This window comes from Aotus nancymaae, unplaced genomic scaffold (assembly GCF_030222135.1).
Source record: "Aotus nancymaae isolate 86718 unplaced genomic scaffold, 86718_ANA_hifiasm-v0.15.2.pri h1tg000057l, whole genome shotgun sequence".
In the NCBI taxonomy this organism is placed as follows: domain Eukaryota; kingdom Metazoa; phylum Chordata; class Mammalia; order Primates; family Aotidae; genus Aotus; species Aotus nancymaae.
This window is the reverse complement of record NW_026988471.1, coordinates 10,315,447-10,603,804: the sequence shown is the minus strand read 5'-3', so window position 1 is coordinate 10,603,804 and position 288,358 is coordinate 10,315,447. Positions and strand designations below refer to the sequence as shown.

The following is a 288,358-nucleotide window of genomic DNA, read 5'->3' as shown; positions in this document are numbered from 1 at the left end:
TAATTTTGGAGCAGTTCCTCAACAAAAGAAGCTACAGGAGGAACTTTCTGACTTATCAGCAATGGAAGATGCTTTGGATGAGTTAATTAAGGATTGTGCTCAGCAGCTGTTTGAGTTAACAGATGACAAAGAAAATGAAAGATATCCTTTAAGTCTATACGTTTTTAAAATTTCTGCTTCCAGAGCAGATTACTTAGGTAGTAGAGTCAGCTTGGGGACTTAATTTATATATTTAAAATATAAAATCAGACCATTGAAAGCTAAAGTAATACAAAATTAGCCGGGCGTGGTGGTACGTGCCTGGAATCCCAGCTACTTGGGAAGCTGAGGCAGGAGAATTGCTTGAACCTGGGGGGTGGAGATTGCGGTGAGCCAACATTGCGCCATTGCAAGAACGAAACTCCATCTCAACAAAAAAAAAGTTTAAGTAAGTACAAGTTGGAGTGTAGCCTCAAACGTACACAGCCTGCACAGTAGGTTGTTTAACTTCTGCGTGGCGTTTGTTAGATTACATGCTGGATGATGCCCTCTGGTATAGTACCGAACCAAGGTTGGTGCTGCCACTTAAGACAGTGGAGCATTCGTTTTTATAGTCTGAATACTATCAAGATGATACATTTTTGTTGGCTGTTGTGAAATTCATGTTTTTCCTAGAAATTTGTGAACAGAAGTTGATTTCTGAAACAGAGTGAGTTGCCATTGAAGTGGTGCTTAAACTGCCATTCGTGTCCACAGAAGCATGTTGTTGCTTAATAGCAGTTTTCCTTTGAAACTCAAGTGTCTCTGGGAGCTGGGGAGTGGGCTGGGGGAGCCTTGTCTTTGGTATGACCTCCTGGGTGTCTTAGACCTGCATGCTGTGCTGTTCCTGTGGCCCCCTTTGTGAGAGGGTCACTGATTCTGAGATACTCCATCCCTCAGATTTATTTAAAACTCTCTGTAGCAGTCAAAAACCTCTATTCCTACAGTACAGTTACTGGAAGGAAAAGAAAAAATAAGCACCAACATTACTGCAGCCAATTGGGGAAAAAAAGTGCTAGGGAAACCCAATAAATTTGAGGTAAAAATTTGAGGCCATACAGTGAAACAAGACGAAAAAGACTCAGATAGTGAGATGGAAAATAATTTTGGATGAAGTAATATCATACATAATAGTCTTGAGAAACAATCTCTAAGTTGTTTACACCTTTTTATGGATTTTTTTCCATCTTTCTTTTTAGGGGATGAGTCCTGAATATTTTTTCTCAAAGTTAGAGTAAGATCTAGCTTACTGTAACTGAAAAGGGAATAGGATGAAAATTTGAATTCCTTCATGAGCTATATTTGTGTTAGGAACTCAGACTTTATTAACATTTTTCTCTAGAAATTGTCATCATCATAATAGTACAGCTTAAACTCTTTAGGTTGAGTTATAAATATTGTAAAACACTACAAAATCTATATGAATAATAAAAATGATCAATGAATTTTTTTTACTGCTTTCCTTAATTGTGAACTTGTATCTCATAAAAACTAAAGACATTCTAACATTACCCTTGTGTTATTGAGTTACTAGAGATAAATTATCTCCCCAATAAATAGCATTCTGTGTAGAGATCCTTGACTGAGTTTTACACTAGCATATGTGACGTATCAAGACATTCATAGCATTCAGGCCTTCCATGAACAGATCGTCATTGCAGTTAAAGCTCCAGCAGAAACCAGATTGGATGTTCCGGCTCCCAGAGAAGTAGGTAACCCTGCATTTTTAAAAAGATTAAGGTCAGGCGCCATGGCTCATGCCTGTAATCTTGGCACTTGGGAGTCCAAGGCAGGCGGATCATGAGTTCTGGAGATTGAGACCATCCTGGCTAACACAGTGAAACCCCGTGTCTACTAAAAATATAAAAAATTAGCCGGGCATGGTGGTAGGCGCCTGTAATCCCAGCTACTCGGGAGGCTGAGGTGGGAGAGTTGCTTGAACCCGGGAGGCGGAGGTTGCTTCCGAGCCGTTGCGTGCATGTGCACTATATACCTCATACCGACACTACTCAAGGCACTGCACACCCTTTAACTTGTTTCAACTGACACAACAAATCAAGTAGTCGTTGTTCTCATCTTAAAGATGAGGAACCGAAAGCTCACAAAAATGCGTTATCTTTGTCAGGATCACCAGAATTCAAACCTGGTTAAGGTGGCTTCATAGTTGCTTCTTAGAAGAATCACCAAGAATTGGCCCGTCTTAAAGTTCCAAAAGTAAGGTGTGGTCTCAGCCAAGGCACTGGGGACTTTTGGCTTTTTCCCTGTGCTATGAGCTGCTTCAGACTGTAATTGCTGAATCTGGCTGAGCCTTTGATCATGCCTGAGGCTTCTCTTAGCGTCTCATTTCAAGTCTGTGCACATGGGCCCAATTGACCAGAGCCTGACCATGAAGATCTGGGGACCTAGTGTGGTGGTTGGCAAACTGGCCTTCAGGTCAGATCTGGCCTGCTCCTTGTTCTTAGAAATAATTTTATCAGGACACAGCCACATGCCCGTTTGTTTGCATATTGTCTCTGGCTGCTTTTATACTGTAGTGGCAGAGTTAAGGGGTTGTGACAGGGATAGTATGACTTGCAAAGCCAAAAATATTTACTGGCTCACCCTTTACAGAAGTTTGACAACACCTAATTTAGTGGAATGTGAAGTCCTCAGCTGGCTTCCAGTTGAGAGTAACATTAGTTCCTTTTATTGTTTAGAAATATCTATTAAATTGTACAGGATTTATCATTCAAACCATATGTGACCTGGCACTCTAGAAGCTGAGCACAGATGTTCTCTAGCCCACTTGTTGGGTAGCAGGAAGTCATAGCAAGGACAAGTGAGGCTCTGAGACCGTCTGAGAGGCTGCATCTCCCCATCCCCATACTTCCCTGGTATGAGATCACAGTAAGGTGTAGAGCAGGAGGGAGCAGTGGTGTCTGTGTGTCTAGCCCAGGCCTAACTGCACTAAACAGGAGGAAACAGACTTTGTTACAGTTAAACCAGCTCCCAATTAAAGCAATCATTTATAACCGGAGCTGTTCCTTAAGAATTTAGCATAATTCCCAGTAGAAGCACTCAAATTGCCTGCTGTCTTATGGAAAAAGTATTTTGATTAATCCTGAGGAAATCTGAAATCAAAGGATGTGAAAATCATAATGAGTTAATAACAGTCCTTTATAAATAATCTTAACTATCTTTTTGATGTTTTACTTGAAGTATATTTTGATATTTTCCTGTTCTTTCAACTGGACAAAAGAATGGCCCTTCCAGTTATCTCAAGACCTGTTCATTGGTCTGGAAATATAAGCACTTATTTATCCTGTGAGACTAGGGTATTCTAGAGTTCTTTGTCATCAAAACACTGATTTTTGGCTCAAGTACGGCCTCCTTGAAGGGGTCAGGTCCTGAGTAGAAAAAGACAGGCCCTTGAGTACGGAGGTATTCTCATGATGGCTCTGAAACCATTACCACAGGATCAAGTATAGCTGTTTTCAGCCTGTGAATTGGCCATTGCTTTCATGTGACACAGCTAAGATGATTTTCTCAAATGTGTCTTGAGATTTTTGCAGTTCTAATGAGTGAAAAAATATGATTTATTATTAATCTTGACGGTTCCTGTGTCCTTTGCTAGGACTCTATCACAGTGCACATAAGGAGCACCAAAGGACCTATCGATGTCTATTTGTGTGAAGTGGAGCAGGCTCAGACAGGTAACAAAAGGGCTGAAGGTGTCGGGACTTCATCTGAGAGCACACATCCAGAACGCCCTGAGGAGGGTAAATATACCAATTTTGTGATTAGGGAACTTTAAGAGTACAACAGTATTTTCAATAAGCTGTCAGTATTTTGATAAGCAGTGGAAACTTAGAACTATGTTTGGTCCCATGGTGATACCAACTTTTAGTGGTCTCTGAATAGGGCAGGCTTTCAGTCATAAAGCAGCTCCACTCAGCCAAAGAGCCTCTCCATGACCTGGCTGGGAGACTTCCCCTCCTGCACATCTTGGAGAAGGGAAGGGGCTAGACCTGCTTGACCCAGGCAGCTGAACACTCACTCAACTCAGCCAACAGCCCACTCCGTAAGAGTTAATCCTGTCACACATTTCTAAGGATGTCATCTCTGGACCCACCTGGCCAGAGCAGCAACTCCGTCTGACCTGGGACCCCAGCTTGCAGCGCTGCCCAACAGCAGATCCCAAATAGTGGAATTGCCTGAGCAGGGAGTACATCTTGTGACGGCCTGGGCAGAAGCCATTACAGTACTCAGCCAGCATCTGAACAAAGACCCAGCCAACTGGAGAACTCAACAAGCGCTGCAGGCCAGGGTGGTTGTCATCCACAGGCTGGACCCATAGGAAGCTCTTTCACTGACAGAAAATACCTGTAGTGACCAGAAGATGGGGCTGTTGCCCACACGCAGACCACAGTGCAAAGACTAAAGAATTAGAAAGACTGGGGGAATCATGATGCCTCCAAAAGAAACTAATAAAGTGCTAATAAGGGAAGGCTTCCTCCATTCTCTGACAGGTGCTTTGAGGCACAAGTTCGAGCTACAGTTTATTCTTGAGCGACTGAAAAAATTAGCTTTGTGCCATTAACTGAGTCTACGTGTTCTTGACCAGGCATCTTCAGGGTTTTAAGTAGTCGGATTGTGTTTTCTTTTACATACTTGCCTATCAAACCTTCACCTAAGTGAGTTTCTCTCTTGTGTTCTTTTTCAGAAGAAAATCCTCAGCAAAGTGAAGAGTTGCTTGAAGTAAGCAACTGATGGCATTTGAGAATTTCTGTATTACCGAGTTTTTTGGGAGCATTTTTGTGGAGAATTATGTATCAACTTTGATTCTCAGAGCAATAAATTATCCGTGAAGTGCTCTCTGCCCTCGTCTCAGTAGCCGCATCATGGCCGGTAGTGTCTTTGAGGACCTCACTACTTAGATGGCTGAGGAATTGTGGTTTCCACATTTGAAAACAACTCATTTTATAATTATTCACTGCTTTTTGTCAGTGAAATAGACATCTTGCCTCCTGAAATAGCTTCATCACAGAGTATCATGAAAACAGACGGTCAGGCTGAAATGGACCGTTCTTTGTGGACTCTATTCTTCCCTTCAGGGATTATGTCATATATCATGAAAGAAATTGCCTTACACTGGTTCATATTTGCAGTTACTGTTGTACATTAGATAGATGTGTACACAAATTTAAATGTGATGTCTTTGTATATATCTGTATAATGTTTAGATTACTTAGAAATATGTCTGAGTGACACTTTTCACCCTTGTACAGCCAAAATAATGTATATATGGAAAGTGACAGACAAATTCTCTAATTTCTTTGGTATCTATAACTTATTAGAATCCTCTGGATGAGGGTTAAGAGTTTTTCCAAACTTCTACATGTAGAAGTATCATAAATGTGCTACACATTTATGTTTGTGGATGTAATTAAAGTACTTTAATATGGTTCCCAATGCCGAAATTGGAGTCGGATACTTCTTGGTTTCAGACTATCTACCTGCTTGCTGTGTCCCAGCAGGCTGCTGGCGTGCCCAGTGGCTTTGGGGGCAGGGAGAGAAATGCCATCAGGTGACAGCTGAATTCATTGTGAAACGTGAATTCAGTCGTGGTGAAAATTGGAAACTTTTAAGGTTTTTGCAAGCAGCTTTTATAATGTTTGCGTATGCAGCCTTGCTCCTCAGTCAAAGGGGTTTTACTTACGACAAGTCGTACCTTGCCCTCTCTCCAGCTCCACTCCCACGTTTTCACGTACCTAGCTATTTCTACCTCATTGGGTAAGTCATTTACCACTCTGTGCCTCAGTTTACTCTGTAGTTTACCATTAGACTGTGAGCTCCTTGAGGGACTTTGTCGTAATCACTGTTATATCCCAGTGCCTCGCACCGTGCCTGGCCCTTAAGAAGTGCTCAGTAAATGTTTGAACAAATAAGTGAGTGGAGTGAGTGAATTGTAAAATCAGACTAATAATATCTGTTTTGTCTGTCATACAAGATTCCTGTATCTTTTGAATTCAGATTTTAAACCTTGCTTTTAAAGAAATATTTGAAGCAACTTCAAATTCAGACTGTGTTTAAAAAGATTGAAAATCGGGATCCAAAAAGTATTAACAAATAATGCTGAGTGTTTAGGATCCACACACCTCTGAGCTCTGGTGGCTTTTGCCAGTCCTGTCCCTCTGCTGAGCACCAGCCCTTCCTGCAGCAGTGCACTTCCTGCTGGCGTGTTTCTGTGCACCTGGGGACGCACTGTACTCCCCCAGTGGTGAGCCTCGGTGCTTTTCCTCCTTCTGTTTTGTTATTTGAAATTAGCCAAAGAAAAGCTGCAGGGGGCACTGCTGTTCAGAAGCGGACTGCTTGGCTGTACGGTTTGTCAGAATAGGGAATACAGGAGGAAGGGGAAGCCTAGGGTAAAACTTAGGTTTGGGATGAGCTTGATGAAAGCAGTAGTTTCTGCAGGTCACTGTGCGTCTGTAGTTCAGGTGCTCATGGAAAGGTCTGAGCTGTAGCTTAGGTTGGGCAGATATCAATTGAGATGTGATAGTTTAAACTGGTGAGAAGGAGAGGTTATCTAAAGAGTAAAGCAGGCCCAAGGGCATCTATATTTAAGGAGAAATACAGGAAGTCTCCTAAGAAGAAATAATGGAGTGGGTGGGGAGGGAGAAGGCAGTGTCCCAAAAACCAACAAAGGTCTTACCAAAGGTGATAGCATCCTTTCTGAGCAGCAGTTCCTTACTTGTGAAATGTGACAAATGTTCTTTACAAATTGTTCTGAAAGTAAAGTGAGATCATGTAAACGAAAATCCTCTGTAAATTACAGGTGTGTGTTATAAATGAAGTATCTCTCGAGTCACTCCATCTTCTGGTGTTTGGTCTCTGATTTTTAAAACGGATAAAATAAGCATTCCATGAACTCGTTTCTGGGCCCTTCTCACTAATTCATCCAACCTCACTATCCCAACTCCGTGTGCACCGCTTCTTCCTTCAGAAACCTTGAGTGTTTTCTTCAGGCTGAAGTGCAGACTGTGGATATAGAAGGGCCCCAGCCTCACTCTCTAGTCCTGCCATGGTACTTGCCTCGCAGGGCTTTTCCCCAATCAAATCGGTCTCATCACTGCCTAAAGCACACAGTGAACTTTCCCATCTCCCTGCCTTTGCTCATCCTATTCTCTTCCTGTCCTGTGTTTCAAAATCACATCTGCATTCTGGACCTGTCTCCACCCATGCATACCCTTTGCTCCTTTCCTGCATGCAGTTTGTACGTGGCACGCAGGTGGCCATCTTCTGTGACTAAGTTCCCAGCTGCCATTCCATGCTGTCAGAGCACAAAGTCATGTCTTAACATGTATATGTGTTTCCCATATTAACATAGTGTTCAAGTATGATATGGTTTGGCTGTGTCCCCACCCAAATCTCATTTTGAATTGTAGATCCCATAATCCCCATGTGTTCTGGGAGGGATCAGATGGAGATAATTGAATCATGGGAGCAGTTTCCCTGCTTCCTGTTCTCCTGATAGTAAGTTCTCACGAGATCTAATGGTTTTTAGGGGCTTTCCCCTTCATTTGGCTCTCATTCTCTACTGCCACCATATGAAGAAAGACATTATATGCTTCCTCTTCCACCATGATTGTAAATTTCCTGAGCCTCCCCAGCCATCCTGACGTATGATTCAATTAAACCTGTTTCCCTTATAAATTAACCATTCTTAGGTATGTCTTTATTAGCAGTGTGAGAATGGACTAATACAGTAAATTAGTACCACAGAGAGTGGAGCGCTGCTGGAAAGACACCCAAAAATGTGGACGCAACTTTGGAACTCAGTAATAGGCAGAGGTTGGAACAGTTTGGAGGCCTCAGAAGACAGGAAAATGTGGGAAAGTTTGGAACTTTCCTAGAGACTTGTTGAATAGCTTTGACCAAATTGCCAATAGTGATATGCACAGTGAAGTCCAGGCTGAGGTGGTCTCAGGTGGAGATGAAGAACCTATTGGAAACTGGAGTAAAGATCACCCTTGATAAGCAAAGAGACTGGCAGCATTTTGCCCCTGCCCTAGAGTCCCCTGTGGAACTTTAAAGTTGAGAGATGATTTAGGGTATCTGGCAGAAGAAATTTCTAAGCAGCAAAGTGTTCAAGAGGAAGCAGAGCATGAAAGTTTGGAAAGTTTTGCGGCCTGATGATGGGACAGAAAAGAAAACTCCATTTTCTGGGGAGAAATTTCAGCTGGCTGCAGAAATTTGCATAAGTAACAAGCCAGATGTTAATCACCAAGACAATGGGGAAAATGTCTCCAGGGCACGTCAGAGACCTTCCAGGAGTCCCTCCTGTCAGAAGCCTGGGGGCCTACAAGGGCCCCTCTACCCCCCAACCCCTCTCCATGCTGCATTGGGATGAGGTGCCCTGCATCCCAGCTGCTTCAGTTCTAGCCTTGGCTAAAAGGGGCCAACTAAAAGCTCAGGCTGTTGCTTCAGAGGGTGCAAGCCCCAAGCCTTGGTGGTTTACACATGGTATTGGGCCTGTGGGTGCACAGAAGTCAAGAATTAAGGTTTGGGAACCTCTGCCTAGATTTCAGAGGATGTATGGAAACACCTGGATGTCCAGGCAGAAGTTTGCTCTCTGGAGAATCTCTACTAGGACAGTGTGGAAGGGAAATATGGGATTGGATCCCCCACACAGAGTCCTGACTGGGGCACTGCCGGGTAGAGCTGTGAGAACAGGGCCACCGTCCTCCAGACCACAGAATGGTAGACAGCTTGCACTGTGCACCCGGAAAAGCTGCAGACACGCAGCACCAGCCTGTGAAAGCAACCAGGATGGGGGTGGGGGTGTACCCTGCAAAGCCACAGGGGTGGAGCTGCCCAAGGCTGTGGGAGCCCACCTCTTGCATCAGCATGACCTGGATGGGAGACATAGAGTCAAAGGGGATCATTTTGGAAAGTTAATGTTTAATGACTGCCGTATTGGATTTCAGATTTGCACGGGGCCTGTAGCCCCTTTGTTTTGGCTAATTTCTCCCATTTGGAACGGGTGTGTTTACCTAATCCCTGTACCCCCATTGTATCTAGGAAGTAACTGACTTGCTTTTGATTTTACAGGCTCATAGGTGGAAAGGTTGTCTGAGATGAGACTTTGGACTTGGACTTTTGAGTTAATGCTGAAATAAGTGTTTGTCTGTGTCCCCACCCAAATCTTATCTTGAATTATAGTTCCCATAATCCCCATCTGTCATGGGAGGGACCAGGTGGAGAAAATTGAATATAGGAGTGGCTTCCTCCATCCTGTTCTTGTGATAGTAAGTTCTCACAAGATCTGATGGTTTTATAAGGGGCTTCCCCCTTTGATCACCTCTCATTCTTCTCTCTCCTAAGACCATATGAAGAAGGATGTGTTTGCTTCCCCTTCTGCCATGATTGTAAGTTTCCTGAGGCCTCCTCAGCCATGCTGAACTGTGAGTCAATTAAATCTCTTTCCTTTATAAACTACCCAGTCTCAGGAATGTCATTATTAGCAGCATGAGAACGGACTAATACAACGTTCAGTAAGTTGTTGCTGGTTGATAAGCAATCCAACTACATCATTTGACACAATTCCCAAGATTTTTTTTTTTTTTTTTTGAAACAGAATCTTGTTCTGTCACCCAGGCTGGAGTGCAGTAGTGTGATCTTAGCTCACTGCAAGCTCCGCCTCCCAAGTTCAAGCGATTCTCATGCCTCAGCCTCCAAAGTAGCTGGGATTACAGCCATGTACCACCGCACCCAGCTAATTTAATTTTTGTATTTTTTCTAGGAGAGGCGGGATTTACCATGTTGGCCAGGCTGGTCTTGAACTCCTGACCTCAAGTGATCTGCCCACCTTGGCCTCTCAAAGTGCTGGGATTACAGGCACCGTGCCTGACCCTGAGAATTTTTTTTTAAAAGATGACTTCAAAAACCAACAAACTGAATTTGTACTGAAGGAAAAAATGATTACCAAATTTGCATGTTGCTAAAAGTTATAGAATATTTGACTAATTGTCCTTTGCCTCAGCAAAAGATGCGCCCCCCCCACCTTGTCTAGAGGAAGGCTTTAAACTTAAGGCAGCTACAACTCCTTTCGTACCTGCCTTTTAATGGTTTTGGCCCCAGGGATGCATGTATTGGCTGGAGTCAAGTGAATGCCCAAGGTTAGCAAGTGAATGATGGTGCCACTGAGGGCTTGAGGGGCTTAAGACAGAATCAGCATTTGACTTTCATACATGAAACTATTTCTTCATATTTCAGAAATGGGCCACTTGATTAACATAATTAAAAATGAAAATCAGACTAAAACCACCTGGATCATTAAAAGCAACCCATTGTATTACCGTGTTTCAGAGTTGGCTTTTAAATTCTATTAGTGATTGGCTTACCCCACCTTCCACGTGCTGCGTCTGGCTTTGCCAGGTGTTAGCCGCAGACTAAGGCAGTGCCTTCTCCTGGCTTTATCTTTTGCATTTGTCATTTCTCTGACCACTAAAGACAGACCTGGTGCCGTGTTGGCTTTAGGCCCTGTTGTCACTGCAGTCAAGTGGGAAAGGGATGATGTTTGGGGCTTTCCACCTGGCCTTCAGAGGACGAGAAGCAAGGGCTCAGAGAAGCAAGGGGAGATCTACTGAGGGAAGGTAAAGAAAGGGGCAAAAAACAAAAGGAGGAAAGAGCCAGGACGACGGGATAGGGAGAGAAGATACAAAGGAGAAGCAGGGGAGAAGTGAGGAAGAGTGACGGTGTGGCCCGGGAGATGGAAGTCTCCAAAGCCCAGGTGTGCACCAAGCAAGGTGGGCATCACGGCAGCCAGAGGAGCGGCCCCAGACCACCGGTCTCGAAGGCGAGATGCCCGGAGGAGGAGGCTTGCAACTCCCCATGAAGCTACCACTTGGCGAGTTCTGATGTTGTGTCAAGGAAGGATGTCCTCTGTGATCTGAAGAACTATTGAAACAACTTTCCACTTTCCAACTACATATTTGTATGAGGCTGGGTTTTTCTTTATGTATGTAAACCAAAACATACAACAGCAGAATTCAGGCAGAAGCAGATAGGAAAATCCATCTGGCGGGCCAGCTGCAGTGGCTCACGCCTGTAATCCCAGCACTTTAGGAGGCCGAGACGGGCAGATCACCTGAGGTCAGGAGTTTGAGACCACCCTGGTCAACATGGAGAAACTCCGTCTCCACTAAAAATACAAAATTAGCCAGTGTGGTGGTGCATGCCTGTAATCCCAGCCACTCAGGAGGCTGAGGCAGGAGAATTGCCTGAACCCAGGAGGTGGAGGTTGCTGTGAGCCGAGATCGAGCCATTGCACTCCAGCCTGGGTAACGAGTGAAACTCCGTCTCAAAAAAAAAAAAAAAAAAAAACATGTATTGCATTTGTTTTTATTTGTAGATGAATTAAATACTTATATAATTTCTTAGTTTTAATGTGCAGCACTTTACATGTCAGTCAGTATAATACATATATAAACAAAAGCTTTTGGGGTGTTTAATGTTTTAGAGTTGAAGGAGGTGCTGAGGCCCGAGCTTATTCTACCCAAGGGCTCATAATTACAGGCACCGCCTCATCCTGAGAGAGCTGAGGAGGGGCCTGCATGCTCCCATGTGCACACCACGCCATCACACACACACACACACACACACACACACACACACACAATACACTCCCTTCTTTCCCCAAACACCCACAGTGACTCTCAGGATAAACACATGGACTTAGAGCAGTGGCCAGCCGCCCTTAAAAAAAAAATAGCACTAGTCCCAGTGTCTTTATTCTTGCTCATTGAGCCTTTCTAGTTCCCATTCTTTTATTTCCAATGAAAGTAACTGTATCCAACCAATCATTCACATCATTTCTAGCTAATGTTTGTGAAAATTTAGGCTGTCAGGAAAAATGCATCTCTGTACACAGGGCTGATGACAAAAGAAGGGAGCGTTTTCAGCACTACGCTAGCATTAGGCTTCTGTGTTAAGGAACTTGGATCAGAGTGACACTGCTGGCCTCTGCCACTCCCTCCACCACCCCTTCAGAAGAAAAGGGGGCGGCTTCTCTGAGTATGGAAAAGGGAACTGGACATGAGAGGCTCCGTCCTTGGCGGCTTTCCTCTCCTGGGGAGTTTCCTGCCTGTGGAGACGCTCACCTGGATTGACCCAAGGAGGTCCTGCAGTTGTTCCGTTGCACCAGTTGTTCTCAGTGGGGACATTTTGTTCCCCAGGGGACACTGGGCAATGTCTGGAGATAGTTTTCATTATGACTGGAGTGCTGTTGGCATCTAGTAGTGGAGGACAGGGATGCTACTAAACCTGGTGTACGGGATAAACCCAAAGACGGTCGCCCAGTCCGGTGTGCCGACAGTGCTGAGGCCAAGAGACCCAAGTGTGGTCCGTAACAGAGGCAGGTGATCTGTCCATTTCAGGAGGAAGCGTTAACGAGCCCTTTTGCCCACCAATCTGAAGCCACACCTACATCAGCTTTATTAGTAATAGGAGGGAGATTTTGAACCTCTGTCTTTCTAACTTCTGTGTCTATCGGTTGGTTCCAACCGTGGAAGGGAACGAGGGATACTGCTTATTGGGAAAAGAAGCCGTAACAGCCCAACAGTGTTGGGCTCCATTTTAGTAAGGAGTAAACACAGCTGCGACACAGACACATACACACAACAAACAATGGTGGCTTAAACAAGACAGGAATGTATTTCTCTCACACGTTTAGGAAGCCCAGGGACAGTCCAGAGTTGGTATTGTTCTCCAAGAGGTCAGGAACCAAGGCCCCTTCCAGGTATTCGTTCTTCATGCTTGGCTTCCATTCCCAGGGTCACTTCAAAACCCAAGGGAGCTGCTGGAGCGCTTAGACTCCAGAGGAGGTGCCGCAACACCGCTTGGGCCTCCGGTGGGAAGGAGACACCCACCAAATGGCTGCGGCTAGTCCTCTGGGGCACGGCACAGCCACGTACTAGGGCTGCCAAAAGAATCTGGAAACTGGAGCCATCACTATCTTCTATTGCTGTAAAGACACAGTATGTATTTTTTTTTTTTTTTTTTTTTTTGAGACGAAGTTTCGCTCGTTACCTAGGCTGGAGTGCAATGGCTCAATCTCGGCTCACCGCAACCTCCGCCTCCTGGGTTCAGGCAATTCTCCTGCCTCAGCCTCCTGAGTAGCTGGGATTACAGGCACGCGCCACCGTGCCCAGCTAATTTTTTGTATTAATAGAGACGGGGTTTCAGCATGTTGACCAGGATGGTCTCGATCTCTTGACCTCGTGATCCACCCGCCTCGGCCTCCCAAAGTGCTGGGATTACAGGCTTGAGCCACTGCGCCCGGCCCCACAGTATGTATTATTTACGTGCTAGCCAGCAGGAAGGATGAAGGAGAAGAAGCGTACAGTTCCTCTCCCTAGGGACACTTCCAGCAAGTTGTGACCTCACTTTAACTGACATCCATTGATCACAGCTTAGCCACTTAGACTTAGAAATGAAATATTTGGAGGAGGTAGGTACAGCCATGTGCCCAGCTAACAACCAAGAGCTCCGTTGCTATTCAAGAGGGGATGAATAGGGACAGGATATGGTAGACACTCAAGTGTCTGTCAAGTTCTGGTTCCCATCCCCTTCTGGGTACCAAAAGATGGAACCTATTAGTGAAGCCATCTGGTTTGTTCTAGCCAGTTGGCTATGACGGGAAGTGACACGTGGTGAAAAGATTATAGTCTCCAGTAGCTCTCACCCGCCAAGGCAGCCAAGAAAGCCACAGTTCCGGATGCAGCTGCAAGGCGCTGGAGCATCCCTGAGAGACTGAACGGGAATAGAGCCACGCCAGTCTGCATGCAACATGAACTGTACCGAGGCACTGAGATGTATTTGGGGTTAATTTTTACTGCAACATAACTTAGCCCATCAACTAATACGTTTGGGGACAACTGGCAGTCTCTGCAACAGGTCAGTGAGGGAAAGAGTAATGCAGTCAAAATAGCCTCACAAACTAGTGTCACAAATGTCTTCGACTCACTCAAAACTGTTGACAGTTGCTTATGATGGGCAAAGTTGAAACACGAGTCACTCAGTGAAAAGGGCACCTCTGAATGCGTTTATTTGCTGCTAGTATAATGGGTGCCTAACACAAATTTGGGTAATGATTGCCATCTGGCAGAGAACTCACAATTATTCAGATTTCTTCACTTGCTTTCAATTAAACAGATGCTGCTAGAGAAGAGCATTGACTTGAAAAAGACATTTTGGGATTACATTCTTTTTAACAAATGAATCCATATAATTTTTATATATCAAATCTAAATGAATCAACTTGGTGAGAAAGAAGTCCTTGCTCTCAAGAAGTCAGCGTCATACCCTGGCCTGGCTATGTGAACATTTCTGTTCTTGCCATAGTCTGGTCTTCAGGGATCTTGATTTTCTTGAGCCTCCTCAGGATGTCACACTGTTCTGTGACACTGGAACTTCTGAGCAGGAAGGAGCACTTGCAAAGCACCCCAGGCGTCTTCATAAGACCTCCGTGTGCCGAGGGAGCGGTAAATGCACTTTGATGGCAAGGTCTGTATCGTCAAGGTCCAGTAAGAAAGCCCTGGTAGGTATTACAGCAGAGGCGAGTGACGACAGGAAATGGTTCCTCCGACGTTGGAAGACTAAGAAGCAAAAAGGGGATGTCGAGGTAACAGATATTAGCAAAATCAAGGGCCAACTCTGGGCACACTGCTTATGAGTTAGCCCTACTCCTCAAAGAGCAGTTATTTAAAAAATAAAAATACATTCAGGAAGTGACTACCACCTGCAGGATAAAGTAGGGATACTGTAACGTAGGAGCTCATAGGAGAGGTCCCCACGCGGTTGGCACTTAGACTTCAGAGAAGGTGCCACAACAGTGCTTGGACCTCTGGTGGGGAAGGGGTGGGGAAGGAGACACCCACCAAATGGCTGGAGCTAATCCTCTGATTGGGGGATGGCACAGCTGGTGTGCCACCCCAAAGGGGTCCAGCCACATACTGGGGCTGCCAAAAGGATCCAAAAACTGGAGCCATCACTATCTTCTATTGCTGTAGAAACACTGACAGGAACTAGAAAAAGGAAGAAAAGTTCCTCCTCCTCCCGCTTTCCAGTCTCCCACCTTTGCCTCCTGGTGTCAGAACCTACCAGCTAGCAAGGAAATTCAGGAAATGGGGTTTGCAGAGAGCCAGTCCCAGGATCACAGAATAGAAACTGGAAGGGCGGACTTGGATCTGAGAGAGCATGAACGCCCAGCGTCCGCTTCCCACCCACCATGGCACCATGGGACCCAGCTCTGTCCCTGGCTAACAGTGACCCAACATGGCACCATGGCACCCAGCTCTGTCCCTGGCTAACCATGACCCACCATGGCACCATGGCACCCAGCTCTGTCCCTGGCTAACCGTGACCCACCATGGCACCATGGGACCCAGCTCTGTCCCTGGCTAACCGTGACCCACCATAGCACCATGGGACCCAGCTCTGTCCCTGGCTAACCGTGACCCACCATGGCACCATGGGACCCAGCTCTGTCCCTGGCTAACCGTGACCCACCATGGCACCATGGCACTCAGCTCTGTCCCTGGCTAACCGTGACGTTAGATACACCTTACAAACATAAATTATAAAATTATATTGTAAAACTCCTTTTTATTTGTATTTATTATTATTTTTTTTAAGATGGAGTTTCAATCTGCTGCCCAGGCTGGAGTACAGTGGTGCGATCTTGGTTCATGCAGCCTCCACCTCCCGGGTTCAGGTGATTCTCCTGTCTTAGCCTCCCGAGTAGCTGGGATTACAGGCACCCGCCACCACGCCTGGCTAATTTTTTGTGTTTTTAATAGAGACGGGGTTTCACCATGTTGACCAGGCTGTTCTCAAGCTCCTGATCTCAGGTGATCCGCCTGCCTCAGCCTCCCAGAGTGCTGGGATTACAGGCGTGAGCCACCGCACCCAGCCTCCTGGTGATCCGCCTGCCTCGGCCTCCCAGAGTGCTGGGATTACAGGCATAAGCCGCCGCACCAGGCCAAATTCCTCTTTGGTTCTCATATTCTGTGATCCTAAATTGAGATCTGAGTCCAAGATGATGGCAAGTCCACGTTGATAACTGGAATATTTGTTTCTTAGTTGGTACATTTAGTCACATGATTTGATCTGTATAAATACAGACCAGCCTCACTGGCTGGCACTACTGTTTTCCTCATCTTCATTCTCCCTTCTAGTAACTAGAACAATAATTTGCCATGGCGATTTATGGCCCCTTCATCCTCAAGGTCACCTTCCGTTTTCTTTGCGACTGTAGTCAGTGCACACACATGCGAAGAAATAGCACCTACCTGGTTCTCCTCTATTTATAGCCTGAAACTATAGTGACAGAAGTTAAAACCTTACAGTCTTTTAACTTGCCAGGTCAAAACCTGGCAGTGATATCTACAAAGGTGGCAACATCAAGTGATTACACTGTCCCGAAATTTTGTGCCAAGAATGTAGACCCGCTGGTCTTGAAGCTGAACATGTCTCAACACAGAACCGCGAAGCTCACACATGAAGTGGATGTGTGGTCGGGGCTGGGAAGTGTTCCTGAGCATTTCTGTAACATTTCAGTCATGAAGCACAGCACCGACAGGGTCGTGTGGGCGGGAAGGAGAGAAAACCATCCACCCTACATCGCGTCAGGAATTGAGTGCCTTTGCATATTTCTTCTAGAATTGTGGGTGTTTCCAACGGCAGCTGGAAAACTAAATGACTATTGAAAACCTAAAGAACACAGCAAAGCTGATGGAGGAAAATTATTTTCAGATTTGATCCCAGCTGTCTACGGCTTGTTTCCTTTCCATCCCTATTGGTGCCTATTTATAAAGAGAGATGTAGTTGAAATCAGAGCACTTCAGTTTTACTAATCTCTATGTTCTGCTTTATTCCTCCAGGAGTTAATAAGCCTCCTTTCAACGCGTTGCTGTTTCTTAGTGATTAAATGTGTATGGGTCTTCTTTCTTTTGGAAACGGAATCTTGCTCTGTTGGCCAGGCTGGTCTCAAATTCCAGGGCTCAAGCAATACTCCCACCTTGGCCTCCCAAAGCGCTGGGATTACAGGTGTGAGCCACCTTGCCAGGTCTCTGTGGATCTTCTGAAGTCTGCTCCTGATGGCGTTCTTGATTTAAATGAGATTGGATCCGCATTGGAAAAAACTAGGAGCATATTGCATCATAATCATGTTGCATAGTTCAGAACATACTTCACCTCGTTCATAACAGACCCCAGCATCACAGTCAACGAATGTGAGTTGCCTTAAAACTTTTCACTATTTTTAAGCATTAGTAACACAGGAATGACGCTGCTTTTAAAAAGCTGAATATGATAATAACTGGAAATTGGGACCAGGTGTGCCGGCTCACAGCTGTAATTCCAACACTTTGGGAGGTCAAGGCAGGAAGATTGCTTGAGCCCAGGAGTTCGAGGATGCAGAGAATCATGCTACTGTGCTCCAGCCTGGGCAGTTAAGCAAGATCTTATCTCTTAGAAAAACATAGAAATCATATGGATTAAATGTATGTTCAATAAAAATTAATTGCAGGGTTCTATAAAATAGTAAGCATTTTAGAGTCCTTCTTACAGATCAAGCTCTGTTATGGGCATTGGAATGACAAAAATACAAATGGCATGTTCCCTGCTTTTACCCACAGCATGACAGGAGACCAGCAAACGAACAGCTACCTAGCTACCCCACGACGGGAACAGATGCCCAACAGAGGAAAGAATGAGTGAGCGTGGAGTGACTAACACATTTAAATCAGGACTTGAAAGATGACTAGAAGTTTCCCAGGCATAGAAAAGGGAAGAACATTCCAGTTGAGGAGACAAGCTATACAAAAACAGAGGAGTCAAAGGGTGTGCAGAGGGACTCAGTCTGCTAAGACAGTGGTTTCCAGACTTCTGACGACGACCCGCAGTGATGAAGACATCTTCCATGGTTTCCAGTACACACACAAGAACTTCTCAAGATACTTTTCTATTAATTCCATTTTATTTACAAAAATGACAGCCTAAAGACCTAATCAGTCACAAGCTACAGTATGAAAAACGTGGTGCTAGAAGTCAGGCGCGGTTGCTCACGCCTGTAATCCCAGCACTTTGGGAGGCTGAAGCAGGCAGACCACGAGGTCAGCAGTTCAAGACCAGCCTGACCAATATGGTGAAACCCCATCTCTACTAAAAATACAAATATTAGCCAGGCGTGGTGGCATGTGCCTGTAGTCCCAGCTACTCCGGAGGCTGACTCAGGAGAGTCGCTTGAACCCAGAAGGCAGAGGCTGCATTAAGCTGAAGTGTGACGCTTCAGTCCAGCCTGGGCAACAGAGACTCCGTCTCAAAAAAAAAAAAAAAAAGAAAAGAAAGGAAAAGAAAAACCTGGCGCTAGAGCTTCTGGAACTCTCTTATTCCTATAAGATAAAGAGTTGTTTCAGGAGTGGCGGTAATTATTATCTAACCAGTCATTAATGGATCAGAGTTGTGTTTTAGAAAGATGTCTACAGAGCACTATTTACAATAACAAAACCTGGGAACAACCCAAATGCCCATCAGTGACAGTCTGGATAAAGAAAATGTGGCACATATACACCATGGAATACTATGCAGCCATAAAAAAGAATGAGTTCATGTCCTCTGCAGGGACATGGATGAAGCCAGAAACCATCATTCTCAGCAAACTGACACAGGAACAGAAAACCAAACACTGCAGGTTCTCACTTATAAGTGGGAGTTGAATAACGAGAACACATGGACACAGGGAGGGGAATATCACACACTGGGACCTGTTGGGGTGGGGGGCAAGGGGAGGCAGAGCATTAGGACAAATACCTAATGCATATAGGGCTTAAAACCTAGATGATGGGTTGATGGGTGCAGCAAACCACCATGGCACACGTATACATATGTAACAAACCTGCACGTTCTGCACATGTATCCCTGAACTTAAAGTAAAATTTAAAAAAATAATAATCAGGCAATTGTTAGAGGGACATTTATCTCAGCAATATCTACAATAATACCTCTAGCTGCCCTAAATGTCCCAAAATAGAGAATTTATTAAATAAATATAAATATATATAAAAAAGAAAGATGGATGCAGAGTAACCTAGTGAAAGAGTGTTAAATTACAGTCAGAAAGATGGGAATCTGCTCATTCCTTCATTTCTTTAACAAATATATGTTGCACATCTTGTAAGTGTTAGATACACAAAGATAAACAACCAAGGTCCCACCACGAAGAAGGTCTCAGACTGATAGGGCTTGATCTGTCTTCCACTTACCAGCGTCAAGACTGTAAGTCCTTTGCTGAACTTCCGTGGGCCTCAGGCTTACTACTGAAGTGTTAAGCGGGGAGAGGGAACAGGGAGGCATGTTCTGCCTTAAAATAAGTGTTCAGTAAATGTCAACTCTGTCCCTTCTAGGATTGAAGGCAGCTTGAGGAGAGAAGTGACTAGTAGCAAGGAAACAAGATTATTTTTATTTTCTGGTTCAGCCATTTTAGAAAATGTACTGAATATATTGACTAGGACGTTTTGCTTTTAAATACTTGGATTAATTTTCAAAACATGGTGTAGGACTGCTTCGGAGCACAAATGGGATTTGTGTTCCGGGTTTGGCTCTGGCATCCATTAGGAACTGGATTGGTGAGATAAAAAGGAGATGCATTTACCACATGCCCAAAAGAGTACTCAAACACACAGGTTGCTATGTGAAGATTAAATGAGTTAATTTTTTTGTTTGTTTTTGTTTTGAGATGGAGTCTCGCTCTGTCGCCCAGGCTGGAGTGCAGTGGCGTGATCTCAGCTCACTGCAACCTCCACCTCCCAGGTTCAAGCGATTCTCCTGCCTCAGCCTCCCAAGTAGCTGGGATTACAGGCGCGTGCCACCGCGCCTAGCTAATTTTTTTTATTTTTTAGTAGAAATGGGGTTATACCATGTTGGCTATGCTGGTCATGAACTCCTGACCTCAAGTGATCCTCCTGCCTCAGCCTCCCAAAGTGCTGGGATTACAGGCATGAGTCACCGTGCCTGGCTGAGTTAGTATTTTTAAGTACTTATTTTAAAGGTATTTTTAATGTATGGGGCCTGGCATACAGTAAGTACGATGTAAGTGTTTTAGGCCGTTCTTGCATCGCTGTGAAAAAATACCGATACTGGGTAATTTATAAAGAAAAGAGGTTTATTTGGCTCAGTTCTGTAGGCTTTACAGGAAGCATGGTGCTGGCATCTGCCTGGCTTCTGATGAAGCTCCAGGGAGCTTTCAATCATTGTGGAAGGTGAAGCAGGAGCAGTCAATCACGTGCAAGAGCAGGAGTAAGGGAGAGAGTTGGGGGGGAGACGCCACACCCTTTTAAATGACCAAATCTCCCGTGAACTCAGAGAGAGAGTGCACTCATCACCAAAGGGATGACCCAAGCCATTTATGAGGGATCCGCCCCCATGATCCAAATACTCTTACCAGGCCACACCTCCAACACTGGGGATTACAAGTCAACATGAGATTTGGCGGGAATGTACATTCAAATTGTATCAGTAAGTATTTGATAAAAATTCTGATTAGTAGAATTAAGGCTGGTCTGAATTCTGTTTTAATTATGGCTGTAACTAAATGAATATTTTTACTTAGAATCTTACAGTAATCTGCCCTAGGGTCTTTTTACATGGTGGAGGGCACACTTCTTCTTTTGAAGCCTGCTAGGCTGATCTGCATGCTAGCACACGTGACCTATGAAGCTCTCTGCAGCATTCAGACCTTCCATGAACAGATTGTTGTCCCAGTGAAAGCTCTAGCCAAAACCAAATGAGTTTCCCACTCCCAGAGAAGTAGATGGTGATTCACAGGTTTTAAGAAGGTGAGAAATTTTCACACATTTGCTATTAATTTCCTAAAGCAGCCACAGTGCTGTTGTCTTCAGGAGTAATTGTCAAAAGGGCCCACCTAAGCTGTCTTTGTCTGTGTATCAGTTTTGTTAAGCCCATTGTATAAGTAACATTCTGCCCAAGAGCTGGATATGTTAGAGCTGGTTTTGTGGTTAATTAGTAGTTTGCTGTGGCTGTGCTGTCCTCAAGGGTGTGTCTTTACTTTGTGCATGGAGCCTTCTATGGCTTGCAGTCCTGCCAGAAAGAGGAAGCAGCTAAACTATGTCAAGGTTTCTGAAGATGACCAAGGCTTTTCTCAACCCCACTTAAAATTTGGGCGCACAGGCCCTCCTGGCCAGCCATTCCCAGGAGCAGGGAAGGCTCAGCTGTCTTACTCCACAAAATCTAGGAGGCAGCCAACCAGGAGGACGTCTAGGTTACTCAGGTGTGACGTCTTCAGCTGATTGCTTTAGAAATCTCTGCTGAAAAATGTGCCCTGCTAGGGAAGGAGAACCAACCAGTCAAAGGAGATCTAGACCCCTAGTCAAGAAGGTGAATGCAGACGTTCTTCAGTCTGTGTGTCTAAATGAGGAACCCGGATGTGGAATGACACGTGAGGATTTGAGTGTTCTTCATCTCTCTGCAAGTCCCTGTTGAAAGGTGGCAGAGGCCAAGCAATGGTATCCATGGGGCTATCCAGGCCTAATAGTCTGAATGCAAAGCCACTGGGGTCGGGGTGGCAGGGCTGAGGTCCTTTCCAACTGCAAAACTGCTGCTTGGGGGCTTAGAACATTGTCATCTTGATAATAACACAAAGCGAGCCTTCCCCTAAAGCTGTTTCCATTCCTGCAATAGAGAACACAACAGAAAATGTAGGGAGGAGGAGTCAGAGTGTGTAAAGAAATGATGAACGTAAGTCTTCCATTAAGAATGGATGGACCAGGCGCGGTGGCTCATGTCTGTAATCCCAGCACTTTGGGAGGCTAAGGCGGGCAGATCACGAGGTCAGGAGTTTGAGACCAGCCTGGCCAACATGGTGAAAACCCGTCTGTACTAAAAATACAAAAATTAGCCAGGTGTGGTGGTGTGCACCTGTAATCCCAGCTACTCAGGAGGCTGAGGCAGGAGAATCGCTTGAACCCGGGAGGTGGAGGCTGCAGTGAGCCAATTTTGTGACACTGCACTCCAGCCTGGGTGACAGAGCAAGACTCCATCTTAAAAAAAAAAAAAAAAAGAATGGTGCCAGCCAGGCGTGTAGGCTCAGACTTATAATCCCAGCACTTTGGGAGCCTGAGGCGGGCAAACCACCTCAGGTCAGGAGTTTGAGGCCAACATGGAGGAGAAACCTCGACTCTACTGAAAATTAGCTGGGCATGGTGGCACGTGCTTGTAATCCCAGCTACTCAGGAAGCTGAGACAGGAGAATTGCTTGAACCCAGGAGGCAGAGGTTGCAGTGAGCCGAGATCACACCACTGCACTCCGGTCTGGGCAACAGAACAAGACTGCCTCAAAATGCATGGTTGGGCAGTTGTGTTGTGTGAAATCAAGGAGCACGCTCACACACATCCAGCTGGTACAGCCTACTGCACACGAGGCTATGTGGTGGAGCCTGCTGCTCCGAGGCTACAAAGCTGTCCCACAGGCTACTGTGCTGAATGCTGGAGACAGCTGTAGCAACAGTAAGTGTGTGTGCATCTGAACATGTCTCAGCATAGAAAAGGTACAGTGAAGACATGGTATCATAATCTCACGGGACCACCATTATACATGTGGTCTGCCACTGTCTGAAATTCCATGAGGTGGTTCATGACTGTAATTACAAGGAAATGAGTCTAACACCAAAACACACAAATATTCATCTTAGTCATTATTTTCAGGCCATCTGAGGCTAATAATAACTTACGACATTCGAGTTAAAACAATATGAATTCTGCTGAATTGATCTCTTCCTTTTGTATCAGAAAAGAAAAACATTCTTCTTTGGCCGAATAGTCCCATAAATCACACTAAAGATGAAAACAAATTATCATTTTACTGCTTTGGTCTCAATAAAATCTGTTGTTTATCACAAATTTATTAATATCAGTGATTCTTAGACACTAAATTTCCAATTCATGGATGGCAAAAAGCCTTGTATATAGTAGGAACAGACTTTCATTTTGGTTTTAAGCCTTATTCTTTAAACCTTCACCATCTAATATAGTGGCCACTAGCCACATGTGGCCATTTAAATCAAAATTATAATTAATTTAAAATGAAAATGTAAAACTCAATTCCTGAGTCATGCTAGCCACATCTCACATGTCTAGTAGCCACATATGGCTAGTGGCTGCCACACTGGACGGCACAGAGAACATTCCTGTCATACAGAAAGTTCTCGTAAACAATGCTGCTATCAACTTTTATTATAATATTCCCTCCAAAAAGGTTACTACATTGTAACTGAGCTCTACCAATTATGTTTCATTAAAATATTTAATCAGAAATGTTTCACTGTCAAAGATTAATGATAGTGATTCTAGTCAGACATTAAGGGATTAAAATAGTTATTTATGTAAGCACAGTTATCAATGAAGCAGTTTAGCAATTAATTTTATAGTAACTAGAAATATGGAATTCATGTAAATCAAAAACGAACTCAGCAATGAGCTTGCTGCCTGAAGTGTGGCTGCTTGACAACACCGTGGAGGTACTTTGAGTGTTCAGGTCGCGAGAGCACACGGTCAGATAAGTCTGTCATATCATAGTTGTCGTGAATCTAAGCTGTCATTTTTTTTTTAATCGCTACCCATTTTCTTTCCTCAAAAAAAAAGAAGAAAGACAATTTTATGATCACTACACATTATGAGATGGAAAGAGTGTAAATTAAAATCTTGAGGCTGGGCGTGGTGGCTCACACCTGTAATCCCAGCACTTTGGGAGGCCAAGGCGGGTGGATCACCTGAGTTCAGGAGTTCGAGACCAGCCTGGCCAACACGGAAAAACCACATCTCTACTAAAAATACAAAAAATTAGCCGGATGTGGTGGCGGGTGCCTGTAATCACAGCTACTTGGGAAGCTGAGACAGAAGAATTGCTCCAGCCTAGATGACAGAGCAAGAGTCTGTCTCAAAAAAGTAAAAACAAAACCTTGAGAAACAAAATTTTGCTTGTTCCTGGGAGTGAAACAAACATGGTGAATAATCTCTCTTATCTCTAATGATCTCTCATGGGTTCTTCCCCAGGACTATGTCATTGTCCGCGGCAATTAGCATTTGTGTGAGAAGAAACGGGACAGTGCCACTGAGCTTGGAGACCCTGGGACTTCTTAATTGAAAACACATCTCGAAGTCTCTTTGATCAAAATAAATATAAAGAGACTTAACATAATTATGAAAAAATAAGTACATTTTACAGTGATGATATTGCTTTATTATACCAATGAAAGCAATACATGACTGTAGCATAAAATTTGGAAAATGCAAAGAAGTATAAAGAATCATCCGTATTTCTTCCTAGTTTTATTTCTGTCCATACATATTTCCCTACATAGTTAAAACATGCAAAATAAGGTTTTCTATCAGAATAATGAGCTTTTAAACTCATAATGTTCAAAATAGAAAAAAGCATCACTTTATACTTTCACAAGAAAAAGTCTTTACAATTTTAATTACTAGTAGGAGCATTTTTAAACAAGGCCACAAAATGTATGAATTGACATCATATGTCATTGTTCCAACATAAATCACCGCAGATCGTCTCCTTCATGTGGGACAATCTAACCTAAGATGATGTAAAATTCCATGGATTAGGCCTGAGCGCTGGAAAAAATTAAGACCTGGTTATGGGGTAGGCATGAGGACATGACTGGAAATACAGTGGAAAGAGGTAGAGGGTGTTGCAAACTTTTTGTAGTAATGGAAACAGTCTATTGGTGGTTGTGGGTAGTGATTATATGAATGTATACAATTGCCAAAACTCGTAACTGCACGTTTAAGATCTGTGCCCTTTTTTATTTTTATTAACTCAATTAATAAAAACCTTTAATCTTACTACCATTTATAATTACTCCAAAGAAAATTAAGTACTCAGATGTACACTTAACAAAACATGCACAGGATCTATATGCTGGAAATTACTAAATGCTAAAGAAAGAAATCAAAGGCCTAAATAAATGGAAAAATATCTATGTTCATGAATTGGAAGATTCAACATAGAAAAGATATCAGTTCTCTCCAAATCAATCTGTAGGTTTAAGGCAACTCCTATTAAAATCTCAGCAAGGTTTTTTTGTAGCTATAGACAAGCTCATTCTAAAATTTATATAGAAAGGACGTGCCCTAGGCCAGGCGTGGTGGCTCACGCCTATAATCCCAGCACTGTGGGACGCTGAGAGGCTGAATCACTTGAGGCCAGGAATTCGAGACAAGCCTGGCCAACATGGTGAAACCCCATTTCTACCAAAAATACAAAAATTAGCCTGGCATGGTGATGCATGCCTGTAATCTCAGCTACTCAGGAGGCTGTGGCAGGAGAATTGCTTGAACCCGGGAGGCAGAGGTTGTAGTGAGCTGAGATCACGCCACTGCACTCCAGCCTGGGGACAGAGCAAGACTCCATCTCAAAAAAAAAAAAAAAAAAGGGACATGCCCTAGAATAGCTACAACTATCTATCTGAAAAAGAGTAACATAAGAGGACTCTACACAATATTAAAGCTACTAAATAGTAACAAAAACAATGCGGTATTAACAGAGGAACAGACACAGAGATCAATGGAAAAGAATTGAGAATCAAGAAATAGGCCCGCTGGGCGCAGTGGCTCAAGCCTGTAATCCCAGCACTTTGGGAGGCCGAGGCGGGTGGATCACGAGGTCAAGAGATCGAGACCATCCTGGTCAACATGGTGAAACTCCGTCTCTACTAATACAAAAAATTAACTGGGCATGGTGGCGCGTGCCTGTAATCCCAGCTACTCAGGAGGCTGAGGCAGGAGAATTGCCTGAACCCAGGAGGCGGAGGTTGCGGTGAGCCGAGATCGTGCCATTGCACTCCAGCCTGGGTAACAAGAGCGAAACTCTGTCTCAAAAAAAAAAAGAAAAAAAAAAAAAAGAAAGAAATAGGCCCATACAAGTGCGCTCAATGGATTTTTTTTTTTTTTTTTGGCAGAGCTAGCTGAGGTTTTATTTTGGACAAAATAAAAACAACAACAACAACAATTGAATTGTTTCATAGCTGGAGGCATGGGCAAGGGGGGTTCCCAGGCAGTAAACTCCCCCGCGGTGGGCTGAGTGCTAGGGCTGAGCCTCATTAAGGATCTCGTTAAGGATGGTCCCCTGCACAGCAGCCTCCCTCCCTGGCTCTGGGTCGGCCTCAGGAGGGGCAGGCTGGGAGGGGCTGCCGCAGCTGTCCACTTGGGCAGGACGTCAGAGGACTCCGACACCAGCTTCCCATTGCAGGTCTTGATCTTCACAACCACGGCCCTGGTGGAGCTGGTGCGGCTGAGAGAGCTGGAGCCCACGCCAGAGCCAAAGCTGGAGCCCAGGCCGTAGCTGAGGCTGGGGCTTGTGAGGCCCCCATAGGCCGAGCACAGATCACCTGCACAGCCACCGGTGGTCTTCGTATGGATACTCACGTTCTGCATCCCAGACTCCAACCAGCTCTCCTCGCCCTTCAGCAGCCCCCTGTAAGTGGCAATCTCGATGTCCAGGGCCAGCTTGACATTCATCAGCGCCTGGTACCCACGCAGCTGCTTCGCCATGTCCTGCTTGGCCCACTGCAAGGGGACCTCCAGCTTGAACAGCTTGGCATTGGCATCCTTAACTGCCAGCTCCCCACACTGCTTGGCATCTGCGATGGCGGCCTCCAGGGAAGCCCTCTAGCCTTTGAGGCCCTCAATCTCAGCCTGGAGCCTGCTGATGTTCCGGTTCATCTCAGAGATCTCACTCTTTGTGTGCCACAGGTCATCCCCATGCTTCCCAGCCTTCATCTGCAGCTCCTCATACTTGATCTGGTACATGCTATCCACCTCAGCCTGGCTGTGGTTGCCCATCTCCTCGTACTGCGCCTTGATCTCAGCGATGATGCTGTCCATGTCCAGGGAGCAGCTGTTGTCCATGGACAGCACCACAGACGTGTCCGAGATCTGGGACTGCAGCTCCCGGATCTCCTCTTCATACAGCTGCCTGAGGAAGGTCATCTCGTCAGTCAGCCCTTCCAGGTGAGACTCCAGCTCTACCTCGTTCATGTAAGCTTCATCCACATCCTTCTTGATGAGGACAAATTCATTCTCCATCTCTGTAGGCTTATTGATCTCATTCTCATACTTGTTCTCGAAGTCCTCCACCAGCCCCTGCATGCTGCCAAGCTGCGCCTCCAGCTTCAGCTTCTCCTGGCCCAGAGTCTCCAGCTGCTGCTGAAGGTTGTCGCTGTAGCTCTCGAACATGTCCACGTTGCTCCGAGCCCTCTTCTGTGGCTGCAGGGGGCTCCATGTGGTCTCCAGCATCTTGTTCTGCTGCTCCAGGAACCGCACCTTGTCGATGAAGGAGGCAAACTTGTTGTTGAGGGTCTTGATCTGCTCCTTCTCCTGGGTGCACATGGCCTGGATGTTGGGGTCCACCTCCAGGTTAAGGGGGCTCAGCAGGCTCTGGTTGACCGTGACGGCGGTGATGCCTCCCATGCCACTGGCCCCACCATAGCCTCTGCCCAGGCCACCCCGGAAGCTACTGCTGTCCAATGGGAAGAAGTTCAAGGAGCTGATGCAGGCACCTGGCCCACTCGTGTAGGAGTGGCTGCTGAAGGCCCGGGGGCCAAAGATGGACACCTTGTAGGACTTCTGGGTCACCCTGATGGACATGGTGGAGGCAGGAGTGAGATTCCAGAAGGAGTGGAGAAGCTGCTGCTTGGTTGCTCAATTAATTTTTGACTAAAGTACAAAAACAATTTAATGGAGGAAGGATAGTCTTTTCTTTCTTTCTTTTTTTTTTGAAATGGAGTCTCCATCTGTCTCCAGGCTGGAGTGCAGTGACGCAATCTCGGCTCACTGTAACCTCCGCCTCCCAGGCTCAAGCGATTCTCCTGCCTCAGCCTCCTGAGTAGCTGGGACTACAGGTGCCCACCACCACGCCTGGCTAGTTTTTGTATTTTTAGTAGAGACAGGGTTTCACCATATTGGACAGCATGGTCTCTGTCTCCTGACCTCGTGATCTGCCCTCCTCAGCTGGGATTACAGATGTGAGCCACTGCGCCTGGCCAGAAGGATAGTCTTTTCAACAAATGGTATGAAGCATTAAGATGTCCACAGGAAAAAAAGAAAGAAACGGTGCCTAAATCTCACACCTGTGGGTAACCCCCACATGGGCCCCAAGGAAGGAGAGCTGTGCAGACCCCAGGCACAATTAGTGCCTGAAGAATATCTTAGTTTATAGTGTTATTACTCAGCTATTTCCTTTATATAATCCTTTATATCTAATCATATATTAGTTTACAGAATTAGTGCCTGAAGTATAACTTACTGCTTACATATATCTAGCTTATATAATCATACTTAGTACTTATATGTAGCATACTTAGTTCCATATAATCTTTCTATATAATCATATAGATGCCTATATGATTATAGTCAGAGCTGTACCTACACATTTAATGCTGATTTATAGAATCCTTCCATATAACCATATGGTAGTTTGTAGTAGGAGGAATGCCTAGAGCAGTCACAGAGCAGAAGCAGTACATGGGAAAACAGCCAGACCAGGACAAGAACCAAAGACCCAGGCGGTGGCGTCCCTGCCTGAAAGGGCATACACTGTATGGCAGGCTTGGAGCAAGTATCTCTCCTCCTGAAAAAGGATTTGGAGTACCTTACATCCAGTTCCCGTGGAAAGTAGGCCTCAGGCCTGAGATCCTGCAAATAACCAAGGGAGAAGAACCCTCTGGTGTGACTGGGTCACGGCGGCTATATACACCCTGTCAGCCTTTTCTCAGTTCTGTGCTAGCTCAAATCATCCTCCCATAAATATCTTAGAGAAGAGCACAAGTCTGTCAGCTCCCACTGCATTGGCTTACAGTATCTTTCTATTAGAAATCCTTTGAAGTCTCCAGCCCCCACAAAAAGTGTTGCGCATGACACCTGTTGCACACAGCCCACGTCCTTGCCTCGGTGACCTAATGGGGGTGGACCCCTTTTTGTACATGACCCTCTACCACTGCACCCGGCACCGCCCCCTACTGCACATGGCCCGCCTCTCAGCCCAGGCGACATAATGGGGTGGTCCCCTCGCTTGTTACTCACGTGATTATGTATGCCCTATCACTAAGCCTATAGATGATGACCTCACTCACGACCCTTTCCCCTTGTACCTAATAACTACAGATGCTTCTGTGCATTCGGGGCCTCACTGATCTCCGCTCATAGGTGGCATGGCCCCCCAAGTCCAGCTGCTCTTCTCCAGTTCTTCAGTGTCCTGTCTCTTTAATTCTCAGATCCTGCACTTCAGCACAGCATAAGGGACACCCCACGACCCTGTGGGGCCAACAGCCCTACAACACCTAATACAAAAATTAACTCAAAAAGGATCATGAACTTAGACGTAAAATGTAAAACCATAAAACTTTTAGGAAAAAAATAGGAGAAAATCTTCCAGATGTAGGGATAGTCAAAATTCTCATACTTGACACCTTAAGCATAATCTATATAAGAGAAAATGGATGCACTGGACTTCATCACAATTTAAAATTTTGCTGTGCAGAAGCCTGTGTGAAAAGGATGCAAAAACAAGCTACTGACTGGAGAAAATATTTGCAAATTACATATCTAACAAAGAAATACTATATAGATTGCATTTTAACATTTAAAAAAATTTGCTGTTTGCTGTTTATTTTATGTCACTTATACCTCAATAAAGCTGTTTCATTTTTATTTTTGTTTTTGTTTTTTTGAGACAGAGTCTCGCTCTGTTGCCCAGGCTGGAGTGCAGTGGTACAATCTCGGCTCACTGCAACCTCTGCCTCCTGGGTTCAAATGGTTCTCCTGTCTTGGCCTCCCGAGTGGCTGGGATTACAGGCGCATGCCACCATGCCCAGCTAACATTTTAACATTCTTAAAACTCAACAGTTAAAAAAAAATTCAGCTAGAAAGTGGGCAAAAGACATAAACAGATTATTTCACCAAAAAGGATATACAGATAGCAAATGAGCATGTGAAGACATTTCACATCATTAGTGTTAAAGAAATGCAAGTTGCATAGTGGCTTTAATGCACAATGGTTTTAATCCCTTTGTACCTAAAATTTAAAAAGCAGCTACAGGCTGGGCGCGGTGACTCACGCCTGTAATTCTAGCACTTTGGGAGGTTGAGGTGGGCAGATCACCAGGTCAGGAGTTAGAGACCAGCCTGGCCAACATGGTGAAACCCCATCTCTACTAAAAATATAAAAATTAGCCAAAGGTGGTGGCGCACACCTGTGATCCCAGCTACTCAGGAGGCTGAGGCAGGAGAATAGCTTAAACCTAGGAGGCGGAAGTTGCAGTGACTGAGATCACACCATTGCATTCCAGCCTGGGCAACCGAGCGAGACTCTGTCTCAAAAAAAAAAAAAAGCAGCTAAAATTTAAAAAGTGACACCACAAAATGCTAGTGAGGATGCAGGGAAACTAGATTACTCCTACCCCCACGACCTCTTCCTGTCACAGACAACCATTCCACCAATGGAGCTAATATTGCCGGGGAAGGACGTTTTACCAGGGCAGGAGAAGCATGTGTCATCTTACATCCCTTGCCCTCCATTTCTCCTCACACATGTGTACCTGTTTGTAACTGAACGTCATAATAGAAAACGCTGAAGACATCATGATTGGTGCCTCCTGAATAAGCCTTCAGACGCCATTCCTAAATTCATGAGAATCTGCCCTGGATTCTGCCCAAGTGCAGGCTGGGGACAAAAGCAGATGAGTTGGCAAAAGACCACATGGAGAAGAGACACCAACACTGGGGACAGACTCATGCCAGTTTGGAATCCATCCATTGAACTGATTTCTCATTTTGCAAAATTATTTTCTACACCGGCTATTTCTTAAATGACTTCTGATTGACTTGGGTGTAACATTAAGATAAAAACGTGTTGGCAGGGGAAAAAACAAACAAACCAGACTTAAAAGAAATATTGAAGCTGGGCACAGGTGCACGCCTGTAATACCAGCACTTTGGGAGCCTGAGATGGGAGGATCACTTGACCCCAGGAGTTCAAGGCCAGCCTAGGCAACATAGGGAGACTCTGTCTCTACAAAAAAATTGTAAAATTAGTCAGGTGTGGTGGTGCATGCCTGTGGTCTCAGCTACTCAGGAGGCTGAGGTGGGAGGATCATTTGAACCCAGAAGATTGAGGCTGCAGTGAGCTGTGATCACACCACTGCACTCCAGCCTGGGTGACAGAAAAAGACTCTGTCTCAAAAAAAAACAAACAAATATTGAAATGTTGCTTAGTCATGAACCTTTTAAAATTTGTTTCCACCTAACACGTGGCTACTTACTCGATCATATTATCTGGTGAAGGAGAGTAAAACCATGACACCGACTTACTGTTTACAACAAGGCAGCATATTGCTTAGTGCTCGTCAGCTTTCTAGAGAAGCTGAACATCACGTCCAGTACTTTGCAAAATTCTTTCAGATCCTCTGACAGCTTTAGTAAAAAATGTCATCACGAGCCAACTCAGTAGTCTACAAACAGGCTCTCATTTTACATTTAACTTTGAAAATATATTTACAATCATTTGAAAATATATTTACAACACTTTAGAATCATTCTTCTCAATTTCACTGCCTCTCAGCTGCACAGCTGGATTTTAGTTGGTGTGAAATGAAAAACTGGGTTGTAGGTAAACATTATATCACGTTTGGGGAGTGGTTTATAGCAATTTCAAGCCTCTTGTATTTTCACGAATCTTCTAACACTTTATTACTGTTATAATTACCTACTCATAATAATGTCAGCCCCTGCTATGTGCTGGCCCCTGGACTAGGAGAAACAGTTAATATTTGTGTTACCTTGTCAGGTAAGTGTCATTGCTGAGGCTCGGGAGGGTAAGGGCAGGCTTGCCCAGAACTCCATGGCTGGGAAATATGAGAGCCAGGATTTGGACCCCAGACAGTACGGTTCACAAGCCATATTCCCTTTAAAAATGAAGGTGATGCCTTGTCAGGCTATGTGATTTGAGGCGTGGAATTCTTTCGGCTCATGCTGTAGTTACTAGAGATGGTCTTAATTGTCTTCAACAGTTGGGGCAAACAGGCAAACATAACTATCAAATCATAATGACCATGCCACCTGTATTAGTTTCTTCTTGCATTGCTATAAAGCACTACCTGAGGCTGGGTAATTTATAAAGAAAAGAGGTTTAGTTGGCTCACAGTTCCACAGGCTGTACAGGAAGCATGGCTGGGGAGGCCTCAGGAAACTTACAATCATGGTGGAATGCGAAGAGAAAGGAAGTACATTTTACATGGCTGGAGCAAGAGGAAGAGAGTGAAGGAGGCACTACACACTTAAACAACCAGATCTCGTGGGAACTCATTTGCTATCGCGAGAACAGCAAGGGGGAAATCTGCCCCTATGATCTCATCACCTCCCACCAGGCCCCTCCTCCAACACTGGGGATTACAGTTCAACAGCGTGTGTGGGTAGGAATACATACTGAATGATGCTACTAAATCCCTGGTCTGGTTTCTGGGTTTGGTTTTGTACTTCACTATCAAGATTATTTCTGTTGGTCAGTGAACCTCTGGAACTGTAGTTAGAACAGCCGGTAATACATGTCTCATGAAAGTTACATGGATGTGTATGTATATACACTTATGCTGGAATGACCCCTTTAAATCTTGATTTCAGAAATCTGGAATATTTATGCTTATACTCAAATAGAGAATTTGATGTGAGATATTTTAAGTAGAATCACCAAAAATAATCAGTTGCAGCAAATTTAGAAAGTTATCATTAATGCTCAAAATATGGCATTTTCTGCTTATTTACACTTCACAATGTATCAAATAGGATTTCCAACATCTTATGAAAATATACAGTATTTTCTCAAAGAGTTAAGCAAACTGGGGCAAAGGGTAAATAAGAGAAAAATAATATGAAACTAGGGGAGAGGCTAGGACACAGAATACATGCTGTACGGTGTGTGTCACTGATCGCGTCTCATTTTAAAAATAAAACAGCACATCCCACTTTCCTAAAAATGTGGCTTCTTGATCAGGAATCTCCATCTCTGTTACAGCAATGAACTTCTTGTCCTTTTTAATACTTTGTTCTTTCTGCCCCACCTTAGGAAATACTCCATTTGATTCTGTCCTTGTTTTTTTTCTAATAGGCAATCTTCCACAACAGCCGTCTGAGACAATGAAAAATCACTTGAGCTTTTTAAAACAAATGATCGTGAGGAGCATTTGAGGATTCATTTGTCAAGTTAGTTGGAACGTCTTATGTGGGCAAGCTCATGTTTCCAATTTGGGACTTGGAGCAGGCAATCAGCTGTGTCGCATTCTCACATCCGCTTGACGTCAGCCCTGAGAGCTGCGGTATCTTTAGTAGCTCACTGTGCATGGTGATAGCAAGTGTGTGCGTTGTCCTCATGGAAAACAGCTCACTTGACAGTTTATGAAGCTGCAACTTGGCAGTGCTATCCACGACCTTTCTTCTAGAAATTGCTGTTGCCACTAGCACACAGTGGACAAATCTGAAAGGGAGAATTTAGCTTTTCCATGGACTCTCCCTTTCCTATGAAGATTTTGTAGTAAACCCTATACATAAAACCATGGCTTATGAAGTGAAAACATTGATAGTTTTTTTTTTCTTTTTTATTTTTTGAGATGGAGTCTCACTCTATCACCCAAGCTGGAGTGCAGTGGCCTGATCTTGGCTCACTGTAACCTCTGCCTCCCGAGTTCAAGAGATTCTCCTGTCTCAGCCTCCCGAGTAGCTGGGACTACAGGCGGGCACCCCCACACCTGGCTAATTTATTTATTTATTTATTTATTTATTTATTTATTAAGTAGAGACCAGGTTTCACTCTGTTGACCAGTCTGGCCTTGAACTCCTGACCTCAAGTGATCACCTGCTTTGGCCTCCCAAAGTGCTGGGATTACAGGTGTGAGCCACTGTGCCTGGCTGGTACATAAGCATTTTGAATGGATGAGTTGCATATGATAAAAATGAGTCCAGGCATGATGGCTCATACCTGTAATCCCATCACTTTGGGAGGCCGAGGAGGACAGATCACTTCAAGTCAGGAGTTCCAGACCAGCCTGGCCAACATGGAGAAACGCCATCTCTACTAAAAATACAAAAAATTAGCTGGGCGTGGACGTGCACACCTGTAATCCCAGCTACTCAGGAGGCTGAGGCACAAGAATCGCTTGAACCCAGGAGGCAGAGGTAGCAGTGAGGCGAGACTTTTTGTGCCACTGCACTCCAGCCTGGGTAACAGAGTGAGATTCTGTCTCAAAAAAATAAATAAATATAAAAATGAAATGTAAATACCTCTACGTAGAACTGCAAAATGTCTCAGGTAAAATGTAAAGGGTCCATTATTTTCCCTTCGTGCCACTGTAAATATGAAAAGAAATCATCAAATACACTAGGCAGAATTGTGGGAGGAGGGGAACCCAAAATTCTAAAATCAATGTTTGCTGAAACTTTTTTTTGCCTTCAATGACTTTTAAAAATAGATTATATTTTTAGAGTAGTTTTAGGTTTACAGAAAAATGATGCAAAGTACAAAACTCCCATATAACCCCCTCTTTCTGTGCAATTTCCCTACTATTAACATCTTGCATTGACATAGTACCCCTGTTAACAATTAATGACCCAATATTAATGCATTATTATTAAGTCTGTAGTTTCCATTCGGATTCACTGTATCTGTTGTACATCTCCGCAGGTTTTGCTGAGCGCATGACGTCTTATATCTACCACTACAGTATCATACCTAATAGTTTCACCACCCAAAAAAATCCCCTGAGCTTCACCTATTCATCTCCCCTTCCCTACCCCTAATCCCTGGCAACCATTGATCTTTTTACTGTCTCTATAGTGCTGCCTTTTCCAGAATGATACACAATTGTAGCCTCTTCAGACTGGCTGCTTTAACTTGGCAATATGTATTTAAGGTTCTTCCATGTCTTTTTGTGGCTTGACAGCTCATTTTTTTGTTGTTGTTGCTGAATAATTTTCCACTGCATGGATGCACCACAGTTTGTGCAGGAGCTGTGTGCTTGAGGAGCTATGTGTGCTGCAGGAGCTGTTCACTGGAGAAGCCACTTTTTTTTTTTTTTTCAAATACAGAGTCTCGCTCTGTTGCCTAGGCTGGAGTGCAATGGCACGATCTTAGCAACCTCCACCTCCCAGGTTCAAGTAGTCCTTCCATCTCAGCCTCCTGAGTAGCTGGAATTACAGGCGTGTGCCACTATGTCTGTCTACTTTTTGTATTTTTAGTAGAGATGGGGTTTCACCATGTTGGCCAGGCTGGTTCAAGTGATCACTCCTGACCTCAAGTGATCCACCTGCCTCAGCCTCCCAAAGTGCTAGGATTACAGGTGTGAGCCACTGTGCCCCGCCTCAACGCACTAGTTCTGCTGCAACAATAATTCTCAAAGTGCCCTCCTCAGATCTGTTATGTTAGAACCGTGCTATGGGCTTGTTACAATACAGATTCCTGGGCTCCAGCTGGAACTGACAACTGAATTAGAATGGAGGAAGGCAGACAGGCATCTGTATTTTAAACTTTTCCTCCAGCTAGTTTTATGTACACTAACATTTAAGATTCAGGTGATCCTTGAGGGTAGGGACCTTTTAAATTCATTATTGTATCCTTGGCTCTTGGCCCAGTATTTGACTCTTACAGGGTGTTGTTGTAGATAGGCTGGTTTCTGCATTATTTGGTTGGTTGGTTGAGAGACCTGATTCAAACCCAAGCAGCTGTAACTGGCCATGAGCTACAGCCCCAGCAGTACTTTAATGGTATTTGGCAGATGAGCATGTCCCTTTACTATTGTTGGTAAAGCCCAGAGGTGAACATCTTCACTAGAACGGCAGATGGTATTTTCCATAGATGACTGTGGCAATATCTCCCATCCTGCATGTTCCCCTACAATGTGACCTTGCCACCCTTCCATCAAGAGGAAGGGTCTATTTCCTGGATCCTTGAATCTAGGCAGGCTTGGGACTTGCTTGTAATTGACAGACTGTGCAGAAGTGATGCTCTCCGAGGCTACCTTAAAAAGGCAATACAGTTTCTTCCCTGTTCCTTGGGGCTCATGCTTTTGGAGTCATGAGTCTCCATATGAAAAGTACCACTACCCTGAAGCCTCCACACTGTGAGGAAGCCCAGGCCATGTGGAAAGGCCATGTGTGGATTCTCCAATTAACAGCCCTAGCTGAGGTTCTGCCCAACAGCCAGATCAACCACCAGACATGTGAGTGGTGACATCTCCAGGGATTCCAGCCCCTAGCTGTTGAGTCACTCTTAGCCATTAAGTCTTCCCAGCTGAGACTCCCAAGCCATCCCACTGCCATGTCCAATTTCTGACCACAGAATCTGTGAGGGTAGTCAAATGGTTGTTATAAGCTGCTTAGTTCAGGGATAATTGGTTACACAGCAATGGTAATTAAAACAAATTAGAAAGCTCTTCTGGATTAGAATCACCTGGCCATCTCATCCTCCAAATCATAGACACTGAAAAGCATAAGCTTCCACTTTAGTCTTCTGTTCACTGACAGTATTGCTAAGATCTTCCTTCCCCTCTGCTGAATATCACTGTAGAAGAGAAAACCCAAACACTACTAAACTTGTCATTGTGTCTAAGAGTTGTATTTGAAAGACTTAAACAAACAAACAAAAAACTAGTTCAGAAGTGTGTCACACATCTCACTACTTTATCAATACCAGGGAGGCTTTCTTTTTTTGAGATAGAGCTTCACTCTCGTTGCCCAGGCTGGAGTGCAATGGCACAATCTCGGCTCACCGCAACCTCTGCCTCCCGGGTTCAAGGAGAACCTGCCTCAGCCTCCTGAGTAGCTGGGATTACAGGCATGCACCACCACGCCTGGCTAATTTTGTATTTTTAGTAGAGACAGGGTTTCTCCATGTTGGTCAGGCTGGTCTCAAACTGCTGACCTCAGGCGATCTGTTTACCTCGGCCTCCCAAAGTGTTGGGATTACAGGGGTGAGCCACTGTGCCTGGCAGGAGGCTTTATAAAGTAACATGAAAATCTAAACCAGTATTATTTTTATATTCCCATCTGAAAAGAAAAGCACAAAATAATCAATTGTGTCATAGAGTATCTGGGAATCAGTCAAGTAATCTTTAGCAAGCCTTTCCATTCGGAAGGCCAAATGGAATAATGAGAAAGACGAAATCATAGGGATCCATAAACCGAGGTTCAAAATAGTTCATCCACATGTTGTCTGGGTGATCTCGAGCAAGTTACCCAACCTCTCTGAACTTCAGTTTCTTTATCTCTAAAACAGGATTATCTAATTATGCTCCTAGCCACAGGGCTGTTATGCTGACCAGATGTGGTGTTCAGAAATATGAAAGCACTTTGTACAGTGAGAAGACTAATTGTGAACAGAAAAATGAAAGAAAAACAAAGCCAGGCGCGGTGGCTCACGCCTGTAATCCCAGAACTTTGGGAGGCCGAGGCGGGTGGATCATGAGCTCAAGAGTTCAAGACCATCCTGGTCAACATGGTGAAACCCCGTCTCTACTAAAAATACAAAAAAAAAAAAAAAAAAAAATTAGCTGGGCATGGTGGTGCGTGCCTGTAATCCCAGCTACTCAGGAGGCTGAGACAGGCGAATTGCCTGAACCCAGGAGGCGGAGGTTGCGGTGAGCCGAGATCACACCATTGCACTCCAGCCTGGGTAACAAGAGCGAAACTCCATCTCAAAAAAAAAAAAAGAAAGAAAGAAAAACAAAATCAACTAAATGTGTATCCAGGCAATGTAGGCCAGTGTCAAAAAAGGCAAAGCAAAAAGCAAAACAGAAATTCTCTATGACGTTTTCTTTATTAAATGTCAATGCTCCTGGCAGACACAGGTGCCAGTATTTACCTGATACAGTGATAGAGGATCCAGGAAATGAAGTAGCATTACTTCACTGTCTTCCTTGCAAACCTGTTTATACAAATTTTTTTTTTTTTTGATACTGAGTCTTGCTCTGTCACCCAGGCTGGAGTGCGGTGGCGGGATCTCAGCTCACTGCAACATCCGACTCCCAGGTTCAAGCGATTCTCCTGCCTCAGCCTCCCTAGCAGCTGGGATTACATGTGCGCGCCACCACGCCCAGCTATTTTTTGTGTTTTTAGTAGAGATGGGGTTTCACCATCTTGGCCAGGCTGGTCTCGAACTCCTGACCTGATCCACCTGCCTCGGCCTCCCAAAGTGCTGGGATTACAGGCTATACCAAGTTTTATACTGCTTTGCTTTGAGCAAATCCATCTTCTGCTGCTAAAGTGCTTCCTTCCCCAACACTCCCACTTTCAAAACAAGTCTGTGATTGCTTTGCAAAGACTCATTTCCAACTCAGATTCCTACGATAAGCTGCCAGTCTTCTTGGGGTCTTCTATTTCGCAGTTTTCTGTCCAGCCAGCAGCAGGCCTAGCCCTCTCCCATTACTAAGTGAATTTCAATGCGAATGTTCTCTTTTCTACGTGCATGGCTGAAAGGACCCTCAGAGACACCAGCCAAGCCTATCATTTTACAAAACATAAAACCAAGACCTAGAAGAGGAGCAGGCTCACAACCAGGTGTCACAATGTATTACAGAACGGAGCTCCTCTTTCCATAAATAGTTTTTCTCTCGTTATTCCTGCATTGAGCATGTGTTCCAGACTGCCTGCTTGACATCTCCAGATGGATGACTAATAAGTTTCTGAAACTTAACTTGTCCAAGCAGAACTCTTGATTCCACCCACCCAAATGTGTTCTTCCCCCGGTCCACCCAATCTCAGTTAATTGCCCAGTTGCTCAGGCCAAAAACCCAGGAATCATACTTGATTTACTTATTAATTACTTAATTTTTATGTTTTTAAATTTTGAGACTGGGTTTCGCTCTGTTGCCAGTCTGGAGTGCAGTTGTGCAATCTTAGCTCACTACAATCTCCGCCTCCCTGGTTCAAGCGATTCTCCTGCCTCAGCCTCCCGAGTAGCTGGGATTACAGGCACATGCCACCACACCCAGCTAATTTTTGTATTTTTAATAGAGATGGGGTTTCACCATGTTGGCCAGGCTGGTCTCGATTTCCTGACCTTGTGATCTGCCTGCCTAAGCCTCCCAAAGTGCTGGAATTACAGATGTGAGTCAGTGCGCCCAGCCTGATTTATTTCTTTTATCTCACTTCCTACATCCAATTCGTCAGCAAGTCCTGTGGCTCTGTCCTCAAAATATAGCCAGAATTTGCCTACGTCTTACCACTTTGATGACCACCAAGACACCATCACCTCTCGGAGGGCTTCTATTATAAAACAGCCCCCCAGTGAGATTCCCTGGCTTCACGCCTGTCTTTCTTGAGTCTTTTCTGCACATAGTAGCCAGAGGGAAGTTTTAAAACCATAAATCAGATCACTTCACTTCTCTACTGAAAGGGCTCCAATGACCGCCCATCTCACGATAAAATCCAGACTTCTTACCGTATGCTTTAAGGTCCTGCACGAGGTACCCTGCCTGCTTCTCAGGCTCCGCCTCCTCTTACTGGCTCCCGAACACTCTGCAGTCCAGTCTTTCTTGGCTTCTTGCTTTTCCTGGAGCACACCAAGCTCATTTCCACCTCAGCCTTCACACTTGCTGCGTCCTCTCCTGAAATGCTCTCCGCCCACATCGTGGCATGTGTTGCTGCCTTCCTTTATGTAGGTTTCTAATTGAACCTACCTTGACCCATCTTTCAAAAGAGTACACCCCGTCACTCCAATTCTTTATCCTGCTTTACTCTTTTTTTTTTTTTTTTCTGAGACAGAGTCTCTCTGTTGCCTAGGCTGGAGTGTAGTGGTGTGACCTCAGCTCACTGCAACCTCCACCTCCTGGATCCAAGCGACTCTCCTGTCTCAGCCTCCCAAGGAACTGGGACCTACAGGCACATATCACCATGCCTGGGTAATTTTTTTTTGTATTTTTTTGTAGAGATGGGGTTTCACCATGCTGGCCAGGCTGGTCTCAAACTCCTGACCTCAAGTGGTCTGCCTGCCTCAGCCCTCCAACATGCTGGGATTCCAGGCGTGAGGCACCATTCCCGGCCTGTCCTGCTTTACTCATCTTTATAGCACCATCTCCACGTGAAATCACACCACACGTGTTCACACACTTGTTTACTGTATGTCATCACTGCTGTTCCTGAAGCTCCATGAGGATGGGGACTTAGTCTGCCTCGGTCCCTTGCTTTATCCAGGATGCCTAAGACAACGTCTATCACATATCAGTCACATAGCAGAATGTCTATGTGACATATTTGTTGAATGACTGAATCAGCAAACTTGCATAAAGTTTGGGAAAATCCAAAACTTTTTTAGAAACAGCTTTTACACTCAACACACGATGGGAATGCATATCTTTTTTAGCACATGGCTCATGTAGAGGCCATTTTATCTGTGACGGATTTACCACAGGGCCATAGTGCTTACAAAGAAGAGAGAGAATCAAATATCCTAAAGTGCATTTAGCGCAAAGAAGGTCCTGCCTGGGCATTGGCGCTCTAGGTGGGACTCTGTCTTCCTGCAGAATAGTTAGGTACTGTCAGACTCAGACTTCAGTGCATTCCCAGGACACGTGGCTTCCAGCAGAAAGGTGGGTCACTTCCAAGCGGTTGAAGCATTTCATCTGTGCAACATAATTTAGAGCTCTTCCAGAATCCATTTTCTCAGTGGACCTCCAGGAATTCCCTGGAAGGAAGGAGTCAGACCTGCAGGGGGAGCTGCCGGCATGCATCCATTCTGGAGAGCCTCAGAAAATGGGGGTCAGAAATCTAGCTATTCCCTCAAGTGCAACGGATTTAAAAGGTCATCGAATTTTATAAACATCCAAAATATTATCTTACTCCTGCCAGAGGCTGAGAAATTGAAAGATTCTTAAGACAAAATCTCATGTGGTCAAATTGCATTTATATAGCCCGTATACGGCAGGATTTTATCTGGACTCTGGGGCCACTTCCTCTTCGTAGATAGATTTGAAAGTCCCTTAGCTCCTTGTCTACAGACGTGGCCAAAGTGGTGGCTCCAAACTTTCGTGAAGAATGCACAAGAAACACTGTCAAAATTCTGCCTGGAAAAACATAAGAAGCCAGCTCTCATCATCAGATAGAAACTCTTGTGGGTTTATTGAGGAACCCAGAATCTCGCTTCATGCAAACAGGAGCAAAACACCATGATCTTCCTGTTCAGAGGCCGAAAAATACTCAACAAAACGGAAATCATTGTATGAATCTTTGTGTATTCACAACACTATAGCCAAGTCAGAATTAATGATCAAACTTTGCTTCTAAGTTCACACTAGTAACTCCATTAAGCTCTCGTGAAGCTGGTCTTTTTGGGGGGGTCATAAGGTTTGCTTACTCTCAGACTCCAGTCCTTCAAGGCAACTGTTGGCAATGACAAAGAGTCCTAGTTCCCATCCCACTGTCACTCTAACAAGAATCAGAATCGTGAGAAGGAAAAGGGGGCGGTTCCTCTCCACCTGGTGTTCTGTGTTAGATCTGGGAAGGGGCAGGAGGAGACCTCGGCTAAGAGAGATGGGCCTGGGACTGCCTCCAAGGCAAGCCTTCAGGTCTCCTCGGTGTCCTCAGCATTTCCTTTTCAAGCCTGTGAATTCCTGGACTTATTTCTCAAGATCTGAAAACCAAACAGCCCATGGAAAAATATGTTTTTCAAGGCTGCCGGTTCCTTGTCCGCACGGTAATGTCTATGTCAGTGTATCTGATTATGTCCACAGATCTCGGCAAGCTGTGACTGCAAATAAGGACGCATTAAAATTGTAATGACTTCGAGTCATCATCTGCCCAAAAAAGAAAGAAATTCAAGCCCTTTCCCTTGGTTCCCTTCCTCAGGTTCCATATTTGTGTACTATTTCTTACGTAATTAGTAGCTCTACAGGAATCTATCTTACAACTAACATCCAAAATTAAAAAGACAACTCTTGGAGCACCTCCAGTTCGAGGTGATGGCCATTCTTAGTTGTCTGATGGTCATCCTCAGCCTGTGTGCTGAGGAGTCACTCATCCAGTCATCCCTGCTTGGAGTTACCTGCACTGGGATAACTGGAGGTGGGAGACAATGGAAGTTTCCATTCCCAGTGCCTCCCAGGTTTGTTGCAGTCTTCCTGGATGTATCACCAGCATATCAGATAGGCATGCAGGGAAGAGAGGCTGCTTTGGCTGTGAATGTGAGACATACATACGTTGGACCTGTTGGGTTTGAGACACCAACATTTCCATCACTGCCTCTTGAAGGGTAGGGGCTTGAGGGTCTCTGAGATTCTTCCAGATCTTTCATGCCAAAAGAAAACCCTGCGATGGTATATGCCAATATTTGATGACAACGGAAAATGGGTGGTGTGCTTATGGGAAGAGTCTGTTAGGCGTATGGAAGGTGCTCTGGTGTTTGACCCTTGCTCTTACGGCCTTCCTAGCGATTTCTTTGCTCGTGACACATTCAGGCATCCATTCTTCATTTATTCATCCCGCTCTCCTCTCAGTTCTCAAAACGTTGTATTTGGGGCTCTTCTGCCATGTCTTTTCTCACATTGCATTGTGTCACCAATGCATGCTGGGTAAATGAATGGAATGAGAAAGGATGAGGAGGTCATGTTTTGGCAAGTACTCCCACGCAGGAAGAGAGCTGCAGCAAGGAAGTCACCAGACCGTCTCAGCCCCATAAAAAGCAGACAAACGAAAAAACACACAAATGGACATAAAACTCAGTGAACTCCGTGTCATTACAATGAAAATAACAATCCTGTGATAGTTAGTGGAGTGTTATTGTAGGGACAATAGCAACAACAGCTGACTTTTGTGTGCTGTTGGTAATAATGACACGGGCACATTTTATTTGTCAGGTGTGCTGCTGAAAGCTTTATGTACACACTGTGTATCTAATAGATACATATTATCTCATTTAATCCTCACAATGACTCCAGGAGGTAAGAATTATTACCTCCATTTTATATATCAGGAAACTGAGGCTGAGAGGTTAGGTCATTCCCACTGTATAGCTGGTAAGCGGCAGCTGGAATTCAAAGCTGGTCAGTGTGACTTCAAAGCTCAGACTCTGTCCGCTCTAGTGTCTTGCCATTGACCTCATCACTATGTCCAGTCTATATGATAAGTGGTGTTCCTACTGGAGACCCTGAATCATCATGTCATTTCTTAGCCTTAGAAACTGCACAGATGTGTACTACCATTTGGAAAGAGTCCTTCCCAAATGCTCAAAGTTAAAATGTCTTAGTTCTCAATTGGTTACTCTTCAAATGCCCGGAAATTTTGCTTATATGGAGATCTTTTTCCCAATCAGTAAAACAAATGAGGAATTACAGTAGTTTTCTTGAGATCAAACCCCCAGAAACACACAGAGAATGCCAGACACAAATGCACCATGACTTTGCATAAGAGAAGAGTTATATATTTTGGTTTGGTTCTAAAATCTTAAGAAATCATGTCCCAGACTAGTTTAACCACTTGAGCCAGAAAACACATTGGCCTATTGGCCTATGGGGTTCAGCGAATACTCCATAATGATTCAATCCAAAGTCCCTATCCTGGGTCCCTGTCAAAAGCTGAGTCACTCATTTTTTTGTATGTATGAACTGGATGATGCTCCCCCCATCCCCTGCAACGCCACCAAAGGCTTTTCTTTCCATTTGTCCCTACCACTGTGGGGCTACTGCTCAGCCTGAAAACAAAAGGCCCTGAAGGCATCAGATTAATCTCCTTCCGGCTTATTCTTTCCCAACATGATGCAAGTGAAGGTGCTTGGAAGCAAACACTGTAAATTCATAGGTGGAGCTCAGGGTTTGAACATACCGCTCAGTGAACTTCTCTTTTTCTCCTTTTTGGCCATCTTGGATAGCCCAGCCTCAACATAGTTCATTAGACTTTCATGCCATATTTTGTTTTCCTTCCGAGTCAAGAAAGAAGAAAGAGGTTAAAAAGCACGTCTTTGGCTTTAGAAAGACTGCTCTTATGTCTCAGCATTGTTCCATTCTCTGAGCAAGTCACTTGAATTTTTAAAGTCGTATCTGAAAAGTGGGGTTATAATTGCCCATCCTACCTTCTCTCTTTTTTCCTTACTGGAAAATTCTTGACACGTCAGAAGCCAAGAAGAGTGCCTGAGGTTGAACAAGAAGCTTCTGTCACAGAACTTCCTCCATACTCAGTTAGTTATTCTAATTATTAGGAGAGAACACGAAGCCAGGCACGGTGGCATGCTGCTGTGGTCCCAGCTACGTGGGCGGCTGAGGCAAGAGGATCACTTGAGCCCGTGAGTTTGAGGCTGCGGTGTACTGTGATCACTCCTATGAAGAGCCACTGTACTCTCAGCCTGGGCAATATAGTGAGACCCCATCTCAAAAAAATAAATTTTTAAAAGAGAGGGCACAGTTGATTGGGTTCCAGGAAGACTGAGAGTCCAGCAATGCCACCAACGGCCCCAGCAAAGCCATCAGGAGGGGACTCCATAGTTTCACTGACATAAATTATGGAGCATCAGTTAGCTTTGGTATTGGTCAATATAGTGGGTTGAATAGTGTCCCCCAAAATTTATGCCACCAGAACCTTCAGACCTTATTTGGAAATAGGATCTTTGTAGATGTAATTACTGAAGTGTTGTGAGATGAAATCATCCTGGATTTAGAGTGACTCTAAACCCAGTGACTGGTGTCGTTGGAAGAACAGGCCAGGACACAGAATGAGAAGGCCACGTGAAGACAGGGGAAGAGATTGGAGTGAGCTGTCAGAAGCCAAAAACTTCTCTACTAAACGCTGGAGAGGCAAGGAAGAGTCCTCCCCTAGAGCCTGCGGAGGCAGCATAGCCCTGCTGACAGCTTGATTTCAGACTTCCAACTTCCAGAACTGTGAGAGAATTGAATTTGTGTGGCTTGAAGCCACGCAGTTTGTGGTTCTCTGTTACGACAGCCTAGAAAACTAATAGTTATTCTCTGCTTCTTCACCTGAACATTCTTGCTTTGTCTTGCTGTAAAGTTTGAGCTCTGAACAGCAAATGTGAATGCACTGAATGAACTCCTGGTACGTGAGAAGGGATTTAGAAAAAAGAGAACAACCTCCCATCACACCCAGAGACACACCGCCTGCAAGATTAAGACCAAATTCTTTAGTGTGTCCTTCACTACATGCCAAGATCTGACTGGCCCGGTGTTTCTAGGGTCAGCTGGAAGTGGATCCATCCCACATCCAGCCACATGCAACTGTTCAGTCCTCGGGACATTCTTGTCCTCTCCCATCCAAATCCAACTCATTCTCAAGTTCTAGGTTCTGCGCCACTTCCTCCAGGAAGTACACCCTAATCCATCCCGTATCCACAAGGATGCTTTTGATTGGGACTGCAAAAATACCTAACTCCAACTGCCTTAGACAACGAGAGGAATTTATAGTTTCACATAACTGAAAGCCCCAGAATAAGAATGGCATTAGGTAAGAAATATTCTGGTGGTTCTAGTTTATTTCTGTCTCTTCATTCACCTTCTGCAGTTAGCCTCATTGGAAGGCTGACTCACCTCCTGGTTACAAAGCAGCTCTCAGCAGCTCCCGGGGCTTCTTCCTTCAAATCCAACACTAAGGTTCAGCCTTTGTTTCAGCATTCCCTGCCAAAGTCTCAATCTTCACTCTGATTGGTCCAGCTTGGGATGGACCTGAACCAATCACTGTGCCCAGGGGGATGGCTTGCCCTGATTGGCCAAGCTAGGTCTTGTGTTCAACATCTGAAGCTGGGAAGAAGAATCTACCTCGCTGGAAACACGTGGTTCTCCAACTAGGAGCAGTGATTGCTGGAAAAGGGGCAGGAGGAATGGACGGTGAGAGACGACAATCACATGTCCATTTCTTTCACACCCTCTTCTGTGTACCTAATACATTCGTCCTTAGTTCTATCAAGGCACTGACCGTCCTTGCCATGCGTTTTCTTTCAGTATCTGTACCTCCCTCTGAAAACCGCAAGCTCCTTGTGGTCAGAGAGTGTGTCTTGCTCGTATTTAGGTCCCAAGTTAACTTTTCACACCGTTGGTGCTTAATAAAGTTTTGTGGAAGTGAATTACATTTTAAAAAGGAAATAGAGAAAAAAGTTGTTTTCAGACTTTTAGATTCCCAAAGGATCCTATGACGTTGTTTTCCCCACGTTGATTAATCCCTTCTCCGGTAAGCAAGGCTAATCGTAGACAGCAGAGCGGCTCTCACGTGCTGAAACCAGATACATTTAGAACATTTTCATCATTAAAAAAGAAGCCCAATGTCCCCTGCATTTTTTGTGTGTGACTGTATGCATCGCTATAAATAGAAGTGGAAAAACACTGAGACTATGTGAACTCAGTTGGCAGGGGCCCTGCATTCGGACCCCCAAATATAGCCTGCTGACAATTTGCCACAGGCATGATTTTTCCACACAGTTCATCATTTTATACATTCTGAGCAACCGTCCTGGATATTTGTTCCACAGTACATTTTTTCCACTTCATCTTTTGGCCAAATGTGTGGCTTTTCCTTTAAAAAGAGATGAGAATGTCAGGCACAGATAAATATATACCCTGGTGCTTGGCTATAATGCAATTCTCCACAGGCAATGCTGTCTCCTGTCCGTGGGAGTGCTTTAACTCTGGAAGCCTCCGGAAGGCCTGGGTCTCACACGCCCTCTCCCATAGCTTGAGCCAATGACAGGAACCCTGAGGAGAAGTTTCAGGGAGTGGGAAGCAGACGTCGTTTTCCGTTCAACAGAATCAGACAGAAAGGGAAGCTCGATGAGGGGTTTCTGAGGCGGACCTCCGGGAAGCCGTCACTTTGCAACTGTAGGGGACCACCTCGGAAAGTAGCCGTCAGTCTCAGAACTTTCCCCAGCGCTGTTATACTGTCACTCCACCTACATTTCTCTCCCTTCTCCCCACCCCCCTGACACCACCCAGGTTCCAAAGTCCAGCCTCACTGCCGGATATGATAAGTCTGATTATAGCTGATACAGGCATTTCCCTGTATCAACTATAATCAGCCATGTCAAATCTGATGGCTGGTCCATGTCAAAAATGTCAACTGGATCTGAGTGTGAGATCAGAACAGACTTTCCAATGGGCACCATGTAGTTAGTGAGAGCCTAGATTCCCAGGCTAGACTGTAGAAGCCCATGTAACCCAGATGTGCTAGTGATGTCCTGGGTTGAGGCTTCGGGTCAGCCTTTGGAAAGGAATGAACCTCACTGGACTCTCCATTTAGACCCTCGCCTTTGCTCCTTCCCTCTCCTTCCTGTCTCAGATGTGAATGATGGATACCTGGAGGTCAGCTGCCATCTGAGCTCCAGGAGCGCAAAGGCCACAGCTTCTCGAGTAGCTGCAACAGTCCAGGGCTGCCTATCTCTAGACCTTTTCACAAGTAGAAAGAGGCAAAAGAAATAAGAGAAACCTGTTCAAATAATCCACTGTAGGCAGCTTTCTGCATCATGCAACAGAACATAGTCCTAGATTGATTCAGGATACTTCTTTCTGCAGCTCCAGGGGTATTGACTCCTGACTTTAAACAACTGGGGGCCTAGATATCTTTTTTTTCTTTTTTTTTTAAGACAGAGTCTCACTTTGTTGCCCAGGCCTGGAGTGCAGTATCGTGATCCTGGCTCACTGCAACCCCCACCTTCCAGGTTCAAGCAATTCTCCTGCTCAGCAGCTGGGGTTATAGGCACATGCCACCATGCCCAGCTGATTTTTGTGTTTTTAGTAGAAATGGGGTTTCACCATGTTAGCCAGGCTGGTCTTGAACTCCTGACCTCAGGTGATCCACCTGCCTTGGCCTCCCAAAGGAATTACAGGTGTGAGCCATCGCAACTGGCAAGATTCCTGGAGGGATTCTGGGTGCTCAGTGGCTTCAGTCAGGGCCACAGGCTGGTTCTCAGTAGGTCTGTGTGAGCAGCAAACAGAGCCCAGAGGCTGCAAGTTCAGGCCTGGGTCTGCTCTGAGGGCTGCAGCACAGCCTAGAGCCCCCAGTGGCATTTGTCAAATGGTGGCAGCAGCTCCGAGAACTGTGTGTGGGATCTGATCACAAAGTTTTATCTTTCAGCAGCATAGGACTTTGCGGAAAAGGACAATGGCTTTGCCAAGAACCGAAGACTGAGTCACTGCTATTGTGTTGGAGTGAAGAGAGCGGGATCAGAGGAGATCTCTGGGCAGAGACAATCTTATTACTATTGTTACTTTTAGTAATTCTAATAATAGAGTCACAAGTTTTTATATTTATTTTATTTTAATAATAAAATTTATTTTTCCCCCAGAATATTGTCACTTATATTGACTCATTTAATTCCCACAATAGCCCTCTGACATAGGAGAGCCAGGAGTATTGCATTCTCATTTAAGAAATGAAGAAACTGAGGCTCAGAAAGGGTCATCAGCTCTATAGGATCACACAGAGAATCAGATGTGATCTCAAACTAAAGGTAACACTAATAATAGTTGTATCATCCAGGGTCCGCACAGGAAACAGTGGCATTCTCTGAAGAGGTGGTTCCTGAGAGTCTAATGAAGGGACTATTTACAGAAGTTGGCACAGGATTAAGGGTATACAAGAAGGGAAGCATCTGAGGCCAGCAAGAGCAGGAATGCCCTGCCACCCCGACGCCTGGAGGAGCAGAGAGAGCAGGCGGAACCTCAGGGAGAGCTTTACCTGTAGGAGGGGGCCACCAGGCAGGAACTGCGAGAAATACAGCCATTGCCAGACCCACAGAGTGAATACCTCCTAGCTCTTCCCTCCCAGACCCTCCCATTTCCTGTTGCTGCCTCCCATTGGGCAATTACGCCCATTGCATGCAGTCCATGAGGTCAGCTTCCCACAGCTGAGGGCCAGTGGAGAAGGGTCAGAGCAGATCCGGAGGAAAATGGAAAATACCCAGCTACGATCTGCTGTGGCCTGATTACACAGCAGATATGATACTAGGGAGTTATGTGGTGGTTTCCTGTAATCCTTGCCATAGTCCTGTGTAGTAGAAACTACATCTCAGATGGCCAACTCAGATGTATAAGAGATGAAGCATTTAGCCGTGTGTGGTGGCTCATGCCCATAATCCTGGCACTTTGGGAGGCTGAGGTGAGTGGATCACTTGAGGTCAGGAGTTTAAGACCAGCCTGACCAACATGGTGAAACCCCATCTCTACTAAAAATACAAAATAAGCCTGGCGTGGTGGTGCACGCCTGTAATCCCAGCTACTTGGGAGGCTAAGGCAGGAAAATCACTTGAACCCCAGGAGGCAGAGTTTGCAGTGAGCTGAGATCATGCCATTGCACTCCAACTTGAGCAACAAGAGTGAAACTCTGTAAAAAATAATAATAATAATAATAAAGAAAAGAAAAAAATGAAGCATTTGTAATTTACGTTTTTAAGTATATATTTTAATTTCTAAATGGAGCCTCCATTCTGATAGGTGGTGGAAATTTTATGTCAACTCATGGTTTCTTCAGCCAATTTTGGATCCCAGCACAAACTAACCCCTTGAAAATGTCTTCCAGGGGCTTTGTGTGTGTCCATGCGGTTTCCCGAGTGCCCAGTCACAGCTGCGTCTGTCCATGCTGGCACACTGACATCTCTCAAGGCATCCTCGTTTCCATCTGGTCTGTTGTCACTGGATTGAATTAATGAGTGCCTGTCCCAACTATAAGATCTCTCTAGGTCCTATTCTCTTTCAACCCTGTAGGGAACTGAGGAAACATTGAGCTATTGTCCATAAAGTGCTGGTGGTGATGGTGGCGGTGGTGGTGGTGGTGGTGGTGGTGGTGGTGGTGGTGGTGGTGGTGATGTCACTCGAGGCTGCCTTGGTCCAGCCAGCACGCAGCCTTCTCTATCCGTTTTCTCTCTTGTGGGGGAAAATTCTGAGTCTTGACGCTTCAGGGTTCCATTCAGAAGACAAGGCGAAGTATTCTTTGGAGCCAAATTTCCAAACAGATCTGGAGTCTCCATTATGCCCAGTCCCCTAGGGGTTTGGCCCAGAATCCTCCTCTCAGGGTCACGTGGCAATATCTACTCAACCCTCTTGCTTCTTCTCTCCTCCCTCCTGCATCCTTTCCCACCCACCTCCTGCCATCGACTCCAGCCTAAAGAATCTTTAAACAATCACTGGGATATTGAAAGAATGGCTCTGAGTAATTAGGCGTATTTCTGTTTCCAAATCTACTGTTTATGTGTAAGCTTTATTCTCCAAGTCTTTCAAGGACAGGATTTTAAAGTTCAAAGGCCTAGATTTTTGCAACCTGAAGCTTTTTCTTTAAAAAAAAAAAATCTTTTTTCTTATCTCTGCCATGGGAAAATTAGGAGCTCAAAAATTGAGAGTTATCATCTTGGTTGTATGCCTTCTCTGGTGGCATCCCTTCCCCAGGGTAGTCAGCCTCAGCTGCCATTGGAAAAAGAAGGACCTGAAATTGCAGGAACTGCTCAGTATGAAAACCATAGCAATAGTTAATGCAGAAATGGAATCATCATGAAGCTCGCGAAGCTTCAATTCCAGGGCCTCCCTTTCAAGAGCCCCTTTCAAAACCTTGGGAGGACTCAAGCAATAGATGTTTTTATAAAATACACAAAAATCAAGATATAATATTTGAACAACAATTCCTTAAGACCACTGTCTCCCACTCAGACTGTGTTTCCACCACCCTTCTATTTGTGTTGGGTGGTGGCATGGCTGTTGGGGGCTTTAGCCAACAGGAAGTTGAGCTGGGTCTACACAGCAACATCCTCAGGCTGGAGTAGGGCAGGGCATACCCTCTACTTTCAAAGGCCCCTCTCTTCTCCTCCTCCAGCTGCGATTCTACCCCAAGGGCAAGGAGTCTGCATGGCCAAAGGGAGCTTCACTCTCTTCTAGGCTACTCCTCAGGTGTGGCAGCCGTGGGAATCTGCCTCTCAGATCTCCCTTCAAGAAGAGCATGCTGGTCAGCTGCAAGGGCTGCAGTTAGCTGAGACCTCCAGCCAGAACAGCATCAAGATCTGCCACAGCATTTGAGCCAAGGCCACATTTTCACTAGGCAGACTTCAGCTAAAGAGAGACCACAGCAGGAATCCTAGTGGCTGGCCATTTCTGCCAGTGGGGGATTCTTCTCATGGGCAGTCTTTGCACCATAGCTCCCAACTGGGTTGGACCGGGTTTCATCAGATGGCATCCCATTCTGAGCCTCTACCTGGTTACTCTGCTACTTCTCTAGTTCCTTTCACAGGTTCAGATGGGCACTGTGGTATGAAGTCTTTTTCTGCCCATTTCTGCTTCATCCTTCTATCATGTTAACAAGGCTTACCTCCTACTCAGTCTCCAGCACTCCTAACTGACTCCATTTCTGCTACCCAGAGGACCTGACCTGTCACCATCAATGCGAGAAGTGGCCTGAGAAAGCAGGCAATAAGAGAGGGCATGGCACTTTGATCAGCTAGCATGAGGGCTCCATTCCAGGTGGTCTGGGACGCACAGAGGATGCCTAGGATGACACAGCAACCCAGTTGCTATAATTTCAGTGATGCTGACCTGGGAAATTGCTCTGATGGTGGGAAGACCCAAGTGGTGGATGCCCCTGATGACTTTGGTTCCCAAGACCCCTCTGAACCCCTGAAGCCAGCAGGGATGGCCGCTTCTATCAAGAGTCAGCCCTTTCCCCCCATGTAGAGGTATCTCCCCTATATGACAGCATGGTCCCCCTCAGGATCTGACCCCATATCCTTTCCCGGTTGTAAAGCCAATAAGTAGGATTAAGTAGCAGTATAATCCAGCTGGGGACAGGCTAGACTTGGTAAGGAAGGAAGGCAAGAACCCCCAAAGGTGCTGCAAGAATGAGCTGCCGTAGACCAATGGGAGCTAAGGAGGGTCCAGGTAGGGAGGGTGCTTGATTAGTGTGGGGCTTAAGACCAGGTGTATTAGTTCATTCTCATACTTCTATAAAGAAATACCTGAGACTGGGTAATTTGTAAAGAAAGGAGGTGTAATTGGCTCACAGTCCTGCAGGCTGTACAGGAAGTGTAGCACCTCAGATCTTGTGAGAACTCTAGCTTGAGAACAGCACTGGGGAGATGATGCTAACCCTTTCATGAGAACCGGCCCCCACAATCCAAGCACCTCCCACCAGGCCCCTCCTCCAGCACTGAGGATTACAATTTGACATGAGATTTGGGTGGGGACACAGCCCCTCCCAAATCTCATGTCCTTCTCACATTGCAAAATCCAATCATGCCTTCTCAAAAGTTCCCCGAAGTCTTAACTCATTCCAGCATTAGCTCAAAAGTCCAAAGTCTCATCTGAGACAAGGCTAGTCCCTTCCACCTATGAGCCTGTAAAATTAAAAACAAGTTAGTTAACTTCCAACATACAATGGGGGTATAGGAATTGGGTTAAATACTCCCATTCTCAAAGGGAGAAATCAGCCAAAAGAAAGAGGCTACAGGCCCCACTCAAGTCCAAAGCCCAGCAGGGCAGCCACTACATGTTAAAGCTCCAAAATGATGCCCCGGATTCCATGTCTCACATCCAGGGTGCAGTGTTGCAAGGGGTGGGCTCCCAAAGCCTTGGGCAGCTCCACCTCTGGGACTTTGCAGGGTTTGGCCCCTGCAGCTGCTCTCATGGGCTGGCGTGGTGCCCTGAAGCAGTAGAGGCACATGGCAGTGTTAATTGCCAGAAGCCAGAAGGTCACACCCACTGTAACAACTGGCAAGGTTGGAGTGGCAGCCAACAGGGCTTGACTTGCAGAGTGAAGGGGAGATGTTGACAGAACACAGCAATGCTAGTGAGGGGCAGCCCATATGTGGACTTCTCTGTGTGTGTGTGTGTGTGTGTGTGTGTGTGTGTGTATTTATGTGTGTATGTATAAACTGGACTGGAGTTAGTTTTTTGAAAAATATGACTTTTTAGTTTACTCCATGTCATTTTATTTATTTGTGTGTGCGGTTTTTTTTTAGATGAACTCTCACTACTTTGCCAAGTGGATTTCGATCTCCTGGGCTCAAATGATTCTCCCACCTCAGCCTCCAGAGTAGCTGGGATTACAGGCGTGCGATACAGCGCCTGCCTGGAGTCAGTTTCCAGAACTGAGAACCACTGACTGAGAATCAGAAATATTTTGCCTTCACGTGGAACAGACAACACACATTTACAGTTCTGCCCCAGGGCTCTTTGACTCACTCACTTGCTTTCTGTCTTACTGTAGTCTAGAGAGATCTGGATTGTTTGGGCATCCCACGGAGCATCTTATTAATCCATGAAATTGATGACATCTCTTTTTTTTTTTTTGAGACAGAGTTTCTATCTTATTGCCCAGATTGGAGTACAATGGCGAGATCTTAGCTCACTGCAACCTCCTTCTCCCGAGTTCAAGCAATTCTCCTGCCTCAGCCTCCCAAGTCCTGAGTAGCTGGGATTACAGGCATGCACTACCATGCCTGGCTAATTTTGTACTTTTAGTAGAGACGGGTTTTCTCCATATTGGTCAGGCTGGTCTTGAACTCTTGACCTCAGAAGATCCACCTGCCTAGACCTCCAAAAGTGCTGGGATTACAGGCATGAACCACCGCGCCTGGCCTTTGATGACATCTTTCTAATTTGGCAGGATGAGAAAGAAGTAGCTGGTCTGCAGATGACTTGGTAAAGTACATGTGCTCTCGAGGGTGAGGAAGAAATTATGAAGATTCAGAGACTGGCATATCAATAAAGTTTTTAGAGATTAAGTGATCAGAGGCGTGCCCAGGCAACCTCTCCAAAGTAAAAGAGAAATTGCTACATTTTGCAATCCCTATTGCAAAGCAGGAGGCATGATGCCTGATAGGCCCCTTGGGTTCTAGAGGCAATACACTCCACACTTAGGAAGGCTATTCCAGCCCATCTGGCAAGTGACGTGGAAGGCTGCCAGCTCTGTGTGGCCAAGAGCAGAGTGGGGCCTGCAGCAGGTCCAGGCTGTGGTGCAGGCAGCCCTGCCGCTTGGGCCATTTGATCTGGCAGTCCCCATGGGTGCTGGAGGTGTCAATTGTGGAAGAGGATGCAGTGTAGAGCTAATGACAAGCCGCCATGGAAGCATGGCAACACAGGCTCCTGGGGGCCTGGAGCAAGGCCATGCCATCTGCAGCAGAGAATACATGCTTTTCAAAAAGCAGCTCTTGGTGTGTTATTGAGCCCTGATGGGAATGGGAGAGTTGCCCAAGGGATCTAAGCGAAAATGCATCTAGAAATACCCAGCATGAGCTGGGCTCTCATAGAGCGATGGAAAAGGTACACCTGGGGTCAAGACTGAGCTGGGGGTGGGCGAGCATAAGGAAGTTGTATGAGCAGGTGTCCCAGAGCCCGTGTCATCTGCTACAGCTGCATCATCACCCCTCCCTCACACATCCCCATGGCCATCCTGTTGGTGGGAGTGGGCGGGGGGGTCTCCTATAGCCAGCTGTGGGTGGAGAAGGGGCCAAATTTAATTTGCAGATGGGTTGGCTGGGTGCTGTGTGTGGAAACCAGCAGACACTGGAGAGCGGCTGCCTTACAGCAACACTCAGGGACAGACCCCTAATGACAGTGGCCAGGGGAAACCCTTCCGATCGGGGGGATTCCAGCAGTGTCCCTGGTCATGCACTTTGTGTGAAAGGAATCTTTGCCAAAGGTGAAAAAGTCTGAACTCATGGTAGTAACAAGTGACCTGGCAGACTGGTCAGGGGCCAGGCTAGAAGAATGAATGATCAGAGACAAGGAGGTCTGGGAGAGAGGAATGTTCATGGATATATGGAAATGGACATAAAGAATGGCAATCTTTGCATTATATATCAACCACCTGAAAGCATCCATCACAAAAGGGTCACTAAATAGCCAAGTAGGCAAAATAGCTCAGCCACGGGATGTCAGCTAGCATATGCCATGAGCTATGAACTGGCAGAAGCAGAGGTGACATATGGGCCCAGCAGCATGAACTCCCGCTTAACAAAGCCAATCTGGCTATCGTGGACCAGGGCAGTCACGGAGGCATGTGGCTCAGATCTCCCTTCCAGAAAGAACTTGCTGGTCAGCTGCAAGGAGTGTAGTTAGCTGGCAGCATCCGGCTGAAGCCCCTTCACAATTCACTACAGCCCCTCCCAGGCAGCCCAGCCAGCAGTGAGCATACCGGGCGCTTTCTATGCCCAGTACAGGACTCCTCTGATGGGCAGTCTGCACCAGAACTGCCCATTGGGTTGCCCACACTGTAAACGATCTCCAGGACAGCGTCGGGCTCTCCTCGCCCACTTTTGCCCTTAACACATTTCAGCTCAGCATTGTCATCCGAAGCCTTCCCCAACCAATCCCCCTCCATCGCTTTTTATCTTTCAAAGATGTCTCTCCTCAGGAAACCTCTTGCATCCCCCATTCCATTCCTGGATCTGCTTATCAGAAGCCCTGGATTGATGCCCTGGCCCCAGAGACCCGGGATTCCTTGCCAACATAAATCATGCTACCAGGGCCTGTCAGGATCTCTGCCCATGTCCATAGGGTCCAGCTCTACAGGGTTCTATGAGCCCCTTCCAGCTGGTGCAGAGACGAAAAATTGCAGAAATAAAAGATACAGACACAGAGATAGAGAAAAGGGTTTGGGCCCAGGGGTTCACTGCTACCCAAATCCCGGAGACCAGCAGTGGCCCTGAATGCTGGGATGGGACGCTCTCACTTTTATTGAGTTGCAAATCTGGGGACAGGGTAGGTAGGGCGTGGTCTTGGTGGTCGGTGACTGGGGGCAGGGTAAATAGGGCGTGGCAATGATAGGGTCACATACATCACGTGTCATTCAGGTAGGGGCTCAGGAATTGCTGGCACCTGAAGTGAGTAAGGAGCATAATGCATCAGCACCTTTTCCATACTTACCAAGAAAGAACTAAAACATTAAGATTTTTATTACTATTACTGATGATCTTTTCTAAGAAAAAAGGAACCCAGTACAGAAGCAGAACACAAGAGTAGACATGGAACGTGACCACCGAAGCACAGCATCACACAGAGACAGTTAAGCCCCTAGATGTCTGTGGGTCTGCCTGACAGCCGTCAGGCCTTGCCACAAGAGCTTGGAGAAGCGGAGTTTTCTCCAAACCTTCCCAGGAAGGAGATGTCTCAGCCATTTTGGACGTCTCCTTCCCTGGCTGGCTAAACAGTGGGTGCTTTCCCAGCACTGGCGCTGCCGCACAGCCGAGGCGCCCTCCAGCAGCCCTTATGCAGGCGTGACAGAGGGCTTAGAGCATCTTGCCTTAGTGTCATTCATTTCACAATGTCACCCCAGGTTCACTCTTCCAACCTGAGAGGCATTAGTAAAATAACTAAGATCACCTATGAATAACTAAGATTACATATGAATAACTAATAACTACTACGATTATATTTCTAGTTGCTTTCTTCTTCATTATTTATATGGAAATAGGCTGAGGCTTTTTGCTCCTGCCTTGGCGCTGACGGGATCTCCCCCCAACACATGTCCTCCCAAAGGCCGGCTCACACTCTGGTGTGCCACCCGAGGCCTGAAGGGCTGCCAGAAATGGCTGTGTACACGGGAATGATCTATCTAAGCCATGAGCCTGGGCTGTGCACACACGTGCCAGAGCCCACAGGATGCAAAGTGCTTCCTCCTGGAGAAGGAGAACCTGCCGCCAGTCAGGGGACAGGACCAGCTTCCCCCACACAACACATTCCCGATGGAACTCAGGATTCTGAGAATTCTAAATTTGAATCTGGCCTTTCAAACTGTCAGGGTAGAAGGATGGGACACAATGTATTTAACGGTTTGTTAGCATGATTGATAACTTTCAGGAATTTATTTTAAATATATGGAGAGAGGACCTCCATTTCTAGTCTTGTCCTGGGCTATGCAATTGTTAGGAGTAGGCCTGGCCTGGAGATTCATTTTATTTGGATAAATGGGATATACTGACGCATTTCAAAATCACCTCCATTAAGTTGTTGCTAGCCGTCCTGGAGGAGGAGTAGATTCTAGAAATCCTCCTGAGGCCTGAGGCATCATGACAGAAAGTGCAGTGCTCAAAGACACACCGACACAAATGCATTCTGGCTGCAAAAGGATGGGTTTGTGGGGATGAAGCAAGGCTGGGCAAGGTTGAAGAAAATGCTTCTAATCACGAATGTGTCATTGCAATTGCAAGCAGAGAATTTCTCATTGATACCCAGTTGAAACTGTCAATAATAAAAAACAAATTTTGACCAACTGTACTAAGGAAAAGACTGAATTAACTTTATAATCTCTTGGTAGAAAATACTATCAGCAAACCATTGTCATAGGAAGAAGCCATCAAAATGTATGCAGCCAAAATAATGTAGGAAAAAATATTGGAAGAAAAGAAGACAATAAAATGTAGTACATTATTTTTCTAGATTGTGTGATATTTGCAGTATTTGTTCACTTTTTCTTTTTTCTTTTTTTGAGACAGGATCTCATCTGTTGCTCAGGCTGGAGTACAGTGGCGGGATCACAGTTCACAGCAGCCTCAGCCTCTCAAACTCAGGTGATCCTCCCACCTCAGCTTCCTGAGTAGCTGGGACTACAGGCATGTGCCACCACACCTGGCTAAATTTTGCATTTTTTGTAGAGATGGAGTTTCACCATGTTGCCCAGCCTGGTCTGGAACTCCCGCACTCAAGTGATCTGCCCGTCTCCACCTCCTAAAGTGTTGGAATTACAGGCATGAGCCACTGTGCCCTGCTGAGTTATTCTTTCTAACTGTAATTTGTTGTGTTTTTTTTTCTCCTAAGTAAATATTCCCTTTTATATTTAATGTTGTGTTTGTAAATGTGCATTCCTCTTTCTTAAAAAGGACCCTCCACACTGAATAAGCTTCAGGCTCCCACGAGACCTAGATCCACTCCTGAATGAATATTATAATTACTAGTCAAAGTATTATTTCATCACATCTGTGAGGTAGAGAGAATTGCCTGTTTTACAGAAAAGTAAAGGCCCGGAGATGAAGTTGCTTACTCATTCTGACTCTGCTTTTCCCACTAGATTCTGGAAACTTCAGGCTTCTTGGAGCTCAGCCTGTTCGTTGATCCTCCTGCTGCTTCTACCACCCAGATCCCAGCAGAGAAAGCCAGAGGGAGACTAAATAGGAAGAAGAAGCCTCTCTGAATAAGCTGAGAAGGTTCCATCGTGTCCCACTCTTCCGCAGCCCGCGGTCAGGGAGATGGGGTGGGGGTGGGAGTGGCCACACAGAAACCAGGAACCAAGTGGCCCAAACAACCAGCTTTTGCAGGAGGGCAAAACTGGCAGTTAGGGGCTCGGGATCCCAGGCCAGGACGCTTGGACCTCAGTTAACGGCTGGTGTGGCTGAAACCTGACGTCACCAGCAGAGACAAGGAGGAGAGTAGGGAGGGATTACATATCTGTGGTTCTCATTTCCTGAACTAGTCCAGCCCTGCATGAGAGATCTGCTGTGCAGAGCCAGAGTCTAATCCAAGTTCAGGAAGACCACTAAGGGCACCTGATTTATCACTTCTTTAGCCATGGGCCATGAACATTCTTGTGCTAATCAAGGCTATTTACAGCCCCCAAAGCATTGCCTCTTAGAGCAGAAGAACCCCAAGATCACTGAAAGAACCCCAAGATTACTAAATTCAGGGATACTTAGGTCCACCCTGATGAAACAGAGAATCAATGAATGATACTTCCAAAACTAAATGTATACAATTTAAACTATCATTTTGGCCAAGATATATATTTTGTTGTTGTTAAAATGTCTTTTCTTTGGTGAAATGATGGAAATAATGATGATGATATTTGCTAATATTCATTGAGTGTTGCCATGTTCTGGGCATTGTGTTAAGGCACTGCACAGTATCTCAATCACCATAAGAACCTTAAGAGAAAGACACAATTTTGCTTTTGTTTTTGTTTTTTTGAGACAGTCTTACTCTGTCACCCAGGCTGAAGTACAGTGGTGGGATCTCGGCTCACTGCAACCTCTGCCTCCTGGGTTCAAGTGATTCTCCTGCCTCAGCTCCCAAGTAGCTGGGACTATAGGTGCATGCTGCCACACCCGGCTAATTTTTGTATCCTTTTTTTTTTTTTTCTGAGACAGAGTCTTGGTCTGTCGCCCAGGCTGAAGTGCAGTGGTAGGATCACAGTTCACTGCAACCTCTGCCTCCCAGGTTCAAGCGATTCTCCTGCCTCAGCCTCCCAAGTAGCTGGGATTACAGGTACCCACCGCCATGCCTGGCTAATTTTTGTATTTTTTTTTTTTTTGGTAGAGACAGGGTTTTGCCATGTTGACCAGGCTGGTCTCGAACTCCTCACCTCGTGATCTGCCTGCCTTGGCCTCCCAAAGTGCTGGGATTACAAGTGTGAGCCACCACACCCAGCCCAATTATTAACCCAATTTTTCTTCCAAAGAAACTAAGACTAGGGGAGATCAAATTGGTACAAGTCACACAGCAGCATGTCACAGAGTTAGGACCTGGACTTGGCCAGTCTAATTTCCTTGTGCCTGCTCTTAACTGTCACATCATCCTGCCTCTGTAGATTAAATTCAGTTTTCAATTCTGACATCCTGATCTCCCCAAATAAAAGTGTGGTGTCCCGGCATTGCAGCTCATGCCTGCAATACCAGCATTTGGGGAGGTTGAGGCAGGCAGATGGCTTCAGCTCAGGAGTTCAAGACCAGCCTGGGCAACAGGCTGCAAAACCCTGCCTCTACAAAAATTACAAAAATTATCTGGGCACTGTGGCATGTGCCTGTAGTCCCAGTTACTCAGGAGGCTGAGGTGGGAGGATGTCTTGAACCTTGGAGGTGGAGGCTGCAGTGAGCCAAGAACACACCACTGCACTCTAGTCTGGGTAACAGAGCAAGACTCTGTCTCAAAAAAAAACAGAAATTAAAAAAGTGTGGCAAACTGGTTGGAACTTTGTGTTTTCTTAAAGAACTTATCCTGGCCTAGAAGTCTGGAGGGCTGAGCGCCATTGGTGTAACTTGGGTTCATCTGACACTTGCCTGGGGAGAGGTACTTGAGTTACCCAATGTCATCCAGCAAGTTGGAAGCAAAATTAGACAAAGACAAGGCCTGACCTGCAGCCTCTGTGAGACATGAAAATTTGGGAATTTCCTTTGGTTTGGACAATGGCTGACTGCAGGAAAGGCAACCTCTAGAAATAAATTCAGAAAACAATTCTTCCAACCTATGTTTCCCCCGGGACATCCCGGCTTCCACAATGTGCTTCTGTGCAGCTCCAGGAATGCCTGTGCATTCCTCAGCCGAGTGGGAATTTCCAGTGCTGGTTCCTGGAGGCGCATTCTCACCTCTTCCTGCTGTACCGCCTCCCACTCAGGAACTCCTCTCACCATTGGCTGTCTCCATGGTGAAGCTGAAGGAAAGAGAGACTTTAGATGGTTCCCATGGCAACAACAAAGGAGCTGTGGTTTCCTTGGTGATACCAGGAAGGTAGAGGCAGCAGGGCTTGGAGGATCTGTTACCCACCCAGATCCCCTGCCCAGGTCACATCCTGGGCTGCCTGGATTAGAATCGTGCATGACAATAATAGCAAAACCTTCCAGGTGATAGACACTCTCCGGGCCAGTGAGGCAGTGCTCTGTTCGGGCTCTGGGTCCAGGCACACTCGGTTGGGGCATGCTATTTCACCCTGCAGGCTCTGTTGCCTCATCTGTAAAATGGGGCTAATCATAGGATCCACCTGTTAGGGTTATGAGGCACGTAAATGTAAAGTGCTTAGCTTGTGGTGAGAGGGAGTCGATTTGAACTATGATGATTACATGGCAACTACTCCTGTTACAGACTAATAAACCATGTTAGTATAATGCAGAGAGGGAGGCAAGGCAGGTTAATGAGGCCATCCTGGAGATGAGGAAGCTGGAGGTCAGGGTCAGCAAGTGGGTCTGCCTGAGTCCCACCATCATCAAGAGCTGGTGCTAAGGTGAGAAACCAGGCACGGACTCAGCGTTCAGTGCTCTATGCACCACACACCCACGGACCCCCTGAATGGTAGACACACACCCACGGACCCCCTGAATGGTAGACACCTGGCCACCGTTGGGCCTGCTTTTGTTTCCTCGCCTCAATCAGAGACCCTGAAAGCAGAGTATCAGCCCCTCCTCCTGCCCCATGTCGCTTGGTTTGCGCCATAAGCATGGACCAAGGCCACACAAGCATCTAGATGATTCCCAAAGCAATTAAGAGGCACAAGAAGGGAAAAACTGAGCGAATTTAGTGAAGTCTCCCCATCCCATAATTACAGGGAATTAGTCTACACTGAAACCTGGGCTTCGGGTGACTGACAGAACGCTTCACATTTCAGTGAATGGTTTTTGCATCATGTAGCCTTTCACAGCATTCCTCAATTACGCATTTTGTGCATTATTAAAGTTTTACTTGTGTTATCTAGTCATTATTTAGAAGGTGATATATCATCATTCTGGGAAGACTACTTGCTTTAGAATTAACCTGATGTATAATAAAATTCTAAATTCCACTCACTTCATTCTAGCAATGTGACTTTGGACGACTTCATTAACCTCTGTGAGCATGAGTTTTCCTGATCTAGAAGGTGGGCACATGATGCTGTCTCCTGACTCTTTGTGAAGCTGAAACATGATGTATATATAACATCTGGTACATTAGAAGTCATTCAACACGTGGTGACCTTTCATATTAAACGCAGACGGGCTCATCACAGTTCTCGTTAGTCTCCCATGGTGGGGATGCCCCATGGCAGAACCGGGCTGCACAGGGTTCTCTGACAAGGTAAACTCAGGAAAGCGTTGCTGAAGTCAGTGCGAGATCTTGCTCGCCTCACACACAGGTAATTATTTTAGTCTGCAGCTGAATCATCACCCTCTAGGCCAGACAGCAAAGCAAGCTGCCTGGCTCAAATCTGCAGGGCTGGCTGGGAGTGGCCATCTTGGGGCCACGGGCCACATCCACAGGGATGGGTCCCTGGCTGCAGGTTTGGATTTTATGATCCTCCCTTTTGCCCCTGCCTAATAGCATGGAAATATGTGACCAAAACCTGCCAATGAACTTGTATCTCCTAGGAATTTGGGATTGAGTCCAAGAGAGAGTTTAGTTAGTATCTTGATGTGGTTAAAATGTTTATATATAAAGCCTGGAATGGAGAATTGGCCATTTGCCACCATCAGGCACTTGATCCAGGGAAAGACACACGCACACACACATGCACACATACATTCACACAAGTGCACACACACACACGAATACACACATGCAGAATTCAGGGACAGATGTCTCCGATCATGTGTCTGATCCTTTCTGGGTCCAGGGAGCATTTCAGACCTTAGGTTGGGTAAAATACATTAAACTATATTCTCCCTTCTGGATTTTGTTGACGTTGTTAAACTAGGTCAAGTTTATTTCTACTATTTGCCACCAAGAGCAGGGAGACGGCCTATGAAGGGCAGGGCCACACTGCGATCCACTGAAAGAATTCGATTAACCAAGGTTCTACTCCTCAGGCTTGCATTTAAATAATAATAAAGGAACTCCCATAGGCTGAGCAAAGGGATTATCATGACCTTTTCTCATCGCAGATCCTCCTCAGCGGAGGGACCTCTGCTGAGGCAGACTGACACTATTTTTTGAAGCCTCAGCAACTGCATTTACTCAGTTGCTGGTCTTTACTGTTGCCTGATAAGCTCATTTCCCTCTGGGTGCAGGAAAGATCTGGAAAGCAAAATATGAAATACACCCATGCACTGTCTGCCACGGTTAGGGTTTCTGACTAAATTAGTTCCTGTGGAAGCAGCAAGCAATGCTTCCCTCTATGCTGGAAGCTGTCTGTGACCATCACCATAATCAATGAGAAAAGTCCAGGGTTTGGGGATTGCCCCGGAAAACCAGCCATCCATCCCCACCAGCCTCCAGGACTGGGATTCAGAAGCACCCAGGAAAGTGCCCAAGATGGTGGCCCGCCAAGAAGCCTGCACCAGGCCAAAGGTCATGGGGCTGAGAGGGAAGAGTCTCAGGGGTGCAGGGCCATCTTTCCTGCCTCTGAAGGACTGTCTTGAGGAAGGAGTGGGAGGGAGGAGCTGGTACAGGTCGTTTACAAGTAGGATGTTTGTTAAGGAGTGTCATCTGCACCCGCCCTGGAAAAGAGGGAGGAAGGAAGCAGGATTGGGCAGAAGGAGAAGACAAGGCCCAGTGACAGCGTCGCTGACCACAGAAAGCATGGGCGCTAGAATGGCCCTCACAGTCGTTTCCCTTCGAGTCCAGCTGACCAAGCCCTTATACCTTCCCCATTGGATGTGAGCCACCTCAAAAGGCCATGACCTTGGACCTACCAGCTCTCTGCCGCTGAAGCAAACCCTGAAGGGGCTGACAGATATTTCTGTAGACAGCATTCCCACGAGCTAGGGAAGCACGTTTCTTGGCAAATGGGCATCTGGGTGACATATCACAGTGTCCACCAAAGGTACCCCCTGCAGCAGGCAGAACAGAAACCACTCAGAAGAAACTATGGGAAGCCAGATCCTAGTGCAAGTGTGCTGTACTGGGCTGCAGCTGCTCGTCCTCTTATTATTATAATTAGTTGGGAGCCCATTAGGCTGAGACAGCTCCAATACCTCAGGTTCCTAAGCAAAGAAAAGCGCCACTCAGTGAAAACAGTAAAACGAAACTTACGCTTAACCAATCGCAAACTGCCCGCTAATCTCTAACTATAGGCTTTTCACTTTAACCAATCAAATATTTTATTTGTCTTCGTTGTGCAAACACCTCATAAAGGTTTTTCCCTTGTGCACCCTCGATGGAATCCTGAACAGCCAGCAGTCTGGCACTGAACTGCTGAGTGTTCAAGTAAACTTGTTAAAATCTTCATGTGCCTACGTTTACTTTTAACATTGAACCTATGCTTATGAAGCTCCCATATACGCTAATCCTTTGCCAAACACTTGATAAGCACAATTCCTGCTCAGAGTAGATAATTGAGCAGTTCAAACACAGAAGCATTGGCCACTGTGTGCCAGGCATCTAGCCCATAGAGACATAGGAGCTCAAATTAAAAAAAAATTTTTTTTTGAGAAAGAGTCTTGCTCTTGTTGCCTAGGCTGGAGTGCAATGGCACAACCTCGGCTCACTGCAACCTCCATCTCCCAGGTTCAAGCGATTCTCCTGCCTCAGCCTCCCGAGTAGGTGGGATTACAGGCACCTGCCACCACACCCAGTTAATTTATATTTTTAATAGAGACGGGGTTTCGCCATGTTGGCCAGGCTGGTCTTGAACTCCTGACCTCATGATCCGCCCGCCTCAGCCTCCCAAAGTGCTGGGATTCCAGGTGTGAGCCACCGTGCCTGGCCTCAAATAACATTTTAACAAGTAAAACTGTCACCAAAATTGTCTAGGGAAGATTTTTTTCAAAAAAGATGTTGGTTGAGTTCAGACTCTGCTAGCTCTGTGACCTTGGTAGAGTCTCTAAGCCTCTCTGTGCCAAATCTAAAAATGGCAATCCTAATACCTACCGGTATAGGGTTGAAGTGAGATGAATAAGTTAACACATAAGGCTGGCACCGTCCATGACAGAGAACAAGGATGCAGAGACTGCTAGATGTCTGACTTTCTTCCTCTGATAACCACTCAGCCACTATGGATATTGTGAAAGTGATTGTCACATCCAGAAGGGCCATAAACTGCTTTTTATGGCTTAATGAGAGCCAGATGCCAAACGGGGAACCATAGAACCAACGTCAGTCCTGAAACCTTTGGAACACATAAGCTGCTTGGTGTCTGATGACTTCCATTACCCTTAGTCTAGAGATGGAGAAGATTTAAATACATTACCTTGGTTGCTGGTTCAAATCTGGCCAAGGTCCACCTGGACTCAGTCATTCTGAGTGACCCTGGTCAGACAGCATCCTTGTGAAATCAAGTAAGCGGCTACGGCAAGCATCCAACACACACACACACACACACACACACACACACGCACACACACACACACACGCACACACACACACACGCACACACGCGCACACACACACTAGCCTCACAGATAACTATCTGCAAAATGGGCAGAGGCTCAGATTAAAATGTAAAAACCAAATTCATCTTGAAGATGAGACAGAGCCATTTGTGGCTCCAATAATTAGAAGAATTGAAGTCATCTTTGCCACCCAAGTTTGCTGAAAGTGGGAGGCAAGCAGAATATTTTTATTTCTGGTGACCTAAAAATGCTATGTTATAAACAGAACAGTTGAAAATCCCAAGGAGCAGCCTGATTTTACAGCCTAGGAAACTAAAGCCCAGAGTAGGTTGGTAACTTGTTGAAGACACACAGGCCATCGGGGCTGGTTGAGGATGAGTGGGAGGCCCAGTCCATGGCACTGCCCTGTGCTTTCTCTTAATTGTGGGGCTAGGCGGCCGGGGTGTGGTTGGCAGTGCTCCTAAGCAGCGCCAGCCCTGACTCACCCTCCTATGCTATTTCTGGCTTTGAAAGAGTGAAGAGAGACAGGGAAGGAGGGTCGGAGTGGGGAAGTGGCATGGAGGCTATATCGGTTTCCCAGGGCTGCCGTATCGAAGTACTACCAACTGGAGGGCTTAAACTGCAGAAATGTATTTCCCTACTGTACTGGAGGCTAGAAATCGGAAGTCAGGGTATAGGCAGGGTTGCTTGTTCCAGGCCTCTTTCCTTGGCTCATACGTGGCCATCTTCATCTTCACAGGATGTCCTTCTGTGTGTGTCTGCGTCTAAATGTCTCCCTTCTGTAAGGACACCAGGCATATTGGACGAGGGGCCACCCGACTCCAAGATGACCTCATCTCCACTTATCTGCATCAACCCTATTTCCAAATTAGGTCACATTCTGAGGTTCTGGAGATTCAGACTCCAGAGCATGAATTTGGGAGCTGGAGGAACACGATTCAATCCCTAACAGAGGCCTCTTTTTTGTGAATTAGTCCAGAGAGACAAACAGACCCACAGGCTAGTGAGCCCAGACAGTTCCCATGTGTCTTTGGCAACTTGACACATGACATTATGGATCAAGGAGAAAAGGAAGGTCTAGTCAATAAGCAACCCAAATAATCCAGCAATTTCACTCCCAGGCATATACACTCAGCTCTAGTTAGCAAATGTGACACCGAGTTTTGTGTGAGAATATTCATTGCAACATTGTTTATAGCACCCAAAAACACTACCCACAGGAGAATGAGCATGTAGGAGGCTGCTACAGGCTGAAATAAATGTGCCCCCAAAGTTCATATGTGGAAGCCCTAACCCAACACCCTCAGAATGTGACTATTTGGAGATAGGGCCTTTAACAAGGTTGTTAAATTAAAATGAGGTCATCAAGGTGGGCCCAGATTCAATTTGACTGGCTTCCTTATAAGAAGAAGCCATTAGAATAGGCATGTACAGAGGGCTGGCCACGTGAAGACAGAGGGAGAGGAACCAGCCTGCTCACACCTTGGTCCTGGACTTCAGCCTCCGGACCTATGAAAGAATTATTTTCTGTGGCTTAGGTCCCCAGCCTGTGGTACTTTGACAAGGCATCCCTAGCAAATTAACACAGTGGGATACGCAGGAAGACATGCGTAGCAAAGTAAATGCCAAGTTCATGACAGAGGTTACCTCTATAAGGAAGTGAGATGAGACCAGGGTGGGGTCTTAGAAGGCTTGGACTATATTTGCAAAATTTTAGTTTTTAACCTGAGTGGTGACTATCTGGACATTTAGGTTACTCTTGCCATTTTTTATTATAAACCGACCGTTACAGATAAGTGTGACTGCTGTCTGAGTTACCTCTCCTTTCAAGGCAGCCCGGCGTAGAGGGGCTCTAACTATACGTTACTGGGTGACTTTGGACTAGTCACTTCTCTCCTCTGGCTTCAGTTTCTCTAACAGGAAAATTTGAAGAATGAACTAATTCAATATTTCTCAAAGTGTGTATCATGGAACACTGAGAGTGTAAGATTTTTAATATATATTTTATACCAAAAAAGTTGCCTGATAAAATAATTAGATTATCAAAGCTGTAATCACATTGTTTTACTGCAGAAATCTCAGACTTTCAATGAATGTCTAACAGGAGACTATGGTATGTATGCAACAGAGTCATCCTTTCAAAGAAAAGCAATCAGTTTGTTTTTTCTGTTCATTCAAATCAAAGCTGATGTTCCTGACAGCTTTGAAAGGACGTCAGTACTTTGCTGCTTGGGCTACTTTATGTAAATGAATATATTCTAAAAGTTTAGGCTGAGCACAGTGGCTCATGCCTGTAATCCCAGCACTTGGGAAGGCCGAGGCAGGTGGGTCGCTTAAGCCCAGCCTGAGCAACATGGTGAAACCCTGTCTCCACCAAAAATGCAAAAATATCAGCCAGATGTGGTGTCATGGTGTCATGCACCTGTAATCCCAGCTACTTGGAAGGCTGAGGTGGGAGGATTGCCTGAGACCAGGAGGCAGAGGTTGCAGTGACAGAGCAAGACCCCATGTCAAAAATTAAAATAAAATAAAATTTTAATTTAAAAAAAGTTTTAATGACAAGACAAAACAAATAGCTGTTTTGTATGCGATAGACCCATGTGAGATGGGACATTCTTTTTTTTTTTTTTTTTTTAGATAAGTTCTCTATTGTCCAGACTGAAGTGCAATGGTGTGATCATAGCTTCTGGAGCCTCAGCTTCCCAGCTTACACGATCTTCTCACCTCAGCCTCCAGAGTGACTGGGGCTACAGGCACACACCACCATGCCTCACTAATTTTTTTTAAAAATTTCATAGGTGGGATCTATGTTGCCCAAACTGGTTCTGAACTCCTGGTCTCAAATCATACTCCCACCTCAGCCTCCCAAAAGCCTGGAATTACAGGCATGGGCCGCCATGCCTGGCCAACAAGATTTTCTGTACATTATGTGGACTTTTGCAAGATTTTAAGAAGCATTCCATGAAGAAAGAGAACCGTAATCAAATAAGTTTGGGAAATATCAGGTTAAGTAGTTTTTTTTTTTTCTTCTTCTAGGACTTGTTGGAACCTTTAATGTTCTAATATTACACATTTCTGAAAGAAGGGTAAGGGTGCAATATTCCCCAAATATATTTAACTATGGAACATTTTACTGTAGACGTTATATAGAACTAACGTTTTGAGAAACTCCTGGGTAATTGGTGCTTAACACAGCCCAGTGTATCTTGCAATATGTACCATGCCATTAAATATCTTTCATTTTTATTATTTTATTTTATTTTTTGTTTTTATTTTTTTGAGATAGAGTCTCGTTCTGTTGCCCAGGCTGAAATGCAGTGACTCAATCTTGGCTCACTGCAACCTCTGCCTCCCAGATTCAAGCAGTTCTCCTGCCTTAGCCTCCCAAGTAGCTGGGATTACAGACACATGCCACCATGCCTGGCCAGTTTTTGTATGTTTAGTCGAGAAGGGGTTTCGCCATGTTGGCCAGGTTTGTCTCTAACTCTCGACCTCAGGTGATCGCCCACTTTGCCCTCCCAAAGTGCTGGGATTGCAGACGTGAGCCACTGTGCCCAGCCCATTAAGTATCTTTTAAATGTACATTTTGTTGTTGTTGTTGTTGTTGTATTGTTTTTTGTTTTTGAGATGGAATATCGCTCTGTTGCCAGGCTGGAGTGCAGTGGCGTGATCTTGGCTCATTGCAACCTCCGCCTGGTCAAATGCCCTCCAAGAAGCTAGTAATTCACTGTTCTGACCAGCACTGGTGCTACGATGATCTTTTCAAATTGACACTTTGATTTGGTACCTTAGTACCTTGATTTTAAATATTTTATTTTTTGTTGGTTTTGTATACTAGACGTGGTAGTCAAGATGTCCACATCCAAATGCCCAGAACCTGTGACTGTTTTATCTTACACAGAAAAAAGTACTTTGCATATGTGGTTAAGCTGAGAATCCTGCAGTGGGAAGACTCTACTGGATGTTAGGTGGCCCCTACGTGCATCATGAGGGTTCTTTCAGAAGGAGGCAGAAACATTGCAGGAGATATGACAACAGAAGCAAGCGGTTAGAGCGACATGTGGAAAGGGCCACAGGCTAGAGAATGCAGGGGACTTCTAGAAGTTAGAAAAGGCAAGGAAACAGTTCTCCCCTTGATTTCAACCCCATGAGACTGATTTTGGACTTCTCACCTGCAGACAATAAGAAAATACATTTGCATGGTTTTAAGTTAGTTTGGGGTAATTTGTTACAGCAGCAATAGAAAACGGATACACCAGAGTATCCAAAATATGTAAATAATTCCCATAAATCAATAAGAAAAAGACAGTCAAACCATTAGAAACAGGGTCAAGAGATCAGAATGGATCATTCACAATAGGATATGGGATTGGTCATTAAGCATATGAAAAAGTGCTTAGCTTCATTACTTATATGCAAATTATTTAATAAAACCACATTCACCAGAGTGATTAAAGTTAAAAAATCTCATAATACCAATTGTTCATAAGCTGCAGCGCAACAGGAGCTTTCTTACAGTGGTGGTGAGAATATCAACAGATATAGTCACTCTGGAAAATGGTTTGGCTTTACCTACTAGAACTGACGACAGACATACCCTACATCTAGCAATTTTACTCCTAAGTGAGTATTCACCAGAAACATACGCTTACCAAGAGGCCAAGAGACATATGGAATATTCAGAGCAGCATTATTTACAAGTACCCCCAAACTGGAAACAACTTAAACTTCCATCCATGGTAGAGTAATAAAAATAATTACGGTGGATTCACACGATAGAACACTATACAGCAAGGAAAATGAAAAAACTCCAGTTAATGCAACAACATACAGATTCTCACAAGCATACTGTGCAGCAAAAGAAAGCAGACGCGCTCTTTCACCAAGGACCCGCCGACATGGGCCGCGTTCACACCAAAACCGTGAAGAAGGTGGCCCGGGTCATCACAGAAAAGTACTACCCGTGCCTGGGCAACAACTTCCACGTGAACAAGCACGTGTGCGAGGAGATCGCCATTATCCCTAGCAAGAAGCTCCACAACAAGACAGCAGGCTATGTCACGCATCTGATGAAACAGATTCAGAGACACCTGGCCAGAGGTAGCTCCATCAAGCTGCAGGAGGAGGAGAGAGAAAGGAGAGACAATTATGTTCCTGATGTCTCAGTCCTGATCAGGAGATCATTGACGTAGATCCTGACACTAAGGAAATGCTGAAGCTTTTGAATTTCGGCAGTCTGTCCAACCTGCAGGCCACTCAGCCTCTAGTTGGGATGAATTTCAAAACACCTCGGGGACCTGTTTGCATGTTTTTTCTAATGCTGTATTATTTTCAGTAAATCTGGGACAACAACAACAACCAAAAAGAAAGCAGATGCAAAAGAATACATACGTTAGATTCTAAGTATAAAAATTGTTTAGAAAACAGGCAAAACTAAGAAGTAATGAATAATAGAATCACGAGAAGTGTTTACCTCTGGGGAGGAGGAAGGAAGTAGTGATTGGCAGGAGGCATGAGGAGGCATCTCGGGTTCTGGCAATGTCTATTTATTGACCCAGGTGATGGCTATTGACTAAGCTATACATTTATTTTGTGCCCTTTTCTGTATGTATATTACACTTCACAGGGAAAATTTTTCTGAAAAACCACAATGAATTTTTTAATGTACTGTTTGTTTTAACTCTGTTAATTCATGACAGTTTAGTTTTTATTTATCATTTAGCTTAATGTTTTAAAAATAAGATTTTTCTTTTCTTTTCTTTTTTAAGACTCAGTCTCGCTCTTGTCTGCCAGCCTGGAGTGCAATGGCACAATCTCGGCTCACTGCAACCTCCACCTCCCTGGTTCAAGTGATTCTCCTGTCTCAGCCACCCGAGTAGCTAGGATTACAGGCGCCTGCCACCACACTAGGCTAATTTTTGTGTTTTTAGTAGAGACGAGGTTTCACCATGTTGGCCGGGCTGGTCTCAAACCCCTGACCTCAGGTGATCCACCTGCTTCAGCCTCCCAAAGCACTGGGATTACAGGTGTGAGCCACTGCACCCGGCTAAAAATAAGATTTTTCTAATCATTGTAACAAAAACAGTATCAATAAAGTCTTTCCTCTTGCATCTTGGAACACCCCACGTGGCCCAGCATGGTGGCCATGCCTGTAATACCAGCACTTTGGACCGCTAAAGTGGAAGGATCACTTGAGCCTGGGCAACATGGCAAAACTCCATTGCTATAAAACTTTTAAAAAAAAAAATTAGCCAGGCATCATGGTGCATACCTGTAGTCCCAGCTACTCAAGAGGCTGAGGTGGGAGGGTTGCTTGAGCCTGAGAGGTCATGTTTGCCATGAGCCATGATTGCACCACTGCATTCCAGCCTGGGTGACACAGCATGACCCTGCCTAAATATATATATATATATAATCTTGCTGAATGAAAAAGTCTGAAATTTAAAAAAGGTGCAGAGAATGACCCCATGACCCTAGGGTCACATTCAGAGATATATGTATATATATATTGCATGAAGATAAATGACTAAATCAAAATATAGCAAGATCTAATTGAGCTAACCTTTCTGAATTGCTGTTACTGGCATATTCTTTTTTTCATGTTTTTCTATATTTCAAAATTTTTTGCAAAGAACACTAGCACTAATTTTACAATCATAAAAAGCTGCATGTGTGTACACACACACACACATATATAACGTGTACATCGATACACAAAGGTATACATGGGTAGGTGTTTTCTTCAAATGTCAACCATCCACAGGCCATGAATGGAGATGCTGGATCCTTGCAGTGAAGCCACTCTGAGGGCTCTGTTTGGTTCTGGGATGCAGGAGAAGCCATGTTTTCATTGGGTTCTTCTTGTACTTGTCCTAAGAGAACAGAGACATCAAAAGCAGAAATGCCTTCCCTGAATTACGATGTTCCCGGTGGCCTCTGCCTTTTTGGAAATGCCCTACAAGCATTGTCTGTTTGACCAGCGTCTGTGGGTCTTTTACAATACTGTGGGAGAAGCCTCGGTCCGTTCCACAGCCCAGTGTCTCTTTTACAGGGACACTCAGAGCATGTTTTGGCAGGCACTTCATTCCAAGAAAATGCCAGGCTCTTGCAAGTCAATTTGTATGCATTCTTTTGTCAGAAAAAGAAAACTATGTAACTCAATATGTTCCTCCCTTTATTTTAGCTGCCAGGAAATTAAGACCCAAATGCAAGATGCCTTTATGGTAATCAGCTTGTAGAATTGCTGGGCTCCCCAGGAGTTCAAGACTAGTCTGGGCAACATAGTGGGATTCTGTATCTACAAAAAATAAACAATTAGCCAAGTGTGGTGGTGCATGATTGTAGTTCCAGCGTCTTGGGAGGCTGAGGTGGGAGAACTGCTTGAACCTAGAAGGTCTAGGCTGCGGTGAGCCAGGATGATGCCACCACACTCCAGCCTGGGTGACAGAGCGAGACCCTGTCTCAATCATCACTGATTTCCTAAAGCTGCTTTAAGTCCTGCTGGAACTACAGGGTCACCATATACTAGAGCTGAACAAAACAAGGCACGGCAAGGGCTCCCAACAGCCCAGGGTGTGGCCCAGCCTCGGTAAGAGAAGCAACCTTTCTGGAAGCTTCCAGATGATCCCAGGCTTCTCTCTCTCCTGCCCATGGCATTTTGAACTCCCAGCGTACACAGGTCTGTTAGGGTCACTTGCATCCTATAGAGATCTCTGTACAGAGCGCCAGAGCCATGTCTGACTTGTCCCTGGCCCCATGGCTTCCTGTAGGCTCTGGGGCACAGCAGATGCCCAGTCAATGTTTACTGAACAAAGGAGGTGGCGAGGGACTCAGTGAGCATGGTTTAAGCTGTAGGGTGTGGGGTGGGAGCCCCGCCTCCCTTCCGAGAGCTAGGCCGTGGCAGGAGGCAGCTGGGGGTGAGAGGGAGCAGGCAAGAACCTCACCACTGCCCGCCCGAATTCTTGCTTATTAAAGGTCTAATCCGGCCCAGCACCTTTCATATGGCATCTCATTTAGTCTTCTCCTTGGCCCAAATATGGTTAGAAAACGAAGGCTCAGAGATGCAAAATAGCTTGCCCTGGGTTGTAGAAGTTTAAGAAGCACAGCAGGGGCTCATTCTGACTCTAGAATGGGCCCTCATTCCGCTTTTAAAGAGAAGGAGTCAGCCCGAACCAGGCAGTCCCTGCCCAGCCCCCACAAGCCCACCGAGACCCTCCCTTACCAGAGGACTGCAAGGAAAGTTCCCAGAAAGTCCAGTGGCCATTCTAGGGGAAGGGACGAGCCATTTGTCACAGCAGACAACGCTCCCACTCGCTGCTACAACTAACATGGCTATTCAGAGACCTCAGGCTTGAAACAGGCCAGGGAGGAAGGGCAGCTTAGTTCGGCTTCACTTTGTGAACAGGAGAGTGACAGCCATTGAAATACAAACCGAGAGTTCAGAGAGCGTTGGAAGGGGAAACATTTGCGCTTCATCACTTGACCCAGAAACTCTGGCAGAGTTCTAATCTATGCCTGTTAAGGACTCACTGCTGTGACCCAGAACCTGCAGGAAGCCTTGGGGACAAGGACGAGTGAAACATGGCTCTGGCCTTCTGTACAGAGATTTCTACGGGATGCAAGGGACCCTAATAGATCTGTGTACACTGGGAGTTCAAAATGCCATGGGCAGAAGAGAGAGAAGCCTGGCATCGACTGGAAGCTTCCAGAAAGGTTGCTTCTCCTACCGAGGCTGGGCCACACCCTGGGCTGTTGGGAGCCCCTCGCCATGCCTTGTTTTGTTCAGCTCTGGTGTATGCTAACCCTGCAGTTCCCGCAGGACTTCATCTTTGCCTGTTAAGGACTCTGTCTGCTTAACAGGCAGAATAACAATAACCACGAGTGGAGTGGGGAGCGTTTCAGCGCATGACACATCAAACACCCCGCTTCGCCCCAAGATGACGCCCAAGTCTGCAGAAGCCCTGTGTGGCTCCAAACACTGAACATGATTAAATGGGTCATAAATTTTTGCAACCTGGCTTCAAAAGAGGGGAACAAACCGTTCTCCAGGGAGGCTGGAGGCCAGGCCCCTCGTAATCAGAAGGTGATTTTGGCTTTCAACAGACCAAGGTTTCCATACCTTACCAAATTTTCTCATTTCCTTAAATGTTCTTTCTCTAATAATTCTTTTTTAGACAATCTCCTGCCTCAGCCCCTGAGTAGCTGGGATTACATGCAACACCATGCCCAGCTAATTTTTGTACGTTTAGTAGAGATGAGGTTTCACCATGTTGGCCAGGCTGGTCTCAAACACCTGACCTCAAGTGATCCGCCCGCCTCGGCCTCCCAGAGTACTGAGAATTACAGGAGCCTGTAATTATTAGAATTATTAGAGAAACATACCCGGCCTTTCTCTAATAATTCTAAATGTGGGCCACAATCAGGCTTTCAACAAAGGTAACTGAGCATTGGCCAGGGCAGCATGGGGCAGTCAACCCAGGGTGTCCAAGGAAGCTCCCGGACCTGGGGACGCTAAACAGGTAGGAACTCTTTCATATGACCTGCCAGACATTAGGGTCTAGGGTCTTGATGACGAGACCTTCATTTAAAAAAATTTTTAACAATTTTTCTTAGAGACAAAGTCTCATTCTGTCGCCCAGGCTGGAGTGCAGTGGTGTGATCAATGCTCACTGCAACCTTAAACTACTGGGTTCAAGCGACTCTCCTGCCTCAGCCTCCCCAGCAGCTGAAACTATAGGCACTCACTACTACACCTGATTTTTTTTTTAAGTTTTGTAGAGACTAATTATGTTGCTCAGGCTGGTCTTGAAGTCCTGGCCTCCAGCGATCCTCCCACCTCTGCCTCTCAAAGTGCTGGGATTACAGGCATGAGCCATGGTGCCCAGTCCCCAGACCTTCATTTTTCTAAAGATGTTTAAAAATACTATTTTAAAAGAAATGTCTTATGGCATCCGGACAGCTACAGTTGCACTGAAAAGAAACACAAGATGTACCTGCCTCTCCCCAGAGGATCTGGTTGACGGAGGTTCAGGGTAAGGCAGACGGGGAGGAGGGGCTGCTGTTGACCTGCGTTCCCTGCTCTGATCTCTCGCTTATTCTTTTGCAAATCACTTCTGACCCATTGTGCCATCTGAGCTTCATAACGGTCTAGTGAAGAGAAACCATGAGATACAGAACAAAAGCCAAGGCTTCCTGTAGAGAAGCCACAGGGCTTTGAGATAAAACAGAACCTAATTTTTACCAAGCTTTATTGTTTCTCTTTCTCAAGTACTGTACCATTGTTTTATAATAACAGCTTTATTGAGATATAGTTCACATACCATAAAATGTACCCTTTTTAAAGTGTACAATTCAATGGTTTTTAGTGGAGTCACAGAGTTGTATAACCATCACCATGGTCTAATTCTAGAATATTTTTATTACTCTAAAAAGAAACCCTGTACCTATTAGCAGTCACTCTCCACTGCCTGCCTCTCTGGGCCACCTGTTTGAAGGGAACAGCTGATCCCACCTCAGCTCAGAAGCAGGGAGGGCCCTTTTGTTTTATAAAGAAATCGACGGGAGCCCGGGGCAGGAGAGGCCTTGGTCTGCGATCCCACTGGAGCCAGTGGCAGGGACGAGGAGAGCATCTAATGAGGTCCACAGCTCAGCATTACAGGGCCTTGGGGGTAGGTGAATCAGGTCACTGCTCCCCAGGGGTACCAGGGAACTTGTTAAAACACAGATTTTGATGGGGAATTCTGACGAGAGCCCCTATGTCTACCAAACTCTCAGGGGATGCAAGGCAGCCTCAGAGAGGCTTTGGTGTGAAGTCCAATGACCTTTGGACTCAGAGTCACTCAGATTTGGAGTCAAACAGACTGGGATCTAGACTCAGCATCCCCCAGCATTTGTGACTTGAATGAGGCTCTTTTCATCACAAGAACAAAGTGTCACCCAAAGTAGTTTAAGCAGGGAAGGGGAGTTATTGGAAGTGTAACCAGGCTTTTCTAGAGTTTGAAGCCAGGTCTCAGATGGCAATATTTACTTTACGAAGCCAATGCATTCCCCTTCTAAGTCCAGAAAGCCCCATGTGACAGGCAGTATATGGGTGGGGAGGCTGGAAGGACCGGGAGAGACCATTCTCACTACCTGAACCTGGATAAGCCGACTGCCCAGAAGTACCCGGATGCTCGTAGGAGCTGCTTTCTAAGTCATGAGGGAAGCACCGTGGCTGGCTCCGGCCCTGGCTGTCACACACACAGGATGGCCATCAGCAGCCCCACTGCCTTTCTCAGACTCTGGTTTTGGCCGAGTCATACGGAGGGGCTGGCTTTGCCACGTCGGAGCCTGCCTCCCTGTCTTAAGTGAGGCCACTCGGGACCTGCCCTCTAAGGACCTCTGTCTTTGTGTCTCCAGAGAGCAGCTGGTAGATTTTTCTAGTAAGTGTTTTTTTGTTTTTGTTTTTGTTTTTGTTTTTAATTCCAGTAGGGTATTGTGTTACATCAATTTAAGCCCTAATAGAACATTCTGTTACAAAAAGATATAGCAGTAGTATCTCAGCAAACCAAAGGCTTCAAGAGTGACTGGAACAGGAAAGCTGGCAGAAGCATCTGCCAGGACTTCTGGGGACCATCGTATGACAGTTTCATCATCTGCTCTGCAGAGAAGCTTCCTTTGCTTCTGTTTGAGATGACAGGCTCAGCTGCCCAGGCCTGGCCTCACTGGGCCTCCCCAGTCAGGGGCCCAGCAGAGGCTAATAAGTGAATCTGGAATCAAAACTTCAGGAGAGAATATCTGATTGGCTTAGCGTGGGTCGTCGGCCCATTGCTGCTCCAGTTAACCAAGGCCGGGGTGACGAAGGCACACTGCGTGAGCATGACTGTGGGTGGGATTAGCTCGCAAAGTAAAGGACATAAGCTGGAGAGGCAGATTCTCCAAAGGTTGTCTAAATAGCCTGTTACCTCACACAGAACAAACGCATTGGGGCCATCACTGCGCTTTGAAACATGGATAGTAACAGCCACCCCTGAGTTTCCCTGAGGGTGATGAGTCGTTGCCTACACAGGGACTGGTTTCCATTCTTCGGGAAATGGCCATTTCCAGCCCATGAGCTCCTTGGAGCCCTGAGAGCAGGGGGAGGGGAGGCGGCGGCTCTGCCCAGGCCCTCCGTGCACCCAGCTGGAAGGCGGCACCCAGCTCCAGCGCCGTGCGAGGTGGTGCCAAGTCCACGCCACACTGCTGGAGAGATGCCAGGCCATTCACAGGTTGTCTCTGAGACACTAACAGTCGTAAATACTCAGCTATGAGATGTGCTCGCCTTGGCCCAGCCCACTATAAATAGGCCTCTTTATTTCCCTGCCTTCACGCTAAGGAGAAAGAACAGCAGAACTGGGGAAGAAGGACATTCCAGAAATGCCATAGAGACCTCAAGAGAGCGCTGCACTGTGTCTGCCTCACTAGAGAGAAACGAGCTGCAGGAAGAGACCAGGCCTCCGCAGCCGCCCGGATGAGGGGAGGGTCTGCTGCGCTCTCAGACGCCCCCAGGGGCCATGGCAGGGGCCAGGCCCTCTGCCCCCCGCCAGCGATCTTTCCACTATGTCAGGTCTACTCGAGTTGAAAGTGGAATTTTGCCGCAGCGTGTCACTCTGAGTGAACTCCAAAGATGTCAGATTGCCCACAGATTGTGGCGGGGGACGGTGGAGGGGTGGGGGGGTGGGGGGAGGGTGGCTGTATTCGTTTTAAACAGACTCATTTTCAAACAAATCGTCTCCATCCAAGTATACCAAGAAGGAAGTCCTGCTTCTAATGGTAGACTTGTTTACTCAATGGGAAAAAATATGTATAACTTTTCAATCCCACAGCTGCTGAGGCGTGCACTGGGGACACCAAGTTTCTTCTATTTCTCTCTCTCGTTCTCCCTCCTTCCTTCCTTCTTCTTTCCTTCTTTCTCTCTCCTTCCTTCCCTTCCCTTCCTTCCTTCCTTTCTTTCTTTCTTTCCCCTTTTTTGAAACAGTCTCACTCTGTCGCCCAGGCTGGAGTACAGTGGTGCAATCTCATCTTTCTGTAACCTCTGCCTCTCGGGTTCAAGCTAATCTCATGCCTCAGCCTCCTGAGTAGCTTTGATTACAAGCATGCACCACCATGTCTGGCTAATTTTTGTATTTTTAGTAGAGATGGGGTTTCACCATGTTGGCCAGGATGGTCTTGAACTCCTGACCTCAAGTGATCTGCCCACTTTGGCCTCCCAAAGTGCTGGGATTACAGGCGTGAGCCACTGCTCCTGGCTGACACCAAATTTCAAAAGAGAAAAGAGAGGGCCTTCCTGCTGGGGCCTCACCCTTGGCTTCTCCCAATTGACTGGCATCTTGATGTGATCCCTTTTGGTTTGAGAAAGTAAAGGTGAAACCTTTGCAGGTAACTTTTTAAAAAATCTGGATGAGTTAAAAAATGGGTGCGTGCACACACACACACACACACACCCCAGCCCCTCCACTTAGTACTTCCTAGTAAGTTGTATTTTTCCTGCTTGTTTCTCCGTTAACAATCTTCCTGTTGATTTTTGCCTGCTGACATCACTTAGGTGCAAGGTTTAGGTTGGGAACAGCTCTTCCCAGTACGACTGTGTCCTTTCTTTCCAATCACAGACAGTAGAGTCAAAGGTTTGGATTGGAAGTAGAAGGAGGGGGCCACTAGCTTGTGTGGGCCTGTGTCACCTATTTTGGGCATGGGATTTCTGAGTCACCATCTAAATTAAACACAGGTGTTCTTAGCAGCCCAGCCTGCCCAGAGATGTTGCTGGGAGCCCTCGAGGGGGAGACTGTCCTCTCAAGAGCATCGGGACTGGCAGAAAAGCACTTTTAAGATAAGGCCCCCAGCATGACATCTTGATAGGGAATGAATTTTGGTCATTTCTTGGCAAGGTCAGGTTTCAAATCTTGGTCTTAGAACCTTCTATTCTCTGATATATAGGGCAGCTCACTTATGTCAATTTCATAACCTGTAAGATGGTTCTCTAATTCACAAATTGCAAGGCTGTTATAGAAACAAAAGACTGGCAGGGCGCGGTGGCTCAAGGCTGTAATCCCAGCACTTTGGGAGGCTGAGGCGGGTGGATCACGAGGTCAAGAGATCGAGACCATCCTGGTCAACATGGTGAAATCCCGTCTCTACTAAAAATACAAAAATTAGCTGGGCATGGTGGCACGTGCCTGTAATCCCAGCTACTCAGGAGGCTGAGGCAGGAGAATTGCCTGAACCCAGGAGGCGGAGGTTGCGGTGAGCTGAGATCGCGCCATTGCACTCCAGCCTGGGTAACAAGAGCGAAACTCTGTCTCAAAAAAAAGAAACGAAAGACGGTGACAACAATGATGGTTAAGTGCCCACACACAGTAGGTGCTTAGCAGATGGTATGGGCCATTACTGGCATCCATTCTGGAATTAACCTTTGTGTTCATTGTGTTTTCCAGACCCTCAAGCTAAGCTCTTGGATGGCAAGGGCTGATTTACTCACCTTTGAAATTCTCAAAGAACAGGAAGGTGCGTAGCTAGCTGTCAGCAAATTCTTGTGGGTGAACCCACCAGCACTTGGGTCTCCCTCTGCCACCCTAACCCTATCTTGGCATGCACACCTTAGGGGACCATGCTTTCAGATGTCCCCTCACACGCATCACCAGTGATGGTCAGTGGAATAAGAGACAGACACTTGGCAAGAAGCAGAAACCTAGAAAAGCACAGTGTATTTCGGTTTAAGTGGCAAAGGCATCAGTGAAGAGGACAGCCTGGGGTCAACTGAATTTCCAGAAAGTTGTCAGAGGTGAGAACTGCAGAGGCTCCAAGGCAAGGTCGTTGGGAGGGCAGGGGCTGCAGAGCTCTGGGTGCGAGTGTGTCTGTGGGTGTGGAAGGGTAAGACCATTCCCATTCAATGATGAAGTACCACTGAGGGCAGGGCTAGGTGCTGCAGATACAATGGAGAATGGAAACAGAGACAAAGAAGAGGTCATGGCAAGAGTCTGCGTGGCCCCAGGAGCAGGTACACAATGCTCAGAGAACACATAGGAGGTTGGGGAAACATGCTGAGACCTGAGGATTGAGGAGAGGAGTCAGCCTGGCCAGAGGAGGAACATTTTGAACGAAGAGGACTGCGCTTTAAAGGCCTGGGCATACTTGGTTTGCACATGGAAGTCGAAGCTGACAGAAGCCTGTGGTTCTCGGGGCTGGCACTGGCGCAGATCTGCTGGATCCAGCAGTGGGTGTCCTGACAGGAGTCTCTTGAGTGACAGACTGGGCATTCCAGGAAGCATCCTTCCTGGGGGGTGGTGACAGCACTCAGAGTCAGTGTGGATGGAGGGGTGGGAAGTGCCCCGAAAACCAGAGCAGAGAGGCCCACGACAGAGCAGCAGCTTTACCCGCGCCAGGCTCAGGGGCACCTGGTTTTGCCTGTTGTTCTGGAACTTGGAGCTAATGAAGGAGGAAGTTGAGCCTTTCCTTCGGCTGCCCCTTTGACAGACTGTGGGCCAGAGAGCGGCTGACAGCAGATCAGATTCTGTTTCAAAGGTTAACTACTTTGTCACAGGCCTGGCACTCTGTCCAGACCAGAGAACGCTCGGATTCAGGGTCAGTTTCCATCTCTGCTTGGAAATGTCCTCGCTCCTCCATGACGTCTGTCTGCCATTGTAGGCCTTAAAATGCCACCGTCAAAGAGGCCAGTGCCTCCACGGGGCTCAGCACAGTGGCTGGCAGAGGACAACGGACAGTCAGGGTTTGCACTTGGAAGTGAAGAGGAGCATGAGCAGGCACCTCCCTGCCCCAAGTCCCCTCCCACCTCCTGTCACCGGTGTCTCAGTCAGACAACATAGTGTGTCGTGGTGGAAGGAGAGCCAGACATCCAGGTCTGTATCTCTGACAACCGGCGTGACTCTCAGCAGGTCATTTTCCCATGCGAGCACACGAGTCTCCGTTTCCGCGGTGAAACAGCGTGATTTGGGACCTGCCCGTCTGGCTCACAAAGTTACAAGTGATGGTCAGTTGATATACAACAGATGGGTACGTGTGACCAAAAAGCACAATAAAGAGACGATTTGCTCTGTTTAAGGATTGCCCAGTATCTCCTGCCTGCGACTCAGTGGTGTTGTCATGTGTTGGATGGGTGGGACAGAGATGACAGTTTTCCTTCCAGAGAGAAGCAGCCTGTGCCTGCTTTGCTGACAGAGGTGCTGACTTCAAGCACCAGTAAGCTTTGCAAGGAAACCAGGGTCATGGGTCCAGGTAGAGCCTTGCTCCCAGCTGATCCCTGGTCTCTGTTTCTGCAGGTAGCCAGAGAGGCCACAGCAAGCATCTACAGCAAGGGTGGGGTTCCCTGGGGTCAAAGTCACAGAGAAATGGGGAACCCTGGAATGCAAGGGCAGGGAGGGACTTGCCAATCAGATTCAGCAAACATTTGCTCAATGCCTCCAGGATGTACCAGGCACCAGGCCAGGTGACTTATATATATTAAATAGTTTCATCTCCATGACAACCCTGGAGCTCAGGCGGCAGGTTATCTCCATTTCACTAGTTCCAATAGGTCGCATGACCAGGCCAAGAGCACATCCCATGCCCTACTTGGCGTGTTTGCATCCTCTCATTGATGAAGTCTCATTTGAAACATGACCTTCTCAGAGAGGCCTCCCAGGTGCCTTCTCCTGCTCTGTCTCCCAGGTGAGAGTACAGTGGCAGGATCACAGTTCACTGCAGCCTTGACATCCTGGCTCTAGTGATCCTCCTGCCTTAGCCTCTTGAGTACCTAGGACTACAGGCACACACCACTCTACTTGGCTAATTTTTAAAATGTTTTTGTAGAGGTGGGGTCTCCCTCTGTTGTCCAGGCTGGTATTGAACGTCTGGGCTCAAGTAATCCTCCCACCTCAGCCTCCCAAAGTGCTAGGATTACAGGTGTGAGCCACCGTGCCTGGTCTTTTTTTTCTGTTTTTTAATTTACAGAACGCTTTGTAATCACACACTTGGGTGTTTTGGGTGTCACCTTATTTAATGTCTACCTCTCCAACTAGACTATAAACACAAGGTCAAGAGCCCTGTCAATTTCGTTCACCACAGCACTTAGGAAGCACCTGAGAAAACACTTGTTGAACAAACTATAGGAATAAATGCAGGTATTAAGAGCTTAACATACACGGTCTGATTTTTAAAATTCTCTCCTTGGTTGTTTTTCATTGCTCTTCTTTCTAGATAAGAGATGAAAAATGGTGATTTGGATGAGACTTTTCAATAAAGCCACAAAAGTTCTCATAATCTTTCTCACCCTGAAACCACTGAGCATCAGCCTGTGAAGTGAGACTAAGACTCTCAGCAAGTCCCTGGATCCACAGAGATCTCTTCCCACTTCATAATTTACACAGCACCCAAAGCATTGCAGGTGCTCTAAGAATTCATCCTGACTGTGGAGTGAGCTAATTAAACATGCTCCTTAGTTCTTGAATACATGCAGACTGTGGCTGTTTCTACCCTGGCAGACAAGTGTATTTGGTAAGCATCTAACTTACGGCTCAGACCATGTTGTCCATAGTTCAGCTGTACCATTTCCCTGATGGGAATGCCTACTGCACTCTTCCTTCCAACCCCGGTCCTAAGAATCACCAGTGATAACCAGCCAAATGCCTCATGCTAACACTGGCACCCAGTAGGTGCTTGGTAACCATTGCCTCTCTTCCTTTCCCCACCTGTCAAGGATGGGCTGTGATCCTATGTCCTCCCTTCCCCAACCCCCAGGGACATTCCCCACCTCTGAATTCTTGCACAATTTCCTCCATCCTCCTGCCATTGGCTGCTAACTCTGCTACCTTTGAACTGAGACATTTCTCCTCTGAACATGTGGGTCTCCAAACCCAGGCTGTGAGCTCCTTGGAGACAGGGATTTAGTTGGTCTGGTACTTCGAGGCCTGGCCATTCTTGGCCCCTAATAAGGTTCATAGAAGGCCTGGCCTTGCCCAGAGTAGCTGCTCCATAGATAAGGACCAAACCTTTGACCCTCTTCAAGACAAGGCAGATTGGATGTAGGACAAGCTAGGAAAGAAAGTTGGCATGTAGGCGTCAATCAGCTTTTCCTTCTTCAGGTCTGAAATGAGTTCTGTCCAGGCCTCCATCTCAAAAACTGAGCCCTTGATCCCATCACTGTAACTTCCAATTCTCCTTCCATGAGGACAAACTGAGCATGGCAGATAAATAGGGTTTCAGAACTGGAGTTGGATCAAAACAGGAAAATCAGGCTGGGCACAGTGGCTCACAACCGTAATCCCATCAATTTGAGAGACTGAGGCAGAAGGACCACTTGTGGCCAGATTAAGACCAGCCTGTGTTACATAGCAAGACCCCCATCTGTACGAAAAAGTTTAAAAAATAGTCCAGTGCAGTGGTGAGTGCCTATAGTCCCAGCTACTGGAGAGGTTGAGGCAGGAGGATTGCTTGAGCCTGGGGGGGTCAAGGCTGCAGTGAGCCGTGATCTCCCCATTGCATTCCAGCTTGGGCGATAGAGTGACCCCATCTCAAAAAAATACAAATAAAAATGATTTTTAAAAAAATGAAAAAACCTGACTGATGAGGGTCAAACAAGGAAAACAGAATTCTGTCCAAGAGGTTATTATGGGGGCAAAGATGAGCCTAAAAGCCAGAAAACAAGAAGTTAGGGCTTCACTGAATCGCAAACCAGACAGAAAGCAAGAGAGCAGGAAGAGTTGAACAGCTGCTGAGAAAGAGCCTGGGACTCTGACACTTGTCTCCACCCGTGCGGACAGGGTGCCCAGTTTGACGGCTCAGAATCAGAAGGACACCCACATGGGCCTCCCCAGCTTCCTTTAGCTACCAGGTGTCCAGACAAGAAGCGAACAAGGCAGCAGGAAAATGGAAGTTCCTATTTCCCTTCTCATTAAAACTGTGAGTGTGCCTTTTCTCACACAGAATTTTCCTCACATTCCGGGCTCCCGGCTGCGTCCAAGAGTCCAGCACTTGGCTTTCGGCCAATGCACAAACTTCCATTTCAGTCCGGAGTTAGAAATCTGTAATGCTTTGACGTTTTGGTCAAATGGCTCATGTCCAGAATCCACCAAATGTGTGTTTTACAAAACTGCCCTCTCTTCACATTCTGCAGCCTCAATTCTCACTGTGAGTGGCTGAATATAACAAGGAGAACCTTCAGACTAGAAAGTGCCTGATTTCTCCCGCCAACTTCTGCCCCAGGAAGGCAGATGTGGGGTTCTGACACAGGAGCTTACTCATTCGTATCCCTGAAAGTCTACGAGTTGGTTCCTTATTGCTTCTCCATAAAAGAAAAACTCTCTAATGAGCTCTTTTGTTTTTCAAATCAGATATGCAAAGAAGCTCATAACAATTTTTTTTTTAATGCAAAACAAGAATCTCCAATTATGGGAACAAAACCTTTAGCTTCTGAGTTTCTGTCTCACTGAGGAAATGAATTTGAAATGGCAAGGAGGAAATGAGGAGGCAAACTTTCATGTCTATTTTCGTTTTCCAGTGAAGTTCTATTTCCTTTGGACTTTGTATAAACAAGGAAAGGATAGTTGTTAGTTCAGTTATTACAGATAACCTGTGTCTTTAAAGTAAATGTATCTTATCTAAGTAGGACTCCAATAAATGACTACACTTTTTCAAAATATAACTCCCCAGCTAATAACAAGAATAATAGCAAACATCACTTTATTGAGCAATTGCTACATGAAGACACTAAGTGCTTAGCACACATTGGAAATATTGTTGACTGAATGTATCTATTTTTCCTAGAAATCCCATTTCTGAAAGCCTATTACAAAGAAGTACAATCATCCGTATATACAAAGGAGTAGTGTGTGTGTACAAGTGCACACAAATATGTTGTATTGTTCATAGTGGAAAAAACTAGAAGCAAAATGAATATTGATAACATGGGCATGGATGAAAAATTGTATCTCCAAATTATGAAATACAATGCAGTTATTAAAATCAGAGCTTTGCCAAGTGACTAGGATGGAGTTCCAAAAAGTATTGTTGAGTGAGAAAAGCAGTATACATGAAATTGAGTATAATATGATTTTCTTTTTTTTTAATGAGACAGAGTCTCACTCTGTCACCCAGGCTGGAGTACAGTGGTGCAGTCTCAGCTCACTGCAACTTCCACCTCCCGGGTTCAAGCAATTCTCCTGCCTCAGCCTCCCAAGTTGCTGGGACTACAGTCATATGCCACCACGCCCCTATTAAATTTTGTATTTTTAGTAGAGACAGGGTTTTACCATATTGGTCAGGCTGGTCTTGAACTCCTGACTTCAGGTGATCCACCTGCCTCAGCCGCCCAAAGTGCTGGGATTACAAGCGTGAGCTGTTGCACCAGGCTGATTTCTTTTTTAAAATGGTAAAAAAAAAAAAATGTATATAAGTGGGAATATAGCCATATACTTTTATTATTTTATTACCATAGAAAAAAACATGGAAGGGGGAGGCCAAGGTAGGAGGATCGCTTGAGGCCCAGGAGTTTGAGACCAGCCTGGGCAACATAGCAAGACCCTCATTTCTACATAAAATTGAAAAATTAGCTGGGCTTCGTGGTTCATGCCAGTAGTTCCAGGTACTCAGCAAGCTGAAGTGGGAAGATCACATGGGCCCGGGGAGATCAAGGCTGCAGAGAGTCATGATTGCGCCACTGTATTCTAGCCAGGGTGACAGAGAGACTCTTTCTAAAGAAAAAGAAAAAGAAAAAAACAAACTTGGAAGGTGCATTCAAGGTTGTCAACATGGTTATGGGGGTTGATTCATGGGCCTGAGTTCAGCCTGGAGCAGTGCCATGAGGGGGAGGGAGGAGAAAACAAAGAGAAAGGGAAAAAGGACTGTGTTTTAAGGAAACCCACCAGGGTATACAATATACTCACACTGATGTGCTTATGTGCAATTATGTCAGGTATGAGTAATGAAAATAAAAATGGTATTTTTTTTCTCAACAACCTTGTGAAATATTCTTTTTCCCACTTAATAGATAAGGAAATGGATGATCTGATTTGCCAAAGGCTATCTGATAGGCCAAGGCTGTCTAATTCCAAGGCCTAAATTCTTTTCCTGTAAGTATGATGCACTTATAGTGAAAAAAAAAAAATCAAATATTGTAGTAAAGTCCAATGAAGATTGTAAAAACTCCCGAGTCCCAGAGACAGTGCTATTAAAATTTGAGAAAACAACACATCAGAATTTTCTCTATGCATATATATACCCATTTACCAAATCTTGCAAAAGATGCCGAAGTCCGTCAACTGTGAGGTTATGGGGGAGGCGCTGCAGCCCTGCAGGAAGAGGATGTTTCTCCTGTCACTCATTCTGAAAAGTGGATAATCGTGGTCAGGGAATTAAGCCAGTCTGAGACCCAGGACCTGCTTTGGGAGGCTCAAAGTAGTTCCTGTGATGGGAAGGGGCTGCCCTGACCACTGCAGGCAGCCAGCCTCCCAAAATGTGGATGGCAAGTGGGAGGCATGCATCATAGTGGTCTCTGTCCTCCCGAACAGCTCTCCCCCTAGACAGCCTTGAAAGAAACTGGAACTGACCTTTGGACAGGAGGATGGCTGTGTCCCCTTCTGAGGTCAGCGGGAACACTGCTTCTGGACAGGGCCTGCAGCTGACCTTACAGTATCTCCTGACACGGCCACACAATGCTCTGGCCATGCCTTCTGATGAGTGGCTATTTGCTTATGTGCATAGATTTACTAGAGTTGCCACAGTTAACGGCCCAGTTACCAGGAGGCCTCTTCTAAATGTGATATAGGCAGAGGGTCTCCCCTTTCCTCTTGGGGAGACACTGAGGTGAAATAGGGCTGCACCAGCCACCACAGAGGCAGCAAGGAAGGTCCTGAGGACACTTGCATGGCTGCAGAAGGGACCAGGTGTTTCCTCTGGCTGCCTGGTTGGCTGCTGCTCTGAGAAGATACTGGATCATGCTCTGGTGACTGCAGGGAAGTCACCCTGGATGCAGCCAGTGGAAGCTGCTCATCAACGGAGGGGTCAGCCTCCAAGGACACAGCCAAGTGCATGTTCTTTGGGAGTTGGCAGCTAGGGTAAGCCTGAGGGGGCTGATTCATAGATGAATATTCAGAAATACCCAGAGAAGGGAATCTCAGAGATATAATCCTTCCTCCAATTTGAGCCGGTGGGGGCTCCTGGGCATTATGATTTGAGTATTAAGGAAGGGTGACTTTATTTTGCACACCAAGCTGGTGAGGTGAGACCTGTGCATTACATGGATATAGATATGCATATCCAAAATACAAAGCTTATCATGCTGCTCCCCTGCTTAAAACCCAGCAATAGCTTCCCTTGGGGTGAAGCCTAAACTCTTTACCATAGACTCCCACCCAGAGCACGACACGGCAGCCATGATGAAATCTCATTTTCTTCCTCAGATCTCTAGGCCTTCACCCATATTTCTGCTTAGAACACTTCCTACTCCAGTCACCTGGACAGTTCGTAGTCAACCTTAAAGATTGAGCTTAATGGCCCGGTGCAGTGGCTCATGCCTGTAATCCCAGCACTTCAGGAGGCCGAGGTGGTCGGATGACCTGAGATCAGGAATTTGAGACCAGCCTGTCCAACGTGGTGAAAGCCTGTCTCTACTCAAAATACAAAAAATTAGCCTGGTGAGGTGATCGCACCTGTAGTCCCAGATTCCTGGGGGGCTGAGGCAAGAGAATTGCTTGAACCTGGGCAAGGGAGGTTACAGTGAGCCGAGATTGTGCCACTGCACTCCAGCCTGGGTGACAGAGCAAGACTTTGTTCCCGCCCCCCCAAAAAAGATTCAGCTTAACATGTCACCTCCCCTGGGAGGACTTCCTTGGCCCATTCCCTCCTCCCAGACTTGTCTTCCTGCTTGGTGTTCCTGTAATCATAACATTTGTTACACTTTATTAGTATGTTTCGTTCAGAGACAGGGATTCTGTCCTACTTGTTTTTGTAACCCCAGTATTTGGTATAAAGTAAGTATTTGTTAATCTGTGAAAGACTGAATGGTGAAGGTACATAGTTTTACACAAAGGGAACATGCTCTGTAGTCGTTTACATTCAACAGTGCAGTAAGTCTGTACCCTTACCTATTACACGTTCCCATGAAAGGTTTTAACTAAGGCATTCAGGCACTTTACAATCCAGCCCTCGTCAGCTTCATCCTTTCTGCTATCTGTGTCTTGAATATTCACGCATTTTCATCTACAGTGTTTAGCACACAATCAATGCACCTGCCAAAGTGAAATACGTCAAGGCGTGCCCACATTCTTCCCCTACTCTATTCCATGCCTGTTTCCCACCCCTGCCTGGCTAATTCCCACCTCACCTCTGAGGTTCCACTGAAACGTTATCTCTGTGCAAAGCCCCATCTGTCTCCTCCAGACAGAGTGAGCCAGCCTGCCTCTGTGGGCCCCCTGAACCTTGCTCCTCTCTCCTCACGGCTCCTAATGTGTACACCAGTTATGTGTTTGTAAATCTGCTTTCTGACTAAACTTTGATCATTGGTAGTACTGGGACTTTGTCTTCCTCCGTTTGTTATCCTCAACCTCTGGTTCAGCCTCTGCCGACTGCTACTCAGTAAGTAAGTATTTGTTGAATGAATGAATGAGTGCATGAATGAAGAAAGTTTAGTTTCATGTTTACAGAACAATCACATCAGGCTTCAGGGCCAATTGGAATCCATCCCAATTCCTGCTACAGACTTACCGATCCTGTCAGTTGTAATCAGTCAGAGGAATCATCCCAGCATGCTGGAACTAAGTAGAAATCTTTTTTTGCACATGATGAAACTGAGGTCCTAAATGTGAAGGTCACACAGCAAATTCCATCAGAAGTTATCTGAGACAGCAAGACTGATACCCACGCATTTCAAGAGTCATGAATCGCCAAGATCTCATCCCTCATTCTAGTGCCATGTAATGTATTTTTTTTTTTACTTTTCAACAAAATAATGATGATTCCTTAAAATTGTGTAGCACTTTATAATTTACAAAGTCCTGTTAAAAAACACCTCTGAACTAGCTATTTGTGATTAAGTCACTTGCCAGAATCATTCAGCCCTTAATTGATGGATCCAGGGCTAGCACTCAAGTTTTTGGCTCTAGGCCCAGTATACTCTTCAAGATCCAATATTCAAGATCTATTACATAAACGGTGGTTAAATAACGATTCTAGGCTCACTCCTGGGAAAACACCATCATTTCTAATCAATATAATCACTTCCTACTTCTAAGAATTTTCTGAAGGCGACATAGATCAGACTTGTCAAACTTTTACATAAGAGAGCTGATAAGATCTAAGCGTGGCTACAAGAAGGAACCGGAGTGTCATGTCTATGTGTGTCTGTGTGTGTGCATGGATGTGTAGCGTGTCAGTGACTTTGCATGTGGAATACTTGGTAAAGACTTTAGGAACTCAAAAGTGTGGATGTAAACAAAATAAGCAAATCTCGAATGCACAGTGTCCGCATAGAGTATGATCTTGATAAATATTTGCCAATGAATTCATATGCTGTGTGTTAAAAAAATTCTCATATAATGTTTGTGCCCTTAGCCAGCATTTCCATAGAATGACTTTTAAAAATTTAAATGTCTTTCAAATAACCAAATCTATTCACTCATGCTTTCATTCAATAAGGAACGCATATAGGTGCCAGGCGCACAGTTTCCCCGCGACACAGCAGGGAACTAAGCAGACAAACCGATGTCTACTCTCATGGAGTTTACATTTTTGGGGGATGGGAGGCATGGATAATAACCAAACACTCAGTTATATGTTAGGTGATAAGTGGTATAAAGAAAAATATGGTAAGAAAAAGGGCTTGGGTGTGGGGTGGCTGGCAGTGGGGTGGACCTGCAATTTGAATCAAGGGGTTCAGGAAGTGACACCTGAACAAAGACCTGTAGGCTGGGTGCGGTGGCTCACGCCTGGAGTCCCAGGGCTTTGGGAGTCTCAGGCGGGTGGATCACTTGAGGTCGGGAGTTCAAGACCAGCCTGGCCAACATGGCGAAACCATGTCTCTACTAAAAATACGAAAATTAGCTAGGCATGATGGTGTGCACCTGTAGTCCCAGCAACTCGGGAGGCTGAGGCAGGAGAGTCGCTTGAACCCAGGAGGTGGAGGTTGCGGTGAACCATGATCACGCCACTGCACTCTAGCCTGGGCGACAGAGCAAGACTCCGTCACAAAAACAAAAATAAAAAAGAACAAAGACCTCAGAACAAGGGACACAACTGTGAGAATACCTTGGGGAAATCTTAACCTTTTGAACAAACACATAATTTTAAAACTTTTTTTTCAAATAGCTTCCATGCACTTGGCTGCCTTATTTTTTCTTAAGACAGGGTCTCGCTCTGTCATCCAGGCTCCAAGCTGGAGTGCAGTGGTGGGATCACAGCTTACTGCAACCTCCGGCTCCCAGGCTCAAGCAATCCTCCCACCTCAGCCTCCCGAGTAGCTGAGACCACAGGCATGTACTACCACACCCAGATAATTTTTGTATTTTTTATGGAGAGAGGGTTTCACCATGTCGTCGAGGCTGGTCTCAAACTCCCAGGCTGAAGTGATCTGCCTGCCTCAGTCTTCCGAAGTACTAGAGTTACAGGTGTGGACCACTGCGCCCAGCCTACACCTGGCCGCCTTCTAAGAGAGGATCTAGCAGGTAGTTTAACATGTTGTTGATTATTCGGGCATTTCTGTGACTGTCAATGCTGGACACCATGTAGTGATGTCCATGGAGGTGGAGATGGTGGAAGTTCAGAGGACTATTTGCCCCTCCACTGGAGGCCTCCAATCTGTTTTTCTTCTGCATTAATTCTATGGCGCCCCCTCCTCTCACACCCTATTATCTCTGGTAGTGTCTCAGTATCACTGGCCCATGCTCTTTGTCTGCTTTTTCTAATACATCGTTGGTTTGTTAGGATTGAGTCTCAAAGAGAAGGACTTGAACACCAGGCTAAAATGTAATGCACAGGCTTCATGACATCTGCTCTGCCTCTCTGCCTATTCACATAGGACATTTTGTGTCTGTTTCCTTACTCTCAATTTCCTTTCTGACGGTCTGAATGCCAAATAATTAAATCCCTGATTTGGGAATTGTTGCTAATTAATACCTCATTTTCCTTCCTTTTAGGGCTCAGAACCATTTTCTTGCTGATTTCAACAGATTTTCTTCATAGGAAGCAAGTTAACACACAGGTTTCCACACAGCGGCGGAGACAGACTCAGGATGGAGCTGTGCATGAGGAGAAGGTTCCCAGGACAGAATCCAAAAAGCTCCAGTGCGGGGAGGAGAACTAGAAGCACAGAAAACAGAGACTGACTTTATTTATTTTATTTTATGGGTTTTTTTTTTTTTTTTTTCTGAGACAGCGTTTCACTCTTGTTGCCCAGGCTGGAGTGCAATGGCACGATCTTGGCTCACTGCAACCTCCACTTCCCAGGTTTAAGCGATTCTCCTGCCTCAGCCTCCCGAGTAGCTGGCATTACAGGCATGCACCACCATGCCCGATTAATTTTGTATTTTTGGTAGAGATGGTGTTTCTCCATGTTGGTCAGGCTGGTCTCGAACTCTCGACCTCAAGTGATCCACCCGACTCAGCCTCCCAAAGTGCTGGGATTACAGGAGTGAGCCACCATGCCCAGCATCTTTATTTATTTTTTAACCAGTATGCCACTTGCCTATAACCTAATAGTGGTACAGAGGGTGCCAATAATTCATAGCTATTTTATGCACATTGGGAAGAGAATGAAAATACTCTAAAGTCCACGGGAAGTGCTGTAAGAGCACAGAGTAATGAGTGACACACTCTCACATGGAATTTGGGGTGGGCCCACAGCAGAGGTGACGTTTAAGGAAAGCTTTGAAAGATGAGTATGCTTTTCATAAGTAAAGAAAGGAGGAAGGCTGGGCGAGGGGGCTCACACCTGTAGTCCCAGCACTCTGGGAGGCCAAGGCGGGCAGATCATGAGGTCAGGAGATCTAGACCATCCTAGCCCACATGGTGAAACTCCATCTCTACTAAAAATTAGCTGGGCGTGATGGCACACACCTGTAATCCCAGCTATTCGGGAGGCTAAGGCAGGAGAATCACTTGAACCCGGGAAGTGGAGATTGCAGTGAGCCAAGATTGAGTCACTGCACTCCAGCCTGACGACAGAGCTAGACTCCGACTCAAAAGAAGAAAAAAAAAAAGCAAAAGAAAGGAGGGAAATTTCTAGACTGAGGAAACAGCAAGGGGAAAGGCCTGAAAGGAGGGAAATGCCTAGTTTTTGACCAAAAAAGAAAAAAAGTGAGCAAATAATTAGTATCCCTTGACTCTTCTGGTTCTTTTGAAGGAAGCCCAGGATCCTTCGGGTGATGTGCTTGCTTAACGGTCCGTTTTCCTTTTCCTTTTTTTTTTTTTCTTTTTCTTTCTCCAGGTTTATATATTTGCAACATTCTCACTCACACAAATCATCAACTACCAACTCATCATTCAATGGAGCTGGAATGTAGGGCATACAGGGCGGCGGTGAGAAATGGGCCAAGAGTTACCGGGTCTAGACTGAGGCAAGTCTTATCTAAACACCAGAAGATTTGGCCAGGCGCGGTGGCTCACATCTGTAAACCCAGCACTTTGGGAGGCCGAGGCAGGCGATCAACCGAGGTCACAAGTTCAAGACCAGCCTAGCCAATATGGTGAAACCCCATCTCTACTAAAAATATAAAAATTGGCCAGGCATGGTGGCGCATGCCTGAACTCCCAGCTACCTGGGAGGCCGAGGCAGGAGAATCTCTGGAACCTGGTAGGCAGAGGTTGCAGTGAGTTGAGATTGCGCCACTGTACTCCAGCCTGGGCGGCAGAGCAAAATTCTGTCTCAAAAAAAAAAAAACTACGAACAAAAACACAACAACAAATGAAGTATATCCCCCAGAGAGCCATGTTTTCCAAGGCATATTACTGGAAACTGTAGTTGTATGGGACATTCTTGGAGTTACTAAAGCAAAAAAATAAAAACTGCTCTGGTTGATTCTATTTTGGAAATATGCTGAGTTTGATGAGGCTAAACAGGCTTCTTTCCTGCTGGACTTGATGCATTGTAAGGCAGCCAGGGAAAGAGAGACAGAGAAGCTGCTGCTCCAAACTCCAGTGACCACACCTGTGTTCCTGCAGCCGCGTGTCTCTCAGAACGGTTGTCTCTTAGGGACACACTGCTGTAGCTCAACACGGGAACGTCACCAACACTTCTCAGCTGGAGAATAACACAAGCCACGTGTTAGCATCTTGGAATGACCACGGGGGAGCCTGGAGGTGTGGACTGGAGGCTGGACAAGTGCTTAGGGGCTCTCCCCACGAGCATCTGTGAGAGGTCTGGCAAAGTCTGTCCTCAGCAGTGGCAGTGAGGCCGGCACATGTCTGGATGACCTCTACTCAGAGGCCCAGCTTTATTGCAGGCTGGCTCTGAATCCTTTCATCTCTGGCCACAGCCGGACAAAGTGCCAGAGCTGAGCAGCTGCCTCAGTTCTCCAGCCCCTGCACTCCGAGAGGCCACACAGGACAGAGATCAGAGGAGCCGAAACCAAAGTGATGCAAGTGCCCTCCCAGGAATGCTGTTCTCATCAGGGGAAAAAAGAGTGGCGAAATGGGAGCCACAGGCCCCATCGGGGCAGGACAGGCTTCTAGACCTGACCCTAGGGTCTAACTCCTTTATTTGACATATGAGGAAACTGAGGGAGGGGAGATGTCTAAATTCACACAGCTTGATACATTTTTCCAGTAACTCCATGTGTCTTACAGTAGTTTTGCATTATTTCTCTCTCTCTCTCTTTTTTTTTTTTTTTTGTTGTGATGAAGTCTCACTCTGTTACCCAGGCTGGAGTGCAGTGGCATGATCTCTGCTCACTGTAACCTCCACCCCCAGATTGAATCCACCCCCCAGATTCAAGTGATTCTCCTGCCTCAGTCTCCCAAGTAGCTGGGATTACAGATGCCTGCCACCTCACCCAGCTAATTTTTGTATTTTTAGTAGAGACGGGGTTTCACCATGTTGATCAGGCTGATCTTGAACTCCTGACCTTGTGATCCACCCGTCTCGGCCTCCCAAAGTGCTGGGATTACAGGTGTGAGACACTGCACCCAGCCTATTTTTCTCATTGTTAATTTTTATCATTTTTTTTCAAGTACTTTTTTGACTTAATGTCCAGGATCCTCCAGTTAATATTCTTGCTCAAGACCCCAATTTTTTCTGGATTCACTTTTTTTCAGTAATTAAAAAAAATCCAATCATTTTCTTTTGATGATCTCGCCTTTGACTTTACAGCAAACTAACAGATTTTAAAACACAAGGAGAATAATGACAGGAACAAGTCCTTTGCCAAGGACACGTGGTGCCAAAAATATCCCTTACCAAATGGTTTCCTCACCCAATAAATTTTCCCTCATCCCTCATTTGACAAGTGACCTTCAAAGAAAGGAATCAGGAAAGGGAGAAGGCAGCTGCCATCAGAAGTTGAAGAGAGAGATCCTGATCAGCTCGGGGCTGAGCAGAGGAAAGCTTAGGCCTAGCTCTGCACTGGCTTTGGGGCCTTGAGGAGGTCAGAACCCTTCCCTTTGCAAGTTCTTTGAGTTTCATGGCCTTGTGGTCAAGGCTTTTCTAATGTGTCCCTAACCTATGTCCCCAGCCTTTTCCCCTTATGTCCCCATGGCCAACTTCTGATCCAGCTAGATGTCCTTTGTGGTGACCAGCACTGGCAGGCCTCTCCCATCTTTCCCCAGCTCCAGTCTTGCCCACCTAGGAGATCCTTCTGCTATTCTGTTACTATTCTGTTCTTCGAGTTCCTGCTTCTTCCCTAAGGCCTTCCTTGGCTTCTCCCACTCAAATTATTGTACTGTTCTCTTGAATACTTAGTACTTGATAGTATGGCCAAGACAGATGGGTCCTTTTTTTTTGTTGGGGGAGGATAGAGTCTCATTCTGTTGCCCAGGCTGGAGTGCAGTGGCACGATCTCAGCTCACTGCAACCTCCATCTCCTGGGTTCAAGTGATTCTCGCACCTCAGACTCCCAAGTAGCTGGGATTACAGGTACCCGCCACCATGCCTGGCTAATTTTTGTATTTTTAGTAGAGATGGGGTTTCACCATGTCAGCCAGGCTGGTCTTAAAACTCCTGACTTCAAGCGATCCACCTGCCTCAGCCTCCCAAAGTGCTGGGATTACAGACGTGAGCCACCGCATCTGGCTGACAGATGGGTTCTTACAGGTTATTACCTCCAACCCTTTTGTTTTATAGGGGAGAAAACAGAGGTACAGAATGGGAAAATAATTTGCCTAAAATCACACAATCAACAAATAGGGTCAGTTTTCCTGATTCCAGACCCATGCCCAGTTTACAATATCAAGATAATTAATGCTATTACATTCATTTGCCACTTGTAAGAGTTACAAAAACCCCTATTTTCACACCTTGTATGTTAACATCGTCATGAATCCTCTTAGCTATTAATTCATTCATGTATTCATTCATTCAAGCAGCCAACATGTATGAGGGCCAGTGTCCAGGCACTGAACTGTGCTAGATACTAAGTATTGCTATTATTTCCATTTCATAGTCGAGGACTCTGACTATGAAAAGTTCTATGACTTCCTCTAATTTACCGAATGAGTTGGGTGTCTGCAGGAAATGGAACTAACACAGGTGGTTTCCATAAGGGAGTTCTTTCCAGAGGTGTAGACAGAATTAAAGGAAGACAAGAAATCTTAAGGCACTGAGACATCAGTGACAGTGAGAAACTGAGGTCAGGAGGGCAGAGGGAGGAATAACCTCCCCAAGGCCCAGTGAGGAAAGGAACGCAGCCCCTGGAGCAGTAGCAATTGAGGTGCAGGGCCACTGCCAGAGGTTGAGCAGGGGCAGAGGGGAAGAAACCCTGTCCTCGCCCCCAACCTCTTTCCAGGGATTTAGTGGGGTAAAACCCTGTCCTCACCCCCAATCTCTTTCCAGGGATTTAGGGGGTTAGACACTGTCCTCACCCCCAATCTCTTTCCAGGGATTTAGGGGGGTAAAACCCTGTCCTCGCCCCCAACCTCTTTCCAGGGATTTAGGGGGGTAAAACCCTGTCCTCGCCCCCAATCTCTTTTCAGGGATTTAGGGCGGTAAAACCCTGTCCTCGCCCCCAATCTCTTTCCAGGGATTTAGGGGGGTAAAACCCTGTCCTCGCCCTCAACCGCTTTCCAAGGATTTAGGGAGGTAAAACCCTGTCCTCACCCCCAATCTCTTTCCAGGGATTTGGGGGTAAAACCCTGTCCTCGCCCCCAATCTCTTTCTAGGGATTTAGGGGGTAAAACCCTGTCCTCGCCCCCAATCTCTTTCCAGGGATTCAGGGGGGTAAAACCCTGTCCTTGCCCCCAATCTCTTTCCAGGGATTTAGGGGGTAAAATCCTGTCCTCGCCCCCAATCTCTTTCCAGGGATTTAGGGGGTTAGACCCTGTCCTCACCCCCAATCTCTTCCCAGGGATTCAGGGGGGTAAAACCCTGTCCTCGCCCCCAATCTCTTTCCAGGGATTCAGGGGGGTAAAACCCTGTCCTCACCCCCAATCTCTTTCCAGCTCTCCTTTTAGGCACTGCTCAACCAGAAGACAGAATACGGAGAACCCAGAGTGGGCAGTCCATAGAGGTCAGCCCCTGGGCCGCAGAGCAGGGTGGACAGTGGATCTAGAAGCTAGCAGAACGCTCCAGCCTCATACATAGCTGGAAGTGGGGGAGCTGGGATGCCACAATCCTGTGTTCTTTCTTCTGTACCACGTGGCTTGCTTGTGCTTATGTGCTTCTGTTCATTCATTCAGTCGATCTTTTGTTCAGGCTATAAATACACTGAGCACGCACTCACTCCTGGCTGGCCTCTGTGCATATGTCTCATTTCTCTCCCCTGATCACAAAGTTCAGGCCTTGCCTTTCTGATCTCGGCATTCCCCTTAGTGCCAGTCTTGGCTCTGATGCATGGTAGGTGTTCAGCCTGTTTTGTTTATTAAAAAATAGGTCCACTAAGAGGCCCGGTGGCTCACATCTGTAATCCCAACACTTTGGGAGGCCGAGGTGGGTAGATCACCTGAGGTGGGGAGTTTGAGACCAGCCTGGCCAACAAAGTGAAACCCTGTCTCTACTAAAAATACAAAAATTAGCTGGATGTGGTGGCGCATGCCTGTAATACCAGCTACTCAGGAGGCTGAGGCAGGAGAATCACTGAACCTAGAAGGTGGAGGTTGTGGTGAGCCGAGATTGAGGCATTGCACTCCAGCCTGGGCAACAAGAGGGAAACTCTGCCTCAATCAATCAATCAATCAATCAGTCCACTAAATACTACTCTACCTTATGCTGAGGATAGGGTCACAGAGGAAGCCATGAGAGCCAACTTTCATTCTTGAAGGCGCCAGAAGCAAGTGCTCCTGCACTCGTCACTAATTCACTTCCTTGTCTTGGAGTGAGAGTGGGGATTCTATGTGAGGGCTAATGCCTCTGATGCTCTGGAAATCCCCATTACTTGCAACGGCACGAAGCTTTGGGGTTGACTTCCACAGTATCTCTGCTCTACTGAGTTCTTCCGAGCTCTCAGCTCACATCTGGCCTGCAGAGTCTCAGGGCTATTTCTTTGAGGGTTGTGGCAGAGCTGATAAAAGGAAAGTTTACCACTTTCCTTCAAACACGAGGCCGCCACCACGTCTGCACCAGCTGATCGATGTTGAGGTTTGAAGGGCCTTCCCTTGTGAACCTGCTGGGCCACAGCAAACAATGACTGTGTGTGTAACAGTCCAGTCCCTGTTTAAACACTGTCCGTGCGAATGTCAATAAGAATCCAAAGACCTGAAGACAGTGGTCATCGGCATTCAGCTTCTGAATAGTAGTAGTTGCACATTAATTTCCTTCCTTCCTTCTTTCCTTCCTTCCTTCCTTCCTTCTTTCCTTCCTTCCTTTTCCCTTCCCTTCCCTTCTCTTCTTTTTCTTTCCATCCCTCTCTCCTTCCTCCCTCCCTTCCTTCCTCTTTCTGGAAAAGGGCAAAAGAATCAATGCAAGCTAACCTACCACTTGCTTCTGCATGTGTATTTTTCTTAACTCATCCATTTTTATCTGCCTTAAAATAAATTTACGGCATTTAGATACAATAATTAATCCTGTTACTTCACTAATGGAGCTTAGTGGGACCTGGAGGTCATCCTGATGCCTCCCTTCCTCTCCTTTTCCATGCCCAAATCCAAGCTGGGGGCTGTCGCAGGTTACAGAAGATTTCGGAAGTGCGCCCGCGGATCTATGTTTGTGTGGCCCCTTCACATACAATCTTAAGAAAACTTATTTTAATGCAGAAATTAACTCTGTGGTGTAGCTTTTACCGGTAGGGAGGAAGAGTTCAGCATAGTTCATGACTTGCCCAGGGTCACACAGCCAAGTGGTTGTTTAATATCGGTCCTCTCCATTAGATCATAAGTCTAATAATGGCCGACAGGGATTATTTCTCTGTTGTTCTCTGTTGTATTCCCAGTATATTAATATATTTGTTGAACAAATAAATGAGAAAATGAATGAAAGAAAGAAATAATGGCTAGAATCCTATCAGCTTCTGCCAGGTGAGAAGGAGCCAGCCTTTCTGGAGTAACTTTCAGTAGGCTGAATGCTGTCTGAGCCTTCTCTTACTTGTTCCTCACCAGAATCCTGAGAGAGGTGAGTTAATTTGCCGGAGGCCACACAGGTAAAAAGGGACAGACAGGCCTGGAACCATGTTTCTCTGACTTCACTGCAAGTGCCCTCATCTCCACTGCTCATGGCCTGTTTGGAGATGGGACCTTGACCAGCCCACCCTCCCAGCCTGACAGCTCTGAGTTTTGGTGGACTGGCCTCCTCTGTGTTCACTTATTGGAGGCTCCAACTTTGTTTAAGGCAAATGGAATATGACAAAGGCAACTGTGGCCATCAGAGTGCCACTGGGAAGTTTAAAGTGGTTCCTGATCTCGCAATCAGGCAGGATTTTATGGAAACTAAATGTATCCCTGTATTCTAATGATCAATCACTTTAACTATAGTTTTCTTCTTTGTATGCTTTGTAAGTTTTTAATTAATCATGATCATAAACCACCTAATTACAAATGGTGGCCTGTGGGTTAATGAAATATTCCCCAAACTGGCTTTCTTTCTCTCTGCTGTGTCGCAAGTTCCACCCCATCTTGCCCATGACTGCTGCGAGGTTCCCTCCCACCTGCCTGCCTCCTTAGGGCGACAGTATCACAGGGTGGTGCAGCCAGAAAGCCCTTGGACGGTGTCCTTTGTTAACATTTGCAACTACAGTGAGTCCTGGAGGACGGCACTGTGGCAGCTTCTTTGACACCGCATTGCAAGTTAGTACACGTCCTGGGCCTTCCCCCATCTGTTTTGCACTGACTACCCCCCACCCTCTCTCTAACCACCTGTGTGCCCTTTCCCAGTCATCACTTATTTCTCCTTTTATTTACCTCCTACTTTTCCACTTCTGGCCTCGTTCTGCCTGGAGGAATGTTTTCTGTTTCCATGCTCTGCTGAATTTTTGTTACTGTTATTTCATTTTTATTTCATAATCATAAACTTAACTCTGCAATCCAACTAGGCATGGAAGGGAATGAGGAAAATATGGAACCCAAAGGGAACAGCAGTGAGAGCACAAAGATGATAGGATACTGCGAGCAAATGGGGTGGAGGGGTCGCTATCGTTTGTCTGTGTCCCCATTCAAATCTCAACTTTAGTTGTATCTCCCAGAATTCCCATGTGTTGTGGGAGGGATCCAGGGGGAGGTGACTGAATCATGGGGGCTGGTCTTTTTCGTGCTATTCTCATGATAGTGAATAAGTCTCACGAGATCTGACGGTTTTATCACGGGTTTCCACTTTTGCTTCTTCTTTATTTTTTTCTTGCCACCACCATGTAAGAAGAGCCTTTTGCCTCCTGCCATGATTCTGAGGCTTCCCCAGCCATGTGGAACTGTCAGTCCAATTAAACCTTTTTGTTCCTACTTTCAGGTATGTCTTTATCAGCCCTGTGTAAATGGACAAATATGGGGTATTCTCCTGAGCTACAGAAGGAATGGTCTGGTGGTTAAGATAAAAAACAGGTCAAACTTATTCAAGTTGTCCACAGTCAGCAATGGTGATCTTCTTGCTGGTCTTGCCATTCCTGGACCCAAAGCGTTCCATGGCTCCATAATATTCATGCCTTCTTTCACCGTGCCAAAGACCGCATGCTCGCCATCCAACCACTCAGTCTCAGCCGTGCAGATACAAACCTGAGAACCATTTGTGTTGGATCCAGCATTTACCATGGACAAGATGCCAGGACCTGTGTGCTTCAGGATGAAGTTCTCATCATCAAATTTTCTCCCCACAGATGGACTTGTCATCAGTGTCATTATTGTGTGTAAAGTCACCACCCTGACACATAAACCTGGGAATAATTCTGTGAAAGCAGGAACTGTTAAAACCAAGTCCTTTCTCTCCAGTGCTCAGAGCACAAGAAAGTTTTCTGCTGTCTTTGAAACCTTGTTTGCGAATAGCTTGAAGGAGACGTGGCCCAAGGGCTTGCCATTGACAGTGATGTCAAAGAACACGGTGGGTTTGACCGTGGCTGTAGTACGGGGCTCTCGATGGCAGTGGCATCTGCCAACTCTGCTACATTTTTTTTTTTTTTTTTGAGATGGAGTATCACTCTGTCACCCAGGCTGGAGTGCAGTGGCACAATCTCAGCTCACTGCTTCAAGCGATTCTCCTGCCTTAGCCTCCTGAGTAGCTGGGATTACAGGCACATGCCACCACGTCCGGCTAATTTTTGTATTTTCAGTAGAGATGGGGTTTCACCATGTTGGCCAGGCTGGTCTTAAACTCCTGACCTCAGGTAATCCACCCACCTCGGCTTCCCAAAATGTTGGGATTACAGGTATAGGCCACTGCGCTTGGCCAACTCTGCTAAATTTTAAGGACCCAGGCCACGTGTCACCTCTTTTTCCTGAATCCCTTGCTGGAAGACATCTTTTGCATCAGGATTCTTTGAGTTTTCACAGCACCTTATCTGTGAATCTCTTCAGGCACTTATGTTTGTTGAATTACAATTATTTGTGTTTTCCCATTTATACATTCACTCAATCATTCAACTATTCAAAATACACTGAATATCTTATCCAATCAACAATTCCTTAAACATTTTTTTTTCTTTTTAGAGACGGGTTCTCACTATGTTTCCCAGGCTAAACTCAAAGTCTCTTGCCTCAGCCTCCCAGTTAGCTAGGACCACAGGCACACGCCACTATCTGTAGCTTGCATCAACAATTCTTAGTTGCAAACTCTGCGTAGGAAGAACCCATACTCAGTTCCTTTTGTATCTACCAAAGAACTAGCACGATGCTCAAGTTGAATTTAGAAGGGAAGCAGGAGATAGGAAACTGGCCTGGAAGGAGAATGCCTTCCAGGTTGGGTCATGAGGGGAGAGGACTGAGGAGAGGATAGGGAAGGTGGGCCAGCACCAGCAAAGGCACAGAGGTGGGAATGGCACGGTCACTTCTGTGAATGATGCATGCTACACAGTTTACAGTTTTGCTGAACTGAAGCATTTGGAGAGTGGAGTAGTAGAAAAGTATTCTTCATGGTTAATAATGGGAAATTACTAATTTACTATGGACAAACAACAGACCCAAGGTTTTGGATGTCAAAAGCATCGAAAGGGAAATGGAAGTATTGTTCTTCTCATGCATGTGAGGCAAGCACTTTGCTAAATATTTTGTTAAAGGCTCAAAGGGATCCAGAACCCAGTAAGAATCAAGCCCTTCACTCAAAGAAGAGGGGCCTTTGTGGAAGATGAGTAGGGACTTCACAGGTGGAGAGGGGCAGAGAGGTGCTGTTCCACATGGGTGGAAATCATCTTAACTGAAGAGGAAACAGCCAAGGGCATTCCATTTTGAGAAAAAGTGAAGAGGAACACTGGAAGAAAAGTCTGAAAAGGGAGGCGTGGAGATCCGTAGGAAGCCGATTCCAGGCTGAGGATTTCATGCACATCATTGGAGACCCAGTGAAAGTTCTGGAGCAGGAAAATCACAGAAAGCAATACGGGGCCACTTCCATTTCACTAATGGGGAAAACGAGATTGCCAATATGACACCAAGGTCCCCTGCCAAACTGGCAAAGCCAGAAACAAACTTAGCTTTCCAGGATCCTCCCAGTCATTTCTCAGGACCACTGTTCTCAAACATAGACATCTACACCCTATATATTTTTGGAGTGACTTACCATTTACTTCTAAGTACACTTCTGAGCTGTGACCAGATCTTTCTCTTCTGAGAGTCTTTCATAGTATACTGGTGAATAATTTGTGTTGGATGACTGCAGTATCTTTCATCTGAAGATCTTAAGAAGCCTTAATGACAACCAAGCTTCATTAATTCTATTTTGTGTATGAGGCAACTGACTCACAGAGGGGTTCAGCAATTTTCTCATTCACCCTGGGAATTTTTACCAGAACCATAAATGAAACTTAGGATGAAACTCTATTTCAAAAACCATTAAACCCTGAATCCTTTATAGTAGAGGAGTTTACAAAGATAATGACACCTTTGTATTGCGAGTTCATTCCTTTATTCTGTTGTTAAATCCTGGCTTGTGTGGAACAGCAGCAACTCACCACAATAATGCCAGCCCGAGTCGTTGGCAGCGTGAAGCAAGATGGGAAAAGGTGTTACATGTCTCATTGGTGATGGCTGGACCATTCACAGTTTGTTGTTTTCGCCCATCCATTCCTCAATTCGTTTATTCACTCCATGTGCATATGTGTGAGTCCTTTTTACATCATCTGTAAAATGGTCATAGTAATATTACCATAAGCAAAGGCTGTTTCGAGAATTAAGATAATCTCTATAAAGCATGCTGCCTAGCACATAGTAAGCCCTTAAAATAATAATTATTATAATTTTAAAAAAGTAATTACAAAAGCCATATGGTCAAAAGACAAAAATGGTCCTTTTCCAGCCCTAGCTATGGGTGGAGAGGGTAAAGTTGCATCTGAAGGGTGAATTAATTATTGAGGAAGAGGCAGATCCCTCAAGTCAAAAACTGACACTGAGGAGATGGATCTCAGAGAAAAGAAGGAGGTCTGGACTCTCAGTTTGGGTGAGGAAGCGTCAGAAGGGCTAGGAAAGCAGTGTTGGGTAGTGGATGTCAAATAGACCATTGGGAATGAAGAGCCAGAGAAAAGAAAATCATATGAAACGGAGTGGAGCTTCTAAGTTCTGCAGAGCAAGCCATGAACAGTTATGGTACAATCCACGCCTTATCCATTGATAGGCCAGCCTGGTTAAATGCCCTGTATTTTCTGTGTTTACTTTTCCATTGTTCTTCCTTACTATTGAACAAAAGTTTCTGTCCCAAGTTCCTGCCTGACTCACCTGTGCTCAGGACACACTGGGGACTCTGTTAGAAAGGAGCAGTCAATCCTGGACAGAGTGGCATAGCAGCAGGAAACACAGCAGGAGTTCCATTGGAGAGAGCAAGCCCAGGGAGCCTCCTCCCACAGCTACTTCGGGATGAGCTGAGCTGAGAGTGTTAGGAAACTGCCATTTCCTCATAACCTGTTGCAATTTCAGTATTCTGTGCTCCTAAAAACTGGGTTGGAAATCCTCTTTAACACAGATACAAAACCCAGAACCTGTAGAGGACAATATCAGCCGATTTGACAGGTAAAAACTTGTGTGACAAAAGATACCAAAAAACAAAACTGAATGACGAGCAACAGATTGGAAAAAAAATCTTCACAAACTCTAACATATTTTAATATATTCTATTATAATACAACAAGGAGGAATATCCAAAATACACAAGGAGCTCCTATAAATCATAAAAAAGAGGCAAAACTAATGGATAAAAGATATAAACAGGTAATTTCAAAAGAAATAGATACACAAAATGGCTATCTTTAGTAGCAATTAAGGGAATGCAAGTTAGGACAAGATGTCTTTTTTTTTTGCCTGTTTTATTGACAAAAATTAAAAATATTTATAATATTGAATACTGGGAAAGGTGAAGGGAAATTGGCAATTTCTTCTATTCATGCTGAGAATGTAAACGAGTAAGAGTCTTTTTAAGGGACAGGTTAAGACCTGGCGTCGTGACTCACCCCTGGAATCCCAGCACTTTGGGAGGCTGAGGTGAGTGGATCACTTGAGCTCTGGAGTTCGAGACCAGCCTAGGCAACAAGACAAAATCCTGTCTCTACAAAAAATACAAAAATTAGCCAGGCATGGTGGCCTGTGCTTGCAGTTCCAGCTACTCAGGAGGCTGAGGTGGAAGGATCACTGGAGCCCCAGAGGTGGAGCTTGTAGTGAGTTGAGATCTCTCATGCGACTGCACTCCAGCCTGGATGACAGAATGTGGCCCTGTCTTAAAAAAATAAATAACAATAAATAAAGGACAGGTTGGCAGCATCTGTATTTATAGTATGCCTACCCTTTGTTACAACAATTCCACTTTTAGGAATCTATACTATTCAAATACGAATGCAAAAAGGATACGAGGATGTCAATAGATCACTGTGACAGTGAGAAAATACGAATACTATCTAGCATCGATTGAGGGCCAGTGCATTTCTAAGCACTTTATAACAAGTATTGTGAGGACACCGAGACACAGAGGAATTAGGTAACGTGCTCAGGGTCACACAGCAAGTGTGTATTTGGGACAGGATTTTGGCAATTGTTTCTTAACCACTATCTCCGATGGAGAATAATTACAGTGTGTCACATCCAAACTGTGGAGTAGAGGACAGAGGAATGAAGCAGATCTCTGCCTACAGACATGGACATGCCTCTGGGACATATTAGTAATTAAGGGAAAAAACCAAGTTGCAAAACACTATGATATGCTATAATTACATGTATGTGGGGAAAAGGTAACGTATGAATACTTAATACATATGTTCAGGGCAGATAAAGGCCTTGAGTGATGTAAGAATGTGTGTGAAAGTAGAGTTGGAAGAGTGATTTTTTAGATTATGTTCTACATATTTCTGGTTTGTCTGAACTTTTACAAGAACCCATTTGTGCATTACTTTTGAAAACAAGAATTGTTGTAGTAATCTCCCCCTTACCCCATCCTGCAAAAAGGCTTAACTCGTATTGAGAGATTTGTTTTCTCTTCTTCCAGGTAGACAATGGGATGGGTCTTGAATAAAAATCTTCTGTACCATGACTTTTTCTGGTCTATGTAAATGAGTATATGTAGAAGACACCTAGGATATGTGTCTTGTTGATCACTACTCTTAAAACACAGTTTTCATGGCTTCCTGTTATTCCAACCAAGCTACATACAACCAGTCAAAATTAATTTGGAACCTGAGAACCACACAGTGGTTTTTTTTGTTTGTTTGTTTGTTTTGTTTTTGAGATAGAATCTCACTCTGTTGCCAGGCTGGAGTGCAGTGGTGTGATCACAGCTCACTGCAGCTTTGGCCTCCTGGGCTCAACGGACAGGCCTCTCTGCCTCAGCCTCCAGGGTAGCTGGGACTACAGGTGCACACCACCACGCCCTGCTAGACATAGTGCTCCTTTTGCCTTGCATATCATTTTGCCATCAGAAAAAGAATCCATAATCATAGATTATCTCATTATTTTGCTCCAGTGCATAAGTGGGAGTGTCTAGCTCTCTCTGTTCTCCTGGTGGCCTCTGTGGAAGTCTGAATGAGTAACCCAACACACAGACTTAAAGGACTCTTTGGATGCAAAGCCAGTGTTATTATCTGAAAGGAAAAAGCTGTATTATACAGGATGGATCATCTGCTTCCCGAATGAGTCCAAGTAGGAATGGCTTTAACCCAAAACCAAAGAAGAGGCTCCAATTAATCCAATTGTTTGGATCAAAATGCAACTTTTACAAGGCTGGTTTATCTCCGACATGCGAGGGAGACAGCTCGTAACATTCTTATTACTTAATGGATATCAGATTGTTGCTTTTCTGAGTGTTTTTTCCATTTTTTGAAATTTTAATGTGTTCTTAAGCATCTTTACAGAAAAAAAGTCCCATTCAATTAAGAACTACTACTGTATTCTCTGGTTCTTATAGCTGCTCATTTTACATAGTTTTAGTGTGTACAAACGATTTTTTTTGTTGCATTTATTTCTAATATACCTTCTCATGTTCTTGCCAAAATTTCGTTTGACAGTTGCATACTTGCCAGGATTCTTGCTGTTAATGTGACGGCCCTTGTTTGGGTTACTCAGTTGAACAACTGGGCCCATTCCCAGGTTTTGGTCATCACGAACATTGTGAATAGCCCTGCTGTTAACATCTTTCCCCAAGTTCTCCCCCTCCTTCGCCCTTTGGATCATTTCCTTGGAAATGTACTTCCTTAAATGGGTTTACTGGGTCAAAGGGGCTCTATGAACGGTTTTATAGCTCCTGGCAAATATTTTTCGGATTGCGCCCTGGGCGGATCTGAGCGATGGCACGGGCCGCGTAGAGGGCTGGAATGCGGAGGAGCGGCCCCGATTACCACCCCTTTTCCGCCCCCCAAAAGGAGAGAATCCCGAGAAGGCCTGCGGCTGGAAAGCGTTTTTCTGGCGCTCTCGCGTTCTCTCTACGTGGTTAGTGTCTACACCGTGCAGAAACGCTTTCAGGATCCCAGGCCCTCCTGCCCCAGGACCGCATTCCACTCGCCTCCGCTCATTCGGAATCCCCGACACCCAGGGCCCCCTCCCAAGCCCGTCTCGAACCCCCCAGGTCCTGCGGCCCCGTGAGGGCGCCGAGCTCGGTCGCTATTATTTTGGCGCGGGTGAGGCGAGGCCGGCATAGCTGCGCGCTGAGTCAGCGGGGGCCGCGGCGGGGGGCGCTGACGGGCTCCCCACAGCGCGCGACTGCGTCGGGCCCGGCGTCCGGGGTTCAGCCTCCGGGCCGCTAGGTCGTCCCCGGGGTCTTCCGCAGGGTCCGGCGGAAGGGGCGGGGGTAGCGCGGCAGGACCCGAGCCGGGCGCGTTTCCCCTCCCCCAGCAGGAGCTCGGCTGTGACCGCGCGCCTGGCTATTCGCCTCAGAGAACCCCGCCAGGGGGAGGAGGCGGGGGCGGGCGAGGAAGGGGCGCAGAGGAGAACGCGGAGCGGGGCAGACGCAGGAAGGGAAAGAAAGAGAGGAAGCGCGGCGCGCGGGGCGGGGCGGGGCACGCGCAGGCCGGGCGGGGGCGCGCGCTGGCGGTCACGGGCGGAGGGGCTTGTGGGTAGCGGCGGCGCGCGGCCGGAGACGGGCGGCCGCGCGGGAGTGTGTGCGCTGGGAGCGGGGTGAGGGACTGCAAGGCGGCCGGCGGCGACCATGGCAGCGGGCCGGCGGTGGCCGTAGTGGCCCAGGCCTGGACTTCAGCCTTCCGGGGCCCCAGAGGGCGGGGCGGTCCGGGCCGCGGCGGTGGCGGCGCCACTTCCCCGCTCCAGCCCGAGGACTCCTGCGGGCGCTCGCGGCGGACCAGCGGACCGGCGGCGCGAATCTGACTGAGGGGCGGGGACGCCGTCTGTTCCCCGCCGCTCCCGGCAGGGCCGGGCCGGGCCGGGCCGGGCCGGCACTTGGGAGTAGCCCCGGGCAGGCGACCGCCGCAGAGACCCGAAGCCGGAGCTAGAGGCGAGCGGTGGGCCCGGGTGGAGTCCCGGCCGAAGCTGGTGTTTCGGGGGCGGCGCTAGGCCCCGAGGCTGCCGGACCTGACTGCCAGGAGCCGGAGTGCGGGTCTGGTGGTGGCGGCATGAGCCGGCCCCCGCCGACGGGGAAAATGCCCGGCGCCCCCGAGACCGTGCCGGGGGACGGGGCCGGCGCGAGCCGCCAGAGGAACCTGGAGGCGCTGATTCGAGACCCTCGTTCCCCCATCAACGTGGAGAGCTTGCTGGTAGGTGGCCGAGGCTCCGGAGGCTGCTCGCAGCTCACACCTTAGATCCTCTCTCCGCCCAGCCCTCGGTGCCCGTCCGCCCGTGGGGAGGGGGAGGTCTGGCTCCACCCCGCCCTGCTTCCGGCAGCCGGGACCGGAGACCGAACGCTTCGGCCACCAAGTTCCCAGAGTAGTGACCCGCCTTTGATTCCACACTCTACCTCCTGCTGGAGCTGGTGTCATCCCCGGCTGCTCCTTGCAGCACTGGGAGGAAACACCCCTCTTCTCCTTCCGCCTACCCACTCTGTTTGGGGAGGTGGGTGGAGGACTGGCCATCTTTCATGCCCCAGGTTAGCCGGTTTGAAAGTGTCATGCTACGTGGGGACTTGGTGCGAGCAAAGGAGAGAGAAACCTGATGCTGACCCTGTTGCGGGTACCCGCTGGGGTACATGACAAAGAGCTGCCCTCACTCTCTCCTTTTAGTCTGAAATCTTGGAACACATAGCTAAAGTTTTGCTGTTTTCACTTGCGTTTGAACATTCCATACTTGCCATTTAGTACATTTTAATTGCTGTAAATTTAATTTCCCGAGATTGCTGCGCAAGAGCCAAAGAAGTCTGAATTGTGGAGTAGAATAAATCTCTCCTCTTCATTGCGTCTCTTTCCTAAAGCGGCCTTTGAAATCCAAATTAATAGCACCGTTAAAGGCTGCTAATTGGCTCTTAAGAAAGTGTGTTTTACAAAATAGAAATGCACCGTAGAATGTTGGCTTATTTATTTTTGTTAGGCTAGAATGCTGGCTTATTTCTTATTTTTGTTAGGATAGACGATTGTATTTCGCAATTTGAGTAGTGTGTGCAGTGTAGATGCATTTATGGGAAAAGGGGGTGGGACTTTTACCCTGGGGAGAAGAAAAGTGAAAAAGATACTCTGCATATTAAAATGACTCTGGAAGACTAGAATTAGGGTGGGAGGTCCTTAGATCCGTTAGACATTCTGTGTTGGAATGCAGATATTCTGTTCCCTATTGGGATAAACCTTACTATATGATGAGAAAAACTGCCTCCTCCCTTTCCAGGGATGGACAGACTGACTTGTCGTCAGAGGCGGTTGGTTATCCTTTGAAGTTTGAGGCATCGTTTGCAGAGTGACTCAATCCTGTTTGGTCAAAATGCAGGAACTGACAAGCTATGAGTGTATTTCTGCACAGTGCACAGAAAGTAGTGATGTGCTATATTGTGTCACTTGTGTTTGATATTTTACTGATTTTCAGGTTAGTGTTCTCCTGTGTTTTCATGGGAGCAGTTTTTGAAAGTCTTTAATTGGGAGTAAGATTGGTTGCATGGATGGCATAGCTTTTCCTAGGGTAACGCAGCGACTCTGGGCTGCACTCCCAGCATTTTCACTTTGGTATTTTGCTAGCAAAACTTTGACCTAAGGCCAGAAAGTTCAGTTAAAAATAGTACAGCGAATCTCAAGTATTCATCAGGTTCATGCTAAATTCTAGATCGAAACGTTTTGCAATTCACTTTGATATCTTAGATCTTTAATGATATTAATCATAATTACTAGAGTTATTCCGAGCTTAAATGTAAGGTAGTTTATACATGTAATATGATCATGCATTTTTTATTACTTTCTAAATTATTAATAAATGAGGGCTGTTTTTAAAAGTGAAACGTTTTACATGCTCAGGAAACACTTACATTAAGGTGACACATTACTGATGTGAGAGTTGACATCAGATGCTGATGATTTGACAGACCGTTATTTCTGCTTCTGGTTGATTAAATATGCTTGAGGTGCAGTAAACCTTACCAAGCCAAAAAGTGTCCTTTATTCCTTTGGAACAAGGTTCCTGGTGCTTCTGTTGCAAAATTGAGAAACTAAATTTTTAAAAAATAATTTTATAATTTATGTATACTTTATTGTATGAAATATTGGAAAGAATTAATTTTTTATTGTGGTAGCATATACAGAATTTACCATTTTTAACCGTTTTTAAGTGTACAGGTTAGTGGCATTAAATAACATTCACATTGTTGTGCAGCCATCACCACTATCCATCTCTGGAACCTTTTTATCTTTCCAGACTGAAACTGTAAATTAATGTTTAAAAGAAATTATAAAAATTATATTTCCTGAAATACTGATGAAATAATGGCTAGTATCACTTTAAAGATCTGAAATCTTAGCAGTTAGTTGTATTTCACAATTGGTCATTGTTTTACAGCATATGGCATTTATTTTTTGGTTTTGCCATAGAAAATAAATATTTTGTCTTTAACAGAAAACTTAAAGGAATATAATTTAAAGCAAACACAGCTGCGACACTAACTTCAGGAGCTCAGAAAGTACCATTAAAAATTGTATATTCCTATGATGACAAAAGAAGATGAAGTACACCAGAAATTCTTGTATGATGCTTTCAGTAGGCTAGGCTTAGAAGGTAAAACTCTGTAGGAAACAAAGTTATATGAGGTAACATGTAAAGTGCTTAGCTTGGTGCTTGGTACATCACAGTGTTCATTAAATTTAGTTCACTTCTCCTGTGCACATTTAGCATGTTTTTAGTTAATTTCTTTAAATTTTCTTTTCAAAGGAAAATGGTTTTATTTGCAACTATTTCTTGCTACATAATTTTGAGTGAGTAGCATTATCATTTGAATTTGCCATCAGAAAAGTGCTAGCAATCATCAGGCACAGATAGAACTGGATTCCAAAACTAAAGCAGTGTAAAGATGGCATTTTCTTGTTTCTCTGCAAAGGCTCATTGCTTTATGTGGGTCCTTAAATTAATCTGAAAAAAATATATCTCTTTTATGGTTGCTGATTGTGAGCTGCTTAGTATTATTTAGAAATAGAGTTTTGAGAGATTTGCTTCTGTACTGCTTCTCTCTTTTTTTTTTTTTTTGGAGGCAGGTCTTCAGTGATAAGCTTTTGTAGATTTGAAACCTTTGGGTAAATACCTATGTTTTGTTGTCAAGACTGGCTTCTCATATTGCTTACCTATTATGGTAAAAAGAATTGTGTTTCAGGCTTTGCTGAAGAGATGTTTTTCTACAGGTCTGTGCTTTTGAGTTTTGATTTATTGTACTATTTCAAAGAGTAAACAGTCACAATAATCTGTAGGACTCATGCTTGGTAAACTTGTTTCTTTGTGAAGGGTTTGGCATTTATAGCATAAATGTGATTAATTTACTTTAAAACTTGCATGTTGATAGGAAATTTTTAAAGAAAATGAGTTAGCTAGGGAGATTTAAAAAAAGGTGATGTAGGGCCGGGTGCAGTGGCTCACGCCTGTAATCCCAAAATTTTGAGAGGCCGAGGTGGGTGGATCACAAGGTCAGGAGATCGAGACCATCCTGGCCAACATGGTGAAACCCCGTCTCTACTAAAAATACAAAAAAAAAATTAGCTGGACGTGGTGGCGCACGCCTGTAGTCCCAGCTCCTTGGGAGGCTAAGGCAGGAGGATTGCTTGAACCCAGGAGGCGGAGATTGCAGTGAACCAAGATTGTACCACTGCATTACATCCTGGGTGACAGTGCAAGACTCCATCTCAAAAAAAAAAGGTGATATATGGAACTCACTGTTGACATGAAGCAAGTGCAGGTCTTTAATCCCTTATCCACAATTTTTGATATATAAAAAACCCTAAAAACCAAGTTTTTGGTAAAACGTATTTGATGATAACATCTGACCTAATCTGACATTAGAACATTTGTAGTCTTGTCATTTCTCTTGATGTAAATAATAATACCTTTTGCTAGAGGAATATTAATGTATTTGATTTCAGGGTGCTGCCCAGATTTTCAAGAGAGTTTTAGGGAATACACAGTATATGTATTGTGTAACATTTTAAAATCCAAGAAATTCTGAATTTGGAAACATTTTGGTCCTAGGGTAAGGCCAAAGTAGACTAAGTAAGGAAAATGCATTAGTATTTGCACGTATTTTATTAGTATTTTGCATGTAATCTATGCATATCCTCCATATGCTTTAAGTCATCTCTAGATTACTTATAATACCTAATAATAGGATAGTGTGTGTGTGTGTGTGTGTGTGTGTGTGTGTATGTGTGTATATATATATATATTTTGAGATCACTCTGTCATCAGGCTTGGAGTTCAGTGGTACAATCTTGGCTCACTGTGATCTCTACCTCCCGGGTTCAAGCGATTCCCCTGCCTCAGCCTCCCCAGTAGCTGGGACTACAGGCATGTACCACCACGCCAGACTAATTTTTTTATTTTAGTAGAGACGGGGTTTCACCATGTTGGCCAGGATGGTCTTGATCTGCTGACCTCGTGATCTGCCTACCTCAGCCTCCCAAAGGGCTGGGATTACAGGCTTGAGCCACCTTGCCCGGCCTGTGTTGTTTTTAGTTTGTACTTTTAAATTTTTTTCTAAATATTTTTGATCCACAGTTGGTTGGATTCATGGATACAGAGTCCTGACTGTATTTTATATTTTGGCTTGATTTTTAAAAATATAGAGACAAGGTATTGCTCTGTTGCTCAGGCTGGGATACAGTGGTGCAGTCATAGCTCACTGTAACCTTCTACTCCTGGTCTCAGTGATCCTTCCAACTTAACCTCTTGTATAGAGATTACAGGCCTGTGCCACTGTGATTGGCTAATTTGTAAATTTTTTGCAGAAATGAGGTCTTGCTGTGTTGTCCAGGCTGGCCTCAAACTCCTGGCCTCAAGTGAGCCTCCAACCTCAGCCTCTGAAAGCATTGGGATTAGAGGCCTGAGCCACCTGCACCCAGCCTACTTTGACTCTTAATACAGCTGCTATTAATGTTTTTATTTCTTTTAGGTAAATCAAATACCTTGTCGTGAAATTGCTAGGTTCTGGGGCAGATATATGTTTACTTTTTAAGAAACTGCCAGGTCTTTTTATTAAGTAGTTATTCCATTTTACACTCCCGCCAACAATACCTGAGTATTCCAGTTGCTCCACATCTTCCCCGACACCGCTCTTTAAATTGTGATTTTGATTTGCATGATTTCCATTTCCCTCATGACTAATGATACACTTTTTCTTGCACTTACTGGCTATTTGTGTATTTTCCTTTGTGCAGCATCTGTTCAAAGCAACATATCTCCATTTTTGCCCATTTAAAAAATTGGGTCATTTATTCATATTTATTGTTGAATTATGCAAGTTCTTTTATGTATAAAGAGAACACTGTTTGTCAGATACATGTTTTGTGAATGTTTTCTCCCAGCTTATGGTGTATCTCTCTTTTGTTTTTTTTTTTTTTTTTGAGGCAGTCTCGCTGTGTTGCCCAGGCTGGAGTGCAGTGGTGCAATCTCAGCTTGTGGGTTCAAGTGATTCTCCCTCCTCTGCCTCCCGAGTAGCTGGAAAGAAGGCATGCACCACCATGCCCAGCTAATTATTGTATTTTTAGTAGAGATGGGGTTTCACCATGTTGGCCAGGCTGATCTTGAGCTCCTGACCTCAACTGATCCACTTGCCTTGGCCTCCCAAGGTGCTGGGATTACAGGCATGAGCCACTAGACCCAGCCCCATATGTCTTTTTTTAATCAAAATTATTTTAATGGTTACTGTTTTCTGTTTAAGTAATTATTGCCATATGCATGTCCTGAAGATATTCTCCTTTGCTTTCTTCCAGAAGCTTTTTACATTTAGGTCTAGGATACATTTTAAGCAAAATTTAAGGTGTGGTGTGAGTTAGGGATTGAAGTTAATTTTTTTTCCCCACATAATTATCCAGTTATCCAGACTATCCAGCACCATTAAAAAAAATTTAAGTTTTCTCATGGGATTGCTTTGGCACCTTTGTTAAAAGTCAGTTAGTTTACTGACCATTGGATGGAGTCTCACTGTTGTTGGCCGGGGCTGGAGTACAATGGCACAATCTCAGCTAACTGCAACCTCCGCCTTCCGGGTTCCAGCAATTCTCCTGCCTCAGCCTCCAGCGCCTGCCACCACGTCTGGCTAATTTTTGTATTTTTAGTAGAGATGGGGTTGAACATTGTTGACCAGGCTGGTCTCGAACTCTTGACCTCGGGTGATCCACCCCCCTCAGCCTCTCAAAGTACTGGGATTGCAGCATGCCTGGGCAAATTTGCTTTTTTACCACCTTAGTAGCTACATCAGATTGTCAGTCCTGGTTCTGTTGTTTAGCCCAAGCTCATTTCAAAAGTCATTTCTTGGCTGGGCACAGTGGTTCATGCCTGTAATACTAGTGCTTTAGGAGGCTGAGTTGGGAGGATCGCTTGAGCTTAGGAGTTCAAGACCAGCTTGGGCAACATAGCAAGTTTTCTTGCCTCTACAGAAGTAAAAAAATTAGCCAGGCATAGTGGCACATCTTGTGATCCTAGCTGTTCAGGAGACTGAGGCAGGAGGATGGCTTGAGTCCAGGAGTTTGAGACTGCAGTGAGCTATAATGGTGCTGCTGCACTTCAGCCTGGGTGATAGAGTGAGACCCTGTCTCTGAAAAAAAAAAAAAAAACAAAGTAATTTCTTTCTAGTTTCATCTGCACCTGAAGGAAATGGCAACCAAATATGGCTGAGAAGGAAACATAGATTTTATTTTTTGAAGTGAAGAAAAATTTGTCATTTTTTAAATTATAAAAATAATATGCTCTTATTGTGGAAAATTTAGGGAGCATAGAAGGATATAAGTAACTATAATCTCCTTCGCTAGAGATAATTACTGTTTAACATTTTGGGGTATATATCTTAAATTATATATATGCTAAAATTTATGCTATTCATTTTCTTCAATTCATCTTTTTAAATATTTAGTGAATAGTGTGAGTTTTATGTAGTCACAGTTATCAGTCTTTTCACTGTAAAGTGATTTATGGCTTAGTGGTCATGTTTAGGAAATTCTCTATTGCCAGTATTATATCATCATATACCTGACTCTTTGTTCTCACATGGCTTTATTTTTATTGATATTTTCATTTCATTTGGAATTCTGATGGAAAGTATGAAGTAGGAGTTCAAAGATCATATCAGGAGGTTGAGATTTGTCTAGGTCGTAGAATTCCCACAATAGTAATTGGGAGTTTCTGTTTAGATCTCTTTATTATACTTTCTATTTGGAGAAGGTAATGATTATAGATTTGTTCTCTATTTGAGCCTCTTGAACTTATTCATGAAAATACTACTCTATAACTATACTTAAAACTGTAATCTGTGCTGATATTAAAGATATATATGTTTATATACATATATAAACATGTATATATGTATAAACATTTGTATATGTATATAAACATATATGTGGGTTGTTAGTGATAAGGATTACTGGTGGAGAGAATGTGGATGACTCAGTGCATTTTTAAAATAACATAAAAGAACATTTTCCATTGGTGGGCTGGCATATTATATGGAGTTAATATTTAATAAATTGATGTGAAATCATGGTGCAATTAGGGCTCAACTAAAGCTATATTCCATCTTTGATTGGGATCATTCTTCTTTCCTCTCATCTGTACTCCCTCCCACTTTAGAGTATGATTAAATTGTATAGATATTCTTGCAAATTCTGCAGTTAGGTGTTCTAAATGACCCTCACATATCTTTTAAAAAAGCATTTGGGCCACAATAGTTAGCATTTCTCTCATTCCCTGCCTCTCCCCCATCCCCCGTGTGTATATGTATGTGTCAGTTAAAGGGAAATACTTGGATTCATTTTTAGTTCATTGTTAATAATATCTTGAGAAATGTTTCGAAGTCCGGGAATGATTTTATGGGTTGGTGCTTCATTTTGGGTAAGGTATGAGCTGTTTGTTCAGATATCTAAAGTGCTTTATGATTTATTTTTGTTATAGTTGATGGCTTAATATTCAATGTTGGAATTTCTTTATTCTCAAAAAGAGTTTGACCCCACATTTTTTTTGGTTATAAAGCAAGTGATAGACATTTTATTTTCAAGATATTACAGACTTGGAACCATTTCTAACATTTAATTATTGAGCTTTCTGTGCCATAGAAATGAATTAGCAAAGTGTTCTGTAGCAGTACTTTATTTAGATAGAAACGGGCCAGAGCAGGGCTGTTGTTGTCTTAATTACCTGGACAATTGTGTTGAGGAATGTTTAATGCACTAAGCATTGCCTTCATATATGCTTCTTGGCTTTTGAGTTTATTTTTATTTAATGCACAGAATACAAGCTCTTTTAGGACATGGGTCTTTTGTGTTTTCTTATTCCGTAAATATCTGTTGAATGAACCAACAGTTCTTTTTTTAAATAACAAGAGTGATAACCTATAGAAATATCTCTGCTTGAAGAGATATTAATTAAAATACTCCCCAGATAAACATTTTGATATGTGTTTCTGTCACTTAGTTCTTATCTATCCATAGGAAACAAGAGAAGTAAACAATAACATAAAAGAATGTAACGTAACATATGTAGTCAGGCATCATTGTTTACTAGCATTGCTGGTTCTTTTTAGTTTCAGCTGTTTTATTGATGTATAATTTATGCACCATAAATTTCTTCCATTGTAAATGTACAATATAATGATTTTTAGTAAATTTATAAAGTTGTGTAACCCCCACAATCCATTTTCATCACCCTCCTAAAATTCCCTTGATCCTATTTGCAGTCAGTCCTGAATCCCAACCCCAGCCAACCACTGATCTGCTTTCTGTCTATGTAATTTTGTCTGTTTTATAAATCCCATATAAGTGGAATCATAAAATATACAGTCATTTCCACCTGGCTTCTTTTACCTAACATAATGTTTCTGACATTCATCTATGTTGCAGCATGAATACTATGTTCTTTTAAATTGATGAGTAATATTCCATTGTTATGGATATACCACATTTTGTTTATGAATTCACCATATGTGAGGGCATATGCTTTCATTTTTCTAAGGTAGATTCCAAGGAGTGGGACTACAAGGTCATATGGTAAATTTATGTTTAACTTTTGAGAGACTGCAGACTGTTTTCTGAAGTAGCCCTACCATTTTACATTCTCACCAGAAATGTATGAGGGTTTCAGTTTCTCCATATCATCACACAACACTTGGTATTGTATGTCATTGTAATTATAGTCATTGTAGTGCATTTTACCAATGACAAATGATGTTGGCCACTGTTTTATATGCATGTTTTGCTTGTTCTTTTGATTTTTGCTAATGTGTCATGATTATGGTCTAATTTGAATCAGTATATTTAAATTGTTTTTGTTTTTATGCAAGGAAATAACATGGTAATCAATTGGTGAAGAAGCTTTATTTTGTATACTACAGGCCAATTCCAGTGTTGGGAATTCCAAAAATAGAATACAAATGCAGATCAGAGCCCTCTGAATGTGGAATTATCCTACTAATTAGTGTTTACTCTTGAAAGACCTAGTTAATACTAAGCATTTTTTAAAAACCTTGTTATGATACTTTTTGCCTCCAAGGAATGAATGAGTCTTGCTGATTTGTGTAGGCCCTTTATTTTTTTTAATAAAAAATTTTTTTTTAAGAGATGGGGGTCTCCCTCTGTTGTCCAGGCTGGAGTGCAGTGGCGTAATCATAGCTCACTGCAGCTTAGAACTCCTGGGCTCAAGCAGTCCTCCTACCTCAGCCTCCTAAGTAGCTGGGACTACAGGAGCATGCCATTTCACCTGGCTAATGGGTAGGTGTTCATAATGGCAGTGGAGTCTACTAGTTGGGTTATTTCTAAGCTACAGATGTTAAGGGCTTCTGACGTACACATGGCTTTTACATGTTTTTTTTTTTTCAATTCTGCTTTGTGTTCATCTTCCCTCTTTTGATTGTTTTGAGCATGTTAGGTGTAAGCTTATAAACTTACTTCCCTTTTTTTGACAGAGATTTTATCTTTATACTTCTGTTAAAACAGTTATTAGTATTACTTTAATAATTTGGTTCATATAGAGGGTGGGTGGGTAGCTGTTGGTGTTTTAAGCACTATTACACTTGTCTTTTGGCTTGTTTTTGAGTACTCATTTTAATTTACCTCACAGATACAAAGTTTGTCCGTTCTTGTTCACAGGTGGCATTAGATGGTGACTTGTGGGATTGCATTATGTGCAAATTTTTGCATCTTATCCAACTTACTGTGTTCTTTTCAGGTTTAAAAGTAGCCTTATTTATGCATTTTGTATCAGTTTGTGATTCTACTGTTTTGCCTTGTGTTTAAATATGACTCCTCTAGAAGTTATACTCATAATATGCTTATTGAAATTGAAGGTTTCTTTTTAATTTTAGTTTAGATAAATGTAATTATTTTGAGTTTTTATTAAAGACAACTACATGTGGGACCTTTTTCTTTCTTTCTTTTTTTGAACAGTGAAGGAAACTTAGAAAATCATTCTTCTTCTTAATATTATTTGTTTGAGATGGAGTCTTGCTCTGTCACCCAGGCTGGAGTGCACTGGCATCATCTCGACTCACTGCAGCCTCCGCCTCCCGGGTTCAAGTGATTTTCCTGCCTCAGCCTCCTGAGTAGCTGGGATTACAGGTTGGTGCCAGCATGTCCAGCTAATTTTTGTATTTTTAGTAGAGATGGGGTTTCACCATGTTGGGCAGGCTGGTCTCGAACTCCTAACCTCAGGTGATCCACCCGCCTCGGCCTCCCAAAGTGCTGATACAGGCATGAGCCACTGCACTCAGCCAAAAGGAATTCTTTTAGTATTTAAGATGCTTCTCTAATACATTCAAGATGGATTTTAAACATTTTTGGTTTTAAAACCAAAAGGAAAAGAAAGTGTATTAGCACAGTTGTCATGAACTTGTCATGCCTACAGTTGTCATGCCTAGTGAAAAATGTGTTTTTGTATGGTGAAATCCCTGTAAAAGTATTTCATGCATTAAATATGAAAATATTAGTCTGATTTTGAAAAGTGTGTCCCCTTTTTCAGATAAATTTGTTATTTTAGAGTTACAGTTTGTAGGATTTTTATTTCATGGCTAACAAAACTACCTACTCTTGTGGCCATGGCACAATTAAACAATGGCTCTAGAGTAACATATAATAAAAGTATCTTTAAAGTTCTAAGGATTTATGACATTTTGTCTTTTAAAATGTATCTATTGTTTTCTAATAATTCCTGAATAGAAAGATAATTAGAAATGTGAAATCTGAAACTAGGTGATGTTTCTTTCACTGACTGAATATATTTCTGCAGTTATCTTTAGAAGTGTGTTACAGGTTTTTTAGAAACATTTTTATTGGGATTATTTTTCTGGTTAGAAACATTTTACAATCTGGTGTGATGAGAATTCCTAATTCCATAATATCTCGGTGTTGTACAAGATGCTCCAGCATTTCTATCTATTTGAAAAAAATGCAATTATTTTCATGAGTCAGTTATGACATGTTTGTGCTAAAAATATTCTCAGGCATTATTTCTTGCTGTAGCTTAAATGGAATATGCAACTCATGGTTGCAACATTTAAAAGTAGAGTATGGATAATGTTTTGTTTATGTTGTTATATTCAAGTTAAAGAAGAATTTAATCACAAAAGCAAGAGAAAATTTAAAGAATTTAGTCACAGAAATGAGAAAACTTACCTAAAGCATTTTGCCGATGATTTTGAAAAATAATTTCTACTGCAAGCATTTTTTTTTTTTTTGTAAAAAAGGGGAGGCTGTAAAGTTATAAATTTTGAATACATTCTGGAAAACAGATTGTTTTCCATATTTAAGACATTTCTATAATGGGAGAAAAGCAGATGATACAAATAAAACTAAATTTAGAACTAATAAAAGGAAACTCTAGTACAGAATTGGCTTGTGAAATTTTCTTCTGAGGGGAGTCATAAAATAGAACAGTGAATAAATTTTTGAAAAGTTACCTTTTTTTTTTTTGGAGATGGGATTGATATAAGCTTTTAGCATAGGGAAATTTTGTCTTTCAGAATGATATAGAGACTGTCAATACTTGGCGTAGTGTTTTAGTGTGCTTTCCCCCCACTTTTAAACAGAATTATTCAGTTTGACTCTAGTTACATCAGATTGTGAAATAAAAGTTTAAAAATCTGAATAATGTCTTATTTTAAATGATTTTCTACTAATAACATTCCACTAAAGTAAGTACATAAGGTGGATCCCTGTTTGATCTCATTAACATATGAAGGTTAAAATGAATTTTTTTTTTCTTTAGGGAACCCCCCCTACCAAGGTGGTGAAGATGTGTAAAAAATGAAGGAAAATGATGTGAATTTTTAATTTCAAGTGTATTTTTAAAAGAGAGAGTAGTATAGTGGAAAGAACATTGGATTTGGAGTCAGAAAAGCTAAGACATGTTAATTAATGAGATGTTCTGCTGATTATCTTCTTGATTGTGAGTAATTTATAGGACTATCTGCCTTCAAGGAGTTGTGAAGAAGAAATTCAGTGAGAAGCTAACTATATGTGCTAGTGTTTTATAAACTGTACAGAACTTTAGCTTTTTTACGCAGTTGATGAACTATGTGTATAACAGCCTGTGTTGTATGTGTCTATCTATGTTTTCCAAAAGATATGTGTGTACAAAATCAACTCCCTGATATTTAGCCTGTTCCCCCTACCCCCTCAAAAAAGTTGCACATTATTTGGCACATATTAGCTTCCCTAAGTGTTAAATAAATGAATGAAAATTAGTTGGCATTTTTGTGTTCTGAATTCACTGAGTGTGATTAGTTGCATTGGGGTTTTGGATGGACCTTTACAGTCTAAAAGAATAGTAAGACAAAGTATTGGTGGGGTTTATGGCTTATAGATAATGGGCTTTGGGGATATAAGTTTCTTATCAGAGATGTGGAAGGGAAGGGAGTGAGCAGGGCCAGGGATAGAGACAGTCTTCTTTTCACTGATAATCTGAATATACCATGTTCTCCTATATTCTTTGCCCTTGTGTGTTCCTGGAATACTCTGTCTCCTTCTCTACTTTATCAGCTTACCACAAAAACAAAATAAACAAAACAAACAATTTTTTAAATTAGGTTGTTTTTTTCTTTCTGTTATAAACATTGCTGCAGCGAACATAGTTATAAATATTTTTGTGCACATATGTGAATATTTTTATAGATATTAAGAAACAGAATTGTTAAAGGTTATATGCACATTTTAAAATCTCCAAATAATCTCAATTATCTTTTTAAAAGGCTTTAGCAAATTGAACTCTCCCAGTAGTGATGAGAATACACAGAGTTCCATATTTTTGGTAGGCTGAATATTATTAGCCCTTTATATTATTTGCCAATCTGGTAGTTTTGTAAAAAGCCGGTGTATCCCTTTTTTTTTTTATGTTTTTTAATATTTTACTACAGATGAGATTGAGTACGTGTTGTTAGTCTTTCCTGGGTTTTAATTCTTTAAGACTCACCTTAAATTTTTTTTCCCTGTGAGGTCTTCTTTTATTTCCTCCTCACTCCTTCTCCCAACCCCAGGCAACTTCCTTCTCCCATTTGGTCATATAGTGCTTTGCACATGCCGCTGTTGTAAGTGATTATAATCATATTATGATTATTTATTTATTTTCAGACCATGGGACTCCTCTAGGGTTGTGAGTTTGTGATATTTGTCTTTATGTCTCTTCTCAGTATCTAGCACTGGGCCGATAGCACTTGGCATGTGTTAAGGAAGCTTTATTGAAAGGTTAGTCTCATTCCCAATTGAGAATCTGCTTGTAAGGTTTGCTGCCCCCTTTTTGTTTTGGGGGTGATGACTGTTAATGCTAATGGTGCTAATTCAGCCCCTTCATTTTATAAACTAGATCTAAAGAGAAAAGACAGGAATGTCTTGTTCGGTTAGAGAGATGCTTTTATTTCTTTATCATACCCTATTAGGTGTTATGAAACATAGCGAGACTCTGAACTAGAAGTTACTTATGGTCCAGGACAAATGTTCATTTTTACAGTGTGAGATAGATGGTGAGCTCTCAGTTCTTCCGGGCCAAGGCTAACCACTGGAGCGATTGTCTTAGTTTGTAGCCTTAAGCCAGCACAAAGCATCCAATTCATTTGGCTCCTTCCAGACAGGTTGAGTTTTCTCACACACTAGAAATAGACTCCCTTCTAATTGCATTTTTTCAAGGCACTAGCTGATTCCTGAGAGGCCTGTTATCTTCTTTTCCAGAGAAGTCTTGGGATCTGCCCCCTGGGCCACCTTCCCATGAAGCGACCCTACCAAATCCCATTTCATTACCGCTTTTTCCTGCCCAAGATAGATATAAATCTAATACACCTGTCTTCTCATTGTTTCCCCACCTGTTCTTCCCCATTTTCACACATTTCTTTCTCTTGTTTTAAGGTTAATATATTCACTTGCATCTTCAAATTCTTTACCAAATGTTTCTTTTATCTTTTCCTTAGGTAAAGCTACTGTACTGCTTTTGAGGAAAAGCTTTCTCTAGTGGAGCTTGTACCTTCCTGTACTCCTTGTATCTCTCAGCATAGGAAAGGATGGGGGAGGGTTTCCTTCTCACTTTGCCACAACAGTGCCTACCAAACCTTCCTGTTAAAATTCCTGTTAAGTCTGATAGAGTGTATGTCTTCTACCTTTCCTCATGGCTATCACCTGTTGACCTCTTTCTTGGCCATATTCTTTTTCTCATCGAAGACAGGCATGTGGCTCACAGTCTTTCCCCACAAGGCTTTGCCACCATTCCTGGTGAATTTAGAGTTTATGCGAACATCTGGCCCAGGACTCTGGCTTTACAGTTTCCTAATTTCATCATCTCTAGTGGTCTTTCTTTTCACTTAATTCACTTAATCCCATGGAGCTACACTGGACCTCACCATTACCTGAAAATCGGCTTTACCTTTGAGGTCATAAATTTAAACACTGTTCCTGGCTCTGACTCTACACTTCTGATATCTGTAGTTCTTGATCATTAGTTAGTAAAGGAACATCTCTAAATGGTTTCTTTACTAACAGGCAGGAACCCATTGTCCATCACTTCACACTTCTTACCAGAATTCTCAGTGTCCTTGTCCTCATGAATTTTCATCTTATGCATCTGGCAAAACCTAGGTTCTGGATCAGTTTGTCTCTCTGGCCAACAAAAAAAGCATTTGTCGAGCAGTGATGGATAAAAATCATACACAATTACCCAGATTAGTGGTACTTGCAAATTCATGGTCTCTAGTCCCTGAAAGGGCTGTCAGGGCTGCAGTACAATTCTTTTATTCTCCATAGGGGCTATTTTAATCATTCTTTTTTTTCTTTAAACTTAAGAAATAAAGTATCCTCCCCAGATGGTCTCCCCACTTCAAGGAAAATAGAACCCATGAAAAGGAGATCCCTTATATTTCCTGTTAACTTGACTCACCAGTTATCTCCTCCGTAGCATTTGTTCTTCCTTTCCTTCTGTTTCAGTAGATGAGATGTTCCTCATGCTGTCTCAGGCTGATTCTCCAACTGTGCTCTGGGTCTCATTCTTTTCATCCTGCTGATTAACTCTGTGTCTTTAATCTCTCTCTTAATTCTGATTATTTCCCATCTCACTAATAAACATGTTCACAAAACAACCAAAATACTCCTAGACATAAATCTCAATTCTTACTGCATGATATGGTCAGAAAATAAAAAACAAAGCAAAAAGGAAACCTCAGTTCATTCTAGGTTCTGCCTCCTCCTCTCACCAGCAAAACAAAGCCCCAAACTTGTATATTTCTCTGTTGTCTCATGTTCTGTTCACTTCTCAATACACTATAATGTATTCTCTCATCATTCACTAAAACTTCTCTCTCCAAGATCATCTGGACTTGCTGCTGCTAAAACCTCATAGAATGGTTAAAAGTACTTGACACTTGTCAAATTGCTGTCTTCTGTGGCAGTATACAAAGTCTCTAGCTGTTTCTCCTCAGGCTCCTTTGCTGCCTCCTCCTCTTCTGCTAAAAGGGGGTGTTCCTTCCTTTTTTTTTTTTTTTCTAAATACATTTGCCATCTTGGTTTTGTTATCTTTTCTAGGATGTCATTTATATGTTGATGCCTTCCATTTTATCCATCTGAGAGCTTGCATTTGAGCTTCCAACTCACATATCCAGCTACCTACTGGTCATCTGTACTTGGATGTACTGCAGATACTTAAAGATAACATAACTACAGCTACATTCTTTTCCCCCCATTGCATCCAAATCTGCTTCATTTCCTTTAGTCTTAGACTCAGTGATTTCCACTATCCATTTATCTTGGATCAGGCAAAAAATCTGGTCTCTATTATCTTTGACCTTAAATTGTTCCCAGATCTTATCAGTGTTACCTCTTAAAGGGGATTCACTTTCCTCCCATACCCCTGCTTCTTTACTGTTTCAAGAGACTATTTCTAGATTATTATGGTATTCTCTTCCCTGGTGTCCTTTTTCCCAGCTTTTCTAGTCTTTTATCCATTTTCTACTCTCCAGCCAGACTAATTATGAAATTCAGACTGAGCCTGTTATTCTCTCAAGTATTTAAATGACTGATTTCCCATTCATTCAGGGAAAAGTAAAAAATGCTAATTATTTCCCACAAAATTGTTTATGATCTAACTTCTGCTGACTTCTCTAACCTGTCTCTTGTCCCTTACTCCTCCCTTTCTCTCATATCCCACCCATATTAAATAACTTTCATTTGAAGCTGCACCATTTTTCTTCCTATCTTCAAGTTGTTAAAAAATGTAGATCCCTCTGCTTAATATACAAATACTAACTCCCCAAATATTACAGTAATGCAGCTTGTGGAAAAACTTCTGTAGCATTTTACTTAGTTTGGTTTGAAGTCAGATTCTTGAAGGACAAGACAAATATGTATAGTTGCCCCTTGGTATCCGAGGGGGATTGGTTCCAAGACCCCAAAACCCCCGTGGATACCAAAGTCTGTGCATGCACTAGTCCCACAGCCAGCCCTGCTGGACTCACATACGCAAAAAGTAGTCTTGCCATTAGTTGTGGATGCGGAACTCGTGGATAAGGAGAACTGACTGTACTTATTGGAAAAAAAATCCACTTATAGGCAAACTTGTGTGGTTCAAACCCATATTAAGGGTCAGCTGTATTTACAATAATGTCTTTCAGAAACTAATCTATTTCTATATTAAATCATAATGGAGAATTGGTTTGTATAACGCAGAGGGGATTTCCTTAGAAAAGTGTTTCAAGTGGAAGTTGCTGATGGGAACTCATGCTTCTTGTGAGCATTTTTGTTATGAGAAGTATGGATAAAATAGTTGGCTTTTGGAAAAATGGTAATATAAATGGGCATAAAACTTCTTTAATATAGAAAATGAATAGCTGTTTAAAATAATAAGCACTTGAAACCTGTCATGTTGAGTAGAGGTTTTATTGATGTACTATTACGGTTATTGTCATAGCAAAAATAATACAAGTAAGACATGCATCTCTTACTATGTGCCAGGCACTGTGCTTTACTAATTTGTTAGATTTCTCTGTCATTTTTCCAGTGCCATGAAAATAACATGTTCTTTCAAGATTGGCTTCTTTTACTTAGCATTTCCCTCCTTATCTTTTCATAGCTTGTTAGCTCGTTTCTTTTTAGTACTCAATGATATTCCATTGTCTGCATGTACCATAGTTGATTTATCCATTCACCCACCGAACAACATTTGGTTGCTTCCAAGTTTTGCTAATTATGTATGAAGCTGCTATAAACGTTTGTGTGCAGGATTTTGTGTGAACATGAGTTTTTTTTTTTTTTTTTGAGACAGTCTTGCTCTGTTGCCAGGCTGGAGTGCAGTGGCACCATCTCGGCTCACTGCAACCTCTGCTTCCCAGGTTCAGGCAATTCTCCTGCCTCAGCCTCCCGACTACAGGTGTGCGCCACCACGCCCAGCTAGGTTTTGTAGTTTTAGTAGAGACGGGATTTCACCATGTTGGCCAGGATGGTCTCAATCTCTTGACCTCGTGATCCGCCTGCCTCGGCCTCCGAAAGTGCTGGGATTACAGGCATGAGTCACTGTGCCTAGTTTTTTAACTCCTTCAAGTAAATACCAAGGAGTGCAATTGCTGGACTGTATGGTAAGAGTGTGATTCCAGCTGTATGACATTCTGGACAAAGGCAAGAGTAAGGAACCAGTAAAAAGATCAGTGACTGTTAGTGTGAAAGGAGAGATGAATAGGTGGAGGACAGAAGATTCTTAAGGCAGTGGAAACACTAAATATACTTTACTAAAATGGTGGATACAGGTCATTATACATTTGTGTGAACCCATAGGATGTGTAGTACCAAGAATGAATACTGATGGTAACTATGGACTTTGGAGGATAATGATGTGTCAGTGTTGTAGGTTTATTAGTTGTAACAAATGTGTCATTCTGGTGAGGGATGTTGATAGTGGGGGAAGGCTATGTATATGCAGGGGTGAGGGGTATGTGGGACATCTCTGTACCTTTTGGTTTCAATGTGAACCTGTAACTGCTCTTTAAATAAAGTCTTAAAAAGTGTTCTTTAAAAATATTCTGCCGTTAGAAATACTTACAAATTCAAATATGGTTTAAAATATTTCTAAAAAATTATTACCTCTTCTGGGTAGCATAGAGTTAGTTGTGTACTTTTTGCAAACATAGTAAGAAACCTCTTGTCTATTAAAGTTATATTAAAGTCAGAATGTGTGAGTAGAGTATATATCTAATATATAATTTCACCCAGTTCTTTGAATAAAGGTTTATTCATTCTGTACCTGAAAGATTTAGTGTCTTTTAGATTTAATGTAGGGCAGAAATACGGAATAGAGAGGAAACTGAGGTTTGGGGTTTGTCCTGTGACATGCAGCTACTAAGTGGCAGAACTGGAAAAGAATCAATGTCTGTAGATTTCTAAGACAGTGTTCTTTTTTCATTATCATGCTTATTTTCTGAAGTGAAACCTCTAGCTCTGAACAAGAAATTGGTAGCTATTTGGACAAGCTGGGTGGCTATCTTAGAAAAGTAATTAATAATATTAAATGTTTTAGCATTAAAAGGATTCCAAACTTCAGAATATTTGTTATCAGTGATTGTTCAGCTTGTTTACCTTAAAAAAAAATCCCTTTAGGTTCAAGTTATTCTTTTCTTCACTGTTCTCCAAAAGAGCACTGCTTTGGGTTTTTTCATGTCTACAGCTAAAGGGAGCATTTCACTGTATGATATGTACTTACTGGAAGTCTGCAGTATGATGGATAATTCAAAACCAGTGTATTATCTAATGATCACTTTTTATTTCTGAGTTGTTTAATGGTTTGTGCGGAACATTTGAATATGGATGTGTGTGAAATTCTGCAGATTAATGTTAAAATATGAAGCTGAATTTTAGACTTTGGTCTCTTTGATTTTCCCTTCTCGTTGGCATTGACCTCTTCATTGCTGGTGGTGAGCAGCATTATCTCTTAAATTGCTGCAAAGGATTAATGTGAGGAGAGCTGCTGTTAGTCTTCCTCTCTGACTGGTTTGCTGTCAGACTCCAGGGTAGGCAAGTGGTGCATTGAAATTGAGGTATCTTCAAGTCTTCTCTGATGCTGTTAAAATAAAGGAAGTGACAGAAACTTCCAATATTTATTTATTTTTGGATAGCGAAATTAGGGTGGGGCTTAGGTAATGATTAATAAATTATCTTTAAAACTCGCTCGTGTTAGTGTGATTTTGTTCACTTACCATTTGACCAAGCTAGGGAAGAAATGGAACTCAGGAAAGGGGAAAGAAGCTCTTCACAACCGTGGTATCCCATAAGGATAAAATTAGGCAAAACCAAAAAGTACGTATTTTTAACTTTCTACCACGTATAAGATAATGTTTAAGACATAGGCCGGGTACTTTTAAGAAGTTATAGTTTGGGAAGATAAAGCTTATTTTCAAGTGGAAAGTTAAATGATGAATTGAAGAGCTATAAATACAGTAATATAAAATGATACCTTACTTGTTATTTGAGCAGCAGATAACAAATACTCTGAATTAAGAAAGGTAGCAGTCACCATGCTTTGGAAGTATTAGAAGAGCATTATGGGTGCTCTTGTCAAATGCATTCATGACATGAATGTGATAATGATAAGAATAGCAGCAAACAGTAGCAAATACTTAAATGGCTACTGTTTCTGGCATTTATATGTGTATATATATGTATATATATAAATATGTGTATAAAATATATAAAACACATGCACTTGATGGAGTGATACCTTGATTTCTTAACTTTATTTTATTTTTTAAAATGATATATTAACATGAAAATTGTGTATATTTGTGGTGTACAACATGATGTTGACACCGTGATTTTTGAAAAATAGCTTTGATTTGTGTGCTATTCTAAGTTGGCTGTTGTTTGTATTTGTTTTGATTTGTTTTTGGCTTAAATAACAGAAATTTGTCATCTCAAAGTTCTGGAGTCTGGAAGTCCCAGATCAAGGTGTTGGTAGGTTTGGTTTCTTCTGAGGTTTCTCTCCTTGGCTTGCAGATGGTCGCCTTCTCACTGTGTCCTCTCGTGGCCTTTCCCCTTGTTTGTGCACCCCTGGTGTCATAATCTCCTCTTAGAAGGACACCAGTCAGATTGGATCAAGACCCACTCTGATGACCTCATTTTAATTTTATCCTCTTTAAAGACCCTGTTTTTAAATATAGTGATATTTTGAGGTTCTGGGAGTTAGGACTTCAACTCGTGAATTTTGGGGTGGAGTGGGAACATAATTCAGTGAATAACTATCCATCTGTATCTGTTTAGTTTTTAAACCTATCATTTTTAACCTGGAATGCTGTAAGATTGAGAATGCTTTAAAAAAACAAAATGAGTATGTATATGAAAAGTTGTGATTGAGTTTTTGTTGTGATCCTTCCTCCTTTGAGCAGTGTAAACTGGTCGCTTTCCTGTCTGTGATACAGTTTTCAATTTCTACCTTTCAGGATTATTGTGGGATAGGTTGACTGCTTTTATTTTTGTTTTATTTAGTACTTTTAAAATGTTGCTCCACTGTCTTTTAAAGAAACTAGTCCAGAGGTTTATTTATTTATTTATTTGGGACTAATAATTTATTTGGCACTCCTGATCCAGTGACCCACCCGCCTCGGCCTCCCAAAGTGCTGGATGTGGTGGCCATGCCTGTAATCTGAGCACTTTGGGAGGCTGAGGCGGATGGATCACTGGGGCAGGAGTTTGAGACCAGCCTGGCCAACATGGTGAAACCCTGTCTGTACTAAAAATACAAAAATTAGCCAGGTGCAGTGGCGGGCACCTATAGTTCCAACTACTCGGGAGGCTGAAGCACAAGAATTGCTTGAACCTGGGAGGCGGAGGTTGCAGTGAGCTGAGATCGTGCCACTGTACTTCAACCTGGGTAACAGAATGAGACTGTCTCAAAAAAAGAGAAAAAGAAAAAAGAAAAGAAAATAATTTGATGATCTTTTGTGCCTTGCTTTTTTACGCTGGTGAAGAACAGCAGTTAATCTAGGGCTAAGTTTTTCATGCTACTGAGAGAAAAGCCTTTTGAGTACAGTACCTCAAGTGCCATGAATTATAAGGTTTTCCATTCTGGCTAGCATGGCAGGAATTAATTCTTGATCAGCTCTTGGGAAATTTCTTGTGTAGATCACTGATAAGTTCGCTACAAAAGACTCTAGGGGGAACACCTGTGTTCTTTCTCTCTGCATCTCCCTCCTGTCTACTCTGTTCTGTTAACTGCATTGGCTTCCTTGGCCTCTAGCTCTGCTTCTGCAATCCAGGGTGACCACTTGGCTCAACTTAGGTTCCCTCTCTGGGCATGGTCACCTGGAAATGGCCATGATAGGGCTCACTTTGTTTTTCTCCTCTCAGGGACGAATCATTGTCCTTTACTGCCTGATATCCAGTGTCTTGAAAGTTATTTCACTTATTTTTTCTGATTGGTAAGTTATTTCAGGTTAGCTTGTGATGGTAGGTGGCTGGAAGGGGTAGATTCTAGATATTTTTAACTCTCTAAGCATTAAATGAAAACCCATTATCAGACTAGAGTAAGACCTATATTAAATAATTTTATCCCTTCATAATTTATGTAAGGTACCTATCACAGTGGTGACACGGCAAATAAATGTTTGTGGTTGCTATCCTTATTATCTCATCAGAGGACTCAGCGTTGGTGTCTTCCTTACATTTAAATGTTAAATTATTTAAGATGAGATCTAATCCAGCTGATTACAGCTGCACCATGAGATAGTGCTATTGAACGGACCTGGTAGTGGGTAAAAAATATTGAAAAAGTTGATATAAACATTATAGCAGTGACCCAAATAGCTATTATTACTAGGAAAACCCCTGGAATTTACTTGGGTTTGGGCTGAATAGAGACTACTTAAAAAATTTTTAAGTTTTGTTGCTGTGTGTGATTAGCCACATGAGCAAGTTGTAGCTATGGAATATGAACGCCAGAGGTTTGTGAGTAGCTTCCAGGAAGAGGAAGGATACATTCCTTATAGGGAGTGAATGTATCCTTTTCTTGCCATTTCCTAACAGCTGGTGTTGGTGCTTGCTATCCCATATCATTAGGTGGAACCAGTGGATTCAGGGTGACTGTAACAAAGCTTAGGAGTGTAGGTCCCTCATCATCATTGGAACCAGTGGATCCACGAATGGTTTTAAGGTGTTTTCTGGTTAGGTTTTCCTGTCATTTGCAGCTGAATTAGTCCAAACCGATAATAATTTTATTACAATATAGTATAAAATATCTGTGATATTTAAAAATTACCATTATTTAATATTGCCAAGGAAATAACATGTTTAGAAATGTGTAGATAATGGCAGCTTTAAAGAATAGCTGGGCGTGGTGGCTCACACCTGTAATCCAAGCACTTTGGAGACCAAGGCAGGCGGATCACCTGAGGTCGAGAGTTCAAGACCAGCCTGACCAACATGGTGAAACCCCGTCTTCAAAAAAAAGAGAAAAAAATGGCTTTTTGAAATTAATAGCTATCTGTTTATGTATGTGCTGGTGTTTTACAGACATTTTATGCCTTTATTTCCTTTTCATAACAATCCTACAAAGTTATTATCTCTGTTTTATTGATGCTGTGAGGTTTAGAGAAGTTATGTAACGGTTGCAGTGGTGGAATTCATATTCAATTTCAAGTCTATCTGATTCCGAATCACACTTTTTTCACTAAACCATGCTTTTCTAACTCCTGTGTTTTAAATCTTTATTTCTGAGTATCTCCTGATTCGTAAATTAATCTCTTTATTTAGACGATGCCCTTTAAAAGTGACTAAATTTATTACTTCAGGTCACTTACTGCTTTTGTTTCTTATTATGTTGACATAAGTTATATGCCTTTTAGTTACTTGCATTATTACTCTGGCACCTCATTCCCAGGAAAAGTTAAACTTACCTGAATCTACAAAGTTGAACACCACCATTAACTCTGGACTCATGATAATTTAATCTTGCATTATATACCACAGATGAGAGTTAGTCTGAGGAAGGCCTCAAACTAGCCTTTGCTTAAGCCTCTTAACTGTGCTGGTATCCTCCATCAATTGAAGGTTTGGTTTACATATGGTTAGCTTTAAATGACCACACTTAGGATCTGAGGAAACAGTCTGACTCTTCTAGCCTATTCTGAGTCTCTTAATTCATTGAGAAATTTGATGCATTTTTAGTTTTCATTTACTTATTTTGTTTTAGTCCTCTCTCTTTGTTCTGGACTGACATATTAACAGTCAGAGAACAGACATACCATATCCTAGGAACCTAAGCATGCCAAGAATTACTTGAAATACATGGTTGCATAAAATGTTTATGTCTTAAAGAAATTTACTTTTTGTAATCTGTTACGGCAAAATATTTTTAAAGCCTGGGTGTTCCAGACCTGTTCTACCTGTTACCTCTTAACTGAGATGAGGACTGCATACCTGAAAGAGAAATTAACTGGTGGAAGAGACATGTGCCAGAACTACTGAGAATTAAGTCTTTGTTTACGTAACTTTTTAGTTTGTTGAGTTTTTCCTTTTTTGGAGTACATGAAATTAAATACGATGGAATAATTTGCCATTCTCAGCTGTTAATATATTCCCTATGCTGTAGAATTTCTTAAAATGCTACCTTTATTGTTATATAAACCTGACATGGTTTTTCACTTTAGTAATTGACAAAGTATGTATGAAATTTAACAAGGAAAAACATTTAAAATTAGTAATGTTACATATACAAGTGTTGCATAAATTCTCAAATTTCTTGGTCTCTAAGACCTATTCATCACCTCCTTTTTCACCCACCTCTGATACATAGTATTTGTTTATTTAGCCTCTTTTGCTTTTACAATACTTACCCACTTTTCCAGCTTCTCAAGTTGGAGTGCTACCGGTTGAGGGTAGTTGTATTGAGTAGTTCTTTTAAAGAGAACTTTCTTAGGATATATCCAAATACTTCTCTTTCCAATATGATAGCCATTAGCTACATACGGCTAAGTTAATTAAACTAATTAAAACAACATAAATTCAATTCCTCAGTTGAGCTAGCCTTATTTCAAGTGCTCAGTAGCTACATGTGGCTAGTGGCTACCATCTTTGACAGCACAGCTTTGTAGAATATTTGCAGTGTTTATCTGAAACACTTCTAGTCAGAATGTGGACTGAAGAAGGTCCCTAGTACAACTCTATTTTAGATATATTATTTAATAATGTACTTACAGCTTTAATTTCTGGCTGAAGTTGTTTGAAAAAGTGAGGTCTTTAATCTCTGTGAAGCTGGCTTTGCTTACTAGTCTATGAGTTTTCTCACTATATTTTGAAGTCTTTTACAGTGCTGCCTATTTAACAGATAAATAGGACTTGCTCGTTGTTAAATAATTTGCCAGAAAAAATTATGCGTGTATTTTTAGAAGTTTATTCCTGATTATAAGAGTAATAGATAATTATTATAGAAAACTGGAAAATGAAAAGAGTAAACAATAAAAACTTATGCTGACTCAGATAATTTTTTACTTTTCTTTAACTAGTTTTATTCATAATTGAATTTTAAAAAGTTAAACTGTTGGGAATTTATCTTATAGTCAGTTTGTTTCCATTTTGTTCCCTTAACATTGTAGCATAAGGGATTCTATATGATACTGTTAAAAAAAAAACAACAAAACTTTAAAGCATATACCACAGTGTTGAATTCAGTGATTATAATTGCTTAACCATTCCGCTGTTACTGGAGATTGTATTCTGCGTAATGGTGCTGTTTGTCTTGTAATATAGATTACAAGGGTACATCACTAACTTCAGTATAATTGTTTTACTTTTTTTGGTAATTAATTGTTTTAAGTTTATGTCTTATACTAGAGTATAAGCCACTTGAGTGCAAGGACCATGCCTTGATTACTTGTCTTAGATTTTTTCTGCATTGAGAAAGGATATAAAGTAATTTTAGTGACATTTTTATTCTCAGTTTATATCATTGTGTCTGACATATAGATACATGTTTGACAAATTGAATTTAATTAATTGGATTTTTCATTTTCATAGGTTTTGCTTATGGATAAGAATATGCATGACATTTTAATACAATAATTCAGCTTTTTGGACATACTCCTTTAGGGATTATAGTCTCATTTGTAATATACATTTTTCCTTTTTTGTAGCTCATTTCTCAGGAGAAAGTTTTTGGATATGCCATTTAAAGAGATGAATAAATTTTCAAGGACATCTATATTTAAGCATCATATTTGCCTGGTTTTATCACATACCACAATATGGCTTAGCTATTTGAAGAACATCTTTAGTGGCAAATGCAAAACAGTGAATCATGGGTGCTAGGATACTGGCCACATTTAGTTATGATATAGCTTTGTAGCTTGTATAAGTTGATTTCAACAGTGTTCTAAAAGGAACTATGAAAAGCAAATTTGAGGATATGTATAGTTTGTTTTTTGACTGAACTTACTGGATTTTGCGTGTAAAATGTAGCAGATATGAAACCTTACTTATGTAAATATGGTAAATGTTGGAAATTGTAATATGTTAGTACTAATAAATGTAGTGGTAAATGAAGTTCTAAGCTATTCTTACAGTATTTTAAACACCTTTAATACTGTGTTTAGTGAATAATAGTAACTAGACAGCATGTACAAAGTCAATTTCTTTAGAGAACATACAGACAAAACACATATGTCAGTCAAAATTGGTATAAAGAGAGCAGCAAATTGGAAGACATTTGTAGTAATGTTTTTGGTTGCCACATTAGACTATGAGGAGAACATTACTATTACTGTGAAATGCAAATTGTTGACTGCAAATGCTTTTCCTGGTATCATTATAAATGCTTTATTCATTCAACAGTATATCCTTATCATATTTCTATATTAAATAGTTTTAAAATATAGAATATATAATATTAAATTATTATATTAGTATTATTAATTATAAATATAAATATTAACCATCACATTACATATATATTTAAATATATAAATTATATTTATATTTATTTATAATGATTAATATATACTATATATTTAAAATATATTATAAATATAAATATAATTTTATTGATATAATTAATAATTATAATTAATAATTTTATTAACAGTAGTCTGTATTAATTAACAATAATATTAAGGTAGTTTAAAAAATCTACCTTATTTTTAATAGCTTTTAATATTCCATTGCTTGGATAAATTATTTATCCATTACCCTTACCAAAGGGTTTTTGAGTCACTTTCTTTACATCTGAGTATCAAAGAATGTTATAAATATATGTTTATGTAGATTCCAGTAAAAATGCTGTAATTTTTTCCTGTACTTCTGACATTTCTTTGGTTAGTGTTATATGTTTTTACAACAAGGACAAAGTAAAAATTTATGTTTGTAAAAAAATGCTTTAAAAAGTTGTTTAAATATTTGAGAGGAAAAATTAGGTTATTTTCTCTCTTTATAACATACACCAAGATAAACTCCAGAAAGTTAAAGAGGGTAAAGGTAAGATGAGAAACCACAAACAAAATGAAATGATACAAATTTCCATCTAATCTAAACATAATTGATAGGAAAACAATCATATCATAATGAAGTTTTTGTTTACTGAAAGTGAACAAAACTAAAAGAGAAGTTAAAAGAGTGAAAAAAAACTGAGGAAAATGCCCAAAAAGACAAACAAGGCACTAATATTCTTAACATAAAGAGGTTATACAAATTCATCATAAAACCTCAAATATCAATAGAAACATGGTGCCAGGATTTAGACAATTTACCAAAGAAATGCAAATGACAAAAATAATGCTCAGGATTTAAAAAGATGAAAGATCGTTTTATTATTATAAAACTCCAAAATATTTTAAATATGGTAGCATCTGTTGTAGAAGAGAGTAAACTTGTCACATTTATTCACTGCTGGTCAGAGTCTTTCTTTGTTAGTTTTAATTTGTCTTTAGTCAATAGACTAGAACAGTTTTAGGTTTACAGAAAATCGAGCAGTTGGTACAGAGATCCTGCATCACACCTACCCCATTCCCTTCAGTTTCTGTTATTAACATCCTACATTAGTGTGGTACACTTGTAACATACAGTTAATGAACCAATGTTCATACATTATTACTATTAACTAAAGTACATAGTTTTCTTTAGGGTTTTTTCTGTGTTGTACATTTGTTTGGGTTTTGACAGATGTCTAACATCAAGTATCCACCATTGCAGTATCATACAAAAGGGTTTTACTATCCTAAAACTTCCCCGTGCTCCACTTCATCGTTCCTCCTTCTTTTTTCTTCTTGTTCCCTTTAACCACTGAACTTTTTGCTATCTTTAATTTTGATTTTCCAGAATGGCATATAAATGGAATTGTCTAGTGTTTAGGCATTTCATAATGGTTTCTTTCACATAGAAATATGCATTTAAGTTTCATTTATATCTTTTTTGTGGCTGTGTGATTCAAATCTTTTTATTACTGAATAATATTCCATATACCACAGTTTATCTTTCACCTGTTGAAGCACATATTGGTTGCCCCCAGTTTTTGGCAATTATAAAGCTGCTAAAACATCTGTATGCAAGTTTTAGGGACATAACCCCAATATAACTTGAGGAACATCTATTCTCAGCAATAACAAAGGCAGAAAAAAGATGAATCTCAGAATTATACTTAATGAAAGAACCAGTCCAATAAAGAGTACATACTATTTGATTTCATTTACATATTATTTTAGAAACTTCAAACTAGTTTATAGTGGTAGGAAAACAAATCATTTGTTGCCTGGAGACAATGGTGGCCTTTGAAGAGGGGCAGGAGAGAGGGATTTTTAGGGGGTACAGGAAAGTACAGGAAATTTTGTGGGTTGATGGATGTGTTCATTATATTGACTTTTGGTGATGGTGTTATGGGTAGATACATATTGACAAAACTTACAAATTATACACTTTAAATGTGTACTGTTTACTGTATGTCAGTTTTACCTTAATAAAGCTCCTTTTTTAAAAGCAGCTTAGAATTTAAAAGAATATATTATACACTAAAAACTGAGAAAAATTTTAAATATGAATTTGTTAATTTATTGAGAATAACTGTAATAAAGACATATGTTCACCTACATAGTACTTAATGAAAAATTCATTTTTCAATACAAAAAGTTTAGTGAGAGGAGTGGCATTGCTCTGTAATTTTGAAAATCTTTTTAGTGTCTGACTTTAGTAGTAAATGACAGCTGGATTCTCATCTGCTTCTTTATGTGATCAGTTGTGACATGTCTTTGTTGAAGTAAATGAAGAAAAATCATCATTATACATATTTGTAGTTAGAAAAGGGAGGGGGGCATATTAATAGCCTTTCTAGATAATTCTGGATATTCTTCAGGTTCTCTGTTGAAATTCCCCATCTTAATATCTCAAACATTTGAATAGCAGTGATTTTGAAGTTTCTGATAAGTTTCTGGATTTCCTGTAGGAGTAAGGTTTGTGTGTGTGTGTGTGTGTGTGTGTGTGTGTGTGTGTGTGTGTATTTTCTCTCGATTTTATGATATTTTAGTTGTATCATCTGGTATGACTGCTAGTGTTTGACTGCTGGACATTGCGTATGAAAAAAATTGCTTAGAATTAGGTAACTTTCTCTTGAGAGAGGATTTACATTTTCTTCTGGTAGTCAGTTATGCTGAGGCAGACCACCTTAATCTATTCAGTAATTGAACTGATTTGAGGCAGATTTTCAATCTTTTGAGGGTTGGTATAGTTCTGAATTTTCCTTATTACTTCTGTGGTATAGCCCTTTAGTAGACTCAATTAAAAACCCTGGACTGTTGCTTCTTTGTGAGTCCAGAACTCTAATTTTTGTGTTCCCAACTCTGTAAGAATGCTGGAAGCTCTCTTCCGTTTCTCTCAGCTTCAGAGTGGCATCTTTGTAGTCAACTTCAGGTTCACTTCTTTCTCTACCCCTCACGCCCCCCCACCTCAAGGATTTTGGTTTCAAATCTTTATTGCTTTGGGGGCTCTCCAGTACTTGCCGATTTTTAAAAATAAATTTGTTTGGCTTTTAAAGATTTTCCTCATTGATAATACGGGCTTGCAACAAATTAGTCTATCAGTGGTAGAGATAGAAATCTCTTGGGATTGCCTAAAAAAATGTTTTTTAAAAAAGTGTTTCATTGTACTAGATAGTAGAATTTCAGGAGCTTGATATATTCTAGTTATTCTCATGCTGTATTCATAGCTAGTTGAGAGTTGGAGAAGTAAGTTAGATAGAGATTAAAATGTCATCTATATTATTGGTAAAATCTAGGATGTAGACTGTGGCTCAAATATGGGACAAAACTATTGTCCCAAATGAAATTTGAATCATAGATATGTTGCTTTGTTTATTCTAAGAATAAGAGTACATGAGAATAAATGTATATCATTTATATGGATCAAGATTCTGGAAAATTAAGTAATTTAGTGTAACTGAAAATTGTAAATCACTGTTGTGGTCAGTAAGTGTCTGTTATATACAACCTATGATTCTTCAATCGAGCTTATATTTTTATGAATTTTGCAGAGCATGGATTTGTAGCAAATTGTAATGTTGAGCATGCCAGGATATAAAATACTGTTTTCCATTCTCAGGAATTAGCAAAAATAGAATATTTTGTGATGATCGTGTTTGCAATTTGGTGACTGTTATGCAATCTGGTTATTTACCATTCATAGTCAGAATTTAAGAGTCAGTGACTTGTGTACCCCTAGAATTCTCTCAATATTGCAGTATATGTCACAATAATGTGGCAGTATCTTTCATCAGTTCTAAACCATGTGATTAGGCATGTTAATTGTAGGAATCACCCATTTAAAACTGCTTGACTTTTGAACCTAATTCCACTTTAAGCTTTTTAAAAAAATTGTAAATAAGACTTTATAGTAATGGCCAGAACTCATTTAGTATCCTGAGGTTGTAATCACCAGTTACCACCAGGTAACACAAATAGAGTCAAGCTACTTCCCTTAAAAAACTCACCAAACTTTAAGATCAGATTACCATAACATGGGCTAAATTAGAAAGAGAAATTAAATGTGCAATATTTGTTACAGGGATGTTTACCAGGAAAATAAAGTATCTTTAGGCCATGTTGGTTTGACTTATTTTACATAATTTTATAATTAGTTCGGTCAATTCATAGAAATCTCTCAAATAATTTTGTTTGTTTGTTTTTGAGACAGGGTCTGGCCCTGTTTCCCAGGCTGGAGTGCTATGGCACGATCTTGGCTCACTCCACCCCTTGCCTCCAGGGCTCAACCTGTTTTCCCACCTCAGCCTCCTGAGTAGCAGGGACTACAGGCATATGCCACCATGCCTGTCTAATTTTTACATATATTGTAGAGACAGGATTTTATCAGGTTTCCCAGACTGGTCTCGAACTCCTGAGCTCAAGTGGTCTGCCCGCCTTAGCTTCCCAAAGCGCTGGGATCACAAGCATAAGCCACCAAGCCCAGCTGATATAATGCAGTAATTGATTGGTTTCATATTTAGGAATGTAAAACCACATTTTTATATTTCATATACTCTTATTTTTGTGATTTTTTAAAACAATTTTTTGATGAAGATAGGAACTGAAATAAGTTTCTAGGTGTAGAACCCTAATTTGCAATACTGTTCCTATTGAAAATTCGAATTTAATTTACAAATTTGAATATCAGTCATTACCAAATAACTAGTTAGGTTGTAAGATGGGTGGGAGGCATGTGTGTAAGCTCAATTAAATCAAACCGTCTTTATTTTCTGTATACTGCACACACACACGTGTATACATAAAGTTATTCCTCGATGCCTGTGGGAGACTGGTTCTAGGACCTCTAAAGGATAACAAAATCCATCAGTGCTCAAGACCCTTATATAAAATGGTATAGTGTTTGCACATAACCTGTGTCCATCCTCCCGTATACTTTAAATCATTTCTAGATTACTTATAATGCCTCATACAATGTAAAGACTATACTGATCATTGTTATATTGTATGGTTTAAGGACTAATGACAAGGAAAGAAGTCTATGTGTTCAGTGCAGATGCAACAATCTGTTGGGTTTTTTCCCAGAATATTTTCATTTCCGATTGGTTAAATCCATGGATGCAGAACCCACGGATATGGAGGGCTAACTGTATACAGTCTTTTTGATATGTTTCATTTTCAGAAGTGTTGGTTTAGATTCAGATATGTTTGTTATTTAGAAGTTTCTTTAAGATAATGTTTTCTGTCATTTTGGTAACAATTATGCAAGAAAGGAAGGTCAGCTTCATTACCTTGTACACAGGAGATAAAAGCATTTATAATTAAAAGTGGGATGCTACTGATTTGACTACTTCATGTGTAGAAACCATAAGATTGTCTTTAGATTTTTGAAGTACACTTTTTTTTTTTAAAGTACAAACCAATCAGTACATTTTATAATAGTGTAAACTAATTGAAACCATTGTTGTTAGTTTCATTATAGCTTTGGTATTTTTCAAGGAAACGTGGTAATAAAATATCGAGACCTCAGTTATATATGTCTGTTGGTTTCTACCACTGACTTCATTAGAATATGAGTTTGATGTTTTTCTTTTTTCTCCCCAAGAAAACCTGCTTTCTGTATCTTCCCATATTTTTCAAGCAAGTCTGCTATAGTTAATTCCTGTCTGTCAGCATTTGGATTGTTTATACTGTACTTCCCGCATGGTGTTGGTAGGTATTTTCTTGCTATATTAGCTGGCTGCAGTATTATGGCTTTGCTTGTTGATGGAAATAGGTTTGTTCACTAAGCTCCTTAGGGCAAGGACATTAGCTCATTCATTTATGCTGTAGACATATTTGTTGAAATGATATCCCAGAGCTATCAACTTAACAGCAGAGTTCTTTTACCTGTTTCAGTATTCCTTTGCTTTGATTGAGAAAGTGAACTTATTTTGCAGTTGTATCTTAAATCCCTTGTGTACATTCGGTCATTTAATGAATGTTCAGTAATACAGCATGCCAAGCACTGGTTTAGGCAGTGAACAAAACAGATAAAATTTCCATGCCTATCAGTTTGGATTTTAATAAGGAGCTAGATGATAATTTAATTGTTTATAAGATAGTGATAAGTGATAAGGAGAAAGAAGGTAAAACAAAGAGAATGTGAAATATAGAATGTTGAAAGTTTAGATATTATAATAAGTTCTCCCAGAAAAGGTGACTTTTAAGTAAAGACTTGGTGGAGAGCTAGCAGTGCAGATACATGGGTGTGAGCATTTTTGGTAGAAGGAAATAGTCCAAAGTCCCTGAGTCGGGAACATGCCTGTTGTGGTTTTTAAAAAACTTCTTATTTTGAAACAATTTTTATAAACTTATTGCATACACAAAAAATTTGATTTGTCAACCGTCCAAACAATGTTCTTCACAGAGAAAGAATTTGACCCAAGATCATATATTCATCCAGCTCTCATGGCTCTCTAATCTCCTTCAATCTGGAACAGCTCCCAGTCTTTCTTGATTCTGATGCTCTTGATAGTTTTGATGATTGCAAGCCATTTATTTTGTAGAAATTGTTCCAGATTTGCTGCTGGGAGCCCTTTCATATTGGCTTATATGTCCTCTTGACAGGTCACCATCAGCCCTTACACACTTCTTTACTTATTTTTAAACTTTTATCCTGAAATAATTATAAATTCACAGAAAGTTTTCAAAAACAGTACAGAATGATCCAGTGTACCCCATTTCCCATAGTGTTTATATCTTATATAACTATAGTTTATTCTCAAAACCAGGACATTGACATTGATACATTGTATATGTATAGCTCTGTGCCATTTTATCACCTGTGCACTACTTTACTTTTTGGCACAAGATGCTACAAGCTCATCTTATAATTTTCCTACCCTAGCCTTAGAATCAGCCATTTCTCCAAGGAGCCCTAGTTCCTTATAGTGAAGACTAGTATTTTAAAACCAAGATCTGAGTGCTAGATGAGCTCATTGCTATGGACATATCTATTGTATACCAGGTTCTTTCAGTGGTCTCATACAGGAAGCACGTGCATGCGTGTGTGTGTGTGTGTGTGTGTGTGTGTGTGTGTGTGTGTGTGTGTGTATACACCCACACAGACATTTATTTACATCTGTATTTCGGTATCCATTTTTTTTTTTTCTGTGATGAAGTCTCACTCTGTTGCCCAGGCTGGAGTGCAGGCGTGATCTTAGCTCACTGCAAACTCTGCCTCCCAGGTTCAAGCGATTCTTCGGCCTCAGCCTCTTAAGTAGCTGGGACTACAGGCACACACCAACACGCCCGGCTAATTTTTGTATATTTAGTAGATGGGGGTTTCACCTTACTGGACAGGCTGGTCTTGAACTCCTGACCTTGTGGTTGGTCCACCTCGACCTCCCAAAGTGCTGTAATTACAGGCGTGAGCCACTGTGCCTGGACCCCATCTTTTTTTTTTTTAACTTTTTTATTTTTGAGACAGCGTTTCGCTCTGTTGCCCAGGCTGGAGTGCAGTGGCATGATGTCAGCTCACTGCATCCTCTGCCTCCTGGGTTCAGGCAATTCTCCTGTCTCAGCCTCCAAGTAGTTGGGACTACAAGCTTGTGCCACCGTGCCCAGCTAAGTTTTGTATTTTTAGTAGAGACAGGGTTTCACTATGCTGACCAGGCTGGTCTCGAACTCCTGACCGCGGTTGTTCCGCCCTCTTCAGCCTCCCAAAGTGTTGGGATGACAGGTGTGAGCCACAGTACCTGGCCACCTATATCCTTCTTTATGTATTGAAATCTGTTAATTCATATTGATAACCTCAAGTTCCAGCCCAGTATCCTGAGTCCATTGTAGTGTGCTTATCCCTCCTCCCCCATACTTATATTTACTCTGTCGGTAGTATGAGCCTGGTTCAGTTGTTACATAGTTAATTAACTGGCTGAATTCCTCATATTTAGTCAGTCTCTCAACCCTGTAAGGCTGTGGTACTGCTCAGTTTTCCCTCCTTGTGAGAAGTGCCTTGTCTGCCACTGAGCTACCTTTCTGCCCATTCCTACTCATTCCTTGTGTAGGGCACCTTTTGTTTTTTTGAAACCTTTAGACCAGTGTGGCAGAAGCACAATGAGTGAGACGGAAGGTAATGGGAGGTGAAGTTGAAGAGTTAACTAGGTGGATGCGGGCAGATGATAGAGGCTGGGAATTGTGCTTTAAAGCTATTAAAGGTTTTGAACAGAGGAGTGACAGCATCATTCTCTGTTCCATTGAAAATAATCTAAGAAGAGAGAGAGGGCAAAGTTGGAAGCAAGAAGACCTAATAGTAGACATCTGCAATGATCCCAGCAAAATGTTGGTGATTTGTAGAGGTGGTGAAATCTGGTAGAGTTCTGGATTCATTTTGAAGGCAGTCCTGACCAGATTTGTAGATGTTAGGATTTGGGCTCTTGAGAATAAAAGCAGTCAAACTTGAATACTAACATTATTGGCCTGAGTATTTGCAAGGATGGAATTGCCATGAACAGAAATGTGAAAGACTGAAGGAAGTAGTTGTAGTAGGAAAAGGGGTAGGGCATAGTTTTGGACATTATAGTTTGAAAACTTACCAGACATTCAGAAAAAGCTGACAAATAGGCAAATAGATACATGGGTCTTGAATTCAGGATTTCGGTTAGAACACAGACAATGAATTTCGGAGCCATCAGCATGTATTTAAAGACACAAGATGGAGTTCCAAGGAGTGAGTGAATTTAAGAGAGAAGAGGCCCCAAGACAGGAGAAAACCAGCAAAGGATACTGAGAAAGGGCAACCAGAGAAATACGTGATAAACCATTTAAATGGGTTTTCATCAAAGCAAAGTAGAAAAAGTTTTCAAGAAGTAAATAGTGAAGGACTGTCTAAAGATGTTCACAGGTCAAGTAAGGTGTATACTGAGACATGACCATTGGATCAGCAACGTGTAGGTCACTGATAAGCTTGGAAAGAAAGGTTTAGGTAGTGTAATGATGGTTGTTAGTAGGGGGAGAACTGATTGGAGTGAATTGTAAAAGGAATGATAGGAGAAAAACAAAAGACAACTAGAATAGATATCTCTTCCAGGAAATTTTTCCTTAAAGAAAAAGGTTGAAATGAAATGGCAGTTGTATGGGAGGTAGGATCAAGATATTTTCTTAAGGATAAGAGAAATAACGACATGTTTCCATGCCAATGGCAATAATCAAGTAGAGAGAGAAGGCAGGGAGAAAAAATGAAGAGATCATGGGAGGTGGGGAGACAGAATTGCTGTTGTGGTGTTAATGAGCAAGAGGGAATGGGAGATTTAGTGTGTGGGTGGAGGGATTAGCTGTAGTGAGGACTGGACATCCATAATAGCAGGAAAGAATGTAAAATGTGTGGGCACAGATGCAGGAACGTGTATGGATTTGGTGATGAAGGATTGTGCAAGTTCTCAGTGAGGTAAGAAGCAAGATTTGAAGAATTCTGCACTTGAGGAATTTACAGCTAATAGATAAGCTGTGTACAAAAATAACTTTTATGAGGACAAAGTGACATCTTCTTTGACGAATGTGTAATATGTAGGAGTTGGGAAGGAGAGATTTTTATCCTGGAGGATCCTGAAGAAATATTTTACAGAAATAAGTTTCATTTGAGCTGATCTTTGAAAAAATAGATAAAAATTTGAAGAAGTAGAGATGACTGAAGAACTTTTTTATTTTAATGCTTAGCACTCAGCTATGTTACATGGCTGCCCCCCAGCAAATGAATGAGTGTTGAATGTTCTGTGGTGAAAGACTGTGAGGAAAGTTATAGAAGTAGAAAAATCAAGGGGAAAGGTGAAAGTTTGATTGGTCCAAACTTTCCAGAGGATACTGTTCAGTAGCTATATAATGGGAACCACATATATACTTTAAAAGTTTTCAGGAGCCTCATTTTAAAAAGTAGAGAGAAACAGATGAAATTAATTTCAATAAATATTTCATTTAACCCAGTATAACAAAGTATTATTTTAGCATGTAATCAATATTCTAAAATTATTAATGAGTTATTGAAAGAGTTATTTCACATTCTTGTTTATTAGTTCTGAGTCTTTGAAATCCAATGTGCATTTTACATTTACCAGAGCATCTCAGTTCAGGCTAACCACATAGCCACATGTAACTAGTGCCTTCTATGTTGGACAATACAAATCTAGAAAAAATGTTAAAGAAGGGTGGCAAATAGTAAGAAGTCAGATTGGAGATGATTGATGGGGCAAAGTATTCCAAATGCTAGTTTAGACTTGATTTTCTAGGCATTTGGAAGGTATGGAATAATAATAAGGGTGCCTGTAATCCCAGCAACTTGGGAGGCTGAGGCAAGAGAATCACTTGAACCCGGGAGGTGGAGATTGCAGTGAGCCAGATTGTACCACTGCATTCCAGCCTGGGTGACAGAGCAAGACTCTGTCTCAAGAAAAAAACCAAAAAAAACTTGAATATTAAGAAGAGCATGAAATGTACAGCTTTATATTTCAAAAAGATTACTCAGCAGTAGAATGGAGATGTACTGGAGCAGAGGGATATTAGAGGCAACTAGTTAGTAGGTAAGAAATAATGAGAATCTGAAAATATAATAGAGAATGAAGTGGAGAAGGGAGCCAACTGTGAGACCTGAGAAGTATCAGCAGTACAGAAGGAATGACTTGAAGTAAGGGACAAGGGAAAGGAATTCTGAACCTGACTTACATAGAATGATACTGCTTATTACTGCTTATTAGATGTAGGGTAGGTAAGATTTTTTTTTTTTTTTTTTTGAGAAGGAATTTCACTCTTGTTGCCCAGGCTGGAGTACAATGGCGCAATCTTGGCTCGCTGCAACCTCCGCCTCCCAGGTTCAAGTGATTCTCCTCCCTCAGCCTTCCAAGTAGTTGGGATTATAGGTGCCTGCTACCTCACCTGGCTAATTTTTTGTATTTTTAGTAGAGACGGGGTTTCACCATATCAGCCAGGCTGATCTGGAACTCTTGATGTCAGGTGATCCACCTCCCTCGGCCCTCCAAAGTGTTGGGATTACAGGCATGAGCCACCACCATGCCCAGCAGAGTAGGTAAGATTTGAAAGAAAATTTTGATTATGTTGATACCGAGATGCTGGCTAACTATTTACACTACAGTTTTTTGGGTGTATACACTATGCTTGGAGTATAGAATATAAGTTTTTACCTTTAAGGAAGATAAAAAATTCCTTACCTTTAAGGAATTTATGATCTCCAAAGTTTTAATCTTATATTCCATCATTGAAAAAATTTTGAGAATATCTCATAGATATATTTTATTTATAATTTGTATACATGAACTATAGTGTTAAAATATGTACATTATAAAATATACATAAAACAGGAATTTTTAAAGTATAATTCTATAAACAAGTTTTTTTTATAACTATTACTTTATTTTACTAATGGTACAGACTTTTTCTACTAAATGACATATGCATTATTGCTTTTTACAGTTTTGGCTTAATGTTGTTGCAGTGATTTGAAGATTAGGTTCTAAGTTCAGTTTATTTTGCTACCAGGTTTTGAGAACTATTGTAAGTTTCTTTCCTCCTGAAATTTCACAAGAAGTAGTATAATATGTTAGTGGCTGTAGTTACTAAATCACTATACTCACTTTCTAATTCTGCTCACCAATTATGTAACTTTTTTTTGCACCTTAGTGGATCATTTGACGCTCATTGAGTAGGTTCACTCAACTTAGGAGACTTTTTGGGTCTGTTGGGTATCTGGTGGATACTTGCAAATAAGGGTAATGGGTCACAGTGTACTATTTTGTAGAAATAGAGTTATTAAGCCTAGAAGATGGTTAAAAGAATAAGGTCTAGTTTTATGTTGCTTTTGTTGCCTTTTCCATTCTGAGTGTAGGAAAAATTATGGCTATTTGTAAGTTCCAGTTAAGGGCAATTTAGGCTCAGTGTCTTTGAGCAATTTTCTGTTTCTTTTAAACCATAGTTATTAGTGTGTATCTAAATTGATTGATAAGTTATTATTCCTACTTAAGATGCTGTTATTGCCAGAAATGAAGGAGCAATATGCAGAGTTATGGATGAATGGTCTAGTTGGTAATTAGCCTTTAGAAACTCTAGAATTACCTATTAATTTTCAAACTTTTTCAGCAGTGGGACCTTTTCTCTGCCAAATAAAAATTCATAGGCTACCAAAATATGAAATAGACCCCAAAAACTGTGAATTAGATTCCCTTTCCAAGAATTGCTCGTCATTCTTTATTTATAGGGGAATGCACATACAGTGGACAAAAGAGAACAGGATAAATACTTAAAAGGTTGTTAAAATGTTTTCTAATTTTTTAAAAGTGTTTACAAAGTTTCCTGAGAGGCATGGGAGAACTGTTGCTTCCTGGGTAAGGATGGATTGTGTCTTGCTTCTCTAGTTTCTGTTGAGAAGAACATTTTAACTTTTCTATGAAAATTAGGTTGGCCACTCATTCTACATAGTTACATATGTACTTAGAAGAAGAAAAGAGAAGAGTGTGTGCTTTAAAACAACCATCAACAACTGTTTTCTTCTTGCTGCGTTCTTTCATAGTTCTTAGTTGTAGCTGTAAGAATAGCAGAAAGAGGCCGGGCGCGGTGGCTCAAGCCTGTAATCCCAGCACTTTGGGAGGCCGAGGCGGGTGGATCACGAAGGTCAGGAGATCGAGACCATCCTGGTCAACATGGTGAAACCCCGTCTCTACTAAAAATACAAAAAAAAAAAAATTAGCTGGGCACGGTGGCGCGTGCCTGTAATCCCAGCTACTCAGGAGGCTGAGGCAGGAGAATTGCCTGAACCCAGGAGGCGGAGGTTGCGGTGAGCCGAGATCGCGCCATTGCACTCCAGCCTGGGTAACAAGAGCGAAACTCCGTCTCAAAAAAAAAAAAAAAGAATAGCAGAAAGATCTGTTCCTGGTTGCAGCTTCTGCCTCTGCTGTATATCTAAGTGGCTCTGCCTCAAAGCACTTCTCCATTTTTTATTTCGAGTGGGGCTTTTACAAGAACTAAATGAGAAAGTGACTTTCTTTTGCACGTAGTATGCACTCAGTAAATGTTAATTTCCTAATGTGATCTGTGGACACACATTTATGCCCTTTTATTTTTCACGTGAACTTGGTTTATAAGAGTACTTGGTTGTGCCTTAAAAAGTTCATTGTTTAGATTTGATTAATATTTGACTGGAAAATTGAAGATTATGTCTGTGGGTGTAATGATTTGATGCTGGGATATTTCCAGTGATTTTTTTAATGTGGAATATAAAATGAGATTTTTAAATCTCTGTAGTTTTAAAACATATTTATAATAACTATAGTGATAATCAAATTCTGACAGTAGGGAAAGATAGTTTTGTGTTTGAAATTCCTTTAATTCCATCTCAGATTCTCCAGCAGGGCAGCTCTCCTCACTCAGAATTGCTGACTTGTTTTTAAAGGTTATAAGAAACATCTTTTCGGTTACATGGAAGATGGGATTCAAAGTATGCGGTCGTGTGACTTCTCATTACCGGCCCCCCCCACCCCAGCACTTTGAACACAAATAAGCTTTAAAAGTGTTTAGAGGATAAATCTCTGTAATAAAAAAACTTTGAAGTGAAATGTAGCCGACTTGAAGATGAGTTTCATGCTCATATGTCCTCCCTGATTAAGGAGATACAATATATTAGATAAGGTATGTGAAAACGCCTAAGCACAATGATGGCAAACAGGTTTTCAAGTTCATTTGCCCCTGTTATTTTTTTGTTTTGTTTTTTGTTTTTGTGATAGAGTCTTGCTCTGTCGCTCAGGCTGGAGTGCAGCGGCATGCTCTTGGCTCACTGCAACGTCTGCCTCCCAGGCTCAAGTGATGCTCCTGCCTCAGCTACCTGAGTAGCTGGGACTGTAGGTGTACACCACTGTGCCTGGCTAATTTTTGTATTTTTAGTAGATCTGGGGTTTCACCATGTTGGCCAGGCTGGTCTTAAACTCCTGACCTCAGGTGATTTGCCTGCCATGGCCTCCCAAAGTGCTGGCATCACAGGCCACTGTGCCTGGCCTCCTGTGCTATTTTTGTCTTGCAATAAGTTCATTATTACTCAATGCATCCAAAACATTCTCTGTAAATATATATCTCTATATATGCTCACAGAAAAGTATATATATTGTATGTATGCAGCCTGATAAATTTTTACTATCTGAGAACCCATATAATCAGCAGCCAGGTCAAGAAACAGAATTTTCCAGAATGTTGCCTCATCCTAACCTTCTAATCACCACCACCACCACCTATGTTTTTCATGAGGTTTTTATTTTTCTGGATAAGTTTGTAACAGAGTTTTAGGGAAATTACATTTGCTTTTAGTTACTTAATATATGTTTAAACATCATTAATTAGAAAGAAATGGGATGTTTCAAACATTTCTATCAGAAACATGAAAAAATTTTGTTCATAAAAGTACTCGGAGAGCTCTGTGTCCTCCACATGGCCAACCTAATATAATGTAACAGCTACATAAAGGTAAAATACTTAGCAGTAGACTTACCAGGAAATATTTAGAATAGATGTAAATAACACTTTGTTCAAAGAAATAGAAATTTTAAATAGATGAAGAGACCTACCTTGTTCTTGGATGGGGAAAAAAGTCAGTTTTTCTCAAATTAATCTATTAATCCCTGTAAAGATCCCATTTCAGAGAAGAGAGCGAGAAAAAAACAACATATGACTTGTAGGAGGCAACAAATAGTGAATGTATTGGGATTTAAAATAAGATGTGTTTCAGTAGAGATATGGAGCTATGGATAATGAGTAATTTTTTAAAAAGTCTAAATTTATTAAGACTGTCTTCTATAATACCTTAGATCTTGTTCACTTTGATTTTACTATATTTTATTATGAGTTATAAAATTGCACCACAATAAATTTAGGAGAAGAAAAGAATAAAACCGTATAATTTTATCATGATATTATAGTTACTGTATTTGTTACTTTCCATTCAAAAATTTCATATACATATTTTCCTTAAGTCGAATTCTTATGTATTTAATTTTTATTCTGCACTTTTAAAACATATTAATTTTTAAAAAATATTAGTTCCTACCTAGCCTTTGTAACCATTATTTTTAATGATTAATTAAAATAACTTTAACAAACTTTAGTAGAATTTACTTAGTTTTCCTGTTCCAGATTTTTAGGTTGTATTGAGTTTCTTGCTATTATAAATAATGTTGCTCCATGGAGCACCTTTGTGTTATATCTAATCTCTCCCAGATTTTAACTGGCTGAAATAAAATTTTAAGCTGTATTAAACTTAAACTAAGATTGAAAATTGGGAGTGAACGAGCTTTTAAATTGACTAAAACATAATTACATTAATAACAAAAGGAGTTACAGTGACTAGTATTTTTCATATGTACCTTTTTTTATTTGGCATCACAATCAGTCATTCATTAGTTGTCACACTAGCCCTGTGACTTAGATGTTGTATTGCATAGATGTGAAAAATGAGGTTTAAAGGAATAAAATAATTTTCTTTGTGGAACACATTATGTTAGTGATGGAACTGTTTTTGGTTCTGTTAGTTTCAAAAGTGTGCTAATAGCTTTAGACATTAACGTTAAAAAACCTTTCAATTCTCCATGTACTAAATTATATAATCTTTAAATGCATAGTGTGTAGTTAGGTGATATTGAAAATAGTGGTAATAATAGCTAACATTTATTGACTGATATTGTTTGCAGGTGAAGCTGAAATTTAACTTCACAGTTGTAGAAAAATGATTTTCTATATTGAGGTTCTTGGAGGTGGAAACCATATGGACAAACTACTTGTTATAAAATGAAAAAGAAAGTTCTGTTTATTTAATTAACAATTGACTGGAAACAGGTTTGGAAGACTCTTTTTTGTCATTAAATGTGAATATGACCAAATTGTTTTACCTTTTAATAAAACTTTATCTGTTTGTTGAATCTTTTCAAAATTTAGAAAATAGTGGAATAGTTTTATATTCAGAGCGACTTACATATCTATCTACTTAACTGTATCCACAAATATATTACAGGCAAATGTTGCTTTGTAATTTAGTTGGCCATTGTCATCTCCAGCATTCTTAGTTACTAGATAGACTTTGCAGGAAAAGTTGTTCCTCCCACCATCTTGCCCCTTCAGCTCCAAAATGTCCATGAAGTGTGGGTTATTCTGCTTTGAGACCCTTGGTTTTCTCTCTCTTTCTTTTTTGAGATGGAATCTCTCTCTGTCACCCAGGGTGGAGTGTAGTGGCGCGATCTGAGCTCACTGCAATCTCCGCCTGCTGGATTCAAGCAATTGGCCTGCCCCAGCCTTCCCAGTACCTAGAATTACAGGCGTGCACCACCACACCTAACTAATTTTTATATTTTTAGTAGAGACGGGGTTTCACCATGTTGGCCAGGCTGGTCTCAAACTCCTGGCCTCAGGTGATCCACCCACCTCAGCCTTCCAAATTGTTGATATTACAGGCATGAGCCACCACGCCAGGCCTTCTCTTAAGGTAATCTGGTCTTCCCTGGAGTATCTCGGATGGAGCATTGTATAAACAGATCCTGCCAGCAGTGTATTTAGAGTACTGCTGCAGAACAATATTATGAATATTAAAATATTGAAGCCATATAATTATTCTGTGTACCATGAGCACAGAATAGGAAAATTAATAAAACATAAAACCAGCAGGCCTTTTTGGGGGTATTTTTCTTGTATATATTTGTTATGTCCGGAATGAGATTTTTTTTTTTACCCTAAAGTCTATGTATGACATTTAACTGTGCAAGTTACAAATAATTAAGAAGAAGATTCAGACAGATGATGCATTACTTTTTCTAATACTTTATAATAGAGAGTTATTTAACTTGCTGATTTTCTGTTTTATAGGGTGTTTCAGGTAACATTGTGTTTTTTTTTTTTAGGAGAAAAATTTTTTTAATAGCGGAAAAGATAAAATTGTTGATTCATAAACCGTAAGAAACCAAGTAATACAGGTGGGGCACAATGGCTCACATCTGTAATCCTAGCACTTAGGGAGGCATAGGCAGGTGGATCACCTGAGTTCAGGAGCTCGAAACCCATCTCTACTAAAAATACAAAAAAGTAGCCGGGTATGGTGGCATGCACCTGTAGTCCCAGCTCCTCTGGAAGCTGAAGCACAGGAGTCACTTGAACTCGTGAGGTAGAGGTTGCGGTGAACTGACATCATGCCACTACATTCCAGCCTGGGCAACAGAGCAAGACTCCATCTCAAAAAAAAAAAATCTTAATAATACAGACATAATTTGATCTTAATTTTATTCATGTGTTTCTAAACAATCTATTACATTATGAATAGTACTTTGATTCATATCTTCCCATTGACTTAATATTTTAGAAGAAAAAAATTAGAATTTAATTAAAAAAATACCAATAATTGCTCGAAGCAGCATTGGGCCCAATACTAACCCTACTGCTTCTTCTTAGCTGTGCAGTTCTGGGAAATTGTTTAAGTTCTCCAAGCCCAATTTCCTCAACTAAAAAATATGGTGATATTAACACCTACTTCCACAGTCTACTAGGAAAATTAAATAAGAAGATGTTACACAAAGTATTTGCATCATACCTATTATTATCATCAGCACAGCAGCACTATCACCATTAGAACAATTACCAACTTTATACTTAATTTTTCTAATTCTTCTAAAACTTTGATCAAGGGGCCGGGCACGGTGGCTCACGCCTGTAATCTCAGCACTTTGGGAGGCCGAGGTGGGTGGATCACGAGGTTAAGAGATCAAGACCATCCTGGTCAACACGGTGAAACCCCGTTTCTACTAAAAAAAAATACAAAAATTAGCTGGGCACGGTGGCACGTGCCTGTAATCCCAGCTACTCAGGAGGCTGAGGCAGGAGAATTGCCTGAACCCAGGAGGCGGAGGTTGCGGTGAGCCGAGATCGCGCCATTGCACTCCAGCCTGGGTAACAAGAGCGAAACTCCGTCTCAAAAAAAAAAAAAAAACAAAAAAAAACTTTGATCAAATCAGTAATTTGATTTTTTGCGCGTTCTTTTAAAATCAAAATATGCTGTAGTTAATACCTCTCTCATTGTAAAGGTTCGTTCTCTTTTTAGGACCAGGGCTGAAGCTAGGGTGAAGGCATTCAGGCACTTGGAACAAAATTTATGGGGGAACCCTAAAGAGCCACAGTAATCAAGATAAATATTTTAATGTAATAAAAATTATTGCAGAAACTCATGATGAGCAAAATATTAAACTCATGATTTTAAAAAGTCAAAATCAGGAAGAATACTTGTGCCAAGCCATATTGGCATGTGAGGCTTAAAGGAAAAATTAATAATACTGGTCCTATCTTGAGATGCTGAGCCATATTGGAGGCTGAGGCACAAAGAAAAGTAATAACATTCCTGTTGCTCCTGTCTTTTGCCCCAGGAAAGTGTCTTTCCCTTTGCCACGCCTTGCTTTAACTATTTAAATAGCCAATTTTTGAAGAACTGCTCACCAGAATGATTTTATAGGCTATGAGCTGTTTTACAAATGAGGGCTCTAGAAATTAGGTAAAATTACTTGTGTAGGGTCACACAATTTTATCTTTTCCTCTATTAAAAAAGTTCTTCTCAAAGTTACTGCTAACCTCTGAGTTGCTAAATTCTCTGTCCTCAATTAAGTTGACTTACCAGTCCTCAATTAAGTTGCCTCTAAATGGCAGAACTGTGATGATATAAGCCAGGTTTCTTAACTTCTAGACTTCCTGTACTTTATTATCTCTTTATAAAACACATCTGTGTATTTGTTGGCTCATTACCTTGAGACTGAGTAATTTCTAAAGAAAAGAGGTTTAATTGACTCAAGTTCCTTAGGCTTTACAGGAAACATGGCTAGGGAGGCCTCAGGAAACTTATAATCATGACAGAAGGTGAAGGGGAAGCAGGTACGTCTTACGTGGCTGGAGAAGGAGGAAGTGGGAGAAGAGGGAGGTGCTACATGCTTCTAAACCAGATCTCATGAGTACTCACTGTCATGAGAACAGGGAAAAGCCTGCCCCCATGATCCAATCACCTCCACCAAGCCCCTCCTCCAACACTGAGGGTCACTGTTTGACTTGAGATTTGGCAGAGACATGAAAATCCAAACCATATCAACTATTTTTAGTTATGTGTTTGTGTTTGGAATTGAAATAGCAAACAGAGGAAATGTGTTACAAATTCATTTAAGTAACGTTTCCTGGTCACTCAACTGTACAGCAGATACACAGAAATATGTTTCCTATGCTCTGCAACCAACTGTTTTCTTTGATTGTCTTGAGTTTAAAACATGTTTGTTATTTAGTATTCTTTTAGAGGAATTACTTATTAAGTTTATTATTTTATTAACTTTAAGTTCAATATTGTTTGTAAGAGCATCATAAAATTTTAATTCTGTTACATATAAGCTATATTGGCTTGGGCACATTTTTTAAACTCTTTAAGCTTCAGTTTCTGTGCCTACTAATACAGGTATGACAATAGTATTAACTTAATATGCTATGAGGAATAACATGTTAAGTGCATGTATAGTGCTTTGTACAATACATGGTGCAAAGTAATCAAGAAAGGTCCCTGTTAATAATATATGCTGTATTAACCTGTATAATTTAAAGTTTTCTGTAGGTAGGCTTTAAAGAACAAGATACATAATTTATGGTCATGCTGAATGCTAATTATTATTAATGGTCTATGAATGTGGAGGTTTTTTTTAAAATGCAGTATTTAAAATAGTAGTACTAAGAAAGTGCTGAATAGTGATTTGGGAGTAATAAACTTGTAATCCAAATAGCCCTTAGAAAAGTTACTGCTAACCTCTGAGTTGCTAAATTCATAGTCCTCAATTAAGTTCACTTACCAGTCATATTAAGTATCATTCATTAGTCTTATCATTTTTCTGTCATTCTCTCCCTCTTCCTGCAATCTTCATCTGGCTTTTAAGACCCCATTGTCTCAGTCCAAAATCTCCTGAAACTGATAAGCAACTTCAGCAAAGTCTCAGGATACAAAATCAATGTGCAAAAATCACAAGCATTCCTATACACCAATAACAGACTTAAAGAGAGCCACATCAAGAACGAACTGCCATTCACAATTGCTACAAAGAGAATAAAATACCTAGGAATACAACTAACAAGGAACGTAAAGGACCTCTTCAAGGAGAACTACAAACCACTGCTCAACGAAATAAGAGAGAACACAAACAGATGGAGAAACATTCCATGTTCATGGTTAGGAAGAATCAATATCGTGAAAATGGCCATACTACCCAAAGTAATTTACAGATTCAACGCTATCCCCATCAAGCTACCAATGACCTTCTTCACAGAACTGGAGAAAACCACCTTAACCTTCATATGGAACCAAAAGAGAGCCCGCATAGCCTAGTCAATTCTAAGCAAAAAGAACAAAGCAGGAGGCATCACGCTACCGGACTTCAAACTATACTACAAGACTACAGTAATCAAAACAGCATGGAACTGGTACCAAAACAGTGATATAGACCAATGGAACAGAACAGAGGCGTCGGAGGCAACACAACATATCTACAACCATCTGATCTTTGAAAAACCTGACAAAAACAAGCAATGGAGAAAGGATACCCTGTTGAATAAATGCTGTTGGGAAAACTGGCTAGCCATGTGCAGAAAGCAGAAACTGGACCCCTTCCTGACACCTTACACTAAAATTAACTCCAGATGGATTAAAGACTTAAACATAAGACCTAACACCATAAAAACCCTAGAAGAAAATCTAGGCAAAACCATTCAGGACATAGGCGTAGGCAAGGACTTCATGACCAAAACACCAAAAGCATTGGCAACAAAAGCCAAAATAGACAAATGGGACCTAATCAAACTCCACAGCTTCTGCACAGCAAAAGAAACAGTCATTAGAGTGAATCGGCAACCAACAGAATGGGAAAAAATTTTTGCGGTCTACCCATCTGACAAAGGGCTGATATCCAGAATTTACAAAGAACTAAAACAGATTTACAAGAAAAAAACAAACAAGCCCATTCAAAAGTGGGCCAAGGATATGAACAGACCCTTTACAAAAGAAGACATACATGAGGCCAACAAACATATGAAAAAATGCTCATCACTGGTCATTAGAGAAATGCAAATCAAAACTACATTGGCGTGAGATACCATCTCACGCCAGTTAGAATGGCGATCATTAAAAAATCTGGAGACAGCAGATGCTGGAGAGGATGTGGAGAAATAGGAACACTTTTACACTGTTGGTGGGAGTGTAAATTAGTTCAACCATTGTGGAAGACAGTGTGGCGATTCCTCAAGGACCTAGAAATAGAAATTCCATTTGACCCAGCAATCCCATTACTGGGTATATATCCAAAGGATTATAAATCGTTCTACTATAAGGACACGTGCACACGAATGTTCATTGCAGCACTGTTTACAATAGCAAAGACCTGGAACCAACCCAAATGCCCATCGATGATAGACTGGACAGGGAAAATGTGGCACATATGCACCATGGAATATTATGCAGCCATCAAAAATGATGAGTTCGTGTCCTTTGTAGGGACATGAATGAACCTGGAAACCATCATTCTCAGCAAACTGACACAAGAACAGAAAATCAAACACCGCATGTTCTCACTCACAGGCGGGTGTTGAACAATGAGAACACATGGACACAGGGAGGGGAGCATCACACACTGGGGTCTGTCGGGGAAATAGGGGAGGGACAGTGGAGGGTGGGGAGTTGGGGAGAGATAGCATGGGGAGAAATGTCAGATACGGGTGAAGGGGAGGAAGGCAGCAAATCACACTGCCATGTATGTACCTATGCAACAATCCTGCATGTTCTTCACATGTACCCCAAAGCCTAAAATGCAATAAAAATATATATATAAAGATGCCATGATGGTCTTGATTTTCCTCCTCAAAAAATGGTGGTTCCTGTTTAGTCCCCTCTTCTCCATTGTTTTCCTAATAGTGATGTATCCCAGGACTCTGTCCTTGATTCTTTTCTGTTTATCTGTAGTCACTCCTCTGGTGATCTTATCCATATTTATAGCTTTAAATACTACCTATGGGCTGACAACTCATAAATGTATAAAATTTTTAGCTAAAGGATAATTTGTGCCTCATGTAACAACTGAAGTTCCTAAGAGAGCATCTCCATCATATTGCTTATCGATTTAGACTTTCCAGGTTGGTAAAGTATTTCTAATCTCCTTTTATTTTTTGAAGCATTTTATTTGAATATTTAACAACATTTAGATATTAAGAAGCAGTGTATAGTGCAAGTGGAATCAAGTTCAGTATTTCGTTTCTTGACAACTGAAGTATAAGGCTCTGTGTTGAGGAAACATTAGAAAAATAAACCATTTTATGTGTATATATTTTCCTCCATAATAATTATAGTACGGAAAACTGGGTGTTGGCTTACACAAGTTTTTTTCGAAAACATAGTAGGATAACACATTTTTCTCTCTGCCTTTCTCTCATGCCAACTTTTTGCTTATAGACAACCTAAGTTAGTTCCTGCATTGGAGCTAATTCACATTTCTCAGCTGGTAACCTTAGAGATGTAACTGGGCTAGCTGGGGGCATAGCCCAAGGCTTGATTGAAAGCTGTGACTGACCTGTCTAGTTATGCAGATTCATATGAAACTTGGGCAATAGATAGTGTTGTTTTTCCCTCCGGTGTCATGTTTTAGGAGTGATGGTTTTCACCTCAGGTGCTGGTTTTCTAGTAATCAGTTTGGTTTTAGTTCCTCACCTCATTTAGGCCCTTTTGATCAGCAGTCATTGATCTTACTGCTTTCTGACCTGAATTCCAATAGACCTGTGTGACTTTTACCCATTGCTTGGCATTTTTCTTTCTGGTCCTTGAATATTTTGTTGTTGGTGGTAGTGTTTTGTTTAGTCTCAGTGGGGCTATCATTTTCAAATGTTCGGCTGTCATTTCTACATAGTTGGGTGAAATTTTGGTTGTAGGCTTTTCCTGAATGTATTTATATTTCTTTCTACCATTTCTTTATGTCAGTTTTAGTATCATTTTTTAAAAACTGAGATGGGTCTTGTTATGTTGCCCAGGCTGCCCTTGAACTCCTGGGCTTAAGTGATCTTCCCATTTCATCCTCCTGAGTAGCTGGGATTAGTGTCACTTAAAGAAAATAATCACAGGGCCGGGTGTGGTGGCTCACACCTGTAATCCCAGCACTTTGGGAGGCCTAGGCGGGTGGATCACCTGAAGTCGGGAGTTTGAAACCAGCCTGACCAACATAACCCGTCTCTACTAAAAATACAAACAAATTAGCCGGGTGTGGTGGTGCATGCCTGTAATCTCAGCTACTTGGGAGGCTGAGGCAGGAGAATTGTTGGAACCTGGGGGACGGAGGTTGCGGTAAGCCAAGATCATGCCATTGCACTCTAGCCTGGGCAACAGGAGTGAGATTCTGTCTCAAAAAGAAAATAATAATCACAGTTGAAATCACAGACACTTAAAAAAAAAAAAACTTACGAAGGTTTATTTGAAATTGCATGACAAGGAAGGTCACAGCCATAGGCTTTCAATCAAGTCCTGAGCTAACTCAGCTTCCCTAGTGACTGGATCTCAGCATTAATTTCGTATACTTAAAACACTGGTATCTGAAAACAATTCAGAATTTTTTTCTTAAAAGGTGATACTAAATAGAATAAATTTTGATTGTAAAAATTAAAAACATAAAGGCCTCAAGTAAAAATATGTTTATAAATGTATATATTACCAACCTACATTAAAGTGTCATAGTATTATTAAAAATTGATGCTACATCAAAATAATAGTGCCTAATTGCAGTAGTGTTTGGTCTTTAAAAAAATGGTTTTAAAAACAAAATGGTTGAGTTGAGCAAATGTTAAAAATGTTCCAAATGCTGAAAAAGCTCTCTGATTCTACACTAGTGGGGAATATTATGGGAAAATATTTATAAACTTTCCAGATTATTTAATCTTCACATCATTCCATCTCTTGGAGAGAACTTTTGGGGAAGATGGAGGGAAGCAAGGATTTTGTTCTTATTATTATTAATGTCAAGTCGTAGTGTTGCTTCAAAGAAAGGTTTCTCTTGTCCTGTGTGTAAATGGAGATTTTAATGCAGAGTTACTTTCATTTCAGTATGAAGTGTTAATATTCCATTTGTTTGAAAAGTCTCTGAGGAAGATTTACTCTTGAAATAGAAGCTTTTGCCTTGTCAATTTAAATTTTTCTTCCTGTGGAGGTAAATGGAGGCATGCAAGAATGCTTTCCAAATGAATGTCATAAAATGTTAACATTTTTTAGTGAATGAAAATTTAAAATATGATAACTGAGTGGTAAGCATAGTATGTACGGTTACTTTAGAATTGGTAGATTAATTACCTTTCCAAAGAAAGTTTTTTTAAGAGATGAGGTCTCACTATGTTGCCCATGTTGGTCTCAAACTCCTGGACTCAAGTGATCCTCCTGCCTCAGCCTCCCAAGTAGCTGGGATTACAGGTGTGTGCTGCCATGCCCACCTGGTTTGCCTTTCTAAATTTTGTATGTAATTTCCCTCATGTTTTTCCCTCATCAAGTCCTTTAAAGGTTTCTTTTTATTGCTGTTTCATTTTCTGCAATTTTTTAGCTTCCCTCTTTACCCTCCCAGACTCCTCTATTTTTTTTTTTTAGCAGGGTGTCAGACTGATCATTGAGGGATGAGTTAAGTCTGTTGGACCTCTTAAGATTTAGGTTATATGCTGCTACTGTCGTTTCCTAACAGTGTGACCCTGAGGAAATCAAAGTCATTCTCCTACCTTCCAGAGTTACTTGGCGTTGAGACGATGTATGTGATAGTGTTTTAGAAATCCTGTTACCTTCACAAGCATTTCCATTGAGTAATTTGAGACTTAGTTACTTTCTAGTGAGTTTTTTCACCTCCACCATTATATGTATATAGTTTCTTGTTTTTATTATAAATTTAATGCAAGCTCATTGTAGAAAAATATGGAAAATACAGAAAACTTAAAAAAAAAGAAATGCAGACAGTGCATCATCCTTTTGTTACTGTTGTTTTAAGGGGAAATTTAGTTTTGAGACTGAGCTCCCAGAGAGTAAGGATAGCATCATTTATTTTTGGATTTTCTCTTTTTCATCTGTACTAGGCACAACATTAATGCAGGTTTAATGAGAGGGAACTTAGTATAGATGTATTTCTTAATGTCAAAACCTAATGAAATTTGGCCATTTGAAGAGATAAAAGACATCTGACTAACAAAAGTAATAATGGATACATGTTTTGAAATGACATTTTTCTCTTGGCTAAAAGAGCAAAGGAAAACATGATAGGGTCACTCCTAATGTTCTCTGACAGAGATTAGGAAACCAGTTAAAGCTGTTGGATATGGAACTAATGGACACTATCATCTCAAAGTGGGTTGGCATTTTTCCAGTGAAAATCACATATAATAAAATTAAAAGGCTTATTTTAATGAATATTTGGAAATTGTAAAAACTGTCTTTTTCTGTTTTTATTTCTTAACAGGATGGCTTAAATTCCTTGGTTCTTGATTTGGATTTTCCTGCTTTGAGGAAAAATAAGAACATAGATAATTTCTTAAATAGATGTAAGTATGTTTAAGCTTCATATTTGTTCATGTAACTGTACTTTTGACAAGAGATTTCTGTTTGGTTATTATTAGCCTATAAATTTATTAATTTAATGAACTTATTAAACTTAAGTATTTTGACCATTTTATCTATTCAAAAATTATTACTTTTATTTTTAAAGAAAAATTGCAGATCCAGATTACAATATTTAAAGCAGATAAAGTTCTAAATTTTGAAATACATTACTAAGAATATTTAGCTATTTTAGGGCAGGTTATTTATAGCAGTTCCAAGAGAAGTTTTAAATTAATATTTATAATTCCAAGACTTAATATTACCCAGAGAATAAGCTTTATGTTTCTGTAATTCTGGACATTTCAGACTAGTTAATAATAAATAATGTGATAACTATTATTTACCATATATGTGGTAACTCTTAATATTTGCCAGTATTAATGTTGCAGTACAGAAGTAAATTAAATTGAATTCCAAGAATAATACATTCTCAAAACAATTAATATATACTTTGTATCATCACAGTAAGCTCTGTACTTTGAAATTGGCAGAGACTGAGATATTTTCCCAATTAAGCAATCTTATCTATACTTACTATATATGCAGTATGATTACCACTTTTCAGAAAAGTAGGCCATCAAAATTCATTACTAAGATTATCCTTGCAAGTAATTTCATGGCAACTTTCTGCCATGATTCAGAGTGCACACCAGGATTGCTTGTGTCATCGCTGTGTCAGCTATTACCTAACTTGCTAAGCAACAGATTCAGAAACAGAATAGCTGTAACTGCTACTTTTTGGCAGTTGGTGTTCATTTATATGTGTTAATAAACCATAGAGAGTTTTGGTTCTTTAAGGTTAACGCATATCTTAGATATTTAATGAATAGCCTTTAAAAACTGGCAGATTTAGCTAAAAACTGTCTTTTCTTAAAACAAAAATATATTTATAAATATGGTGATTAAAAATACTGCTTATAAGTATGATTGATATTAGAAGTATGATAATCTTTTTATGGTAGATGAGAAAATTGTGAAAAAAATCAGAGGTCTACAGATGAAGGCAGAAGACTATGATGTTGTAAAAGTTATTGGAAGAGGTGCTTTTGGTGAAGTTCAATTGGTAAGAAAGTATTTCTTTTGTTCTTACTGTTCTTTATGACATCATGGTTTCGTGAAACATTATCAGGAGCAGCTGAGTATATCTAATTTCTATTCCCAACCCTGCCAGAAGGTAGCTTTATGATCTTGGTCAGTGTCCTCATGTATAAAAGGAGGCCTTTGTTATCTAAACTCTGGGTCTCTTCCAGCTCTGAAACACAATGTAGAAAATAAGGCCAATATAGTTTCACATGTGATCTGCCTAGCAGTTAGTATTCCACCAGAACTGATGTATTTTTATTTAGAATGTTCAGATTAATAATGTATCTGCTTAAGGAACTGAGATTAATTTAGATATATAAGAAACCCAACAAATAAATTTGAATAACTGAAAGTAAATCTGAAATTTATTTTCTCAGGCCAAAGTGGTACCAATTGGAAATATTATAAATGCTGACAATGACTATTACCTTTATATTATTAATTTAGGAACTGTTTCTAATCTCGTATTCCTGTTTTTATCACCTGAGTATATGAGACTCCTTTATGATTGTTCTTATAGTTAAATATAGTGAAAGTAGAGTCCAGTTCTCTTCTTCATGCTACAGTGTCTACCCTTCTTGATGGAGCACTGAGAAAAGCAGTGATTACTACAAGCCAGCATGGATTTTGTTAAGAGCAAGTCATGATAGACCTTTTTTTTTCTTTCCTTGCTTCTTTCTTTGGGTTTTTTGTTTGTTTGGTTTGTTTTTGTTCTTTTTTGAGACAGAGTCTTGCTTTGTCACCTGGGCTGGAGTGCAGTGGCACGATCGCAGCTCACTGTAACCTTGACTTCTTGGGCTCAAGCAATCCTCCTACCTCAGCCCCCCAAGTAGCTGGGACTACAAGCATGTGCCACCACACCTGGCTCATTTTTTGTAAGATGGGGTTTCAACCTGTTGCCCAGGCTGGTCTTGAATTTCTGGACTCAAGGGACCTACCTGCTTGGCCTCCCAAAGTACTGGGAGTACAAGCATGAGATACCACACTGGGCCTTTCTTTGATAGGTTTATTGGACTTGTAGATCAGAGTAGTGCAATAGATGTAATACGTATCCATAAAATAATATTCTTCTGAAGAAGTCTGACATACTTGAGGATAATACAGTGAAATGGCATGGTAATAATTGTATGGGTAGGCAAGCTTTATAACTAATGCACTAGTTACATTCTAAGGAGGCTGGTGAAAGCATGATGGTACATGGGACAGAGACCTTCAAGAAAGGTTTCAGGGTCTCTTTTCTCCTATTAAACATTTTAATGACTTGTATGGGAGCAGTGGTGGTATGTTGAATAATTTTGCAAGGTGAGTTAAACCTGAAGCATAATGAGGATGATTTTAGATGATGAGCCAAAATCCAGAAATCATCAATGGTAAAGACGATTGGCTGGACAGAAGTGAAATTTAACCAGAATATAGTACTTGGATGTGAAGAACACAGGAAATAGTTGTTTAACAGTACTGTCTGAATTAAAGAACCATTTTCCTTAAATGTAACCAGGCAAGAATTATTAGTGATCAAACTACCTAAAGTAGTAAAGAAATTTGGGCTGCTTTAATATGATTTTGAAATTGATAGAAATTAATGGACCATACCTGTAATATTTTATTTATTCTAGATGCCCTGTTACCCCTTTTTTTTCTTTTTCTTCTTTTTTTAAAGACTTTCGTTTTTTAAGAGCAGTTTCAGGTTCATAGTAAAATAGAGAGGAAGGTATAGAGATGTCCCAAATACCCCTCTCCCCTACATGTGCGTAGACACTTCCATTGTCAGCATCCCCCATTAGAGTACATTTGTGTACAATTGATGCTTACATTAACACATCATAATCACCCGTTGTCATAGTTTACATTAGGGTTTGCTCATGGTGGTGTACATCCCATAGGTTTGGGCAGTGATATACATACAATGGTATATGCCCATCATTATACTATTATACATAGTATTTTCATTGTCCTAAAAATTCTCTGTGTGGTGCTTATTCATCTCCCAGCCCCAAGTCTCTGGCAGTCACTCTTTTTACTGTTTCCATAGTTTTGCCTTTTCCAGAATGTCATGTAATTGGAATCATACAGTATGCAACCTTTTCAGATTGTGATCTTTCACTGAGTAATATGCATTTAAGGTTTCTCCATGTCTTTTCATGATCTTTTAGCTTATTACTTTTTGCTAAACAGTATTCTGTTGTCTGACTCTACCAAAGTTTATCCATTCACCTACCGATGGACATATTGGTTGCCTCCAGGTTTTGGCAGTTAAGAGTAAAGCTGCTATGAACATCCACATGCAGGTTTTTAACATAAATTTTTAATTCATTTGGTTAAATACCAAGGATATTGATTGCTGGATCATAGGATAAGAGTGTATTTGGTTTTCTAAGAAACTGCCGAACTGTCTTCTAAAGTGGTTGTACCTGTCTTCATTCCCACCAGCAATGAATAAGGATTCTTCCTGCTTCACATCCTCCCCAGCATTTGGTGTAGTCAGTGTTATAATTGACAAAAACCAAGCGTTTTGGTTATTTGATCAGGTGTGTAATGGTATCTCCTTATTATTTTAATTGATATTTCCCTGATGACATATGATGTGGAAGATCTTTTCATATACTTACTTGCCATCTGTATATCTTCTTTTTTTTTTTGAGGTGGTGTCTCTGTCACCCAGGCTGGAGTGCAATGGCGCATTTTAGGCTCACTGCAACCTCCGCCTCCTGGGTTCAAGTGATTTTTCCTGACTCAGTCTCCCAAGTAGCTGGGATTACAGGTGCTTGCCACCACACCCGGCTAATTTTTGTATTTTTTGTAGAGACGGATTTTCACCATGTTGGCCGGGCTGGTCTCAAACTCCTGACCTCGGGCGATCCTCCTGCTTCGGCTTCCCAAAGTGCTGGAATTACAGGCGTGAGCTACCACGCCCAGCCTGTATATCTTCTTTGATGAAGTGTCTGTTCAGTTCTTTGGCCTATTTTTTGATTGGATTGTTTATTTTTTTATTGTGAAATTTTAAGAGTTCTTTGTATAACAAGTTCTTTTGTATAATAGTCCTTTATAAGATGTGTCTTTTTCAAATATTTTTCCCCAGTCTTTGTTTTTCTTCTAATCCTCTTGACATTGTCTTTTGCATAGTAGAAAATTTGAATTTTAGTGAAGTTCAGGTTATCAGTTCTTTCTTGGGTTAAGCCTTTGGTGTTATATCTAAAAAGCCATTGCACTAATCAAGGTAGGTTAGGTTTTCTCCTATGTTATCCTATAAAAGGATATAAGGTCTGGTCTTGATTCTTTTTTTTTTTTTTATTTTTTTTTGCATGTAAATGTTCAATTATTCCAGCAACATTTGTTCACTCCATTGTATTACCTCTGCTCCCTTGTCAAAGATAAGTTGACTATATGTATGTAGATCTATTTCTGGGCTCTTTATTCTGTTTCATTGATCTATTTGTCTTTCTTTCATCAATATCATACTGTCTTGATTACTATTGCTTTATAGTAAGTCTAGAGGTTGGATAGTGTCATTCTTTCCCATTTTGCCCTTTATTTATTTTTAATTACTATTTGTTGAGGCAGCGTCTCGCTCTGTTGCGCAGGCTGGAGTGCAGTGATATGATCCTGGCTCACTGCAGCCTCTGCCTCCTGGGCTCGGGTGATCTTCCTGCTCTAGCCTCCTGAATAGCTGGTACTACAAGTGTGTGCCACCACTACTGGCTAATTTTTGTATTTTTAGTAGGGATGGGGTTTTGCCATGTTGTTCAGGCTGGTCTTAAACTCCTGGGCTCAAGTGATCTGCCTGCCTTGGCTTCCTAAAGTGCTGAGATTACAGGTGTGAGCCACTGCACCTGGCAGTTCTTCTTCAATATTGTGTTGGCTATTCTGGGTCTTTTGCTTCTCCATATAGACTTTAGAAACAGTATGTCAATATCCACAAAATAACTTACTGGGATTTTTTATTGTGAATGCATTGAAAATATAGACCAAGTTGGTCAATATTTGAAAAACTGACATCTTGACAACATTGAGTCTTCGTATCCAAGAATGTGGACTGTCTCTTCATTTGCTTAGTTCTTTGATTTTTGTCATCAGAATTTTGTAGTTTTCCTCATATGGATCTTACACATCTTTAGTTAGATTTATACCTATTTTATTTTTTTAGGTGCTAATATAAATGGCATTGTGTTTTTAATTTTAAATTCCACTTTTTCATTGCTCATATACAGGAAAGCCGTGACTTGCTGTAATCACTTGTTCCAGGAAATTTTTGAATTCTCTACATAGATGATCACATAGATCCTTCCCAATCTGTATACCCTTTACTTTCTTTTCCTGTGTTATTGCATTACCTAGGACTCCCAGTACAATGATGGAAAGGATTGGTGAGAGAAAATGTCCTTGCTTTTGTTCTTGATCTTAGTGGGAAGGCTAGTTTGTTACCACTAAATATGAAGTAAGCTGTAGATTTTTTTGTAAAAAATTCAAATATAAGTTCCTCTCTATTCTTCATGTACTGAGAGGTTTTTTTTTTTTTTAAATCATGAGTGGGTGTTAGATTTGTTAAATGTTTTTTTTCTGCATCTGTTATATGACCATCTGTTTTTTTTTTAGCCTGTTGGTGTGATGGATTACACCAATTGATTTTTAAATGTTGAATCAGTCTTGTATACCTGTAATAAATCCCACTTGGTTATGGTATATCATTCTTTTACACCACATAATACGTTGTTGAATTTGAGTTGCCAATATTTTGCTGAGGATTTTTGCATCTCTGTCCATTAGAGATATTGATCTGTAGTGTTCTTGTAATATCTTTGTCAAGTTTTGGTATTAGGTTAATGCTGGCCTTGTAGAATGAGTCTGGAAATATTCCCTCTACTTCTATCTTCTAAAAGTCATTATAGATAATTTCTTCCATTAATAGGTGGTACATTTCACCATTAAATCCATCTGGACCTCATGCTTTCTGTTTTGAAAGTTTAATAACTATTGATTCAATTTATTTAATAACTGTAAGCCTATTTTTTCTTGTATGGGTTTTGGTATGTTATGACTTTGAAGGAATTCGTCCATTTCATCTAGGTTATTATATTTGTGGGCATAGAGTTATTAATAGTATTTCCTTATTATTCATTCATTCATTCTTTCATTCATTTATTCATTCATTGAGACAAGGCCTTGCTCTGTTGCCCAGGCTGGAGTGCAGTAGTACAATCTCAGCTCACTGCAACCTCTGCCTCCCAGGCTCAAGTGATCCTCTGACCTCAGCCTCCTTAAGTAGCTGAGACTACAGGTGCTCACCACTGTCTGGCTAATTTTTGTATTTTTTGTAGAGATGGGGTTTGACCATGTTGCCCAGGCTGGTCCAGAGCTCCTGAACTCAGGTGATCTGCCTGCCTCAGCCTCCCAAAGTGCCGGGATTTCAGGTGTGAGCCACTGCACCCAGACCCTTATTACCCTTTTAATGTCTGTGGAATCTTTCATGATTTTCGCTCCTTCATTTCTGATATTAACAGTTTTTGTTCTCTCTCCCTTAGCCCACCTGGCTAGAGAGGCTTATCAATCTATTGGTCTTTTTAAAGGACCAGCTTTTAGTTTCATTGATTTTTCTCTATTAATTTATTATTTTCTATTTCATTGGTTTCTGCTCTAATTTGTGTTATTTATTTTCTTTTGCTTACTTGGGATTTAATTTGCTTTTCTGTTTCTAGTTTCCTAAGTGGAAACTCAGATTATTGATTTTAGATATATGTCTTAAGCACTGCTTTCACTATAACCCACCAATTTTGGAAAGTTTTGTAATTTTATTTTCATTTATTTCAAAATATACTTTAATTTCTCATGAGATTTTTTTCTTTGACCCAAGAATTATTTAGAAATATGTTGTTTAATCTCCACATATTTTGGGATTTTCTAGTTATCTTTCTGTTATTGATTTCTGGTTTAAATCCATGGTGATCTGAGAGTAGACACTGTATGATTTCTGTTCTTTGAAGTTTGTTATGGAGTGTTTCAAGGCCCAGAGTGTGATTTATCTTGGTGAATGTTCCATGCGAGTTTGAGAAAAATGTATATACTATTGTTGGATGAAGTAGTCTATAGATGTCAGTTATATCCAGTTGACTGATGGTACTGTTGAATTCAACTATATTCTTAACTAGTTTTCTGCCTGCCAGATCTGTCCATTACTGATAGAGCAATGTCAAAGACTCCAACTGTGATAGTGAATTTATCTGTTTCTCTTTGCTGTTCTGTCAGCTTTTGACTCATATAATTTGGCACTGTTGACAGGCACATAACACATTAATGATTGTTATGTCTTCTTGGAGAATGAATCCTTTTATCAGTATGTAATGCCCTTCTTTATCTCTGGTAACTTTCTTTGCTTTAAAGTTTGCTCATCTGAAATTAATATAGCTAATTCTGCTTTCCTTTGATTAGTGTTAGCATGGTATGTTTTTTTCCATCCATCTACTTTTCATCTATATGTGTCTTTATATTTAAGGTGAGTTTCTTGTAGACAAAATATAGTTGGGTCTTTGTTCTTTATTCACTCAATCTCTGGTTTTAAATTGGCCCATTTAGACTTTTGACATTCAAAGTGATTGTTGATATAAGTTGAATTAATATTACCATATTTGTTGTTTTCCTTTGTTGCCTATATTCTTTGTTCCTATTTTTGTCTTCCATTCATTTTCTATCTTTGGTGGTTTTAATTGATCATTTAATTTGTTTAGTGTTTGCTCTAGAGTTTTAAATATTTATTTATATTTCTGAGAAAATTAAAAATCTACCAGCTAGGAGCAGTGGCTAATGCCTGTAATCTCAACACTTTGGGAGGCTGAAGTGAGTGGATCACCTGAGGTCAGGGATTCGAGACCAGCCTGGCCAATATGGTGAAACCCCATCTCTACTAAAAATACAAACAATTGGCTGGTGGTGGCAGGCACCTGTAATCCCACCTACTTGGGAAGCTGAGGCAGGAGAACCATTTGAACCCGGGAGGCAGAGGTTGCAGTGAGCCAAGATTATACCATTGTAGTTCAGCCTTGACAACAGAGTGTGACTCTGTCTTAAAAAAATAAAATAAGATAAAACTACTACCATCCAGTAATTCCACTACTAGGTATATCTCCAAAGGAAAAGAAGTCAGTATTTAGTAGCAGTATCTGCATTGTCGTGTTCATTGCAGCATTATTCATAATAGCCAAGATATGGAATCAACCTAAGGGCCTAACAATAGATGAAGAAAGATAATATGGTAGATTTACACTTTGGAATGTTTTTTAGTCTTACAAAAGGAAAGAAATCCTGTCATTTGGAACAACATAGATAATTGATTGTTGGAGGATCTTATGTTAAGTGAAATTAGCCAGGCACAGAAATAATAATACCACATGATCTCACTTTTATGTGGAATCCAGAAAAGCTGAGTTCATGGAAGTAGAGAATAGAATGGTAGCTACCAGCAGCTAGAGAGATCTTTGTCAAAGAATACAAAATTTCTGTTAGATGGGAGGAATAAGTTAAAGAGATCTATGGTACAACATAGTGACTGTAGTTAATAATGTAGTCTCAAAAAAATCTTTAAAGAGAAAGATTTTAAGTGTTCTCAACACAAAAAAATTAAAAGTATGTGAGGTAATGCTTATGTTAATTAGCTTGTTTTAGCCATTCTACAGTGTATACTTACTTCAGAACAACATGTTGACACCATAAATATATGCAATTTTTGTCAATTAAAAAATAAAATTATTGTGAAAGGAACCTTAAGTACTAAATAAAGGAATCCCGTCTGTAAATCCTGCTTTATGATTCCATCTATAAGACATTCTGGGAAAAAAAAACAAAACGTTGGAAGCAGTAAAGATTAGTGGTTGCTACCTAGAGAAAAAGAAGTCATACAGAAAAGATACTTGCACACACATGTTTATAGCAGCACCATTTGCAATGGCAGAATTATGGAACCAACCTAAATGCTCATTAGTCAGTGAGTGGATAAAGAAACTGTGGTGTACATATACGGTGGAATACTACTCAGCCATGAAAAGGAATGAATTAACGGCATTTGTAGCGACCTAGGTTAGACTGGAGACTTACTCTAAGTGAAGCAATGCAAGAATGCAAAACCAAACATTGTATGTTCTCACTGATATGTGGAAGCTAAACTATGAGGATGTGAAGGCATAAGAATGATACACTGGACTTTGGGGACTTGCGGGGAATGATGGGAGGGGTGTGAGGGATAAAAGACTACAACTGGGGTCGTTGTATACTGCTCAGGAGATGGGTGCACCAAAATCTTGCAAATCACCACTAAAGAGCTTACTCATGTAACTGAACACCACCTGTACCCCAGTAACCCATGGGGGATAAAAGATTAGTGGCTGCCCGAAAGTTGGGAAGGGTTGATTTTGTAGGGCAGTGAACCTATTCTATTCAATACTGTAATGGTAGATACATAACATTTTGTCTGCAAAAGCCATAGAATTGTATAGCAGAAATAGTGAACTCTAATGTGAACTCTGGACTTAGTTAATAGTAATGTATCAAATATTGCTTTATCAGTTGTAACAAATGTACTATACCAATGCATTCCTCTAATATGTTAATATTAGAGGCAACTGAAAAAGAGAAGGGGACAGGGAGTATATAGAAACTCTTTGTACCCTATATAGTTTTTCTGTAAACCTAAAACTGTTCTAAAAAAAAAAGTCTGTTAATAAAAACATGAAAAAATAAAATATACTCACAGTTTATCCAAGTCCACTTTCAAATTACAGCATACCACTTCACAGGGGGTGTAAAATACCCTATAATAACAAAATAATCCTAATTCCTTCCTCTTATCACATCTAGTGTTGCTGTTATTCATTTTGTGAATATATATGTGTACATATACACCGGTACACATACAGACAAACATGTTACTGAATATATTGTTGCTATTACTATTTTGAGCAAACTTATTTATTAGATCAATTAAGAACAAGAAAATAAAAGTTTTTGTTTTACCTTCACTTGTTTCCTCTATTTCTATTTTTGCAAGAAACATCATTGGAATTACAGGGTTTGCGTTGACTCTAGATTGTTTTGAGTAGTATGGTCATTTTAACAATATTACCATCTTCTAGTCTATTAACATGGGACATGGTTCCATTTACTTATATCTTCCTTAATTTCTTTTAGCAGTGTTTTGTAGCTTTTATTATATGTCTCTTTTTGATTAATTCCTAAATGTTCTTCTTGATGTAATTGTAAATGGAATTGTTTTTGTAATTTTCATTTTAGATTTATTTTTAGTGTATAGAAATATAATCTATTTTTGAGTGTTGACTTTGCTGCAATTTTGCTTATTTATTACTTCTAACACATTTTTCGGGGGGTGGAATCTTTAGGATTTTCTACATAAAAGATCATATATCATTTATGGACAAAGATAGTTTTATTTATTTTTTTATTATCTAATTTCTCTGGCTAGGACTTCCATTGCTATGTTGACTAGAAGTGGTACAAGCCTTTCCTTGTTCTTGATCTTCATGGTAAAGCTTTTAGACTTTCACTGTTGAGTATGATATTCACGTGGGTGTTTCACATAGGTTGTTTATTATGTTGAGGTAGTTTTATTCCTGGATTGTTGAGTGAAACACAGGTTGTTTATTATGTTAAGGTAGTTTTCTTTTATTCCTGGTTTTTTGAGTGTTTTCTTGTTTTAAATCATGAAAGAGTATTGAGGCGAGGTGCAGTGGCTCACGCCTGTAATCCCAGCACTTTGGGAGATCAAGGCAGGCAGATCACCTGAGGTCATGAGTTCGTGACCAGCCTGGTATGGTGAAACCCCGTCTCTACTAAAAATACAAAAATTAGCCGGGTGTGGTGGCGGGTGCCTGTAATTCTAGCTACTAGGGAGGTTGAGGCAGGAGACTTGCTTGAACCTGGGAGGCGGAGGTTTCAGTGAGCTGAGATTGCGCCACTGCACTCCAGCCTAGGCAACAGAGTAAGACTCTGTCTCAAAAAAAAAAAAAGTGTTGACTTTTGTAAAATGTGTTTTCTACCTCAATTAAAATGATTATGTGTTGCTTTTGTTTATTCTGTTAATGTAGCTTAATACAGTGATGATTTTCACATGTTTAACCATCCTTGCATTCCAGGAATAAATCACACTTGATCATGATGTGGAAACCTTTTAATATACTGCTGATTTCAGTTTGCTAGTAATTTGTTGAGAATCTTTCTATCAATTTTCAGAAGTGATACTGGTTGGTAGTTTTGTTTTCTTGTATAGTCACCTGCCTTTACCTGTAGTTTTGCTTTTTATAGTTTCAGTTGCCGACAGTTAACTGAAAAAAAGATCTGTCTGCGGGTTTAATTATGGTTTAATGAGAAAACAGAAGTGATTGATGAGTTTGTGTGTCCATCAGATTGTGGGGACCTGGAAAACACCAGCTTTGTTTTCCGGTCTACTGGGAGACACTTGGTCTCTTGGAAAGTGGTTAGGATGAACAAGCATCAAGGCCCTGCCACAGAGCTTCCACAAAGGAAAGTCACTCTGGGGTAACCCAGAGCAGTAGACAGGACGAGAGACTGACAGGAGTGGTTCTGAACAGTCCAGTCAAGGCAGGGTCTGCCCTCACAGTTTCCTACAGAAATAACTCCATGTATGGCAGAAGGCACTATTTCTCGCCCTGGGCTACCTCTTCAATTGAGACTTTCATGAAAGACCATATACTATTTCAAGTCGCCAAGAGTTTGGGTTATTGTGCTAGTTCTCAGGAAAGTCTAGGCTACACATGCTGTGAGCTAGTCCAAACCTTATTACCTGGTCTATGAAGGGAGGCCAGTTGAAAATATATACAATAAGTTATTTTGAAAGAGAAGAGAGACCATATTCATATAGCTTTTATTAAAGTATATTGTTATATTTGTTCTTATTATTCTTAATTTTTATTGTGCTTAGTCTATAAATTGAACTTTATCATAGATACATAGGTATAGGAAAAAGCATATTAGGACTCAGTACTCTTCATGGTTTCAGGTATCCACTGGGGTCTTGGAATGTATTTCCTGAGCATAAGAGGGGACTGCTGTAGTGTTCAAAATGTTCCTTTCCCTTTAACCCTTTTGGAAGCCTGAGGGGATTGTTCTCCAGTATTTACTGTGAGACTCTGGTTGAGCTCCTGGATATAAAATCTGTAAAGGTATGGGGTCTCACCTATAACTGGGTCCCCTGCAAGTTTTTAATTCTCAGACTTGACCACCACTTAGCCTCCAGCAATATGTCAGTTATAGCTCAGGTTTTTCTGTCTCAGCACTGGTTCCTGTGGCAGTTTCTCCTTGTGAATCTTGGAACTTGTAGCCATGGCTCCCTCTATTTGTTTGTCTCTCCAGTTTGGGGGTCAGTGGTTTGCTTGGTGTCCTTACCTGTCTTTTGGATCCTAGAAGAACTGTTGGTTTTTCAGTGTCTTCAGCTTTTTATTTGTTGTTACAATAGACGGGGATTTCCAAGCTCCTTACTTGTGGAATGGGAAACCTGTTGCCCTGTCTTAAAAGGGATATTGATAGAATATACTCAAGCGATATGGTGCTCAGGGCACTTGAAACAATGCTATCTGAGGTTGAAAGAATTGAAAGGTTCATTTGAACTGTAGTTGAGGAAAGGACTACTTCGGAAAGCCATGAAGCTTTGTTATTGTTTGACTGGGGTTTGTTGTTGTTGTTGTTGTTTGTGTGTGTGAGTGTGTGTGTGTTTTTTTTTTTTTTTTTTTTTTTGAGACAGAGTCTCGCTCTGTCACCAGCGCGATCTCGGCTCACTGCAATCTCTGCCTCCCGGGTTCAAGCAATTCTCCTGCCTCAGCCTCCTGAGTAGCTGGGACTACAGGCGTGCGCCACCATGCCCAGCTAATTTTTTTGTATTTTTGGTAGAGACGGGGTTTCACCATGTTGGCCAGGGTGGTCTCGATCTCTTGACCTCATGATCCGCCCGCCTTGGCCTCCCAAAATGCTGGGATTACAGGCATGAGCCACCGCTCCCGGCCCGTTTTTTTTTTTGTTTTTTTTTTTTTGGTGAAAATGGTGAAGCCTCAGTTTTTAGAAATTTGATACTGTGGTTGGGAGAGTGGAGATTACATAATACGACAGTTGAGTTGTGGAAGATCCTGAAGATAGGGAAGGTATATGTAGTTGAATCCCAGCTCTGCCATTTTCTAACACAAAGATCATGATGACCACAGGCATGAATCTTTCTGAGTTCCCACCTATAGAATAGAGATAATTATACTTGTTTGATGGGAGTCATTATGGGCGATTAAAGGAATTAATAAAATAAATAAGCCTTGTTATAGTGCTCTGTAACTGTTAATTGTATTATTGCCAATTTGGTATATAGATTCATGCTGTAAATATGTTAAACAGATGCATTGTTTCTGCATACCTGTGATTTAGTGTAGTTATGGAAGAGATACAGAATTTGGGGTTGAATTTTAGAAGGAAATATGACAGACCTTGACTTCTGTCTTAATGGCAGGATATTCACTGTACTGTGTTAATTTGATCATTACAATTTAATATGTTAAAGGAAAGAGAAGAAAACAAAGGAAGATATATAGATAGAGAAGGCTTTTGTTTTTATCATTAATTTTTCATCCCAAAATTTGTTTTGGCCACAAAATATGCAGAAACAAAGTCTTATATTTTTAGAAATGAAAATATTTTAACATTTCATTAATCTGATGACCTGACCCAAGAGTTTATAACGTGTTTGTTTTGGCTTTAGCTCTTGGTTCTGTTACTTTATGCAGAGACTCTTTAAAATAAGGATAAGATTGCAAAGGAGAAGTTCAGGTGCTTCTTTCATAGCCTTTTAAAGTTGATTCATGTACAGTAAATAAATTAGTATGGCGGATATGTGTAGGCTGTTCCACATTTGGCACATCTTTATAAGTATGTTTTTCTAGTCATTTGAAGAAAGTTTTATAGTAGTTGGTGCAGATTTGTCCTTTCATGTGAAATACTTTTTCATTTCAAGTTAAAAATGCATTACCACAGAGGATCTACCAATTTCTACAGATAGAATTCTCATTGTAAAAGTAACTTTAGTATGTCATAGTGGGTATTCCATAGTATGGTGATGCACAGCATTATGATGTTTTGGTCAGATAGACTGCATATATGTCAGTGGTCCCAAAAGAGTATAATGGAGCTGAAAAATTCCTTTAACCTAGTGATGTCAGCTGTCTTAAGGTCATAGCCATCTTAATGCCATAGTCCCAATACATTACTCATGGAAATCAGTGGTGAAAAAAGAAACAAACCAAACAAACCACCAGTGACATATTTCTGAAAAGAGTGACACCTCCTCAAGAAGTAGCTCAGGCAGGTCCATCAGAAGAGGGTATTATTGCCTTAGGAAATGACAGCTCCATGAATGTTACTTCCCCTGGAAACCTTTTGGTGGGATGAGATGTAGAGGTGGAAAGCAGTGATATTTGTGATTCGGACCCTCTGTAGGCCTATGCTAGTGTGTGTGTGTGTTTTAGTTTTCAATAAAAAAGTTTTAAAAGTAAAAAAGATTTTAAAAAATCTGAAAATAGAAGAACCATAGGTGTGCACCACCATACATGGCTAGTTTTGAAAAAAATTTTTTTTGTAGAAACAGGGTCTCCCAGTTTTGCCCAGACTAGTCTCTAACTCTTGGCCTGAAGCAGTCCCCCTGAGTAATCCCCCTGCTTACTTGTTATTCCTAAAAAAACTGTTAAGTGACATTAAATTTTTCCCTGGTCACTGTTTTATTTAAAACTATAGAATTTAATATATAAAGAAATTCTCATTCTCAAAGGTCTAAATTGCTTAGAATTAGGTGGAAGAACATGTTAAAACCTCTGTTTATCATGTTTCTTTCTGCCTATTCTCATTTTCAAACGTAAAGGTAACCACCCTCTTTGTATTCTTTTACTGCTTGGTGATTTACAGACTTTTGGAGACTTGCAAAACTAGTGTTGAATTATTTTCAGTGGGTATTTACATTTTCTCCTAATCATTTTCATTCTAGGAAAGTTTAAAACTTCCCTATTGAGTTATGAAAATTTCCTTTGAAATTAAAAATTATTTTATGTATATGATGAATATGTTCACAGTAGAATAATGAGAAAATAAGCCAACATTATACTTTTAAAACTCACCTATAGTGTTAGAACTGAGAGATAACTACTCTTACTAACTTGATAGATTTCCAACTTTCTCATTTCTCAAGGTATATGTAATATATGTAAATCCTAACTATACATGCAAAGTTAAAGGATCATTATATACATTGTTTTGTAATTTGTGTTTTCTAAGGCAGTAATAAATGATAGCATACACTTTTTTTTAGCAGTTATAACATGCCAGGCAGACTTTTAAGCCATTTGTATAGTAACCAATCTTCACCACAGTTCTTTCAGATAAGTATTATTTCTATTAGCCTATTGTACAGATGGGAAAATTAAACTCAAGTTGTTAGGATAAATAACCTACCAAAGTTCACATAGCTGCTAAGTGATTGAAATGAGATTTGAATTTAGGCAGAGGATTCCAGAGTCTGTTCTCTTTGACATGTGGTCATAACCATCTTTCCATGTCAATAAATACAGACTTCACCTGTACTTTTATTGGGTGTGTAGTACTTCACCATCATCTCACTCAAACTCTTAGTAATATTCTGATCTCTTCATTTCTTGAAATGATTCTTTACAGCCTCTTCCTTTTAAGTTTCCCTCATGGTTCATTCTCTAATTGACTTCTAAATATTGCAGTTTCCAATGGCCAGGCTCTTTGTTTATTTTATTTGCATTCTTAAGGCAAGCTCATGAGTTCCTGTGACTTTAAAGACAGTTCATATAATAACAAGGCTCAAATTTGTAGTTACTGCACAGAACTTTGTAGTTTGCTCTCCAAGTCATATCCGCAGTGACTTATTTGACATCTCCCTGAAGATGTGTCATAGACCTCTAAAACGTGTGAAATTAGAATGTTTGATTCTCTTTGTTCTTCCTCCACAAATCTGTTCCTTCTCTTTCTGATGTTAGTAAATGACTCTTGCATTAACTTAGTTGTTCAAATCAAAAAATTAGGAGTCATCACTGATTACTCTTTTTTCTGTTCAACCCTTGTAGTTAATTTTTCAGTAAGCCCTGTTTCTGCTTTCATAATATTTCTCCAGTCCATCCACTTTCACTGTCATCACCTTCATCAGGACACTCCATCATTACCCAGTTATGTATGAACACCTGTTTTGCATTGTGTTTTTGACTTCTGCTAACAGTGTTTTACCATTGTTACTGTTGATCTTAGGTTGTGAAGCACTGATGGAGACAGTGTCAGGACTCCGCTTATTATATGTATAAATTCATACTATCCAAGCTCAATTAGACTGACATTACTATTTAGCAGACCATCTTCCCCCTGCTTGAAATATCCATGTGTTCTCATGTATTACTCCTATCCCCATTCCCAGTTTGAGTGTATTAGAATTAAGAGTGGAGCTTTTTTCTAGCATACATGTTTTGTTTTTATCTTTTTTATTTCCCCACCTCCTTTTATGGAGTTAGATAAAGAATGGGAATTCTGCATCTGATCTGACTAATATAAACTGCTGTCAAGTTGACCTTATGAAATATATTTATGTATAATCTCTGCTCTGTATTTAATGGATCTTTTTCCTACTGAATGAACTATGAAATCATCATGCTGGCCTTCTAGGCCATCTTTTAAGTTGTTTCCAATAAAAAAAAAATCTTTAACCCTTATCTTCCACTGAACTATTCATTGTAGCCAGACTGTTCATTTCAGAGCATGCTGGGGTTTTTTTTGGGTCTCTTTCTTCAATCATACAGTCTTACTGTGTGTCTCTCAATGTTCTTTTTAAGAAAACTTCTAATTCCTTTTACTCTTCCTTCTGCCTCTTATCTGAGTGTGATCTCTCCTCTGTATCCTTTAATTATTTTATTTATCATATTATGCTTTGTGCTATAGTTTATATACTTTTATTTCCTTTTTTTTAATGGTGAAAAGATATACATATATTTAGAATTAGCCAGCTGGACTCAGTTTAGATGATCCCAGTTTTGTTGGCAACATCCAGAGCATTGTAATCAGGAGCCAATTGAACATATGCCGCCTTCTCTCCATCAGGCTGAATCAGGGTGTTGACCTTGGCCACATCAGTGTCATAGAGCTTCTTCACAGCCTGTTTGATCTGGTGCTTGTTGGCTTTAACATCCACAGTGAACACAAGTGTGTTCTTCATGGCAGACTCAGTGGTCATTGGAAACTTGATGGTAGCATAGTGGTCAAGCTTGTTTCTCCTGGGGGTGCTCTTCCAAGGATATTTGGACTGCCTCTGGAGTCGCAGTGTCTTGGGCCACTAGAAGGTGGAGGACGTGCGGATCTTCGTGGCTGTGGACACCTTTCAACACTGCCTTCTTGGCCTTTAAAGCCTTTGCTTTGGCTTTGGGTTTAGGAGAGGCAGAAGCTTGCTTCTTTGATGGCTCCATCTTGCAAAAAGGCGTTTTTTTTTTTTTTTTTTTTTTTAATATTGTAAAACTTTGACGGCAGGAACTGTGTCTTTTAAGTACTTTTGGCATTTCCATAACGGATTCATAGCTGTTCTAAATAGTTCACTCGTATCTGGAGAGATGATCTTACTTAGTCAAGTTCACAGTTTTGGAGGAATATCTATAGAGCAGCCGGAAGAAAAAAGAGAACCCTCATTATAGACATTTGTCAGTTCAACCCAGACATTGGTAACTAATGTGTATCTGTGCACCAAGATCATATCTGGAGTTAGATTTTTCTTGTCTTTCAGTGTCCTGTATAGCACAGAACCTTGAATGTAGAAAGTTTTTATTGAAGTGAATTGACTGTGATCCTTCCTGATCACTGGACTTATTGCTTCCTGGGCATCCACTGGCCAGCTTTTAATTTAGTTTTAAACCAAGCTTTTAAAGTAGAACCAACCAGAAGGCAAAGATGTTGGGGACATGATTTTCCAGTGGTACTCATGTAAACTTAACTTTTTAATTCCTTTTTTGGAATAAAACAGGCTCTTCACTGTTTACAGGGTTATTTCTAAGTTGCAGAAATTATCTGTCTTTCAACGTTTTGGTAATTCCTATATCCTCCACTCGATCTTGGCTGCCACAATCAGAAAGTATGAGGACATTTTTTTCTTGTGTCTATGGTAGAAATAGTAACTGCTCCAGGTCTGTCAAGTAGATTGATTAGATCTTCTTATAAAAATAATATAACATAATATTTTTTATAATAAAAATATATTTGAAAACTTGAAGTGAGGTGTTTTGGTTAGAATGATTTTCAAAACTTTTTGTCCATAAGTGTTTGAGGAGGTCCATTTTAAGATTTTCTAAGTGTATTAGTCTGTTTTCACACTGCAAATAAAGACATACCCAAGACTGGGCAATAAACAAAGAGGGTTATTGGACTTACAGTTCCGCATAGCTGGGGAGGCTTCACAATCCTGCTGGAAGGCAAGGAGCAGCAAGTCAGGTCTTATGTGGATGGCAGCAGGCAAAAAGAGCTTGTGCAGGAAAACTCCCCCTTATAATAACCATTAGATCCTGTGAGACTTAATATCATGAGAACAGCACAGGAAAGACCTGCCCCCATAATTTGTTACCTCCCACCAGATACACATGGGAATTCAAGATGAGATTTAGTTGTAGACACAGCCAAACCATATCACCAAATATGTCTCTGGCTACATTTAGGAATGTCTCATCTACTTAATTTTTTTTTTAAGTTCTGCATGTTACCTTCAGGAAGTACAAATAAAAATAAGAATAAAAATTACCAAAGATTTTATTAGTCATGTTATTACCCTGTTAACTTTTGACATTTATCTATTTATTTTTTTATTTTTCTCATAATGGATAGCTGGTTGGTATTTTTGCACTCACCCACTTTTAAAATTAAAAACAAGGAATATAGCGATCTTTTGTATACAAATCGAAACACTGTAATAGGAGCAGTGTTTTTATCCTTTCGGTACTCATAGACTAGTGACGGGAAATTCATGTCATACTACATAACAGAATCAGCCAAATTGTGTTTGTCTGTGGTGGAGTCAGCTAACATTTTCATTGAGAATATTCTGTGTGCTGAACATTTATAGCCATTATCTCATTTTATCTGTGCAATAACTCTATAAGATTATTATATAAATGAAGCCACTGAAATTTAGAGATTAGGTAAATTGGCCACATAGTTCATAAACAACTAGGACTTTGCCCAGGTTTGTTGACATTTAAATCCATGCTTTTAAACAATGCTCTGTGTGGTGTGATAATGAATAGCCATTGTATCTGCCTGTTCATCTGTCTGTCCATATTGAATAAAGGAGAAGGAGTTGGAGAATAAAGGGAAATCTACAGAGATGCTGAGGAAAATAATAATAAAATAACTCAGAGACATCCTTAAAGGATGATCAGTGGAAATCAGCTTTGCTAAAGTAACAGCACTTTACTGTGGTACTTTGTAACATAACAGCTAATGAATTGTAAAGGTATGGTATAGATACTTGGCATAAATAAGATTATTGCCTCTTAATGTTTGCTCTGTAGAAAGTTACGTAAAAGACCACAAGCTGGTCGTTCCAGCTCTTGATTTACGAGCCAGGAACTGTCCTATCAAAGCAGTTTAAGTGAAATTCAGGCCTTATGAACTAGAACATGTAGCCAAAATATTCTAAAGTTTTGTAGATATCATACAGATATATGATTTTGTTGAATTAGTCAATTTAGAATTGTACCAACCACTAGGCAGTCTCACAAATGAAAGTGTTATCTTCCTAAAGTAACTTATGAAGTAGACATGTTCACAACTAATAGATTAGTTTAAGTGCTATAGAAACACACAGAGGGGAGCAGTTTTACATGAAGAATCACCGAAAGGGAAGTCAGTCAGCATTTTTCTCATATTCAGAAGTCATCTTATGCCTCTCTTGTATGATTTTTTTTTCATGGGAATGAATATCTTTTTCTTTCTAGGTTTGTTTTTCTGTTTAGTTATCTCCTGTGTAAATATTGCTAGTTTACATATTTAACTGTTTTCTAACAGCTGACAAATATTTTAACTTCTGTTGATATCTTTATAGCAGAAATTTAAAAACTGTTCTTGCCATGTTCTGAGTCAAGTGTAGGTAATAATATTATATAAATTAATTGGCTCTTAATGTTGCATGGGTTGGTTTCTCTAATGAAGTTAGGAAGCATTCAGAATTTGATTTGTTCTTAAAGTAAGTGAAGATTTGAAGAGTGATGTAAATATATACAGAAGAAGGACTATATTAGCAACTCCTTTTTTTTTTAAAGAGTTTTGCTCTATTAACCCAGGCTGGAGTGCAATGGTGTGATCTCAGCTGACGGCAACCTCCACGTCCCAGGTTCAAGCAATTCTCCTGCCTCAGACTCCTGAGTAGCTGGAATCACAGGTGCCTGCCACCACACCCTGCTAATTTTTGTATTTTTTTCTTATTGCATTTTAGGTTTTGGGATACATGTGAAGAACATGCAGGATTGTTGCATAGGTACACACACGGCAGTGTGATTTGCTGCCTTCCTCCCCTTCACCCGTATCTGACATTTCTCCCCATGCTATCTCTCCCCAACTCTCCACCGCCTGCTGTCTCTCCCCTATTTCCTCCTGACAGACCCCAGTGTGTGATGCTCCCCTCCCTGTGTCCATGTGTTCTCATTGTTCAACACCCGCCTGTGAGTGAGAACATGCGGTGTTTGATTTTCTGTTCTTGTGTCAGTTTGCTGAGAATGATGGTTTCCAGGTTCATTCATGTCCCTACAAAGGACACGAACTCATCATTTTTGATGGCTGCATAATATTCCATGGTGTATATGTGCCACATTTTCCCTGTCCAGTCTATCATCGATGGGCATTTGGGTTGGTTCCAGGTCTTTGCTATTGTAAACAGTGCTGCAATGAACATTCGTGTGCATGTGTCCTTATAGTAGAACGATTTATAATCCTTTGGATATATACCCAGTAATGGGATTGCTGGGTCAAATGGAATTTCTATTTCTAGGTCCTTGAGGAATCGCCACACTGTCTTCCACAATGGTTGAACTAATTTACACTCCCACCAACAGTGTAAAAGTGTTCCTATTTCTCCACATCCTCTCCAGCATCTGCTGTCTCCAGATTTTTTAATGATCGCCATTCTAACTGGCGTGAGATGGTATCTCACGCCAATGTAGTTTTGATTTGCATTTCTCTAATGACCAGTGATGATGAGCATTTTTTCATATGTTTGTTGGCCTCATGTATGTCTTCTTTTGTAAAGTGTCTGTTCATATCCTTGGCCCACTTTTGAATGGGCTTGTTTGTTTTTTTCTTGTAAATCTGTTTTAGTTCTTTGTAAATTCTGGATATCAGCCCTTTGTCAGATGGGTAGACCGCAAAAATTTTTTCCCATTCTGTTGGTTGCCGATTCACTCTAATGACTGTTTCTTTTGCTGTGCAGAAGCTGTGGAGTTTGATTAGGTCCCATTTGTCTATTTTGGCTTTTGTTGCCAATGCTTTTGGTGTTTTGGTCATGAAGTCCTTGCCTACGCCTATGTCCTGAATGGTTTTGCCTAGATTTTCTTCTAGGGTTTTTATGATGTTAGGTCTTATGTTTAAGTCTTTAATCCATCTGGAGTTAATTTTAGTGTAGGGTGTCAGGAAGGGGTCCAGTTTCTGCTTTCTGCACATGGCTAGCCAGTTTTCCCAACAGCATTTATTCAACAGGGTATCCTTTCTCCTTGCTTGTTTTTGTCAGGTTTGTCAAAGATCAGATGGTTGTAGATATGTTGTGTTGCTTCTGAGGCCTCTGTTCTGTTCCATTGGTCTATATCTCTTGTTTTGGTACCAGTACCATGCTGTTTTGATTACTGTAGCCTTGTAGTATAGTTTGAAGTCTGGTAGTGTGATGCCTTCCGCTTTGTTCTTTTTGCTTAGAATTGACTAGGCTATGCAGGCTCTCTTTTGGTTCCATATGAAGTTTAAGGTGTTTTTTTCCAGTTCTGTGAAGAAGGTCATTGGTAGCTTGATGGGGATAGCTTTGAATCTGTAAATTACTTTGGGCAGTATGGCCATTTTCACGATATTGATTCTTCCTAAACATGAACATGGAATGTTTCTCCATCTGTTTGTGTTCTCTCTTATTTCGTAGAGCAGTGGCTTGTAGTTCTCCTTGAAGAGGTCCTTTACAAAGTTCCTTGTTAGTTGCATTCCTAGGTATTTTATTCTCTTTGTAGCAATTGTGAATGGCTATTCGTTCTTGATGTGGCTCTCTTTAAGTCTGTTATTGGTGTATAGGAATGCTTGTGATTTTTGCACATTGATTTTGTACCCTGAGACTTTGCTGAAGTTGCTTATCAGTTCCAGGAGATTTTGGGCTGAGACCATGGGGTCTTCTAGATCTACAATCATGTCGTCTGCAAATAGAGACAATTTGACTTCCTCCTTTCCCACTTGAATACCCTTTGTTTCTTTTTCTTGCCTGATTGCTCTGGCTAATTTTTGTATTTTTTTAGTAGAGACAGGATTTTGCCATGTTGGCCAGGGTGGTCTCGAACTACTGACCTCAGATGATCTGCCCACCTCGGCCTCTCAAAGTGCTGGGATTACAGGCAGGAGCCACTGCGCCTGGCCTAAGCAACGTCTTTTTAACACTGTTGACGTATTTTAAACTATATTTAACAACATTGCTGGAATGACTGTTTGAGATAATCTGCTAATTGAATACAAATCAATTGAAAATCTGGTCTGTCTTCTGCAGGAAAGTTTTCTAGTTTCAAGTCTAGGATAATTCTTTTCTTAATTTCCTACTCTCTACCTGCGTTTTCATATTACTTTCCTGTACATTTATTTTCAGTATTCTATAGATTTTATAACACTATACAAATCAAAGGAATTGTTACTCCAGCTTGGTCATTTAATATAGAAGATGGATATAAACCGTGATTCTTGTCATCACTAATTTGACTGTTTGCATTTAGGATTCTTGCCATACACAGTTACAGTATATCACAATCCTTCAAATTTCAAAATATTTTTTCACAAGAAAAATATGTTTTATTTAAAGATAAATTAATCTAAAAGTAGTGCCAAATAGGACTGCTTATTAATATACATTTATGTATCACTAAGAATAATTACTAATTAATACTTTTACACATTTAAAAAATATATAAACACCGTTAGCTACATAAATTTATTTAGTACTAACAACAACCTTCTGATAGGTATTATGATACTAGCTTTATAGATTGCAAAACTGAGTCTCAGAGAAGTCAAATGACTTGTCCAAGGATAAAGAATTAAGTGGCAGAGCAGGAACTGGAACCCATATTTGGATGATTTTGAATCTAGAAGTATTTTAATTACTTATATTTAATCAATAACTTCTAAAATGCTTATGAATGTTTTATTTTGGCTTAAACATTTGTCTCGAAATTCTATTTACAATATATGATATGTAAACACTGATTTGTATGAGTTAATGCAAAGATAACTTCAGTCTGGTCTTTACCCTAATGATCACCAACTAGAGAAAAGTTATCCATATAAATGAGGCTCTATAACAGCTTTTCCCAAAGTGTGATGCATGCTAGTATAGGTATCAAAGGAGTATTTATTATTTTAATGTATTTCCCAGCCTAAAAAGCCACCACCCCTCAGATCAGCCAACAACTGGTTGAAGATCCTACATTAGTGAAGCCTAAATCTCCCTTAAAAGCTCTAACTTTCTTCTCCCCTGTCCTCACTTCTCTTGAAGCTGCCTTTGTCTAGCTCCTTCCCCTCTGGGCACATGCAGTCCCCTCATAATTTTCTCTAGTCTGTCACTCTTGCCTTTCCTAGATTTGACTCTTCATACTTCTTCAGTAATCCAACCCTTCCTCCTGGGCTCTCTCTCCCTTTTTAGTTTTTCTTCATCTTCTTCTTCTTTTTTTAATCCCTTTCCAAAATCCACACATCAAACACCAATATCCTTTTTACCCCTTGGGTTCTTCATAACACTGTCATATCTACCTTAGCCCTGCCTTCCTAGTCTTGTCCCACTTCCCATCCCATCGCAGTTCCTCCTCCACTCAACCCACCCTAACCCCTTAACCTGTGACTAACAGAGATAACCTGCTCTTAACAAAATCTGTGGTATGAAGTGTCTTTCTCACCAAACCAAAGTCTAACTGGTTCCAGGGTTGGGAGGTCTTGTTTTTTTCCTCTTGGCTGTTTCATAACTGAACTCCATAGGCTCTCTCTATACTTGTCACTGTTTTCTGCGTTTTTGTGCTTATTTGCTATTGCTGAGCTTACATTTTGAAGTTTTGGTGATCCAAACTGTTCTGGGGTTCAGGAATAACATGGGGAACATTTTAAAAAATAATTAAGAGCAGTTGACAAAGCCTCTTGCTTTAAAAGGAAATTTTGGCCTACAAAGAACCACTGTTAAATCAGATTGGACAGGAGGTGCAGGTAGTAAGGGTATAGATAAAACTTCTAATCCTGAAGTTTGGGAAATACTGCTCTGGAGTATTTGGAATTCAAATTTATTCATTCAGTTAGTCACTTATTGATTAATGCATTCATCATGTGGTCGTTCAGTCAATCACAAATACTTATATTAAGCATCTCCTCTGTACCAAGCACTGGGCTAGCTATAGGATATGCAGTAGTAGTGACAAAAATTCAGAGTTCCAGCCCTCATTAAGTTTCCTGTGTAAGGGAAGGGAGATTCCATTTGCTTTCATGAAAAGCAGACTTTTTGTTTCTTAAAAAAAAAACGATGTTCTTAAACAGATTTTAAATACATAACTGAAGTGACAGAAATGTACTCTCTGTAAATTGATAACATCTAGTAGATGTGTTTCCACTTGGAATTTCCATTATGAGAAATAAATGTACCAAACCTAGTGTCAGAAATTACTGTGGACCAGGTTAGAAAAACAAACACTTTTCACTTGAAAATATATCACTCCATTATTTAGTATTATAAAATGAAGAAAAATCATGATTACTGCTCTTGTTAGTAAATGAAAGTGTATTTGCTTTTACAAAAGTTGGTTTGATTTTGTATCTCCTGAAGTACCTATCTCCTGAGATACTGGCTGAGCTTTAAGGACAGACAACTTTCAACACTGGATCTTCCCACAGGCCACCATCTCTAATGACTGGAGTCACCAGTTCCAGATTCACTTTTCTATATCTGTAGAGGTGATTCTGGTATTCCTGGAATGATCCAAGAATATCCTTTAAGGGCCCTTCATAAAACTCATCTCTTCCAAACAGCAGCAGCAACTCAAACTCACAGCAAGGCTACTCAAAACATGTATGTGCTCACATTCATCTGGGAGTGATCCACTGGCTGTTGTAAAACAAAAAAGTGCATTCTGAAGAACCTGAAACTGTGGCAAAGGAACCCGCCATCTTCCATCATAATCTTCAACCACTTGACAGAAGTGTCCGCAGTAATCTCGACTGCTGAACCGGCCACTGCCGCCGCCTACGGCTGTAAGCCCCACAGGGACCTGTGGGGGGACTCCACAATGGCCACGAGCTCTTTTCCGAGGCATTCAGCCTCTTGGTCACTTTCTTCCTCTGCCGTGAGGCTCTCGCTGCCTAGTGCTTACCAGCCCCTGTGCTGCGGCCACTGCTGTAGCTGCCTAGACTAACTTCCCAAATTTCAAAATATTTTAAAATGAGAAATGATATAATCTATTAATAGAATCTTTGTAATTATAATTTGCTTAGGCAGATTTCATTTTGGACTGTATTTTCTTTATATCCATACTGATTTTTGTTTGTTCTATCGGATACTGAGATGCTGTAGCCTACTATCCCTGCATTCAAAATTTTAGTTGGGGTGACCTCGGAGCATAATTCAACCTCTGTACAACCTAAACTAAGGCCATGGGGTATTAACATTTCCAACTGAAGCTACAGATTTGTCTTTTTCTTTCTTAGTTCTGTTAGTTTTTGTGTTACTAATTTTCAAGCTAATTTATTAAAAATGGATACATAATTAGAATTGTTATGCCTCTGTAATGAATTACCCCTTTTATCTGAATTACCTTCTTTATCTCTTATAAATACTCTTTGCCTTGAAGTCTACTTTATTATTTATATGCCAACTTTCTTATCCTTGTTATTTGCATGGTATATCTTTCTCTATTTGTTTTCATCTCATTGGTCTCATAATTAAACTATATAACTGTTATGTATATATTCATATATAGTATATATAATATGTATATTAGATTCATGTATTAGTCCGTTCTCACATTGCTATAAAGAACTACCTGAAAGACTGGATAATTCATAAAAGAGGTTTAATTGACTCACAGTTCTGCAGGCTGTACAGGAAACGTGGCTGGGGAGGCCTCAGGAAACTTACAATCATAGCAGAAGGCAAAAGGGAAGCAAGCACGTCTTACGTGACCAGAGAAGAAGAAAGATAACAAAGAAAGAGATGCCACACATTTTTAACACCAGATCTCATGAGAACTCACTATCAGGAGAACATCAAGGGGGAAGTCCCTCCCCATGATCCAGTCACCTCCCACTAGGCCCTTCCTCTAACACTGGGGATTACAGTGTGACCTGAAATTTGGGTGGCGACACAAATCCAAGCTGTATCAATATATAATCATTATATATATGAACTATAATTGCTTTTTAATCAGTTTTTATAATTTCTGTTAATTGGAGTATTTAATCCATATATAATTACCCATATTTTAGACTGTTTAAAATGGTATTGAAAAATGGGATTTCAGTACCATTTTAAACAGTCTAAAATGTGGGTAATTATAAATGGATTACTCCAATTAACAGAAAATATAAATACTGATTAAAACAAACAGTTTTTTTTTTTTTTTGAGACGGAGTTTCGCTCTTGTTACCCAGGCTGGAGTGCAATGGCGTGATCTCAGCTTACCGCAACCTCCGTCTCCTGGGTTCAAGCAGTTCTCCTGCCTCAGCCTCCCGAGTAGCTGGGACTACAGGCGTTCGCCACCATGCCCAGCTAATTTTTGTATTTTTGAGTAGAAACGGGGTTTCACCATGTTGACCAGGATGGTCTCGATCTCTTGACCTCGTGATCCACCCGTCTCGGCCTCCCAAAGTGCTAGGATTACAGGCGTGAGCCACCGTGCCCGGCCAGACAGTTTTCATTTTCATTTATTCATTTTGTCTTTATGAGATTGATTAAAAATGATTAAAACAGAAACAGTCTCTTCATTTTCATTTATTCATTTTGTTTTTATTTATCAGATTGATTTGTGTTCAAATTCACTGACTTCCTTATACTTCCCTTGTTTTTTTTTGGAGATGGAGTCTTGCTCTCTCACCCAGGCTGGAGTGCATGGAGTGCAGTGACACCATCTCAGCTCACTGCAACCTCTGCCTCCCAGGTTCAAGCAATTTTTCCTGCCTCAGCCTCCTGAGGAGCTGGGATACAGGTGCATGCCACCACTCCCAGCTAATTTTTGCATTTTTAGTAGAGATGGAGTTTCACCATGTTGACCAGGCTGGTCTCAAACTCCTGACCTCTAGTGATCTGCCTGCTTTGGCCTCCCAAAGTGCTGAGATCTACAGGCGTGAGCCACTGTACCTGGCCTAGTTTCCATTTTTCTGTTGATAACTTACTTTTATTCCCTCATTAAGACTGTATTTTCTTTTTTTTCTTCAATATATTTTCCCTTAGTTCTTTGAACATATTTATAAGAGCTATTTTAAAGTATTTATCAGTTGAATCTGACATCTTTTGGGGCCATTTTCTATTGACTGCTTTTTTCTTGATGATGAGTCACATTTTCCTTTTTGACTAGTAATTTTTAAATTATGTACTGTACCTTGTGGACGTATAGTGAAGACTGGATTTTTGTGATTTTTCTTTGAATACTATTGATTTTTAATCTGATAGGCTGTCCAGTTACTTGCTGTTCATCCTTAACTTGTGTAGGGTTAGTTTTACACTTTGTAACCATAGTTGTGTGGAAAGATCAAGATGTTTCCCAAGTTCTTTTAAATTTGTAGGAGGCAACCTCCAAACTGTGTTTCCCTTTGGATCTTTTAGGGTTTAATGTCAGGTTTTTTAAGGTTAGTGCTAGAGTAGGTCTTACTAGAGCCTGGTTCTTTCTGATAAGATGTGTCAGCTGAATGTCACAAATTAGCAAGGTTTCTCTACCCTTTTTTTTTTTAAGAGACACAGTCTGACTGTGTTGCCCAGGCTGTCTCCAACTCTTCGGCTCAAGCAATCCTTCTGCCTCAGCTTCCCAAAGTGCTGGGATTACAGGCATGAGCCACCACGCCTGGCCTACTCTACTTTTACTTGTCTTGAAATCCTTTATTCTTCCAATGCCACTTAACCTCTAGTGTTTCTGTTTTACTATAATCCCAAAACAGTTGCTCTCTAGTAAATCTGAGCTACTTTCTCTCTGGGTAGCCCAGCCTTTAGCCAAGTACACGCATGTGACTTCTAGGGATCTCTCTCTCCTTACTTTCCAGTTGCCTGCCCAGAATAATTTAGCTGCTTTGTTTGTCTTAAACTCTAATCTCCGCCTCCTCAACTCAGCAGAACCATGCAATCACATGCTGTACACTGGTTGCAATACTGACTTTTGTCAGCGTTTCTGGGCAATTACGGTGTTGACTTGGTGAGTTTCTCTTCTCTTGGGATTTATAGTCTTGTGTTTATTTTATGAAACCTGAATATAGTTGCCTCATGTGTTTTGTCACTTTTGATGGTTGTTTATAATGGGAGGGCTAACTAGTACCAGTTACTTCGTCATAGCCAGAAGTGCATGAATCTGAGTGATAAATATGCAAATTTATTGTGTCATCCTAGGACTTACCTGTATTTTCCATTGGTGACTTGTTCAAATTCACTCCCCAAATAAAATTTTGTACCTAGGTTTTATTGGAGGGGGAACAAAACTTTGTGTGTATCAGAAGAGGCATAGCATTTTATGATTTTGTAAAATTTTATTGCATTGTATAGAGTATCTCATAAGTGATTCTTCTCTGTTTCCTGTGGGGAAGACCCAAGCATATCTTTGGTTTACTTTTTTGTCATCAATATACGTATTGACTCTACATGTGGATAGTGTTTGACAAAAGATAACTATAAATATTACCTGCTAAATGTTTTTTAAAACTGGAATTTATGGTGTGACCAGAAGTAAAATAAATTTTTGCAGATATTTAGTCATTAAATATTTAGTGAGTGCCTGTTTTATTGCCATTGCTGGCATTGTACTTGGCACTAGGGATATAATGGAGAACAAAATAGGCGTGCATAATCCCCATCCTTGTTGAATTTACATTCCACTATGGGAGACAAGCAATAAATACAAAGAAACAACATCAAAAATAACAAATTATGGCATCTGCCAGGAATAAAACAAATAGGGCTCTAAGGTTGAGAACAGTGAGTTCCTGCTGTAGTTAGGGTGGTCAGAGAAGCTTCTTTGAGGAGTTTTATATTTAAACTGAATGGATAAGGAAGTAGTGTCCTTGTGGGAGAGGGGAATTAGGTACTATGATGAGTTTTTAAATACCTTTACAATATCCAGAAAGATCCTGAGTAAAGTTTCGTTATATTAGAGGAACTGAGAGAAGATAAGTGTGTCTGAAGTTTGAACAAGGGGAAGAAAATGAGAAGATTTAAGTTGGCAAGATGGACGTAGGCTAGATCATTTAGGACCCTGTAGACAATAGTCAGGAGCTTGATATCTTATCATCATCTTTTCTTCCAACCCTTAGTAGGGTAACAATATAATTTGTTGTACAAAAACTGGCATACTTCTTCGTAAAAAGGAGCACCAGCTGGAAAATAGCATAGATTCTGCCTGCAGATTACCTTTAAATCTTTTTTTTTTTTAATATACTTTTATTTCTGGGATACATGTGCAGAACATGCACATTGGTTACATAGGTATACATGTGCCATGGTGATTTGCTGTACCCATCAACCTGTCATCTACATTAGGTATTTCTTCTAATGCTAACCCTCCCCTAGGCCCTCACCCACCGACAGGCCCTGGTGTGAGACGTTCCCCTCCCTGTGTCCATGTGTTCTCATTGTTCAACTCCCACTTACAAGTGAGAACCTGCAGTGTTTGGTTTTCTGTTTCCTGTGTTAGTTTGCTGAGAATGTTGGTTTCCAGCTTATCCATGTCCCTGCAAAGGACATGAATTCAACCTTTTTTATGGCTGCATCGTATTTTATGGTATATATATGCCACATTTTCTTTATCCAGTCTATCATTAATGGGCATTTGGGTTCATTCCAAGTCTTTGCTATTGTGAACAGTGCTGCAATAAACATACGTGTGCATGTGTCTTTATAGTAGAATGGTATATAATCCTTTGGTTGTATACCCAGTAATGAGATTACTAGGTCTAATGTTATTTCTGGTTCTATATCCTTGAGGAATCGCCACACTGTCTTCCACAATGGTTGAATTAATTTACACTCCCTCCAACAATGTAAAAGCATTCTTGTTTCTCCACATCCTCTCCAACATCTATTGTTTCCTGACTTTTTAATGATCACCATTCTAACTGGCCTGAGATGTTATCTCATTGTGGCTTTGATTTGCATTTCTCTATTGACCGATGATGATGAGCTTTTTCTCATATGTTTGTTGGCCACAAAAGTGTCTTCTTTTGAGAAGTGTCTGTTCATATCCTTCACTCACTTTTTGATGGGGTTGTTTTTTTCTTGTACATTTGTTTAAGATCCTTGTAGATTCTGGATATGAGCCCTTTCTCAGATAGATAGATTGCAAAATTTTTCTCCCATTCCCTAGGTTGCTTGTTCACTCTGATGCTAGTTTCTTGTGCTGTGCAGAAGCTCTTTAGTTTAATTAGATCCCATTTGTCAATTTTGGCTTTTGTTGCCATTGCTTTTGGTGTTGTAGTTATGAAGTCTTTACCCATGCCTATGTCCTGAATGGTATTGCCTAGGTTTTCTTCTAGTATTTTTATGGTTTTGGGTCTTAGGTTTAAGAGTTTAATCCATCTTGAGTTAATTCTGCTTATTATCTATATAGCCCTCAGGCAGTTTAATGTCTCCCTGTCTCAGATTTCCCATTTGTAATATGGGGAAATAATACCTCACAGAGAATGAGGATTAAGTAAGATAATACGTGTATTAAAACACGCAGTGCCTGCCACATGCTGAGTACACTTACTCAGTAAATCTGTTCTTTCAGCAAATATTTATTGAAAGGTTATATGTGCCAGACATTATACTAGGCAACAGGGATTAAACAGTGAACCAGACACAGAAATGCTTGCCTTCATTGGGTTTATATTCTAGTGCTAAGGTGATAAATACATTAAAAATAGGATGTAAGATGTTAATAAGTGCAATGGAGCAAAAGCATAGCACAGAGAATGGAATATGGAATATGCTGGCAGCAGAAGGGGACAGTGAGCTGAAAGTTTAGGTAGATTGATCAGAGTAGACCTCATTGAGAAGGCAGGATTTGAACAGGGATTTAAGGAAAAGAAGGACTGAGCCAGCTACAGAAGGTGATTCCAGGCAGAGAGAACGCGCACAGATGATATGGGAAGCTGTAAGGGGGTTTTAAGCAGAGGAGTGACAAGAAATGGTTTATGTTCTAGATGGATGACTAGGCTATGGATAGCAGAGAGTGACGGCAGGGAAACAAGTTGGTAATTGAAATAAAAGATGTTGAACTAGGGTGGTATCAGTGGAGTTAGTTAGAAATGGTTGGATTCTGAAACAACTTGAAAGTAGAACTGACAAGATTTGCTGATAAATTTGATAAGCTGTTTGAGAGAAAAAGAGGTGCCAAAGGTTTTTTTTTTTAGCTAAAGCAACTAGAAGGATGAGGCTGTCATTTACTGAAATGGGGAAGAACTGTAGGAGGAATAAATTCAGGGGTGAAGATTAAGAGTTTCATTTTTAGGCATCCTGCTAGACACCCAAGTATAAGGGTTAGCAGTTGTTACTTATTACTTATCCAATAAATGTTAACTGTTATAATCCTTCATTAAATATTTATTGGCTCTGTGGTGGACAGTTTTCTGTGTTCTTGAAATTAAAAGGATGGTCAAAAATAGACAATCTTCTTGCCCTTATGGAATTTGCAGTCTAATTGGAAACATAGGAATTGATCAGATGACCTCATCGTTGGTAGTATTTTTTGTCCTTAAAAAAAACCTTTTAAGTAGGGTACCTAAAGAGAAATAAGAGTGACTTAAAATCATAGGTATTCCTTGATATCTAAATTTATTGGGTTCTTATGGGCAGATATTGAGGGATATGTGTACATTGATGTTTCAAACTACTTACATAAATGTTTTTCTTCAGTAGACATATCTTGTAAGTTTCTTATTTAACAACACCTCATTCTTAAAATTGGTTAGCTTAATTAACATGAGAGAATGAAGCTTCATGAATTTAGCTTCATTTAGTTGAAATGAAGCTCCTCTGCTTAAAACCCCCTAGCAAGTTCCCATATCATCTTTGCATGTTCCCTCTTCCTGGAATCACCTCCTGTAGCTGGCTCAGTCCTTCTTTTCCTTAAATCCCTGTTCAAATCCTGCCTTCTCAATGAGGTCTACTCTGATCAATCTACCTAAACTTTCAGCTCACCGTCCCCTACGACTGCCAGCATATTCCATATTCCATTCTCTGTGCTATGCTTTTGCTCCATCTCACTTATTACTATCTTACATACTGTTTTTAACATTTATCACCTACTTCTCAGCACTAGAATATAAACCCAACGAAGGCAAGGATTTCTGTGTTTGATTCACTGTTTAATCCCCATTGCCTACTGTAAGTCTGGCACATATAACCTTTCAATAAATATTTGCTAAAAGAACAGATTTGCTCAGTATTAAATGTTCTCCTTTGTTTCTTTCATTAAAAATGTTTTGCTTTTACTTTTTATCAGCTAAGGATCATTTTTATAACTGAAGTCTTTAATAACATTATAGTATGATCTGTTTACCTTTCTCTCATAAAATGAAAGTACTAATTTTTGTATTTCAAAAAATCAACAGGTTCGTCATAAGGCATCACAGAAAGTTTATGCTATGAAGCTTCTTAGTAAGTTTGAAATGATAAAAAGATCAGATTCTGCCTTTTTTTGGGAAGAAAGAGATATTATGGCGTTTGCCAACAGCCCCTGGGTGGTTCAGGTAAGCATACTAACTTTTATAAGTTTATTTCCTTTTTTAAATGAGTGCTTTATTATTTATGAGTTGATTTTTGTGTCAAGTCTTATGCTTCATTTACATAGTAACAGTGAAGTTATTTTTATGCAATCTTATTCAAAACATTTGTTTAATGTTCCTAAACAGTATGTCCACGTAGATACGACATGTAATACTTAAATTGGTGTATGGAAGCAAGTATTACTTGCAACTTTTTCTTCTTAATTCTTTTATAAAGAATTAGCTTGAATACCAATATGCCATTATTTCATACCCACTTATTCTTGTGATTTACATAGTAGGAACATAGTAAATTCATTGAATCAACTGGAAGGATATATACATATTAATATTAGAAGTTCATGTGGCCAGGTGCAGTGGCTCACACCTGTAATCCCAGCACTTTGGGAGGCTGAGGCAGGTGGATCACGAGGTCATGAGGTCAGGAGATTGAGATCATCTTGGCTAACATGTGAAAACCTGTCTCTACTAAAAATGCAAAAGATTAGCTGGCCTGGTGGTATGCACCTGTATTCCCAGCTACTTGGGAGACTGAGGCAGGAGAATCGCTTGAACCCAGGAGACAGAGGTTGCAGTGAGCTGAGATCGCACTATTGTACTCCAGCCTGGGCAACAGAGTGAGACTCCATCTCAAAAAAAAAAAGAAGAGATTGTACCTAAGTTTGCCTTTTACTTGACTGTGGGTTAAGGAATTTGTGGTTCTGATTTGCGTTCATTCTTTTTTGTTTTGAGATGAAGAATCGCTCTATTGCCCAGGCTAGAGTGTAGTGTGACAATCTCTGCTCACTGTATTCTCCCCTTCCCAGGTTCAAGCAGTTCTCCTGCCTCAGTTTCCTGAATAGCTGGGACTACAGGTGCCTGCCACCACTCCTGGCTAATTTTTTCATTTTTAGTAGATGGGGTTTTGCCATGTTGGCGGTGCTCGTCTCAAACTCCTGACTTCAAGTGAGCCGCCTGCCTCATCCTCCCAAAGTTTTGGGATTACAGACATGAACCACCGCACCTGGCCTTTGACTTCTTTCCTATTATATTTCTCACCAGCTTCTCTGAAATTTTTTTTTTATACTAGTAACTAAGTCTGCAAATGTCTTTGAACAAGTGTCATGAGTAAGATATGTATATGCCAGTTCTTGTTCAGAATGCTTAAATGATCTGGGAGTTTGATACCTTGCTTGTGGAAGGCAGTTCAGGCCCCCCTGACCCCTCCAAAAAAAACCCACTTTTGACCATGTTATTTAGAAGCTCATTACTGTTGTTGCTTTTTTATAAGGTTGATCCTCATTCCTGCTCTCTTCCCACCTTTTTAAAAATTATAGGCAGTGAATAGAAATTCTGATATGTACAGTGAAACTAAAACTTTTAAGATAGATTCTATACTATGATAATTTTTCTTTTTCCTTGAGACGGAGTTGCCCTCTGTCACCCCGGCTGGAGTGCAGTGGCATGATCTTGGCTCATTGCAACCTCCGCCTCCTGGATTCAAGTGATTCTCTTGCCTCAACCTCCTGAGTAGCTGGTATTACAGGCGCTCACCACCATTCCTGGCTAATTTTTGTATTTTTAGTAGAGAGATAGGGTCTCACCATGTTGACCAGGCTGGTCTCAAACTCTTGACCTCAAGTGATCTGCCTGCCTTGGCCTCCCAAAGTGCTGGGATTACAGGCATGAGCCACCATACCTGGTCTGTATACCATGATAATTTATCTGATTAAAGAATAATTGCAATAAAGTATTTGTTTCCTTTTTAGCTTTAAATGGCTTTCATAGTAGTAGATTGCCATTTCTAGTTATTTCCTAGATCGATAGTCTTTGGTCTTTAATTCTGCCCTGCGAACCTTTATAAAGTGTTAATTGAGATAGAAGAAAATCTGCTGATTATTAAGGTAATTGGGATAATGGATCTGAGGAAGCAAACCAATAGTGAAACATAGTACAATTGAAAAAGTAAATCCGATTATAATTGTGGCCTTTATATGTTTATCTCTCTTGGTAAAGAACAACATTCCATGCACCGTTATATTTATGTGTGTAAAATGTTTGACTTTTTGGGAAAACTTGTCAAAGTGACTGACTTATTTTTTTTTATTGTTTTATTCAGTGATTTTGAATATTTTCACAGAGTTGTGCAGTCATCACCACTACTTAATTTTAGGACATTTTTCTCACCCTCCAAAGAAGCCCTGAACCAATTAGCATTTATTCCAATTCCCCCTGACCCCCACCCCTGTACTACTAGTCTACTTTCTGTCTTTATGGATTTGTCTATTCTGAAAGGTTCCTATAAATGAGATCACATAACATGTATATATGTCTTTTGTGATATCTTTCACCTAGCCTAATCTTTTAACATTCATTCATTCATGTTATAGCATGTATCAACACTTAATTTCTTATTATAGTTAAATAGTATTCTGTTACATGGTTGTACCACACTTTGTTCATTCATCACTTAGTGGACATTTGTGGTGTTTCTCCTTTTTGACTATATATGAATAATGCTGCTTTGAGTATTCTTTCATAAGGATTTTGGTACATATGTTCACACATTTCTTTTAGGGATCTACATTGCAGTGAAATTAATGAGTCATCGGATATACCTATAATTAATTTCATTGTATTATTTCAGTTTTCTAAATCTCGGCTCTTATTTTTAAATGACTATTCAATATTTAGTTATATTAATGCCTCCATAGTTTGTTACTATATTTTTGTTAGAAATAGCTCTTTTCATTTTTGTTATATAAATTAATCACAGTAATAGGTCAAATCTTGGACCTATCTGTATTTCTTAGAAGTATATTCTTAATGTGATTTCTGAATTCAATAGATGAATATTGACATATTTTTAAAACTTTTATTCTTTTGCAGGTAGAGAGGGCTTTGTCTTTTTTAAGCCATTTATATATCCAGTTTGCTGTGTTTTTCTAGTGTTCTTATTTTTATGGCAAATGCTTCCTTGCTTTCCTTTGTAGTTTTATGACCCAAATGTGTACCCCTAAACACCTTAGTTTAGTTTTGGCATTTAAAAAAAATTTAAATTCAGGTATATCTTTTAAATCTCTCAATGTGGAGAGTTTCCCTCTTTCATTTTCTTTTGTCCCCGGGTGGAAGAAACCTGGATTTTGCTGATTTCTTCTTGTGGTGTAGTTTAACATGTTTCTCTCTCACTTGGATTTTGTAAATTGGTTGTTAGATATAGAGGCTTGATCAAAGTCAGTGTTGACTGTGGAAGGGGATGGTGTGGGACTACTTCATAGGCCAGGTTCATAGGCCATCTATAAGAAGGCTAATGTCCAGTTTTCTGGTTAACCAGCTATTTGTGCTCAGTGTCTTGATATATCATTTACTAAGGGTTGTAAAATGATGATACCTCAGTTCAATCATTCCTCCTTGCTTATAGTGACTGGAATACTTCTGTGAAGAAAAATATTTCTGTTTACTTGTTAGTTACTCAGGGGTGCAGTTCACACTGGAAGGACAGGATAAATGCTTTATTCTTTGGTTGTATTTACCAGTTTTCAAAATAAGAGTGACTAGTTTTGGGGGAGAATCAGTTTGAACTCATGGACTTAAAACTTGTTTGATGTGTTTCAGTCCTTTCAACATTTTATTGATGCTCAAATTATTATATCTTTCGCCAGTGGGATCAGAATGAGATTGGCTTCTGAAACCTTTAATGAAGCCTTAATAGTCTTTTATAGCTTGCTTGCAATGTGATGTAACAGGATGCTCCTGTCTTACACATTTGCTGCTCTTGATGTGGAATTAACTGTGCTTACAGTTCTGTCTTCTATACATACATGTGTGAGTTTTTCTTTAGAATAGATTCCTACCATTGGGATTGCTAGGTCAGGTGGTATGCACATTTGACATTTTGATTGGTAGCACCAGATTGCCTTGTTAAAAAACTTTTTTAGAAGTTTACATTATCTTTGTACAGTAGATGTTCTCTCTCACCATATTTTTAGCAAATACTTGATATTGTAGCTATTTTAAATTCTTACTAGTTGCATGCTTGAGAAATAAGGTGTTACTGTGTTAAGTTGTACTTCCTTGATTACTTAAGAGATTCAGCATATTTCGTATGCTTATTAATAATTTATGTTCCTTATACATTAAGCCTAAAAATATAATTTAGACAGGTGTGGTGGCTCACGCCTGTAATCCCAGCACTTTGGGAGGCTGAGGCGGGCAGATCACAAGGTCAAGAGATCGAGACCATCCTGGCCAACATGGTAAAACCCCGTCTCTACTAAAAATGCAAAAATTAGCCGAGCATGTTGGCGTGCGCCTGTAGTCCCAGCTCCTCAGGAGGCTGAGGCCGGGGAATCGCTTGAACCCAGGAGGCAGAGGTTGCAGTGAGCCAAGATTGCGCCACTGCACTCCAGCCTGGTGACAGAGTGAGACTCTGTCTCAAAATAATATTAATAATTTATAATTTTTATACATTAAGCAATGTATAAGATAAATTTCATTACTAATGTATAAGGAACATAATAAATGAGTAAGCAAATGAAATATGCTAATTTGTTATAGTGCACCGAAAAAGATTTCAGAGTAGTGTAAAATTTGAAGTAAATGATATTTGCAATAATGTGATTTTTTAAAATGAGATACTGAATTTGACTTACGAAAATTTTGTTAAGTAGTTTTGCTTCTGTGCGCATAGTGAGATTTGACATTTAATTTTTTTTTTTTTTTTTTTTTTGAGACAGAGTCTTGCTCTGTCGCCAGGCTGGAGTGCAGTGGCACGATCTCGGCTCACTGCAACCTCCACCTCCCGGATTCAAGCAGTTCCCCTGCCTTAGCCTCCTGAGTACCTAGGACTACAGGCGCCACCATGCCTGGCTAATATTTTTTGTATTTTAGTAAACATGGGAGTTTCACCATGTTGGAATGGTCTAGATCTCCTGACCTTGCCATCCATCCACCTTGGCCTCTCAAAGTGCCGGGATTGGCCGCGCGCGGTGGCTCACGCCTATAATCCTAGCACTTTGGGAGGCCAAGACGGGTGGATCATGAGGTCAAGAGATCGAGACCATCCTGGTCAACATGGTGAAACCCCATCTCTACTAAAAATACAAAAAATTAGCTGGGCATGGTGGCGCACGCCTGTAGTCCCAGCTACTCGGGAGGCTGAGGCAGGAGAATTGCCTGAACCCAGGAGATGGAGGTTGCGGTGAGCTGAGATCACGCCATTGCACTACAGCCTGGGTAACAAGAGCGAAACTCCATCTCAAAAAAAAAAGTGCCGGGATTACAGGCATTAGCCACTGCACCCGCCCGATTTACTTTTAATTTAATTATTTAAACATGGGCTTTTGGTTTTCTTATTATGGAAAGACTAATAGACATAATAGGGAAGCATACTACTTTTTTATGTGCTTTGGTATGGTTTATATAAAATATAAACCATTTCATGAGGCTTGAATGAACTTGCTTTCAAAGTTTTCAAGAAAAACATTCTTTTTTTTTAAAGAGTCAGGGCTCACTCTGTTGCCCAGGCTGCATTTAGCACAGTGACAAGATCATAGCTCACTGTACCCTCAAAACCCTGGACAGAAACGATCCTCTCACGTCGGTCTCCCAAGTAGCTGGTACTGTAAGCATTTACCACCATGCCATGGCTCATTTGTTATAAAGACCGGGATCTCACTATGTTTCCTATGCTGATTTCGAACTCCTGGCCTCAAGCATTCCTCCCACCTCTGCTTACCAAAGCCCTGGGATTATAGATATGAGCCACTGCACCCAGCCTGTTGATACATTTTTCTGTTTTAAAAATGTATTATGATAAATTTCAAACATATCCCAAAGTAGAAAAGAAAGTATATTGAATCCCCATGTACAGTTCACTCAGCTTCACAATTACCAGCCATGGCCAGTCTCATTTCAGTTACACCAGGAATTGCAAACATTTTTTGGTAAAGGGCCAGATGGTAAATATTTTAGGCTTTGCAACCCTAGGAGGCAAAGTTGAACACATTATGTAAGTATTTATATAATGAGAAAACAAAATTCTACTCAATCTTTGTTGGTGAAAATCAAAAGGTAATAAATACAGTTTTAAAAATACAAGTCTACCAATGACAAGAATGAAATTCTTTTTTTGGATTCGATAGCATTTTGCTCATCTGGGGTCCACAATTAGTATTTCCTGTCATCAAAATTAAGTGCAAATACTCATCTGCTAATGCTGGTGTATACAAATATTTTACATATTCATCTTTGAAAATGTCCTTTCACACAACTAAGTATTGCCAAATACTGTTATTATCCACTAACATATGATTGGTTTTCATCATAGACTTAATTTTTTTTAAGTTTTAGATTTATAAAAAAAATTGAGCAGAGTATAAAGTTCCTATCTGTCCCCAATAGTTTTCCCTGTTACTAATATCTTACAAATATATGAATGAAACAATATTGATAGATTATTATTAACTAAAGTCTTTATTCACATTTTTTTAGTTTTTATCTGATGTTCTTTAGTTGCTTTAGTTTTACCTAATGTTTCAGGATCCCATCCAGAATACCACATTACATTTAGTTATCGTGTCTTCCTAGGCTCTTCTTGGCTGTGACAATTTCTCACACTTTCCTTGTTTTTGATGACCTTGACAGTTTTGAGGAGTATATGAATTATAGGATGTGGATGCTCCTCTATTGGAATTTGTCTGATGTTTTTCTTATGTAGTAGACTAGGGTTATGGGTTTTTGGGAGAAAGATTGTAAAGTGCCATTTTCATGCTGTCTTATCAGGAGTACATACTAATACATTATTTATGACTTAATGTTGACTTCAAGCATATAATTTTGACTTAACATATTTTTTACTTGGAGAAGACACTTTCAGAAAATTTAAAAATTTTTCTTTTGTTAGTTTCAGGTTAATCATTTCCAATAGAAGGTTAGGTAGAAGAAGCTCCTTGTTTGCAAAGTTTAAATAGATTTTGAAATATGGTATTTCCTTTGCACTTACATTTGGGCCAAAAATGCTGCTTCAAAATGAGGAAATTAACATTGATACATTACTGATTAATATTCAGATCCCATTCATGTTTTCACCAGTTGTTCCAATAATACCTTTTATAGCAGGAGGATCCAGTTTCAAACTGTATCACATTTATTTTCTTTCAGTTTTGAACATTTCCATAGTCTTACCTTGACTTACCCTTTTTGGCTGTATTATCCCCCACTAGGCTGCCCCTTTGCTTGGATGTCCTTTGGACTCTTCTTGTGTTACCAACCACAGGTTCTTAGGCTCCTATGCACTGGAAAATGAAACGAGGCAAGAAGGTGTCCCAGACAAGGCTTTATTCATAGCTGATGCTGGAACACAAGGGAGACAGCACTGGAGCAAGAGTTTTCCAGCTGGCTCCCTGAAGACAGGTCTTTTTGGTGTTTTAGGAACCATGGTGACATAAATAAGCATGAGATATGTGAATGTCATTACATGTGCAGGGTGGAGCACAAGGTGTGCAGGCGCAGTGGGAAATCTTGTTAGTACACACATGGCATGATTTTTAAAAATAGTGAATAAGCCTCTCCCTGGATGGGGAGTTTAGTATCAGAAGGAGGCAAGGTGTAAAGATTAGCCATTCTTCTGGTCTTATGCACATATGGGCGATAGGATTAACTCCCTGGGGTAAGGTTTAAGGTGGGATGCTGTGTATTTTTGTTTCTTTAAGATCTTGCAATCACTGAGTATGGCGCCTTGATAAGATTTAGTGTGGGATCCTGCTTATCTTAGTTTCCTCAAGTTCCAGCCATCAACTGGAAGGAAAAACTGCGTTTGTCAAGGTGAGGGTAGAGTCCTGTCCCTACTGTGTCTCACTTGGACTTTGGTATCCCATGGCACCTGTCCTTACATGTGAATGGTCCTCCTTCCCTTTCTGAGCTCTGATACCCTCTGTGTGGCTTGGCTTCTGACTCCTTTTATAGTATGTTTTAATGAATAGTAATTCATGATTTTAGTGCCATAAAAGTTTAATCAAACTTTTATGGTTAATGGCCTTTTGTGTTCATTAAAATTTGTTCCTACCTTGAGATCATAATGATACTCTGCTATGTTACCTTTCTGACTTTTATTTTTTCCCTGTTAGTCTGTCCTATCATAGTCCATTAGGGCTTCTAAAACAAAATATCATAAACCAAGTAGCTTATAAACAAAAGACATTATTTCCCAAAGTTCTGGTTGCTGGGAAGTCCAAGATCAAGGTGCTGGCAGATTTGTTGCCTGGTGAGAATCTGCTTTATCATATATGGCACCTTGTTCCTGTGTTCTCACATGGTAGAAGGGGGTGAGTGAGCTCCCTTGGGCCTATTTTATAAGGGCAGTAAACCCATTTATGAGGGCTGAGTTCATGTTATGCTAACAAGGTGACTCAAATGGCCTCCATGACCTACTCATTTTCCCAGAAGCCCCTTCTAATACTGTCCCCTTAGGATGATGGTTTTATCATACCGTCATTAAGATTTCATATGAATTTTGAGGGAACACAAAATATTCAGACCATAGCACGTACGATCAGCCCAGAATTGATTTTTTAATTAAGATTTCATATGAATTTTGAGGGAACACAAAATATTCAGACCGTAGCACCTATAATCAGCCCAGAATTGATACTTAAGGATTAAATTTCATTTGTTTCCATATGGATATTCAGTTGTTCCAATATTACATACTGACAAAGCTTTCTGTTCCCCACTGGTGTATGTTAACTTTTTATATTGTCATTGATTTATCCATATGTGCATAGGTCTGTTTTGGGGCTCTGTGTCTCACTGAGTTGTTTATCTGTTCTTGCCACCAGTAACACATTGCTTTAATTAGCTTGGTTTACCTTGCTTGGTATTTATTGGAGCTTCTTAGAATTATGGGTTTATGGAGTTCATCAAACTTGGAGGTAGTTTGGCCATTATTTCTTTAAATGTTTTTTCTGTCTCAGCTCCTGTCTCCTAAACCCCTGTCCCCTTTCTCAGACTTACACATGTGTAATCTGCTTGATGTTGTCCGATAAGTAACTGGTACTCTTTTTCACACCAGTCTTTTTTTCTTTCATACTTCATTTTGTATAGTTTTTTGCTATGTCCTAAAGTTCATGGATCTTTTCTTCTGCAGTATCTATTCTATTTGACTTCTTTGACTCAACAAAATTGTTTTGAGATTCATCCATGATGCATATAAATATTTCATTCCTTTTTATTTTATTCCTTTTTATTATATCCTTATAGGGAGTTGTGACGATTATTTATCTATGCCTATATTAATGGACATTCAGGTTTTTTCCATTTTTTCTCTCTCCCTCTCTTTTTTGTTTTTGAGACGGAGTTTTGTTCTTTTGCCCAGGCTGGAGTGAAGTGGCACAATCTTGGCTCACTGCAAACCTCTGCCCCCTGGGTTCAAGCGATTCTCCTGCCTCAGCCTCCCGAGTAGCTGGGATTACAGGAGCCCGGCACCACATCTGGCTAATTTTTTGTATTTTTAGTAGAGACGGGATTTCACCATGTTGGCCAGGCTGGTCCCAAACTCCTGACCTCAGGTGATCCACCCACCTCAGCCTCCCAAAGTGCTAGGATTACTAGCATGAGCCACTGCACCCAGCCCCATTTTTTTCTCTCTTATAAATAAAATAAGAATTACTGCCTTTATTCTGATGGAAAATATGTGTAGTATCTCTTTTTTGTTGTTCTAGTTGCTATATTTACCATTTTAACATGCACATTTAAGTTTTCAAAATTAATTTTATTGAGTATGTGTAGTAACTATACAACTTTATTGAGGTATACAACTTTTTATACCTTTGTAATACTACTTTATCATAGAACTTCATTGAGGTCTTATTTCCATACCATAAAATTCATCTGTGTTAAGTGTATGATTTAGTGAGTTTTAGGATATGTACAACATTATGCAACCATCACTACTGTCTGATTTTAGAGCATTTCCACCATCCCAAAGCGGTTAGTTGTAGCCTTTATTGACATTTCCTGTTACCCTCTAAGCCCCAGGCAACCATTAATGTGCTTTCTGTCCCTGTAGATTTGCTTTTTCTAGGCATGTCATATAAATGGAATCATACAATATGTTGTCTTTTGCATCTGGCACTTTTCCTTAGCATACTGTTTTCAAGGTTCATCCACACTGTAACATTTGTTATACTTCATTCCTTTTTAGTGCTGAGTGGTATTCCATTGTATGGTGTGGTATAATAAATAATATATCTAGTCTTTGTTACTATTTCTGGCACAGAGCTTCAAAAGCCCTGGAATTTCCTGACTGACAGGAGTGTCTTTGTTATACCAATGAGGTGACTCAGGTGGCCTCCTGATAGCTTCAGGTTGAGGGCTGACCACTACAAAAGACCAAACACATGATTAGAAGGCTAAGGCTTTCAGCTGCCAGACCTCCTGGGAGAGGGAGAAGGCGTTGTCGGGAGAGTAGAGATTGAGTTTAATCATTTGGCCAGTGATTTAATCAATAATGTCTATGTAATAGGGTCCCCATAGAAACTCTGGATATTGACACTCAGTGGAGCTTCCTGGTTGGTGAACACATTGATGATCTGGTGCCAGGAGAGTGATGCACTTTCATTCCACAGAAAGAGGGTGCAGAAGCTCTGTAATCTCTTCCAGACTTTGTCCGGTGTATATCCTTTGTAATAAAACTGTAATCGTAAATATAGCACTATCCTGAGTTCTGTGAGTTACCCTAGTAAATTGTTAAGCCTGAGGAGGTTGTGGGAACTCCTGAATTTGTAGCCAGTAAGTCCAAAATAGAGGGAACCTGGGGATCCCCAGAGTGCAGTTGACTTCTGAAGTGAGGGAAATTTTGTGGAAGACTTAGCTCTTCACTTGTGGGATCTCATGCCCATAAGCCTTGATGGTTAACGTTCAAATTGTATTGCAGAACACCCAGTTTGGGTGTAAACAGTATAGAGATGTACTCTATTTTGTTTGTTCATTTACCAGTTGATGGACATTTGAATTGCTTCCACTTTTTGGCCATTACGACAAGTGAATAATGATGATATGAATATTTACTTATTAGTCTTTGGTGGATATATTTCATTTCTTTTAGATAGATACATAGGTGTGAAATCCTTGATTGTCTACTACATTTATGTTTAACTTTGTAAGAAATTATCAGACTGGTTTCCAAAGTGGTTGTGCCATTTTGCATTCTTACCAACACTTAATATTTTCTCTTTTTTAGTATAGCTATTCTGATGGGTGTTAAGTGGTATGTCATTGTGGTTTTAGTGTGCATTTCCCTAATGACTAATGCTATATATATCACTTGTAAATATTTCCTCCCGACCTGTGGCTCATCTTCTCGTTTTATTAATAGTATCTTTTCAAGCCAGAAAATTTTTATTTTGATAAAATACTATGTATCAGTTTTTTATTTTGTCAGTTGTGTATTTGGTGTTATATCTAAGAAACCTTGCCTAATCTAAGGCCATGAAGATATTCTCCTGTGTTGTTCTAAGGTTTTTGTAGTTTTAACTCTTAAATTTAGGCCTGTAATTCATTCTGTGTTAATTGTTGCCTATGGTGTGAGGTAAGGGTCTAAAAATATTTACCTTTTTGACTGTAGCTATCTAGTTGTTCACACTTTTTTAAAATTTTTTCCCCTCAATTGCCCTGGCACCTTTGTCAAAAAAAGTTTTCATTTCTGGATTCTCAGTTCTGTACAGTAGTGTTCAGTTGACCTATACATCTTTTTATATGCCATTAGTCATATTTCACTTTGTTGCACAGGCTGGTGTAGAGTGGTCCAATTATAGCTCACTGTAAGCCTCAAACTCTTGGGCTCAAGTGATCCTCCCACCTCAGCCTCCCAAGTAGCCAAGACTACAGGTATACACCACTCCTGGCTAATTTTTAAAATTTGTGTACGGACATAGTCTTACTTTATTGCCCAGGCTGGTCTCGAATTCCTGGCCTCAAGTCATCCTCCCACTTGGGCCTCCCCAAGTGTTGGGATTACCGGTGAGAACCACCGTGCCTGGCCAGTATTGTCTTGATTATTGTAATTTTGTAGTAAGTTTTGTAATAATGTAAGTCCTCCTGCTTTGTTCTAGTTCCAGATTGTTTTGGCTTTTCTGAGTCTTTTGCATTTCCAAATAAATTTTAGGACCTGTTTGTTGGTTTCTGTAAAAGATCCACTGGGATTGAGGTGGAGATTGCACTGATCAGTCTGGGGAGAGTTGCCATTTTGATAATATTGATTCTTCCAATCCATGTACATGAGGTGGTCTCTTCATTTATTTGCATATTTCCTGTAATCATTTAAGCACATTATACACCAACAGATGAATACACACACACACACTTTCTCTCTCTTTCTCAATTTGGTAACACCCCCACATAACCCCCCGCTCTCTATTTGGTAACCAGCCTTATCATGCTTTCCTATTTCTTCCTTCTCTGCATCCTGATGCCTTCTATTTTTAAATTATGTCTCACATAATCCTCTTACTTGGATTTATTCTTTTTCTGCCCCGCCCACCCCACCCCAACCCCCGCCAGAGTCTAAATCTTTCACCCAGGTTGGAGTGCAGTGGCACAATCTCAGCTCACTGCAACCTCTGCTTGCCAAGTTTCAGCAGTTCTCCCACCTCAGCCTCCTGATTAGCTGGAATTACAGGCATGCACCACCACGCCTGGCTCATTTTTGTAATTTTAGTAGAGATGGGGGTTTTGCCAAGTTAGCCAGGCTGATCTCGAATTTCTGACCTCAGGGGATCTGCCTGCCTCTGCCTTCCAAAGTGCTGGGATTACAGGCATGAGCCACTGCACCCAGCTGTGTTTCATTTTGTCAAACTATAGTCTTGAATAATTTTTTTGAAAATGGTCTGTTATTTATAAAATTTCATTTCGTCATCTCATTTGTTTTCTTGTCTGCCATATTCTAGAATCAAAATTATTTTCCCTCAAAACTTTGAAGATATAGCTGTGTTGCCTTTTATATTCAGTATGTTGGCTGAGAGGTTTGTTGAAAATATGATTTTATGTTTTTGTATATATGACATTTTTTGGAAACAGGATTTTTCTCTTGGATTTCTGAAAATTTAGCCCTAGCTGTGTAAAGTCTCTGTTCATGTAGAGATTTTCTTGATCTTAGATATTTAACTTTACTCATTTCTAGAAATTTTTGTTTATTCCTTTGTCGTTCTAGTCTGTACTCTCTCTAGAACTGCTTTTAGGTAGACATTGCTCTGTATTTCATCTCTTACTCCTTCAGTGTATTCAGAGAATGTTCATTTTCTCAATTTTCTAACTCTAATCTGTTCATCTATCATCAGTCATATAGTAAATTCTTAGACCTCAGGGTTTTTTTCTGTCCTCATATCAGCCTAATGTTTAATTGATGTGACATCACCCACACACGCACACACACACTTTTTTTTTTTTTTTTTTGGAGACAGTTTTCCTCTTGTTGCCCAGGCTGGAGTGCAATGGAGGGATCTTGGCTCACCGCAACCTCTGCCTCCCGGGTTTAAGTGATTCTCCTGCCTCACTCAACCTCCCAAGTTCCTGGGATTACAGGCACACGCCAACATGCCCTGCTAATTGTTTGTATTTTTAGTAGAGACAGGGTTTCACCATGTTGGCCAGGCTGGTCTCTAACTCCTGACCTCAGGTGATCCACCTGCTCAGCCTCCCAAATTGCTGGGATTGCAGGTGTGAGCCACTGCAGCTGGCCAATTTTACATATTTAAAGCTGTCTTCGGTTTGTCTTACTAAACATTTTCTCGAATATTAATTTTGTTTCTCAAATTGCCATTTCTCTATTTCATGATGTTGGTTTTTCTCAGAGATTAATTCTTAGTTTTATCTTTTTCCTGTTTGTATGTGGAAGACTTTTGTGTTTGCATTGCTTGTTTCTGGGAGGGTTGTGACATGTTGTTTGGTAGAATGTACACGTAGGTTTTCTTCTGACATTGTGGTTTCTCTGTCTTTTTGGGGGGCCAATAGCAACCTGGATTGGTATCTTCTTTCTCTGGTCCCAGTGCTACTGCTATAGTCTCAGTACACAGAGTGTCTCTTGTTTATCATGAACAAGGTAATGGGGAAGGGGAGAGAAGAGTTAACCCTGTTCCAAATATAGCTACTAGTGACTCATTCTTTCCATTGATGAGGCTTATTACCTCTTCTTGTATCCATTGAATCTAGTATTTCTAGAATTTTAAATTGCTCCTACCTCCTCAGCTCTTCTTTGTGTGAGTTATGTGCAGTAGTTCATCTAGTTTTCAGAAAGTTATTTTCTTTAAACTATAGTGAATTCTTCCGTCATTCTTTCACCTTTTATGTTCCTTGTTCCTATTCTGTTTCTTTTTTTAAATATTTCTATTTAAATAGTTTCTCCTGTATTGTGTTCTCCATGAGGGGAAATATTCATTTATGCTTGAATGAGGTACCCATATAAAAATTTTTTCTGATACTGTTTTTCTATTACATATGCTCAAGTCTAAAATAAAAGATCTCATAAATTTTAACTTAGTTTTGGTTGCAAAATAGTTTGCCTTTTTCAATAGTAATAATAACTTTTTAAATTTTTGTTCTGATTATGGTTTTGGGTTTGGGTTTTAAAAAATGTTTTCTTTTCCTTTTATTTTCCAGCTCTTTTATGCCTTTCAAGATGATAGGTATCTGTACATGGTAATGGAGTACATGCCTGGTGGAGACCTTGTAAACCTCATGAGTAATTATGATGTGCCTGAAAAATGGGCCAAATTTTACACTGCTGAAGTTGTTCTTGCTCTGGATGCAATACACTCCATGGGTTTAATACACAGAGATGTGAAGCCTGACAACATGCTCTTGGATAAACATGGACATCTAAAATTAGCAGATTTTGGCACATGTATGAAGATGGATGAAGTAAGTAAGCAATTTTTTTTAAATGCCAGTGTTTTGAGGGACAAAAATAAATGAAATACATTAAATCGCATCTTCATAGTTTTGAGCAAAGGTAAATTTAGTTTTCATAACTGTATAACAACCCAAACAAGATAAAACCAATTTAAAACTTTTTTTTAGCAGTCATTTATGTAGCTATAGAGTACTCACCAAGAAAAATAAAAACTTAGCTAACTTAGTTATCTTCCTCATAGACTGTAGACAAGCATTTGCTACTAATCAGAATTGGTTCATGTGTATAATCTAGGTGAAGGAGGACAGAAAATCTAAATTAAGTTAAATGGGTATTTCCACTACCATTGTTGTTTCTGCTTTTTTTTTTTTCTTTAAAAGAGGAGGTAAAAGTAAGTAAAGAAATTTATCTTACCACCTCCTGCTCATTCCCTCTGCATCAGCCATGCAGAATAAATGTGGGAACATTATCTATTGTGATGCTTTTCTTGTTGATCAATTCATATGATGATTAATAGGTTCAGTGGCATTAACCTTGTAGTTAATTATGATATTGATTTATTTTGGTTGTAAAATTTATATCTTACCCTTTTCTCTGTAAGTGTGCAGTAATTCTTGATGGAGAGGGTTTGGGTTTTATTTCCTTTGTATTCCTTTGTTGGACCTAGGAGGTGACTTACAAATGTTAATATATATTGACAGCAAACTGTATTTCATCTTTTGTATGTTTTTCATAACTTTCCAGTATGCTTATAAAGCTAATCCTATTTCTTGGTAGTTACCTAGTCAAATGTTTCTTTCGAGTTAAGATAATTTTCTCTCTACCTCTTAACTTACTCATGTCACCTGTATGACACTCACTTTTATTAATGATTCTACCTTTATCAGCATTCCGGCTTCTTCCAAGCTCATCTCAGATTTTACCGTGGCTTTAAGGTTCTTTCTAATAATCCTAACCGGACTGATCATTCTTTAATGTCATAATGTCCATAATTTCCTCACATAGTCAGAATTTGTGCTATACTTTATAGGCCATTTCTCTCCATCTTAATCTACCCAGCTAAAACTTAACATCTCTTTACATTTTTGGTCTTCTTGATAGAGTCTGTTATTATGTTCTGCAACCAGTAATCGATGTAATTTAATAGGTAGAGTTTTTTATTGTACCCAAAGCTCCCTCTTGTGGTATTTGGTATAATGTAGTATGAAATGATTAACAGTGAAAATTACCTTTAATGAAAATGAAGTATGAAATAATTTCCTAATAGAATGCTCAACTCGTTTATGCCTGATACACATAATAGAAGATGTTTTGTGCTGTACTTCCATGAATGTATTTGGATTTTCATTAAATCAAAAACTTTTGGGGCTGGGGTGCAGAGAAATAAATCATATCACATGTTTTTAGGGAGGATAAGGGTGGTTAAGGAGAGAAAGGTGTAGAGTAGGAGAATATGGGGAACAGGATAGAATATGGTACCTACAGAATAATTGTATAAGCATGTAAGCAAATACTAAAATCAGCTATTGAAATACTTAAATTGTCTCTTTACAAGGCAAAATTATGGCCTAATTTTGTTTACTATTTTTTACATTTATTGTTTCTAATAAATTTTTAAAATATGGACTTCTTCAAGAATTTGCATGTTATGCTTGTGCAGAGGCCATGCCTCTGTATCTTCTCTGTATCGTTCTAATTTTAGTATATGTGCTGCCGAAGTCAGCACTGTTTACTGTTTTTAAACTCAGGTACAGACAGTTGAGTTGATTATATTCCTTGGTTCATAGTTTATTGTCATAAGTAGTCAACACAAAGGCCTCATCTTGTTTTCATTTTATATTTTCCTCCCTTCTCTCTTTCCTCTCCCTAATAGATAGCTACTATATGTTTACCATATGCTTTTGCAGAGTATTAGTGTAGTGTGCACATATGTTCTTAGTTGGTATAAACGGTGTCTTGCTATAGATGTCATTTTGTTTACGTTTGTTACTCAACATGATTTTTATGTCTCTCCCTGATAAATGTCAGTTAGTTCATTGCTTCTTTCTGCTACTTTAGTATCTATCAATCAGTTTACCTTATTATCCCCTGGATGTTGAATTTCTAGGTCACCTCCAAATCCCTGCTAACAGCAAGACTGTCTTGAACATCTTTATTCATGTCCCATGTATATGCTGAGAAGGGATTCTCTAAGTATAAACATGGAAGTGAAACTACTCTATTAGAGGGTACATAAAGAATTGCCTGATCTCCAGAATGACTGTGAATGTTTGTAACTTCTTACTAGTAGTGCATGAGAGATCTTGTCTCCCCATATCCTTGCTAATACTTATTATTCAGTTCTCTAAGGGTTACCAGTTCCATTGATATACAGTAGTATATTTAAACAATTAAGTTTATCTTATTGGACTAAGTTAGCCAAGGAAAAAGTAAATAAATAAAAATTACATTAATCTTTTGTTGTTGTTGTTGTTATAGACAGGGTCTCCTCTATTGCCCAAGCTGGAGTGTTATGGTGTAATCATAGTTACTGTAGCCTGAAACCCCTGGGCTCAAGGATCCTCCCACTTTATCCTCCTCAGGCATTGCACCACCACACCTGGTTCATTTTTTAATGTTTCGTAGTGTGTTGCCAAGGCTGGTCTCAAACTCCTGGGCTCAAGTGATCCTCCTGCTTCAGCCTCTCAAAGTGCTGGGATTACAGATGTGAGGCACTGTGCCTGGCCAGTTATGTTAATTTTGTAACTAATGATGACAAACCTCTCTTCCTATATTTGTCAGCCATTTCTGTTTTGTGAATTACCTGTTTGTATCTTTTAACTCTTTTAAATTGGTTTCTTGTTCATGCACAGGGATTCCTTATGTAATTTAGATAGTGATTCCACAGATATTGCTGATAACATCTTCTAAGGTGTGTTACCCATGCATGCCTTCCTTTGTTTGAATAGAAATCCTTCATTCTGATGTAGTCAAAGATTTTTTTTAACAAGTACTGAGCTTTAAAAGTGTTGTTTTACCCCCAACCTCCATTCCTTAAGCAATACTAAGGATAATTATACAATGTTTGAAAACAAAAGAGTTTTTTATTAAAACTATAGTACATTGAATTTATAATTTTCTATTGGTTGTTAACATGAGTAGTGTTATTACAAGTTTAAGATTCAACACTTCCTTTGCCTTTGTTTGATTATTGTTACTATACTAAAGCCATTAGAAATGTCCATAGTTTTGGCCAGGCATGGTGGCTCACCCTGTAATCCCAGCACTTTGGGAGGCCAAGGTGGGCAGATTGCTTGAGGCTAGGAGTTCAAGACCAGCCTGGCAAACAAGGTGAACCCCTGTTTCTACTAAAAATACAAAAATTAGCCAGACATGATGGTGCATGCCCGTAATCCCAGCTCCTTGGGTGCCTGAGGCATGAGAATTGCTTGAGCCCAGGAGGCGGAGGTTGCAGTGAGCTGAGATTGCGCCAGGCCACTGCCTCCAGCCTGAGTGACAGAGCAAGACCCTGTCTCAAAAAAAAAATAAATAAATAAAAAGAAATGTCCATAGTTTCATTCTCATCCACTTACAGAAGGGATTAGCAAACTAGAACACAAGGGCCTGTGACTTGGTTTTATACAGCTTACATGCCAAAAATAATTTTTACATTTTTAAAAGATTGTTTAAAAGAAGAAGAAAAATGTGTGACAGAGACCCTGTGTGGCCTACAAAGCCAAAATATTTAGTCTCGCCCTTTACAGGAAAAATTAGCCAAAATTATCTATAATATAGACATACATGCACAAATTATATTCAGCTGTTTTGGCTTCCTATAAAATGTTATGCCATGGATAAAAGCAAAAATAAAATACAACTATAAACTTATAAGGACTAAAATAACTTGTCACTATCAGAATTAAGAGTAATGGTATCTTATTAAATTCTATAATTGATAAATCATATATTACACAACTTTCTGGATGCAGTTCTTCTATTACCCTTATTCTCTCAGTAAGAAAAAACTGATCTAAATGTGAGAATCACGTTGTAAGATACTTATGTGTAGATTTGTCTCAGTGAAAGCTGAGAGCTAACTGCTATATTGGGTTTACTCTTTGCCTGTCATGCATTTTATAGCAACCTTTACCACCTTTTAAGACTATATGTTAATATTTTAAATTACCTGAAGAGGCTGGGCATGGTGGCTCATGCCAGTAATCCCAGCACTTTGGGAGGCGGAGGTGGGTAGATCACCTGAGGTCAGGAGTTTAAGACCAGCCTGGCTAACATGGCAAAACCTTGTCTCTACTAAAAATACAAAAATTAGCTGGGCGTGGTGGCGCAGGCCTATAGTCTGACATAGATACTCAGGAGGCTGAGGCAGGAGAATCACTTGAACCTGGGAGGCGGAGGTTGCAGTCAGTTGAGATGGTGCCATTACACTCCAGCATGGGTGACAGAGTGAGACTCCATCTCAAAAAAAAAAAAAAAATACCTGAAGATAGGATATGATTTTTATCCATTAATATTCTAGTGTATGCCGTTTGATTAAATAGAGGCTGTAATTTTTTAAAAGCTAACTGGTAGCTTTTTTTAAAGTAATTTTTTTAAAAAATATACACATTTTCAAAAGGTTTCTCAGATTATTTTAAATGTATCAGATTAAATATGTATTTGCTAAATGTATTTGATGTGTTATGGACAAAAATATCATAAATTGAGAGAATTTACTGAAAACACTGAATTTACTGGAAACAGAAGAATTTACCAGAAACAGAAGCTTTAGATGATTCTTTTAAAAAATTCCATTTACAGTTTTTATTTTCTACTTTTATAGGAAGCATTTCAGTTGTTTTTAGACTAACTCCAAGATTTTCAATTGACCAATTTTTTGTTTTCAGTTAGTTATCTCGATATATCATAGTTTTTGTCCATGATAACACATCAAATATATTTAGAAAATACACATTTAATCTGATGCATTTAAAATAAAATAATTTGAGAAAGCTTTTGAAAATGCATACCTGATTATCCTGCATTCCAGCTTAATACCCTTCAGTAGATTTCTGTCATCTACTGAATTAAGTTTGAACTCCTTAGCTTGTCACATAAAATTTCTTCTGATGATATGACCCCCTGCCTGCTTTTGTACCCTATTCTCTATCATTTGACAGTACTTTATGGCTTAGAAGTCTTGAGTTACATGTAGTTATTTCTGTACTATGATATATCATGATTCTTGGCCTATATATATGCTGTCTAATAATTTGCCTGGCAAGTTCCCATTCGTATTTTGAAACTCAGTCCACAGTTTGTCATCTTGTGAAAGCTCCTTAGGTTGGCTTCTTTGTCCTTTCCACATGCCCGCCTTGTGAGGCGTTTTCTTATTTTTTTGACACTGTACAATGTTCAAGATGTCTTATATTTTCTCTGTCTCAGCTCTGGAATCACCTGCTTCTCCAAGAAGCTCTGATTCTTTTTATTAAAGAAGGCATTTAGAAATCAGTAATTGGGTGCTAGATGTACTCATTGCTTCTAGACTGTCATTACTTCTAGACCTTGTCAGCTGACAGAGTTAGGGGGTATGTATTGTATATACTAAATGTACTAAACCATAAACCACATACACACATGTTTATATTTAATTTTGTGTATGTCTCTATATATAGCATATTAAAAATTAGGAGTTCATACTGATAACTCTGATTCAAGTCCAGCACCACTGGGTTTATTCTAGTCTCCTTTCTTTCTTTTTTATAGTTTCTTTCATGAACAGTAAAAACCTTGCATCTCATCATCTGAGTATATTTACGGATAATGCCCACTGTTGGGTGGGCAAAGGCTGGAAAGAAGGGAGTAATGATTAGTATGTGAATGTAGTTTACTATTAGTAACTACTATTGTATAGTAAATACTATTACTATTAGTAATTACTATATAGAGTATAATAGTTTATAACCAATAAAAATCTTTAGTCCTACCTAAGATTTATTCTGCAAGTGGTTATTCACACTGATGGGCAGCCTACTCTTCCAACCTTCATTGTGTGGAACTTTACATTTAGTTGATTTGGATTTCACTGCATTTTCTTGAACATGTTTATACCAGGTTCTTCCTGTTTCTTTATTTATGCTCTTTTTTTCCTATCTAGATTGTCATACTGCCCTCTCTCCTTTAAGCCCTAATTTATCTGTTCTTCACAGCCTAACTTTAGGCCAGTTCTTTCTTATCTTGCCCTTTCTTCTCCTTCCTCTGAACTTTTGAATGCTAAATAATTTTTCCTTTGGTTGCATGTGTTTGCGTGTGTATTTGTCTCCACTAGGGTGATTTTAGTAGCTAAGTCTCATATAATTTTTTACAAGTCTAATTTCTATGGATGTATGTGAAATAAGGAAATTTTCTTTAACCTAATAAGTGTCTATTAGTTTTTCCCCCAACAGAAGTCTAAACTACAGGACAGTCCATGATAAAAATTAATCGTATACTCTGCCTTTTGAAGTCAGGCACTGTCTTGTTCATCATTTGTCCTTTGTAATAATCCACACAAAGTATTACTCCCATAGGTTGCTCAATTACGTCCATAAAATTTATTTTTTAAATTTCTGTTCAAACTTAAATAGCTTTAATTCTCTATTTGCTGTATATGTGGGAAAATAAAACCATTGAGTTCTGCCAATTTGAGAATGAATGAAAAAATTTTTGAAATTAACTCCCCATGATAACATATTTTATAGCACTTAAATAAAAAGTGCTATAAAGTTACATAAATTAGGTTTACAAAATAGGTTCAACCTCCTTTTCTCAAAGTAGCCATAATACTTAGTATTTGGTAGTTTGTATAGCTTCCTTATGAGGAATGTGGGCAACACATTCTTTACTGGGCAGGTTAAGGAAATAAAGGGTACTTAAATTAATCTCTCAAATCATTGCAAGTTGAACAGAGCTAGAGGTGAAGAAATACCATTTAGCACTATGCTTCTCTAGTCATTTAATTCTGCAGCATGCAGACACACACACCCCTATAATGGTTATTGTGCTTCTCAAAAAGACATCAGAGAGGGATTATTTCGTTATCTACTGAAACTAAACACAGATAAGTGGTTTTAAAAAATCATCTTGCCAAATATATTGATATAACAGCTGCATATTTCTAAATGTATAGCTTTCAAACTTAAAAGATCTTTTAAATTTAAAAATTTGATCTATTTCTTTATTTTTCTTCTTGGTAATGTAAGATCCAATTCTTTATTCACCCTCCAAACTGGGGCCCTTTGTTATCTTAATTGTTTCGGTTTATTCTGGAAATATGAAAGCATCCTTTTCTCTAATGATTCTTTTTCCCAAGTCAGAGTCTTTAAGACCACATTTTATACTAATCTTATAACTACTTTATAGTGTAAGAAATAAGAAAAACAAAAATTGTTGATTTGCATGGAATCTCCATTTTACAACCTTTTTCTTCTTTCGTTGAGGAAACCTCCTATATTTTAGGGTTGACAGTTTATTTCTGATCTCCCATAATTTAGGCATTTTAATGCATTTTCCAATGTATTTATTCTTTGTATCCCAAAGTCATGTTAGCAGTGAAGTTCTGTTGGTAGCAATATGTAATCACTGTATACCTAGTAATAAATAGATTCATTGAATTTTAAGTGTGTGTTTTTACACTGATCTGTTTTTCTTTATCTTTCCTATTTATGCAGACAGGCATGGTACATTGTGATACAGCAGTTGGAACACCTGATTATATATCACCTGAGGTTCTGAAATCACAAGGGGGTGATGGTTACTATGGGCGAGAATGTGATTGGTGGTCTGTAGGTGTTTTCCTTTTTGAGATGCTAGTGGGTAAGTAAATATTTTAACTTCTTTTTTCAAAATTCTTCTTATAATACTTTAGTTCAGTCAAGAATTTGAGAATGTAAGGAAATTAATTGCCTGTGTCATAGGGAAGAATTGGATTTCTGGAAACTTGGAATTAGTAATATCTGATACAGGAGACTGTTAATTGGAAAATTAGTACCAAGCCTGATACTGGCATGGCGATTACATAGAGTAAGTAGAATATAAAAAGAATTAAAAACATATCACCAGGAAATAGTTCTCCGTAGACATTTTTGAATTAAGAAAATATTAGAACAAGAAGCAAGTTTACCACTTCAGTGGGCCTTCATTCTAAGATTTTCCTTCTTTCTTTTTTTTTTTTTAAGGCAGGGTCTTGCTCTGTTGCCTGGGCTGGAGTGCAGTAGCATGAACACAGCTCACTGCAGCCTTGACCTCTCCTAGGCTCAAGTAATCATCCCACTTTGCCTCCTGAGTAGCTAGGATTACAGACACATGCCACCAAACCTGGCTGATTTTTTTTTATCTTTTGTAGAGAGTGGTCTCATCATGTTGCCCAGGCTGGTCTCAAACCCCTGACTTCAAGTGATCCTCCCACCTCAGCCTCCCAAAGTGCTGGGATTTTAGGCATGAGCCACCATACCTAGCCCTCTAAGGTTTTCTTGATTAATCATATTTGTTATAATATTTAAATATAAGACTTAATATTTGTCCCTATAGTAGTAGAGAAATAAAAATCTCTTTAGTTTATGCAATTATATAATTGATTTTGTAAACTGTATTCCTTCTATTTACTACTTGCATATATATTTTGTTTGTAATTCTTGTGTAATAAATTATAAATATAGTGTTTACCATTTGATTATCAAGATAAACACATTTTATAATAACATTTCAGTTTTAGAAAACTCAGAGGCAAATTTAATTATTTCTTTTTTTTTTTAACCAAATCAAAATTTGAAAGGCTGAAGTTTTTCAAAACTTTCTTTACATCATAGATTTCATTCCTAAAGTTTCCCATTTCTAAGTACTAGGATCATAAAAATATTAATACCTTATGGCTAAGGAAGCCAGTGACTGAATTACTTGGCATGGGGATGAGGGTTGAAAATGTAGCTAAATCCACTTTCCAAGGCAAGTATGTCAAGGCTAAAAACATAATATGAAATTAATTAGAGTTAAAAATACACTTTTTGGAATTAGAGAATATATTTTCTAAAAGATGACCCTAAAAGAAATGGTAGTGTAAAACCTGTATGATAATAGATTATGGTTATTACTAGAAAATCAGAAATTTTTGGTAAATTGCAAATTTAAATAATAACTACTGTGGAACTTTTTTGTGACGTAAATTGCCTTCTCTTGGTAACCATCTTGTGTATGTATAGCATTGATCTTGTTATGTTTTGTTTCATGTCAAAGTATGACCTAACTTTATTTTGGACCTTTCAAAGTGAATCTCTTTGTACACATCATATGGTCCCATGTAGCTGTCTATTCTCCCACCTCTGGCCTGATCTGATGACGTTCTAGGTTATGTCTTGTAATCTTTTGAAAATAGAATATATTCTCTTTTTTTGCCTAGACACTCTTACTAGGGATTTACAAAATAAGGCACTTTAGAAGAAGTAATTTGGCTCATTTGATGAAGAGGCCATTTAAATTCTCATGACTGCCAGGCTGGGTGGTGCTAGCTCAGCTCCTCAAGGAGGCTGAGGCAGGAGGATCACTTGAGCTCAGATGTTCAAGGCCAGCCTGGGCAGCATATGAGATGCTGTGTCAAAAAAGTAGTAATTAAAAAAAAAATTAAAAAAAAATAAAGAAAATTAAAAAATAAATTAAAAAAATAAAAAATAAAATCTTGAATTCAAAGCTCCCCTCTGCCTTTCTTTGAACACAAACAAAAAATAACAACCTGGAGATAGTTTTTGAAGTTTTGGATTGGCTGATTTGGAAAAGTCAGGTTTTCATTAAAGTTACCTGTAGTGTAGGTGTGGCAGGGCCTATAACACTTGTGGATTTTGCTGAGTACTGGCCAATATGGTGCCTTCAACATTTGCCATCTTTATACTTGCTTCAGTGCATCTATCACAGTCATTAAGAACACTGCATGAGGAGACCATTCGTGCCCTCTTTTAACTCTGCCTATATGTCATTTTAAGTTAGTCACAGTCTGTCTCTCTGGGCCTGACTTCCTCTTATGTAAAATAATAGTGCTGGTTTAACTCTTGGAGCAGCCCTGTCCATCCTATCATGATGGGAAGTATTTATATCTGTGCTGTCTAGTGCGGTAACCACTGGTTACATTGAGCACTTAAAATGTGGCTAATATAACTAGGGAATTGTGTTTTTTATTTTATTTAATTCATTTTAACTTTAAATTGCCACCTATAGCTAGTGGCAACTGTGTTGTATAATGTAGCTCTAGAGAGTGATTTCAAAATGCTGATCCAGCTCAGGCATTAAAGGACTCTGGTCTGACCCCACATAGAAAATCTTTCTCTTGAACTATTCAGTAAAACATTTCCTTTCTTATGTTAAAAAAAAAAACTCATCAAATTTTGGAGTTATCATTGATTTTATTTTGCTTTTAAGGGATGAGAGATCATTGGTAGGTGTTACAATTTAAATGTATTCTTTGTTTTAAGAATATAACAGTATGTCTGTTGTTTTGACCAGGACTCTGTGCCCATAGAATATTTGTTCTTCCATGCATGTGACAAATTTGAACTTAACATATTTAAATATTAGATGAAAAGTGTTTCATTTGCATTCTCTGTTACACTCAGTATCTTCTTTCTTGAAATTTTAGGGGATACTCCATTTTACGCAGATTCACTTGTAGGAACATATAGCAAAATTATGGATCATAAGAATTCACTGTGTTTCCCTGAAGATGCAGAAATTTCTAAACATGCAAAGAATCTCATCTGTGCCTTCTTAACAGATAGGTAATGTACATTGAGTTTCTTTGTAGCGAAGCCCTTTTATAAGTTTAAATTTGTAGAAATAAAAGCATACCTAGCTTATTTACATATGAAATCAGTTTGCCTCTCATTATCCAAGTAGCATCTAATTCTGGGTTAGCCTTTTTCTAATGTTAAACCACATGTGTACAACTCATTTGTAATCTAACGCTAACCTTACCCCTCATGTCTAAAACGGAAAAAAATAGAACTTGGTAAAATAATGGATTTGAAAGAAATAAAACTTTTATATTGTTCACATTTTATCCTCCAAGCTGGTTAATCCATATTACTCTTATATAACTTTTGAGAGAATTTTGTGTAAATAAATATTCAATAGGTTATAATCTTAAAAACTATTTGTGTTAGACTTGGGAGTGCTTCCTTCCTAACTTTTTTAAATTTGCATTTGAATATGAGCAAGGCTATCTGGAAATTCTATACTTTTAAAAACAAAATAGGTGAACAAAGGTATGAAAACCTGCCTCAAAAAGAGAAGCTAGAAAACTATTTTATTTCTCTTCCTTGGTTACTCCATTCAATTTTTTTCTAATGTCCCATTTTATATTTGTGATAGTAGTCATCCTGTCAAAGGACCAACATATACAAGAGACTGCTCACACCCTTGTCCAAACTTACACATCAGCTCTGTGATCTTGGGGAAATTATTTTTACTTTTTTGGGAAATAATTTTACTCATCCATAAAACAGTGGGCTCAAAATACATAATGAAGGGCACTTCTGGCTTGATTATGCCAAGATTCCTCATTGTTTGTTAACTTGTTACAAGCATTACTGCAGTGACTATCCTCACACATTCATCTTTGCATACTTTTTATAGATTAAATCTTAAAAGATGGAATTCTGGGATACGCATTTTAAAATTGGGTGATGTTACAAAGTTGATCCCCAGAGAAATTATATCAAAATGTATTTCCATTAATAAAATTGTTTTCCCCTCATCAAACTGAATGTTATAAAACATTTTTCCTTTTTTTCATCAAAGAGGATCATTATTTTTATCTATTAATCATTTGTAGAATGAAACTTTAATACCTGTCAGTTACATGGTTGATAAGCAGTCAGTGCTGATAAACTCAAAGTAAAATGGAAATGATGATTTATATATTAAGACCTGGAGATCAGGAGATGTTATCTTTGAAAAGGAGGAGAGATGCCTCTTTCTAGAGGATAGAGTGGAAGAAGAACAAAGCCTATATAATGTTTGATGTGGGAACTGAGCAGGATTGGTAGGGATGGTCATAATTTGTGCTGGATGATAAATTGTACCATAGGGTACACCTGTTTTATGTTAATGAAAGGAGTGTTATGAAAGATTTGATTTAGTAGTTATTGGATGGGGGTGTGCAGTCTAAGGAATGATTGTAGATGGAAAACATATTTTGAAAATAAGTTAATGCCATAAATAATGGCTAGGAGCAGTTCCCTTTAAGGTCTACAGGTTTTCCTATTTATGTTAAACATAGCTCCAGGGCCATGTATAACACAAATGCTCTCTATTTCCATACACTCTTCATTGAAGACTCATAGGGTCAAAGAATGAAATTCTTTGTGACATTTTCCGTATATGCAGAATAACTTTAATATACATGTAGAGAGATAATATATCAAAATAAATATGAATAGCTCCAAACATAACATGTGAATTCTTTTTAGGAAATGGAGAGATTTTTTAAACAATATTTCTATTAGAGAAGTTTTGAATAACTCTTCTCTGCCATAAGTTAGACTATGTCTGTTTACATCCTGAAGTTATTGTCATTCAGTTGTGGCACATGCAGGTGAATTTTTTTTGCAAACTGTAGACAGAAACATTTTACTTCCTATGACATTTATTATGCATTACAGTTTTTAAAATCTATCTAAAGAGATCATATGCGGTAACTTGGGACTGTTTATTTTTGAGAAACATTTAAGCTGAATCTTTTAATAAAAATATCTCAAATTTACTTGTGATCCTTATTTTGGTTAAACTGTTGACATAGAGTTAATCTTTTTATTTTATAATTTTTAAATAATGCAATCTTCAACTGCATCATTTAGGGAGGTACGACTTGGGAGAAATGGGGTAGAAGAAATCAGACAGCATCCTTTCTTTAAGAATGATCAGTGGCATTGGGATAACATAAGAGAAAGTAAGTCAATAAACCCAGATATTTTCATTCCATCACATTTTAAAACTCATAAGTTGATTCCTTTTTTGAAATAACAAGCATGTTTGAAAACACTTAATGCTAACTCATTTTTAAATTGAGAAATTCAATTCAAATTTGTTCTGTGACAATATTTATAACTAAATATTCCTCAATATCTTAGCAAACTATTCGCAATATTTCTTAACACTTTTATAATAAACATTACACATTTCTTAATTTGCCAAGTTAGCTTTGTAGATCTGAATAATTTTCAGAATCAAGGCTATATAATCCTTTAAATGTGTTTGAATTGACGAATCAACAGTTAATTATTTATGGAGCCAATACTCTGTTAAATACTGAGGTTAGCATAGTAATTTATTTTTGCTATGTATATATGTCATTGATTCATTTTAAGGGTAAGAAATATTTCTGTTTAAAGAATGTAGAAAATTGAGGTCTCTACATTCTGTGTAAATTATTGTTTCTTGCAGTTTTTAATAACTAATATGCTGCTTTCCTCATTTAATTGATTAATCTATATTTAAAACTGATCTAATATAGCAATAAATTACTTATAAAATTTTAATTATGTGAATCAATAAAATGGAAAATGTGCTGCTACAAATTTATATAGTGTTATGAAATAATAAATAATATAAAATAGGATGGTTTATATGATGTATTTTGGTCACGAATGAAATAATTCTTTTCTTTTAATAGCGGCAGCTCCTGTAGTACCTGAACTCAGCAGTGACATAGACAGTAGCAATTTTGATGACATTGAAGATGACAAAGGAGATGTAGAAACCTTCCCAATTCCTAAAGCTTTTGTTGGAAATCAGCTGCCTTTCATAGGATTTACCTACTATAGAGAAAATTTGTATGTGGTTTATTATTTGTTAAATTTTACTGTTTTTAGAATCTAGCTATAAGATGATATTTTATTTTGAGAATGAATTATAGAAGATAAAGTATTAATTTTTTTTTCCAAAAGGACTATCAGCAGAAAAATTCTTTATTATTTCTGAATGTTATATGTTATTCAATTATAAGTTATTGCAAGACACCATTCTACATTCTTTTGGTGATATAGAGTAAAAACTAATATGTGTTTTTGAAGAAACTTGTCATCTCATGAAGGATATAAGAGAATTATATAGTCATAAAGAAGGGTAGAATGTGACAATTTCCTTAAGAAAGATGCTCAGAGAATCTGGGGTGGTTCAGAAGATAAATAGAAGTTATCTCTTGGGTGGGAGTATCTCTTGCCTAACAAGAAGTTATCTCTTGCCTCCAGGAAGAGGTGGCATTTTAGCCAGGTCTAACAAGAAAAGGTTTTCAGGGGCTGAGATATGGGAAGATTAGGGGACAATTGTGAGGTGTTGAATAGTGGGAGCAAATGTTTGGAATGTAAGCATACATTGGGAGCAGAGTAGTGTAGTCCAGTAGCACTCAAACATAGAGCATGTGCTGCTGTATGATGACTGTTTGGAAGACTTGATGAGACTGTGTAATTTTCTTGCCTGTAATCTCTTTATCTAGCAGAGAATCTGACATAGGATCATTCAGTAAACATTGGTTAACTGAAGTGAGTATTGGATGTAAGATTAGAAAATATGTTGAGACCGGTGTTCACATGTGTAACCCTAGCACTTTGGGAGGCCGAGGTAGGGGAGGATAGCTTGAGCCTGGAGTTCTAGACCAACCCGGGCAACAAAGTAAAATCCTATCTTTACCCCCCAACACCCAAAAAAAAAAAAAAAAAAAGGCCAGATATGGTAGTTGGCGCCTATAATCCCAGATACTCAGATGCTGAGGTGAGAGGATCACTTGAGCCCAGGAATTCAAGGTTGGAATGAGCTGTTCCAGCCTGGGTGACAGAGTGAGACCATGTCTTTAAAAAAAAAAAAAAAAGATCCCAGCACTTTGGGAGGCCGAGGCGGGTGGATCACGAGGTCAAGAGATCGAGACCATCCTGGTCAACATGGTGAAACCCCGTCTCTACTAAAAATACAAAAAATTAGCTGGGCGTGGTGGTGCGTGCCTGTAGTCCCAGCTACTCGGGAGGCTGAGGCAGGAGAATTGCCTGAACCCAGGAGGCGAAGGTTGCGGTGAACCGAGATCTTGCCATTGCACTCCAGCCTGGGTAACAAGAGCGAAACTCTGTCTCAAAAAAAAAAAAAAAAGAGGAGTGAGTTTCGGGGAAGAATAAGCAACAGATGATTGTGTGCTCTGCTAAGGGACTTTTGACCACCTGGCATTGGGAAGCCACTGAAAACTGTTAAATAGTTGAATAAGGCATTAAAGATATTTGAGAAACATATTTTTGACAAACTTGGAGTATTATGTGTGTAGTGTGTAATGATCATCATAACCAATCATTGCAGTTTGCCCAGGACTGAGGGGTTTCCTAGGATGGGGCATGGGACTTTCATTCCAAAACCAGGAAAAATCCAGGCAAACCAGGATGAGTTGGTCACCCTAGTAATGAAAATGTTCTAAAAACTATTGTCATGCTGACCAAAATGAGGATATCAGGGCCAGGAAAAGCACAAGCATGGTGTAGGCAGTAGGGAAGGACCCAGTTGAGAGAAACTGATAGTAAAATAGAAGTGATAATTTGCATATTAAGACCTGGAGATAAAGACATGTTATCCTTATAAAGGAGGAGAGATGTCTTTTTCTAGAAGATGGTGTAGAAGAATGAAATAGTTGCAGAAACTATGACTACTAACCGCCTGTAATTCCAGCGCTTTGGGAGGCTGAGGTGAGAGGATCACTTGAGGCCAGAAGTTCAAGACCAGCCTGGGCAACATAGCAAGATCATTTCTCCACAAAAACTTATCCAGGTGTAGTGGTATGTGCCTCAAACTCCTAGCTACTTGGAATGCTGAGGCAGGAGGATTACGGGAGTCTGGGAGTTTGAGGCTGCAGGGAGCTATGATTGTACCACTGTACTCCAGCCTGGGTGATAGATTAAAAAAAGAAAGAAAAATTAGATAATAAGATGAAGAGGTGGGAAGTATAGTTTCATTTAGTGAGTCTGGTGCAAACAAAATAAAGGACTAGTTATCTCATCATAGGGAAAGGCAAGAAAAGTTTAGCATTTATTTATTTGTTTGTTTGCTTATTTATTGCTATGGAGTCTCACTCTGTCACCCAGGCTGGAATGCAGTGATGTGATCTTGGTTCACTGCAACCTCCATCTCCCGGGTTCCAGCAATTCTCATGCCTCAGCCTCCCAAGTAGCTGAGACTACAGGCACCTGCCATCACGCCCGGCTAATTTTTGTATTTTTTTTTTTTTTAGTAGAGATAGGGTTTCACCACGTTGGTCATGCTGGTCTCGAACTCCTAACCTCAGGTGATCTGCCTGCCTTGGCCTCCCAAAGTACTGGGATTACAGGTGTGAGCCATCACGCCCAGCCCTAGCATTTTAAATTACTGAAAATGATAAAAAATCTCATGAGGGAAAAATATTGCTTCATTTAAAGTAATGTGTTGAAGTGAAAAGAGGGAAATCTGTGTTTGATATTTAAGTCTGAGAGTAACTGGAATAAGACAGCAAATGTATTAAAATGAAATGTAAAAGGATTTATTTTTCCCCCCTTCCATGTAGATTATTAAGTGACTCTCCATCTTGCCGAGAAAATGATTCAATACAATCAAGGAAAAATGAAGTATGTATAAATTGTTACTGCTGTAGTTATTTTATTTGCATGTTTAAATATTTTAGTGATACCCATATTTTAAAAAAGGTAATTTGATGCTCCTTTTAAAATCAGATGGCATTCCTTGTGTAATACAGTTTAACATAGCATTGCAATGATTCTTTTATGTGAATAGTATCCTTATGCAAGACATGATGGCTAGCACAAAGATGACTTCTACATGGTTTTAAGCTTAGTTGAGGGCCAAAAATGATAGAATAAGTTTGCAAACAACTGTAATAACATTTAGAAAATTGACTTCTATAATTTGTAAATGCATGCAAAGCTAAATCATACATGTATATACACATACACGTAAATGATGATGCTAGACATTTTTTCCTCAAACATGAAAACTAAAGCAGGTTGGATAATCTTGTTATGGTTTTTGTGTTTTAGGAATTTTACAGAATATAACCAGCATTTTAATATTTTAATATGTTTTCTGTTTTGTTTTGAATAGGAAAGTCAAGAGGTATGTTGATGTTGTCAAATATATTGAAAAACTGAGAAAAACTCATCACTCTCGCAATGTTTAAATATAGTCATATCCTACCTAGCATTTGGAGTCCTACGTCTATCCAAGAGAGAAGTTCCCAACCTTTTCCTACCAAGTATCTCTTTTATTATTGTTCTGTAGATCTGTTGTATAAAATATATATTATGTAATTTTGTTTTTATTTATCAAATATGTATAACTGGCAGCAAGAACTTCTGATTAGCATGTGAAAGCTGGTGTGCTCAAATTATTGTAATGCAGTCATAGCCAAAAGCAATTAAACTTGACTAGTTCATTAGCCTGTACATACATTTTTATTAAAGGAAAATAAAGTTTTGCTTAAGATAGATGCAGTATTAAAACCTTGGAAAACCTAATCACTAGAAGGAATAATGGAAAGAACATTGTCATGGAGTCTAATATACCTGCATTGATTTTTGGCACTGCCACTTATTAGCTATGCTATCTTGGCCTGGTTATTTATCTTTTTTGAATTTCAGTTTATCAAGTAGATACAATACCACCATCTTTGTAGGATTTTTGTTAGTATTAACAAGACAACATTTGTAAAGTGCCTGACATTTTACCAAAGGCACCACAGGAGCTCAAAAAGTTAAATTCTTTAAAAAGTAAATAGTGTTCCAAAATGGATTAATAATTTCTGCAACTTTAGCTTGTTTAAAGACTTACTTAACTAGGGAAAGCTGCTGAAGAGATGGCTTGTAATTAATTAGCTATCATTTATTCAAAAGTTACTGATTACTCCACAATACTATGACCAGCACTACGTAGGAAGATATAAAAGAAGAGTGTGTTTTCTTACTTTCCACAGCAGTTTAAGTTTGAGCATATTCAGTTGAATACTCTGAATATTTGTTTCAGATGTATACCTTTTATTTTTATCTGAGTAGCACAATTAATGACAATATTTTCAAGTAAATAATCCATAGAAAAGCAGCAGAGGATATCAGAGGTGATATTCTTTATAATAATTTTGAAACTTTGTATCACAGAACATTTCTGCCAAAGTTAGAGCTTCTTATGCATAGTTACATAAATGTGTTCATACATACATGTGTACTGTGATAGAAAGCAAGAGGTGGGGGAGTTTTTCCCTTTATCAATATAAGTCACATTAAGAAGGTACAAATACTGTGCCATTATGGGGGACATTGTGTTTAGTGGAAAGATAAAATAAGCTTGTCATTGTTTTCTTTAAGCCTCTCATTTTTAAATATGACCAAAATATATAATTACAGTTTCTTGTTTTTTGACAGATTCAGAAAAAACTGTATACATTAGAGGAACATCTTAGCAATGAGATACAAGCTAAAGAGGAACTGGAACAGAAGTGCAAGTATGTTTTATAGATAAATATTACATTATAAAATTCAAGTTTAAACATTTACAAAAAAAAGGAGAGCTGTGGCTGGGCACAGTGGCTCATGCCTGTAATCCCAGCACTTTGGGAGGCTGAGGCAGCTACTTGGGAGTCGGAGGTTGCAGTGAGCTGAGATTGTGTTACTGCACTCCAACCTGGGCGACAGAGTGAGACTCGGTCTCAAAAAAAAAAAAAATAAGAAAGGAGAGCTACAAAGTAATTATGTAATTATTTTTAAATTTATAGACTACGTTTTATTGTAAATTAGAAGTTATTTACTTTTTTTTTTTAAATCCTTCAGGTCTGTTAATACTCGCCTAGAAAAAACAGCAAAGGAGCTAGAAGAGGAGGTAAAGTTGCCCCACTCTTTCATTAACATTTTTGTTAGTAAAAATCTTTGATGTCTGACTTACCTAAGGAGTTCTCTTAGTACCATAGTAATACATACTTTGAAACCTAACTTGTAGTATTGGTGGACAGGACTAAATTATAGGGAAATCATGTTATAATAGGCTTCATTCTGTTATGTTTTTGCAAACGATTTAATTTAGTATGTGTAGATATTTCAAGGAAAAAAAATGCTATTCATAACATTTTAGGCCATAGTATTAAATAATGATAGTTCAGTGGTAATGGAAAGTTATAGGAACACTGACTTTGAATAGTAAACAAAACGTTTATGGTCTTTATGATTTAAGAGTAGTATGCTAGTTTACAAACATAGAAAGCATTATTACAGTTTTAACAAAAAAGCAGTGATAGGTCTTTTTTATCTGTTTGGAATAACAAGTATTTTTGTTTTGATTTTATTTTTATACATACTTTTTTTGATAATAACTTGAAGCATTATTTCAGATTACCTTAAGGAAAAGTGTGGAATCAGCATTAAGACAGTTAGAAAGAGAAAAAGCGCTTCTTCAGCACAAAAATGCAGAATATCAGAGGAAAGCTGATCATGAAGCAGACAAGAAACGAAATTTGGAAAATGATGGTCTGTGGTGTAGAATATTAATTACTTATCAAGAAAAAAATTAAGTGTGTGTATGTGTGATATGTTAAGCTTGCCACTGAAATGCTTTTTATTATAGTTAACAGCTTAAAAGATCAACTTGAAGATTTGAAAAAAAGAAATCAAAACTCTCAAATATCCACTGAGAAAGTGAATCAACTCCAGAGACAAGTAGGTGGATCTCAATTTTTAATAAAAATACTGAGTTTTATTTATGACTGTGTGATAACATTAGTTTTAATTGACAGTGTTGCAAAAGACCTTTGTCTCTAATTTTAGAAATCATTTAGAAAATATTTTTAGGTTTTTGTTTATTTTAAATAGTTTCTGACGGGGGAATACATTGACTTATTTTTATTACATTATATCTGTATTTATTTGTTGGTTGTTGTTTGGTTTTGAATGGAATAACAGCTGGATGAAACCAATGCTTTACTGAGAACAGAATCTGATACTGCAGCCCGATTAAGGAAAACCCAGGCAGAAAGTTCAAAACAGATTCAGCAGCTGGAATCTAACAATAGAGATCTGCAAGATAAAAACTGCCTGCTGGAGACTGCCAAGTTAAAACTTGAAAAGGAATTTATCAATCTTCAGTCAGCTCTAGAATCTGAAAGGAGGGATCGAACCCATGGATCAGAGATAATCAATGATTTACAAGGTATTGAAGTAGTGGTTGCACTTGAACTAATTTTGATGATTCTTATTTTAGAAATAACTCTAGATGATGGATAGTGTGCTGGAGTAGCACATTTCTGAATATACTACTCTTACGTAAAGTTAGAATATTAGAAATACATTGATAAAATTTTATGAACAAAAGATTTAATTTCAAATAGTATGATTTTAAGTATTAAACTCTTCAGGTAGTAGATTGGATTCCATTTGAATTAACTATAAAGCACAATACCAACAAATATAAAACTCCTGTTCACAAACAACAGCTCCAAAATATAAGGTGGCTTGCAAACTTTTTATTCTTAATTTAACATATAACTTTGTGAGTTTAATGTTTTTAAAAACGGTGCACTTTTTAGGTAGAATATCTGGCCTAGAAGAAGATTTAAAGAATGGCAAAATGTTATTAGCAAAAGTAGAACTGGAGAAGAGACAACTACAGGAGAGATTTACTGATTTGGAAAAGGTAAAACATGTTTTAAATTTTCGCATAAGAAAACTGGCAGTAGACTTTCAGATTAGAAGAGTTATTCTAAACTAAGGGAAATCGCTAACTGGAATATTTCCACATGCTCACGGATTCCTATTTGGACTTGTTTGTGTAGGTAACAGATGTATTTCCAGGCTTACCATAACACTGTACAAGCAGCCCTTAGCATGCTGGCTGCTCATGAAGGAAGGGAGACCCATCCTGGAGTGCAGATAATGAGGATCTCTCTAGGAATCCAAGTAAAACTCAAATTTTGACTCGTAACATGTCTTAAAAATGACATATATGAAGTCACTGTGACTTTTGGCATTTAGAAGTTTTTCTTTTAAAATACTCTAAGAAAGGGATTTCTAGAGTCTCTGCAGTTAGCATTTTATCTTCATTCACTTATTTATTTACTCGGCTAAATATTCAGTGCGTTTTATGTGGTACAAACATCAGGACATTATTCAGTACTTTCCTTGAATAATGTCACAGTCAAATAGGTAAATTTAAAAGTAATCATGAAGCACAAAGATAATTCTAATGCAGTATGGCAAATAGAATGATAAGAATGGACAGGGTATATGTATTGGGTGTATGGGATGCATCCCTAACCTGACAGCAGGATTGGTTGGTGCAGGGCAAAGGCATATTCCAAATTAGGGAGAACAGCATGAGCAAAGACATAGAGGATGGAAAATAAAAAAGGCATTGTTCATTTATTTACATAAAACCTGTTCAATATTTCTAGAGTATAGAGTTGGGGGTCAGCAAACTTTAATATTTTAAGGGTAAGATAGTAAGTATTTTAGCTTTTATGGGTTATATGGTCTCTTGCAACTGTTCAGCCCTGCTGTGATTCATAAAGGAATGAGTGTGACTATGTTTCAGTGAAACTTAAAAAAAGAAAAAAAAGACATCAGGTTAGATTGGCCTGAAGATCACATTATGGTCCTTACATAAGGACATGAGGAACTCAGGTCAGAGTGAGGCTGCAGAGCTAGGCATGAGGTAGATCATGCAAGACAGCGAATGCTCTATTAAGACATTTTGAATATAGTAATGGGCTACCCACTTAAGGGCTTTAAATTGGACAATCTTAGTAGAGGTACATTAAAGATAGATCACTGTGTACTGTGTGGAGAATAGATTGGAAGAGGTCAAGACTAGTGGCAGAGAGACCAGTCAGTAGACTGTTTTAGCAATGCAGATAAGGAATAATGGGAGACTTGGTACAGCCATTAAAAGGTTGGAAAAATTGAAAGACTCAAAAATATTTGGGAGAGGAACATTTGGCAGCACTTCGTTGATTTGATGTGGCACATGGGTAGCAGTCAAAGATGAGTCCCAGGCTTGTAGGTTGTGACAAGATATATAGTGATACTGTAGTTAATAAAGAATAAAGGAAAAATAGCTGATTCAGAAGAAGCAGTGATAAAGCCACTTTAGTCCTCTTAAGTTTGAGGGTACCTATAGGATAGCCAAATTAGAATGTCTGCAATGCAGTAGACTGTAGTAGTATAGAAATATTTGAGTCATTGGTACGTAAGTAGCTGAAATCATGTGAGTGGAATAGCCTATCTGGGAAGAGATTGTGTAAAGTAGTAATTTATTTAACTTTTTTTTTTTAAAGGACAGAGTAGATTTACTCTGTTGGTGGATTATGTGGTTTGGGAAATCATTTTTTGTATGAAAGGTTTTATTTGGAAAAAATTTTTGTCACATTTATGATACGAACTATAGAAATCAAAGAATTAGAAAATCTTTGGGGTATATGTAGAAAATAGGAGATGCATTGGGGCTTAGAACACCATCATTTAAGGAGCACCTGGGAAAGCATCAGGAACAACATGAAGGATGCAAGCTAAATGGAGAGAACCAAGTGAGTACAAGGTCAGCAGTGCCAAGGGATAGCTTTAAGGGTGGCAGTGAGTTCAAGTAAGATAAAGACAGGAAGGGGTCTTTAGAATTTGATACTGAGAATAGCATTGGTCTTTTCGTTGAGATTAAGGCATCTTGATGCAGATCTCAGAATAGCAGAGTGGTGATGTGGACCGTTGGGTGCAGTGGGAAGTAAAGAAGTATATAGATTACTATCCTAAGAGGTTCGAGTGAAGATGAGAGAGGAAATACTGAACATTCTTATTAAGCCTGTTAAAAAACTATTTAAGGCTGGGCACAGTGGCTCATGCCTATAATCTCAGCACTGTGGGAGGCTGAGATGGGAGGATCACTCGAGCCCAGGAGTTCAAGACCTGCGTAGGCAGTGTTTAGTGAGACCTTGTCTCTACATTAAAAAATAAAATAAATTATCCAGGAGTGGTGGCAAACATCTATAGTTCCAGCTACTTTAGAGGCTGAGGTGGGAGGATCACTTGAGCCTGGGGAGATTGAGGCTACAGTGACCCGTGTTCACACCACTGCACTTCAGCCTGGGTAACAGAGCAAGACTGTCTCAAAAAAAAAAAAAATTTAAAAAGTTTTTGAAATTGTGAGCTAGTCTTTTTTTTTGTTAATCACTGCTTAAATATTTAATAGGAAAAAAGCAACATGGAAATAGATATGACATACCAACTAAAAGTTATACAACAGAGCCTAGAACAAGAAGAAGCTGAACATAAGGCCACAAAGGCACGACTAGCAGATAAAAATAAGATCTATGAATCCATTGAAGAAGCTAAATCAGAAGCCATGAAAGGTATGCATTTTTTAAAGAGTTTTCCAGAGCATTTTCCTAAGAATTGATTCCGTGTTCAGCTCTTTGGTTTTGAAACATATTTGTTTATATTTCATTGTCAAATATGGGAACTAGAGGGAAAGAAACTATTAGGGAAGCTTTACATAGCTATTATATTATTTTTCCTTTGTATCATTACAATAATCATTTCTAAGATAGTAAGACCCAAACACAGAATTACTTGATCAGATTTTTAGATCAGAGAGAAATTAATATTTCTCAATATTATATACCTGGTAATATCTGTACTGCTCTGTATACCTGTATCAGTAATAACAAGGTATATCCAGAACTTCACACTCCATATATCTGTTACTATTGATACAGGTAATTCCTGTAACACAATAATTTTGTATTATAAAATTCTTGGCCAGTTTATGCAAGGTAAGGATTTAAAAGTAATAGGTAGTCTAACTAGAATATCAGTTCACTGAGTATTTTGATCTCTAACATGATGAAGATAATAGCCAGATTTGGTCAGGCTATAAAATACTAATAGATAACAAAGTTAACCTTTCCATAAACCAGTCTTTTTCCTGGAATTGTCTTAGGATAATTTCTTCTTTTCCAAATTGTGTATAATTATAATAACTCTGAAATTCCAAAGAAAATCAGTACTTTAAGATATTCTTGTGAAAGTCTTAATACTCTTGAACAGAAATTTCTTTTCACATTGAAGCATAACATTTATGAAATAACTTAGAAAAATAGCCTTTTAATTATTGCGTGTAATTAAAATGATAGATTTTCTTAGTAAAATCAGTGTAGTTTAAGGCACTAAATCAGGATGATAAGAAATGAAATGAGTACTTTATTTAGAAAAATCTAATTGTAAGGGAGAAAGTTACTGGGCCTTATTTCCTTGTCTGTGGCCTAGAAGACAAGAATTATTTTCATTGAGGTATAATTTACGTGCAATAATAAAATATAAACATTTTTGACATTTTGTAATATACTCACAAAACTACCCCTCAAAACAAGATAAAGAATATATCAGGCTGGGCATGGTGGCTCACACCTGTAACTCTAGCACTTTGGGAGGCTAAGGTGGGAGGATATCTTGAGCCCAGGAGTTTGAAACCACCCTAGGCAACATAACAAGACCCGATCTCTACAAAAAATATAAAAATTAGCTGGGTTTGGTCATGTGTGCCTGTAGTCCCAGCTACTTGGGAGACTGATGCAGGAACATTGCTTGAGCCCAATTCAGGGCTGCAGTGAGCCATGATTGTATCACTGCACTCCAGCCTGGGTAACAGAGTAAAACTCCATCTCAGAGAAAAAAAAAAGTATTTTCATTACCTCAGTGATCCCTCCTTCTATTCTCAATGCCTACATTAGGTGATTGGTTTCTTTTTTATTTAGGACATTTGTTTAGTGGTTGTTTTCTTAACTGATAAAAATGAACCAACTCAGTATTAACTACATTTTTTTCAATTATAACGCTAATGTAAGATACACGATGACTTCCATATTTTACACATGAGTACACAAAACTGTTAAATATCATAGATGGTATTCAAATCTGAGGCTAAAGCCTTTGGTCCTTCTGTTGCATGTCATTGGCTCCTTGGATTAAGAACATGGCTTACCAAATAATTATTAGCTATGTGATCTTGTCTAGTTAAACTTTCTGTGTATTGTTTCCTGTAAAGGGACAATTATAGTGTTGTTATGTTGTTGTGAAAATCAAGTGCAGTAAAACATTTAAAGTGTTTAGAAATACTTGACTATTATTACTACTACAAGAGGAGTGTTTCATTTTTCCTCACTTTTGAAGGCCATTCATTAAACACTAAATATTCACAGATTTAATTTTTACCTACTATAACTTTATAATAGATGATAATTAGATGTTGAACATTAGTTATGAAAAAGCAGAGGAGCCTTAATTGAATGTGAATTGAAGTACTAATCAATAAATATATCAAGATAATCCTTTCACTTTGATGACTTACATTTAACACTGAAATCACTTGGAACTTTGCCTTCTGATAAGTAAAATAGATTAAAAGTTTATTGTAAATAATTTAGAAAATACAGGAAAGTATAAACAAAAAAAGCAAAGATTACTCATAATCCTATGAGTTAGGATACTATTTTGTAAATTTTCTCCATTTCCTATACTATTTTGCTTTGTTTAAAAAAAAAAAAAAAGAAAAAAAGACATTAAGAACGTTTCCTTAGATCATTAAAAATTCTTCTTAAATAATAAGCACTTACCAAATGCTTGCTGTTTGACAGGCAGCATTTAAGTGGTAAACATGGGTTAACTGAAACCTTCACAACCTCCCTAGGAAGGTAGCTGCTGTTATCCCTATTCTAGAGATAAGGAAAGAGATCCAGAGAGGTGAATCACTTGCCCAAACTGTTAGACCCAGGGTTTAAGCTAAGAAAGTTTGGTTCCAGAGTCCTGTCCTTTACCACCACCCTAAAACATAATTTTCAACACCTGCATAATAATGCGTTAATATGAAAAGGGCTATGGAGATCATAGAATCTACCTGGATTGTTTTAAGGTAAAAATAGTAACACCAAGAGACATAGAATAGCAGTAAAATAAAAGAAGTCTTTATTTAAAAGATGTAAGCATCTTATAGAATGTAAATAAAGGCAGAATTTTCTTGCTTCCATTAGAATAGATGTAATACTACAGAGTGTGATACATTTTTATGCCCTGTGAAACTCCTAATTTTCAAGTATGAAATTCTTGACATTTCAAATATATTTGGAGGAGTAGTGAAAATATTAAATTGAAAATTAAGGCCTGACTTAGTGGCTCATGCTTGTAATTCCAGCACTTTTGGTGGCTGAGGTGGGTGGATTGCTTGAGGCCAGAAGTTTGAGACCAGCCTAGCCAACATGGTGAAACCCCATCTCTACTAAAAATACAAAACTTAGCTGGGTGTGGTGGTGCACGCCTGTGATCCAAGTTCTGTCTGGAGGCTGAGGCATGAGAATTGCTTGAATCCAGAAGGTTACAAAGAGCCGAGATGGCACCACTGTACTCTGGCCTGGGCAACAGAGTGAGACTGTCTCAAAAAAAAAAAAAAATTAGTAAAATATAAGGCAGCATCATTTACCGTTTTTATTAGTATGGTGTCATATATTTAATGTGCTTTTATTTATAAATTTATGATTAAAATATTAAATTGAAAATCAATACAAATATAAGGCAGCATCTATTATAATTTTTGTTAGCACTGTCATATATTTGATATGCTTCTTATATTTGTAAATTTATGATTATGTCCATTTTTATTGTACTAGAAATGGAGAAGAAGCTCCTGGAGGAAAGAACTTTAAAACAGAAAGTAGAGAACCTATTGCTAGAAGCTGAGAAAAGATGTTCTATATTAGACTGTGACCTCAAACAGTCACAGCAGAAAATAAACGAGCTCCTTAAACAGAAAGATGTGCTAAATGAGGATGTAAGTATTAAGGGTACTAATGATTCATAATAAACTAATGAATTTATAAATAAGAATTTAGGATTATGAAGGTCTAATGATGGTTTCATAATTTTAAAGTTTTTCTTATAGTAGTCTACAACCTGTTGGTTTAACTAAATTTTGATGATATACTAAATGAATCATAATTTAAACATTTTAAAAGTTACATTTATCTTAAAGATTATATTTTATTAAAAAATACATTTATAACATTAGAATTACAAAAAAATACTTTACTATGAAATGAATTAGCTACCTACAGGTAAAACATATGTGTTACATCACCATATTTTATACCAGCTTCATTGATGAGATAAATAGAAATAATGTACTTATGTACCAAGTACACAATTTATTTCTTAGGTTAGAAACCTGACATTAAAAATAGAGCAAGAAACTCAGAAGCGCTGCCTTACACAAAATGACCTCAAGATGCAAACACAGCAGGTTAACACACTAAAAATGTCAGAAAAGCAGTTAAAGCAAGAGAATAACCATCTCCTGGAAATGAAAATGAACTTGGAAAAACAAAATGCTGAACTTCGAAAGTAAGTTAATTGAGACATTTTAATTTGCCAATAATCCATGTATAAGTTAATTTTGGTGTACCTATGTATTTTCTTTTGAGCATTTTACATTGTTGACCATGTTTTCTCTTTCTTTCTGTACAAGTAATGTGTTGAGTGTCACTGTTGTCCTTCAAGATTTTATTTGTTTCCCTGCCGCTACCTAATTACGATGTGATGACAGAGGAATTATTGGTGATGAGGCAGAAGAAAATACCTGGGATCGTCACACCGTGCTTTTAGATTCTTCCTCAGGGCTGTTTCTCAAACTTATTGTCCATGTGCCTGTTGTTTCTTTCTTTAGTGTCTTACACTTAGAAATGTTTGACTTAAATAAATACCGTGTAAATTTTTAGTCATGTCATAGGAAATACTCTGGTGCTCTACTTGATTTACTTAAAAAATTGAGAACATATTGTTAAAATCCTTTAAAAATATTATAGGCATAGTGGTACACATCTGTAGTCCCAGCTACTTGGGTGGCTGGGGCAGGAGGATCACTTGAGGCCAAGTGAGATTGCTTTGCGCTGTGATCACACCTGTGAATAGCCACTACACTCCATCCTGGCTGGGCACATAACAAGAACCCAACAATAAAAAAGATAAAATATACTGTATATGTGCTATTAAAGTTTTCCCATTTATTCCATTAGTAGGAGAATTACTTCTTCCTAATCATGACCAAAGGTCATATTGGATCCCAGTTATTTGATGAAAGACAGTGTGATAGAGTGGAAAGAACAAAGGCTTTGGATCCAGACAGACTGAGGTGTGAATATCAGTTCTGTAACTTATTAGCTAACCAACATTGGGCCAATGATTTAATTTCTCTAAGCCTTTTATCACACTTTTGTGAAAGAGGGCAGTAATAGCTTCCTTTTTAGGGGTGTTGTAAAGGATAACAATGGTCTATTTAAAGCATCCCTCATATGATAAGTGGAAGGGACAATTACTGCTAGATCCATTACTGTTACAACTACTACTAATTTATCCTCATTGTAATTGTCTGTTTTATGCATACCTGTGACAGGTCAGTAAGAATGATACTATCTAAGAAAGGATGCTCAAAATATTCAAGTACACTTTGTTCTTTTTGCTGATCTATATATTGCCAGGGTAAGCCTAGACCTTAAACTTAATGAGATTTAAACTTTTAAAATTGGAACAGTAGTCAGACATCTTTGTGTTGTTTTTTTCTTTTCTTTTCATTAGCTTCATTTTTCTCTCTCATTTCACAAATATATGTGAGGTTGAGTTTTCTGTACATTTTATTTTGTTTTTTGCTTGTTTTTAAATTGTATCATACAAATTGTATTGTTCTCCAACTTGCTTTATTCCTCCTTGGTTTGGGTTTGGGATAACTGTAACTTTTATGTTTTTAAAACAATGCCAAAATGTAATGTACCATTTCAACCCAGCTTCTTAAATGGGTTGTTGGGCTTGCTTTTTATTTATTATATTTATTATTTTATTCCTTTATTGAAGATTAACATAATACAGAAAAAGTACACAAATATTAAGTGTGGAGCTGAGTGAATTTTTACAAAGTATACAAATCTGTGCAGCCACCATCCATGTTTAGATCTAAAGCCAGCACTTCTTACCTCTTCAGAAGCCCCTCCCAAGCATTCTTCACTCTCTGCTAACATGACCAGATTTTAGGTGCTCTTTGGATTCTTCCACTTGGTTGGCATGAAGGACTGATCACAGTGTCTGTATGTGAATCTGTGATTCAGTGTTGATTTAGTATAACACTGGTCTCAGAACCCCTTTATACTCTTAAAAATTATCAAGGGTTCCAAATGAGTTTTCATTTACATTTGTTGTAGCTAATGATATGTATTGTGTTAGAAATTAAAACTGAGAAAACTTTAAAACACAGAACAAACAAACACATATTAACCATCAGAGTGATGACACATTTATAAGTCATGTAGCCTCAGGAAAAGTACACATGTACGTAACAAAGGAATGAGAGTAATAAAAAGCCATGGTACTCACTATTATGAAAATGATTTGACCTCATGGGTTCTGTGAAAGAACCTCAGAGACTCCCAGGGGTTCCCCTAGACCATACTTTGAGAGTTGCTGGTTTAAAATGTGTATAAGTTATTTAAACTTTTGATTCAATGTCCTTACAGAGAACGTCAGGATGCAGATGGGCAAATGAAGGAGCTCCAGGATCAGCTCGAAGCAGAACAGTATTTCTCAGTAAGTTCAGACATGTTTCATTTGCAAATAGCAGAGTTTTGGATGGGATGTTCTATTTATACCATACAACTCATATAAAAAGATCAACTGGGTAAAAGAATGTAGGTAGTTTGAGAGAAATGTATTATCATTGCTAGAATAATAGTTCCAAGCACATACCATACTTGATGAAGCTGATTAACAGCATTGTTTTTTGAGGAAGAATATATTTTCATAATGCAAGAAATAAAATAAAATTATCATTTTAATAGTTGTGCTTTTTTGAGGTCAGTTTTTAAAATATGAAGTAGAAACTTCTGTTTTATTGATTTGAGCCAACATTTTTTTGTCTAAATTCTTAATGTTTTTCCTTGCCTCCTCATTCATTTTACCTATCTATGCTATTAAATAAGAAATAGCACTATGATATCCAGTTGAAAATCATGCTTCTTAATTATAAGCTGAACTTGTATTCATTAATCACCAGTTGATGACTAGAAAATAGGAAAGTTAATATTCATTTGCTCATGGACTTAACAGTAAGAAAATATTTTTATGTGTTCTCCTTTTTGTCTGGATAGCTTCTGAATGTAGAAGTAATATTTCTGATGATGATACACATTTCTGTTGTATTTTGCTATTTAGACCCTCTATAAAACACAAGTTAGGGAGCTTAAAGAAGAATGTGAAGAGAAGACCAAACTTGGTAAAGAATTACAGCAGAAGAAACAGGAATTACAGGATGAACGGTAATTATGAAACCCGTCTCTTTGTTCATAGCTGTATACTTTGCTCCTAGAACAATGCCTGGTAGTCACCAAATAAAAAATTATTGATGAAGTGAATTAGAGAAAAACTTTTACTTCATAGTGAAAACTGAACCATTAAAATAACATACTGCTAAAATGTAGGGACTCCTTGGCTGCCCAACTGGAGATCACCTTGACCAAAGCAGATTCTGAGCAACTGGCTCGTTCAATTGCTGAAGAACAATATTCTGATTTGGAAAAAGAGAAGATCATGAAAGAGCTGGAGATCAAAGAGATGATGGCTAGACACAAACAGGAACTTACTGAAAAAGATGCTACAATTGCATCTGTAAGTAAAATTCTTGGTGCTTTTTTGGATTATAATCAAATTGCTATATCTTAAATCTTCTTTAGACATACTAAGTGTCATAGATCTAAATGAAAAATTATATATGCTGACTACAAGATTTTTAATCTAGTTAACCATCAGCTTCTCAGTGTTGTTTGGCAGAGGAGCTTACTAAAAAACTACTTCCAGTCACTTCACCTGTTGATGAATTCAAAGTTAAAGAACCAAAGTGAAAGGGAAAATAACAAAGGTAGAAAACAATTTAAGTCATTTTTTTTCTTTTTAAACAGAGCTTAGTTCAGAAGAATCTTGAAACTACCATGAAAACAGTTCTATTCAGGTTGAAAAAATTGCAATAAAAATTTCAGAGAGAAGTCAAATATCAAGTAGATAGATTTACCCTATCAGTTAGCCAGACCTATTGAAATGCTGCAGTAATTAGAAAGTGTGGTATTAGAACAGGGATATTCAATCCTGTTCAGTGGAAATGAAAAGGGAAGCCAGAGAGATTTCTGCATATACCGGAACTTGGTATATATGGTGGTAGTGGCAGCATACAGTTCACTGGGAAAGGACACATTTCATAAATGGTTTTGGAATAACTATTTTTATGTGGAAAGGAAAAAAAATTAAATCCCCACCACACACAAAAGTAAATTCTAGCTATCTTAAGGACTAACTATAAAAAATAAAAATTTTAAGCTATTAGAAAAGAATCTAAAAGTTACATATGACAGCATAAATAAATGACAGAAAGGAAATATTTGTAATATGTTTATTAAACAAGGTGTTTGTCTCTAGAGTATATGTAGAATTTCTGCAATTCAGTAAGAAAGGATTAAACAATTTGGAAGAAAACTTAGCTAAAAGAGAAAACCTAAATATACAAGCACATACTTAACCTCACTATTGTTCAAGAAAAACCTTTGTAAAACAACTTTGAAATACCATTTCATACCCATCACATTAGCAGAAATTCAGTAGCTGACAATTTCAAGTGTCTGAAGAATGTCTAGAAGATGCCATTCTTATTCACTATGTGTATAGCAGCATAAATACATTAGCAAAAACTCAAATGTCCATGAATGAATGAATGGATACATTAAATGTGATAGAAGATGGAACTATTATGTCAGTTAAAATGAATTAGTTAGGTCTTTATTTTTATCAGCAATTTAATGCTTTAGTATGCTGTTGAGTGAAAACAATTACAGAAAGATAAATACAGTAAGATTGAAATTCACAGCCTGGCATGGTGGCTTGTGCCTGTCATTGCAGCACTTTGGGAGTCCAAGGTGGGAGGATTGCTTGAGCTCCAGGAGTTTGAGGCCATCCTGGGCAACAGAGTAAGACCCTGTTTCTACCGAAAACACACACATTTTAGCCAGGTGTGGTGGTTCATGCCTGTAGTCCCAGCTAGCTACTCATGGGGGCTGAAGTGGAAGGATCCTTTGAGCCTTGGAGGCTGAAGCAACAATGAGTGGTGATTGCACCATTGTGCTCCACCCTGGGCAACAGAGCTTGAGACCTTGTCTCCAAAAAGAGAAAAAAAAAGAAAATCACATAAAGGCACACTATGTTTTGTTTCATGTGTATGTAATGAAATAAAATCATGGGTCGAAAGGGGAAACACATAATCTATAATAAAACTTCCTTCAGGCCAATAAAACTTACTCATGCCTGTAAGTAATCCCAGTAGTGTAAGAGGCCTAGGCAGGCGATCACTTGAGGCCAGGAGTCTGAGACCAGCCTGACCAACATAGTGAAACCCCATCTTACTAAAAATACAAAAATTAGCCAGGTGTGGTGGGACATGCCTGTAATCCCAGGTACTCAGGAGGCTGAGGCATGAGAATCTCTTGAACCCAGGAGGCAGAGGTTTCAGTGAGCTGAGATTGCACCACTGCACTCCAGCCTGGGTGACAAAGCGAGACTCTGTCTCAAAAAAAAAAAAACAAACCCAATAACTTCCTTCAGGAAAGAAAAATAGGAATAGAATTTGAAAGGAATACCAAAGGCTGTCAACGTCTTCAGTAAAATTTAATTTTCCAAATGGTGTTCTATAAGAAATATTATAGTTTTTAAATTTGCTTATTCTGCATGGTTGGAATGCAGGACTTTGAATTTCCTTTTTTATTTGTTTTCCTCATTTTAAAAACTGCTAAGGATTTATGAGAGAAGGGCAAATTTTTGGCTTCCTAGTGTACATGTGAAGTCTGTTATAGTTAGCAATGTTTTCATCAAGGGTGAAGTTTGGTAAGGTAGTGCAAGGGCAAGAAGTATAGAGATGATTGTATTTAGAAAAATAAAAGATTTAGGCTGGGCGTGGTGGCTGACACCTGTAATCCCAACACTTTGGGAGGCCAAGGCGGACGGATCACCTGAGGTCAGGCGTTCGAGACCAGCCTGGCCAACTGGGTGAAACCCTGTCTCTCCTAAAAATACAAAAATTAGCCAGGCATGGTGGCACACGCCTGTAGTCCCAGCTACTCGGGAGGCTGAGGCAGGAGAATCACTTGAACCCAGGAGACAGAGGTTGCAGTGAGCCAAGAGAGCCGAGATCGCACGACTGCATTCCTGCCTGGGTGACAGAGTGAGACTCTGTCTCAAAAAAAGAAAAAAAGAAAAGAAAAGTAAGAGGTTTAACAATATTCTAGGATATTTCCCATTTGAATCATTGTTTTATAACATAAATTGTGTAAATTGGGATGTGATTTTTTTTCCTCTTTCATTTCTTAGCTTGAGGAAACTAATAGGACACTAACTAGTGATGTTGCCAATCTTGCGAATGAGAAAGAAGAATTAAATAACAAATTGAAAGATGTTCAAGAGCGTATGTATTAACAAAGAATGTTTATTTTTAATATACCTTACGTTTATCAGCTGCTATAATTATCAATGTAATTTTAACTTTTTTTCCATGTTTCAGAACTGTCAAGATTGAAAGATGAAGAAATAAGTGCAGCAGCCATTAAAGCACAGTTTGAGAAACAGCTATTAACAGAAAGAACACTCAAAACTCAAGTATGTATAATAAAATCTAAATACGATTTTGAATTTCGTCTCAGTTTATCTCTTTTATATTTTACTTTTAGGCATTACACATTGGTAGCAGTAGTCATCAAATGTACCAGTATTTGTGAAGTCACAATTATCTGGTTTTTGCCAGGTTAGGATAAGTTAGATTTGATTAATATTGTTCAATTCTATGTCTACTAAAATTTTTCTTAATTTTTCCTTTTGGAATCACATTCTCTTTCAATTTATCATTGTAATTTAGTATGTTTTTCTGCTTTTAAGAACTGTTGGGATTGACCATTTGCTGACAACCTGAAAAGGGTCAGTTAGTTCATTCTCTACCAACTCCTACAGTTGCATATGTACTGCATGAACGTGTCGGGTACTAGGTGCCCTTCACTGTTGGTGGACATAGGATATTTTATTAATATGATGCCATTGCAAAATGTTATTCATCCAGAATAAATGAAGAAAGGTCTGCCTATTAAAGTCTCTCTTAGAACTAAAAAGTCAAAATGGTAGAAAGCAACATCAGATCAATTTTATAAATACATATTTTTTTAATCTATAAATATTTTAAATTATAATTCTCAGAAGACACGAGTGAAAATCTAATGGAGCATTGCATGGAGAAGCATAATGACTAGTAAAGAAGATGTATTATTTGAATAATGTAGAAAGTGTTTCTTTGTAGCCCTGTGTGTAGGGAAGGAGAGTATTTGTGATTGTTTAACTTGTTGCTATTGATGAGATACTGAGAAACTGTAAATGTAATTTATTTTATTTATGTATTATACTTTTACATTTTTGAGGCTGTGAATAAGTTGGCTGAGATCATGAATCGAAAAGAACCTGTCAAACGTGGTAATGATACAGATGTGCGGAGAAAAGAGAAGGAGAATAGAAAGCTACATATGGAACTTAAATCTGAACGTGAGAAATTGACCCAGCAGATGATCAAATATCAGAAAGAACTGAATGAAATGCAGGCTGTAAGAATACTTTTTGGGCTCCATACTGAAGACTTCCTTTTGAGAAGTAGAATTATTTTCATGTCTGTGTTTTACTGGTTATAGACCATATCTATTTAATAATTGTTACCGAACCAAGAAGCAAAATGTTGAGGTATGTCACATCCAATTAACTTATGGTAATTAAATTTCTTACAGCAAATAGCTGAAGAGAGCCAGATTCGAATTGAACTGCAGATGACATTGGACAGTAAAGACAGTGACATTGAGCAGCTTCGGTCACAACTCCAAGCCTTGCATATTGGTCTGGATAGTTCCAGTATAGGCAGTGGACCAGGGGATGCTGAGGCGGATGATGGGTTTCCAGGTATGGATTTGCTTTCAGCCCTAATATTTGTCTTAAAGATAAATCAGTTGATTGTTTTAAGTCTTGTGACGGACTGCTCTGAAGGAAAAATGTTTGTAATTTCTTTAAGGGAAGACCTATTCCTTGGAGTAAGGATTCAAGTAACATTTCAAACTTACTTTATTTATTGATTTTTTTAATCAAAGTTTTTCATAAACATACAAAAGAAAAACTCCACATGTCTAGTTTTTAAATTATTATATTAGCTCTATTTTTAAGCTTTCATTTCATTTTCTTTTCTTTCTGCATTCTTACTTTTATGTTGGGTGTTTAGTTCATATCACTCAGTCACACACTATGGAATCCATGTCATTCACCTACCAACGTTCCTCTACTTCTCTCAATATTGCCACTAAGCCTTCCAGTTCTCACATGCTCCTTGACTCTGATTCTGACTCAGAAGAAGAATCTTTGCCTTACTTACCCATTTCATCGGAACCTAATGGTACAGGTGATATCCTGAAAATTTTTTCATCTTTGGGGTTTTTCCCACTACCCTTAATTTTTGTCCTTTTGAAATTTTTTTTATGTAACATTAACTAATAACCACTAACTCTAATATGTTGTTGTAGACTCACTCAGTTAAAAATAAACTGCTGCATGAATAAAGAATTTGTTTTTAAGGTGTTTTCTCATGGCATTGCTGTTATAATTGTTAGATGCCAACTTGCAAGAAATGGAGTAATATATAATATTGCTTAAGAGCGCATGGTTTCACTGCTTGTTTTAGCCATTTTCAACCAAGAAGAAATTCTTTCTGAAGTTTCATAACAAGAATGATGGTACAGAAAAAGTACTTGGACTGATTCAGAGGATATGCTTAGGGTTTTACTGAGTACTTACCGACATTGTCCTAGGTATATCTTCATAAGAAACATGAAAGAATTTGGCCCGATTGTTACCCTGAAAGAGATTATAATTTAAATGAAGAAACCAGAGAGTTTCTTCATTCAGAGTCAAAGAGTCAGCCATGTGTGATCTTTCAAGACTGCAGTTTCCTCATCTAAATTAGGGGAATAATTCCTGTTCTGTGTGGTTTTTGTGAGGATTAAAGAAAATTTATGTAAAGCATCCAGCACAGCTGATATATAAATGTTAAATAAATGATAGCTACTTTTACTATTAGAATAACTTATCCAAATGCTATTTCACTTACTTATTTCATTAAAAGGCATTGGTCAAATGTTATTAAAATAAATTCCAAGGATTCGTACACATTTCTTAATTGAGTTAGAATGCTACTGATCTTGATATTTTGGAATTTAGAATCTTTTGGTTATTTTGCTGCTTATTAACCAAATTTTATCTAAAATTTACATAATTGGCCAGGTGCAGTGGCTCACACCTATAATCCTAGCACTTTGGGAGGCTGAGGAGGACAGATTACCTGAGATCAAGAGTTTGAGACTAGCCTGGCCGACATGGTGAAACCCCATCTCTACTAGAAATACAAAAAGTAGCCGGGTGTGGTGGTGTGTGCCTATAATCCCAGCTACCTGGGAGGCCAAGGCAGGAGAATCACTGGAACCCGGGATACAGAGACTGCAGTGAGCTGAGATTATGCCACTATACCCCAGCCTGGGTGACAGAGTGAGACTCCATCTCAAAAAAAGAATAATAAAATTTACTTTATTTTATTATAGTTATTCTAAAAGCCCATTTTCTCTGAACATGTAATTATTAAAAATATTTACTCCTTGAAAATGTGTACTATATTGCCCTCTTCCAAAGGAAAAATAAAGGAGTCTAAGGCAGGTGTACCAGTGAGAATGGAGTTGCTGCTGCTGCCTCTTTTTTATTCTTGGCAACTTTTCTCCTGAATTTTACAAATGCATGAATTTAATTGATGGAATATTTGACTTTATAAAAGTATAAAATACCTGTTTCCAATATGATATAACCTGGCTTTTGTATTGCATAACTTTTTACTACTGATCCTGTACTATTACTGTATCCTAGATAATATATGGTGATAAATTCTAAAGGATATATTTTGTTTTGTAAATTTAATATTAAATGTTAAGTTCCTTGTTATCAAAACAGAATTGTTATTTTTATCCTCATATTGTGCTTATTTGTAGAATCAAGATTAGAAGGATGGCTTTCATTGCCTGTACGAAACAACACTAAGAAATTTGGATGGGTTAAAAAGGTAATTGGTACTTTGGAATATGAGTCTTTGTTTTTGTTTTAACTCCAGTCATTTGGCTTTTGTAGTTGTAGGCTATACATGACTGGTACTTTTGGACACAGAACTTATTTATACTTTAGGATTTGAAATGATATGATTTTATTTATCTTTGTAAAAAAATTTTTGTCCTCATCTTGTTAATAATAACACAGGTTTTATTGTTAGGAAATTGTAAGCCTGTTGATTTTGATACTTCTGCTGTTTTGTTGGAAAAAGAACTCTGAATATGGTTAAAAAAAAAAAAAAAAATCTATTTATTTTTTTTCCTCTCTTACTATGATCATTGATGTTATTATGTTTATTTTTGATAAGGTAACTAATGATACTGGATCCTAAAGCTAACTAAGTCCAAAAAATATTTTATTTTACTTCTCCCCACAATTTGCTTATTTAAAATATCTAGTAATATAAACAAAATTTATAGTTACTTTAAGGAAGACTTTCCTAAAAATATATTAAGTACTTTTTAGTTACTTAGTATTTTATGATTTTTATTGGTAATACAGAATTTATTTTCAAAGAAAATCAATAAATAAGGTATGTAAAAACTTGATTATTGATTTCTTTTCTCCCTGTTTTAACAGTATGTGATTGTAAGCAGTAAGAAGATTCTTTTCTATGACAGTGAACAAGATAAAGAACAATCTAATCCTTACATGGTTTTAGATATAGAGTAAGTGTTTTTATTAGAATATTTAGAAACCATATCTTATCTTTTAAAGTATGATAAGAGTAACAATTAATGCAATTTATTAGTCATAGTATAGCTTATAGTATAGCTCCTACTGTACTATTGTTACATTTTCTTGTGATCGCTTCATACAGATGAAAGTCTGGGATACAGGGTTAGCTAAAACATCTTTATTTCATGGGTCTTTGTTATTTTTTTAAACTAATTAGAAAATTTCTGACATCGAGGTTTCTAAAAATCTTAAATAATTATAGAATTAATAGAACAAAATATTCTATGAGTTCCTAACATGGGTCAAAGTAGTCAGTGTTTAACTTCTGACATAATTATAGAATAATTAATATATAATTTGATCCTTGGGTGATATGTTATTCCTTTATTCAAAATTTTTTATAGCAAGTTATTTCATGTCCGACCAGTTACACAGACAGATGTATATAGAGCAGATGCTAAAGAAATTCCAAGGATATTCCAGGTAAACATAGTTTTGTTTTTATTTGATTGGTTGGCATTGTTTTTTTTTTTTTTTTTCACATTTAGAAGTTCTCATATAATGGGACATATTAAATCTCTTCATTCTTTGACCCTCTTCAGGTTACCTTTCTGTTTCAGCCCCATTTAAAGATGGTTTGTTCCTTTGTGACTTTTGTGCTTAATTCTGTTTGGGAACGTCTTCATTCCTGTCTACATTTTACTTGTTAAAGCTTGTAGTGTTGTTTGTATCATGTTTCTGGTCTTTGCTATATTTTTTTTGTTTAAGGCTGGTTATGACTTTTATTAAGCATGAATTTTTTCCCTTCTGTTTTTGTTTTATTCTCAGCTCTCTAGAAATTATGAAGGTAAATTTTGTACCTCATAGCCCTTATACCTCCAATTTAAAGTGAGACCACATTCTTTACTACTTCATTTTAAAATTAGTCAGACCAACAATGAGTTATTGAGTTCCTTCTGTGTAAGAGCCATTGTGCTTGGTGTACTGTGTGAAAGTTGGCCCCTTGTTTATCATGTTTATTTGGGGTATAATACACATCCTTTCCTCTTTGTTTTCTCCCTCAACTCTCCAAATATAGAACTTTTAAAATGAAGCTGTACTTACAGTTGTTACCCAGTTTTCTGTTAAGCATTACAAAACACCAATTGGTATAATTGCTACATTTCTTCAAGTGATTGTTTTGAACAGTCCCTCCCAGAAAAACTTTCTAACACCTATGAAGTGCCCATTTACCTTTTGCTGACCTATTCTGATAGTGCTGCTAAAGCATGGGTGTTATAAAGAAAATAAGGAGGCAGCATTTGAACAGGAGCAGTTCTTTTGAAATGCGAACCAGTGACTGTCCGATGGCTTTTCCTACATAAGCTCTTGATTAAGCAGAATATGCTTAAGTTTGAACTTCAGATACATTTTCTTCTCTTTGAATAATTTAGGCTAATTTTATTTTACTTACACTATCAGAATTGTCACTACGTTAAAAATAATATGTTTCAAAATCATTTGTTGTTCTTTTGGCATTCATAGATTCTGTATGCCAATGAAGGAGAAAGTAAGAAGGAACAAGAATTTCCAGTGGAGCCAGTTGGAGAAAAATCGAATTATATTTGCCACAAGGGACATGAGTTTATTCCTACTCTTTATCATTTCCCAACCAACTGTGAGGCTTGTATGAAGCCCCTATGGCACATGTTTAAGCCTCCTCCTGCTTTGGAGTGCCGCCGTTGCCATATTAAGTGTCATAAAGATCACATGGACAGAAAGGAGGAGATTATAGCACCTTGCAAAGGTAGATGGTAAATTACTTGCTTCATCAATATTGGTTATGTTCAGATCATTTTAAGCACCTTAATTTTCTTTTCAAATTTTTCTTTATAGTGTATTATGATATTTCAACGGCAAAGAATCTGTTATTACTAGCAAATTCTACAGAAGAGCAGCAGAAGTGGGTTAGTCGGTTGGTGAAAAAGATACCTAAAAAGCCCCCAGCTCCAGACCCTTTTGCGCGATCATCTCCTAGAACATCAATGAAGATACAGCAAAACCAGTCTATTAGACGTCCAAGTCGACAGCTTGCCCCAAACAAACCTAGGTAATAAATTAAAATGTGGTAAAAAAATTGAAAGTACTAAAATATTTTGTAATTTATATTCAAACTGCAGATTTTCCTAATTAGTTTTCCTTTACTTGGTATTTTAGTGAACCATGGAATACCAAATGTTTGGAACTGTTTTAATATGCATGTCATATTCATCAATTCAGATGAAAGTAATATAAATTTATTTACTAAATCACACAGTAAATCAACCAAAAATCTTTAAAGATTTTTGTTGTGTTTATTTGTACAGTAAATCCTCACTTAACATTGTCCATAGGTTCTTAGAATCTGCAACTTTAAGCAAAACAGTGTACAGCAGGTCCTCAAATTAAGTTGTTTCCTTCCAAGTTGTTTTGTTAAAACCTTGATGAGAAAAGAAAGGTTTGTTATGTTTTATTTAGCTTAAAGCCTCACTTTTCAAGAACCTGTCGATGATGTCAAGTGAGGGCTTACTGTATAATGATACTATATTCAGCTTTTATAAGCACTAATTTAATGACTTAAAAGATAGAGTTAACATTGTACACAAACCTCACATTGTCAAGTGCACACACTGTGTTTCATATTACAAGCTTTTATTATGTTAGGTGACTTGGGAGGCAGGTCTAAAATCAGCTTAAGATTTAAATCAAATCTATAAATTTAAAACAGTAACTTGAGTGTGATTTTAATAGCAACATAGACCAGCTTTAAAAATGCAAATACTCACTAATGGGTAAAGTGGCCATTCCTTGGAATTGAGGTAGAGTTAGGAAAATGGAGTAAAGTCAGGGATGATCGTTATGCACAAAAACACTTTGATGGAGCCATTTTCAGATAGCTTCTTGAAAGTCCTTTAGTTAAATATCTTGATTCACAATAGCCATTTCTTGGCTTACTAACAACTTAAGCATTTATAAACATTGCTAGCAATCTATTGAACATGAAATGAACACAGAATTCGGTTAGCTAAAGGAAAAAGCATATACTTTGATTAGGTATCTAATTTCAGGTATCCTTTTTGTCACCTAACACGGGACCTTCAGTATATGAATATTGATGTGCATTGGCTGTATGGTCAGAAATCTTATTCTAACCACAAACATCTTATATGACACTTTCTTGAAACTAATCTCTCAAGGAAATAATTTAGAATAACAAAGGTATAATTGGTGTTTCAGCAGTGAAAATGTTGAATATTTTGTGTGAGGTATGATAAAACTAAACAAAATTAGTGATTATTGATAGAAATTAAGCTAAAGAAACTCAGAACTCAGAGACACTGAAGGCCATTTCATGTGCCTTCTGTAAAACATCTGAAAATTAAATTCCTATTATTAATAATGTAGAACTATTAATACTTAAATGGTATTTTAATGCCTTATAGTATATAGTGATTTCAGGTTCTAAAGTACTTCTCTATGTATTCTTTTCTCTCATTTAACTTCTTATATATTATCTCATTTGCTCTTTAAAATGGTCCTGTGGAATAGAATAGGTACTGTTATCTTTGTTTTTGATTAAGAATCCAGAAGGGGTTTGTTTAGATCTAGAACTATAACAACTCCAAATATCCTTTTGATATATTTTTCTTTTGTGCTATTTGACACATTAATGATTTCGCTATATATAGTAACATATATGGAATTAGTTTATGAGGCATGCTCCCAATTGTGTAACAGGACTTAAAAATACCTTCCTTTTCCAGTCTAAATCAGCATTGTGGTCTATTGGAAAGTACATTTACTTTTGATTTTTGTTACTTTTTTTTTTTAATTTAACTTCTGGCCTTGCCCTTTGAATCATTCTTCATTGATTTTTATTTTTTTAATACATTTTGTGGGGTTTTCTTTGTTTGTTTGTTTGTTTTTTTGAGATGGAGTCTCAGTCTGTCAACCTGGCTGGAGTGCAGTAGCACAATCTCAGCTCACTGCAGCCTGCGCCTCCCAGGTTCAAGCGATTCTCCTGCCTCAGCCTCTCGAGTAGCTGGGATAACAGGCACATGCCACCATGCCCAGCTAATTTTTTTGTAAAAAATACATTTTGTCATAGCAACGGTAAGTAGTAGGGATTTCTTTCTGTCACATCAGCATGTAAATAAAACTGACTGTAAAATGTATAGTGTATATTTTGTGAAAAAATTTATTCAAGATTCTTTGAAATTCTAAAGATAATAATGGTCATATTGATAATATAATTTGGATTTTGTTGTACCTCTGCAACATTATTTCCATTGTTTTTGGCATTTGAGTCTCCCTTGCTTCATGTACTCATAGCATTATATATTTATTTCTTACATGAATCAATCAACCTGCATTATTATTATTATTATTATTATTATTATTATTATTATTTTGAGGTGGGGTCTTACTCTGTTGCCTAGGCTGGAGTGCAGTGGCATGATCACAGCTCACTGCAGCCTTGACCTCCTGGGCCCAAGTGATTATTCTCCCACCTCAGCCTTCCAAAGTAGCTGGGAGCACATACATGCACCATGACACCTGGCTAATTTTTGTTGGTTTGTTTTGTTTTGTAGAGATGGGGGTCTCCCTATGTTGCTCAAACTTCTGACCTTAAGCAATCCCTCCACCTTGGCCTCCCAAAGTGCTTGGGATTACAAGCATGAACCGCCACGCTTGGCTGGGATTCCATTTTGAATGTCACGTTTTAAGAGTCACATATACAAATGGAAGGGTATATAGATGAGAATAACAGAGGTTGCAGTATGTCATTTGAAAATATTATACATACGTAGCAAGTGAAGGAACTGAGGATATTTTGTTTTCTAAAGAAATTATTTGAAAGTATGGGAGATCATAAATAGCACTAAATAGTTAAAGACCTTTTCCTTGGAAGATGTATTAGAAGAAAAACCAGTCAGAGAGGCAAATTGTAAATCTCATTGGATAGCATAGTTCTAAGGAGGAATCGAGACTCAGGCTGGATGGCTTTTAACATTCTACTGGACTAAAGCACATTCACAAATGGGTGGAACTAGTAAAGGATCATCCAAGAAAACAGGCCCAGAATTGCTGGTATATCTCAGTAGTGATCTAATATCTAGCTCTTCATTTGAGTTTGTTTAATGTTAGTCTTAGCATTAGTCAGTCTAGCTTTAGTTGAAGTAATTTGACCTGTTATCCTTCTTAAGACAAATTTTGGCTTTGTTAGATATGTCAAATATATATTTGAGTGTATGTTTGTTAGATACATCAAATATATAGTGAACCCATAAATGTTCACTTAACCATTTTTTGGTAACTTTTCCTCAGTGTCTTTCTTTATGGTCACCTGCACCATTACATCTTTTCTTTTTGTTGTTGTTTGTTTGTTTGTGAAATGGAGTCTTGCTCTGTCACCCAGCTGGAGTGCAGTGGCGTGATCTTGGTTCACCGCAACCTTCACCTCCCGGGTTCAAGCAATTCTCCTGTCTCAGCCTTCCGAGTAGCTGGGATTACAGGCACGTACCACCACACCCAGCTAAATTTTGCATTTTTAGTAGAGACAGGGTTTCACCATGCTGGCCAGGCTGGTCTCGAACTCCGGACCTCAGGTGATCCCCCTGCCTTGGCTTCCCAAAGTGCTGGGATTACAGATGTGAGCCACCGTGCCTGGCCTCATTACATCTTTTCTTTAGCTTGACAGTCCTGATTCTGATTCTCCTCTTAACTCTGTTTTCAGCACTTCCTTTTTTCTATAGTAGTGAAGTTTATTACAGTGATAGATAAGTGTTAGCTATTATTATACTAATTTATCCTCAGAAACACCCTGTGAGGTAGCTATTAATATATCTCCATTTAACAGATGAAGAAACTAAGGCACAGAAAGATTCTGTCCCCAAGGTCACACAGCTAATAAGTGGCAGAGCCATGATTTTAGATCCAGATATTCTAGTTCTGGAGCCTGGACTTGGAACTGAAGTAGTAACTGCCTCATGGTGATAAGAGTAGAACTTAATTGACAGTTCATAAAAATAATGTGTAGAAATGCTATTCTACAGGAATGTTTTCTCGGTACTTTTGAATAAAAATTAAAATGCCATGCTGGAAAAGTAGGAAATTTGTGAATAAAATGCTAATTTTTGATGAAGACAATTTGGGGATTATTTCAATGCAAGACAGAAATACATCAGACTGTCTAGAGGGCATTTCTCTTTAATTTTCTTTTAAAGATCTTTTTTTAAAAAAAATGGAGTATTTAATGCATGCAGAAAAGTATAAAGCAAAAATGCAACAAATGCTCATTTATCAAGTTTTAAGAAGTAAAACATGGCAACACAGTGAAAACTTTCAGGGAGGAGGTAGTTATTGTGCCATTATTATCTTATCTTTGTTCTTATCATTTCTAAATGGTAGAAAGTTAACAAACTACTTGGGGAAATAATGAAGTTATAAACAATTTGAAGCGTCAAAAATAAATCCATAGATGAAGTAGTAAAAATAGATGAATATATACCTGATCTTGAATTGGAGAAGAACTTCTAAAGAATAAAAGAAAACAAAGAAGATCAACTGTCCCAAAATTAAGGCCTTGTAAATTTTAAAAACACCGTGTATTTACAGAATATATAAGAAAAATGAGTTGGTATCTTCACATATGAAAAGTTCTTAGAAATCATTGAGAAAAAAGATTGCCTTATTCCCATACAAAATTAAGAGGGGGCATGCAGGCATTATTATGGAAATAGCTGTTAAATGTAAATAATTGATCAGCCTGATTACAGTAGTTCCCGTTTATCTCAAGGGAGATATATTCCAAGACCCCCAGTGGATGCCTGAAACCACAAATAGTACTGGACCTACACATGCCATTTTTTAAAAATCTGATAGTGACTAACAGGCATGGATATGCTGGACAAAGGGATGACTCACATCCCAGGCAGGACAGAGTGGGATGGCATAAGATTTCATCACGCTCTTCAGAATGTTGTGCCGTTTAAAAGTTCTAAATGGTTTTGAAGTTTTCCATTCAATATTTTAAGACTGTGGTTCACCACTGGTAACTGGAAACCATGGAAAGTGAAAACAAGGATATGGAGGAAGTACTGTATTAAACAAAGAAATTAACATAAATTAAAACTATAACATAAAACCTTTCTTCACCGGCCAAACTGGCAAGGGTTAAGAAACTTAGCAAGATGAAGAAATGGGCACTCTTGTGGACTGCTGGTAGAACTCCAAATTAAATGCACCCTTTCTGAAGCATCTTTGACAATAAGTTTCACAGGCCTTAACTATCCCTGTCGATCAGTTAATGGTGGAGACAGTCAAGCAAACAGGCAACTACAGTACTATGTAAAATGCTGTTTATAATAGAGGCATGAACAGAGCACTGGGGGAGACAGGGAAGCATGGAGAATTCTGCTTGAGGACATTACGAAAGATGTCAAACAATGGACGATGGATAATTTTACAGGCAAGCAAATAAGGGAAAGTAAGTTCCAGGCAAAATGTCATGTGCAGAGGTACGAAGTCATCAGAATTACATATGTATTTGTAATTTTGTGTTGGACTGGGGTTGGGAGAAGGCAAGGGCAGGGAGTGGGAAAAGATGATTTGACCCTGGAGAGAAAGTCTGAACCCAACTGAAAAGTTCCATGTACCCTGTGCTCAGGAGTTTTGATTTTTTTCTGTAAGTAGAAGTCTTTGAATAAGGGATCGGTATGTTCAGGCTTAATAAGATCCTAAACTGAGTACTTGACAATGAAAATGAAGAAAATAAACCTGGATTTGGAAATAAACCTGGATTCAGAAAGATTTCTTCCACTGAAATAACTAGAATTAGATGACTGATTTGAAGGGGATGCGGGAGAGGGTGTAAGGGAAGTCTTGTCATGCACTGCACTCATATCTAGCGACTGGACTTTTAAATTTGAGATTGTGACACTGAAACACACTTCAAAGGTTTTGAAGGATATACAATGCAGCTTTCTCCTAACATATGCTAAGCCTGAGGCTTGGATACCCTGGAAGGTCTGCTGGTCTGTCTCCCAAGCAATACAGCTGAAAACATAGCTAGAAATTACATTATATGTAAGTCTAGAAAAATGAGTGTATGTCAGATTGTGATATGTGTTGAGTAAGTAATTATATCTGTTCGTGTGTTTTCTCAAATATTGTTGTATGTTCAGCACATTTTAAAAGACTAATTTGAGTCACTATGTTTACTTTTTAGAGGAATCATCCATTAGCCTATTCTGTCAGTGTTTCTCAAAGTTAACCAGCTGTTATTCAGAAATCACCTCAGGTTTTTTAGTTGAAAATGCAAATATTTGGGCCCCTCTTCATTCATATCCAGATCTCTTAGAATGAGACCTGAGAATATGCCTTATAAATAGCAGTAGGTAAATCATATAAAGTTTAAGAACCAATGACATAGTGATAGGTGAGACTTTGGGGACCAGACAAGTTCCTTGGCACAAATTGATTCATGACCACCACAGTTATAAAAATGAAAAGTTACTCCTATCTTTAAAAACAAAGATGATAGCAATATTAGTTTAGCTTACTGGTTTAGAAAGAAAAGACCACATATATCCCAACTGTAAGTCCAATTTAGCCAGGATGAGTTGCTAATACTACTTGTATACCTGTGGCTTTTCCCTTGTCCCTAGTTTTTCATATGCAGGACAAAGCTCTTGGTGACACATTGAGCACACAGGGTCCCGCTGGACTTCAGAAAGCTGCTTTCTTACTATATTACCCCCTTTCCCCCACAGTTTTTGGTGCTATGATGAAAAAAATGTGAGCTGACATTCCCTTCACTTTGGTGAGGGGAACACTGACGATGGTGCTTTTCTAATTCTCAAATCAAACTGGGCGTCAGCATGGTGACATGTTTATCTGGGGTATGGGAGTGAGGAGGGAGAAGCAGATTGTTTCTTATTATCCCAAATATGATCTCTGTCTTCCAATCTCTGGAAAGTGTACTTGGCCAATGTGATTATATGCATTTACTTATAAAAGGCAGTTTTCCTGTGTACATCCATCTTAATTTTAATCACGTTATCCAGGAAAGGAAAGTTAAAACGCTTACAGCACAAAGTATGATTTCTAAGTCATAACATTAAGTTACAATTTCTAAAAAGTGTTAGAGTATAAATTTATAAACCTCCTATTGCAGATTGCTTGATTTGGCATTTAAAGACTGGGATTGGTCATTTGATGATGTTGATGGTGGTGGTGATGATGATGACGATGTTTTTGATTTCTGAAGAAATAAATGGGGTAAATCAAAAAATGGAAAATCAGTTATTTTAGTACTTCAACATAGCGCATGTGGTTTGCACTTGGGCTTTATTTTTTATTTTTGAGACTTTATTAAGTTGCTTTTAATAGTATATAGTTAAAAAGTAGTCTTCAAAAAGTTGCTAACTGAAATCTACATGTTAAGTATAAAAGTGAAATGCTATGTTCAGATTCTTTATTGGCTATACATTTTTAATACAGTTGGAATTATAATTTATCTTAGGAATGAGACATAGAAATCACAAAAGGAGTTAATTCTCATACATTCTGTTCATTATGAAGGAGCCATATTCGGAAGAGAAATAAAATGTACAATGTTTTCAGGTTCCTACAACTATATTAGTTTGTGAACATAGCATGGGACGCCTTTCTCCCACCATCTCTCTCCTCTTATTTCCAACTTGCAAGAATTGAAAGCATAAAAACTTTATAAGTCTAATAAGTGCTATGAAATAGCTATTTCTGATTTGGCTTTTTTGTGTGTGATGCTGTGAAATGTTTGCTTTATGAGAATTTAATGTTATCCGTGCTGAAGAGTATCAGTGATATGCTGTGAGAATTGTGCTTCTAGAAAATGTAAAATAGTTTGGTTAATAGTAGCTAAAGGAGATTTGAATGAAAGTTGAGCCTCAACTTAAACCTTTTTCATAGAATGGATTTAAAAGAAATAATGTCTGTTTTAATCTAAGCATGTTGCAGAACATCAGTCAGGTACTATTGGTATCTATGTATAATCAAGTTTCATAGAGTAGTTTGTATATATTTACTACAACAATGTATTTGGTCCTATCCTATAAGTAAGAAAAATGTGGTTAGGGTCAAACAGCCAAGTAGAACCTGAGCAGTAGGCCCATTTCCCTTTCAGCTACATGAGGCAGCTCGTAGTTAAGTCCCAAATCAAACTTTATCTAAGCTTTTCTGTGGCATATTATTTAACCCTTATAGCTTGTTAACCATATTAAAACTTGTGTGTAATGTGTGTAACCGATATTCCAAAATCCCAAGTTGCATTGGAAAAGAATATAATTGCATGTACCTAAAAATAGCAATAGTAACACAGTAAGTATGTTTATGCATGATTTAGGTGTTAAAAAATATAGTAGTTGGAAGACTGTATAGTTTAATAATGTGAATGGAATGCTTTTTCTAGGAATTTAACAGTCTCTTAAATTATTTCACTGTATCAGCTAACTTTATTTTTCCTTTCCTTCCAGCTAACTGCCTTCTGTGAAAGCAGTCATTATTCATGGTGATCATATTCTTCCAGTGAAAAAAAGACTGAAATATGATGGCTCAAAATTTATTAAAAAGCTATATTTTCCTGGAGAGACTGATACATACACTCATACATATATGTGTTCCCCTTTTCCCTGTAATATAAATTACAAATCTTGGAGAGATTTTCTGGGCTCCTTTGAAGCAACAAGTTGAACCAACAGTGATTGGTTGATAGACTGAGGATATATGCAACTCTTCCAGACTTGTTCCATAAAGCTCTCTTGGCAGTCACTCACACTACAATGCACACAACGATTGAGAAGAGTTAAAATCTAAAGAAAACAGCTTTTCTAGCTTCAACAGAGAGATTTCACCAGCACATTTACCAGAAGAATCTGGGAATGGATTCCACTACAGTGATACTGACTGCATCTTTAAGAAGTGACCATTATACTGTGTATATATATATAAACACATATATATATATATAGTACTCGAATACTGCAAGGTTTTTTAAACTTCCCACTTTATTTTTTTATACACAATCAGATGTCATTACTTACTGGAGTTGCAACTATGCACTTGTATAAAGCCATAATGTTGGAGTTTCTATCACTCATTCCTGTGTACCTGATGGAAGTTGCATGTTCATGTTTAAGCAGTTACTGTAACAAGAAATTTAAAGTTAATTATATCAGTTCCCTAATGCTTCATGATAGGCAACTTTACCCATTTTGAATGCCTTAATTTAATTGTTTTCAGAGTCTTGGCCCTTTCTGTATTTAAAAAAAAAAAAAAAAAAAAAAAGTGTTTACCAGCTTTTAGGATGCAAACTAGCTTTGTGGAAGAGAAATCATGCACTATTTTTACACATAAATAGTTATATCAATGTCAGCCTATTTTGATTAACAAATTTTTAAAAGTATTATTGGTTATAGAAACTAATGGATGGTGTTGAAACTAATATATCCTTGATGTCTCTTATTCATTCAACCGTTTTTACAGACTTCAGTATTAGTCTGTGACTACAAAATATTTTCTTTGCTTTAAATTTGCTGGCTACCCTAGATGTGTTTTTATTCCTAGTAAAGACATTTGTGATTACATTTTCACACTTAAGATTCAAACATTTTTCCAAATATATAAAGAAAACTAAGACATACTATGGATACATTTTAAATATGATAATATGATCCTCAGACATACAACTGTGTGTGGCAGTATTTTAGCACTGGGTTAAGAAAACTGGTAAGTGGGAAGAAGTGGCCTCAAAGGCCCTTAATTTGATTTTATTTTTAAAATGCTGTCACAGTTAGTTTATGCAGGACCATTCTTGCTATATTCTCGTGATACCAGATAAGTGTATGTTTTATACTGCAACAGTATGCAGCAATGGTGAGCATCAAGTTTTTTTTTGTTTTTTTTTTAATTATGAAGTCTTTTATCAGTCTTTCTTTATATAAATACACAGAGTTTGGTATGATATTGAAATACATTGTCTGGCCGGGCGCGGTGGCTCACACCTATAATCCCAGCACTTTGGGAGGCTAAGGTGGGTAGATCACCTGAGGTCAGGAGTTCAAGACCAGCCTGGCCAACAGGGTGAAACTCTATCTCTACTAAAATACAAAAATTAGCTGGGCACGATGGCTGGTGCCTGTAATCCCAGCTATTTGGGAGGCTGAGATGAGAGAATCACTTGAACCTGGGAGATGGTAGTTGCAATGAGCCAAGATCACACCACTGCACTCCAGCCTGGGCAGCTGAGCGAGCCTCTGTCTCAGAAAATAATCATCATCATCTAATATTTCAATGAAAGAAGTAGACATTTTTCATTGATTCTCTCTGAGATCAGTTAGAGATGTTTGAAGAGTTAGATCCCCATGATCGATACTATTGTGGAAACAAGAGCAGCCTCTGGCCTACTGATGTCCTGAAACTGATTTTGTTATTCTTGAGTTCTCCAGTCTGCACTCTGATGCTGTCTGTGCTCAGACTAGATGTGCATGCCGTCTCCCTTGCAGCTGTGTTCTGCAGCTCTGGCTTTGGGGGAATGGCTTTTTTTTAAGTAAGATTAAAAAATGAAAAATATATAAAATTTATATAGAATAAATATTTCCATTCATTAGAGTTGTTAAAAGGAGACTGAATTAATATTTTATATAAAGATTTTGTTACATTATGGAAGGCTCTATCCTATTCTGAATTGGAGAGTATATATATATATATATATATTTTTAATAAACTTTATTAAGGTGAAATAATTTCAAGTTTACACGAGTAACTGAAATATTTGAGTAAAAAAGGCAAAAGTTAAATATTTGGGATGCTGTATATATTAGAGAATATAGGGAATCATGGTGTGACCGACTGTACAAGGAAGATTCATGTGAAGGTCTTGGTGAAAAAGGTAATTCCAAAGGGTGAAAAAAAAAATCTCTCCCATGGAGATTCTTCACATTATATGGTTTGACATAAGGGTTTATAAGGTTGTTTGTCCAACTAATGAAAATGTGCTTAATAAAACATTCTGACCTTGGGTAAGAATTCGCTTTTTACTGCATTGCCGCTTTCATGTACATACATGAATGCATGCACCTATCAACGTGTTTTCTTTCCAACACTCATTAAATACGAAACAACCTGATTTTGTGCTCGTTTCTCTTTTTTCTTGAGGCCCTAAAGCTTCCAAAAGATAAATATTTGTAAGACTAAAAGTTGCTTGTTTCTTCACACCTGACTTGTCCTAGAGCCATAAATACCTCCTATGGGGAACTAAGAAATCATGAATACTGGGATTTTCTTAGCTGTATTTTTTACTTTTGTCTTGTGGGGACAACGAGACAGAAGTGAAAGGGAAACTGGTGCCGGTATTACTATTGAAATTAATGTATAATGGTTTTAAAGTATTAACTTAAATAAACCATGTTCTCTAGAAACAAGTTTTTAAAATCTATATGAAAGTTTTAAAATGTTCTAGCTAACTAATGGATAAGCACACCAGTAAAGCCAAAATATAGGTTAGTGCTTTTAAAACTAACCTGTGTTAGAGTTACATGAATCTGGCTCTAAAGTGTCTGTTTTGTGTCCATTTATCTATAGATCCTAAACAGAAATACTCTAGGTGGCCACACCACAGTTTAAGAAGTTATGTTGCTGCTGTTATTCTCTTCCAGGATTCTGGTGATAAAGTAGAGAAACTTGGACACTATATTAACCTTATTGAAACGTGCTCTAAATTGTGTCTAAAATCTGATTTGAGCAAGTCACTACCGAGTTTCTCAGTCTGCATTGACACTGCTGCTGACTCACTCACCTCTCCTTCCCTGGAATAAGGCCTCAGCTTCCCTATGTTGTGAAGACACCATTTGTAAGCACTTTGAATATAAGCACTATGTGACAGCGCTGGATGTTATGCTTGAGGGGCCTCTCCCTGATTCCCATCCCCATAATAATGAATTTTGTTTGGAATTGTAATAAGTCATGAACTGCATGGTTTAGGAAATCATAAATATTTGATCAGCTATCCCCTCTGAACAAAAATTGCACCCCTTTTTATTTTTTAAAATTTTATTGCGTCTTTGTAGTAATGTGATTGTATTTTATGCTTGCTTTTTATAAAATAAAAGAAATGGAGACATAAGCATTTTCATACTTTTCCTATGAAATGCAGTCCTGGAATACAGCAACCTTACAAAGTTTACCTAAAACATTTACTTTCCCTATAAGATGGGTATAAACGATGGGAATGAGGATAGTAAATAAGTCTTACAACTAAGGCTGAAGACTTGTGATTCTTCTGCCCTATAAATCATTTAATTCATGGAGAAATGCCAAACTGCAGCCAGGAGCCTGTCTCATTTGGGTGTTTTAAGAGGCACACAAACATAACAAACTCATTTGAATTGGTGAGGACGGGGAAAAAGAGGGAGGATATCTGTTTCGTCAGGAAATAGTGTGCTGATGATAGGTGGTTTTCTAGAAAGTGTTTGGCAATCAGTGGAACCTTTTCTAGAGCACTTATTTGCTATGTGATCTTAGGCAGGTTATTCATTCCGAGCCTCAGTGTTTTTATCTGTAAAATGGAGACTGTGTCTTTCTTACAGGATCACCACCAGATTAAGAATGATAATGTGTGTAAAATGTCTGAAGTGACTCGAGTGTTGGTTACCTTACAAAGGGGGAAAAACAGACCTCGTCACCTAAGTCTGCTTTTAGTTTTTTTAAGCAATGATGAAGTACTAACGTTAGCTAAATAAAACATGTTGGAATAAAAAAATCATAATTTGTATTGATGCTAATGGTCAGATTATAACTGCAAATGAAAGAAGATTAACTTGGATGTTTAAAAATATGACATCTGTAATTTTAACTGTAGAATGAATAATTTTGCTTTTAGATACCATGTTCTCTTCCTGTTGGTCCCAAGCAGTAGTTCTAAAAGGATTAACCAGTTCGTTTAAAAACTACAGCTTATATAAAATAGTCATATTGATGATTGACAGTTTTAAGACTCAGCAGAATTCAAAATATGAAAATTTATTTTGCATAGGAAACAATTTCTGGTAAACATCATTACTGCATATAGCAAAACAATGTCTTCAATTAAAGGGGGAAAGTGAGTTTTTAAACATTAGAGTTAATTTAGAAGAAAATACAGTATATAATAATCTTATGTTTAGGGTAAAAAATACCATAATGTGAGTAAAATCCGTAAGAATTGGGCAGAACCTACCTAACAACACCCTTTACTGTATATGTTTTCAATAGACAAAACTTATTTTGTACCAAATTCCAACAGTGGTAATTACATAGTTGTGGCCCTTTAAAAAATGGCAGCATTAGGCTGAGCGCGGTGGCTCACGCCTGTAATCCCAGCACTTCGGGAGGTCAAGGCAGGTGGATCACGAGGTCAGGAGTTCAAGACCAGTCTAACCAACATGTTGAAACCCCATCTCTACTAAAAATACAAAAATTAGCTGGGCGTGGTGATGGGTACCTGTAATCTCAGCTACTCAGGAGGCTGAGGCAGGAGAATCGCTTGAACCCAGGAGGCGGGGGCTACAGTGAGCGAAGATCACACCACTGCACTCCAACCTGGACGACAAGAGCAAGTCTCTTATCTATCATCTCAAAAAAAAAAAAAAAAGTGGCAGCATTGTACTTGAATCAGAAAGCTTATTGGGATTTCCTCAGTAGAGATTACAGCTAATCCTAATACCTTTTGTTAGGAATTACTTAAGGCACAGTGCGAAGTTGAAGGACTATTTTGGTTTACAAACTCAAGCCAGTTACATTTATGCTTGTCGGTATCCTTGCTAGAGCGCATGCAGGTATAATATGGTATTATGTAAAACAAGGCCATCCTGTTGCATCTATGTTAAAATTAAACATCAGTCCCAGAAAGTGAACCCTAGTCATTTATTATGGGTGTCCACCTCTGACTTGGAACAAAATGCCACTCCATTCATGTTCATTTTTGTCATGGAGAGGATTTATTTCCTAAAAGATTCTGAAAGCCAAAAACATCGATGTAGTGAGGTTCTTTATAGAGAACTTAATCATGACTTCAAGAGTAAGAGTCAAAATGGCCTTGAAATGGGCTTCCTAGATGACTTCCAACAGTCACTGGCCTTCTCAACACTGCAGATGGCTGGGCGCTACCATAGTCTAATGAAGTGAGGAAGGAGGAGGGAAATCGGTATTTTTAAACAAGTATTTAAATGGCTCTTGCAAGTCTAAAAAAGCCTTTGGCTTCAAAGAGTCTGAACTGATTTACTAAACTTATAAAAGACCTTAATTTAGCAAAGAGCTTCTTTTTCCTTTGGTTCAGTTACTCAGAATCCACAGTGTAAAGGACTAATGTGTCCATCATTCAGCCTTCATGGCGGTCTTCCGGTAGCGAAGCACTGTCACTGTTACCCATATATTTAAAGCCAGCATGATCACAAAACGTATAAGAACTGAAATCAATTAAAAAAGTATATTAAAAACCGTGACAATACAGAGCAAAACTACCTCCTGCTCTAAGTATAAGCCTAAATAAAGCTTCACCCCCAACCCCCAAAATGAACAATTTTGGTTCCTGGGGAAATGATCTTCCTATCATAATGACTACTTTTGGCTACTTGTCCCGACATCATAAATCATAATTTATCCTCTTAAGTGCTCAACTAAAGGGTTATAACTTTTTTCAGGGGGAGAGATAGAGTCTTGCTCTGTCACTCTGTCACCCAGGCTGTAGTGCAGTGGCGCGACCTCAGCTCACTGCAACCTCTACCTTCTGGGCTCAAGCAAGTCTCCTGTCTCAGCCTCCCAGGCAGCTGGAATTACAGGCGCCAACCACCATGCCTGGCTAATTTTTGTATTTTCAGTAGAGATGGGGTTTCACCATGTTGGCCAGGCTGCTCTCAAACTCCTGATCTCAAGTGATCCACCCATCTTGGCCTCCCAAAGTGCCAGGATTACAGACATGAGCCACTGTGCCCAGCCTATGAAGAGTTCTAACTTTTAAAAATCCCTTTACTCATTTGAAGTCCTGAGGTGCTGGTGTCTCAGAACATTCCATGTTAAGCAAAGGTGGTTTAATATATTCTGTTAAGATAATTCTGAAAAAAATGGCCCAAATGACAAGGCATACTTTATATTGAAGTAACCACGAAAATGTGTCTCTATGGAAAAATAAAATATATATATATATATATATACAACTTTAACAGTGACTTAACTTCCACTTTAAGGTACAGATACACTCTTGATAAATAAGGTTTAATGAGATTTAAAATATATCTTTGTGTTTGTAAAACACATGTAAGATTTTAGCTAAACTGTTTTTAAAAAGTTATTCCTTGGCCGGTGCAGTGGCTGACACCTATAATCCCAGCACTTTGGGAGGCTAAGGCAATCAGGAGTTCGAGACCAGTCTGGCCAATGTGGTGAAACCCCGTTTCTACTAAAAATAAAAAAATCAGCCAGGCATAGTAGCGCATGCCTGTAGTCCCAGCTACTCTGGAGGCGAGGCAAAAGAATCGCTTGAACCCAGGAGGCAGAGGTTGCAGTGAGCCGAGATCGCACCACTGCACTCCAGCCTGGTTGACAGCGAGATTCCATCTCAAAAAAACAAAAAACGTTATCCCAGATATACTGATCATTTTCAAGAACAGCTGTCATAGGTAAGAAATACATCGCAATTAGAACAATCTTGATCTTTTAAACTTAATTTCTAATGTATAGGTTTTGTTGTTTACTTGTGCTTTGACTCTCCTTTCCACGCCAATTCAAGCCCTGTGGAAAGACCAAAGCCTGTCTTCCTTCCCATTTCCCACTTGATCAAAGTTTATGCTTTGACCAGAACAATTTTAGTCCTACCATCAGAGCTGACAAAAAGTATCTGAGCAAAGGTGTAACCTCCAGGAAGAGACTGACAAACATATCTCTGTTCTGAAGCAGTATTTCTCAAATAATAATTAGCTCATTTAAAAGGTCTATGTGCTGGGGACATTTTCTGATCTTCACAGGTCACACCATCTGTTCTAATCATTTCCAAAGATGTATCATATATGCTTGATTCGGGGGTTGAAAACAACCTAAGGAATTACTAAATTCTTTGTGGTTAATCAAAGTATTTTCTCTTCCATCACAGCTTTTCCTTTTAAAGAAACAGAACAAGAACATAGTCCATTGGTGACACCACTTCCCTGCTTCAAAGCCTCCGGAGGCTTCCTGCTGTTTGTAGGCAGTTCTTGTAGGCCCTGGATACTTGGGCCACTGCCAGCCTCACATCCTTCCTCTCCTGAAACCTACCCGCTTGTCGCTGTCCCCCTGCTCTCCGCACTCTAGCCCTTTGTCCTTTGCTCATGACCTTCACACACACTGCTCCTTGTAAGAGTCCGGCCTCCCCTGCCTCCCCGTCCCCCACAACCTTTTTTCTGGCTAAACCTCTTCTCATCCTTACGATCGCTCTTCTTCAAATTAATCTGCCCAGCTCCCTCAAACTAGGCCAGGTTCTCCTTAGATGCTCATCCTGCCCTACTCTTCCAAAACATGGCCCCTGATAATTCAATAGGGAATTGTGCGATTACCTCATGTCCAATTCCACTGCTTAAATGGAAGCTTCATGGAGACAGGAATCTATTACCTTGTGCACATTCTATTCCCTGTACTATAAGAGAGCTTAATAATAAAAATGGTGACCAGTAAGACTAGAAATACATTGTTGCCATCTTCTAAATCCATAATCCAGTAAAGCCAAATCCATCCATTAAAGCTGAAGACAGTTTACTAATGAAGGAGACATAAGTACCACAAAACTCAAAAAGGAAGTGAGAAGAAGATCTTTTGCTTACTTGTAAAATCATTGGTGGTCATTAAGGTTGTGATTATTCTTGCTGTAAAAGAAAATTTGCAGCATAAATTTTCAGACATTTTGGGGTTTAGTTAATAATGTCCTTCCCTTTTAGTACCCCAATATATATAGACTATTATTTTCTAATTATTTTTATTCTTTTTTTTTTTTTTACCAATACATATTAACTATTCTTGATAAAAGTTTGGTAGTACAGAAAACCAAATAGTGCTATATTTCATAACTATATAAAACCCAGAAATGCCAGATCGCCTGAGGTCAGGAGTTTGAGACCAGCCTGGCCAACATGGTAAAACCCTGTATCCACTAAAAATACAAAAATTAGCCATGTGTAGTGGCAGGCACCTGTAATCCCAGCTACTTGGGAGGTTGTAGTGAGCTGAAATTACACCAATGCACTCCAGCCTGGGTGACAGAGCCAGATTCCATCTCAAAACAAAACAAACAGCCGTGCATCCCACCCCAGTGGTTTTAAAACTACTCGTAAGGGAAGGTACTTTGACAGTGCATGAGCACTGCCTGGGGAAACCCGGAAAGGCTGAGCTCCCTTCCACTGTCTCTGTGCTAACCCGCCACCCCCCACCCTCCAAAAGCAAGCTTAACAATTCTTATTTACAAATGGAGCGTCTGGGTGGTTTCAAAGAAAGGCTCCCACTAATTAAAAACAGTGTTTTCAAATCAGTGAATTCTATCCTTGCGTTTTATAGATAAGGAAACTGAGCGCCAGAAAAGGGGAAGATTTTTCCAAGGGTCTAACTAGAACTATTTTGTTTAGTTCACCGGTTTGGTATAGCCCTTCCCTTAGGAAACTGGAGTAACAGTTTAAACCAAAACACGAAAGCAGAGAGCGGAACTATTTGCGAGTTAAAGACCACTGCCCGCAACTCAAGGCCTGCCTCTCCCAGCCCAGAACCAGCCCATCAAAGCCTCTCCCTCTGCTAGCACATTCTGCATTCAGCACATACTGACATCGTAGTTTTTTGGTCTTAATCTTCCAACTAAACTGGAAGTCCGTGATGGGCAGAGACCAAATCCTATAAAATATTCTGTTGACACATTTGATAAACCAAGGCTTTCCACACAGACACCCCCGTATAAATAGTTGTTGATTAAGTCATCAATTTAAATGGAAGAAAACGATCATGTAAGTAGACAGAAGACTTCAATTAGGAAAGTGGCCAACAAGGACTCTCAAGCAAACGTTTTAAAAGGCTGTTAATAACCACACATCTGGCAAGGGTTAATGACCAAAACATGTGAGAAGCTCAAACAAATGATCTGATTAAAAGATGGGCAAAGGGCCACAGTGGCTCACACCTGTAATCCTAGCACTTTGGGCGGCCAAGGTGGGCGGATCACTAGAAGTCAGGAGTTGGAGACCAGCCTGGACAACATGGTGAAACCCCATCTCTACAAAAAATACAAAAATTAGCTGGGTGTGGTGGCAGCTGATTGTAATCCCAGCCACTCGGGAGGCTGAGGCAGGCGAACCACTTGAAACCAGAAGGCAGGGGTTGCAGTGAGCCAAGATCGCGTCACTGCACTCCAGCCAGGCAAAAGAGCAAAACTCCATTTAAAAATAACTGAGGTCAAGAGTTAAAGACCAGCCTGGCCAACATGGTGAAACCTTGTCTCTACCAAAAATACAAAAAAAAAAAAAGAGTTAGCTAGGCATGGTGACGCATGCCTGTAGTCCCAGCTACTCAGGGAGGCTGAGGCAGGAGAACCACTTGAACGCAGGAAGCAGAGGTTGCAGTGAGCCAAGATCACCCTACTGTCCCTCAGCCTGAGTGACAGAGGGATATTCTATCTCAAAAAAAAATGAGCAAAGGATCTGAATAGACATTTCTCCAAAGAAAACATACAGAGCCAGGTGCAGTGGCTCACACCTGTAATCCCAACACTTTGGGAGGCTGAGGTGGGATGAACACCTGAGCCCAGTAGTTTGAGACCAGCCTGGCCAGCATAGTGAGAACCCGTCTCTACAAAAAGTTGGCTGGGCGCAGTGGCTCACACCTGTAATTCCAGTACTTTGGGAGGCCAAGGCAGGTGGATCACTTGAGGTCAGGAATTCGAGACCAGCTTGGCCAACATGGTGAAAACCCATCTCTACTAAAAATACACAAATTAGCCAGGCATGATGTATGCCTATAATCCCAGCTACTCTGAATTATAAAAATGTTTCTACCTACATATACCATATTTTAGGTAGTTTCTGTAAGAATCCAAATGAACACAGAAAATTCTGAAGTTGAGACCAAACAACGTGACTGCCAAAAATCTCCATTGCTACACATTCTATTCATCCTCAAAAGTCACTGTATGATTTTCACCTTTGAAAACTTGTTGTATAGAGATTCAAATTTTTAAGATAAACTAGTACATTCAATATACAACCTCTTGATGCATTTCAAAGAAGAGAGAACTATTAATATTAGGCCAGATTTTTGGAGAAAAATATGCTTTCACTTTTCTTGGCAACTTAGATCTTACAGAAAATGGAGAGCAGTGTGCTAAGTCGTCTTTGTAAATATGGATACACTTAGGAGGTTCTAGCTGAATAGTTGTAAGCGCCAGGGACCACGTCACTTCAACACCAACTTAACACCCTACTAGGCAGACACGTGGGGCTACCCGAGGCCTCCCCACCGTCTGAGTCCAGGTCTTACTTGCACAGGTGTAGGAGGAGAGGCTCCAAGTCAGCGCACTCACCGCTCCCGAGTCTCTCGTCTTCCACAGACACTGGAGCTGCGCAAACTTACTGGCCGCGCTGATGAAAGTACAGAAATTCTGTTTACAGATAAAATGTGAGAAGGTCACAAGTCTATGTGTTAAACAAGCAAAAGGGCACCAGATACTCAAAGCAATTTTGAAGCCAAATTTTCAGGTCAAAATTATAATGGATTTGTACAAAGTTGAAATCTAAGTTTATAGAAATAGTGAGTTATTTACTTATTTATTTTGAGAGTCTCACTCTGTCACCCAGGCTGGAGTGCAATGGCGTGATCTCGGCTCACTGCAACCTCAGCCTCCCAGGTTCAAGCAATTCTCTTGTCTCAGCCTCCCAAGTAGCTGGGAATATAGGCATGCGCCGCCATGCCCAACTAATTTTTGTATTTTTTGTAGAGACAGGGTTTCATTATGTTGGCCAGGCTGGTCTCAAACTCTTGACCTCCTGATCCACCTGCCTCGGCCTCCTAAAGTGCTGGGATTACAGGCATGAGCTACCACGCTCAGCCTAAGACATTTACTTATAACTCATGGACTCCATCATGCATTGGGTAACTAACATCTAGGGCTAGTGTGAAGTTGGGAATAAGAAAGAATCAATGCATGGCCACAGAGCTTCATCTATCTGCATTTCCGATAAAAAGTAACTGAGGCCAGGCACAGTGGCTCACGCCTGTAATCCCAACACTTTGGGAAGCCAAGGCAGGATGAGGCCAGGAGTTCGAGATCAGCCTGGCCAACAAGGTAAAGCCCCATCTCTACAAAAAATACAAAAAGTAGCCAGGCATGGTGGCATGCACCTGTGGTTCCAGCTACTCAGGAGGCTGAGGCAGGAGAATCATTTGAACCCAGAAGACAGAGGTTGCAGTCAGCGGAGATCACACCACTGCACTCCAGCCTGGGCAACAGGGTGAGACTGTCTCTAAATTAAAAAAAAGGGAGGAGGGAATTATGGAGAAGGGAATGGCAGGGAGTGCTCCTGGACAAAGCAGATGACCAAGGACCTGTGGTCAGGCCCGTGGCAGGACTAAGGTCACCCTGGGAGCTGAGTGCAGATGGCTTGGAGGATGGCCGACTCCTGGCAGGGAGACCTGCGAGGAGAGGCTCTTATGTAATCAGGAGACCTGGGCAGAGCAGAGGAGGGAGGACTGCAGGGGAAGACTCGCACCAGAGAACTCACCAAGACACTGGCTTGGTGGGGCGGCAAGGAGTCAGTGTGGGGATGGGAGAGCGGGGGAAGCCGGCTTTGTTCACACACATCAGGGCCCCAGACCGCATCACGACACGCTTGTGCTACACACAAGCTTGCCTCCTAGATCTTCTACCAGATTCATCTTTCAGGACCAAAGCCACATTTCCAGTCCTGAAGTCGTGTTGGTTTGGGCCCTAACTGAGCCCTGGAATGATTTATCACATCAATAAAACTGGAAACGATTAGGATTTTCCGTAAGACAGAGTCTACTATAGGAACAGGATTGGGAAAGAGAGGGGATGCTTCACTGTTCTGGAGATCATTTTTAAGTACTTTAATCTTTTTTTGTGAATAAACCATGAGTCTATGAATTAACAATTTAACCATGAAAGCACACTTTGGGACTGCTGGGGAAAAGATCTTGGGTACCTGCATTTGAAAGCAAAAACACGGAACATTCTACAATGGAGGATTTCCACTGATTCAAGCAGCACCCGCTCTCTCTAGGATTCTGGGGGTTTGCTACAATGTGTGAGCTCTGAAGGCCTGGCTTGTTCTCCTGCACTGGGGCTCTGCACCCCTCATATCTGGGGCACCTTGTGCCCCGGGCCCTGGCACCTCAGAGCAGGTGTGCAAAGAACACTCACTGAGTCAGTGAAGGAGGGCTATGGGCAGACACAGCGCCAAGCCTATGTTCAGACTTGCATGATAAAGGGAAGAATCAAAATTATACTTCATGAAATAATGTATCATCAGTGTGTGGTTAGAATAGACTACTACTGCCAAGGGCACAGAAGAAACACCAAAAAGCTGTTGTTGCCCTTGACCCCTGCACTTCATTCTTTTTCTCGTTTTGTTTTTGAGACAGTTTTACTGTGTCACCCAGGCTGGAGCGCAATGGTGCGATGTTAACTCGCTGCAACCTCCACCTCCGGGTTCAAGAGATTCTCCTGCCTCAGCCTCCCAAGTAGCTGGGACTACAAGCATGCGCCACACCTGGCTAATTTTTGTATTTTTAGTAGAGACGGGGTCTCACCATGTTAGCCAGGCTGGTCTCAAACTCCTGAACTGAGGTGATCTGCCTGCCTCGGCCTCCCAAAGTGTTGGGATTACAGGCGTGAGCCACTGTGCCTGGCCATTCTTGACAAACCTATACCTCAAAATTGCTGGAAGGATGGTTCCTGAGGGGTGAAGGCTCACAGGTGCTATAGCAGAGCTAATCACCCCCAAACTAGAACCACCCCAACTCCATCAGGAGTAGGAGCTACTGAGAGCATAGAGATGGCCCATTACAGGGTTGTGAGATATGGCAAATAAAAATACAGGATGCCTAGTTAAATTTGAATTCCACATAAACAACAAATAATGTTTTAGTACAAGTATATCCCATGCAATATTTTGTTTGTTTGTTTGTTTGTTGAGATGGAGTCTTCCTCTTGTCGCCCAGGCTGGAGTGCAGTGGTGTGATCTCGGCTCACTGCAACCTCGACCTCCTGGGTTCAAGTGATTCTCCTGCCCCAACCTCCCAAGTAGGTGGGATTACAGGCGCCCGCCACCATGCCCAGCTAATTTTGTATTTTCTTTTGGTAGAGAATGGGGTTTCACCATGTTGGCCAGGCTGGTCTTGAACTCCTGGCCTCAGGTGATCCGCCTGCCTCAGCCTCCCAAGGTGCGTGAGCCACCATGCCTGGCACCATGCAATATTTTGGACATAATTGTACTGAAAAAGTGTTTCATGTTAATATGGCAACCCTACTTATTTGCTCTCTGAAATCACAGAGTTGAAATATAACAGAGAATCTACTCCACTTTCCAAGACAGGATCACAGACAAGATACTGGGGGAAAAGAAAGAAATTCATGAGTCTGGGTGTGGCAGGCAGAACCCTGTGACCACCAATTAGTTCTCCCCCTCCTTTTCTCGTTGGGTGGAAATGTTCACTTCTGTCACCTTGGAGAGGTCTGTGGTTAAACGCATCCTGAACCACCCTCAGAACCCTTTGGAAATTTTTGGCTCAAGTATGAAAAAATAATCAGCCCTTCTCCTGGACAAGGCCAACATGCAATTAAGAACTTAAGAAGAAGCTCTTTGATGTTTAATTCTTCATTTTAAAACTGTTAGCAGCCAGGTGCTGTGGCTCACACCTGGAATCCCAGCACTTTGGGAGGCTCGGGCAGGTGGATCACCTGAGGTCAGGAGTTCGAGACCAGCCTGGCCGACATGGCGAAACCCCATCTCTACTAAAAATACAAAATTAGTCAGGCATGGCGGTGGGACATGCCTGTAATCCTAGCTACTCAGGAGGCTGAGGCAGGGGAATCACTTGAATACAGGAGGCAGAGGCTGCAGTGAGCCAAGATCGTGCCACTGCACTCCAGCCTGGGCAACAGAGCAAGACTCTGTCTCAAAAATAAATAAGGCCAGGTGCGGTGGTTCACACCTGTAATCACAGCACTTTGGGAGGCTGAGTAGGGCGGATCACCTGAAGTTGGGAGTTCGAGACCAGCCTGACCAACGTGGATAAACCCTGTCTCTACCAAAAATACAAAATTAGCCAGGCATGGTGGTGCGTGCCTGTAATCCCAGCTACTCAGTAGGCTGAGGCAGGAGAATTGCTTGATTGAACCTGGGAGACACAGGTTGCGGGGAGCTGAGATTGCGCCATTGCACTCCAGCCTGGGCAACAAGAGCAAGACTCCATCTCAAAAAAATATAAAATAAAATAAAATAAAAAATAAATAAATAGATAAACTGTTAGCCACCTCTCCAATCTGGTTCTCTATGGCCCAACAAAAGGAAGTTAAACATCGTTTTGTCCCGCATTTAAAGAAGAAGAATGTCTTTAATATTTGGACAGCACTTCACTTTCATTCCTATTATCCCCCAGCACGGCTGAAAAATTAGCAGGTTAAACATTTCATCTGCCAAGTTCGCTCCAAGGTAGCTTATTCCCCCTCCTTTCTTTTCAAGCGCGATCCTTACCATGGCCAGGTCTATGATCCACTTCTGCAGGGTGAGGATGAACCAAGAAGACCCCAATCTTACCAAGTGCTAAGGGACACAGCAGTGAGTCGCCCACATCCCTGCCACCCTCCCATCTCAGGGACACAAACCAAGACCACAGAGACCCACACACGGAAGCCAGAGGGGAGCAGGGGACGCACTGCCAGAACCTGCCGGATTTGGAAGGGACAGAAAGAGCTGTAATGAACACCTGCTCGGAGTTCGAAAGAACGAAAGCAAGACACCTATGCTCATGGACTGCTTCCTAGGATCCGGACGTTCCTAGTGGCTTTCACTGCCCGCTGAATTCCTGATCGTGCGGACATCTCCAATTTATGGTTAAAAGCTAAGCACTTAAAAAAGAAGTTGGGCCAGGTGCGGTGACTCACTCACGCCTGTAATCCCAGCACTTTGGGAGGCCAAGGCAGGTGGATAACAAGGTCAAGAGATTGAGACCAACCTGGCCAACATGGTGAAACCCCGTCTCTATTAAAAATACAAAAATTAGCCGGGCGTGCTGGTGGGCACCTGTAATCCCAGCTACTGGGGAGGCTGAGGCAGGAGAATCGCTTGAACCCGGGAGGTGGAGGTTGTGGTGAGCCGAGATCACACCATTGCACTCCAGCCTGGGAAACGAGGGTGAAACTTCATCTCAAATAAATAGACAAATAAATAAAATGAGAAGTCCAACATTATAAAGCAGGAATGTTCTGCAAAATTTGTGTGAACTGAATTTCTGTTTACTGATTTCCACTTTTCCCACTAACTCCATTGTAAAGATGATACAGCTGGTGTGGGCAATGTCAGGAGTCAGGATGTGCCCGGAGCTCTGTGATGCCACAGAAACAGAGCCCAGCTAGGGAGCTGAACAAGCAGCCAGGAGACAGCAGCCAGGGCTGGACGGGGATGGCCAGGAGTCTCTGGAGTGTCCTTGGGCAAGTCACTTGCCATCTTTCCACCTTGATCTTTTATCTGTAAAACAGAGTCAACATTCCTTACCCTATCTACCTCTCAAATGCCTACAGAGACTGCTGTTATTATCATTTAAAACATTAATTAAATAAAGATATCGAAACAGACAATGCCCTGTGCTAAAAGTCAGTGGAACTTAATACTCACAGCCTGCTCAACACCAGAAGGGAGTCTGAAGCTAGCTGGATGGAATCCTGTTTTTAAAACACGAACTCAATTTATTTTTTGAGATAGAGTTTCGCTCTTATTGCCCAGGCTAGAGTGCAATGGTGCCACCTCAGCTCACTGCAACCTCCGCCTCCTAAGTTCAAGCAATTCTCCTGCCTCAGCCTTCCGAGTGGCTGGGATTACAGGTATGCGCCACCACGCCCAGCTAATTTTTGTATTTTTGGTAGAGACAGGATTTCTCCATGTTGGTCAGGCTGGTCTTGAACTCCCGACCTCAGATGATCCCCCCGCCTCGGCCTCCCAAAGTGCTGGGATTACAGGCGTGAGCCACCGTGCACAGCCACTAACACAATTTTTAAAACTAATTTTTGTGATTCCACCCCCAACCAATCCTGTTCTATCCCACCTCATTCTGTGTATTCTGAATATACATTTTATAAAATGTGACCAATAGCAGGAGCCCCTGAGATCCTACAGATAATTTATTTGTAGGGTTGTCAGATTTCACAAATAAAAAATACAGGACACCCAGTTAAATCTGAATTTCAGGTGGAAAACAAATAACTTTTTCTGAGTAGCCGGGATGACAGCTGTGAGGCACCATGCTCGGCTCAGTTTCTTTCCTTCTTTTTTTGTAGCACTAGGGAATCCCACTGTATTACCCACGCTAGTCTCAAACTCCTGGCCTCGAATGATCTCCCATTTCAACCACCCAACACATGGCATTAGAGGCAGGAGCCACTGCATCTGGCCAATAATTTTCAGTAGAAGTATATCCCATGTAATATTGGGGACACACCTATATTTAAAAGTATTCATTAATATGGCAACCCTATTCTTTTGCTCTCTGTAAATCACAACCAATGGGAGATTATAAGCATCTTGCTGATATTACAGAATCGCCATCAGCATCCAGCTACGTGATCATCTCCCGGTGCCACCAGCACCCACTTTGCTAATCTGCAGCCTCGCCATTTGCACAAAGCTGTTGCATTTTATTTCAAAAGTAAATCATATCATGCTTTCCATCTTCAAAGCACTGTTTACCAAAGCCTTTAACCAGCTGGCACTGATGGTGAAGTGTTGAGGTGCAGTACAGCTGTGCGATCCCTCTTCCTGCAGAGAGAAACTGAAGCAGCAGAGCTTACCACTCGGGGAAACAGCAGGTCAGCACTCAGCCGGAACCCAGCTCCCTCCAGAGGCACAGGCTGCAGAACCCCACTTCTAGTAAAATCACCACGATGACCCTGTCATTTCCTCAGCTTGACTGTGTTCCTGGTACTTCCAGCTCTCACAACGGCCCTATAATGTAGGCATTAGGATCCCATGCCACAGATGGGGGACATGCAGCGTAGAGTTTGTGGCATATGCTGAAGCCACCCCTGCGGTGGTGGAGACCTGTCCTGCCTGACTCCAGCCCAGGTGTTCCCCTCACACCACACCCACATGCTCATGGCCTGCGCTGAGGTTACTTGGGTCACAGGCCTGGCTCTGCCCTCCGTCCTCCACTCTGAAGAAGGCATGGGAAGAAACAGCTCAGGCCATTTCACGGAGGTGGCAGGACAGGCTGACAGCTACTGCCATTCAAAACACTTCGTTGGGCCGGGAGCGGCGGTTCATGCCTGTAATCCCAGCACTTTGGAAAGCAAAGGTGGAAAGATTGCTTGAGCCCAGGAGTTCAAGACTAGTCTGGGCAGCATACCAGGACCCAGGCTCTAAAAAAGAATTTTTTTGTTTTAATTAGCCAGGCATGGTAGCATGCACCTGTGGTTCCAGCTACTCAGGAGGCTGAGGCAAGAGGATCCCTTGGCCCTAGAAGTTCAGGGCTGCAGTGAGCTATGATCTGGCCACTGCACTGCCTGGGTGACATAGTGAGACCCTGTCTCTTGAGGAAAAAAAAAGGTTAAAACAGGCTGGGCATGGTGGCTCACGCCTGTAATCCCAGCACTTTGGGAGGCCTAGGCAGGAAGATCACCTGAGGTGGGGAGTTCAAGACCAGCGTGACCAACATGGAAAAACCTCATCCTTACTAAAAATACAAAAATTAGCTGGGTGTGGTGGTGCACGCCTGTAATCCCAGCTACTCAGGAGGCTGAGACAGGAGAATCGCTTGAACCCAAGGTGGTAGAGGTTGTGGTGAACTGAGATCACGCCACTGCACTCCAGCCAAGAGCAAAACTCCATCTCAAAAAAAAAAAAAAAAGGTTAAAACACCTTACAGCCTGGGTAACATAGTGAGACCTCATATCTACAAAAAATGTTTAAAACTAACTGGGCATGGTGGCACACTCTGATAGTCCAAGCTACTCAGGAGGCTGAGGCAGGAGGATCGCTTGATCAAGGCAAACAAGCTTGACCAAGGAGGTCAAGGCTGCAGTGAGCTTTGATGGCACTACTGCAATCCAGCCTGGGCCACAAAGTAAGATCATCTGGAAAAAAAAAAAAAAAAAAAAAAAAAAAAAAACACTTCTCCTGGCTTTTTAAGGAGTGTAATGTTCAACTAGTGAGTCTTTACAAACAGAACTGAAATGAAGCCAGGAAATGCCACTGAGCGGACACACGTGTCAGCTGACCTGGCTTCCACCGACGGCTGCTCAGACCTCCAGGCTCAGCCTCTAAGCTAACATCTTGAGAAGCACCATACACTCTCATTATTATTGCTTCCCATCCTTGGGGGACATTATCAGGGCAGGAAGAAACATCTCAGATGAACTAACACAGCTGGACAATGCTGCTCTTAGCAGGGATGGGTTCTACCATTCTGCAGGCCCAGCAGGGATGGACTCTACCATTCTGCACACCCAGCAGGGAGACCCAGGCTGCCTGCCACCTGGCCTGCTGATCTTGGAGGGGCAGCAGGGGCTCTACTGAGGGCATCTCTAGTGTGCGTGGACACATTTGCATTTGGGATTTTTTTTTTTAAGTTTAATCAAAAAATATTCATCTGGTAAAGGAGCCCACTTGATAGTACATACTATTTGCAAATAATGCTCCCGTTCCCACTTCTGGCTCAGATTCAGAAAGGATACACAGCGACGTAGGGTGTGGCCTGCTTCACGTTCCCATTAAAATGAAAGATACAGAGCAGCAGGATGACATCTGAAAGAGAGAGGCTCCGAGTGAGGGAGGTAGGGGAGAGCCGCGGCAGCCCATCGGACAGGGAAGGGGCTGTTACCTTGCGCGATGAGGATGGGGTACTCCAGGTAGGTCAGTGGCGGATACCCATAGTAACACTGGTACCGGAGAAACACCAGGAACCTGGAGAGAGGAGGGCACAGGTCCACATGGCTGCCCCAAAACGCAGCCGTTGGGGCCTGGCACGCACCCGAAACAGAGTTTGCTGAATCCTCACAGTGGTGGTGTGGACTCCCCAGTGTCAAGGAAGGCGGTTTAGAACAAAATAGATGGAATTCGAGAGAGATCCAAGATGGCTGATGATTAGCAGCTCGGGCACGTACCTCCCAGTGAAAGCGCAAAGAACGAGAGGACGCCAGACTTTCAGACGAATATTAGTTGCTCACGGACCAGGAGATTCCCAGTGGAAGAGCTCCACGGGTCGCCAGGGCGACTCTTGTGGCCGGCGTGGCGGTTTTGCTGGTGCCTTAGCACGCCAGTTCTTGGTGCAGAGTCCGGAGATTCCCGGGCAGAAAAGCACCATCAATCTTAACACCGCTGTTTTGGCCGGCTCAGTGGATTGCTCAGATCTCGGCGCAGGGAATCAACAAGTTGGACGTCAGAGACCCAGTTAGAAAGTTGGTAATTATAAAGACGACAGACAGACAAATATATAATGAAGGGAAGAAACCAGCGTAAAAAGGTAGAGAATACTCAAAATCAGAATGCCTCTCCCTCTACAGGGGATTGCAATTCCTCATCAGTAACGGAACAAGGCTTAATAGATTACACGTGTGTTCCAATAACAGAAGCAGGTTTCAAAACGTGGGTGATAAGAAACTTCTGTGAATTAAAAGAACTTGTTCTAACCCAATGCAAAGAAACTAAGAACCTTGAAAAAAGGTTTGACGAAATGTTAACGAGAATGGACAATTTAGAGAAGAATATAAGTGAATTGATGGAGCTGAAAAACACAACACGAGAACTTCGCGAAGCATGCACAAGTTTAAACAGTCGAATTGATCAAGCAGAAGGAAAGATATCAGAAGTCGAGGACCAGCTCAGTGAAATGAAACGAGAAGACAAGAATGCAGAAAAAAGGATGAAAAGGAATGAGCAAAGTCTCCAGGAAATATGGGACTATGTGAAAAGACCTAATTTACGTTTGATAGGTGTACCTGAATGTGATGAAGAGAATGAATCCAAGTTGGAAAATACTCTTCAGGATATCATTCAGGAAAATTTTCTCAACCTGGCAAGGCAGGGTAATATTCAACTCCAGGTAATACAGAGAACACCACAAAGATATTCTTCAAGAAGACCAACCCCAAGGCACATAATCGCCAGATTTATTAGGGTTGAAATGAAGGAGAAAATACTAAGGGCAGCCAGAGAGAAAGGTCAGGTTACCCATAAAGGGAAACCTATCAGACTTACAGCAGATCTCTCAGCAGAAACCCTACAAGCCAGAAAAGAGTGGGGACCAATATTTAACATCCTTAAAGAAAAGAACTTTCAACCCAGAATTTCCTATCCAGCCAAACTAAGCTTTATGTGCGAAGGAAAAATTAAATCTTTTGCGAACAAACAAGTACTTAGAGAGTTCACCACCACCAGACCTGCTTTACAAGAGCTTCTGAAAGAAGCACTATACATATAAAGGAACAACCAATATCAGCCTTTCCAAAAATATATCAAAAAGCAAAGAACTTTAACACAATAAAAAATTTACATCAACTAATGGGCAAAACAGCCAGCTAGCATCAAACGCCGGTATTAAACTTATATATATTTTAATTGGATAAAAAGCCAAAACCCATCGGTATGCTGCATCCGGGCCCATCTTACATGCAACAATACACAAAGACTCAGAGAGAAGGAGGAAGATTTACCAATCAAACAGAGAGTAAAAATAAACCAATAAACAAAAAGCAGGAGATGCAATTCTCGCCTCTGATAAAGTAGACTTTAAAGCAACAAAGATCAAAAGAGGCGAGGAATGACATTACATAATGGCAAAAGGATCAATGCAACAAGAAGAGCTAACGATTCTATAGATCAACGAGATAGAAAATTAACAAGGATATTCAGAACTTGAACTCAGACCCGGAACAAGTAAACTTAATAAACATTTATAGAACTCTCCACTTCAAATACACAAAACATACATTACCACCTCACACCTATTCCAAAGGTGACTATATAATTGGAAGTAAATCACTTCTCAGTAATCGCATAGCATTTCATAGGTTTAAATTAAATATTGGTTGGCTGTTTGTTTGTTATCTTCTTCCCTTATTCTTTCCTGACTACATCATTAAGTATAATTATCAGTATAAAAGAGGTTTTCAATACCCATTACTAAATTGCATTCTAGCCTGGGCAAGAAATCAATACTCCCATTCTCTCTCCCTCTTTCTTTTCCTTCTCCCTCCTCCCCATTCTGTCTCTCTCTTTCTCTTCCTTTTTCCTCCTTCCTATTTTCCTCTCTTTCTCTTTAAAAGAAAAAAAAAAAAAAAAATAGATGGAATTCAGTTGAATCATCTATACAATTTTTGGAGCATCCAGAACTTACCGGGCACCGGGCCACAGTCTCTATCCAGTGCCTTGAGATGGTCGCTTACAAAGGATTTTTACAGAAGGCAAATCCCTGAGTAGGAATATGAGACTGGGACTTCCAGGCCCACGCTTGCTGGCCTGCCTGCCACGCTCAGCACTCACTGACCCTGACAGCTGCCCCTCAGCTGCTGCACACATCTGCCCTCTACCCTGAGAAGCTGAGAGGCGCGAGGATCCGAGGGGCCACAGTTATTCCTGGACAGGGGTCTGTGGCCGTGTTTTAAGAGTCAGAACATCACCTGGATGCTCCAGTTTCCTTCCAGAAGAGCTGCCCTGTTGAGAGCATAGTGGGGAAAAGCGTGAAGAACCATCCTCAATTTCTCTAAGATGATTCCAGCTCTATGTGGATGCTGGGAAGTCCCGAGGGTCCCACCTTCTCAGAAGAAAAGGCGGAGCTTCCTGCCTCCCTGGCTCACACCCAGCCATCTCCTCCCTCAAGACCGGAATCCCTGTAGTCGCCTCGGCCTGCCTGCTTGTCCCAACACCCTCCCTCTCACCTGTGTGTTCGGACCACTTGGGAACGGAAGAAAAGGGAGCCGGAACCATGAGACTTCAATGCACGGGAGGGGAGTCCCAGGGTCTCTGATCTGCTAAGCTGGAAAGGAACCTGGAAAAGCCCCACCCACAAACAGGCTATGCCTCCCTGGCCTGTTTCTGACAGTGCACAACTTAGCTGGGGGTAGAGTTGGAGAAGGTCATAGGACATAGGACGGAAGGCCAGAGCCCAGTGTCACCTTGAGCACTAGGGCCTCCCGCAGGCCTGGTCCTCAATTGGAGGCCCCCAGCATGCCAGTGTTCCCACCCCTGGCTCCCAGCAGGCCCTCCGGGTGCTTTGCAGCTGGGCCACCTCCCAGCTTCAGGGACAAGCAGCGCCTCTGCCCAGCCCAGCTGGGCTACGGGGATTCTCCGCCTGCCAGCCTCCTGAGCAACCCTCTGTTCCCCTGTGAGAGTAAGCCAAGGGGGATTAGCAGAGAGGGAGGCTGCACCCCAGTCCCTCTGCGGGGCCACAGCCAGCTGTGGGGTGCTGAAGGAACGTGCTAGAACAAATGCTATGGGGGTCTTCACCACTGAACTGTGTGCCGACCTCTGAGATGCAGCCACAGTCCGCAGGCCAGGAGTGAGAACCTGGGAATGTCAGAGCCCGTTCTCACCTCCAGGGGTCATCCATGCTGGCTTCCACATCTCACAGACCACTTGGGGAAATGGAGGCCAAAGACACCAGGAACATATGAGATGAAGAGCCTGGATTTCCTAACGCTGATCTAGACGCAGCCGTCACTGCCCCTGCAGGCTTTGTCCTACTCCCTGCTTTCCCTGGGACTCAAACTCCCAGCTGCCCCTGCAGCCTAGGGAGGTGTGGGCAGTGTCTTAGTTTTTAATTTTTTTTTTTTTTTAGATGGAGTCTTGCTCTGTTGCCCAGGCTGGAGTGCAGTGGTGTAATTTCAGCTCACTGCAACCTCTGCCTCCCAGCTTCAGTTGATTCTCCTGCCTCAGCCTCCCAAGTAGCTGAGACTACAGGTGTGTGCCACCACGCCTGGCTAATTTTTGTATTTTTAGTAGAGATGGGGTTTCACCATGTTAGCCAGGCTGGTCTTGAACTCCTGACCTCAGGTGACCTGCCTGCCTCGACCTCCCAGAGTGCTGGGATTACAGGTGTGAGTCACCATGCCTGGCCCTTTAAAGTTTCTTTTAATTAATAAGTAATCGCTAAAATGCTCATCATAATAAAATCATGCCAGCCGGGCATCTGACACAGCCCCATTTGTTTCCATTCCCATCTGCTCCACTGGAGTTTTCTCCCTCAACACCTGCTAGAGGGTTAAACAAAATATACCTGACCCAGGCTGGGGAACAAGTGACCTGGAGCAAGGGGTGGCCTCCAAAGGCACCCTATCCAGAGGCCAAGGCTCCTACAGCCTAAGGGGCCACCAGGGGAGGGCCACTGTCCATGGAAGGCTGCAGGCAGGGCAGGTCTGATGGGTCCTGTCCTCCAGGACGCTCCAGGCTGCAGAGCGCAGAGGAAAGCAGAGCCCAGCAGAGCCCTGGAGGCAGGGCAGGAGGCCACCAGCAAGGCTGAGAAGCGGCAGGGTTGGGAACCAGGGGAGGGGGAAGGCCCAGCCATAAGAATTGCCCCTAGGTGGCGGTGGCAGGTCCCTGGGCAGAGGCTCCTGCCCTTGACACCAGGCCACACTAAAAAGCTCCAATGGACTCAATGCTCTCAAAACCGGGCTCTTAGTTTGCTCAAATGGAGCCCCAAGAGGGCCCATGCCCTCCAGGCAGCTGACTGCGACAGCCCTGGGCTTCCTTCACTTTAACTCTGGTGGCTGCCTCTGTCTGGTCAGGGGCCTGGGGCTCGGCTGGCAGGCCTGGTTCCCTGGGGAATGAGGCCAGCCCCTTACCCACCCCAGCCCCAGGTAGGCCTCCCAGGCAAGGCTGGGAAGGGCATAAGGGAGGCAGGCAGGGAGATTGGAGGGCCAGGACCCTGCTGGGCTGCCCAGCCTGCTGCTGCCACAGGCTCCTTACCACCCTAACTCGGCTCCCATTGTCTGGGGACAAAAACAACCTCCTCAGGCTGCTGTGAGGATTAAATGAAACTACAATTCATGATAGTTTATGCAATGCACAGAGTCAACACGCAAGAATGCTCAGGCAATGCCACCCATAGAATCACATGCGGGTTGTGTGGAGATCAAATCTATTGGCACTCAGCAAGGGTGGAGCCCTGATCCCTTCCAGCCGGTCTTCCGGGAGAGGCTGGCACTGCGGCTGGCCCTGCACAGCCAAGCCCATTTACAGAAGTGTGCCTGGCCCTGGCTTGAGGGCTGCAGAGCTGGTGCACCAGCCCTGACAGAGCCCCCCTTTCCCTGCTCGTGATAAACAGCAAGCCCCTCAGACAGGCCGGGAGGGATGGCAGCAAGCCACTGCCCCACCCCCACCTCGGGCTCCCCTGCCCAGGGAGACCCATCCACTGCCAGAGCTCGGGCTTTCACCAAGGTGAGCTGAGAGGTTACAGCTGACAGATCTAAGATGAGCCCTCACCTGCGTGTCCCCTCTGAGGGTTTGCATTTTTCAAGCAGTGGTGCAAACGTGGTGGAAAAGCAGGCCCAGGAGCCGGTGGCAGGAGGGACTCTATAGGCTGGCTGGCTTCTTTCCCTCCATGGGTCCAGCTTCAGCTTCACCAGCTCAGGGACCTAGCAAGGGGCTGAGGCCAAAACCCACTCCTGGCCTTCATGCCCTTGACCCCTCTCCCACCTGAGCGGTCATAGAGGCCACTTCCAGTCTGTGTCCTTTGCCACAAGCTCATCCCTCTAGCCTCTCTGCTCCCAGCCTGGTGGTGGCACCAGCTTGAAACACATACTGCCCCCATCCCCTGGGTGCCTCTGAACCCTGCCATCCGGCCTGGGACACCCCCTCTACCCTCTTCCTGCAGGGTAAAGTCACTCACAAGCCTGGGAGGTGTCACAGACCCTCAACATTGAAAGCGTTTCCCAAAAGTTTCCCCTCAAGACCCTGCATTGGATGACTGTGCCCAGGGACCAGCTCCATAGGGCCCGCGTGGGCTCCAGAGCTTGGGTGGGACCCCTCACCCTCCCACCTCTGAGGTCTTCTCTTTCTCCTCCGCACCACTTGGCTTCTTCCCATCCTGTATCCCGGGACACCACCCTCCTGCCCACCCCCGCTCCAGGAAGGCTTGTGTGTGGAGGACCAGCCTTTGGACCCGCTGAGTGATGGTGAGGAGCAAAGTCAAGGGCCAGGCTTGGCCAGGGTGAAGGGGCAAGACCACTAGTTTCAGATATGTGTTTTCCTGTTGTTGGGGCTCAGAAAATGATACCCCAAAAGTCTGGTGCTCTTACATGCGGAATACTTTGAATGGGAAGGCCTTAGAAGCTGCCTGAGAATCAAGGACTTACTGACCTCTCCGTCACCCATTCCCAACTGCAGGGACTCTGCAACACCCTTATGATGAGTAAGGAAAGGTCTTTCTACAAGAAATGCAGTTGTCTTAAGACCCGCTCCCAAGGAATCTCATCAAATAACTAGGAAGATTCCCCACCAACCACTGGGAGAGAAGATTTATCCACTCTTAGTTCAACCCCTTATTTCACAGGTGAGGAAACTGAGGCCCGAGAAAGAGGTTGACGGAGCTGGAGCGTGGTGAGTTTAGGGACAATAAATATGACAGCCTCGAGGTGCCGGCCTCGCTCAGGGCCGGCAGGTTTTGTCACTAGCGGACAGAGGGCGGCCTCCGCTGGGTCCGTTTCCTCATCTGTAAAATGGGCATGCGCAGTCAATCCGTGCCACGCGGGGCTTGGTGAGAAACAATGCACGCGGGCGGCCTGGAAGGCGCACCCCGAGCCCATAGGCTCCCTGGTTCACCGTCGGCCGCCCGGCTGCGATGCCCGCGCGTCCCCGCCCTACTTCGAGCCGAGGCTCTCCCGGGCTCCCAGCAGGCGGCAGCGCGAGGGGGAAGGAGGCAGCCTCGGCCGCCCCGGGCCTTACCCCGCCAGCTCCAGAAGTAAACTCGGGAGGCTGAGGCCCCGCGCGCTGCGCGCCGCCAGCACCGCGGAGATCTGCGGCAGCTTCAGCGCGGCGCACACGCCCAGCGTGCTCCAGTTGCACAGCCCCAGCAGCGCCGCCTCCATAGCGCCAGGCGCGGGCACGGGGGCGCCGGAGCGGGAAGCCACCGCCCAGCCCTGGCGGCGCGGCACTGCCTAAGCCTTCCGCCTTCCCGGGACCCGCTGGGGACCGCCCGGCCAGGCCCGCCCCGCCCCGCCGTGCCCAGGGACCGCCTCGCTTCGGCCCCGGCTTCCCTTACCTCCGAGCCCGCCTCGCTCCGATCCTCCCCGGGACGCACCCCGCCCCCTGGGCCGCCTCTCCCGACCCGTCCGGGCTCGCCCCGCCCCCAGGCTCGCCCCTTCCGGTTGGCTTCACCTAGCCCAGTCCCCTGGCCAACCTACCCCGCCCCGCCCCTCCTCGCTCCGCCCCTGACCAACCTCGCCCCGCCCTTCCCCTCCTCGCCCCTCCCACGGGCCGCAGCTCCTCTGGCCGCTGCTTTGCTTTTCCGCGTTCCTGCGATCTGAGAATTTAGATGCTGCCGGGAGCCGCCCTGGCAACCCCGCTTTCCCACGGATAGGGTGGACAGAGAGGCAAACAGACAGCCCCCAGGGGGATGGGCCATTCCGTCGGAATTTTTCGCTCCCTACAAGTGTTTTAGTTTCTCTCACTAAACATTTCAGGAATTAAAGTTTGCAGGGCACTGAACGCCCGCCTAAGGTCTGAGTGCACCCTCCGGGTTTTACAGGTGGGGACCTGGGCTGGAGAGGCCCGACGGGACCAGAGCTCCCGGGTCGCCCCATTCGTGCCATTTTAGAGCGCCTGGCCTGTCTCCAGCCTGAGACAGAAGGCTTCCCTTCTGGGGGCGTGGGCCCTGGACCCGAGGGGCTCCCAGAAGCCTTGCATTTGAGTACTTCACAGTGAAACTGTTTCTTAGGGATTTATGTTGATAAAAGAAAGTAACTTGGACGTGGCCGTCTAAGGCACAAACTGAGGGAAAGGGAAGGACGCATTTTCCAACCTCGGAAAATCGCCTGTGTATTAGGGTATGAAGCAGGAAAAAAATCACAAATTCATGCCAGAATCCACAATCGCTGGTTTTGTGCCGTAAACCTCAGCCGGGAAGGCTGAGGGACGGGAGCTGGGTCAGCTTCGGAGCTTGGAGTTCTGGCCGAGGCTCTTTCTCTTCAGCCTCATCAGCCCATCACCTCCGCCTGTGGAAAAAAAGCCAGGTGCTGAGTCCTGCCTCCCAAGTGTAAATGAAAACAGGATGTTCAGAAGGGAACCCTTAAAGGAAATTGGGCTTGGGCCTGCCCTGGCTAGATTGATAATGATCATTATTGCCCCCGTGAAGCGGAAAGATTGCTTAAGGCCAAGAGTTCAAAACCAGCTGGGCAACAGAAGGAAACCCCACCTCTACTAAAAATACAAAAATTAGCCGGGCGTAGTGTCGCGTGCCTGTGATCCCGGCTACTCAGGAGGCTGAGGCAGGAGGATGGCTTGAACCCAGGAGGTGGAGGTTTGCAGTGAGTTGAGATCACGCCACTGCACTCCAGCCTGGACGACAGAGCCAGACCCTGTCTCAAAAATAAATAAATAAATAGATAATATACATTTTTTGAAGAAGAAAATAGGGAAGTAAAGAGCTTTTCTACAAGCATCAGCAGCGTGCCAGATGTTTTACTTTCATCATGACATGTGACACATCCCTTAAAGCAAGCAGGTGGTCCTGGTTGGAAGTGCCTGGTCCCCGCCACATGGCAGTGGCTCCTCCTCCTTCCTCTTCCCCCTCTGCCCCAGCCTTGGACTCTGTTTATTCCAGGGGATGGCCAGGATCTGGGCCCTCAGGACTAGCCTTAGGAGGGAGCTGCTCCCACCTGGGGCCCAAGCTGCTCTAGTATTTGGAGATGCAGGCAGCATGAGGAGCCTTTGAGAGGTCTGAGTGCTCCCAGGACCACACAGGGAGTGGTCTCCTCCATTGTGGAACAAATGCTGTTCCTGGCCCAGGACACGGCATCCACCTGCTCTGGGAGTCAGCTGGCTGAGGCAGGTCTGTGGAAAAGGATTTCTTCCTGACTCACAGACCCCTCCCTGGCTACTCTGCATGAAGACCAGGATTGGGTGATGTGGGCGCGTGGCCCTTGGGGGTTAGGCAGACCTCAGCTGTCCTCCCAGCATTGGCCCCTACGGAATGCATGAGCTTGGACGGACCTTAACTTCCCTGTCCCTCGGTGTCATTTTTAAAAGGGGAGAACTTTCCACCTCAGAAGATTATTGAGAGGCACAGAACAGGTACTCAACGTGTCATTCCCCACCAGGTGCAAACCAGCAAAGCCTTTTTGGGATTTGTGGGCACTGGCTTTGCTCCTGAGGCTGTGTGGGGATGGGGGCGGTCCAGATGGAGCCAGGGTTGGGCCAAGCAGGAAGGTGTTTGGGTCTCAGCCCCCATGCCCAGCTGGGACATCTCAGAGCATGCCAGATCTTCTGCTCAGAGGATGGCCTCAAAACAGCTGAACTGCGAGGCTCCTCTGTCCCTTCAGGAGGTTGGGGAGGGTCTGGGTGGGGGGTGTCTACTCACTGGGATACCCCTCCAGCACAAGACAGGGCCCCCATGTTGGAGACCTCTGCCTCCTCCCCAGCTCAACATGGCAACCCTGGTCACAGTCTGTTACAGGAACCTAACCCCACTCCTGGGCCTCAGCTGCACAGAGTGAATCAGCGCCCTGACTGAAGCTGGCTAAGGAGTCTCCTTGAAACCACCTTTGCAAAAATTATAACTGGGGAAATTATGACAGTGAAAGAGGTCAGACCTAACTGACTCCATCTCGCTTCTAACCTTTAAGCTGTCCTTGTCCCTTTCTGGGCACAGGCCAAACCAACCTTGGGAAGGAATTTAGTTTATGGTTTGACTCTGAAACAAAATTGATAATAGCCCTTTCCTGAAAAGAGACCTATCTGCCTTTGTAGGACTAATAAATTAGCTACAAGATTAGAAATTTTGGTTTAGGGTCACGCAGTCTCTGGCTGCAAGAGTCTGAGCCTTCCCAAATTGCTCCTGGGGATCACGTCACTATTGTAAAACCTAAGATCAGTGCTTGTTATATTTTGCAGACCCTGTACTGGATGGATCAGTTGACACCATCCAGACCAGTCATCTGGCTCAGCCAGCTTTGCAATCCTGCTCAGTAACAGAAGACAGCAAGAAAACTTCACTTGAACCTGCTGTGATTCCACCTCCATCCTGACCAATCAGCACTCCCCACTTCCCAAGCCCCTGCTGGCCAAATTATCTTTAAAAACTTCCATCCACAGGCTGGGCGCAGTGGCTCACACCTGTAATCCCAGCACTTTGGGAGACCAAGTAGGGTGGATCACTTGAGTTCAGGAGTTCGAGACAAGCATGGTCAACATGGCAAAACCCATCTCTACTAGAAATACAAAAAATTAGCCGGGCATGGTAGCGGGTGCTTGTAATCCCAGCTGCTCGAGAGCCTGAGGAAGGAGAATCACTTGAATCCGGGAGGCGGAGGTTGCAGTGAGCTGAGATTGTGCCACTGCACTTCAGCCTGGGTGACAGAGAGAGACTCCATCTCAAACACAACAACAGCAACAAAAGAAACCAGCTCAGGAAGACTGATTTGAGGAATAATTAAACTCTGGTCTCCCGCATGGCCCACTCTGTGTGAATTACTCTTCATTGCAATTCCCCTGTCTTGATAAATCGGCTCTGTCTAGGCAGTGGGCAAGGTGAGCCCTTTAGGTGGTTACACCTTCACGTGGGTACGTGGAACTGAGCAGTAATTGATTCCATACCTTCCCCACCAACACTCCCTACTCTCTTCAACAGAGGAGATGTGAACTCAAGAGTCTTTGGGGGTAGCAGTAAACCCAAAATATCTCAAACAAGTCTCAACCAATTTAAAAGTTTATTTTGCCAAGGAGGTCCTGGTGACATGTGCCCAAGGTGGTTGAGGTACAGCTTGGTTTTATAGATTTTAGGGAGACATGAGACATTGATTAATATATGTAAGATATACTTTGGTTCCATCCACTAAGGCAGGACAACTCCAAGATAGGTAGATAAGAAGCAATAAATTGCATTCCTTTTTTTTTTTTTTTTGGAGATGGCATCTCTCTCTGTCGCCCAGACTGGAGTGCAGTAGAGCCATCTCGGCTCACTGCAACCTCCACCTCCTAGGTTCAAGCGATTCTCCTGCCTCAGCCTCCCAAGTAGCTGGGATTACGGGCACGTGCCACCATGCCTGGCTAATTTTTATATTTTTAGTAGAAATGGGGTTTCATCACGTTGGTCAGGCTGGTCTTAAATGCCTGACCTCGTGATCTGCCCACCTTGGCCTCCCAAAGTGCTGGGATTACAGGCATGAGCCACAGTGCCCAGCCAGGTTGCAGTCTTTTGAGTCCTTGATCAGCCTTTCAGCAAATACACAATCTAGTCTGGCTCAGTGAGTCCGCATTTTTACATAAACAGTAGGGCGGAGGAAGAAATTAAATAAGCATTTAGGGTGAGCAGAGGAGTGACTTTCTGTCCTGCACCTGTTAAAATCAGCTATCAGTGATTTTACACTGCCAGGATGAAAGTCAACAGAACTGTTTCAGGGTAAAGTTTTTTTTTTTTTTTTGGCTGGGTGCAGTGGCTCACGCCTGTAATCCCAGCATTTTGGGAGGCCGAGGCAGGCAGATCACGAGGTCAAGAGATCGAAACCATCCTGGCCAACATGGTGAAACCCCCTCTCTACTAAAAAACACAAAAATTAGGTAGGTGTGGTGGCGCACGCCTGTAGTCCCAGCTACTCGGGAGGCTGAGGCAGGAGAATTGCTTGAACCCGGGAGGCGGAGGTTGCAGTGAGCAGAGATTGTGCCACTGCACTCTAGCATGGCACCTGGCGACAGAGCAAGACTGTCTCAAAAAAAAAAAAAAATATATATATATATATATATATTTTAATTCTTAGCATGATCCTGAATAGGGCAAAGATCTTGAGGCC

General features: G+C 40.8%; 3 protein-coding genes, 1 non-coding gene and 3 pseudogenes across 10 annotated transcripts in view; 3 read left to right on the top strand and 4 right to left on the bottom strand.

The window, feature by feature from the left end:
• Window positions 1-6,870, top strand: part of E2F6 (E2F transcription factor 6) — a 20,225-nt gene extending 13,355 nt beyond the window's left edge. For both annotated transcript variants that reach the window (XM_064363855.1, XM_064363856.1), the window contains 4 exons: window positions 1-142; window positions 1,613-1,726; window positions 3,632-3,776; window positions 4,721-6,870. The exon at window positions 1-142 is cut by the window's left edge and continues 15 nt beyond it. In XM_064363855.1, coding sequence (XP_064219925.1) covers window positions 1-142; window positions 1,613-1,726; window positions 3,632-3,776; window positions 4,721-4,767 — 448 coding nt within the window. In that variant the 3' untranslated portion in view covers window positions 4,768-6,870. The remainder of the gene's footprint in view (window positions 143-1,612; window positions 1,727-3,631; window positions 3,777-4,720) is intronic.
• A 16,354-nt stretch (window positions 6,871-23,224) lies between these two features.
• LOC105707751 (keratin, type II cytoskeletal 8-like) lies at window positions 23,225-27,923 on the bottom strand (annotated as a pseudogene).
• Window positions 27,924-69,927: 42,004 nt separating this feature from the next.
• LOC105707752 (small ribosomal subunit protein eS17-like) lies at window positions 69,928-70,367 on the top strand (annotated as a pseudogene).
• Window positions 70,368-100,142: 29,775 nt separating this feature from the next.
• On the bottom strand, window positions 100,143-106,381 carry LOC135269626 (peptidyl-prolyl cis-trans isomerase A-like; annotated as a pseudogene).
• A 1,461-nt stretch (window positions 106,382-107,842) lies between these two features.
• On the top strand, window positions 107,843-259,282 carry ROCK2 (Rho associated coiled-coil containing protein kinase 2). The gene is made up of 34 exons (XM_012438823.3): window positions 107,843-107,910; window positions 159,734-159,815; window positions 160,836-160,936; window positions 193,030-193,167; window positions 207,835-208,095; window positions 215,773-215,917; window positions 218,724-218,862; window positions 220,942-221,033; window positions 221,757-221,916; window positions 224,655-224,715; window positions 225,209-225,220; window positions 226,522-226,601; window positions 226,927-226,975; window positions 227,481-227,616; window positions 227,714-227,805; window positions 228,049-228,295; window positions 228,672-228,778; window positions 231,323-231,482; window positions 234,792-234,952; window positions 235,337-235,521; window positions 237,681-237,750; window positions 238,375-238,478; window positions 238,641-238,827; window positions 241,567-241,660; window positions 241,757-241,851; window positions 242,658-242,837; window positions 243,015-243,183; window positions 245,304-245,374; window positions 245,998-246,086; window positions 246,501-246,579; window positions 247,621-247,882; window positions 247,972-248,185; window positions 255,293-255,396; window positions 256,632-259,282. Exons 3-33 carry the CDS (start codon window positions 160,871-160,873, stop codon window positions 255,381-255,383), a joined length of 3,996 nt encoding a protein of 1,331 aa, XP_012294246.2. The 5' UTR covers window positions 107,843-107,910; window positions 159,734-159,815; window positions 160,836-160,870; the 3' UTR covers window positions 255,384-255,396; window positions 256,632-259,282.
• Window positions 209,703-209,813, bottom strand: LOC135269770 (U6 spliceosomal RNA). The gene has a single exon (XR_010338031.1). It is a non-coding gene; the product is annotated as a U6 spliceosomal RNA (small nuclear RNA).
• On the bottom strand, window positions 257,046-283,441 carry SLC66A3 (solute carrier family 66 member 3). Of its 6 annotated transcripts, XM_064363849.1 has the most exons (8): window positions 283,299-283,441; window positions 276,241-276,323; window positions 276,095-276,164; window positions 271,905-271,962; window positions 267,670-267,790; window positions 266,318-266,410; window positions 264,981-265,022; window positions 257,046-262,598 (listed from the first exon to the last, which is right to left on the bottom strand). In XM_064363849.1, the coding sequence occupies exons 1-8, from the start codon at window positions 283,439-283,441 to the stop codon at window positions 262,507-262,509; spliced, it is 702 nt and encodes a 233-aa protein (XP_064219919.1). In that variant the 3' UTR covers window positions 257,046-262,506. The 6 variants fall into 6 exon arrangements, with proteins under 6 accessions (XP_064219919.1, XP_064219920.1, XP_064219922.1 ...); XM_064363850.1 differs by lacking the exon at window positions 266,318-266,410; XM_064363852.1 differs by lacking the exons at window positions 266,318-266,410; window positions 267,670-267,790 and having other exon boundaries at window positions 262,552-262,598.
• Between the last annotated feature and the right edge of the window lie 4,917 nt (window positions 283,442-288,358).

Bases quoted from the DNA above. Each gene is read 5' to 3' on its own strand.
- ROCK2 (XM_012438823.3), top strand. From the start codon at position 160,871: ATGAAGGCAGAAGACTATGATGTTGTAAAAGTTATTGGAAGAGGTGCT. The intron at 227,806-228,048 runs GTAGGTGGATCT...ATGGAATAACAG, and splicing joins TGAATCAACTCCAGAGACAA to CTGGATGAAACCAATGCTTT. The intron at 238,479-238,640 runs GTAATTATGAAA...GCTAAAATGTAG, and splicing joins CAGGAATTACAGGATGAACG to GGACTCCTTGGCTGCCCAAC.
- SLC66A3 (XM_064363849.1), bottom strand. From the start codon at position 283,441: ATGGAGGCGGCGCTGCTGGGGCTGTGCAACTGGAGCACGCTGGGCGTG. The intron at 276,324-283,298 runs GTAAGGCCCGGG...TCCTCTCTCCAG, and splicing joins TTACTTCTGGAGCTGGCGGG to GTTCCTGGTGTTTCTCCGGT. The intron at 271,963-276,094 runs GTATCCTTTCTG...GCACTTGGTAAG, and splicing joins GCCACACCCTACGTCGCTGT to ATTGGGGTCTTCTTGGTTCA.